The sequence below is a fragment of the Eublepharis macularius genome, chromosome 4 (assembly GCF_028583425.1).
Source record: "Eublepharis macularius isolate TG4126 chromosome 4, MPM_Emac_v1.0, whole genome shotgun sequence".
NCBI lineage: Eukaryota > Metazoa > Chordata > Lepidosauria > Squamata > Eublepharidae > Eublepharis > Eublepharis macularius.
Window position 1 is genome coordinate 164,042,599 of NC_072793.1, and position 221,744 is coordinate 164,264,342.

The 221,744-nt window shown below is 44.3% G+C and overlaps 8 protein-coding genes and 1 pseudogene across 9 annotated transcripts; 2 read left to right on the forward strand and 7 right to left on the reverse strand.

Moving 5' to 3' along the window:
• Nucleotides 1-26,314: 26,314 nt before the first annotated feature.
• Nucleotides 26,315-36,044, forward strand: LOC129327750 (E3 ubiquitin-protein ligase TRIM7-like). Its single transcript, XM_054976509.1, has 7 exons — nucleotides 26,315-26,713; nucleotides 28,559-28,654; nucleotides 29,727-29,957; nucleotides 31,299-31,321; nucleotides 32,710-32,828; nucleotides 34,208-34,240; nucleotides 35,252-36,044. Exons 1-7 carry the CDS (start codon nucleotides 26,315-26,317, stop codon nucleotides 35,356-35,358), a joined length of 1,008 nt encoding a protein of 335 aa, XP_054832484.1. The 3' UTR covers nucleotides 35,359-36,044.
• Nucleotides 36,045-37,858: 1,814 nt separating this feature from the next.
• LOC129327340 (E3 ubiquitin-protein ligase TRIM7-like) lies at nucleotides 37,859-47,280 on the reverse strand. Its single transcript, XM_054975900.1, has 7 exons — nucleotides 46,798-47,280; nucleotides 45,408-45,503; nucleotides 44,636-44,866; nucleotides 43,984-44,006; nucleotides 43,104-43,222; nucleotides 40,741-40,773; nucleotides 37,859-39,274 (listed from the first exon to the last, which is right to left on the reverse strand). The coding sequence occupies exons 1-7, from the start codon at nucleotides 47,206-47,208 to the stop codon at nucleotides 38,652-38,654; spliced, it is 1,536 nt and encodes a 511-aa protein (XP_054831875.1). The 5' UTR covers nucleotides 47,209-47,280; the 3' UTR covers nucleotides 37,859-38,651.
• Nucleotides 47,281-61,527: 14,247 nt separating this feature from the next.
• Nucleotides 61,528-72,754, reverse strand: LOC129327335 (zinc finger protein 345-like). The gene is made up of 7 exons (XM_054975894.1): nucleotides 72,693-72,754; nucleotides 69,770-70,285; nucleotides 69,247-69,364; nucleotides 66,762-66,838; nucleotides 66,395-66,521; nucleotides 65,357-65,449; nucleotides 61,528-64,121 (listed from the first exon to the last, which is right to left on the reverse strand). Exons 2-7 carry the CDS (start codon nucleotides 70,175-70,177, stop codon nucleotides 62,455-62,457), a joined length of 2,490 nt encoding a protein of 829 aa, XP_054831869.1. The 5' UTR covers nucleotides 70,178-70,285; nucleotides 72,693-72,754; the 3' UTR covers nucleotides 61,528-62,454.
• Nucleotides 72,755-75,205: 2,451 nt separating this feature from the next.
• LOC129327752 (uncharacterized) lies at nucleotides 75,206-102,174 on the reverse strand. The gene is given in 15 exon segments (XM_054976510.1): nucleotides 75,206-80,011; nucleotides 80,485-80,577; nucleotides 81,592-81,718; nucleotides 81,964-82,046; nucleotides 83,437-83,533; nucleotides 83,722-84,120; nucleotides 86,136-86,211; nucleotides 87,242-87,394; nucleotides 93,125-93,406; nucleotides 93,408-95,046; nucleotides 96,905-96,991; nucleotides 98,803-98,929; nucleotides 99,175-99,257; nucleotides 101,427-101,544; nucleotides 101,743-102,174. Coding segments are annotated over 15 exon segments (5,274 nt in total). The 5' UTR covers nucleotides 102,145-102,174; the 3' UTR covers nucleotides 75,206-78,503.
• A 2,839-nt stretch (nucleotides 102,175-105,013) lies between these two features.
• Nucleotides 105,014-134,497, forward strand: LOC129327753 (zinc finger protein 850-like; annotated as a pseudogene).
• Nucleotides 134,498-137,972: 3,475 nt separating this feature from the next.
• On the reverse strand, nucleotides 137,973-156,855 carry LOC129327348 (E3 ubiquitin-protein ligase TRIM7-like). 2 transcript variants are annotated; one of them, XM_054975912.1, is made up of 8 exons: nucleotides 156,408-156,855; nucleotides 154,806-154,901; nucleotides 154,352-154,582; nucleotides 153,892-153,914; nucleotides 153,181-153,299; nucleotides 151,841-151,873; nucleotides 150,203-150,278; nucleotides 149,306-149,480 (listed from the first exon to the last, which is right to left on the reverse strand). In XM_054975912.1, the coding sequence occupies exons 1-8, from the start codon at nucleotides 156,840-156,842 to the stop codon at nucleotides 149,417-149,419; spliced, it is 1,077 nt and encodes a 358-aa protein (XP_054831887.1). In that variant the 5' UTR covers nucleotides 156,843-156,855; the 3' UTR covers nucleotides 149,306-149,416. The 2 variants fall into 2 exon arrangements, with proteins under 2 accessions (XP_054831888.1, XP_054831887.1); XM_054975913.1 differs by lacking the exons at nucleotides 149,306-149,480; nucleotides 150,203-150,278 and adding an exon at nucleotides 137,973-139,587.
• Nucleotides 156,856-165,660: 8,805 nt separating this feature from the next.
• On the reverse strand, nucleotides 165,661-185,429 carry LOC129327349 (E3 ubiquitin-protein ligase TRIM7-like). Its single transcript, XM_054975914.1, has 7 exons — nucleotides 184,977-185,429; nucleotides 182,355-182,450; nucleotides 181,497-181,727; nucleotides 178,543-178,565; nucleotides 170,625-170,734; nucleotides 169,049-169,081; nucleotides 165,661-167,610 (listed from the first exon to the last, which is right to left on the reverse strand). The coding sequence occupies exons 1-7, from the start codon at nucleotides 185,412-185,414 to the stop codon at nucleotides 167,093-167,095; spliced, it is 1,449 nt and encodes a 482-aa protein (XP_054831889.1). The 5' UTR covers nucleotides 185,415-185,429; the 3' UTR covers nucleotides 165,661-167,092.
• A 2,852-nt stretch (nucleotides 185,430-188,281) lies between these two features.
• LOC129327754 (E3 ubiquitin-protein ligase TRIM58-like) lies at nucleotides 188,282-199,819 on the reverse strand. Its single transcript, XM_054976511.1, has 6 exons — nucleotides 199,406-199,819; nucleotides 195,961-196,056; nucleotides 194,243-194,473; nucleotides 191,889-191,911; nucleotides 190,929-191,047; nucleotides 188,282-188,799 (listed from the first exon to the last, which is right to left on the reverse strand). Exons 1-6 carry the CDS (start codon nucleotides 199,817-199,819, stop codon nucleotides 188,282-188,284), a joined length of 1,401 nt encoding a protein of 466 aa, XP_054832486.1.
• A 5,918-nt stretch (nucleotides 199,820-205,737) lies between these two features.
• Nucleotides 205,738-219,013, reverse strand: LOC129327343 (zinc finger protein RFP-like). Its single transcript, XM_054975905.1, has 7 exons — nucleotides 218,577-219,013; nucleotides 216,899-216,994; nucleotides 215,635-215,865; nucleotides 214,186-214,208; nucleotides 211,382-211,500; nucleotides 209,238-209,270; nucleotides 205,738-207,596 (listed from the first exon to the last, which is right to left on the reverse strand). Exons 1-7 carry the CDS (start codon nucleotides 218,988-218,990, stop codon nucleotides 207,073-207,075), a joined length of 1,440 nt encoding a protein of 479 aa, XP_054831880.1. The 5' UTR covers nucleotides 218,991-219,013; the 3' UTR covers nucleotides 205,738-207,072.
• Nucleotides 219,014-221,744: the final 2,731 nt, after the last annotated feature.

Sequence of the window (221,744 nt, forward strand, 5' to 3'; positions counted from 1 at the left end):
AGTGTATGGAAATAAATGAGACTGCAGTTTTTTATGTTGAGGGACAGGCATACTTTGCATGCCCAGAAGTATTTTTCTGCTAGACCTCAGCCTGTGCTGAATAACTCTTAGGCTAAGATCTTGCCACAAAGAAATTAGAAAAAACAAGCTCTAGAGGGGTAGCTATGTTAGTCTGTTGTGGCAAACCCCAAAAGAATCTAGTGCCAGCATAAAAAAACCAAATAACTGATGTAGTATAGTTCCAACTTTCATAGTTAGAATCTAATTCATCAGATGCACGGTGAATTCTCAAACTACAGATATTGCTAGAGATGTAGAAAAAATGCAAAGAGACAGAAAAAAGCCTCAGATCACCAGATTAGGCTCAAAGTGAATTCCCCTGTTCTTCAGTTAGGAGACCAGTCAGTATCTCCCTGATTTATTCGGCAGTGCCGCCTGGCTCTCCAGCCGTGGGCTCTCTCAGAGCCAAGCTACAAGTGATGCCTGACACAGGTTGGACACTTGTCAGCTTCCCTCAAGTTTTGATGGGAAATGTAGGCATCTTGGTCTTGCAGCTGTAATGGAGAGCCAAGCTGTAAAACCAGGACGCCTACATTTCCCATCAAAACTTGAGGGAAGCTGACAAGTGTCCAACCTGTGTAAGGCATCACTTGTAGCTTGGCTCTCACTGCCAGGGGGAAGGGAAAACAGCCCAAGGGAGAGAAAAGATGCACTAAAGTTCACTGAGAAAGCGTCCTTGGAAGTATGAAATCCATAATAACTGTAACGTCATCAAAGTACAAAGCTCCGCACAGGCACTTGTCTTAATGCCGGATAAAAGCAGGAGCAATGCACTGGTGTGTCTGCTCAAGACACCATCTTGGAGATTTATTGGCCTGGAAAAATTGTGTTTACGTACTTCTAAGGATACCTGCCTTAAGATTGCTCACAAAAGACCTAGACAGTTCCGTATCCTTTGACGTACTGAGGATTTCAACCTGATCAGGAGCATGGAGTGGACCTCTCTGGAAATTGTTGCCAGGGTAATTTCAGTTGCCCAATTTACCTCTGCTTTTGTTTTTTTCTTTTTTCTGCTTTTAGAGCAGGAGGAGAAGAGGGGAGGGGATGGAATGGGATTTCACCATCTGGAGACTAGAATCGCTTTCTAAATGAGTGAAGGTGCAAGAAGATCACTCTTTTGGCTCACCTGCTTCGTCTCTCTGGATAATATAACTGATTTTTCCTATCTCCCTCATCTCTCCCGGACTCATTAAGTATCCTCAAATTGTTGCAAGCTTGCTTTTTTGTTTCCAGTTAGTACAAATATTTTTGAACCATTTTTTGCAGTTTAGTGTCACTTAATTCAATGAGGCTCATTCTAGGTAAATGACGTCTCACCTAGATTTAACTAATAGTGCACACTGGTGTTCCGGCTAGGTCCCATGGCCTGAGAGTCTTCCTGTTTCTGTTTATTCCTGTTGTTTGTTGGTATATTTGTTTGGTGCTGCATTCCATTGCAACGTGTACTGTGTAAACCATAACTTAAGTAAAATCTATTCTTGCACAATCCTCCCTGAACTTTTTGTCCAGGGGCCCATGGTGCCTCTCATCAGGAGAACTTTCCTCCCCCATTCCTTTATGTCCTTCAGCCAACATCCTGCTCTGGTGAAACCGCGCAATCCTAGGATCCCTGGCAGTTCTGTGTTGTGTCAACAAGGAAAAAAAAAGGGGTGAGGGGGGAAAGTCCCCACAAACTCAACCCAAACAAGCAGGGGAACAAAATAGAGGGATTAAGTAACAACCTAAAAATATATTAGAAAATATTTATTATAAATGTGCACAAATGTAGATTAAAAACAAGTTTAAAACATAAGGCCTGAATGGCAGGCTACATGTATATGCTAACACTTGCTAAAACCTTTTGAGGTACAAATGATGGTACAGTGCAGTGACCAACACAAATAGACCAAGGTACAGTAACAAACCAGATGCGTTTCGGCCCTAAGGCCTTCCTCAGTGGTCAATTGTAAACAATTTATAAACAAACACACCCACACATATAGAAACCAATCATGAAATGCTCCTGGTGTTTTATCTAGAGCTCTAGTATTGTGTGATAAAATACAATTATTGCAGTAAACCCAGGACTGCATTCACACAATGCTCTTCATTTATTGTTGTACTCTGAAGCTTGGTTTCCAATGTATAAAGGTGTGTTACATCAATCTGCAGTAAAGATAGAATGGCCATTGTGTGAATGCAGTCCTGGGTCTACCGCAATAATTGTAGAGTAAGAAGGTTTAATTGTATATGGCCAAAGGCCGTTACAATACAAAGTTAAAAACAGTAAAAATAGAAATCTATCTTAATTGTATTTTATCACACAATACTAGAGCTCTAGATAAAACACTGGGAGCATTTCATGATTGGTTTCTATATATGTGGGTGTGTTTGATTACAAATTGTTTACAATTGACCACTGAGGAAAGCCTTAGGGCCGAAACGCATCTGGTTTTTTACTGCACTGTGGTCTATTTGTGTTGGTCATTGTACTGTACCATCATCTGTACTTTGAGGTGTTTTAGCAAGTTTTAGCATATACATGTAGCCTGCCATTCAGGCCTTATGTTTTAAACTTGTTTTTAATCTACATTTGTGCACATTTATAATAAACATTTTCTAATATATTTTTAGGTTGTTATTTAACCCCTCTATTTTGTTCCCCTGCTTGTTTGGGTTGAGTTTGTGGGGACTTTCCCCCACACCCCCTTTTTCTTCCTTGTTGCTGCATATTGGAGGTTGCATTGGTTGAGTGCTCTTGTTATTGAGTTCTGTGCTTGTAGCCGAGGAAATTGGTAAATTATTACACGCAGCTAATATAGCCAATAGTTATGATCAATGGTCAATATCTATTCATTTTCAGCTTGCTTCAAACAGCTTGTCTCTTGCTCAAATTTAACACTGTCCAAATGGAGTTGGGCAATGGCCAAGACTGAAGAAATGTGCCAGACATTGTCTATTCTTAGCTAAATGAATTTATGCAGGAAAATGTTTTATTAACTAATAAGTGTTATATTACTGTTCTGATAATCTAACATTAGAAAGATTAGGTAAAATCCTTCTTCAGAGTAAAGTACAGCTGTCAAGCTGACTCAGCTAGATACTGTTGAGACAGGAAGCCTGTAGCTTGGGAAAAGAGGAAGTTACTGGCCTGCGCCCAGTAAGGGAACCCCACCTGCGGCCCAATTACTGACAGTTACCTCACTGTCCCCGGAAAGGGTGCGCTTACTTGTTGGGCAATGGAGTTGGGCAATGGAGTTGGGCAATGGCCAAGACTGAAGAAATGTGCCAGACATTGTCTGTTATTCTTAGCTAAATGAATTTATGCAGGAAAATGTTTTATTAACTAATAAGTGTTATATTACTGTTCTGATAATCTAACATTAGAAAGATTAGGTAAAATCCTTCTTCAGAGTAAAGTACAGCTGTCAAGCTGACTCAGCTAGATACTGTTGAGACAGGAAGCCTGTAGCTTGGGAAAAGAGGAAGTTACAGCATTGTGTATCTTAGAATAGACTGCTTAAAAGATAAGACTGATGATTTACGAGAATTTGTCTGAATTTATGCCGCACTAAGAAAAGGTCATGTCTGGAGCAATGATCTTGATGATAAGGATCTTGTTATCTAAAATAGCCTGCACTCAGAGCGAAAGCAGAAGCAATGTAGACATGTTTATCTAAAGTGTCAGTTGAAGTGCCTCGCTGTTAGATGGGAAAACAGATGTATTCTAGATGAAATGAGCTTAGCTTACCCGGATACCAACACCATGTGATGTGTCTATATGCTGGATGTATAAAATGAGGAACTGTGAATGAATCGGGAGCTCAGTTCTTTGTGGCACTAGTCACGCTGAGCTCTGCCGGCAATAAACATCATTCCTTCCTGAAGATTCTGTTTGGTCTCAATTCTTGGGAACACGAAACCCTGCTACATGCTGAGCATCAGCACCTGTGGCCTTTTCTGCATGGATGATTTTAGCTGGTTTTGGCCCCATATCGCTTCAGGTTTTCTTCTGCACACTCAGCTCCCCCTTCAGATTTCAATGTGATATTTTCAAGGTTTCTCTTTGAATTTTCTGCCTGAGTGTATTCCCCAATGTTTTTCTCAATGCAGTTTTGAGTCCACTTTTTCAATTGTGCAGAATTTTTCTTTCAGCTTTTTCTCCTCTGCCCTCTCATCCATACCCCCCCACCCCCACTGTGCTCTGAGCAGACATCATGGTTTAGGATTTATGAACCCCCACCCCCACCCCATGGGCCAAATCAGAAAGCCTCACCTGGACTGACCCAGGGATGAGGGGCAGAAGCCTGCATCAGGGGGGCAAACCAACACAATGCAATGACATTATGATGTTGTAGCAGGGTTCGGTGTTCCCAAGAATTGAGACTAGACAGAATCTTCAGGAAGGAATGATGTTTATTGCCAGCAGAGCTCAGCGTGGCTAGTGCCACAAAGAACTGAGCTCCAGTATAGGGAAGCAACCTTTCTGATATAGCATAGCTTACAGTTACATCACAGAAGGTGGTTACCCACTAGCTAACGGTTACAATTTGCTGTGGCTGCAATCTTACAACATACTTACAACATACAGTTATACAGTTTACCATATTTTAGCCTCATCATCAAGATCATTGCCCCAGACATGACCTTTTCTTAGTGCAGCATAAATCCAGACAAATTCTCTCAAATCATCAGTTTTATCTTTCAAGCAGTCTATTCTGAGATACACAATGCTGTAACTTCCTCTTTTCTCGAGCTACAGGTTTCCTGTTCCAACAGTATCTAGCTGACTTGACAGCTATATTTTACTCTGAAGAAGGATTTTATTTAATCTTTCTAAATGTTAGTTAATCAGAACAATATTATAACACTTATTAGTTAATAATCAATATAATATAAAACATTTTCCTTGAGGCTTGCTACAATGTTATAATTGTAATGACAGGCTTCATCTGTGTTGTGGTTATATGGATCGCTTTTAGATTTTCTCTGCTTTTTGGCTAAAAAAATTCTGTGGAGGGGGGTATGCTGCACCAACACTGCACACGCACCCTGTTGGGTTTCCTTTCACTTTCCTTTCTCTTTTGTTTTTGCCTCAGCACTAGGTGCCTTTAGTTGTCATAACATGGTAGAGTCATGGCATAGTAATGTGATTGGGCATACACAAAAATTTTAAAAATTGTGGTGGTGGTGATGTGACAGCTCCAGTGATGCTGACATTGATGCCAACGATGACACCCATAGCTCACCACATAACTCTATTTCATGGTGGCATGGACAAAAAAAGAAGGCACTCACACTGGGATTAAAAGTGGCACGTGGAAAGGTAGGTGGCCCAAATGAATTTGATCCATGAGGAGCAAAGACTCAAAAAGAGAGGACTAAATTGCCTGTGTAAAAATGGTTTGTATTTCTGGTTTTCTAGACCACTGTTTCTTTATGATTGTGAGGACTACATTTCCCAGCATGCCCCAGAGACTATGTGGTAGCTGGAAGTGCACATTTAAAAAAAAAATCCTTTTTTTTACCTACCTTAAAGAGCTTTCCCCTCCCCCCTCAGAAAAGTTTTTTCTCCCCCACTCCTAGATCAAGTGAGGACTTGCTTCTCATGCTTTACATCTTTTTATTCCCCTGGGGGGAAAAGGAGTCACAGCTCCAAATTGACAAATCTGTCCAGGGGAGGGACTTTTGGTTTGAGGTGTTAGTTTGCTTTTTAAGTGTGTTTTGCAGCCAGGATGTGGGTGGTGGGGTGTGTGCATGTGTGTTAAAAGTGTGTGTGGGGATGATTCTTGGGTGGGGTGTTGTTGGCTTGCCTGTGTGGGTATTCTCCAATCTGAACCTTATTTCATATTGTGTTCCTGCACAGGTATAGGCTGCTGTGTGTGAGAGAAGTAATCCCTTACCATCCATCCCAATGACCAACAGAGAAAGCCCAGGCTGCAATCAGGACTCATTTTGACTGCAATTCAGACACATTGGCAGGACATAAGAAGAGAGCCTAGAAAAGTATTTCTGTACGTCCCATGACCATGGAGACCACACAAACACCTTCTAGGTTGCATGATCCCAGACAGTCTCTAGCTGACGTAGCTGAAGAATGTCTCCATAGAGAACAACCACTAGTAGATCCAAGAACACAGCCCTCAGTCACTGAAGCGATACTACATCTCTTAAGAGAGATACGGGATGGGCAAGAATCTCTCCATTCTGAGACGACCACGATAAGAGCCTCAATCCATGAGCTACGGGATGGGCAACAATCTCTCTATTCTAAGATGACCACGTTAATAAGCCAAATCCTTGAGCGGCTTGATGGCGTTGAATTTCGATTTTCCTCTTTGGAAGACAAAGCTTGTGAAAGCCAACAAACGGTAAGTCAAATATAAAGAGAGAGACCCAGTCAGGTGTAGTGGTCAGAGTGTCAAACTAGGTTCTGGGAGACTCAAGTTCAAATCCTCAATCTGCCATTCATTCAGGGCCTGAGCCTGTGGGAGTGCTGCCCCATCAGGCATGCAACAGCCTTTCAAGGGGAGGGTGGGTAGAATGTCAGAGGGAAACGCAGCAGCAGTTTACTTCAGGGCTGCCTGAGAGCCAAGCTACAAGTGACGCCTGACACAGGTTGGACACTTGTCAGCTTCCCTCAAGTTCTGATGGGAAATGTAGGCATCCTGGTCTTGCAGCTGTAATGGAGAGCCAAGCTGTAAAACCGGGACGCCTACATTTCCCATCAAAATGAGCTCGGCCTGGTATTGTGGCTGAGTGGTTTAGCTCTACCCCTGTGGAGGACAGAGTTGTCAGACTGTCTCTGGGGATGAGCAGCCCTCATACCCTTTAGTCTGGCTCTTGGGAACAGGCAGGCTGGTGTGGGTAGAATCCTGTGCATGAGTGAAAGGATTCAGCCTGATAGCTAGTCAGGGAAAGCCTGTTTGTACTTGGAAAGCATGAAAGAGAATTGAAATCACAATCTGAAACCAAAGCTAGCTTAAATACATGTGCAATACTGACACACCCCTGAGGAAGTCCGTGGGGATGAAAATCTGCGTGAGAAAGAGCCGGCCCTGGTTTTGGGCGTCCTTGAATGTTGGATAACATGCACTGCTGCTCCATTGTTGTTGTTTAAAAAAAACAACCTGTACATAAATAAGTCTTTGTTATTTTTATAAACCTTCTGCTTCAATGATCTGTGAGTTCTTCTTACTCACTACAAAACTCACCTCACGGCAGGAAGAACTGAACGCCTTTACACCTGTTACCATAAGAATATCTAGCAACCAAAGGGAAAGGTCATATTTTAAACCAAACCTAGTCCCCCCCCCCCGCCAAATTAGAGGAGGTTGTGTGTGGAGTTCCCTCAGTTGGAGAAAAGGCCTGTCACAGACTTCATTACGCTCCCTTACTGGTCAGAGGGGCTTGCCCCAGGCTGCAAGCCCTATTACCAGCAGGATAAACTTGAGGGTAAAGTGTAGATCATGCTTGAGGATATTTACAGAAGCTTATTTCCTTGTATCCATGGATGTATTGTTCAGATCTTGTGTCACTTGCTGGAGCCAATCAATAGCAGTGTTAGAACAGCAATCTCAAGGAACCTGCTGAACTGCTGGGCCTCCCAGGTATATCTTGTCATACCACATCAAAAATGATCAATCCCCGATAGGCTTGCCAGGTCCCCTGGCACAGAGTGGGAGACAGTGATGTCACGGGGCAGGAGGACGAAGGGAGAATTCATCTCGCGTGTGCAGCACCTACGCACTCTGGAAAGCTTCCAAGTGGACGAGACAGGATGTGCCAGGGGCCAGTTTGGTAGAAATCACTCCCAATCTAGTGTTGGAGGCTGGTTTTTATTAAATCGGCCCCTGGCACAACCCTGTGCTTTCATGTCATGCTGGGAATGACGTCATTCCCAGTGCGATGCAGAAGCATTCTGAAGCATGTGGGAACACACTCCAGGGGGGTGTCTAGGTCTGTTCCTGAACCTTTTCACCATGCTGGCCAGGTGAGAGTAGCAGAGATAAAGGCTAGGAGTGGGGAATCTCCACTCCCACCCCTAGAGGCTAGGAGTGGGGAATCTTCACCCCCCACCCGGGAACTGGTAGCCTTAGTCCCAAAGTTCCTTGAGCATGAGCAGGAGGAAGCGACTTCTGATGGAAAGGGAAGCAAAGCAAGATAAGGCAGTTGGAGTATGTTCTACTACTTCTGGTAGGATCCACAGGCCCAAAATACATGGAAGTGTCTTACTCAGTCACAAACATATATGCTCCATTTTCCTATTTCTGGCGGTGGCTCTAAATATATATCCATTGGCCAGGAACAGGGCATAAAAGAAAGGAAACAAAAAGAAGCTAAAGGAAACCAATCTGTGCTCAAATCTGGCAGGGCCTTTCTGCAGTCAAGCAACAATACAGTAAATTAGGAAGGAGATGAAGAAAATCAAGACGAAATGATTCCAGTACAGTCTGCGGCAACTAATTTTCAGTGAAATGTGCCCTATGGATTCTTTGCACACCACCCGTGACAGTGGAAGAAGCTAAAAGAAGTTTCAGCAAGAGAATTTGCAAGAGAAATTGACTTTAGAGGTTTAGTTCATGAGTTTACAATAAAAAAGGACAGGAGAAAAGTTTTAATTGGCCTAATCTGTGCAGGCACATTTGTCCATTAGAAATATTTTAAACAGTTGTTAACAGGATAATCCCTTTATTGACCAAAAATTTACAGAATAGTAAACAGACTCATTCTGGGTGTTATTATTAAACAACAGTTACAAAAGCTGGCATTTTTCAGATGTGTAGAATATGAACAGTAATCTTATAACTAAAACTTTCTTTTTCATGGGTCGTGAGATTGTATGTATGGTATGAGGGACAGTGTGAGTGGGGTGTGTGTTTTATAATCAGAAAAATCTAGAAAGAAGCTATTTTAATTTCAGCATATACGTATGATTTGTGTCATTTTGAAAAATAGATTTTATTTTACAAATTAATAATTCATAAAATTCATTTATGGAGGGCACCATAATCTTTTCAATGTTTAAGGGTTCTAAAAGTCTTAATTTGGCCCTGCAGATTATACTATTAAAATGATGCTACAGGAAGAGTACAATACATACTTTATTTATCAAAAAGAGTCCAGTAGCACCTTTAAGACTAACCAATTTTATTGTAGCATAAGCTTTAGAGAATCACAGTTCTCTTCGTCAGATGCATCTGATGAAGAGAGCTGTGATTCTCGCAAGCTTATGCTTCAATAAAATTGATTAGTCTTAAAGGTGCTACTGGACTCTTTTTGATTTTGCTACTACAGACTAACACGGCTAACTCCTCTGGATCTACTTTATTTATGTTATTTATAGTAGTTTCAAGGCAGATTACATAATGGAAGTTGACAATGCAATAATGATTTATATTAATGATTAAATGCCATCAAGTTGCAACCACCTTATGTTGCCCTCTCATGAGGTTTTCAGGGCAACAGATGAGCAGAAGAGGTTTGCCATTGCCTGCCTCTGTGTACCAGCCCTGGGCTTCCTTGGGGGTCTCTCATCCCAGTCAGAGATATTCAGACTGCTATACATTGTTAAAATTGAAAAAAAAGAAGAATGATAATTTTTAAAAAAATCTGGAGATACATTAAACATCCTGAGATGGCCTGGAGCCACTGGAGGAGTCCATCTAGACTACAGGCTGTAAGCGATGGGCTGCAAAAATGGGCTGTCTGGTGAGTGGCATGTGCTGCTGAGTAAGGAACGGGAGGGGGCTGGGGGGGTTCATATTTTTTTAAAAAAATCAAAATCAAGGTCCACAAGGTCACTAAGGTTTGAAAAAGGCTGATCAAAGTAACCCAAGCTCATGTACGGCTACAGAATTGCCAAAAGCATATACTTTAAGGACTGCCTGCTCCCATATGGACCTACCTTCAGAGGCCCTGCCTCGGGTACCCTTGCCATCTGGGGCTAGAACAGGCCTTCTTGGTCATCATCGCCCCCAAACTCTGTCTTCCTCTATCATTTTCTAAGGCCAGCAGAAGACCTTTCTGTTTTGTTTGACATTGGACTCTAATTGGTCCTCCTCTTTGTTTGTGTGTCTGTTTATATGTTTGAAATATTGTATTTAATATAACATTTAATATTTCATATAACATTGTTTCGAAATAAATAAATACATACATACATTCCGGTATGCTTCTTAGAGGCTGGATCATGACTCTTTAATTGAAGCACCATGGCAGAACTGGAATCTGCAACCGAATCTGCAAATCCAGTAAACAACCTGGCCAAACCCCCAGAAAGGGACATTAAACAAACCTCTTTAATAATTATAATTAATTTTTTAAAATTGGAAGCCTAATAGATTCTTTAAAATTGGGGTTATCAGACCCAGAGAAGTGGTAGCTAGCAGGTTAAGCAGCTAACAGCTAGCTTGACACATTTGTAATGAATATTGCTGATTATTGCACCACTTGGTTAGAAATTACAGACCAGTTAATTTTACACTGGAATGTTCACTGGAACCTAATTCACTGAGCTCAATATTGGGGTATGTTTTCTTTTCTTGGAACCTTTCAGAGGAGCAAAGACTCTAGATCTTTTGAACCTCAGCAATGACCTAAAAAGTACCTCCTCAAAAGTGGAAAGCAGCTACTATGCCACAGATGGAAATGTGGATATAAGCAATGTTGAGCCTTGCAGTCAAGGAAAGAGTTGCCATCAGTAGACAAGAATCAAAAGATGAACTATCCTATCCATTTGGACATTAGCACATGCCTTTTAAAATGATTGCATTCATTAGTTAACTTTGCATTTCAGAAAAGGTATAAATTGTATCATAAAAATCAATAAATATAAATTAAATAAAATAGTGGTAGTTTTATTCAATTTATTTATTGTGCTAATTTCATATCATCTATAGCTGCAAGCACATTTAATTTTAGAATCAGTTTAATGAGACAAATGTACCCTATCACACTGACTGTCTTGCGGGCCACAAAAAACTCTGTAGCGGGCCCGCAGGCCGCCATTTGCCTACCCCTGTTTTAGATCATATGCCATCCTTTTTGTGCCTTTCCTTCCCCTAAAGTTGCATTTTTGTTTTTCACTCATCTATCAAAATGGGCATTCATTCAGACCTGCCCTTTCTTTGTCTTTCAGGATGTTGTGGTGATAGTTATAAAAAGAAGAAAAAACCCTCTAATACATTTTAAGTAAACAATAGAAAAGAGAGTGTTGTTGTGGCTGTTTCAATTGCTCGATACAGATTTCTTGCCGTGTATCTTTAATTGATCCTCTGATCTTATTCATTGCAGGCATCAATCATGTTGGCATCACAGTGTGACCCCAGGGCATTGCCCGGAGCATCCACTTCTTCCTTCAGCTCTCACCAAATTATCTCTGGCGTTGCTCAAACTGAAGTTTCACCAAGTTCTGCTGCTGAGTATGCTGATGTTGCATCAACTGAACCTGCAGCTCCATCAGCATCAGAACCGTTCAGAGCTGTGCCCAGTATCTTGGTGTATGTTGAGACTGAGGAGAAGCCCCTCCAAATGCTTGCTGATCCATGGTCCCAGGAGACGACATCTGAGAGTGAGACGGCTCATGCACAGGCTGGTCACCAAGAGAACACCTTTTCTGCAGTACCACCTCCCATTGCTCCAGAGTATAAACCAGAGCCAGAACCTGTGACAAGCACAAAGGAGATCACCTTACCAATGATTGCTGCTGTGTGGACCCAGAAGTGGTTCTCTGAGAGTGAGACAGCTCATACAGTGGCTGAGGAATGTGATCAGCAGGAGGAGAGCTTCTCTGGAGCACCACCTCTCATTGCACCAGAGCCACAGCCTTTGATAAGCACAGAGGAGAAGGACACACAAATGTCTCCTGCTGTGTTGTCCCAAGAGAGGATCTCTGAGAGTGAGGTAGTTCATGTCAAGGCTGAGGAATGTGATCAGCAGGAGGGCAGCTTCTCTGGAGCACCACCTCTCATTGCACCAGAGCCACAGCCTTTGATAAGCACAGAGGAGAAGGACACACAAATGTCTCCTGCTGTGTTGTCCCAAGAGAGGATCTCTGAGAGTGAGGTAGTTCATGTCAAGGCTGAGGAATGTGATCAGCAGGAGGGCAGCTTCTCTGGAGCACCACCTCTCATTGCACCAGAGCCACAGCCTTTGATAAGCACAGAGGAGAAGGACACACAAATGTCTCCTGCTGTGTTGTCCCAAGAGAGGATCTCTGAGAGTGAGGTAGTTCATGTCAAGGCTGAGGAATGTGATCAGCAGGAGGGCAGCTTCTCTGGAGCACCACCTCTCATTGCACCAGAGCCACAGCCTTTGATAAGCACAGAGGAGAAGGACACACAAATGTCTCCTGCTGTGTTGTCCCAAGAGAGGATCTCTGAGAGTGAGGTAGCTCATGTCAAGGCTGAGGAATCTGATCAGCAGGAGGGCAGCTTCTCTGGAGCACCACCTCTCATTGCACCAGAGCCACAGCCTTTGATAAGCACAGAGGAGAAGGACACACAAATGTCTCCTGCTGTGTTGTCCCAAGAGAGGATCTCTGAGAGTGAGGTAGCTCATGTCAAGGCTGAGGAATCTGATCAGCAGGAGGGCAGCTTCTCTGGAGCACCACCTCTCATTGTACCAATATATCAGCCAGAGCCCCAGACTTTGACAAGCACCGAGGAAAAGGCTGAACAAATGTTTGCTGCTGTGTCATCCCAGGACAGGATCTCTGACAGCAAGACAGCTCATACAGAGGCTGAGGTATTTGGTCCCAAGGAAGACATCTTCTCTGGAGCATTGCCTCTAAAGTATAAGCCAGACCCACAGCCTTGGACGAACAGCCTTCTAGAGCTCCCGCAACCCACAACTTCAGAAGTGATGCAGAAAGAAGCACCACCAAGAGCCACACAATTGTCCAGAAGACTTTCCACCAGCAAGAGAGCCAGTAGCACTGCTTTGACCTCTACCACTACCTCTGCTGGGAGTCACAGTCATCTTGTCTCATCACCTCCTACAGAAGTGATGCCTCCCATCAAACGTCAACGAAAATCCATTGCCTGGCAATATTTCAGAAAGAAATCTAAATATATCGCTACCTGCAAGGACTGTGGTGTGGATTTAAAAACTGGAAACAAAGATGGCCGTGCCTACTTCGGGACAGGACCACTGCTCTCACACCTCAAGCGCATCCATCACATCTTCCTGAAAAAGAAGGCAGATTCCCAGTTTTTGACAAACAGCCTTCTAGAGACCCCAGAGCTCCCACAGCCCACAACTCTAGCTGTGATGCAAAAAGAAGCACCATTGAGGGCCACACAATTGTCCAGAAGACTTTCCACCAACAAGAGATCCAGCAGCTTTGCTTTGACCTGCGGCACTACCTCTACAAGGACTCTCAGGCGTATTGCCTCATCACCCTCAACAAAAAAGAGGCCTCCCACCAAACGTCGACGAACATCATTTGTCTGGCCCCATTTCATAAAGAAGAACCGTTTCGTTGCTACCTGCAAATTCTGTAAAGAGGATGTGAATATTGGGAAAAAAGGAGGCTGTGGCAGGTTAGGAACTGCAACTCTGCTCTCACACCTCAAGCGCAAGCACAATGTCGTGAAGTAATCATGCTGTAGGATTTGAGTCCAGAGGTGCCTTAGAGATCAGCAAGAAAAGAACTTCATCAGCTGCTTTAACCCATGCCACTACCTCTGCAGGGATTCTTAATCATCTTGCCTCATCAGCCCCAACAAAATGTATGCCTTCCATCAAATGCTGACGAACATCCAGTGCCAACTGACCACAGACATCTATTGCCTGGCACTATTTCACAAGGATGTCCAAGAACGATGGCTGTTGTGGGTTTTCCGGGCTGTATTGCCGTGGTCTTGGCATTGTAGTTCCTGACGTTTCGCCAGCAGCTGTGGCTGGCATCTTCAGAGGTGTAGCACCAAAAGACAGAGATCTCTCAGTGTCACAGTGTCACTGAGAGATCTCTGTCTTTTGGTGCTACACCTCTGAAGATGCCAGCCACAGCTGCTGGCGAAACGTCAGGAACTACAATGCCAAGACCACGGCAATACAGCCTGGAAAACCCACAACAGCCATCGTTCTCCGGCCGTGAAAGCCTTCGACAATACATCGATGTCCAAGAACGTTGCTACCTGCAACATCTGTGGAATGGATATGAAAATTGGAAAAAGAGGAGGCTGTGGCATCTTGGGAACTGCAGCACTGCTCTCACACATTAAGCTCATCCTTCACATCATCCAGAAAAAGAAGGCCATCGTTCCTTAGCAACTTGGCCTGAACAGGACTTTGAGATCCCTGACCTGTTGGCACATAGTCAGAGGCCTGATGGCATAGCTCAGTTGCCAATTGGAGAAAATTTGTCTGCTCAGCAACGTGATCAGCTTCTTAGGTTGCTAAGGAACTATAGCCAGATGTTTACCAATAAGCCTGGCAGAACCCATTTGATTGAGCATGATATGGATAATGGGAATGCAGACCCTGTGAGAAGTCCTACTTATCCTATTTGTGGACCTTTAAGGCAAGTTGTGCATACTGAAAATCAGCAAATGCTTGAAATGGGAATCATCAAGCCATGTTCATCTCAATAGTCTTCTAACCTTGTGATTGTACCAAAGAAAAGGGTGAATGAAACAGATCCCTTGCAGTATCATTTGTGTGTGGATTGCAGGAAGTTGAATAAACAGTGCAAGGTGGATCAATATCCATTGCTTATCATTGAAGAGACTTTGGAAAGACTGGCTCATGCAACATACATTTCTACTCTGGATCTTACAAGTGTCTACTGGCAAGTGCCCCTGACAGAAAGGGCCAGTGAGAGAACCACATTCTCTTGCTTTATGGGACAGTTTTGTTTCAAAGTTTTGCCCTTTCGCATTTGTTCAGCCACCAAGGTGTTCCAAAGGTTAACGGACAAAACTCTACAAGGCTTAGAAACCTTCACGGTAAGCTATCAAGATGACATCATTGTGATTAGATCTACCTGGGAAGAGCACCTGAGACACCTGGATGCTGCGTTCCAGAGGATTCAGCAAGCAGGACTAAATGTAAAACCTAAAAAAATGTCAACTTGCCAATAACAGCATTCTTTATTTGGGACACCATGGGGGGAGGGATCACTCCATACTGAGCAAAGATAGATGCCATAGTCTCCTGGCCTGCCCCTGCCACTAAGAAGAGCCAGTTTGGTGTAGTGATTAAGAGCGTGGGACTCTAATCTGGAGAGCTGGGTTTGATTTCCCACTCCTCCTCGAAGCCAGCTGGGTGACCTTGGGCGAGTCACAGTTCTCTGGAGCTCTCTCAGCCCCACCCACCTCACAGGGTGATTGTTATGGGGTAATAATAACAGTTTGTAAACCGCTCTGAGTGGGCATTAAGTTGTCCTGAAGGGTGGTATATAAATCGAATGTTATTATAAGAAGCAAGTCCAAAGCTTTTTAGGTGCTGCAGGCTTTTACCATCGTTTCATTCCAAATTACAGTGAGCTGGTGGCCCCTTTAACTGATTTGTACAGGAAGAACATCCCAGTTAGAGTGCAGTGGACACCAGCAAGCCTTTGAAGCCATCAAAAAAGCCTTAGCACATGCTCCAGTGTTAAGACCTCCTGAATATCCTAAACCTTTCATTGTGAGAACAGATGCTTCCAAGAATGGGTTGGGGGTAGTCCTTTTGCAAAAAGGGTCTGATGATTGCTTCCATCCCATTGTGTACCTCAGCTGTAAGCTGTTGCCAAGGGAGAAGAAGTACAGTGTGGGGGAAATTGAGGGATTGGCCCTGGTTTGGAGGCTCAACAAACTTAGAACGGACCCGAGAGGGACGTATTTCCACCTTGAAACAGATCACAGTCCCCTCACGTTCATTCACAGGGTGAAGGAGACAAACTCTAGAGTTCTGAGATGGGCCTGCAGGACTTCTCCTTCGATGTCACACATATTAAGGGGAAGGATAATGTCCTAGCTGATACCCTTGCATTTCTTCATCCTATGACATTGTTTATTGAAATGTCCTTGATATCGACAATATTAATCTCACACTGTGTAATCCACCTTGAGTCTCTGTGAGAAAGGTGAACTATAAACAAACCAACCAACCAACAAATAAGGGGGGCAAATTGATGAAAGGGTTCAGGCTCACTTTGTTGTTATGCTTTGACTGCTTTTACCGCTTTTACTGCATTTTACTGCATTTACTGTTACGCTTTGACGGCTTTTATTTAATTGTTGGCTTTTCATTTGTTTTGTTTACAATGCATCCAATTAATCTCTCCACTATATTCAACTCCATCCAGTAAGGAACGGAGAGCATGCACTCAACAAATGACAGAGTGCCAAAGTTCACTATTCATCTACCTTTTGTTTCTTCTAGTGCCCATAGGCAAATTATATTTTTAGTTTTTTCATTGTTCTTTATGCTCTTTTGCCTTTCTTAATGGTACTTTTTGGTATTTTATAGTATGCAAGTCAATATAACTTGAATAAACCTTTTCATTTGTTTCAGTTAAGCTGTTGTGTCTGTGTTCTGCTTACTGTTGTCCCTGCTGTCAATCATGTTGCCGGAGAGAACCTAAAGGCTGAGCTAAAGCACTGCATCAGCAGGGCCCACCATGCCATCACCAGCATCTGGACCAGTTGTCTCTCCAGGACTACATGCCCATCACTTTTCATTCTAGGCAAAAGACAACTGAGAGTGTGTGTGTAAAAGTGATTTATAACATTACTTGGGGCCCTCCCCTGCTCACGCTGTTCACTAGCCCTGTAGGCCATTACACTTCCATTATCATTTCATATGTGTTCTGAGTCTTTACAGTCCAAAGCATAAGCCCAAATGTGGCCTTTGGCTGGATATTCTCCTATAATTTTATTTAAAACATTTATATGTCACTTTCCCACCCAAAATAGGGGTCACAAAATGGTAAAAAACAGATATCAATATATTATATAATAATTAAAATGTATTTATAAATACAGTAGAAAACTTATAGACATATAAACACACACAAATTATCAGCATTTTGAGAATATTTTGTTTGAGAAAAACAATTCTGTAAAAGAAATCAATTGAACAACATGTAGTGTTTTGATGTTAAATGCTTCAAATATTATACATTTTAGTATAGTAAGTTATATACCAATTCAGTTTAACAATGTATTAATTTATATAACAATTATCTTCAACTATTTTATGTCTCCGTATACACAGTAAAGAATAATAGCAAGTGATGCCATGCACACTTCTGGGTTTGGTTTTGTAGTTAGGAGTCAGACCCTGAGAACCCAGGAAAATTGGCTTTCCCAGTGTGAATTGTACTGGCATATTCTTCTTCTATTCTTTGGAGGGTTGCACTTGAGGTTGAAGATTTTGGTATCTCTTCAATCTCTGGATCACTCATAATGATTATCAAGGTCCTAAATTAAAAAAAAATCCTCACATTATAGGGAGGGGTTATATTCATACTATAGGGAGGGATAGGGCACTGCATGTTTTTCAGCTGTTCTGAACTTACTGCTTAATGATATATTCAAGCTAGTTCAAGTTCTGGTATTATGGAGCAGGGGAAAGCAAAAGGGAAAAAACTCTCACTTCATTATTTTTCTTTAACTCAGCATTTGTCTTCTTTCAAACTTCTGCCCATCCATCTGCCCTGCAGCACTGGGTGTGTTGTTGGGTGCATGAACTATGGGGTGAAGTCCAGCATGCTTGTGCAGAGATGTAGGGACCCACAGCTGCTAGCTGCTGCCAAGTGGGCCCAGCCATGGCTTGGATGGATCTTCTTGCTGAGCTGTAAGTAGGCCCCACGGGTGTGCTGCCTCGGGATTCTCTGGATTTTCTTTTTCCTTTTCCTTTCAGCCTGTTTGGTTACTTGTTTTTTTCCCCTGGATTAGAAACCCTCCCCCCCACCAGCTTTTGTCTTGAGTGACTGGTAAAAACCAAGGCTGCCTGTGAAGAGCTCCAGAAGGATCTCCCCTGATTGGGCGAATGGGTAGCCATGTGGCAAATGAAGTTCAACCTGTGTGTGTGTGGTGACCTCAGCTAGGTGTAAAGTGATGAATATTTGAACAATCGCCCCCACCCTCCCAATTTCCAAACTTTCCAAGACTGAGATGAAAAGAGACCTTAGGGTTTAGTGGATAGCTCAATGAAAAACTTGTCCCAGTATGCCACAGCAGTGAAAAAGGCAAACTCCAATGCTGGGAATTATTAGAAAGGGATTGAAAATAAAATGGCCAATATTATAATGCCTCTCTATAGATCTGTGGTGCCGCCTTTGTCTTCATATGGGCTCCCTTTCCTGTGTAGTCTTAGACATGTGTGGAATCTCTCACTTGGGTTCAGGACACTCACCTAGACCCACAACCAAATAGGAAGAGTTAAGCTCAGCGTCAGGGGGAAACCCCTTCTCGTTTCCACAGCCTGCCTAGCTTGGAAAACTGACAAACCTGTGGGAGGAGGGGAGAGGATGGATAATATATGATTTAGGAATCTTTACCTGGATAGTGTGCAAGCTAGATCAAAGTACCTCTAATAGGCTACTGGTAACCATGAAACAGCTTTTTTCAAAAACGAGCGTTGGAATATATTGAGAGAAGCATGGGGTACGGGAATTGAAAAGGTATTCAAGCATAAGAAAAGTGACATTATTGTGTTCAGAAGGATTTGTATATGAAGAGTTACACGAGAGGAGAGAAAGTGAAAGAGAGCCAAGCATCTGGCTGAGTGAGAATTCTGTGCCAGGGAACGGCCACAAGGAGTGGGGGAGAAAAGACTGAGACTGCCACATTTTGGCTGACAGAGCAGTGATATAGGAGCCAGTACAAAAGAAGGTCAAAGAAATAATCGCCAACTCCAGGAATTCTGGAGGAGTCCAGGATGAGAAGGCTCTGACTGAGAAAGGCAGGGGAGGGGGAGATCTCCAGAAAGGTAACAAAAGGTGATTGCATCCAGGCAGGCTAGACAAAAGGGCTGGCAGGGTGGAGGCTTCACCCTTGCCTGAGGACATTCAGATAAAGGGAGTAAAGCCCTCCTGGCTGCTTGATTAGTAATTAGATTTTGCACTCAGGCTGATGAAATCACTTTGGTAGAGCAAGGTGGGTGCTGGGATTGTCAATCCCCCATGATAATAGGTAGACAGGCAGAGATCACATCAGTGAATTCATCTCCCATTCTTGTTATTGGCCACTCATTAGCATAGCCTGACTAAGGAGAGCCTTAACCTCACCTTCTCCTAAGCAAGGCATTGCTACCTCCTAAAATGGCTGCCCAGGTGAATTTAGCAAAAATGGAGTTGGGGCAGACAGTACATATCTAGGAAGGGGGTCCTTGGTAAGACCTCATTTTGGGATAGTATGTGCAGTTCTGTTCACTGTATCTCAAAAAGGGCATTGAAGAGCTAGAAAAAGTACAAAAGGCAACTCAGAGTATTAAAGGGTTGGAACACTTTTCCTATGAGGAAAAGCTGATGAGTTTTTGACTTTTCAGTTTTAAAAAGAAATGACTAAGGAGGAACAGGATAGAGGTTTTTAAAATTCTGCACAGGATAGAGAGAATGGACTGACAGAACTATGAGCAGAACTACAAGTGACAAAAGGCACAGATTGGACACTTGTCAGCTTCCCTCAAGTTTTGAAGGGAAATGTAGGCATCCTGGTCTCGCAGCTTGGCTCTCTGACGGCTGTCCAATGGACTTTTCAACTGTCACTTGTCCAACATTCCGCCAAGCTGCCTACATTTCCCATCAAAACTTGAGGGAAGCTGACAAGTGTCCAATCTGTGCCTTTTGTCACTTGTAGTTCCGCTCTATGTCTCCTGTTCCCCAAATACTAGAATTGGAGGGCATTCAGTTAGGTTCAGGATGGACAAAAGGAAATATTTTTTTGCATGGCGAGAGATTAAAAAGTGGAATTTGCTGCCAGAAGATGTAGTGATGGCCATAGGTATAGACAGCTTTAAAAGGGGATTAGACAGATTCAGGGAGTAGAGGTCTGTCAGTGTCTACTAGCCCTGACTAAAGGAATCCTTCATGTTTAGCAGCAGTAGATCTTTGAATACCAGTAATTCTATGCTCTGTCGTTAGCCCTCCAGGGTAACTGATTGGCCTCTGTGTGAAACTGGATGCTGGGCTAGATGGACCACTGGTCTGTTCTAGCTGGGCTTTTCTTATGAGCAGGTTTATTATTTTATCAGGATAATTTAAAATCCTCCTTCTCCCCCCACCACACCTAGATAGGTAGATGAAAATGGGGAACATATTTGGGAGACCTCAGTGCTTAAGTGCATATTTTGAAGGATTCCACTCCAAATCCTGTATGCTGCTCTGAGCTTCTAATCCATTGACTGAACAACCAGAATGGTGTTCCTTCTCTCCATTAAAAGGGATTTTAGACCAACACAATTTGTCCTGAAATTGGTTATTCCCAGTGGGAAACTCATTTCAGCAGCTGTAGAGTGCGAAATGGCAAACTGCACACTTCATGTTGCCTTCATGTTGAGGAGCACCTGAAAACAGAGATACTGTAGATCCAGGGGTGGGAATGCTTACAGAAATTGCAGTTTCCACGGGGAATGAAGTTGAATCATTTATGGATGTGAATAGTAACGAACAAAAACCTCAGGACAGAAGAGATTCCTTAACTGCTAAATACAACCTCTTAGAATTGCATTGAATCAACCAACTTAGTGCCTAGGAAAGTTATCAGAATAACTTTTGGTCCAATGAGCTATGCTGATCATGATCCTTTGAAATTTGATTTCTTTCCTAAAGGGTTTGCTAAACGAGAGAGGAGCTCTTAGCAGAACTAGAAAAGCAAGAACAAGAGCAAAATAAAACATCATGATGCCTATTAGACAGCAAGGACAATCTTTTTTCTTAACAGACTCTATTTGAACACACAAATAAATTAGGAAGAAATTTAGCTCACCTACTATCTGAAAGACCAAACCAAGGGATCTACAAAACATAGCTGCAGAGTTTTAAGACTTCTTCACAACATTGTAATGTTGACTGTGTGGTAAATGACTTTCTTCAAACAGTTAAGAGCATTCTTAGACCACCTATTACAATAGAGGAAATCGAAACTACTATTAAATCCTTTAAAAGGAATAAAACCAAAAAGCAGAACAAAACAGAGATTTTTAATTAGGGATGACACTGACTGCAGATTCAGACACACTATTCAGACTGGGTGAAGGGGGGGGGGTTGGTCCCAGTTGTGACTGAAGTTAACGCAAAAACAGCACTGCCAAATCTGGCAAAAGTGTCCCTCTAGTCCACTACCCTGACCAGTGGAGACATGGGTTCAAATCAGATGACAGAGTGAATATGAAGGGGAAAATAAAGAGTATTTAATTTTTCTCACTTAACTGCAAACATTAGTTTTATTAAAAATCTTGATATAGACAGCATATTTATCTACTAATGTTTATTATATATAGTAGTAGTGGCCATAGACAACAGAGCCTGCTAGTATGGTAGGACAGGAAGTAGAAGGGAGGTGATCTGGTCTGAACCTAGCCTGGCTTACTGACTGCTGATGCAGCAGTTTTTATTCCAGTTCAAGATCTACAATAAACCTTGTTTTGAACTTAAATTGTTGAATAATACAACATACTCCCGTATGTATGACTGCACCTCTTGCAACTGACTTTGTATGTGCTTACTCAATAGCAGTTCCCACTGAGTTCAATACGGTTTGCTCCCATGTAAGCGTGCAGCAGATTTCACATCATCAAAACATCAGTTTTGGCACCCCTTTAACATTGACTGAGCAGGCAGGCTTTTATATATTTACTTTTATATATTTACATACTAGACTCCAAAGAATCTTGTACCTCAGCTCTCAGAATTCTCACCTTCTGTCTGGTGACCTAATCGTATAATTTGTGAGTAGAGGCCTACACAGAAAAATGCCTGTTATTGCTAAAGGATAGCTCAGTTTTTTTCCTGACTACAAATGTCGCTTTCATGTGTGGGGTCTTCGACACAGTTTGTTTGCCTTGGGTGCTATTTGATGCTATTGTGAATTTTTTTCCCCTACTCAGCATCATGGTACTTTTGTGCACCTCCCCATTAGTCTCTGTCTTTCCTGCAGTCTTTCATAAATCTGCTTTACTATGATCACTTTGGAAAGACTGTAGCATAATTGGGGTGTCTACCATGTGAACAAGAAAGTTCAAATTCATCCTAGTCACACAAACACATTGGCACCATTTCCAAAACCTCAGTCCACTATGGCAGGAATTTCCCCTGGCCAACAGGGGGGCTTTTTGTTTTGATATGTAAAATTGCCAATTTAAAAAATGCTTGAAAAAAAACAGCGGAGGAGGAAACATTCACCATGGGGATTGGAGCATGGAAAATGTGGGGAAACCCACTATTTAAAAACCCCTTTGCAGCTGCTCTGTAGCTGCTGCAATGATGAAGTGACTACCAAAAATTGTTGCCATGAAGAAGATTCCAGTGTGTTGATGAATATGGAGGCAGAACGCTGATTTGCTGTTCCTGAATCTCTCTCTGACCTTTTTTCATGTGACTGATTATGCTTTTGCCAATAGCACAATTTGCACAAGAATTTTACTTCCCTATGGCCCTGCTCCAGCCATAACCTGTGACTCTTAACTTCATCTTTTGTCTTTTGCTGTCTTCCTCTTGCCAATTTTATTCTCCCTTAGTGACATCTTAAGATCAAAGGTGCCTGCCCGTCCCAACTAACTCCAGCATATGTCCTTGGGGCAATTTATCTACACATGTAAATCAGATCCAGAATAGAAAACTTGTTTGGGAATGAGGAGTCTGTCAAAAACCCCTGGGAACTATTTTAAGATCCCCCCACCGGCTCCTCCCCAGGCTCTGAGAATCTCCCACAAAGGATGCTCAATGCCTTCATAAAACTTTTTCCACACTTCTTCTGGAGAAGCAATGGCAGTCTCAGAATAATTGAAAATCGGAGGGTATATGTGCTGAACGATAAGGAACAAATAACTATTGATTAAGAATTAAGCACTGAGATACGTTAGAAAATTTCTACCGTTTTGTTTTAAGGTTTACAGTGCAATCCTAAGGAGAGTTACTCCAGTCTAAGCCCATTGAAATCAATGGGCTTAGACTGGGGTAACTCTCCTTAGGATTTCACTAATAGATATCTGTCTTAAATAAAGATTTGTTAGTTATTTCTTTGGTTCCTACAAAGAATTCTGGCTGAGCCATAGGCAGACTCCCAGATCTGTTGGCCTGAGTGACCTAGAGAATGTACCCTGCTACAATAACTTCTTTTTGAATGTTAATCTGCCTTGGCAACAAAAACAGGAGGTGTCCCCCAAGTGTTTAGTATTTTATAGCTAGGAATGATAGGAGATGTTCTCTGTATCCTGAGAACCTCCTCCCTTCTTGCAATTTCTTATCTCTTGGGATGCAGAATTCTATAGATAGTGTTAGATTTGACACAGTATCAGAAAACAAAACATATTGATAACAGACATGCAAATGACACAATTTACAGCTTCATGGCTCCTCCAAGGGGGGCAGGGGAAGCCCACAGTCAGTTCTCTAACACAGGATATAAAAGTAAAAGCTTTTGTTATCTGTGCCATCTGAGTATGTAATCTTGATCCTTGCATCCTAAATGGCCATTCACAATAAGGTTACTGGTTTAAGCCAATTTCTGGCCTTGAGTGATTTTCTGCTGTCTCAGATTAAATTTGAATCAGGGAGGTTGTAATTGGGTTGGAAAAATTCCCCTAACAATGCACCAATGGAATACTGATGGGGAAGTAAAACAGTGCAAGATACACAAGACCAAATGAAGCTGCCTTCTGCAGACTATAGATCTGTCCTAGTCAACACTCTCTACTCTTAACTGACAGCAGCTCTCTGGAAGTCTTTCCCATCACCCCCTATCTGATCTTTTAACTGAAGATGAGACCTTCTGCATGCAAGGCAGATGTTCTGAGTCACTATTCTGGAAGCAGTACAGTCACGGCTGCTCCCCTGACATGAGACATGAATGCCTTTTTAAAACATGGGGTTTACTACTGTGAAGAAACAGATTTAGAGGCGGGAATCTGTGAGGACACAGAATATGCACTCTGTATCAACTAATCAAGCACAGAAATCAAAGCTCTCAGGGTATGGTTGGAGGACACCTGACAGTAACTTAATGAAACAAAGGAAGTCTGGGTCTAGTCAGCATCTACATGGGACTCTTGGGACTCCTTTGGAAGTCATCGAGAGTTCTATGATGGAAGAAATGTAGGCAATAAATAGGACTGCAATTTGTGCATGGAAGTGAGTTTCTTCAGAGTACAGCTGCTGTGCTAGAAGCAGAGAAGCCTGCCACATGGGGGAGAGGGGCAAGGGCAGCAGGGAGAGGGCCCAGGGCAAAGCATAAGTTAGATCCAATCCACTTTGCCACTGATAAAAAAGGAAAGAAAAAAGGAACCATCCCCCCCCCCAAGCTATGCTGGGGATTGTGAGACTTGTATGGACAAAAATTATGAGGGAGGGGGACTGCAGTAACTAGGGGAATTGAGCGAGATAGTGAGAAAAAATTGGCTGGATCCAGCCCATTGTCTTGGGAATAATCTGATTTGTTAGCTAACTAAACTTCAGCACTTGCTCTTGTTGACAACCCCAAAGCTCACTTTACTCTCAATGTTGTTTTATAGGGCCTCTGCCCCTACACGTTCTGTGGACTAATCCTCAAAGTGGGGCTTGGACCTTTTTTTCCTCCTAGAGTTTCCAATGTAATTGCTTCTTTCAGAGCTTCCTCTTGAGTGTTATTCCAATAAGCATTATCCTCAAGAAGAGGATATCCCCCACGTTTCTCCAAAAAGCTCTCTTATCCCCCACCTTTCTCCAAAAATATGGACCTAAGATGTTTTACATTAATTCGCCCTCCATTTTGTCCTCACAACAGCCCTCTGAGGTAGGTTATGCTGAGAGTGACTGTTTGGACCAAGGTTACCCAGCGAGCTTTCAGGGCAGAGTGGGAATTTAAATCTGGTTCTCCCAGATCCTAGTCCAGCCCTTTAACTACTACACCATACTGGCTACCCCATTTAAAAAAATAAAATGTTATTTATCAGTGCAAAATGAACAAGCAGAAAAAGAAACAAAAAACAGTGCTGGCAACCAATACGAAAACATTGTTGGCAAATCTATACATAAGCTTCCATAACAGGTTTCCAAATATTTAAAAATAAGTATTTATGCACTTGCCATCTATATGTGATATGTTCAAATATTGATAAGTTTATAAGGTCCTCAATCCAAAGTACATGAACATCCTAAAAAATAAATAAGTATCCTAATAAAAAAATGAATATGGGTAATCACTTCCTCCCCAAAGCGCCAAATAACAGAACTTGTCCAAAGCATATGTTTAAGAGATGCATCTTGTAAGTTACACTGCTAACAATTAGATATTGCACTTAATCCTTTATTAAAAAGGCACTGTGGTGTCCAATATATCCTAAACATCTTTTTGCTGAATAAGTTGCAGTTTAAGATCCATGGCAACAATAGGTATAAGGCTTCATGCCCCATTGCTTTGGCAGAATTGGATGTCCTGGCTCATTATTCCATTCATTTCTGAGACCCCATGTATCTTTATTGACTGGCATCAAATATTTTAGGTTTTGCTTTTTGTGTTGATTGGCCACCCCATTTTTCTCCCCAAAGCATCTTACACCATTATCCCCTCCTCCATTTTAACCTCACACCAGCCCTGTGAGGTAGGTCAGAGCCTGAAAGAGTGATGGCAACATTCCACAGCAGAGTGGGGATTTGAAACTGGGTCCCATAATCACCTTGAAGCTGGTGGCCAATTTTGAGATCCTCAGCTTGATTTCCTCCTAAAGCACGGCTGCTACAAAATACTTTATAATCCTGCTAAAGGCAAGGTAGGATATTCCAATCCCCCTTTATTTTCTGCACTGAACGAGCTGGCCTCTTCTTCCCAAGCGCCTGCATTTGCATCTCTATGTAAAACCGGTTTGTCTCCTTTCTTGCACCATCCTAATGTAATCAGGCCTGCATCTCCGCCCCGATCTGCGCCATCCTAACGCAATCAGGATCGTATTGTTCAAAAGCGACCACCCCCCCATTCCGCTAGTACAAAAGGCAGGCGTGCGTAGTTGGGAGTTATTCTGGCGAGCCGGTCACACCCCTCTCTTCGGCTGCTGCATCTCCAGCACTGAGCCTGCCCAGCGGACTGCCCGATCTGTGGCTCTTCACCTGCTCCAAGGGAAACCAATTCCGGCCTCTCGCCTTGAAGCCATGGCTGCTACTGGGAGACCTCTGAAGCGGCTCCGGGAGGAAGTCTCCTGCGACATTTGCTTGGACTTTTTCACCGACCCCGTGATCCTCGGCTGCGGCTACAGTTTCTGCCGGGCTTGCGCGGAAACGCTGTCGCCCTCCACCTGTCCCCACTGCGGGGCTGCCTTCGATCCGAGCCGTTTGAGGACGAATCGCAGCCTTGTCCCCATCGTGGAGCTGGCCAAGCAGATGACCGAGCGGGAGAAAGCTGAGGCCGAAGGCGGGGAGGGAGGCCGCGAGGAGCGCCAGCGGGGAGCCTGCCCGGCGGCGAGACGCCTCCTCTGCGGGGCTTGTAGCGCGTCCGAGGAGCACCGAAGGCACCACGTGGCCTCCGTGGAAGCGGCCGCCCAGGAGGTCAAGGTGAGTGTGAGCTTTTATTTTGCTTTCAACTTTTTAAATTTATACACCGCTTTTAGGGTTGCCAACCCCAGCTTGGGAAATCCTTGGACTTTGGGGCTCGTACTTGGGGAGGGCAAGAGTTTGGGGAGGGGGAGGGAGCTCCGTGGGGATGCGCTGCTAAAGACTCCACCCGCCGAAGCTGCCTTTTCCTTCAGGAGAACTGATCTCTGTAAATCTGGAGATTAGCGGTAAAGCGGTAATTCCGGGAGAACTCCAGGCCCTACCTGGAGGTTGGCAGCCCTATTTTTACTCCAATCGGTACCCAAAGTGGCGTATTACATCAATCACCCATCCTCCAACTTGACCTCATAACAACAGCCCTGTGAGGAATAGGGTAGGTTAAGAGAAAAAGCAACAAGGTGGGGATTCGAACCTGGGCCTCTCAATATAGCACCACAATGGCTTTTGTAAAAAAATAGCAGCATTTTTGCTGATCAGCTCAAATTCTCATTGGTGGATCAACGTTTGCATGCTTGAAAATGACTGAACATTCCCATTTTGCTGCTATGAATGAACATAGCAGGGGGAGGGGTAACTAAAAGCAAGCAATTCAGTCAAAAGAGACAGAATAGTTAATGGTGAATTAGGATCTGAGAGACCCCTGTTCAACATTCCCACTCTGCCACGAAGCTTGCTTGGTGATTGGGTCAGTCAGCTTAACCTACTACACAAGGTTGTTGTGATGATAAAATAGAGGAGGGGAAAACAACATACAGCACCCTGAGTTCTTTGGAAGAAGGGTGGGAGAGATAACATGTGCTAAACAAAAGAGCAGTGGTTTAATCTGGTGAGCGTGGACACCCTCAAGCCCTTGCATTAGCAACATCATTCTTCCCTCCTTCATGTTATCCTTAGAACAACAACCCTGTGGGGTAGGTCAGCCTGAGAGAATGTGACTGGCCCAAGGTCATCCAAAGAGCAATTTGAACTTAGATCTCCCGTCCTAATCAATTACTAACCACTACACCACAGTGGGAGTGCTCCACGCCCATTCTGAGTGGATCATTTAACTCTTTAGACTTGCACTCATTTTTACCTTTGCTCTGGAATGTCACATAATGCTCCTTGTCCTGGGAAACTAGACTCCCTTTGTAATAACTCTACCCCTATGCTCTATCTAGCTTTGGGAACGAATCTCTGTGTTGAGTGAATGTGACACTAATAAAAAGTGTGGCCTGGATTATGAAAAAAATGATCTTTTTAAGCAGTTACTGTGGTGGGATTTGTACACTGGTGGTGGGGAATGTTCTTATCTGCTAGAGGCCACATTCCAATGGGATATAGGCTTTATGGAAGCCATGGAGGGAGGCCAAATTTCAAACTCTTCCCCTTTGGCTGTGAAAGAAACTGGGAGACAGTAGCCTGTCGTTTTCTTTCACCCTAACTTGCCTGACAGGGTTATTGTAAGAATACAATGGAGGAGGCGAGGACAACTTATGCTGTCTTAAGCTCCTTGGAGCAAGGTGAGATAAGGAAGTATAATAATAAATAAAACAGGCTAAAATGGGATACAGGCTCAGAAGTACTTGGTCAGGAGAAATCTGAAAGGCATTGGTGTGTGGGGTGAGAAGCAGCCATGTCCTTCAAATGGCCTCTCTTAATGAAATTCACTTTGTGTATATAGTAAACCTGTGAAAAGGAGCTTAACATAATCTTGTCTGAAGAAGAGAGCTCTGAATCTTGAAAGCTTACACTCTGAAAATCTTGTTGGTCTCTAAGGTGCCATTGGACTCAAATCCTGTTGTTCTACTGCAGACCAACATGGCCATCCACCTAAACTAACCTAACCTTTTGCTTCCTCTTCAGACTTGTCTCAGGAAATGTCTGGACCGTCTGATGAAAGAGAGAACAGATGTTCAGTTGAATAAAACAAGCCTTGAAGCAGACTCTCGACGCGCATCTGTAAGTGTCACTTGTTTCTGGGAAGTGAATAAACATGTGAACCCATGCAAATATAAAATGCCAAGAGGCAACCCTGTTTCTCAGCAGCTTCATTTGTCTAAGGGGTGGGAAGCCATTCCAATGTTCATGAAGGGCTGTTTTATAGGCCAGCTCTTGTGATCAGCTCTGATGAGGAGACTCCTTCCCCACTAAATGTGATCTCTGAAAAGTCGGAAATTCCTTTCCTATGGAATTCTCATGACAGATATGTTGATGCTGGGTGGATTCATTGTACCTCTGACCCTGGCTAGCATCAACCATATGTGGTCAGTCAGGTCTCAGCAAGCTGGGATGGCCCTTCGTAGCCGATGACCCATACCTGCCATTTCATGTGGTTTGAGCTAATGGGGACAGAAAGGACTCATTGGGGAGCAGCCTGTACCATCCCTCATTTGTGAGGACAGGGTGCCAGGTGCCCAATATCCATCGATGGCCAGAGTCAGAGCAGGGGTGGGCAAAGGGGGTAAAGCATTTGTTGCTGTATGCACATCCACTTGCAAGCTTGCTAAAGGGAGAGGGCAGGGAGGAAATATGGCTGCTCCTCCTTACTGAGCTGTTGTTATGACAGGAAGGAATGCACACCACTACCTAGAGGAAGATAGCAGTCACTTTCTGCTCTTTCTTACCTGCTCACATACCTGGGTTTTGTTTTGTTTTTTTGAGCGGGTGGGAGTGGAATAGAAACAAACAGAGCTACTGACCCTTCTCCTTCTGAGGGAACAGGGAGGAGGAGGTAGCCTGCCAAAGGGGGCATCTAGAGAGAGCCGGTATAGTCTAACTAGAACCATGAACCATGGGTTCAAATTCTCCCTCATCACTGGATGATCTTGGGTCAGGTACTCCCAGCTTAATTTACCTCATGGAGTTGTTTCAGAATAAAATGGGAAAGGGGGGGATTATGTGCATTGCCTCAAGCAGGAAGGGCAAGATAAAAATGCAGAAAATAGGTAGACATTGTTCCCTCTTACTGAAAATTGGCACTGACCTTACTCCTGACATGTGCTTTCCCGCTCTTTTCATCTCCTTGTTTCAGAATCGAATAACAGTGGTGTGTGAGAAAACAAAGGCAGAGTTCAAAAAAATGCACGAGTTCCTGGACAAAGAAAAGGAACGTCTGTTGGCTCAGGTGACAGAGCTGCAAAACGAGATTAAAAACAAACAGAACGAGCATATCTCTGCACTCTCCAGGAAACAAGACTTTCTTGAAGATCTCATCTGGGAAATGGAAGAGAAGACCCAGCAGCCAGTGAATGAATTCTTGCAGGTAAGAAGACGGTGGTGGGAACAGCCCAGATTCCCTCTATTATGTACAAGAACACCTAAAAGAAATAGGACCATCTTTGTGTGAAATATTCTGAACAAGAGGGTTGTTGTTGGGGGGGGGGGGGTTTGCTGGAAGAGATGGAATTTGCCACTTTACTAAATGCCACACAGTTATTTGAGGCTCTTTAAACATTTCCCCCCACTCCATCTCATTTCTATTACTTATGGGTTTCAGGGTAGCTTACAAAATCTGTCAAAATCTGACTTATATTTTACTTCATTAATATGCCATTTCCTCCCTTACTGGGGACCTAAAGTGCCTTACATCATTCTCCTCTACTCTCACAACTGTTATTCTCACAACTCTGTGAGGCAGGTTAGGTTGCCAGTGTGTGTCTGGCCGAAGGCTTCCTAGCAAGCATCCAGACCAGAGTGTGGATTCAAACTTGGGTCTCCCAGAGTCTGGCACTTTTAACAACTGGGCAACAGTGATTCTTTTAATTTAGCAACACAAGCTGGTGGGCACATGCTTTAGCTTGACTCTCCGTCTCTGTAGGGTGGGACTCTATATGCACATAACGGAGGGATGCCTAAGTGTTCCCTCCCTCCAGTGGCCCCAGCAATGGCTTCTAAAGTATTTAGGCTAGAATAAGAATACACAGCTGGGGTCCCATGGTTTTCCTATTTGCCCCCCCTCCACCTTAGCCCCAGATTCACTTATTTTGAATCTCTTGAAGTCCCCAGATGCTGACAAAGGCCCCTTTAACTTCCTGTTCCTCCCCAAGGTGGCCAGAGACCCTTTCAGAGTTCTCTTTCATTATGCATTCAGGCTGTGTAGAGGTTGGCTAGGGCTGTCAACTCTGGCTTGAAAAATTCCTGGGGGTTTGGAGGCAGAGCCTGAGGAGGGTAGTGTTGTGGCGGGGTGGGGCGGGGGGGAGCTCAGCAGTGATTTGATGCCATAAAGCCCTCTCTCCCATGCAGCTGTTTTCTCCAGGGTAACATCTCTGTAGCCTGGAGATCAGTTGTAATTCTGGGAGAACTTGAGACTCCACCTGGAGGTTGGCATCTCTAGGATGGGGGGGATTGAGGGAGTTAGAGCCCTCACTCACTTTGTCCCAGAATGAATGGCTGCAGTTCATAGGGTGTTTGGGGTATAGTTGCTCTTAGCACAAGAGGCTAAAGAACCATTTTGTGGTGAACAAGGTTCCTGTCCCCTCAGCCTTTCTAACATGAGTGATGGCAAGGGGGTGTACGGCTTTCACTAATGATGCATGAGAGGTACACTTCATCAAGGCAAAAAGGTTAACACTGTATTCTCTCTGTTCTCTCTTTCCCTCTGTAGGATATTGGGGACCTCTTGAAGAGGTAAGTGAAGATTTGAACCTGGCCATTGGCCCATTTCTGTTGTGATCCTTTTGTACTCTTGAGATGCTCCGTGATCTCAGGAAAACGGTTTTGCCCAGCCCTCCTGACCAAGATCCTGTTGACCTGAGATTAGGCTAGGGACCTTCTACATGCAAGGAGGTGCTCTCCCATTGAGTCCCTCCCCTAGAGCACATTGTGAGCAGAGGGAGCTATCAGTGGAGCCCAGTCATTTCTATTCATGCTTTGGGATACTAGAGAAGGGTTAACCTACCCCATGCATGAGTTGAGGACCCCATCAGCTCAGCAAAACAGGAACATTCTTTTGCATTCTAATACCCTTTACCAAGGAGCACTGCCCTTGGTAAAGGGTGTTAGATGTCGCACCTTATTTATCTGCACCTCTGACATTGCACCTTATTTATTTGGTTCATTTTAAAAATACAATACATTTGGAAAAGACAGCTCTTAAGGATTCCATAGGCCCTGACCTGGATGGCTAAGGCTAGACTGATCTTGATCTTGGAAGCTAATTAAGGGTTGGCCTTGGTTAGTACTTGGATGGCGAAGACCAGGGTCACTACACAGACGCAGGCAATGGCAAACCACCTCTGAACATCTCTTGCCTTGAAAACGCTATGTGGTTGCCATAAGTCCACTGTGACTTGATATCCCTTTACAGACACATAATTTCCATGGGATTGCATTCCCTTTTCAAAGTCTCTGCATTGTAGCCCTGCATTTTTGGTTCCCTGGACCCTGTTGTTCATTTATCTTCAACAAATTAATGTGTGAATATTTTTCTTTCATATACTGATTGTATATATTAAAAGAGAGGGGAGTGTTTTGTCCCTTCTTAGCAACTCGCACTACAGACCCTGTCTTTCCAATATATAATCCAAACATATTTAACTTTTGGTCAAAGGATGAAATATACTTCAGCAATGTCTGTAAGAGGAGAATTTTCCTTCCTTCTCACATAAAGCAGTCTCATACTGATTCAGAACACTGGTCTGTTGAGATCTGCATTTTCTATTCTGACTGACAGCAACTCTCTCCCAGGGTCTGAAGGAGAGATTTTTCATGTCACCAATGACTGCCTGGCCCTGTAAGAGGTCTGGATGCCAAGTGGCTGCTGTCTCACTGAACCACCACAGTTTCCCATACCAGTCTTCTGAATGCTTTTCTATAATGCCAAGTTCTCTTTTCATACTTCTTTTTTTCCTGCCAAAGTATTCCCATCTTTCTCTATTTTTTGGGACATTCTGATCGTTAAATTTATTGGCCTTCTGGTGTTAACTCCGTTTCTTTTTCTTCACTCGAAATTGTGTGGGGTGAGGTAACCTGGTTTTCTCTCTAGGTATTTTATATGTCTATGTTTGTCTTTTCAGGTATGAGGAAAGAGAGAAATTTCAGAAGCTGGCGTTTCTTTCTCCAGAGCTGCATTGCAAGGTCTGGAATTTGTTTGATAAGAACCTGATTCTGCTGGGGGCCATGAAGCATTTTAAAGGTAAAGGAGACTGGCTGTAAGGGGTTTTTTTATGCTGGATATTGCTTTGGTCCAAAACTGAGGCTTCCTTGGAATGCTAGCTGAGCAAGGAAAATGTGAAATTTGAATTTCATTTGAAGAATATGGTTTAAGGACCTTGTCCTAGAAAAAGCCTTCCCATCCAATTCCTTTTCTGACCATTCTCCACTTTTCTTTCTTCAGATTTACTGTTCAGGGTTAGACTATATTATGAGTTTAGAAAACCTGGCAAACTACAGTTCCCAAGAATCTTTGTGTTGGGAACTTTCTGTTTGTTAGGCTTTAAGGGTTAATGAAACCCTTTCCAAGCTGTGAAAACTTTCATCTTCTGGTTTTCATAAAACCACACACTTCTTCTGTTAGAGGCAGAAGAACACAAAGGCTGTGCTCTTTCCTTTTTTTAACCCTGGTTCTTTGGTAAAATGCCCTGACCTGGATAGCCCAGGTGAGCCTGATCTCGTTAGATCTCAGAAGCTAAGCAGGGTCAGCCTTGGTTAGTAATTGGATGGGAGACCTCCAATAAAGACCAGGGTTGCCGAGGCAGGCAATGGAAAACCACCTCTGTTAGTCTCTTGCCATGAAAACCTCACCAGGGTTGCCATAAGTCAGCTATGATTTGAGAGCACTCTTCTCCACCACACCACCCTTTGGTAAAACAGACATTTCTGAAGCAAAACTTGTAGGCTCAGTGTGTATACCTGACTGGTGGACTACCTGGGGTTCCCCATGTTTGCTGCCCTCAGTTCCTTGTTGGACAGGAAGGATACAGGAGACAGATAGCAAGTAATTCATCTCTAGTAATAACAGCTCTGAAATATTCACCCATGCAAATGATTCCTGGATTAAATTTGAATTAAGGAAAGGTTGAGAATTTATTAGAGGTTGTTATAGCAAGTTGCCTGTGAATGACACGGTCAGAAATGACTTCATTCCCACCTTTCTCTAATTCTACTAGGGACACAGGTTGCTTGGCATCTGTCCACCCACCCTCCCATCCATCCATCCTCCTTTAACCTTCTCACCATACTATTAAATTTTGATTGGAACTCATATCCATTGAATTCCTTTTGGATCATTAGCTCTTGATTACATTCTGAAATGTCAACTTTCCACTCTGATCTTTTTTGTTTCTAAACCCTGCAGTATCCATAACTTGCATTTTTAAAGCATTTACATTAGGAGAAAAGAACTATCAATATTTGAGATGGGGGCTGGAAATAAATCCACACTTTATTTCAGCTTTTATTTAACCATTCACATAAAATACGGGGGAAATACATAGTATCAACTAATATGTTTTTGTTAGAATTGCTAAAAGAATTATAAGGTGGTGTTTTAATCTGTTACCTTTGTTTCTGCAGCCAACCTGGAATCGGGACTTCTGCAGTTTGAAGGTAAATTTGGGCAACCGATGGAGGGCCAAATTCCGAGGAGGGAGGGAGTGCTTGTATTTCAGTTGACATTCAACAGTTGGGAGTTCAGGGACCATAAGTGGGAAAAATATTAAGGGGGGGGGCGAGAAGAACAAGGGGGCATTTTCAGGTCTCTCTTTAGATCAGAGGTCCCTAACTCTTTTCAGCCTATCTTTTCAGGCCCCTTTGGAATTCTGACACAGCTTGGGCCGTTTTCACACGCTTTTTAACATTGTGCACAACTCATGAAGTGAGGGCATGTTCATGGCACAATTTCTGATCACCTCATCATGATTCTGTTTTCATGGTGCGATGATGTCAGAAATGAAGACGCCCTTGTTCCATGAGTTATGCGCAATGTTAAAGAGTGTGAAAATGGCCATGATTAGCGCAGCCACAAAATGGCTGCTACAGAAAGTAAAGCCAGGCATACAATGGCTGCCGCAACTTGCCCTCATGTGGATGGTGAAGGTGCTTATGCTGTGGTGGTAGCTGCTGTGACAGCCAATCAAATTTCTAATGGTCAATCAGAAGCCTTGCTGGGCAGAATCCCACTCACCACCTTTCTAAAAATACATGGTAGGCACCAGGAAAGGTGTTGGCTGGCACCCATTGGCACTATGTTGAGGACCTCTGCTCTAGATTTTCTTTCTGTGGTTTTAAATAAGATGGTTGCCAAAGGCTGGAACCCCAGTAGGGAACAGTTGGTGGAAAGAAACTTCCACTTTGCTTAGATGACAGCAAACATCCAGGTGAACTGGGAGCTGGACTTGAGGTTTCCCTGACTAAGAAGCATTTAGTGATGCTCAGCACATGGGGGAAGGGAAGAAAGCAGGGCAAACACAGAGTCCAGCAATGAACTGGGGTTGTGCCTTTCATGAACTAGCTTCAGGGTATCTGTCATGTTAGAATGTATTCCTGGGGTGTGTTTAGACTTTGGAGGTGAATCTCTCCACTTCTGATGCTTTTTCTCTCTCCTCAACACTCCAATAGGAAATACAAACAGAAGTCGTCCATCACCCACCACACCTGAGGAACGTTGTGAGCAACTTGAAGCCAGTACTGCCGAGCATACCTGGGAGTCTGGACCTTCAGCCTGAATGATGTGGTGTTTAAGTGGGGTTTTGTATTTTATTGGCCTGTTTTGGCATTTTTTGTGTGATTGCAGTCCACTTCGGAGGTAATTGTGCCCCAAACTGTTCTTAAAAATGTTGCAGAAATAAATGACAAAGGTGTGGGTACCAGGTGCTCAAAAGATCATATCCCCGTTCCCATAGCAGGGAGTGCACGAGCATCCAAGTGTGTCTGAACTGTGCTGGGGGTAGGGGAGATTTTTCCAGTAATTGAACAGAGCCCCACCCACCGCACAAGACAAACACACTTGGAACACAATGGCTTTCTCCATTCTGGAGAGCTGCATTTTACCTCTTCTTTTGGATGCAAGATGTCCTTGTAATTGTGTGCCCTTATGACAATGAAATCTACCTCACAGGCTCTGCTGGCCATCAGGGCTCCAGCCAGCCCATCATCCTGAAACCTCTTCCTTCCCAGACCCCCAAAAGCTGTGCAGATGCAGACACTAAAAACTCTTGCATCTGATGAAGTGAGTACTGGCTCGTGAAAGCTAAAGCCACAGTACAATTTGCTAACCTGTAAGGTGCTATGCATCGCTTTGCTACTTTTGCAATAAGATTACTCCAGCTGCTCCTCCTGCACTTTGTCATTCTTTGTTGCTACTACAGAAAACCCCTGTGTTCAAAGAGGCTATTTTTGCATTCTGTGTAACTCTCTCAGCAAATGAGGAATGGTCCCGGGAATGGGGTGGTAGAATTTGACCCCAGCCAGTCCAAAGGAAGTGTGCTCATTTTCATGGATTTTCCTGTAAGGAGATCCATAGTTAACAGTTAACCAAATCCAGGTGCTAATTTTAAAAAGAGAACATCCGTTTACTTTTTTTTTAATGTGCTGAGATTTTCTAATAGCTTCTTATCCAGTTGGCTTTTGTGGCTGTTTTTACATTGGCTTCCCTCTACCCCACCATGGCCACAATTCATTCACTCAGTTGTTCTGAACCAGCCAGTGTTGCATTCTAATGTTTTCCACGTTATCCTCCCACCTTGAGGTGCCTGGCTAGAGAAGCCTGTTGCTGATGTAGATGTTAGAAACCCACCTTTCTGAATTGTTTGCCCTGCCCATCTCCTGATGTCATAATCTTTACATGTCCTGTAATATGTTAACCGGATTTTGTAAAGCCGTTTCAATAAACTACTTTTGAATAAAAATAATTTTTGTTAAAGCAATTTCATTTTTTTTTTAAACTGGCCATCATTTGACTGATGACAAAGAGGAAGTAAGTTAAAGGCTGATTTGCCAGGAGGAAAGAGGAGGTGACCCTGAAGTGTCCTGCTTCATTCACAGCTTGCTTGCTTTGTCTTACTCATGGAGAGTAAAACTACATGAAACAACAGCAGAGAAGCAGCTGAAATTTATGGGTTGTTGACTGGAGATAGAATAGGGGGAGAACACTGGGAAAATTCTGTGCCCCTTAATCTGTCTCTATCCCCATCAGTGTAACCTACTATATTTTTTATCCTTCCTGTCCTCCCAGGTTCATATACATGGTTCTCTTGACAAAATCCTCACAGCAAACCTGTGAAATAAATTAGGCTGAAAGAATGACAAGCCAGAGGTCACCTATGAGCTTCATGACTGACTGGGGATTTTTTCCCTCTCCATAATACTGATCACTACACACTAGCTCTCAAGCCAGTTAGGTCTCCCTCAAAGCCTGGTTTTTCCACAAATTATTTTAAAGCATAATGTCCATAGATCATGCTTCTTGGCCCTATGAAATTGGGAGGATTTGCTCTGAAATGCTTTGGACAACCACAAGCCATAGATCCCTGATACTGGCAGACTGTCCCTTTCCAGATTTCCTAAAAACATTCTGGATTTTTTAGGATTATGATGGCTACATTAAACTGCTTGGTGTCTCTCCAACCTGACATTTCTGTGCCTGCACATCTTTATTAGATAGCTGTGTTTGCTATCGTAACAGCCACATTCAATTGGAAACAAAAATGCCAATCAGACTGCTTTGAACTACTGTATTTTATTGGTAATCCTCTAGGTTGCTGTCAAAGGCTCTTAGATACCATCTATTCTGACTGAAATGGTCACAGTCAAGACAGGAGCCCATTTTGAAGTGGAAGATTCTCTAATCAGGAAAGAACAGGGCCATGAGATTGCTCAAAGCAGTGGCGGGCAAATGAGGCTGCCCTGCCACCAGGCATAGCAGGAGTCTGGCAGTACTATGGAGAATTAAAGGGCAGCTTCTGCCTGAAATTTTGAAGAGCTGCTATTAGATTGATGCATAAATATGCTCTCCGGCATTTTGTGATTGGCTTTGTTCTTTTGGTAGCCATTTTGTGGTTGTGCCTATCATCCTGTGTTAAAATTTCAAGGTTCACTGCAAACCCCAAAAGGTTGGGGACCTCCGACCTAGTATGTTTCTGAGTCTGCAATGAGACACAATGAGAGCAACCAGAAGAGACGTCTTTAATTCAACAACACATGTGAACACAGTAATAACATTCCGGAATATCTTTATACATGTTGAACAGGAGGAAAAAAAAAGACCAACTGACATGCAGGAAAGAATGATGCATGTAATGAGGTAGCAAAATTCCAAGCAGGTAAAATGGTGGTATACCTTTAGATTCTGAGGTGGTGGATTTCAGCTATGAGGGGAAAAGTTTTGAAAAAGCCTTCCATTTTCCAATGGAAAACGAGTACAGCAAGAAGAGAAAATTCTGCCTCCTTTGTTTGCTGTGTAGGTTTTCTTTCTACGGAGAGAGTGTTTCCCTCGATGGAAGTCATAATCTCCACCTACGTTGAACTGGAGCTGTCCATCCAATCACCTCAAGCCTCTTTCTCAGGTCTCCACCACCACATTTCCTTGCAGGACTGAGTTTCTCCCCAAAAATGAATGATTGGGTCTCTTTCACTACGAACTATAGACCATCTTGACTCCTCATTTTGAAATATCTGCCCTATCCTTTAGGTTTCCCTTCCTTCACTGGGCATGCATACCAGATTCCTCCTTTTGCTATGGGGCAAATTGTTCTCCTGGATCTGAGATTTTGTCTGGAACATCACATCAACTTCCCTGAACAGCAACAATAAATAATTTTGAGTGCCTGCATCTCCTCAACTGGAGAAGATATGAGGTGAGGAAATGGAGAACAGGCTTGTAAATCATGAAAGCTGGAGGCCAGGTGGCCAATTGGACATTTTCTTAGAAATTTGTGTTTGGTTGTTAATGTTAAGAGAGGAAAAGGTGACTTGATTTTGGTAAGTTTGGGTGACTGTGACTCAAAGCCTGGAGGGGCTTTTACAGACCTGTTAAAGGTGATACTTGCTCATTACATTTTGTTTTTAGATTAGTTACTTTGGTTTGGAGACTAACATCAGCAAGGGCCTGTGAGTGAGGCTGACTGCCTTGAGGAGAGATGGTGAGGCAGCCTTTATCATACACCCAAAAGAAGGGCTGAAGGGTCTCTCCAGAGGAGATTTCTGAGAATGTGAAGAGAGGGGTTGCTGTGTCAGCATCGAAAAAGGCCACCTGCCTCCCAGTACAGTTCAGAGAGACTTGAATTCTCCTAAGTTCCCTGCTGAGAGGAAGATGAGATGAAAGAGAAGGGACTAATGCTTTGTATGTACTTTTCCATGTCCTCAAAGCCCAGATCCCTGCCTCAGGACTAGCATTGAACTTGCCCTTTCTTTTCACAGATGTCTTAGCCACCCCCACAGCCCAGCCATCCTCACTCCCAACAGTCACTTCCCAGCAATGCCTGCCTGTTGAGAATTTTTCACATCCTAGCACCATGCAATGTTTGTCAAATCTCTCAGGATTGTCAGGCAGGTCTTGGTATTTGTCACCCCTGCTGATGCTTTTGTAATCCTCAGATAGGGCAAGGTGCGGATGGGCTGTGTCTGGATCCAGAGTCACATTTGCTGTGGGGAAAGAGGAGAAAACGACGTTTAGCAACATCAGCTGGAAGACTGATGCACTTCTAAGGACATTATAGCATGCTGACCAACTATTCATTTCAGAGCAGACAGCCTGACTTTAAGAGCCATTCTTGAGAGAAAAACCCACAACTTTTTCTGATTTTAAGTAAACATCTCTGTTTCTCCCCACCCCCCGGAGATTAAATTCAGAGTAGGCTGATATGGTTGTATATAAATTCTGCTTGGTGTAGTGGTTAGTTTTGGACTTGGGTCCCCACTTTTTTTCTGATGTGGAAGCTTGAGGGTGAACATTCTCTCAGCCTAGCCTACCTCATAGGGCTGCTGTTGTAAGGACAAAATGGCAGAAGAGAACAATGTTGTAAACTACTTTGAGTTCCTACCTAAATTATGATGCTACATAATGAGGCAAGAAAACAAATACTTAAAATGAGTTAAAATGCATTCATTGAGATTTTTCCTCTGTGAATTTTCCTACCCAAACACCTCAGCATTACATGTAGATTAGATGCTTTTACTATTGGCTAATTCCTACTTCTAACAACTGTGAATGGGCAAAAGTTAGCTAGAGTTGCAACAGAAGTTTTCAATGGCAGGCCAAATTCTTCCTTTAGGTCTATATTCCTGAACTTATTGATAAAATTCTCAAATAGTGCCTTCTTAAACTATGTTGATAGGATTTTTTATTTTTTTTTTTAAAAGGAAAAGGAGAGAAAATCAGGAATGGGTTGGGGGAGCCCCATGGGCTCCCAGAGCCCACTCTGAGCCCTGCAGCATAGAGTGGTAAGCTGTAGTACTTCAGTCCAAGCTCTGCTCACGACCTGAGTTTGATCTTGGCGGAAGCCGGGTTCAGGTACCCGGCTCAAGGTGGACTCAGCCTTCCATCCTTCCGAGGTCGGTAAAATGAGTACGCAGTTTCCTGTGGGTAAAGTGTAGATGACTGGGGAAGGCAATGGCAAACCACCCCATAAAAAGTCTGCCAAGAAAGCGTTGTGATGCAACATCCTCCCATGGGTCAGTAAGGACTCTGTGCTTGCACAGGGGACTACCTGTACCTGTCTAGAAGAGCAGTATATAAACACAGTTGTTATTAATGTTTTCCTGCCTGGTTAGCTTTAGGAAATTTTTGTGTCTCAGATACCTGCTGCTGAGTCACTGATGACAGGGACAAAGGGGAAAAATCAGGGGATGGCTATTGCCTTAATATCCAGTTTGTGAGCTTCCTAAAAGACTGGCCACAGTTCCCACAGAATATTTGCCTAGATAAACCTTTGCCTGATCAAGGAGGACAATTCTAAATCCTCAAAGAAAGGGGTCAAGTTTAAAACCACTCTTTTGGCTCCTTCAGAACAGGACAAAACAGTTGCATTTGAATGGAACATGAGCAGAGCTTTCAGACAAAACCTTCACCTTCCTTTTAATTTGGTCTTCCACCAGTCTCTGAAATTTACCTTCTTGTTGCTGAAGTCCAGATACCAGAGTGACTGGGAAAAACAAAGGGAAGAACATTAAGCACAAAACCATCATATTGACATTATTATATCAAAAAGCAGATACTGAGAGAAAGGTGGGACAAGGGCATCACAATTCCATGCTCAGACAGACTGAAGCAGGTGTGACTCGAAGTGACAGCACTGTGGGGTGCATACAAATGGCCATTTGTCAGGGCTAATTGTTGATGGCAGGTGATCTCTGAGCAGCCCGCCTCCTGCTGCTAATCACCAGCGATCACCAGGCTGAGAGCAAATCACGGGGAGTTTGCCTGCTGCTGGCAGGAACCTGGTAAACCTACCTGCAGCCCACTTACTTAAAGGACCACATTTCCTTTTCCATGTGGGAAAGGCAGTTTAGTTTCTCCCTCTAAGGCATGCTTGGCAACCATCTGGAACCACCTTTTCCAGCGGCTGCCCCTTGCCTCTGGAAGAGCCTCCTAGAAGAGGTCAAGGGGGCCTCCTGGTTAGGCTGCAAGGCAGAACTGTTCTGGAGAGATCTGGGGGCTTAAGGGGGACTATCCAGCTGGGCATTTAGAGTATTTTAACATTGAGCTTCTGTTGCTTTATCTGTTCCTCTAATACTTATTTTATCAAATTGTTTTTCTACTGCTTTCCATTATTGTTAGCCACCTATGTCCGGAGACGTTTAGGGAAAAGGTGGGATATAAATACTTTTAAAAAAAATATATGATGTCCTTAATTAGGAGTATGGTGAGAAGGCCAAAGGAGACTTCACGGTGGCAATCTCTAGGCCCAACTATAGTTATGCAAAAACTAGAGTTGCCAACTTCCCGGTGGGGCCTGGAGAGCTTCCAGAATAACAATTTTTCTCTGGACTACATAGATCAATTTCCTGAATAAAATGATAGCTTCAGAGGGTTAACTTTATGGCATTATACTTCTTTGATGTCCCTCTTCTCTCCAAATCTCACCTTCCTCAGGCTCCACCCCCAAATATCCAGGAAATTCCCAACACAGATTTGGCAACCCTAGCAAGAATGGTTGTTCATTTGGGCCAAAGGGACAGTTTTTAATATATCTGTTTTAGTAACAATCATATGGTTCTGTTAGAGAGTGCTGAAAGGGATTACAAGCATGCTTCTGCTAAAGGGGAAATGCCCTGAAGGGTCAGTTTCAATGGGGTGTGAAACCCCTCCTTACCTACTCATGTTCTGTTTGGATCACTGATTATAAGATTCCTCTGACAATGCTCTCAGGAACTGCAGCGCAGGGCCAAATAAGTCATAGCAGGTTGCCTTAGCAACTCTCTTTGCTTCATTTGCTGTGTACATCCCAGCCCCTGCCCCGATGCTGGAATTTGGCTCGTTTCCTGTTGGAGGACTGTTTATTCAAATGGTCACCCCAAATTACGCCCCAATGTGGAGGCCATGGTGCACACCAATGTGTTTCCTGGTGGCCATTTCCTTCTTCACCAAAGCATATTGTCCTCCAAAGAGCCAACCCTGGCTTCCCTCTTCCTCAGTGGAACAGGAAGTGCTTCAGAAGAGCGTGGAAAGCATTCACTTTGTGTTTACAGGGAACACCCATTCAAAAAGAACTGCATCCACCGTAAGAGGATTCTTGGCCTGAAATCTCCCACCATTTTGTGACTGGCCCCAGCCCCCACAGCCATTTTGTGGCAATGTCCACTAATTGTCCTTAAAATTCAAAAGAATCCACAGGCTCAACAAGATTGGAGACCTCTGCCCTGGAGAAAGTACAACTTTACTGGACTTACATGAAGATTACGGATTGCTGAACTGTTGTGGGAACCAAGCCATTAGAAACATTACAAGAACCCTTAAATCAGTTTCTGCTGTCAAAAGGAAGGACAGTTTCCTTTCCTGAACAAGCAAAGGATTCCAATTATTAAGTTCTGAGCATGTACCAAGAGTGGGCTTTAGTTGCCTGGTGAATGCCAACTGGACAGACACAAAACTCACACATCAGTGGTATAGCAAATTAAAAGCAGAGTAGGCTTAATGGCAAAGGGATTCGAATGGAAAAGAATTTTCACAAGTAGAAAAACTCATATTATGAGCTCATTATTTGAAAACTTAATGATCACTTCAGCATCACTAGTCAGATTCCCACTCTTTTGTTTTGGATGCTTGTTTTATTCCTGCAGGAAATATAAATGTGGACAATTTGCAAAAACTCTTCGCTTCTCAGCTAAAGCAGCCCAAGCAACCAAAACTTTTTGTACAGTGTACTGAAACTGCCTTCTCAGCCAACACTGCTGAGTGACTGAGAGCCTGCCACATCCACTTGTGGACTCGGGTCACGTCCCGCATAAAACCCCTGCAGCCCTTCTTCATTACCTTGGAACTGCTTTACGACACCTTCTAGAAAAGGGTTTAGGTCACAGATGTCCCAGATCCTCCTCTTCAACTCAGGAGGGAAAGCCACTGGATTCTCAAACTTCTCCTTCTCCTCATATCTGGAGACAAGCAAAGTTAGTCTGCTACCCACCCAATCTAGAATTCTAAAGTGTGAGGAAGGGAAAATGGACAAAAAGATTTGGGGGGGAGGGACACCGGTGAAAAGAGGCAGAGAAGGATGTTAATATTTTGGAAAACCGTCTCTTAATACTCCAAAAGTAACTAGCATGATGAACCAAAGGGAATGGAGCAATGCAAGTGATCCCTTTGTGTGAAAGGGGGACATTACAACTATGAAAGAATGTTCCTGTTTTCATTGCAGAATATTGGAGTGTAAACAAGATTTTCATGAGTTTAGATAGTTTAAAGTGATAATGACGAGTTATGTCTATGTGAATTGGGTATGTTCAAGAGTACAGCTCATATTTTGTTGGTGTTTATATGGCTTATGGCTTCGGCCGGAAAAACAATAAACATATTATTATATTGGAGTGTATGAGATACTAAATTCTTTCCCCAGGATCTCAGAGCTCATAAAAAATAAAACAAAAGTCCCATGGCACCTTAAAGACATATATATTTCAATGTGCGCTTTTATGAGTCACAGCTCACTCCTTCAGATATGTGGAGATCAAACTGGGAATTCTACTTATGGGGAAGATAACAAGGGGTGAGAGGAGTGAGATGAAGACTTGGTGTGAATTCATCACGAGTTCTTCAAGTGTAAATTCTCTGTGTAAGAGTAATTGTGAACCAGAGGTCATGTCTTTCGCCTTCTAGCCTCATGAAGCTAAAACAGAAATACATGGGATCTACTTACCTCTTCAAGGAGCTTCGAACATCCTAGAAAAAAAAGAGAGACAGGAACTCAGTGCTTGCCTCACATAGGCTGCCAACTCCAGCTTGGGAAATTCCTGGAAATTTGAGGGGAGTCCTTAGGGAAGACTGAGTTAAGGCCACCCTCCAAAGCCACCATTCCCTCCAGGGGAACTGACCTCTGTGGTCTGGAGATCAGTTGTAATTCCAGGTGAAAGGATGTATGTCAACAGATGAAGCAGAGGAAGTGGTCAACACATACACACTCACAAACTCTTTACAATGTGCACAGCAAGAGTTTGCAAAGGGCCAAACTAGTGGTCCTGAAGAGGTCTACACAGGCCTCAATTTAGTTGAATGAACTTCCCAAACTTAGTTTTTCAAAGCATTTCACAAATTGAAGCCAAATCAGGCCTAGGCTTAAGGGGGATGTCTAGAAGAGAATTCATTAGAATCAAAGGGGGAAGCAGATTCGTCCCATTTTAAATCAAAGCATCTCCATCCAATTCAGATTAAAGTGACTACTCTGTCCTTGGATGCTCCTACACTGAACAGATCTACAAACTCAGCATCTTTGTTTCTTGTGAAGGAGGCACATAAAGAAGACACATCAGGAATCGGGAATCTTCCCTGAGATTTTTCTGCTCCAGTTTTACCTTCAGGAAGTTGCTTACAGGCTGCTGACACTTCTCCTCCATCTCTTGAATGATATTTTCAAGAGAGGAGAGTTCCACAGAGAGTCTGGCCAGAAGTTCATGCCTTTCTCTTGCAAGCTCCTCCTCCACCTCTTCCACCTGGGCTAGCATGAGTGTCTCTTGCTCTTCCAGAAATTCATGGAGTTTTCTGAATTCGATCAGGGTTTTTTCCCTTTCTGATTTGGTTACTTTCTGCAAGAAGCAGAAAGAAGAGGGAAAAAATGACTACCAAAAGTACAATCACTCTTGAGATATGTAATGAAAATTCGATCAGAGAATATACCAACTTTCAAAAGTGAAACTGTTTCTGCCAAGCTTACAAAGACATTGGTGTAGTGGTTAAGAGTGCAGGACTCTAATCTGGAGAACCGAGTTTAATTCCCCACTCCTCCACTTGAAGCCAGCTGAACAGATCTACAAACTCAGCATCTTTGCTTCTGGGGTCAGTCACAGCTTCTCGGAGCTCTCTCAGCCCCACCTACCTCACAGGGTGACTATTGTTGTGGAGATAATAATAACATACTTTGTAAACTGCTCTGAGTGGGCATTAAGTTGTCCTGAAGAGCGGAATATAAACCGAATGTTGTTGTTGTTTATTATAATATCAGGCCATTCCAAAATAATTCTGAGGCACAGGACTGTTCTATGGCTTTTGACCTATCTGTGTTCAACGTACAGTTTTCCAGAGGTTGTGGAAAAAACAAGCACGGGAGCTACTAACAGTGATACCTACAAGCAGTTCTTGACTTTCCTGTTCTGTGTTTGCTGCACAGGCCAGAATTTTCTCTTTCTCCTTCCTCAGAACTTCAAGGTAGTTACAAAATCTCTCCTGAAAAGAAAACAGAAGTTCAGAAATGGCTCTTTTATAAAAACTGTAGAAGATTTTAAATCCGAATTGAAGAGGCAGAGATGTTGAATGCCAAGGCTATTGTCCCATATTGAAATTAGGGGCCTACGGCCATTTGCCTAAGGCCTCCTAATAAAATCATGGCCGGTTTCAAACAGCAAGTGAAAAAGGCATCACTGAAGAAGGGAATGGAATAGATAGACTTCAAACAATAGCTCCACAGGGATTAAATAAAATGGCTTCTGCATGGGTTATCTGTCTCATGTTCAATGCTTTTGAGAAGCATTCCCCCCACCCCCGGCCCGCCCATAGCATCATAGTACATTCAGGCACCTCCAGGGGTTTCCCTGCTCCCCCCCCCTTTCTAAAACTGACTTTGCTCCTTAGTTTTGGGAGATTGCTGCTGTGTGGATGGGGAAATCCAGATTTTCCAGCCCTCAGGACAGCCGTTTTCCCTGACCCCCCCCCCCCCACTGCAGAATCAATTTCTTCTTCTCAGGTATCAAACAGACAACAGCCCCTTCTTGGAGCCAAGGTAGGGTAGTGATTCAAATGTCAGACTAGGACCAAGGAAGCCCCTATCAGTCACAAAGTTCACCTTGCGCCAGGCACGCTCTTGCAGCCTAGCCCACCTCTCAGGGTTCTTGTGAGGATAACGTGCAGGAGGGAAGAGTAATATATAAGCCACCCTGTATTACTATAAGGAAGTGTGGGATAAAAACGTACTAGACTGATTTATGCACTGGGATGAACTACAGCCTCACTGAGTCAGATGCAATTAGTGGATGCATTCATTTTATACAGGAAATCAGGAACAATGTTTATGGGTCACGGGGCCATAAAGTGCAGGAGATACCAAGTGAAATGGAATTATGCTAAGCTAACACCAGCAGTACTTGGGGGCCTGTAGGCTTTGTTAAGGTAGTCACCGTTCTCTCAAGTTAACAGTCTGAAATTCAGGAAGGGGGATGAAAGAGACAGAACCATAACAAAAAGCTAGCGTTGCCAACTTCCAGGTGGAGCCTGGGGAACGGCAGCAATTACCACTGATCTCCAGAGTACAGAGATCGGCTCCTGTTTTGGAGGGTGGCTTCTCGTCCCCGCTGAGGACCCTCCCCAACCCCCGCCCTCCTCAGCCTCCACCTCCCTAAAACCAAGCTGCGATCTCCAACAGTGTAGGCAGAAACCACGCTGTTTGGGGAAACCCGTCGATCCGCCGCATTTCAGTTTAAAGACTCGACCCTTTACCCCCGGGTGGGGGGGGGAGTCCCCCTACCTTGTACCCTTGGGCCGCCTCCTCTACGGGCACCACTGCATGATCGCGGTGCTCCCTGGATCTGTCGCACACCACGCAGATGGGCACTCCGTCGTCCTCGCAGAAGAGCTTCAGGGGCTCCCGGTGCTCCTCGCAGACTCCCCCCGCTCCTGCCTCCGCTTTCTCCTGGTCGCTGAACCGCTTGGCTATCTCCGCGAATCTTTCCAGCTGCCTGTTGGGCTTCCAGCTCCGCTCTGTCACCAGCTCCCCGCACTGAGGACAGACATCGGGCAGTGCATGCCTACACGGCACGATGCAGGTCCGGCAGAAATGATGGCCGCAGTCCAGGGTCACCGGCTCCGTGAAAAAATCCAGGCAAACGGAGCAAGTGGTCTCCTCCTGGAGCTTCTTGCTGGGGCTCTCGGCATCCATGGCTCAGCCACCTCGGCAAAGAGGCTGAGTTTCGGTTTCCTTTTCCCCCACCGAACTGGGTGCGCCGAGCAAGCTGTGCAAACAAGCTGCTGTCGAAACAGAAGAAGGGGAGTTGGGATAAGCGCCCTGCAGAAGTCGTTCCTTGGGCTCCGGAGGGGGAACGTGGACCGTCCAGGGGCTGAGGCTTCACCAACGCGGGATAGGTTGAAACTGGTTATTATCATCACAACTCCTGGCCTGTTCTGAACATAAGTAAATGGATTCTGGCCAAGGAGGGGAATGGATGCACTGTGGTGCAGAGGTGCACTCCCTCGGGATTCTTACTTCCATCTGAAAAGAGATCTGAGACTGCTTCAGATTAACCGTAGTAATGCCAGTCTACCTGCCTGGAAGGATTTTTAATTTGTTTCATTATTTGTTGAATTCATTAGCTCATCTTTCTCACTGAGACGCAAGGCAAGTTACAACAACAAAAAATTCCCATCAAACAGCACAGATCTGTAACAGAAATAAAAGAAAACAATGCAGTGGCCTAGGACTGAAGAGTCAGAAGACAATACATACATACTACTACTACTAGTAGTAGTTAGAAGAAGAAGAAGAAGAAGAAGAAGAAGAAGAAGAAGAAAAGAGCAGGAATCCAGTGGCACTTATAAGACTAACAACATTTATGGTAGGGTATGAGCTTTCATGATACCACTGAAAAAGATACCACGGAAAAAGTGAGTTGTGGTATCTGAAGAAGTGAGCTATCACTCACGAAACTCATTCCCTAACACAAATTTTGTTAGTCTTATAGGTGCTGCTGGACCCTTGCTCTTTTCTACTGCTACAAACAGACTAACAGGCTACCCATCTGGAATAACAACAACAACATAATAATAATAATATTAAATGTTAGGAGATTCTAGTAAGAAGTCTAAGTATGAATATTCAGCCCTTTATTAGTTAGGATTTTTAAGAGGGCACCTCTCTCTCAGATAGTCTTGCCTGCTGACTATCTCTTGCCCTTTCATCTACTACTGCTCTTCTGTGCCCTTTGGTAAATTGCAACCGAAGTGAAGGCACTGTGAAAGGGGGTGTTTTGAGTAAACAACAGACATGACTGCAAGAAAACCTTGGATGCTGTAGTGTTGTTCCCTTAGTACCTCCCTTATCAGCTCATCATTCTACCATTCTAGTCTTCCGAAAGATAACAAGAGGAGCCAAAGAAGTTAAACCGCACACTTTATGATCTGTCATTTTTTTAGATTGACCGGTCACTCTTTGAAAACTAATATTAACCCTTGAGATTTTATTGGTTTAAGTTTGTTTGCTTTCTGTAAACTATTCTGTTGCTGTAAACCATTCCTTGTCTTAATTCTGTGTGTAAGAAGATATAAATGTGGGTGCCTACCTTGTTAGGTAAGTTGTTAAAGTACATTGAGTTTATTTGAATGTCCTCTCCAAATATAATATACCAATACACTATAATAATATCGCTTATTTTATTGCCAATTATTATCTACCTTGGTTTAATTTAAAGGCTAAAGTGTTGGTTGGGGACTCCCTAAATTGGGATTTTGTGGGAGAATTCCCCTCACAAGAAACCCGTCTATGAAAACAAAACTGTCAATGTAGGCAAAAAAACTATCCCAGGCAACACAACTGTCTAAGGTCTGGCATCTTTATTTATTTACTTTCTTTATATCCTTCCTTTCTCCCCAGTGGGAACCCGAAGTGGATTTGAACTTGGGTTGGCCAGATCCTAGTCTAACCACTATATCATGCTGGCTCTCTACACCATACTGAAGCAGAAGAGACTGAATTGCAGTAAAAAGTGGGTGATACATACAATAAACAATGCAATATACTATAATAATATCGCTTATAAAAGCAAACTCCTGAGCTGATCAATTAGATTATAGTTCTGATCTCTTCATAAGAATGCTCTCCTGAACATTTCTAGACAGGTAGCCGTGTTAGTCTTGTCTGTAGCAGTAGAAGTGAAGCTGTGGTATCTGAAGAAGTGAGCTGTGGCTCACGAAAGCTTATACCCTACCATAAGTTTTGTTAGTCTTCTAGGTGCTACTGAACATCTGTTTTTTATATTTTACTAAGATAGAAAAGCAGGGGCCTTCTTGATAGGCTAATGTGGAAGCCACCACCGAAAATGCACGTTAACAGGGATGTTACCTGTTGGCAGGGTGGCACTGTCAGAAAGCTTTGCTCAGATAAGCATTGCTGCTGTGAGTCCAAGACCATTAAAGGTCTTGTAGGATGGGATGGACTGGGGGGAGGCAGAATGCGGCCTGGGATGTGCATTGCCACACCTGGGGCTGAACTTTGATCCCTCGGTGGAGGTTAGAATTCTCCCAGAATTACGACTGATCTCCAGATCACATTGACCAATTCCCCTCAAGAAAATGGCTGCTTTGGAGAGGGGACTCTATGGAATCACATTGGCTGACTCCCTCTCCAAAACTCCCAACTTCCCTAGGCTTCATCCCCAAACTCCAGTAATTTCCCTATCTGGAGTTGGCAACTCTACCATGTGGGCCACACATCTTCAACAAACAGCCAGACAACTTATAGCTGATATGAATGTGAAGTGGAAGGTTGCCTCTTGGAGTCTTCCATCCTGTGTCCCAACTCCCATAGCCCCAGGTGACTTTAGGGCATGCCCACAAATCACCGTGCTCTTGATTACATTCATTAGTTGGTGCCCCTTGTAAGGGAACATCTCTAAATTAAGAACTCCTGTCACTACAGTAAAAAATAATACTATCACACTTTTAAAAGGGAATATGATTGTAGTCTTTTGCAACATTTATTAGGCATGTCATTTTGCATTCACTATACTGTTTCGTACCTTTGCAATATATTCCCTGGATTGATCAAGCTCTGTCATGCTTTAGGCATCTTTTTTGTTTGCTTTGATTTCTAATTATGTCATCCTAGTCCTATCGCATTGCTACTGGGCGTTCTGTGCCATCTAACTAGTTTATTTTCTATATTTTTTACTCTGCCAAGTCTCAGTGAAAAAGGTGAACTATAAAAGAAGTAAAGGGGGGGGGTAACGGTTACTATTGCTTCACCCTACACATGCCCTAATTTTACTAAAATAAGGATCCTTCCCCCCTCCCCCTCTACCGTACTGAACCTGACACACTAGGCATTGATGTGTCTCAAGGGTGTCAGCCACCTTCTTCCTCCTTCCCCTCTTAACCAATGAAAGCTGCATATTTTCCAAGTCTGCAATCCTATGTACAGTTATCTGCCAGAGAATTCTGGGATAGCCCCCTTTATACGATTTAAACTCATTGATCAGGCCAGCTCAAAGTTTGTGAGAAAATTCTTCTTTATACCCTGTTTTGTATTATCTGTTCTTGTAGTAATTATCATGACATTCTACTATGGTGGCCATGAAAAGGGCACAGCAAGTTATTCCACTATACGCTGAAAGTTAAAACTTGTTTATATCTGGAGATATTCAGTCCCATCCTTGAAGATTCTTTCCCAGTTACATTTTGAAATTAACGGTGCCAGCCAGAAATATTATTACGTTATTAATTGCTGACTAGGACCTGTCACTCTCCACTGTCCAGAAGATCATGTACTTTGACTTAGCTGTTTACAGAACTATATGAGAATTTATGAACTGTAAACAATCTTTTCTATGGTGATTGAAAGGTATAAAATGCAGGTGATGTTGCTTCTCTGTATGAATTCAAATACCAAACCTGACTGCATCAAGGCTTATTGTGAAGAAACCTTGTTTTCTTCCATGATTCCCAAGTTTATGCCTTGAGTTGTTTTCTCAAACTAGTCGTGAAGTGGGGAAATTTACAGTTGGCTAAGGATATTAGTTTAATTTCCCCATCGTTATCTGGGAGAAAGCCTCACACACAGCGCTCCTTCCCTTTTTACTGCAGACCGTGGGGTATTTCACTGAGTTAAAACCCTTTTCAGATACTGGGCAGGAGTTACGGTTATACCAAAGCTATAACTCTGTTCCCTTTGGCTGAAGGGGAGACTCCTTTCTATCCACTTCCTTTGCCCTCAAGGCCCCAGATTTCTTGTCTCAGTAAGATTTAGAGATGCCTGTCTTACTTAATTACAAGGTCTACAAGTGCTTCATAAACTTGATGGTTTTACTGTAAGGGCATACTTTCCCCTTCTTCACCCAGAGGACTCTCTGGCTGACCCTCTCTGGTCAGATTCCAGGCTCCCACTCTCCCTAGTTCTTCCGTTAACTCCAACTGTCAACCCCTCATTCTGCTAGCACCAACCGTCAGCTCATCATTCTAACAACAACTGCCAGTCTATCGCTCCGGCTAGCCACAGAAGAGGGGAAAGGACCTGTCAATCATCCGCCCTTCCTGCTGCTGCTTCAAGCTTGACCTGCCTCTGGCTGGATGCAGCATTTGGCAATCCTGGCGTTTTTATTCCGAATCTGTCAGAAAAGAAATTAATGGAAGTCTAAATAGCCAACCTAAAACAGCTAACAGGCTTAGATGTTACCAAGTCAGGTCAAACCACAAAGTCCAAACAGAGCTCCAGTGTCTCAGTCTCCCTCCCCAAAATGTCCAAGTACTGACGGACTGTCAGTCCAAGAGCAAGATGGCTAAAGGCAGGTACAAGAGCAAAGCAGCTTACAGCTGCCGCTTAAATCAAATGTTAGCCCAAGGGTAAGTAAGAAACTGAAGATCTTATTCTTATGACGGGTCGCCCACAATATGACCTGACTCTGAGGGTCCGATCAGGGTGTTGCTGAGCCACGTGATGTCACCCTCAGTAGAGATGTGCTTGCAGTCAGAGCGACTAACACCCCCCAGTGCTTTAAGTGCTAATGAGATGGAATGCAAGGGATGGACCTTCCCCTTGTTAGACAGCCTCTGATTTTAATGATCTCATCTGCACCCGAGTCCTCTGAATACCTTCTCTGAGAACAGCTAACGCTGAGTTTCAGTAAGTTTCCAGAGCTTTCTCTTTTGGCCTGACTAGGTCCAAAAGCCTGAATCAAAGTTTTGAAAGCCAAGACACGGACTAATACATAATGGTCAGGTTAAAATCCTCAAGGAATAATTAGGGAAGTTCTATCACCTACAGCTGGTAAAAGGCACTTTTGGATAAAAACAACATCTCAGATGCTTCTGCATGGAAATGGTTGTCGTTCTCACTGCTGCACAGAATGCAGAAGGATTTGCCGTGGAAATGGAGCAGCCACACTGCAGTTTTTGCCATATGTTCCTTGGTTTGGGGCCCCTGTGGCTACCATTACCTCCCCCTCTACCACAGGGCTGTTTTTAAAAAAAAGAAAACTTGAGAATTACTAGATCACTATGCAACAATGTACTAATTCCCTGTTTCATTTTTTTAAAAGGCTCTATTCCTTTGGGTCAAGGAGATAAGGAAAAAGGTTCTTTTACACAAGCAACCAAAATGGGACAGAAATTTAATTTAAAACATGAAAGCTAAGAATTAGGTGGGCTGGGAGAAGGGGCACAGGAGTGGGCTGCTGGAGAGGTGTTTTTCTTTGCCTTTTCTAAATGGCCAGGGTAATAATTGACTGAGACTTGCTGCGTGTGGATGTGTACAGGGGTTGAGAGGGAGCTGGTGTTTTTGGCCTGAGACTGTGAGGGAAACTACACGAGACACCTGACACATGTTCTTCACATACCTGTTTCTTGCAAGTTTCCATGGGAAGTGTAGTGAGGAAGACCAGCCGCTCAATCTGATTATCTGCCAGGGAGAAGAGGGAGGTGGTGCCCAGTGCTCCCTCCTTCTCCTGCCCCAGCCAGGAGTGCTTGAGGCAGCCCTAGTCTCCAGCTCCTGCTCGGGAACCAAGCAAACGCTGCACATGCTCCGCCGCCTCCCTAGCACCAAGGGCTGGAGCGTAGTCCACTCAGTTCCTTCAGGCCACCACCAGCACACTTGGCTCCCTCAGTCACTGCCAGAGTGCTCCTCTTGGTCCTCGAAATACACTCCGCATTCTACAAGGAGGGAACGTGCTGCTGCTGGCCAGAGGGAGCCGAGTGGACTACACTCCAGCAGGGTGTGACACATAATGGGAACATGGATGTCTGGAAGGGTGCAGAATTGGACACAGGAACTGGAATGGAACAGAAGTGGATACGGGAACTGGAAGGGGGACAAGGGCAAGATACATAGTTGAAAATAGAGAAGGTGGCTGTCATCAACCTCATGAATTTGTAAGGAAACTGAGGTGCTGACAGGCAGGATAATTAGTGAGGTAGAGCTGATTTGATGGGACTGAAAACTACACTTCTCAGGAAACATTGCGTCACATGCCCACAGCATGTCTAGATCTCCTGTGTTGGTTATTCAGTTAAATTGTCATTTAACAGCATTGTAGAACCATCTTCAGAAAGGACTACTGTTTCCTCTACTCCAAAGAGCCAAGACTGGGAGAGGAGCTCTTGCTTGAACATCTTTAGACCCTGAAATGCAGTCCGCTAGATATGAAAAGATATGAAACCATGTTACCGTAATCACTGTAGAAGATTCTGTATTTTGGTCAATCTTTAGCACCATTTTCCTGAATGGCTTCTGCTGTGGAATAGCAGCATTATTTTTTTCCATCAAGGCAAGAGATTGCAAGGTTGTTCAGGACCATGATGGGGCCATGCGATTTGGCAAAAGAATGATGGTTTTAAATATTGTGGCACTCGTTACAGGGGTAATTTTTCAAATTCTGGCAATAGTCCTATTCATTACAAAAAGGGACAGTGCTGCCAGAAAATGGCTGGCTTTGGATGCTAAGCTGGGAATCGTTTCTTTCATCCGTGAACTCAAGCCTCTTCACCAGCTGACTGCAAGAACTGAACTACCCTGTGCTCATGGATTTGGTGAAAGATGCTCGAACTGATTTTTTCATTGGGGACCCAGTGTTGTGCATCTCCAGTAGTCTTCTCCCACAGAGGGAGAAGACCACTGGAGATGCATAACACTGGCTCCCCAGTGATCGAAAAAGGGCCAGGGATAAGCCCAGATATCACAGTAGAAATGACTTGCAAGAACTGTGCGTGGAAGTTGATATCAACATGACAGCTGACTTCTTAAGACACCTCCCCATATTATTCCAACATCCACCTAAGTCAATGCAGAACTTCACCAGCAATCTTTGTTGTTTATTCAAGGTTTTGGTACTAACCTATAAAGCCCTATAAAGCCATATGTGGACTGGGACCGGCGTATCTGAGGGACCGGCTCTCCCCATATGAACCCCAGAGGACTCTTTGCTCCAGCGATAAACATCTATTAAAGATCCCTGGCTCTAGGGAGGCCTGCCTGGCATCGACAGCCATAGGGAGGCCCAGCCTAGTGGAATGCTCTGTCCAATGAGACCAGGGCCTGGCGGGATTTGTTAACTTTCCGCCGGGCCTGTAAGACAGAGCTGTTCCGCCAGGCATATGGTTGATGTGAGGCAGTGCCCCCTAGCTGGGGAGGTATGGCACATGCCCTCCCTACTAGTGACACCTTCCATCTCTCACATATTTCCCTGCCCAAATGCTCTGGAGATGGCTAAAAAAAGGTACCCAAGTCCACCTGCAGGGTTTGCGGAAAGACCCTTCAGTTTGTGGGGCTGCAGGGTGAGGACAGCCAATTAGGGGCAGGCAGGCAAGACGTGCCCTCACTGCCCCCCCCCCCCCCCGCACCAGCCTCCTCCTGGCCTGGGAAAGAACAGTCATTTGATTTGATTATCTGCCAGGGAGAAGAGGGAGAGAATCCCTCCCACTGCTCGAGGACCATATTTAGGAGTGCAGCCCAGGAAGCAAGCAGCCAGCTCCCGGCATACCTGCCTTGCCATGCGGTGGTGGTGCCCAGGGCTCCCTCCTCCTCCTACCCCAACCAAGAGTGCTTGTGGCAGCCCCAGCCACCAGCTCCCGTTCAGGGACTGAGTAGACACTGCACACGCTTCACCTCCTCCCTCAGACTGGAGAGATGGCCTGCTTGCATGCGATGGATTTCACCTGTCAAGGAGAAGGAAGACTGTGTTTGGAAGGGATCTGGGAGGATACCTTGGGAGGGCTTTAAACTGACATCACGGGGTTGTGGGAGACGCCTGGCATAGGAATTTCAAGGAAGAAGGAGAGCAAATAGGAGAGACCTACCTGGGAAGGCCAGGTCAAAAAGGGGGAACGTTGCAAGGCTTCCAGTGCCTATATTCCAATGCCAAAAGCTTCAGCAATAAGAAGGAAAAATTTGATCTACTAATGAACAGGTAGGGAGATAATATGCATCCTTGTCTGACACCTTTGCCAACTGGAAACCATTCTGTTTCTCCATATTCTGTCTTGACAGTAGCCTTTTGTCCGGAGTACAGGTTGCGTATCAAAACAATCAGATGTTGTGGCACTCCCATTTCTTTTAACACGCTCAATAGCTTTTCAAGATCCACACAATCAAAAGCTTTGCTGTAATCTATAAAACACAGGCTGATTTTCTTCTGAAATTCCCTGGTATGTATAAAGATGTGTCTCTGGGAACCAAGATCAAGCTAATCCAAACTATAGTATTTCCCATTACTATGTATGGATGTGAAAGTTGGACAGTGAAGAATGTTGACAGGAAGAAAATGGATTCATTTGAAATGTGGTGCTGGAGGAGAGTTTTGCGGATACCATGGACAGCCAAAAAGACAAAAGTGTGTACTAGATCAAATCAATCCTGACTAAAATGACAAAAGTGAGGCTAGCGTGCTTTGATCACATTTTGAGAAGACAAGATTCTCTGGAAAAGTCAGTAATGCCAGGAAAAGTGGAAGGCAGTAGGAAAAGAAGAAGACCTAAAATGAGATGGCTGGACTCAATAAAAGAAGCCAGGTCCTCCTCTTTGTAGGATCTGGGCAAGTCTGTTAATGAGAGGACGTTTTGGAGGTCTTTCATTCATAGGGTCGCCATAAGTTGGAGGCAACTTGATGGCACGTAATACACATGCAGATGAAAAGCTACGACTGTGTAAGCATTACAGAGACTTGATGGGATGATTTCCATGACTGGAATACAGTAGTGGATGGATATGAATTATTCAAGAACAGGAAGTGTTGTAGAGGAGGTAGAGTGGTGCTGTATGTGATGAAAGGGCTTGCTTGTCAGAAAACTCTGGAGAAGGAAAGTGATAACCCACTGGAAAGTGTCTAGGTGAAGATACAAGTAGTGTTGTGGATGGAAGTACAAGCAGTGTTGTGGCTGAGGTCTGTTACAGACTGCCTGACCAAGGAGATGAGGTGGATTCTGCCCTCCATGAGTAGCTTAATACCGTATCCAAGAAGTACAACCTTGTAGTTATGAGAGACTTTAACTTCCCTGATGTGTGCTGGGAGAACAACTCTGCTACATGTCTAGGGCCGTGCAACATCCTGACCTACCTGGCCGATAACTTCTTAAGTGGTGGAGGAACTGACAAGGGTCTCAGCCATACTGGACATATTAACCAACAAGAAAGAGTTGAATGTATTGTCGAAGGCTTTCACGGCCGGAGAACGATGGTTGTTGGGGGTTTTCCGGGCTGTATTGCCGTGGTCTTGGCATTGTAGTTCCTGACGTTTCGCCAGCAGCTGTGGCTGGCATCTTCAGAGGTGTAGCACCAAAAGACAGAGATCTCTCAGTGTCACAGTGTGGAAAAGATGTAGGTCATTTGTATCTACTCAGGAGGGGTGGGGTTGAGCTGAGTCATTCTGTAAGAGTTTCCCAGGGTGTGGAATGCTAATGGCGGGAGGCTTCACTGAGTCATTCTGTAAGAGTTTCCCAGGGTGTGGAATGCTAATGGCGGGAGGCTTCACTGTATCCTGAGGAGGTTCTTTTGCATATGGATTGGTGCTTGATGTGCTAATCTTCTCTGCAGGGCTATTGTCGGGTGTGGAGTGTTTTGTTGGCCTGGTGTTTTTCAGAACTGGAGCCCATGCTCTGTTCATTCTTAAGGTTTCTTCTTTCCTGTTGAAGTTTTGCTTATGCTTGTGAATTTCAATGGCTTCCCTGTGCAGTCTGACAAAGTAGTTGGAAGTGTTGTCCAGTATTTTGGTGTCCTGGAATAAGATACTGTGCCCTGTTTGAGTTAGGCTATGTTCAGCCACTGCTGATTTTTCAGGCTGTCCAAGTCTGCAGTGTCTTTCATGTTCTTTTATTCTTGTCTGGATGCTACGCTTTGTGGTCCCGATGTAAACTTGTCCACAGCTGCAGGGTATACGGTATACTCCTGCAGAGGTGAGGGGGTTTCTGCTGTCTTTTGCTGATCGTAGCATCTGTTGTATTTTTCGGGTGGGTCTGAATACTGCTTGAAGGTTATGCTTTTTCATAAGCTTTCCCATCTGATCAGTAATTCCTTTGATATATGGCAAAAACACTTTTCCTGTAGGTGACTGTTTTTCCTTGGTTGTTTGATTCATCCTGGGTTTGATTGCTCTTCGGATTTCATTTCTGGAGTAGCCATTTGCCTGAAGTGCGTGGTTTAGATGATTAATTTCCTCATTGAGAAAGCGCGGCTCACATATCCGTCTTGCACGATCCACTAATGTTTTCATTATGCCTCTTTTCTGTCGGGGGTGGTGATTGGAGTTTTTGTGTAAGTACCGATCAGTGTGAGTTGGTTTCCTGTAGACCTTGTGACCTAACTGAGAGTTTGCTTTGCGGATGACCAAGGTATCCAGGAATGAGAGTTTTCCCTCACTTTCTTTCTCCATTGTGAATTGTATGTTCAGGTGGATGTTGTTGAGATGATTCAAAAACTCCATCAATTCTTCCTCCCCATGGCTCCAAATGATGAATGTATCATCCACAAACCGGAACCATACACTGGGTTTGTGGGGTGCTGATTCTAGAGCTGTTTTTTCAAAATGTTCCATGTAGAAGTTTGCTATAACTGGGCTGAGTGGGCTCCCCATGGCCACCCCATCCATCTGTTCATAGAATTCGTTGTCCCATTGGAAGTAACTGGTTGTCAGACAATGATGGAATAAGGCTGTTACGTCCTCTGGGAAAATCTGATTAATCAGTGCAATAGTGTCTTTTACTGGAACCTTGGTAAACAGGGATACAACATCAAAACTGACAAGTATGTCTTGTGGATTGAGTTTCAGAGAACTGATTTTGTTGATGAAATCTGCTGAATCTTTGATGTAAGACGAGGTTTTCCCGATGTGGTCCTGCAGGAGATCTGCCAGATGTCTAGCTAATTCATATGTCGGTGAACCAATGGCACTCACAATGGGTCGGAGTGGGACTGAATCTTTATGTATTTTGGGGAGTCCATATAGTCTAGGTGGCTGTGCTTCAGTCTTGCATAGTTTGCTGTGCGTGTCGGGATGTAGTGAGGAATTCTTGATCAGCGCATTTGTTAGCCTGGTGATTTTGCAAGTGGGATCTCGTTTTAGTTTTTTGTAGGTGGAGGGGTCCAGGAGTTCCTTAATCTTCTTTTTGTATTCCTCCGTTTTCATGATCACTGTAGCATTGCCTTTATCAGCTGGTAGAATGATGATGTCTGGATCTGCATTGAGGGTCTTGATGGCATTTCTCTCCTTGCGTGTTATATTGCTGGTGGGAAGCTTTTCCTCTGAAGATGCCAGCCACAGCTGCTGGCGAAACGTCAGGAACTACAATGCCAAGACCACGGCAATACAGCCCGGAAAACCCCCAACAACCATCGTTCTCCGGCCGTGAAAGCCTTCGACTATACATTGAACACCTCTACGGGGAGGAAACATTCCAACAGACCCGAAGATTGGAAACACTTCGGAACAAGAAAGCACATCTACTCTGTTCTTTGACCTTTCTTCTACGCTGCAGGGACACAAGAACCATTCCATCTTTTCTCACAACTAAAAGAATCTTCAAAACCACACAGGCGAACCGCATTTATGACCGTCTAGAACAGGCCCTCTTACGTGAGAGAATCCACACTACCCGCAGAGAACTTGCTGCCACAGACAAGGAGCTATTTTGCTTGCATATCAACACCAGCCATAAAATGAGAAGTCAGGATTGGGACAAGGTCGATAATCTCACCTACAGGAAGATGGAACAAGTGTTTATCAACCACACATCCAGACAGAAGCAGAAGTTTAACAAACTACAGGGAAAAAGACAGACAAGCCCAATGCTCGACAATGCACGCATTGTCATCAATCTGACAGACCGTCAACTCTCACCAGAAGAAACCTCCATCTTGGCAAAGGGAGGAAACTTTGCAGTCACCCCCACCAGAATTCCTGTGGAAGACATCATTGCAAATGTAGAAGCTGCCATTCGTCATCTACCTGAAGAGGAAGCTGAGGAAATAAGAGGAGAGACAGCCAGGATTCTACGAAAGGCAAAGCTTCCCACCAGCAATATAACACGCAAGGAGAGAAATCTTTTCCACACTGTGACACTGAGAGATCTCTGTCTTTTGGTGCTACACCTCTGAAGATGCCAGCCACAGCTGCTGGCGAAACGTCAGGAACTACAATGCCAAGACCACGGCAATACAGCCCGGAAAACCCCCAACAACCAAGAAAGAGTTGGTTGATGGGGTAAAAGGTGGTGGGAGCCTCAGGGAGAAGTGATCACATCCTCCTGGAATTCCTTTTGCTGTGAGGTACCAAGGGAGTTTGTAGCCAAATGTGCAAGTTAGATTTTAGTAAAAATCCTGAAAATGCTCCTGAAAACCACCCTGCTGCAAGAAATCCCAGACGGAAAAAAGACCTGGGTGAGAACAACTCAGGAAACCCAGGAGAAGGCCATGCCCAGGAGGACATCCCTGCTGCTCACACAAACCTTTGGAAGAACACAATCTCTTCCAACAGATTCTAAATTCCCACCTCCAAGATCATAAACATCTCCAAACAGTGGTACCTCCAATCCACAGACTCCTTTCGACCTATTCTCCCCTCAGAGATGACGCTGTACCCACGCTTTCAGAACACCTCACACAATGGCTGCATGAACATATACCATAAATACTACATCACAATATACAAAAATATCCCGTCTATATACAATGTCATTGGTTTGTACAGAAGTCCAACTGGTGTAGAGCTTCCAAGGAAAACCACAAGGTAAGTGGTAATTCACATTGAATATATCAGAGTTCTATTGTTTGTAGCTTTCCAAGCCCAGCATCCTTTCTCAAACAATAGAACTCTGATATATTCAATGTGAATTACTGCTTAACTTGTGGTTTTCCTTGGAAGCTCTACACCGGTTGGACTTCTGTACAAACCAATGACATTGTATATAGATGGGATATTTTTGTATATTGTGATGTAGTATTTATGGTATATTATATTTATTGAACAATTATTGATTAACATTATGCACTTGAGCACTGTGCGCTTTATATTTAAAATACAGTAAAATTATTCTTATTTCGAGAAGGAGAATTATTGGGATTACTCGAGTGTATACCTCCGGTTGTTTCTTTGCAGGTCTTCAGTAGTTGTGATCCGGAGGCGGCCATTTGTTGATGTTCAGAATAAGAAACCAGATGAAATCCCCAAAGTCCTAGGGAACTAGCAGCCTTCTGCTAGAACAACCTGATGCTTCTCCTCCTCCAAGAAAATATGGAATTGTCACAAAACTGAACTACGCAATCCTGACCCATCTAGGCAGTAGATGCTGGGTGAATGGCATGGCAAACTGCTAAGATGTCCAGAGCATAAAAATGTAAGACCATTGATGAATCAGACCAGTGGTTCATCTAGTCCACCATCCTTTCTCACAGAGTAGCTAACCAGTTACTCTAGAGGGTCGACAACAGGGCATAGTGACCAAGGGCTTCCCACCAATGTTGCCACCTGGCACTGATATTCAGAGTTTTACTGCCTCTGAATGTGGAGATTCCCTTTAGTTGCCATGCTCAGTGGCCACTGATGCACCTATGAATTTGTCTAATCCCCCTTTAAAGCCATCAGTGCTTGTGGTCATCACTACATCTTCTGGAAATGGAACCCACATTTAAATCACTCCTTGATGAAATAAATAATTGCTTGTGTTGGTCCTGAACCTCTGGCCCACCATTTTTATTAACTGCCCTGAGTGCATAATAAGGAGGTGCTTAACAGGGAGTATCCTTTCCTCCTTTGACCAGCAAAGGTCATGGTACTTTGGCAACCCGAACAAACTGAGTTATTACCAGGTTGGAAGCCATTTTGAGAAAGTTGTAAATAGTATGTAATGCTTAAGGAAGCCTGAGACAGAGATACCACAGTCAATCATCTTCAAATGTACAGAAATCCGCATATCCTATGCATCAGAGGCATCAAAAGAAGTATTCTTTCAAAAGTGGGTACAGTACAACTCTTCCCACCCACCCACCCCAACTTCAAGGAGGTATTCACAACTCAGATGTCTGGTTGAACATTTTCTATGCAAAAGATTATCCCCAGTGTGGATTCCTTGATGGGAAATGGGGATGGATGATCTCTCCACAGTCTGAACATTTGGTATAGAGGTTAAGAGCACCGGGATTCTAAACTGGAGAACCAGGTTTGATTCCCCACTCATCCACTTGAAGCCAGTTGAATGACCTTGGGTCAGTCATAGCTCTCTCAGAGCTCTCTTAGCCCCACCCACCTCACTGGGTTACTGTTGTGGTGATACTTTGTAAACCGCTCTGAGTGGGTGTTAAATTGTCCTGAAGGGCAGTATATAAATCGAATATACTGTATCTGACGAAAAGAACTGTGGCTCTCGAAAGCTTATGCTACAATAAAGTTGGTTAGTCTTAAAGGTGCTACTGGACTCTTTGCTATATAAATCTAATGTTATTGTCATTACCATATGGCTTATCCTGAGTCTAGATTATGTCACAGTAAGGAAGGGTTGAGCTGAAACGAAAGCTTTTTCCACTTTCTGAGCATTCACATAGTTCTTCCCAGTGATAATTCCTTGATAAGTGGGCCCTGATCTGGATAGTCCAGGTGAGCCTAATCTTGTCAGATCTCAGAAGCTAAGCAGGGTTGGACTTGGGTAATAATTGGATGGGAGACTTTCAACGAAGACTGGGATTGCAGAGGCACACAATGGCAAACCACCTCTGTTAGTCTCTTGCTATGAAAACCTCACCAGGGGTTGCCATAAGTCAACTCTGACTTCAGGGCACTCTCTACCATCACCACTGAGTGGACTGTTCGATGGGAAGCAAGCCTTGAGCTGCGACTGAAACTTTTTCCACACTGTGGGCACTGATATAGTTTCTCACCTATGGGAATCCTGCAACAGGAAGCAAAATTTGAGTTGCCACTGAAACTCCTTCCACATTGTAAGGCTAAGCATTTATGGGTTTGTCCCCAGTGTGGATTTTTTGATGGGAAACAAGCCTTGAGCAGCAATTGAAACTTTTTCCACACTCTGAGCATTGATAGAATTTCTTGCCTGTATGGATTTTTTGATGAGAAGCAAGGCTTGAGCTGTGAGTGAAGCTCTTTCCACAATCTAAACAGTGATATGGTCTCTCCCCAGTGTGGATTCTTCGGTGGGAAGTAAGGCTTGAGTTGTCACAGAAGCTCTTTCCACACTCTGAGCATTGAAAGGGTTTCTCCCCCGTGTGTATTCTTCGATGGGAAACAAGGTTAGAGCTATTTCTGAAGCTCTTTCCACACACTGAGCATTGATATGGTCTCTCCCCAGTGTGGATTCTTCGGTGGGAAGCAAGGCTTGAGCTGTCACTGAAGCTCTTTCCACACACTAAGCATTGATATGGTTTTTCCCCAGTGTGGATTCTTCGATGAGAAGCAAAGCTTGAATTGTCACAGAATCTCTTTCCACACTCTGAGCATTGATAGGGTTTCTCTCCAGTGTGTATTCTTCGATGGGAAACAAGGCTAGAACGATTTGTGAAGCTCTTTCCACATTCTGAGCATTGATATGGTCTCTCTCCAGTGTGGACTCTTCGATGGGTGGCAAGGCTTGAGTTGTCACAGAAGCTCTTTCCACACTCTGTGCACTGATAGGGTTTCTCCCCAGTGTGGATTCTTCGATGGGAAGCAAAGCTTGAATTGTAACAGAAGCTCTTTCCACACTCTGAGCACTGATAGGGTTTCTCCCCAGTGTGGAGTCTTCGATGGGAAACAAGGTTAGAACGATTTGTGAAGCTCTTTCCACACTCTGAGCACTGATATGGTCTCTCCCCAGTGTGGATTCTTTGCTGGGAAGCAAGTTTTGAGTTCTGTGTGAAGCTCTTACTACACTCTGAGGATTGATACACTTTCTCCCTAGTGTGGATTTTTCGATGGGAAGCAAGGTGAGAGCTATATGTGAAGCACTTTCCACACACTGAGCATTGGTATGGTTTCTCTCCAGTGTGGATTCTTCGATGAGAAGTAAGGTGAGAGCTCTGTGTGAAACTCTTTTCACACTCTGAGCATTGATACGGTTTCTCCCCAGTGTGGATTCTTCGATGGGAAGCAAGGTGAGAGCTATGTGTGAAACTCTTTCCACACTCTGAGCATTGATATGGTTTCTCTCCAGTGTGGATTCTTCGATGGGTAACAAGCCTTGAGCTGTAACTGAAGCTCTTTCCACACTCTGAGCATTGATGTGGTTTCTCTTCAGTGTGGATTCTTTGATTCAGAGTGAGGCTGTTCTGATTTGAGCTGTTTCTACAACCTGCATTTTTGTGTGGCTTTTCATCTGTGTCTAAACTATCCTGTAACGCAAGGTTGATGCTCAAACTTGACATACATAGTGATGATTTCAGCGGTTGCTCCCCATTTCCTTTCCCCCCCATTGTCTGAAGACTTGGTTTATGACCTGAACTCTTTGCATGTACAGGAGACTTATTCCCTTTGTTTGCTGTATGACTTTCTTTTTCTACAAAATGTTCTGGAATTCCATGGAAATTAGAACCTTCAGACATTATGGATTTCTTCCTCTCTGGAAGTCTGGCTTTAGTTTTCCTTCTGTCCAGTTTCACTCTTCTTGCGTTCTCCACCTCTGTTGATATAAAGACAAAAACCAAATGAGGGAGAAATGGAGCTTTCCTTCAGTGAACAAGCCCATTTCTGACCTTGCAGCTTCACATGCGATACCAAAACATGACACTGTTGTTCAGAGTCACTTCTGTACTGCCCACCCTAACTTGGAGCTCATGCCTGCTCCCCCATCTTCCCCTGAAAGCTAAACACTCTTTCCCCTCTGCTCATCACTCTTATTTTGAACAGTCTGCCTCCAGCAAAAGGACTTTTATGCATCAGTGGGGCAAGATGAAGGCTGGACTCCATGAAAAAATATGGGAAGTATTTTGCTAGCAAATCCCATTCTTCATCCTTGGAATGTGTTCAAGACTAGGAAGCCTGATTCAGACATTGAGATCCCATCAAGGGTCATTTTGTAGAAAAAGAGCTGGAGGAACTCATTAGCATAACTCATTAGCATATGCCACACCTCTTGCCATCACCGGAAGTGTGTCATTAGTATAACTGATTTGCATATGCCACACCCCCTGACATCACCTGTTCTGGCTGTTTTGGACCCAATCCTGGCCAAAGGGCCCAAAATGGCCAAGAGTCAGGTGGGCGGGGCCACCTGGCATGTGACCTCTTTGGGGAACTGCCGGAACTGTGTTCCTGTGCGTTCCCCCTCGAAATGAGCCATGGATCCCATCATCCTGATTCTCAAAACCTGACACAGGACTCCAGTCACAACTCTCCCAGTTCTAGACTTTTTGTGACCTGGAAATTCACTTCTTGCACCAAGCTGACTCTTGACCAATCATTTCAGTAGTCTGGATCAAAGGGTTTAGCTCCTCACAGGAAAAAATAGTAATAACCCATCCTGGACCCTTGAAAGCTTAGACAAATGGTAAAATGGAGCCTGGGATCTGAGTTTCCTTTTCCAGGTCACTTATCTCCATACAGCTACATTTCTTTTACTGGAATGTAACCGGTGATATAATTTCTCAATTCCAAACAGACAAGCCTGTTGCATTCTAAAAGCATATTTATGCTTTCCTTCCACATTTCATATAGCCTGATGTTACACAGACATTTGCCGTCATGTTGGCCACAAATGGGATTTGCCTCCCTTGAAAGTGGGTTCATGATGCTTAGCGATCCCCAGTTTATTTATCCTCTGAGAAGCCTCTTAATTATCGAGTGGGTGACATTTTGCTAGAACTCATTGCCTGGTATGAGGGAAAAAAGCAACTTCACACACTGGTCAGTAGCTACCTGCCACTTTCTCTGCTTCCTCAGAGCCTCGACTCAATGGATCTTCCCCTTCGGTCAGCTCACAGGTGAGGTCTGTTTTGGGAATCTGAAATCCTTATTTGAAGGGAAAAAAACCCATAAACACACATTGATTATTTCCAACACTTCTGGCAACAAGAAATAATCAGGAATTCCAAAACATCCAGTCTGTAAAGGCTCACACTTGCCCAAAAGTGAAAGAGGAAAGATAGCAATATACTCTTCTTCCTGAACATTAAAATACACAGCAGGGATTGGTAATGTGACAGAGAAGCATTGTAATTGTCATCTCTGCTTTTTCAGTCTGTTTGGACGTCACCCTGGGAAGGCAAATTGTGGATGAAAAATGTGCCCCCCCCCATCACAGAACAGGGAAAGGAAACCTCAACAAGGAGGCCATCCCAGTGGGAACTGAGGGGTCAACTCCCTATATTCAAGTCTGAAGCTTCCTTCACACAATTCTCCTCACCCAGAAGAGAGCAAAGGATGTGTGTGGGGGGGAGGGCGAACAGAAGAAAAAAAGTGCTAAAATTATGCTTTAATGTTTCCAGGTGAATTTATGTATATGTCTTATTTGTATAATTAGTGTCTTAGATGTGTTGCCCCTGTGACTCCAGTATGAATAGCTACAAATAAACTGTACAGCAGTGGTGTAGTGGTTAAGAGCACGGGACTCTAATCTGGAGAGCCGGGTTTGATTCCTCCACTTGAAGCCAGCTGGGTGATCTTGGGTCAGTCACAGCTTCTAGGAGCTCTCTCAGCCCCACCCACCTCACAGGGTGTTTGTTGTTGTGGGGAGAATAATGGCATACTTTGTAAACCGCTCTGAGTGGGTGTTACGTCATCCTGAAGGGCGGTATATAAATCGAGCATTATTATAATAATGTTATTAATGTCCAAAGAACATTGGTGTGATGCATCTGTCCTCAATGAAATCCCTATGGTGCATTGATATAAACCAACAATACACAAGTTTACATTTTCAGTATTAGCCAATAAAAAGCAAAGAGGGAGCCCTACCGAAAGAGGCTAGATTGTTGCAATTCTCCGCCATGACTTCCTTGTGCAGAGTCTTTTGGCCCGGATCCAGAAAAGCCCACTCCTCCTCTGAGAAGTACACAGCCACATCCTCAAAGGACACTGGAAACTGAAAGGAGGAGGAAATGGTTTCTTTTCAGACAGTGAATATACATTGAAACAGAGAGGGAAGGTCAAGTGGTTAGGAGTTCTCATGTAGGACCCAACACTTCTTCAGTGGCGTTCTTAGCCTTCCTAGGAAGAAGGTTGGACAGACGCAAAGAGAAAGATGTTTTCATCTTCAGGGAGTTGTGCAAGAGACAGGAGCACCAGAGGTGTTCCGAAGCCTCCCCCCAAATCCCTTCTCTACCTCAACTGGTTGCACCAATGATGTTTTCGCTCTACCACAAAGAGGCCCAGAACAAGCAGGTAATGCCCTTCCACCAACTGTGAGGGAGAAAAGAGAAGACAGAAGATATTTAGAAGGTTGCAAATTGCCTGGCTGAATTCCAGGGGCTGGTTCTCCCCTTTAGAGGAGCCCCCTCAGTTTCTCTCACTTGTACTTACATGGTCTTTAAACTTCCCTCCCAAGGCAAAATCCTCCCTCTCTACCATAAGACATTTCTGCCACTGAAACTGATATAAATGTATGGGTTCCTGTTCTTCCAGTCATCAGGCCTGCTTGTGTGAGCATTTCAACTGATGTATTTTTAGACTGCATTTCCAATGACAATTCCAAGACATAAAAGCAAACAGCTTAAAACCACCAAAACAGTCACACTAAACCAACCATGCTTAAGATAACACCACTCATCAAAATCACAAACAGGAGGCAGAAAAGGGCTGTGGCTCTGTGGCGGAGCATCTGCTTGGCATGCAGAAGGTCCCAGGTTCAATCCCCTGCAGCTCCAGTGGAAAGGTCGGGGAACAGGTGATGTGAAAGACCTCCACCTGAGATCCTGGGGAGCTGCTGCCAGTCTGAGCAGACAATACTGCCCTTGATGAATGAATGGTCTGATTCAGTCTCAGGCAGCTTCATGGGTTCAAAAGCTGTCAGAACAGAATCCATCTGCTCTAACAGAGAGATCTATCATTAAACTGCCTTGAGCTCTAACATGGTGGAGAGGTGGCATGTAAGTTAAATAAATAAAATATAGCTACATACCATGGAAGCCCGTTTCACACACAGAGAGAATTGCAAGGGAGAGAGTGAGCTGAAGCTCTAGGAGAGCAGGTAATTCTGGAGCCACCATCTGAAAAGCCCTGCTTCTTGGTGAAAAGCACCCAATGCCAGGATTTATGGGTAGATCAGAATTCGAGGGAGGGAATCATGGAAGACTGATGGGGAAGAAATGCTCCATGAAATAAGATCTAAAATAAATTCAATACATTATTCCTCACCTGCAGTTTATTTTTCAGCTTCCTGTATAAAAACACCTCCGCACTGAACCTAAGCTACAAACATTGCTGCTTTGGATATACAAAGCCTTCAGGTTTTGAAATGAACACCCATTTTGAACACTTGAAATTGCCTCATATAGAGTCAGACAGTCGGTCCATGGAAGTCAGTGCTGTGTCTACCCTGACTGGCAGCAGATCAAGTGTGCATGGGGGAGGTCTTTCACAGCACCTACTTCCCGATTCCCTTAACTGGAAATGCCAGGAATTGAACCCGGGACCTTCTGTATTCAAAGTACGTTGTAGCCGTTTAGAAAGAAGCCACGAGGAGAGAGAGTATTTTCATTCATGTCTCTGCAATATAAAATGTTTATGGAGATTAATTCATTTTATTTTAGACATTTTGAAACCACGGATGAAGCTGGAAGCTAAGATCTCCAGAGAGGCTTACAGAGGAATAGAGATGCAGCTGGCAGATTTCAGAACTTTTACTTAGATGTTTGTCTCAGTACTGGACTACCCCACTCACTAAACCTGTAGCTCGTTCTACTTGCAACACTGTTTTATAGGGGTTCTGCCTTATAAAACGGGTGCGTCCCAGTTTTCTTGCCTCAACCTCCTACCACCGAACTGAGTTGTTTAAAAAATGCAAGTGATACCATAGGATCATGATTACAAAATTTTATTACAAACTACTAGTTCCCACTTTTATTTCTTAAAATGGTAATCTCTAGCCTTTTCATTGCTGAGTTCTAAGGTGAAATATTCAGCTTGTACTTTTCTCCTTGTAACCCCCACCAACGGAAAGTTTAGATTACTGCAATATGTTCTGCATGGGAATGACCTGGAACAATGTGAGTCATAGGGACCATATCACTCCTGTCTTGTTCCATCTATATCACCTTCCAATTTGTTTCCGAATCCAGGCAAATTCAGAGTGCTGGTATTCACCTTTAAAGCCCTGTATGGCTTGGGACCAGCATACATTAAAGAATGCCTCTTCCCACAGGACCACTGCAGTCATCTTCAAGGGCCTTGTCTTGGATAAAGGGGAGCAATCTGAGAAAGGGCCTTTTCAGCACCAGACCTATAGAATTCCCTCCCCAGAGACCTTTGTCTGCCCCCGTTATTGTCATCTTTCACCAGGATCCTAACTGGGTGCAAAGGCAGGATAGAAATGGTAGCAAGACGATTATACTGTTATTGTGCTATACTTATCTGTCAGGTACTAATCTTTTTTAAAAAAACTGTCTAGCGGTGGGGGTGCAGTGACAATTGACTGCCACAGGTCTGAGGCAAGGAAAGTGTAGGATAACTGATAACATTGATGCCCTATTACCAATTCCTCTGCATTCACAAACGGTAACAGCTATATGGAGCATTGCTGCAGTGTGGAAACAGCACAGGCTTACTTAAGAGAAGGAGACCAAACCGAAACCTGCCCCTTTTCTCCTTACCCATCAGGGTGGCACTTCCGTCACCCTCCAATGGGATCGTCCTGAAGAGTGACCTCGGCCTGGGCTCTGATGGAGCCTCCTCTGCCTCAGGAAATTCAGCAGCTCCTCCAGACAGCCTCTAGAACACAAGGAGAGGGACAAGGATAAGAAGGATGTAGTCCAAAGCTGGGACACGAGGGGGAGGACAACCCTTGGTTAGTTTCAAGAGAATGCCGGGCACTTTAAAGGGAGGGATTTTTAGGATACTTGCATTGGAGGTTGCCAGATTTATTTTTATTTATTAACTTACATTATTATAGTCCACCTTCTTCACTGTGTTCAAGACGGATTACACAGCACGAGTCAATTTCAAAGATATTTCAATGAACAATGTAATAAGGTATATAAACACAAATTTGCAAAGATTTAAACCCAGCAGAAATCCAGTACAAAGTTGAAGAAATTCTGAAACAGAGCACAAGCAATTCTAACACTGACACATAAAACAACATGGAAACTATCCAGAGTAGATGAATGTGCTCACCTGCCCTTCCTTCTCCTGGGCCTCCGCCTGGCCCAAGAGGAATCCTTCTGCCAGGGCCACTGCCTGGGAACTGGTCTCTGCTCTGCAGTCTCTCACCCAGCTCTCCACCTCCCGGGGCAGGACAGTCAGGAACTGCTCCAGGATCACCAGGTCCAGCATCTGCTGCTTGCTGTGCCTTTCCGGCTTCAGCCACTGACAGCAAAGATGGTGAAGTCGGCTGCAAACTTCTCGGGGCCCTTCAGTCTCTAGATAGTGAAAGTGCCTGAAGTGCTGGCACTCTGTGTCTGAGCTGGGGGCCTCATTCAGGGTCTCTGGTGCGGATCTCTCCCAGAATTCCTCACTCTTTCCAGCTTGAATAGTAGGAGGTCCTTCTCCTGATTCAGGGCCAGATAATTCCGGCTCTTCCATCTCTTCAGGTCACTTTCAGTCCAGATCGGTAGATCTCCTTGCTCTGCTGCAAGTTCTTCTGTCAAGGCCTAGACTGGCAAAATGGAGGGGGGGGGAGGCTTCTGAGTCCTGCAAAAGCAATGAAGTCTTTTGTGACCCTCTCCTGGCAGAAGAACACTGAGGATCCTTTTTGCGGTCCAAGCTCCTTGCCAGTCAATTCATCTACCCTCCTTTTAAAGAATTTAAACCAGTGGCTACTACCCCATTCTGAGGCAACAAATCCCACATGTATAGCGAGGGAGGTTTTCTTTTTCTTGTATGTATTTCAACTACTGCACATTGATTGCATTCCACAGTGGACTTCTGGTATTATGAGAGAGGGCGAGGAAGGTTTTGGTCCCCACTTCCTCCACATGTACAAGTCAGAGGCAGGGTCTTCTCTGTTGTGGCAAGGCACCGCTGCTCTAGAATGCCCTCCCCACATCTATTCTCCTGGCACTCAGCCTTTGACTGCTTTGGCACCAAGTCAAAACATTCTTCATTGTCGATGTGCATTTTAGTTGGCCACCCCTTCATATATTACCATCTCTTAGTGCAATTTTTATTGACCTGTTTGTTGTTGAGGGTTTTCTTTAAAAGAAGTTTCTATTGTTTTTTTTAAACAGGAATTGAATTTGTGGCCATTTGTAGCCATTTCAGGAACTTTCAGTCAAGAAGCGAAGACAGAAATGTTTACAGGGAATCAAAGTGGAAATAGGCATTTTTATCTGAATGTGTATCAGTTCAATAGAATAATGCTGAAGTTGGTCCCCAGTTCCTTATTTGTGACTCCAACTACAAATACTGAGGCTGCTCAGCCCCAAATAAGTTGTGGACCTCCACATGTCATACATCGTCATGTTTGGGGCACTGTGCTCTGCAATAGACCCTGCTCCCTGGTTCAAAGCCTAGTCTTTGCACTATCTGCTCCAAAGTGGAGTGCCCCCAGGGGAAATGCAGATAAAGTGGAGGTACCTGACCCCCCCCCCCGTCAAGATTTGGTCCACTCCATATCATATCCCCAATCTGGGCACAACAATTTAGGAAGGAAACTGGAATGTGTCCAAGGGAGGACAACAAAGATGGTGAGGGGTCTGGAGACCAAGTCCTATGAGGAAAGGTTGAAGGAGCTTGGAATGTTTAGCCTGGAGAGGAGATACCATCTTCAAGTACTTGAAGGGCTGTCATATAGAAGATGGCACAGAGCTGTTTTCCACTGCCCCAGAAGCTTGGACCAGAACCAACAGATTGAAATTAAATCAAAAGAGTTTTCGCCTAAACATTAGGAAGAACTTCCTGACAGTTACAGCGGTCCCTCAGTGGAACAGGCTTCCTCGGGAGGTGGTGGGCTCTCCTTCTTTGGAGGTTTTTAAGCAGAGGCTAGATGGCCATCTGACAGCAATGCTGATTCTGTGAACCTGGGCAGATTGTGAGCGGAAGGGCAGGAAGGGTTACATCAGTGCTTAGTTCTTGTGGGCCCTTCTTACATGCCCAGGGTAATGCCAATGACCACTTTGGGGTCAGGACGCAATTTTCCACAGGCCAGTTTGGCTAGGGATCCTGGAGGTGTTTTGCCAACTGCTGGGTATGGAGAGGGTCACTGGGCGTGTGTCTGGGGGGAATGAGTTGTGAATTTCCTGCATTGTGCCGGGGGTGGGAATAGATGACCCTGGAAGTCCCTTCCAATCCTATGATTCTATAATTTTATTATTCTAATCTGAGAGACTACCCTACCCTCTTGCTTCCTGCTCTTTAGCTGCTTTATTTTTTATTTATTTTGTTACGTTTATAACCTGCTCTCCCTGCAAGTGGGCTTACAGCGGGTAGTAAAAATTAAAAGGTCACATTAAATTCCGTTAAATATGAGTTACATTGAAACATTAAAACCATAAAAATCAGTGCAAGAGACAGCAACTTTTAACAGCGATCCATATGCCAAATCTGATCTAATCCCATGATATGGGTGATGGCATGCCTGTTAGATGGGTCTGCAGATGATTGTGAGGAGGGGTCTGCATTCTCCACTCAACAGGAGACCGGCAAAAAATGAACCCACCCAGCCCCAGCCCCAACCATATGCCTGGCAGAACATCTCCGTCTCTTAACCCATAAATGGCCCTGTCAGTGGCCTGTTCCTAACAAATCCACCTCACCTGCCATCCACACCTCTCTCCTCCCCGTAAACACCCATCCAGACATCTGTTTCCTCCAAAGACCCCCATCTAGCATGAGTCGCCCCCTACAAGTCTGGACATGGGCGGCCGCTGCCTGGGCGACCCACCTTACTTCCTACAGCCTCAAAATTCCCTTGGTTTTCAACCTCCAGGTGGTGGCTGGAGATCTCCCGGAATTACAACTGATCTGCAGGCTAGAGATCAGTTTTCCTGGGGGAAATGGCCTTGGAGGGCGACCCCTGTGGTATTAGACCCTAATGCAATCCTCCCCTCCCCCAACCCTTCCCAAGCTCCAACCCCCAAATCTCCAGGAGTCTCCCAACCTGGAGTTGGCAACCAAACCTTCACCCAAGGTCCGCTTAGGACGGAGCAGAAACTGATGCTGTAGGGGCGGGAGGAGAGAAGGCCGAGTTCCTAGAAGGGGAGGGGGTGGAAGTGTCTTCAGACCCTCCCCCCCGCAATCGCTCCCTCCCCTTCCCTCTGCCTCTCTAGGAATCCGGACTCTCTCCCCTTGACCCTTCCTCCGCTGCATGGAATCGCACCGGGGGAAAAGCCGCTCGGGCTTCGCAGCCACCGCGAGAGCGGCCGGGAGGAGGCGCGGCGGCTCCCGGAGCGGACCCGCCTCCAGCTTTCATTGGGTTTGCTCTGACGATTATGGCAGAATCTGTTTGGCCAGAGACGCGGGAACGCTCCGCGGGGTCTTTGTCCTTCTGGCCCCTGGAGGTTGAGGAGCCGAAAGCCGTCGGCGGAACCTAAAGGGAAGCCGCCCGGGTGCATCTTCCCCTCCCAGTCTGGGCTTTATCCCCACTTGCGTGGCTGCCACACGGGAGCTACTCCGTGCCCCATTGAGGAAACTTATGTGGACCCATCAGTACCCCCAAGTATTGCCAACTCTGGTTGGGGATTTGGAGCAGGGCAGAATGGAGGGAGGAATTAATATTTCTTCCATGGGAGAAACAGAGGGGCTACATCACCCATCCTCCGTAGCCACTCTAGGACTTCTGTTTATGGGAAGCCGACCATACAGTCCTCTCTCCAAAGCAGCCATTTCCTGCAGGACGCTGATCTCTGCAGTCTGGAGATCTCCTGGCCTTCTGGGAGAACTCCAGGCTCCACCAGGAGAATGGCATCCCTAGTACCTACTCCTTGATCAGATGTGGCTGACTTTTTAGAGTACCCAAAGTGCACAAGCATTCCCACCCTGGCTAAGGGCATTCTCACAGGAGAGGGATGCAGGTTTCAAGCATCGGCATCCTTTCTGCTTCCTAAAACACGATCTGTTCCAATGCGACAACAGTTATTATGAGTCTTTCCGCTTCACCTGGCATGGGGATGGTGTAGGGTTGCCAGCCTCCAGGTAGTGGCTGGAGATCTCCTGAAATTACAACTGGTCTCCAGGCCACAGAGATTAGTTCACCTGGAGAAAATGGCTACTTTGGGGGGTGGACTCTATGGAATTATGCCATGCCAAGGTCCTTTCCCTCCCCAAACCCCACTTTCTTCAGGTTTCACCTCTCAGATCTCCAGGAATTTCCCAACTTGGAGCTGGCAACCCTAGGATGGTGACTGTGGGGACCATAGAGATAAGCCAAATCCCAACAGTACCACCCAATGGGAGGATGTGACTTGAGCAACGGTGTTGGCATGCTGCACAGAATACCTCTCCCCCCTCCCCCCAGTTGTTTATCAGGGGATAGTTCTCAGCTAGTAATAAATCACGTGGGTCATGAGGGCTTTGCAAGGTTTATAAATGTTGTGTAAAGACAGGGGACCCCCAAGAACAATTCATAGAACCCCCTTTCCATCAGGAGTGTAACTCAGTTGTAATCAAGGACGAGGTCAAGGTCTCCTTTCTTAAAATACTCTGCTTTGCACTCACACACCTTGGTATAAGCACAACTGTATTATGACAGAGATAAACAAAGCATGTAATGCTGGATATGGAACTCCCTCACAAAGGCCCAAAGTTAGGGTTGCCAGGTCCTCTTACCCTCCCAAGGGGAGGAGGGACCTGGGCACCTACCTTCCCGGTCTCCTTGCACACATGTGCACCTGGCAGGTGCAATGACATCACTTCTGGAAGTGACATCATTGTGCCCGATGGCAGGCATGCTCCCGCCCTTCACAGGCAACAAATTTGGGTCCATGAAGTGTTGGGAGCATGCTCACGGCCAGATGCAATGATGTCACTTGAGGAAGTGATGTCATCGTGCCTGTGGGGAGCAGGCCTGAAAATTGGCAACACCAACTGCTGCCTGTACACACTTTTTTCTTTGAGAATGGCCTCCCTGAAAATGACAGGAAAGTTCCCACTCTCCCCAAACTACGCAAAACCAAATTATTAAGGTTTCCTGCAGAGGTGATAAAGAAATGGCTCAAAGAGATGTTTTGATACAGTGACTGTAGACTATAATGCACCATCTGTTACCATAAGTATGTTCCTATGGAGTTGTTTCCACATCATTCAATATGGAGCATCAAATTGGTTGTCTGTTTCAGCTCAGTATCAGATTTCTGCTCCTTTTCAAACTTCTGCAATCTATACCCTATAGTATTGCTTATTGATTATCCCTACTGTTGATTGTATTGAATTACACGATGTCACTGCCTTAAGTCTCAGTAAGAAAGGTGGATGATAAACAATGTAAGTAATAAGTAAAATAATGAAATACATGAATTTTAAATATGGGGCTTATGGGGATTTTAACTCACTCCAGGCTTTGCCAATCTACATCCCTGCAAGATTCCAAGATTCCCTGGAATCTTATCAGATCTGCACGAACAAGAAAGACACACATTGGGATGAGGTTAACCAAGTTTATTGCATATAATCCAAGACAGATCAGCCAGAGACGAAATGCACCCATCTTTGCTTAGAGGGCAGACAAGGAGCCCAACTGCACTTCTGGTATTTTATTCGATAATCTCATTCATGGTGAACACAAAACTTACCCAAAAGTTGGCTAGGTTGTGGAGATGGGCCACGTAGTTTGCACAGGAACTCCGCTCCCCACTTCCTGTTCCCAAGCTGTGGGCCTGACGATTCTCTCTTCCTAACTCCAGTCTGCCCTCTTTTAAAATTTGTATTTATTTAATAAAAAGATAAAGATATAGTTACACAAAGACTCACCCAACAAAAAAACAACTAGCAAGCAGACAAAACGAACACAATATACGAACATTTTTTAAAATGAAATAAAATGTAGAAAAAGAAAAATTAAATAATCTACAAGAAGGCTTCCGATTTTCTCTGCAAGAAATATAAATATCCTTTTCGAATTTGCCCTCTTTTCTCTTGTAAGAGGCTTACATCAGTTTGGACCAGGATCTGGTTCCTGGTCTCTAGGGTTACCAGGCTGGATCAGCCTAAGTTCTCTGCCTGGTGTCATATTTGACACTTCACTGATAAGGGGCCCATGATCATCCATCTCCAGGGTCTCTTTCTGACTTGCAGGAGCCGGGAAACATAAATTGTGTCAGAGCACTTGAAACACACCTTTTCAGGCAGACTGATCTCGGCCACTGATAAGCACACCTACATGCCTGTATTCCAGCCCGGGAGCTGTCACATGGACAGCATTAGAGAGACAGAGGAAGAAAATAGCTACACTTTGGGCAATTCTAGTGGCCGGAGGTCAATATTGTGAGTTAGCTCTAACACTAAGGATTCACTGATATGGTCCTCACATGATTTTAGCAGCCAGGATGGGGAACAGTGTTACCAACTTCTTGGCCTTGGGCCTTGGGATCTCCTGGAATTACAACAGATTTCTAGGCTACAAAGATCAGTTCCCCTGGAGCAAAAGGCTACTTCAGATAGTGAACTTTATGGTTCTATGCCCAACTGAGGTCTCTCCTCTTCCCAACCCTGCCCTCCCCAAACTCCACCTTCAAATATCCAGGAATTTCCCAACCCTGATCTGGCAACCCTAATGGGCAGGGATCCAGGGCACAGGTTGTGGCCTTCACAGATCGCAGGATCTTGTCAACATCCATCACAGAAATGGGGTCAAAATGGTCCATAAATAGACCAGGCAATATATTAGGCATTCCTTCTGACCATCTTACCTTTAAACTACCATCCAGATCAATGCTTATTTCCAATATGTTATCAACAAATAGCTTTGCAAAACTAATTGTCTGTTTGTGAGACAATAAGCTTATTGAAGTAAGCAACTCCTGAGCTTATGAAGTAAGCAACTCCTGAGCTACCTAGAACAATAGGGACAGTCATGAACTAGCTGATACAATGGTAGTAGAGAAGTGTCACTTGTTTGCCACTGTCACTGCCTCCAAATGGGATCTCCAAACAGGACTGATAGCATGATTTGTCTGATTCAGTACAAGTTTCCCACCAGCATCTTTCTAGATGTTGAATGTCTCTCTTCAGGTCGCCCAGCTGCCTGGCAAACGAGGGGGCTGGATTCTGCCCCAAGGGTGGGAGAGGTGGACAAGGGAGAACCTTGCTGATAGGTACAAGGAGCTTCACATTCCATTCTCCCACTGCAGCCTCAACAGAGCATGAGTTTGGAATCCTAAAATCCCCCAGAGTATTTTGGAATCCAACAGGATCTATATGAGTGGACTATTTTAATCAGGCTCCCTTTCCGGCAGGGCATTGGGGGTCATTCTCACTCTTGCCTTGATTAGACAGTAGTCAAACCATGGTTGAGATCTAATCCCCAATCCTTCCCTCAAAGCTTCAGTGCAACAGATTAAGACCAGGGTGGGACTTCTTTCATATGTCGGGCCCATCCTCAATTGAGAGAGGCCCAAGGCACTCAACAAAGCTATACAATTCTGGGCCGATCCTGGTAAGGTATCCCTGCCATGAATGGTGAAGTCCCAACAATCAGTCTAGGTGTTTCCAGCACCACGTCCAAGAGCACCTCTGACAAATCAGATAGGGCTCCTACTGGATACCTAGGCAGCAGCCAGTAAACAAGCCGTATACCTAAATTACCATTAGTCCACAATGTCAATACCAATGATATTTTGAACTGGGAGTCTACAGCTGTTGAAAGACCCACAGAGGATAATAGCTACTTCTCCTCCCCAGCCACGTGTGTGGGATTGGTAGAATAACCACGCAGAGTTAGTTGGGACAGACACATCATGACATTTTCTTTCAATCGCCTCTGACTGGATAAAACACAGAATCAGAACCAAAAGAGGACGACATCATATGGATGCTCTTGAAAACACCATTATTAAGGAAGCCCAGGTGTGGGAAAACATTTGTATGACAACAACTCAGGGAATCCAGAAGAAGACCCAGCCTGAGATGACAACTGACTGCTAACAGGAATCTTTGGGAGAACACAGTCCCTCCCAACACAGGCTGCACACCACGTTCAGGATCATCTACATCCCCCACCATGGCAATGTCCATCTTGTCTGAGCAAAAACTCAACTTCTTCAGCACTCCTCCAACTACATGCTGATTTGGGCACCATTAAAACAACACTACAGCCTCTTTAGGACCCATTCAAAAGGAGAATGAGAGATGTGTACCAACAACATACTGCTGACAGGGTACCCTAAGCTTCTTGACAACCATACAGAATGGATCTATTAACACGTTATACAGCATAAGGAACAAGATGAAACCCCAAAGGCCAAGGGAAGATCAGCCCTCATTTAGCATCACTTGCTAGTTACACTCCTCTGAGAACAAGTGGACACTCTGCAGGTTGGAACTACACTCTCCTAATCCAGCTAGGCAGTAGAAGTGCCAATGGCAGAGCAAGTTGGAAAATGGCCAGTACAAAGAGACCCCCCACAAACATGGGCTATGCTATTTGTACTCAGGCAACAAGGAGAGATGCCAAATGCAGCTTAAAGCCATTTTAAGAAAGCTATACTTGTAAGAAATGCTTTAAAAACCCTGAAGTGGAAATGCCGAATTAAACCACATTCTCAAATACAGCAATAACGTAAACAAAAATGGCATCAAGGGACAAAATCCTTCAACAGTGGGTACAATGCAGTTTCTGTGAATACTGCAAGTGCAACCTCCTTTTCCAGGGAGGCATTTTCACATCAGAGATCTCCTTGGTCAGTACCATTCCTAGGGTCTCCCCTCTGTGTGGATTCATTGATGGGGAAAAAAGGTTAGATCTGACTCTGAAGATTTATCTAGTCTGAGGATATCCATGGTTTTTCCCCAGTGTGGATTCTTCAATGTGAAGCAACCTTTGAGGTGGTGCTAAAGCACTTTCCACTCTCTGCCCTTTAATATAGGATCTCCCTGTGTGGATTTTTTGATGCAAAACAAGGCTTGAACTGACACTGAAGCTTTTCCCACATACTGAACATTTATATGGTTTCTCCCCAGTGTGGATTCTTTGATGGCAAGATAGGCTTGAGATCTGACTAAAGCTCTTTCCACATTGAGAGCACTGATATGGTTTCTCTCCAGTGTGGATTCTTAGATGCGTTACAAGTTTTGAGCTGTCACTAAAGCTCTTTCCACATTCTGAGCAAAGATATGGTTTCTCCCCAGTGTGGATTCTTTGATGGCAACCAAGGTTTGATATCTGACTGAAGCTCTTTCCACATTCTGAGCATTGATATGGTTTCTCCCCGGTGTGTATTCTCTGATGGGACATGAGGTACTCCTTCCGACTGAAGCTCTTTCCACACTCTGAGCATTGATATGGTTTCTCCCCAGTGTGGATTCTTTGATGGGAAATGAGATGGTCCTTCCGACTAAAGCTCTTTCCACAATCTGAGCACTGATATGGTTTCTCCCCTGTGTGGACTCTTCGATGTGAAAAAAGGTTTGAGCTAACACTGAAGGCCTTTCCACACTCTGAGCATTGATATGGTTTCTCCCCTGTGTGGACTCTTAAATGGGAAGTGAGTTGCTCCTTGTGACTGAAGGCCTTTCCACAAATTGAACACTTATATGGTTTCTCCCCTGTATGGATTCTTTGATGGGTGAAAAGGTTTGAGCTATCACTGAATCTCTTTCCACATTCTGAACATTGATATGGTTTCTCCCCCGTGTGGATTCTTTGGTGGCAAGCAAGGCCTGAGATCCGACTGAAGCTCTTTCCACACTCTAAGCATTGATATGGTTTCTCCCCAGTGTGGATTCTTCGATGTGAAGCAAAATTTGATCTGTCACGGAAACTCTTTCCACATTCTGAGCACTGATATGGTTTCTCCCCTGTGTGGATTCTTTGATGGGAAGTTAGGTTCTCCTTCTGAGTAAAGCTCTTCCCACACTCTGAACATTTATATGGTTTCTCCCCTGTGTGGATTCTTTGATGTTTAGCTAGACTTGATCTGTCACTGAAGCTCTTTCCACACTTAAAGCATTTAGTGGGATTTTCATCTGTGTCCAATCTTTCATGTAAAATAAGGTTATTGCTCAGCTGATTACTCTTCCAATCTGCTGAGGATTTCAGATCTTTCTCCCTGTTCTTTATTGTCTGAGTAGTACCAAGTCTTGACCTACCAGTTGAGATTTTTGCATTTACAGGGAATTTATTCCCCATGGTTCCTATTTGACTTTGTTCTTGAACTGTAACTCCATAGGAATTACACCATTCAGGAGCAACTGGTTTCTTCCTCCCTTGAAGTCTGGCCCCACTATTCCTTCTTTGCTGTTTCCACCTCCTTTTCCTCTCCCCCTCTGTTGGAATAAAGAGAAAAACCTAGTGAGCAACAAACAAGACTTTTCCTTCAGTAAACAAACCCATTTTTGGTGAAAGTCAAACTGGTTTAGTGGTTAGAATGCTGTACTACGATCTGAGAGATCTAGGAAAGGAAAACATTGCAAGCTGCTTTGGGTCTTCATAGGGATGGGTCTAAATGAACTAAATAAACAAATGGATCAAAGATTTTCCAGAGGGAACATTGGGTAATAATCCACGATGACTTCTGAACAGGGCAGCCAAATGATGAGATTCCAGTTTTCTTTTCCCAATCATTTATCTACATACACCTGATTATTTATTTATCCATCCCCACAGCAACAATCACTCTGTGAGGTGAGTGGGGCTGAGAGAGCTCCAGAGAGCTGTGACTAGCCCAAGGTCACTCTTAACCACTACACCAAACTGGCTCTCAGGAAAAAATGAACCCGTCACAACACTGAATAGCTACCTGCCAATTTTTCTGCTTCCTCAGAGCCCTGAATCAAGGGATCTCCCCCTTCTTTCAGCTTGGAGATGAAATCAGCTTTGGGAAGCTGAAATCCTAATTTGAAGAAAAACAACCCTTAAATAAATGCAGAATATTTCCAGCACTTCTGACAGCAAGAAATATTCAGGGATTCCAAACCAGGCTCACACCTGCCCGATAAGTGCAAGACACCAGAAGACAATATATTCTTCATACTGAATATCAAATGTGCAGTAGGGATTACTGATGTGAACGAGAAGCATCAAGTTTGTCACCTCTGCTTGCTCAGCGTGTTTGGAAATCACCCCAAGAAATCAACTGGTGAAAGAAAAGTTTATTTTCTCAGTTTCCCCTGATTGCTAAGCAATTGAGCGTAAGTTGGAAAAGTCATTTACAGGTCTTGTTCTTGGCTTTTCGCTTCCGTGCCCTTGGTCCTCAGCCCGTGCTCTGCCTCTGTTCTGTGGGTCCTCTTCGAGACCCTTATGGATTACAACTTGGATTTGATGCCTTGGACTCTGAAACTGGGTGCTGACTAAGAATGCTCTATTATACCTGTAAGTTGCCATCATGGCAAAGACTCTGCTCATATGTATAGTCTATGTTTTAGCTAGCAGTATTGTTTTATCTGTCCTTTTGCACGCTTTCCAGTATTTCACCTTTTAGCAACATTTGCAATAAACAAAATATGCTTCATGACCATGTGGTGATTCTTTGATCTTTGGTTTCAACCTAAACAATTGCAAACACTGGTTTGACTCCACAACCTTTTTAAGTTGCATGGGAGACCCAGCACAGCTGACTCTTTGGTAATGCCTGGTAAGGCCAGAGGCTTCTCTCCCCAGTCTCTGTGCTTGGACTTGGTGGGGGAAATGGTGGCAGACTTATCCCCTGACGTGTTCAAGGATGTTCTGCTACAATTGGGACTCCAACCCCCCCCCATTCTACTGGCTCCTCCTGACCAGCAGGCTCCTTTTATCTTCCTTACAATCAGTCCTCAAGGACACCGCTGGAGTGCACTGATTAAACCATCAAGAGCAGGAATTTCAGCTTTCAGTATTATCAAAGTAAACAGCAAAGAGAGAGCCCTACCCAGAGACACCAGGTTCCTGCAGTTTTCCACCATGACTTCCCGGTGCAAAGTCTTTTGGCTTGGATCCAGCAAAGCCCACTCCTCCTCTGAGAAGCACACAGCCACTTCCTCAAAGGACATCAGACCCTGAAAAGAGTAAGAAATGGTTTCTTCTCAGAGACTGTGAATACACAGTTAAACAGAGAGTGAAGGTGAGGTGGTAGGGAGTTCTCCTTCAGGATCCAAAGCTTCTTCGGTGGTGTTCTCAGCCGTCTTGGTTAGAAGGTTGGACAGAAGCCAAGGGAGAGGCTCCTTCAGCTGCAAGGAGTTACGCAACGCAAAGGGGCACCAGGAGTGGTCCCAGACCTTCTCCTTTACAACTCCTTCCCTACCTGCTCCACATGCCCCGACGATGCTTTCCCTCTGCCACAAAGAGAGGGAGGCCCAGAACAAGCAGGCAGCGTCCTTCTACTACCTGCAAGGGAGAGAAGTTGGAAGATGTTTATGGCACTGCTCATTGCCTGGCTGAATTCCAGCCAGGAATTTATGGGTGGATCTTAATTCTGAGGAAGGAATAATAAAGGGCTGAGGAGGAAGGAGACGGTCCTTGAGATAAGATCTAAAATAAAAGCAATTCGTGTTTTACCCTCCCTCCCCTATGCTCCGTTTATTTTTCTTTGGTGTCCAGCATCCAGATCCCATTGTCCTCTATTCCTTCAGTTTTCCTAGTTCCTTTCACTTTGTTGTGATCCTTTGCAAAAAATTAGTTTTCTATACATTTTTAAAATATATATCATTGTCAAAGTGCCTTTGAGCATTGTGCGGATAGGTAGCTGTACATCGCTGCAGGTTCCACCCACATTGTTCCACGTTGGTTTCCGCAGCCTTCAGCTAAGTGGCTTTTATATAAAATATGCAACTAAAACCACAGGAACGTTTTAACAGAATATTGCCACAACAAAATATTGCTACGTTCTACTTGGTTCTAGCTTCCATGTCTTAAAAACGTAATTCTGTAGCCCTTTTCACTGCTGATCTACAAGGAGAAATGTTCTGACTGCACTTTTCTCCTTCTAACACTACTACAAAAATAAAAGGAAATTAGACTAGAGCAATGCACTGTTTCTGGGGCTGCCCTGTCCAGAAGCTACAATTAGTACAGAGTATTATGGTGAAAATATTGACTGAAGTGGGCCATAGGCAGCATATCACTCCATTATTGCTCCACTTATGCCAGTTTCCAACTTGCTTCAGGGCCCTTAAAGCTCTACGTGCCTTGACACAAGTAAACCTTAAGCACTGCCTACACTCCTATGAATGAACCCAACAATTACAGTCCTTTAGGGGGCTTTTTCAAAAAGGTCAGCAATAGGACGTCCTAGAATATTAAAGTGTTTCTGAGCGTAATGATTTTTATTTACTTGTTCTTATTCTTATCCTTCTTATGTTTTTAAGTGTGTGTGTGTGTTTAATTTGGTAGTAGTATCTTATAGTGTTCACCTCCTTGAGTGCCTTAATTGGGTGGAAAGGCATCATTATTATTTTTTAAGAAAAATAAAGTAAAAAGGGCAAGAGACTTAACTTTTTAAAAAGTAAACTGCAAATTAAATTGTAGTAACAGATCGTTATAGTGATATTACTCCATATTTATGTCAGAAATTGTTTTTTTTTAAAAAGCTGCCCACTGTGATGGTGGTGAATACCAGCACTGAGACAAGGAAAACAGAGAAGTAAACGCCTACTGCCAAATGCTCTGCATTCAGAGAAAAGTAATGAGAGTCGCACCAAGTGTCAATGCCATGAGGAAAAAATCACCGGGTTACTTCTGAGGAGGCCAAACCAACACCCGCTCCTGTCGTCCTTACCCAGCGGGGTGGGACCTCCATCACCCTCCAGTGGGATCAACCCAAACAGTGACCTCCACCTGTGTTCTGATGGATCAGCAGCCCCTTCTGATGGCCCCTGAAAAAGCAGAGAAGAAGCAAGAAAAGAGATAAGAAAAAGAAGAGTGCGGCCCAAAGCAAGGAAGGGGGGCAAAGAGGATATTTCTTGGTTGATTTCCAGTGAAAGTTGAGTGGGCGCAGAGGGGGATTTTTAGGGCAGTTTTTCATCTTCAGCTTCTTGGAGGTTGCCAGATGAAGCCCTCTCACCTGCCCTTCCTGGTCCTTGGCCTCCGCCTGGCTCAAGAGGAATCCTTCTGCCAGGGCCACCGCCTGGGAACTGGTCTCCACTCTGCACTCTCTCACCCAGCTCTCCATCTCCAGAGGCAGGATGGTCAGGAACTGCTCCAGGATCACCAGGTCCAGCATCTGCTGCTTGCTGTGCCTTTCCGGCTTCAGCCACTGACGGCAAAGATGGTGGAGCCGGCTGCAAACCTCTCGGGGCCCCTCAGCCTCCAGATAGCAAAAGTGCCTGAAGCGCTGGCACTCTGTGTCTGAGCTGGTGGCGTCCTCGTGTGGGGTCTCTGGTGCTGATCTCTCCCAGAATTCTTCACTCTTCCCATTTTGTTGAGTAGGAAATCCTTCTCCTGATTCATGGCCACATAATTCCTGCTCTTTCATGTTATTAACTCAGCAGCTGATCAGGCCAATGGATCTCTTTGGTCTGCCGCAAGTTCTTCTCTCAAGGCCAGACTGGCAAACTGGGCAGGGCTATTCAGTCCTGCAAACGAAACAAAGTTGTGAGCAAACCGTGACTTTCTCCAGGAAGGAGAGCAGAGAGGCTCCTTTTGGCTATCACTATACCCTTTGGGTCAATTTCTCTACCCTTCCTCCCTTAAAAACATCATTTGAAATACAGCTGCATTCACATTTTAATAACAATATCATGATGCTGAATGTTTCACTTTTCCCTACAATCCCAAGAACAGAATTGGTCCCTTTCACTGTTTCTCAGCACTGTTTTCACTGAATTATCCATTTCAAGATCACTTTCACCACAGGCCACATCAGCATACATTAGTGAGCCCTTTGGACTGCTGTAATGTCCTTTATATGAAGCTGGTTTTGAAGACAGTTCAGGAGTATCAATGAGTTCAAGCTAATCTCCACTGGCTGCTGATCTGTTTCCGGGCCCAGTTCAAAGTGCAATTACCTTTGGAGTCCTTTTTGGTTTGGGATCAAGATACTGAAAGGACTGACTGTTGTTGGTAAAAGAACCCACCTGTGAATTATGATCATCCTTAGAGGTCCTGCACTTTACAGCCTCACTTTCTGAAATAGAAGGCAGGGCCTTCTCTGCTGTGGCACCGCAGCTCCATAAATCCTTCCCACATCTATTCCCCTGGCAGTGAGCATTGGACTTTTTTGGCTCTGGCCAAAACATTCTTCTTCATGCAAGTACCTTGTCAATATGCAGTTTAGTTGCCCTCCCCCTTTTATAATTTTACCATATTTTAAGGCAATGTTAAAGACATGTTTGTTGTTGAGTTCCTTTTTAAATCAAATAAGGATCTATCAACTTTTACAAGAATTATATTACTGTCCGTTTGTAAACCAGTTTGGCAATTATGGGTCAAGAGCATGGGTCAGAAATGTTTACAATGAATGAAACTGGAACTGGAGGGATTTTTCTCTGAATGTGCAACACTTGTAGATTTTATTTACTTTTTTATAGTTCATCTTTCCTGCTGGCAATCAAGGCAGATTACAGCACAGAATCAGTGCGATCAGACAACATTAGACAATTAATGAACAATGGAATAAGACCCAACTGAGATAGAGAAGAATGCAAACATATCAAAAGCAGGGACGCTATAAACAATACAATAAGGAACGGCAAGGTAAAAACAATGCTGTAGAAGCAGCTATACCTACAACAGTTATTTCAGCAGACAACTATTTCATTAGAAAGGTGCCCTCCTGGAACGTTCACTATATGACAGTTCTTTAAAAATGATCTCTTTAGCATCGTGGTTTTGTACATTCGGAGGAATGAACAAAGTGTGGGAGCTTTCCCAGCTCCTCAGGAAAGGCCATCCCACAAGGTGAGAGCCCTCCCTGAGAAAGCACCTGAACGGGCAGTTACTGATATTACCCATTTGCAGGGTGGCACCATTAGAAGGCTTTTCCTGGAGAAGTAAAGTGGTCACAGTAAAGCACAGCAGGCAAGGCGGTTCTGTAGGCAGGGGGGGTCCATAGCCACTCACGGCTTTTTATAAGCAGAACCTTGGAACGAACTTGGTAACCAATCAGTAACCAATGGACTGTCTGCTGAATGGATGCAAAATGCATGTCCTGCCTGGTGCCTGAAAGTAACTGGGCTGTGACAGTTTTGCACTAATCGTGGCATTTTTGCACTAACTGGCGTTCCCAAGTTGCCTTGCAGGGTAGACCTATGTAGAGTGCATTGCAGTAATCTAGCCCCAAGTTAACTGTAGCATGGATCCACCATGGCAGATCAAGAAAGGGGGCTTTCTTCTGCGCCTTTTTTGCAGCAGCATCCATTTCTCCAGCACGACAGCTGAATCCCGCATAGCCCTGGGTTCCAAACCAAGTCTGCGAGAGTCAGCTGGACCCCATCAATGGTGGGGAGCAAAACGGCCCTCCAGACCGGTCTCCCTCACCAGCATTACTGCCATCTGGCCAGGATTATGTTTCAGCTTGTATGATTTAATCCTCTCTACAGCATCATCAGGCAATCTGGACAGCAAAAGAGAGCAGGGTGTCATCAGTGCATTGATGACAGCCTGTTTCAGATCCACAAGGATTTCTTGCAAGGGACTGAATAGTGTGGGGGAATAATATTGAGCCCTGAAAAACCCGGAAAGCAAATCCCACACTGTTGACATTTGGCAAGAGCAGCCCCAGAGTCCTGCCCATAAGGGACGATTTCAACCAGTCCAAGGCAGGCCCCCTAATCCCTCCTCCTCCCCGCAAATACTTCAACTGGATGGCATGGCCCACAGTTTCAAGACGCAGCAAGAGGGCAGATTCAAAGAGAGATCACTGACTAAAGCCACCGTTGACATCTGAGTCCCCTATGGTGGCCTCCAACCGGACTAAAACTGATCCAGAACCCACCCGTCATCCAGGAAGACCGGGAGTCTCCTGCCGCAGCTCTTTTGTCTGAGCTGTCTGCGATTTGCTCGGGTCTTCAGCCTCCTGTATGCTTTGGGATCATTTGAAAACCACGTCATAACGCACCCCCTACTTACAACTATTCAATGGCTTACACGTAATTCTGTTCTTACTGCAAACTCGTGGGGGATCCCACTGCCTCCACAAGAAAATCGTGGATGTATTCCTCTCCTCTGCTTCCTGCTCTTCAGCGGGGATGCACGAAATGCGACCTTGCAACGGCCTGTCCCTGAGCCTCCCCCTGCCGCCCCATCTTTCCTTCGGCCTCTCCCCAAGACCCCCTCTAGAGCGGGCGGGCACCCTTTCCTCCCCCAATGTCTGGAGGGCACGGACGGCACCATCGCATCCTCTCCTGGGCCAGCAAATCCCGCCTCTGGCCTCCGTCCTTTCCCTTTCCCTGCAGCCCCGGGACTCCCTTCGCCCAAACTCACCAGCTTTGCACACGGAAGAGCAGAAGGCGGCGATGCACGCGCGGAAAGGGGGCGGGGAGGCTGCAGAAGCGCCCCCCCCCCCGCCGCCGCTTCCCTCCCCGCGGCCTCTCTAGGAACCCGACTCTCTCCCTTTAACCCCTTGCCCCTGGACAAAATCGCACCCCACAGACGACGAGGAGGCATCTCTGCTCCGAGGCTGGACACGCCTTCCACTGGGGAGGCGGCTTTGAGGATTGGTGCAGCCATGCAGGGAGTTGCGGGGCGGGGCGATTGGCTTCGGGCCTCTGACGGCTAGTCGGTGGGTTGCCAACAAGCTGGAGGAGCAAAAAGTCCTGTCTGTTTAACAGAGGCTTAACGGGCGGTTGTTCACCAGGTGATGTTAATTGACCTCTGTGCCATGAAAAGTTTCAGCTGCCCATTCCCACGCATTAAGCCTCTCCGGTCGTTGGCATCCCTAGAAGGGGCCTGATTTCTCTTGGGAGAATGAAGAAGGTTGGGCAAGAGAGAAGGAGACGCCCAAGACTAGAAGCGGGTCCTTCTCTCTGAGCAGCTTGCAACCTGCCCTTTCTCTCTCTTGAGAAAAGTGTCTGCTCTGGATGCACAGCCCCCAGGTTCGCTCCTCCCCTTCTTGATAAAACATCATCCATGACCCAGCATACAATAGTTGCTGAGATGAAATTTAAGCCACCCTGGCGACGGGCTGGTGGCGCTCTGCGAAAAGCCGGAAGGCATCGCTCAGGAGGCTCGGAGGCCGCGGGAGCGGCGAGGGGCAGCCTGGGCGCGGCGGGGCGGGGCCGGGAAGGGCTGGCGAAGAAGCCACCTGTCGGGGTGGCTGAGGGGGGAGCCGCTTGCAGCACCCTGCCTGCTGCCCCTTCCCCCCCGGGCGCTACGAGGGGCTCGGGCCGGGCCGCGGCTGCTCCTCGCACGGGGACAGTCCTGGGGCCTGGGGAGGCGGGGTGTGTGTGTGTGGCTGGGCATCCCATTCTCCCGCCTTTTCTTCCTCTCCCATATGCCACCCCCCACCCCCCACCAAGAAGGGGTAAGGTGGGAAGGGGGCAAGAGAGGCAGAGAAGGGGTCGAGTTCAAATGGGAGGATGCCAAGGCAGGGGGAATGGGATTCCCTCACCGTGCACCATGGCCATCACCTTGGAGAAGCTGCGGGTGGGGGAACACCCACCAAAACTAAGGGCAGGCTGAGGGAAGAAGAAGGCAGAAGCAAGGAGGAGGCAGCAAGCCCAGCGGAACTCCCTGCAACTGTATAGTTCTAATAGGGTGTACAGTATGGTGTTGTTTAGCGTTTTGGATTTGGGTGTTTTTTTATTACTATTATTACTTCCCTCCTTCATTGCTATCTTGCCCTGAGGGTTTTACACAAAGATTGAAAAGAATGCAGGATAGGCTTGCACCCTGAGGCCCCCCACAGGATAGAACCCCCCACTGATAAGTGCTCTCCAAGGGCAACCCTTTGAGTCTTGTCAGTGAGGAATTATTTGACCTGGTCCAATGCTATCCTGATACCTACTTCTGCTTCCAAATGCCTCAACAAGATGGCTTGGTCCACTGCCTCAAAAGCTAGAGAGAAATCCAGGAGCAACACAGAGACCTTTGTCTGCATTCAGACAGAGGTTGTCACCTAAAGCCACCAGGGCAGTGTCCACCCCATAGCACAGCCTGAAGCCAGACTAACAAGGGTCCAGGCAGATGAGCTAAGAGGATCAGGAGCTGGTCTGTGGCTGCCCCCAACCATGTCGAATCGAAGGGGCAGATTAGAGACTGGGCAATACTCAGCCACATCATTTTTCTGTAGGACTGGTTTTTTAAGCAGTGGAGGGCTAATTGCCTCTTGAATGACAGAGAAGGTGCCCTCAGTTAGATTTTTTTAATGACAGACATTCATGCTAAGTATGGGGTTTATGTGGGAGCTGTGCTTTTAACTCATGCCAGCCTTTGCCAAGCTACAGCCTTGGAAAGCTAACCAGGTCCTGCAGGTTTATCAAGAGGCAGTGGAATCTTATCACCTCTGTGTGAATGAGGACTCTTTTGATGTGTCAGGATGAGGTTAGCCAAATTTATTGGATGAAAACAAACCGACAGAGACAGATTACTCATCTTTGCCCAGAGAGCAGACAAGGAGCCCAGCTGCACTTCTGGTATTTTATTCCAGAATCTTATTCATGCTTCGCTCAAAAGGTGGCTAGCTTGTAGAGACCAGCCAGTCCCCTCCTGCTCCCCCAGGCTGTGGGCCTGACTATTCTATCGTTCTAACTCCCGTTCGCCCTCTTTTCTCCTGTGAGGGGCTTTGGTCCAGCATCTGCTTCTTTCTAGGATTCCTGGAATGAATCAGACGACATTCTCTACCTGGTGTTACATTCGACACAACATAGATGAACCCAAGGTCCCTCTTGGATCACCTCCAGTGTCTCTTTCTGATCTGCAGGAGCCAGAAAATAGAAATTGTGTCAAAGTGCTTGAAACATCTTTTCAGGTAGATCTTGGCCATTAATAAGCACCCCTACATACCTGCATTTCAAGCTTAGACCTGTCTCTTGCAGGCACTTTGACACCAAGACAGTGGTGGAGATATGGAGAAGGAGAATAGCAACACTGGTCAGTTCTGGGGACCTGAGCTCAGTTCTGGGAGCCAGCTCCAACACGAAGGGCTTACAGATATGATCCTCACCTGATCTGAACAGCCAGGATGGGTCAAGGATCCAGGGCACAGGTAGTAGCTTCCACAGATCCCAGATCTTGTCAACATCCATCACAGAAAATGTCGAAAAGGTCCATAAATAGACCAGGCAATGTATTCGGCATTCTTCTGGCTAACCTGCTTTAAAACTGGCATCCGGATCAAAGCTTATTGTAGATACATTCTCAGTAAATGGCTTTGCAGAAGTATCACAACTAATTGTCTGTTCCTGAGACAATAAAAGCTCATCTTTTGAAAGAACAATTGGGACAATCATGAACCAGCTGGTGCAATGGTAGCAGAGAAGTATCACTTGTTTGCCACTGTCACTGCTGCTTCATAGGTCTCCAAATGGGACCTAGAGCATGATTTGTCTGATTCAGTACAAGTTTCCCACCAGCATCTTTCTAGATGTTGCCTGGCTCTCTTCAGGTCACCCAGCTGCATGGCAAACCAGGGGACTGGATTCTTCCCCCAGAGTGGGAGAGGTGGACAAGGGGCAACCTTGTTGGTAACTACAAGAAGCTCTGACTGCAGCCTCAACAGAGCATGTGTTTGGAATCCTAACCCCTCCACCCTGAATATTCTGGAACCCAGGAATCCAGGGGGGGGGGGTGCTTTTCACCAGGCCCCCTTTCCAGCAGCATATCACATTCATGTTGGGAGGCAAACCTTTTTTGTCCACAGAAGCCCCCCAACCTCAAACAACTCCTCACTCATAACACACGTCCTAGCATGGACACAAACTCTGGGGCCATGGCCTGCAATAAACCAAGATGCCACCTCTGCCCACATACCCACTCCAAAAATACAAACACTGGACCTAAGAACACCAGAAATACCATCTCAAGCCCATTCACTTGTTCGTCTTCCAGTGTCATAGCTGCCATCATGTGTCAGCAATGCCCTTCAACTCTATATTGGACAAACAAGTCAGTTTCTTTACAAAAGAATAAATGGACATAAATCTGATATTAAAAATCACAACGTTCAAAAACCTGTGGGAAAACATTTTAATATGTCAGGCCACTTCATCACTGACCCAAAAGTAGCCGTTCTCAAGCAGTGAAACTTCAAAGGAAAATTAAAATGTGAGATTAATGAAATTGAGTTTATTTGCAGATTTGGAACAGTGGATCCACCAGGACTGAATTTGGACATAAGACTTTTCTCACACTACACATGCTAATTTTACATACTTCACACTCACGTTCTTTCAAACTAATTACAACATGTATTATGCCAGCTTCCTGACAATCTAATTTGCAATACCGCTCCCACCCTCTGCCTGGACTTTAAAGACTCCCACCCTTTTCCACTTCATGTGTCTGACAAAGGGAACTTTGACTGTCAAAAGTTCATACCCTGGAAATCTAGCGGTTCTCTAAGGTGCTACTGGACCCAAATCTATAGTGATCTGGCAATTGCTAAACAGAGGACGATGTCACGTGGATGCTTTTGAAAACACTAATACCGTAAGGAAGCTCAAATTGAAAAAACTTCCATGTGAGAACAACTTCAGAAGAAGACCTGGTCCAGGAGGACACTCGACTATGCACTAACACAATCCCAACACAACCTTCAGTTACCACATCCAGAATCATTTACATCTCCCACCAAAGCAACGTCCATCTTGTCTGGGCAAAGATACCCCAAACAAATGCTGACTTCAGACACCACTTAAACAAACTCACAGCATCCTTAGGACCCATTCAAAAGGAGAGGTGTGTGCCACTCACATATTGCTGATATGGTGCCCCAAACTTCTGGACAACCACACAAAATGGTTTTATGAGCATGTTACACACAAGGCCGGTGCCAGAGTTTCTGGCGCCTGCGGCCATGAGCATGCGCGTTGTGCGCGTGCACACCTCTGACTGCATGATGATGTCACATCACGCAGCGCAAGTTGGTTGGGGCGGCGCACGGAAGCTTCTCCGTGCTCCGTACGCAGCCCCAGCAGCTGCTCGCAGCTTCTGCGTCTGGCTGGGGCGTGTGGGGGCGTGGCTCACTGCAGCACTAGCCGCAGCCAGCCAGCCCCATGCCGCTGCCGCTGCCACACACCCCGGCTGGGTGCAGAAGCCCTGAGCCGTTGCTGGGACGGCACATGGAGGCTGCTCCACGAACTGTCCCAGCAGTGGCTCGCGGCTTCTGCGCCCAGCCAGGGTGTGTGGGGGCGGAGGAGCGTGCCAGTCAGCCCCATGCCACCGCTGCCACACGCCCCAGCCGGGCACAGAAACTGCGAGGCGCTGCTGGGACAGCGTGTGGAGGCTGCCCTGTGCGCCGCCCCAGCAGTGGCTCGCAGCTTCTGCGACCGGCCGGGGCGTGTGGGGGCGGAGGAGCGCACAGCGGAGCTGCCATGGCTGGCTGCAGCTGCTGGTGCAGCCAGCTAGCCAGCTCCATGCCGCCGCTGCCGCCACCACCACGCGCCCCAGCTGGGCGCAGAAGCTGCAAGCTGCTGCTGGGGCAGCGCATGGAGGCTGTGCCCGGCTGGGGCATGTGGCTGCGGCGGCAGCACAGGGTGGGCTGTCATGAAGCCCAGTCATGCCAGCTTCGCTGCGCGCGCCTCCGCCCCTGACACGTCCTCCGGCGCCCCTCCAGTGCCCTCGTGCCCGAGGCCACCGCCTACCTGGCCTCCATGGGTGCGCCGGCCCTGGTTACACAGTACAAGGGACAAGATGAAATGCCAAGCGGCCAGTTTGCTGTAGTGGTTAAGAGCAGCAGGACTCTAATCTGGAGAACCAGTTTTGATTCCCCATGCCTCTGCTTCAAACCAGCTGGGTGACCCTGGGTCAGTCACAGCTCTCTCAGAGCTCTCTTAGTCCACCTCACAGGATGATTATTGTGAGGATAATAATAACACACTTTGTAAACCATTTGTATTGAAGGGCAGTATATAAACTGAGTGTTGTTGTTATTAAGGTAAGACCAGCCATTTTCTAACACCATTTTTTAGTTCCACTCCTGTGAGAAAAAGAGAAACCACTGCAGATTTGAACTATGCTATCCTGATCCAGCTAGGTAGTAGAAGAGGGATACAAAAGTCAAAGGCAGAGCAAGTTGTCCAAGGAGGAATTTACAACTAGGTTATCTCCTGGGCCAGTAAGCTTGCTAGGGTCTCTCCTCTATGTGGATTTGTTGATAGGGGAAAAGATTAGAGCCAATGATGAAGCTCTATTGATATTTTGAGGATGCATATGTTTTATCCTCAATGTGGATTCTTCAATGTGAAGAAAGTTTTGAGATGTTGCTGAATCTCTTTCCACCCTCTGCTCCTTAGCACATCCGTGTATGGATTTTTTTGATCTAACCAAGGCTTGAACAGACATTGATGCTCTTCCCAGCTTCTGAGCACTAATTTGGTTTCTCCCCAGTGTGAATTCTTCGATGTGAAGCAAGACCTGATCTGTCACTGAATCTCTTTCCACATTCTGAGCGCTGATATGGTTTCTCGCCTGTGTGGATTCTTTGATGGGTGAGGTTTGAGCTGACACTGAAGCTCTTTCCACATTCTGAGCACTGATATGGTTTTTCCCCACTGTGAATTCTTTGATGGCAAGAAAGGCTTGAGATTTGTCTGAACTTCTTTCCACTGAAGCTCTTTTTACACTCAGGGCAGTGATATGGTTTCTCCCATGTGGATTCTTTGATGGGAAGTGAGTTGCTCTTTCTTTCTGAAAATGATTTCACATTCTGAACATTTAAATGGTTTCTCTCTCGTGTGGATTTTTTGATGGGAAGCAAGATTTGAGATCTGAGTGAACCTCTTTCCACACTGGGAACATTTATATGGTTTCTCTCCTGAGTGGATTCTCTGATGGGAAGCAAGGCTTGAGCTGGCACTGAAACTCTTTCTACACAATGAGCATTGATAAGGTTTCTCTCCAGTGTGACTTCTCTGATGGGAAATGAGGCACTCCTTCCGACTGAAGGTCTTTCCACACTCTGAACACTGATATGGTTTCTCGCCTGTGTGGATTCTTTGATGGGTGAGAAGATTTGAGCTGACACTGAAGCTCTTTCCACATTCTGAGCACTGATATGGTTTCTCCCCACTGTGAATTCTTTGATGGCAAGAAAGGCTTGAGATTTGTCTGAACTGCTTTCCACACTCTAAACATTGATATGGTTTCTCCCCAGTGTGGATTCTTCGATGTGAAGCAAGGTTTGAGCTATCACTGAAGCTCTTTCCACACTCAGGACAGTGATATGGTTTCTCCCCTGTGTGGATTCTTTGATGGGAAGTGAGTTGCTCTTTCTGTCTGAAAATCATTCCACATTCTGAACATTTAAATGGTTTCTCTCCTGTGTGGATTTTTTGATGGGAAGCAAGATTTGAGATCTGAGTGAACCTCTTTCCACACTGGGAACATTTATATGGTTTCTCTCCTGAGTGGATTCTTTGATGGGAAGCAAGGCTTGAGCTGAAACTAAAGCTCTTTTCACACACCGAGCATTGATATGGCTTCTCCCCATTGTGACTTCTTTGATGATAACCAAGACATGATTTGTCACTGAAGTTCTTTCCACACTCTAAGCATTTATATGGTTTCTCTCCAGTATGGATTCTTTGATGGGAAGCAAGGTGTGAGCTCTGGTTGAAACTCTTTCCACATTCTGAGCATTGGTATGGTTTCTCCCCAGTGTGGATTCTTTGATGGGAAATGAGGTGGTCCTTCCGAATGAAGCTCTTTCCACATTCTGAGCATTTATATGATTTCTCCCCTGTGTGGATCCTTTGATGGGAAAAAAGGTTTGAACTGACACTGAAGCTCTTGCCACATATTGAGCACTGATATGGTTTCTCCCCAGTGTGTATTCTTTGATGGTAAGCAAGGCCTGAAGTCTGATTGAAACTCTTGCCACATATTGAGCATTGATATGGTTTCTCCTGAGTGTGGATTCTTTGATGTTTAGCTAGACCTGATCTGTCACTGAAGCTCTTTCCACACTTAGAGCATTTGGGGAGATTTTTATGTGAGTCCAATCTATCATATAAAATAAGGTCATTGCTCAGATGACTACTCTTCCAACACACTGAGGATTTCAGCTGTTTCTCCCTATTCTTTATTGCTTGAGTAGTACCAAGTCTTGACTTACCAGCTGAGATTTTTGCAATTTCAGGGAATTTATTCCCTGTAGTTCCTATATGACTTTGTTCTTCAAGTGTAATCATATGGGAATTACTGCATTCAGAAGCAACTGATTTCTTCCCTTCTTGAAGTCTGGCTTCATTTTTCCTTCTATGCTGTTTCTCCCTTCTTTTTCTCTCCCCTTCTGTTGGAGTAAAGAGAAAAATCTAATGACCAACAAATAGAGTTTTCCCTCCATGAACAAACCCACTTAGGGTGAGAACAAAACTGGTGTAGTGGTTAGAGTGCTGGACTAGCATCTGAGAGATCCAGGTTCAAATCCCCAATTTTCCAGTTTAGCTTGCTGGATGACCTTGGATAAGTCACACACTCTCAGCATAGCCCATTTCAAAGGGTTGAGGATAAAATGGAAGAGAACAATGCAAGCTGCTTTGGATATTCATAGGGAAGAAAGACAGGGTATAAATGAACTAAAATAAATAAATAAATAGATCAAAGTTTTTAGGTTGCCATAGGGAAAATCAGGTAATAAGAGATGTTGAGGAGAGCTGGCAGGTAGAGGGGCAAGAGGGTCCGAGGAGGGCTGAGAGGAAGGTGGGGTCTGGGGAGGGCTGGCAGGTAGGGTGAGTAAAGAGGGTCTGGGGAGGGCTGAGAGGCAGGAGAGGTATGGGAAGGGCTGAGAGGCAGGAAGGGTCTGGGGAGGGCTGGCAGGTAGGGAGGGCAAGAGGGGTTTGGGGAGGGCTGAGAAGCAGGAGGGGGTTAGGGAGAGCTGGCAGGTAGGGGGCAAGGAGGTCAGGGGAGGGCTGAGAGGCAGGAGGGGTTGGGGAGGGCTTTCAGGTAGGGGGCAAGGGGGATCTGGGGAGGGCTGAGAGGCTGGAGGGGTCTAGGGAGGGCTGGCAGGTAGGGCAGGCCAAGGGAGTCAGGGGAGGGCTGAGAGGCAGGAGGGGTCTTGGGAGGGCTAGCAGGTGGGGGGCAAGGGGGGATCTGGGGAGGGCTGAGAGGCAGGAGGGGTCTGGGGAGGGCTGGCATGGAGAGCTGGCAGGTAGGGGACAAGAGGGGATCTATGGAGAGCTGAGGCAGGAAGGATCTGGGGAGGGCTGGCAGGCAGGGGACAGGGATTGGGGTCAGGGAGGCTTGGCGGGCAGGCAGGCAGACCAGCTCGTTCTTCCCGCTGCATCCCTGGCTCCAGCTGGGCTTGCAAGGTGGTGGGCGTATCGCTCACACCCCGTCGCCCCGTCTATGCAGACAGTGGCACGCCCCGGCTCCAGCTGGACTTGCAGGGCGGCAGGCGCATCGCTCTTGTCCCGTCACCCCAGCTCTGCTGAGAGCGGTGCGCCCAGCTCCAGCGGGGCTCACAGGGCAGCGGGTGCATTGCTTTTACTGGGCCGCCCTCCCTCTCCAGCTGGGCTGCGTAGTCCAGCAGCAGAGGGACAGGCAGGCTCGCCTGGCCATCCACCACCAGCGGCGGCCTCTGGAGGCCATGCTCAATTATGCACTTTTTATCCTGGTGCTCCTGTGCAGGTTCACCAGAATACAATGTGAGTCTTCGGAAACCCGCTAACACAATTATGCTATAGGCTGATCTTTGGCTGGGATACAAGATTTTCAGTTGATACCTAGACTAAACAAATTTCTGACCTCTCTTCAGTCAGAGGGCTGCTAGCTTGTAAAAGACAGGCTATTGGAAAGAATGGTCTTCTCAATACAGCCCTGGAGTTTAGTGGTTAATGTATTGTTTTAAAACAGACTGTCATTTTACATGCGTCTGTTTCAAAAGGAGTATTTCCCCACCAGGGGGGTGGGCTCTGTATCCTATGGTCTGATGCAACACAGACATTTACACCCCCGTTGGTCACTAACAGTCTATGTCCCCATTATGAATCCACTTTCAAAGCTGATAGTGATCCTGTTGTGTTATTCCCCAGCTTTTCTTCTGAAATGGCTTTTGTGTGTCAAGTGGGTGACATTTAGCTAGACTTCATAGGAGAATTGACTGCCTGATATAAGTTAAAAACAAACCTGCCACAGCATTGAAAAGCTACCTGCCAATTTCTCTCGTTCCTCGGACCCCTGAACCAATGGATCGTCCATCAGCTTGGAGGTGAAGTCAGCCCTGGGAACCTGAAATCCTAATGTGAAGACAAAGAACCCATAAACACACACTAATTATTTCCAGAACTTCTGACAGCAAGAAATATTCAGAGATTCCAAACCAGCCAGTCTGCACAAGCTCACACCTGCCCCATAAGTGGAGGAAAATAAAAGGCAATATGTTCTTCTTACTGAACATGTAATGTGCAGTAGGGATTACTGATGTCAATGAGAAGCACCAGGGTTGTCACCTCTGGTTGCTCAGCGTGTCTGAAAATCACCTCAAGAAGCCAAATGGTGAAAGAAATTTTTATTTCCCAGCCACAGGGCAGGGAAGGTAAACCTCAGTGAGGAGGCTACTCCATTAGCAATTCTGGGGCAGCTTCCTACATCCAAGTATGAAGGTACCTAATACAGCTTTAGTCAAAGGTGGCTAGATAAACATGCTTTCTTCCTGGGAAGAGACCCCATAATTCTAATAGGGGTGGGCAGGCAGGAATTGATTTATGAATTGAAAGCTCAAGTGTTAAAAGTTACACGTTACCATTTCCAGCTGAGTTCCAGCTCAGTTTGAGTATCTTATTTTAATCATCAGTGTTGGATATGTTGCCCTTCTGGACACAGAAAGAATAGCTACACATAATTTTTTACTCCTGAACAACAGCGAATGTCCAAGGAACATGGCTGTGTAAAGAAATAGGCTTGCTTGGCCAGAAGAGTTAGACCTGCTTGACTCAAGTCTGGATGCATTATAGGTAAGGGTTGGGCTAGTGTGAGAATAACTCTACAGTTTTGCAACACAGGTGTTGATACTGAAGTCTCCTAGGTTAGGGAGAGGCAAGGCCAAAGAGTTCCAGCTAATTAAACTGAACTTGATGTACCTGCAGAACATCAACTTCCCGTGTCACTGCAGGGCACTGATTGGTGACTGAGAGCTCCCCTGATTGCTAGGCAATTGGACACAAATTGGTTTGTTCTTGGCTTTTTGCTTTTGTGCCCTTGGGCCTCAGCCCTTCCTCTGCCTCTGTTCTGTGGGTCCCGTTTGAGACCCTTTTGCATTACAACTTGGATTTGATGCCTTGGACTTGGAAACTGGGTGCTGACTAAGAATGTTGAGTTATACGGGTATGTTACTATGATGGGTTAGAATGCCAAAATCTCTGCTAGTATGTATAGCGCACATTTTAGGTAGCTTTATTGTTTTATCTGTCCTTTTGCACGCTTTCCAGTATTTCACCTTTTAGGAACATTTATAAGAAACAAAATATGCTTCACGACCTTGTGGTGATCTTTGGTTTCAACCTAAACAATTGCAAACACTGGTTTGGCCGAGCAACCTTTTTAAGTTGCGTGGGAGACGCAGCACAGCTGACACTTGGATAATGACTCGTAAGGCCAGAGGCTTGTTCCCCCAGTCTCTGTGCTTGGACTTGGTGGGGGAAATGGTAGCAGACCTACCCCCTGCTGTGTTCAGGGATGTTCTGCTAGGATTGGGACTTCTACTGGCTCCCCCTGACCAGCAGCCTCCTTCTATATTGTCAAAGGCTTTCACAGCCGGAGAACGATGGTTGTTGTGGATTTTCTGGGATGTATAGCCGTGGTCTTGGCATTGTAGTTCCTGGCGTCTTTTGGTGCTACACCTCTGAAGATGCCAGCCACAGCTGCTGGCGAAACGTCAGGAACTACAATGCCAAGACCACGGCTATGCAGCCCGGAAAATCCACAACAACCATCAGCCTCCTTTTGTCTTCCTTACAATCCGTCCTCAAGGACACCGCTGGAGTGCACTGATTTAAACCAACAACAGCTTTCAGTACTCTCATAAAAAACAGCAAAGAGAGAGCCCTACCCAGAGATGCCAGGTTCCTGCAGTTTTCCACCATTACTTCCCTGTGCAGAGCCTTTTGGCTTGGATCCAGCAAAGCCCACTCCTCCTCTGAGAAGCACACAGCCACTTCCTCAAAGGACATCAGACCCTAAAAGGAGGAGGAAATGGTTTCTTCTCAGAGATTGTGAATACACAGTTAAACAGAGAGGGAAGGTGAGGTGGTAGGGAGTTCTCCTTCAGGATCCAAAGCTTCTTCGGTGGTGTTCTCAGCCTTCTTGGTTAGAAGGTTGGACAGAAGCCAAGGGAGAGGCTCCTTCAGCTGCAAGGAGTTACGCAACGCAAAGGGGCACCAGGAGTGGTCCCAGACCTTCTCCTTTAGAATCCCTTCCCTACCTGATCCGCGTGCCCCGACGATGCTTTCCCTCTGCCACAAAGAGAGGGAGGCCCAGAACAAGCAGGCAGCGTCCTTCCGCTACCTGCAAGGGAGAGAAGTTGGAAGATGTTTATGGCACTGCTCATTGCCTGGCTGAATTCCAGCGGCCGGGTCTCACCTCTAGAGAAGTCCTTTCAGTTTCTCCCACTTCTTCTTTCATGTTTATTCATGTTTCTCCAAGTGAAAGCATCCCTCTCTCTCGGCTAAGGCTTGCAGACCCACCCATCAACCACTGTGGCCAACAGACCCTTTCTGTTGCCTTTACGCATAGAAATGCTTGGCTTTATCCTTGCCTTTCAAAAATTTCCTGCTTCCATACCCTATCATATTCCTTTCACTGACAGTGCAATCCTATAGAGAGTTACACCAGTCTAAGCCCACTGAAGTTAATTAACTTAGATCTGAGTAACTCTCCGCAGGATTGCACAGGGAATGTCCTAACTGTTGTTCATTATTGTACTTTGATCAGCCAACGTCCTAGCTGTTGATTCTATTGTATTTTCATTTGCACTGTATAATCTGCCCTGTATCTCATTGAGAAAGAAGGACTATCAACAACAGGAACAATAACAGCAGCAGCAACAACAAATTACCCCTTTTATGCAAAGAAAGGAAGCGGTGACAGCGGTGTCTCTATGTGCCACGAGGCACCAGCACTCAGCAGGGGGTGGAGAAGACGGGGGGGTCTCTCCTCCCTGCAAAACAGCAAAGGATCATAATGAGTCTGCGACTGATGGATGCCCTCTGTTTGCTGCAGAATGTTGAACTTCAAATGTAATTGTTGGATATTGTATCTCATCACATGCAAACACCATACATGGGAACTTTTCTGCTCTCTTAAAGGGACCTCCACAATAAAAAAGAAAAAAGCAGGAATTCTTTTCCAGATGTCACTGGCTAGCAAAAGTCGGTGGTGCTGCTGTTCTGCCTGGGTGCCAGCCCAAAGTTAATAGTTTGTTTACAGTTTCCCACCATAGTAATCAGTGGAACAATAAACATGTGCTGTCGACACTCGTATACTTAAGGGTCCGTTAGCATGTTTGTATATGCTGGAAACTCAGTGAGTTAACGGTTCAGAGGGAGGACTGTACTATTCTGTGCGACTTTGGTGCCGTAGAGTCCAAAAACATCTGCACCAGAACCTCTCTCCTTCTCTATTGAAAAGAATGGCCCCAAAAATCATGAGAACAAAAGAAAACGAATCAATGTCGAGTTGCAACCAGTAACATCCACTGGGAAACTACCAAATCACTCAACAGCTGCACATTTGAAAACATAATGAAAAATTTCAACATGCTACATTCTACTTGATTCCAGCTTTCAATTCTTAAAAAGTAACTCTCTAGCCTTTTTCATTGCCGAGTTATAAGGTGCAATATTCTGGCTGCTGAGTCTTAAGTTTTCATTGCTGAATTATAAGGTGAAGTGTTCTCTGTGTACCACCGCTGCAGGGTGTGTGTGTGTCCATTATTCTGAACTTCTTAATGAATTCTAGTGCTGCAATCTCACATTTTTAATAAATTCTAGTGCAGTAATCTCCTTTTAATGAGGCGATGCCACTCTTAGGTCAGGAACAGAAGATCCTGGAAGATGAAAATGTTACTAAGCATTGTGATTTTTATTGTCAGATTTATGTCCATTTATTCTTGCATGTCTGTCTCGTGCCTGATGTAGAGAACAGAAGGTCATTGTTGACACTTGATAGCATATATAGTTAGAAACTGAGCAAGTCAATAAACTACTACTATAAACTAACAGAGCTACCCTTATCTGAGACTAGATGGGTGGCAACCAGACAAAGGGTTTTCCCGGTTGTGGCACCAAAACCCCTGAATTTCCTTCCCAGGGAAATTTGTCCATCTCTCTCTACTGATCCTTCTTCCTATGTTTTAAACTTTGTTTTAAAATAGTTTTTAAACGATAAAATAAAGAAAGGCAAGATAGTTACTTTAAAAAAAGGAAATGAGGAATTTGTAGATTGTAGCAAGAGAACATTTTTAAGGGGAAAAAAAGCTGTCCAGTGTGACCAAGAGGAATGGCAGCCCTAGGGGTGTGAGGCAAGGAAAACCAATATGTGCATGCCTACCACCAAATACTTTGCATTCAGAAAAAAAGCATTGAAAGGAACACAGAGAAATGCTGCCATGTGGAAATATAACATGCTCACCTCCAAGAAGGAGACCAAACTGAAACTTTCCACTTTAGCCCTTACCCAGTGGGGTGGCTTCTCCATCAGCCTCCAATGGGATCACCCATGACAGTGACCTCTGCTTGGGCTCTAAGGGAGCCTCTTCTGTCTCAGGGGAAACAGCAGCCCCTTCTGATGGCACCTGAAATAGCAGGATAAGATCTGGATAAGAAGAGTGTGGTCCAAACCTGCAAAGCGGGAGATGGAAAGGGGGAGAGGAGCCAGAAGAGAATATTTCTTGGCTGCTTTCCAGATAAAGTTGGGCCCTTGAAAGTGGGCATTTTAGGACAGTCTGTTTCATCTTCAGCTCTTTGGAGGTTGCCAGATGAAACATGCTCACTTGCTCTGCAGCCTCCGCCTGGCTCAACAGGAATCCTTCTGCCAGGGCTACTGCCTGGGAACTGGTCTCTGCTCTGCATTCTCTCACCCAGCTCTCCACCTCTGGGGGCAGGACAGTCAGGAACTTCTCTAGGATCACCAGGTCCAGCATCTGCTGCTTGCTGTGCCTTTCCGGCTTCAGCCACCGACGGCAAAGATGGTGGAGTCGGCTGCAAACCTCTCGGGGCCCCTCGGCCTCCTGGTAGCAAAAGTGCCTGAAGCGCTGGCACTCTGTGTCTGAGCTGGTGGTGTCCTCACTCAAAGTCTCTGGTGCAGATCTCTCCCAGAATTCCTCACTCTTTCCAGCATGAAAGGTAGGAGGTCCTTCTCCTGATTCAGGGCCAGACAATTCCTGCTCTTCCATCTTATCAACTCAGCTTCTGATCAGGCCAATGGATCTCCTTGTTCTGCTGCAATTTCTTTTGTCAAGGCCAAGACTGGCAAACTGCGAGCTGCTACTCAGGTCCTGCAAAGGCAACAAAGTCTTCTGTGAGCAAACTCTGATCCTTCTGCAAGCCAGAGAGCACAGAGGCCCCTTTTCGCTCTTTGTCCATCCATTTCTCTAACCTCCTTTTAAAAAACATCTAAACCAGTTGCTACCTCCTCATTCCCTAACTATGAATCCCACAAGTACAGTGCAAGAAATTCTCTTTTTTCATTTGAATTTCATCTACAGCGCATTGACTGCATTGCATGATGGACTTCTGGTATATTGTAGAGAGAGAGGAAGGTTTTGCCCCCCACTTCCTCCACGTGTAATTACATGTGCCTCTATTGTGTCCTTCCTTTGCCAGCGGCATTCTAAGCTACACAGCTCCACCTGCTGCAGCCTTTTCCCTTAGGGAAAATGCCACGGCCCTTTGATCCTTTGGGGTGCCCTTTCGGGCATCTTTTCCAGATCTACTACGACCTCCTTTCTGAAATGGGCCAACAAGAAGCTCACACGCCACGTGGAATATAGCTGCACTAATATTTTTGTAAAGATGTGATGCTGAATGTTTCATTTTTCCTAACCACCCTACAACAGAATTGATCCTTTTCACTACTTCTTTGCAATGTTTTCATTGAATGATCCTCCTCAAGTAACTCATTGGTAACCAATGGACTGTCTCCTGGATGGATGTGAGATGCACGTCCTGTCTGGCGCCTGCAAGTAACTGGGCTGTGGCCGTTTTGCATGAACTGGAGATTCCAAGTTGCATTTCAGAGCAGACCTATGCAGAGTGCATTACAGTAACCAAGTTTCAGGGTAACCGTAGTATGGATCCACATTGCCAGATCAGCCAGGTTAAGGCAGGGGGCTGTCCTCCAGGCCTTTTCTGCAGCTGCATTAAGGCTGCTGAGAGACACAGTAAGAGTAACAGATTCAGAGGGGGGATCACTGACTAAAGCCACCATTGCCATCTTGGTCCCATCTCCCAACCTTAAGCTGGACTGAAACTGATCCCGGACCCACCCGTCATCCAGAAAGCCCGGGAGTTCCCTGCCGCAGCTCTTTTGTCTGAGCAGTCTGCCCTGAGATCGGGTCTTCAGCTTCCTGAATGCTTCGGGATCATCTGAAAACCACGTCATGCCGCACCCCTAATTACAACTATTCCGTGGTTCATGAGTCGATTCAGTAGCGCTGGTTTTATTGCAGACCTATCAGGGATCCCACAAGCTAATTAAAAAATCGTCCTCAGTGTCTGACAGGGCACGGACGGCGCCCTCGCATCCTCTCCTGCGCATGCAACTCCCTCTGGCCTCCCTCCTTTTCCTGCAACCCCCTTCGCCCAAACTCACCGGGTTTGACCAGACGGAGCAGAAAGCGGGGGGGGGGGGCTGCCCGGAAGTAGCTGCAGAAGCCCCGCAGCCTCCCTCCCCGCAGCTTCTCTAGGAACCGGACTCGCTCCCTTTAACCCCTTCCCCCCTGGACAGAGTCGCACCCCACAGACGACGAGCCGTGCAGGCTTCGCCGCCGGAGAGGGAAGCGAAGGCATCCGAGGAGGCATCTCTGCTCCGAGCCTGGACACGCCTTCCACCGGGGAGACGGCTTTGAGGATTAGTGCAGGGAGCTGCGGGGCGGGGCGATTGGCTTCGGGCCTCTGACGGCTGGACGGTCGGTTGCCAACAAGCTGGAGGGGCAAAAAGTCCTGTCCTTTTACCAGAGGCTTAACAGGCGGTTGTTCACCAGGTGATGTTAATTGACCTCTGTGCCATGAAAAGTTTCAGCTGCCCATTCCCACGCATTAGGCCTCTCCGAAAGGAGCCAGACAGTTTTTTCCTCCGGGTCGTTGGCGTCCCTAGAAGGGAGAGCAGCAGGTTGGGCAAGAAAGGAAATAATTGCGGGTGGAGAAGAGAAGACCCCCAAGACTAGAAGCGGATCCTTCTCCCTGGAGCTGTTTGAGCAGCATGCAGCCTGCCGTTTGTCCCTCTGGAAAAGCGATTGAGGTTGCGTCCCCAGTCAGGAATTGGATTCTCTGTCCCGCATATATATGCATTCGCTGCGGCAACGGAGCATCTACACTGGCGTTTTCAGTGCTCTTTCCTCCATCAGCTGCCGTATTTTCCTGCATTCCTCCATTGATTGATGGTGATTGCATTACAGTTCCAGTGACTTGGGAGTAATTTCTGCTGTGGATGCAGCGCCCTCAAATTTTCTTCTCCTCTGCTTACGTGCTAGAAGAAGGGATCTGTACAGAGACATAAAACAGCAGATCTGGTATTCGGAAGGATGCAACCCTCGCCTCCTCCTGGAAAACACTAATCCACTTGAATACATCGCTAGAGGAGCCCCCCACCCCCAGCAAAAGGGCAGCAGCTTCCAAGACCAGCAGTTCAGGGGCAGCAGCACATAGGTGGGCCTAAGTGATTGCCCGTCTTCACTGCTGCTGAAGGGGTGCCAAGCCAGCCCTCCCCTCCAAATCATTAGATTCAGCCCACTGCAGCCACCACCACCATGCCACTACTACTGCACCCAGCCTGTGGCTTCCTCAGACATGGAGGCGGGCACTTGGCCAAGCTGCCTGTCAGGCTGGCTCAGCTGGCTGGCTACAACTGCAGAGTTTGGCCCTTGCCCTCTCTTTGCCTCCAACTAGTCCTTGCTGCATGAGATCCTGCTGCCCTTGACTGTAGCCCTTCATGTCATCCTGTCCCAGAGCCAAGCTACCAGTGATGCCTGACACAGGTTGGACACTTGTCAGCTGCCCTCACGTTTTGATGGGAAATGTAGGCATCCTGGTCTTGCAGCTTCCAGAAAACTCTTTAAAACGCTGGGCTCATCTAACTGCAAAAGGCTTGGACGGTGAGCATACTGGCCCGGCAGGGTCTTTTTCTTTCTCTGCACTGCAGTCTCTGGCCAAACAGAGTTTGCAATAATTAGAACAGCAACATGCCCTTGAAAGTGCGGAGGTACGTCCGCACCAGAAGCCTCAAAACTGATCCAGTGTCTTTCTCTCATGCCCAGAAGCCTGTGATTTTCTTTTTGGGGGAGGTGAGAATCCAAGGGTTAAAGGGACAGAGACCATCTTCCTAGAGAGGCAGCGAGGCGTCTGACTTCCGCCCACCCCTAGGAGCGCTTGTTGAGTCTTGTCCCACGCTTGCAGCGTCAGGTTGTACTCCATTCCGGGCGGTTCTTGCGAGTTTAACCTACCTGGGCCAAGGAGGGGCTGCAGAAGCTTGAGAGAGGGGAATGGAGTTCCAGGCAAGGAATGGAAAGAGAGGGCGAGGTCGCCCATGTCCTCCACAACTCTTGTGCGGGGAGGGGTTCATCCTAGTCGGGACCTTTGGGCAATGCTGGAACGCGAACCTGGAGGTGGGGCACGCAGATCTCCTGGAATCACAACTGATCACGATGTTAGAGGGATCAGCTCTCCTGGATAAAATGGCTTCTTTGGGAAGTGTTTTTTATGCTATTCTTTTCTGCTCCCTTTCCTCCCCAAACCCTTCCCTACTCAGGCTCCACCTCCAAAGCGCCAGGAATTTTCCATCTCAGAGCTGGCAGACTTTTGGCTGGATGGGTGCTCAAAGGAAAGCCAGGTGGGATGTTGACGACTGGCGTGGGGGGGGGGTAGTTTCATTAAGCTGTGGATGGTTTAAAATGGCTAAAAAGTAGGAAGCAAGAGGGTAGAAATGGATGCATACATTTCCCCATGAAGGGAATGGGATCCCTGAAGAATCTGTACTGGAACCAGCTCTGTTGAAAGAAGGCTGAGGTTGGTTCCCAATTCCTAGTTCTTTCTTCTTGAATTCAACCACAGCTATTGATGATACTGAGAAAGATCCGCCCCCAAAATAAGTCTTGGACCCAAACAAATCATATGCCCCGACATTCAGGGGACTCTGCCCTACAAGAGGACTTCTGCGCTTCTATAGTCCAAAGCCTATTTTTTGTGCAGTTTAGAAGTGGGGTGGATTCATAAATAAGAGACTAGGAAATACAAATAAGGGACTGAAAACCAACTTTGGTCTCATTCTGTTGAGTTTGTTCATGCATGATCTGGAGTCTGCAGAAAGAGGACATTGTAATAGCCCCGACTGCTCAGTGATAGTGCCCGAGGCAGTGATGACTGACTGGGAAAGGGATCTTCAGGTCAGGCACCTAATTCAGTGAAAACAGTGAGTGTAGAGAGGAGCAGTGAGAAAAAAACAAATTCTATTCTAGGAATTCTTAGGAAAAATGAAGCATCTAGCGTTATAACTTCTTTACAAAAATATCAGTACAGTTGTGTTTAAAATGCAGTGTATGCTTCTTGTTGGCACATCTCAGAAAGAATGTCATAGGATAGCTGGAAAAGGTGCCGAAAAAGACACCCCAAAGATGAGATTGTATACTTTAGAATGCAGTATAGAAGGGAAAGATGCAATAAAGATGTCAACGATTTCATGTGAGGAGGTGGCAGTAAAACCTTCCTCTCCCTCTTCTGTAATACCAAAAGTCCCTCCTGGGATGCAGTCAGTGTGCAGTAGATGAAATACAGATGAGAAGAACGTCCCTCACTATGCTTGTGGGATTCTTGTCTGGGAATGAGGAGGCAGCAGCTTCCTTAGATACTTTTAAAAAGGGGGTTAGAGAAGTGGATGGATAGGGAGCTTTAATGGTGAAAAGGAACCTCTTTGCTGTCCTGCCTGGAGAAACTCATAGTTTGCTCACAAAATATCTTGTTGCCTTTGCAGGATTGAGTAGCCCCACCCAGTTTACTAGTCCTGCCTTGACTGGAGAATTTATGACAGAGTAAGGAGATCCATTGGCCTAATCAGAAGCAAATGTGAAAAGATGGAAGAGCAGGAATTATCAAGCCCTGAGGCTGGAGAAGGACCTCCTACTTTCCAAGAAGTGAAGAGTGAGGAATTTTGGGAGAGGCCTGGCCAAAAGTCCCCATGTGAGGATACCACCAGCTCCTATCCAGAGTGCCAGTGCTTAAGGTGCTTCTGCTACCTGGAGTCTGAAGGGCCCCAAGAGGTTTGCAGTCAACAGCACCCTCTTTGCTGTCAGTGGCTGAAGCCAGAAAGGCACCGCAAGCAACAGATGCTGGACCTGGTGATCCTGGAGCAGTTCCTGCCCCCAGAGATGGAGAGCTGGGTCAGGGAGTGCGGGCCAGAGACCAGTTCCCAGGCAGTGACTCCGGCAGAAGGCTTCGTCTTGAGCCAAGTGGAGGCTGCAGAGCAGGCACAGCAGGTGAGCATGTTTCATCAGGCAACCTCCAAAGACCTGAAGATGAAACACTGTCCTAAAAATCCCCCCTTTTCAAGCACTAAACTTCCTCTGGAAATCAGCCAAGAACTATCCTCTTCTGCCCCTTCCCTCCCAGCTTTGGTGCTGCTTCTCTTTTAGGAGTTGTCAGAAAGGGCTGCTGAGGTGGAGAAGGAAGAGGCACTTTTTAGGGCAAACCCCATCGCAGGGTGATGAAGGTGCCACCCCACAGGGTAAGCACTCAGGGTTCAGTTTGGTCTCCATCTCTGAAGTAAGGCTGTGATGCTGCCACAAGACAGCAATGCTCTATGTACCTCTTGTTGCTATTTGCGGATGCAGAGGTGCTGGAAATGGGTCATCTAAGTATCAGTTTTCCCAGTGCTATCTCTGCCTCAGAGCCCTGAGACGGCCATTTCCCCACTCAACCATCCACCCACCTCAGTGCCACTGAACAGTTTTTAAAAAATTCTTTACCTGACAGATCACTGTAGCACAATAATGGTGCAATGATCATTTGCTACTATGTTAGAGACCAATAAGATTTTCATAGCATAAGCTTTTGAGAATCAGAGCTCTGACTCTTGAAAAATTACACTCCCAAAACAGGACTCCCAAAGATGACTTTATTGGTCAAGTAGATTCATATGGATGTAAGTGGTCCTGAAGGTGTACCATTTAGGAATGTAAATACCAGTACGTTTAATTGTCTGCAGAAGCAAACTGGAAGCCGGTGTAGCCTGAACAAGTCTTATGGTTATATGGCCCATACAGCCGACACCAGTGAACATTATCACTGCAGCCTTTTGTACGAATCATAACTTCTGGACACTTTTCAGGAGCATCCCTACAGAGTACTTTGTTGTAATCTAATTTTTGTTGTTGTTGCCGAGTTATGAGGGGGGAAAGTGCAGTCTCAATGTTTCCCCTTGTAACTCTTCAATGAAAAGGGCAAGAGACTTTAACAATGAAGAAATAAAAGCTGGGAACTGGTGGATTGTAGCACAGTTCTTTTCTACTGTTGCTAACAAAACAGAGAAACAGAATTAAAATAGGACAACTTCATGTGGATGCTCCTGAAAGCAGAGCCATAGCATAGAAGCCTGAACAGAGCAAATGAAGCATAAATTGCAGGCATCATTTGCTGGGGAGGAAAAAAAATAGTTCATTTATTTTAGACCTTATCCCATGGAGAAACTCCTTGCTCATCAGCCCTATATGGTTTCCTTCTCAGAATTATGGTCCGCCAAAAATGTCAGCCCCAAATGCTAGGTGTTGCTGACAATGGATAGTTTTCCACAAGGAGCGGGGCTTTTCATGTCGTGGCTCCAGAATTATCCCTCCCCCCTGAAGCTCCAGAGAATTTCTCCCTTGCACGTGAGAAATTCTGTTTTGTAAAACAAATGAGGGACTGATCATCTTTTAGGAAAGGAGTTAGTTTCTGTGCTGGCTGTTTTTATGCCTCATGTTTGAGATTTTGACCCATGATCTTCTGTTGACTACTGTTAAAGGTAGGTAAAGGTGCAAGCACCGAGTCATTACTGACCCATGGGGGGGACGTCACATCACGATGTTTTCTTTTGTTATGGGGTGGTTTGACTACTGTTAACCACCTGGTTTTAACTTTGTTTTTATTTCTTGAGAACTGATGTTAGCAAAGAAATGCAAAAATTGGTAAGTTGACATGCTCAGCAATGCAGATCTAAAGGTTGGAAGAATATCAACTAATACATTCAGAATATATCAACTGGAGTAATTTCTTAGGGGGGAAAGGGAGGTTTCACCTTGGGAGGAAAGCTGTATAACTGTAGTGAAAGCGGTACAAGGGCCTGAGAGGCCTCTAGGGATGAAAACCAGCTGCTCTCTGCCACTCATAAGTATTGGAAGGACACTGCCTGATTGTTCTGAGCATCCCCCTCTTTGTTGTAGAATGAAAGTATCATCAGTGCAACTCGGTGAGGCAGGGAAGGGATTGTTATAGGAAGAAGGTCTTGGAACTCTCCCTTGCAGCTGAAGGAATCTTTCCCTTTGCTTCTATCCAGCATGCTTTGCCTCTCCTACAGTACATCTCATAACCATATCGTGTTTCTTCTGTAATTAGCCTTACGCTCGCCGTCTATGAGAAAAAAAAAACCTATTTCCTTCTTTCAGAGTCTGGTGTCTTTTAAGGATGTGGCGGTGTACTTCTCAGAGGAGGAGTGGGCTTTGCTGGATCCAGGCCAAAAGAATTTGCACAGAGAAGTTATGTTGGACAACTACAGGAATCTGGCCTCTCTGGGTATGGCTCTCTCTATTTTTTTTCCATGACAGCACTAAAAGCTGAAATTGCTGCTGTTGTTGGTTGTATCAGTGCAGCCTGGGGGTTTCCCTGATCCATGTTCCTTGGACATTCTTTGTTCAGTTGTACAATGTATATGTAGCTATTCATATACAGAGCTAAAACTAGTGGTCTGACTAAGACATTCATGAAAGAGAGAGAGAGAGAACTCCCACCTGTGCTGAGAAGGAACACCTGTTCAGCCGTCCCCTTCTCTGTCCCAAGGCACTATAAATGTTTCTGTTTGCAGAAGTCTGTTGCTGCCAGAGGGAAAGAGAACCTCAGCCTGGGCTGACGGAGGTTAGCTGTGGCCCTGAGTGAGCCAGCTTGGTGCATCCAGGGCCAGCCCAGGCTGCTGTTAGCGTATTTTTTTGCTGTTTCTGTTTATGCAAATATTTTTGTCTTTTTATTTATTTTTTTATTTTATTGACATCATTTATAGTCCGCCTTTCTCACTGAGACTCAAGGTGGATTACACAGTATGAGGTTAATACAATCCGTATCAAGTAAGTACATTTCAATAAGGTAAACAACTTAATAAGGTAAAAATACACAAGTATATATAAGGTATATATACATATATAAGGTAAACATATACAAGTTTAAAGACATAGCATTAGCAAGGATCCAAGACAGGGCAGAAAAGTTTTAAACTATTAGTTAATTGGAACTGTATTTATTTGTTTATTTGGACGGTATTTGGACTGTATTTTGCTATTGTTGTAAACTGCTTTGCGTCCCACTGGAAATAAGCAGGGTAAACATGCTAAAATAATAAATAAATAAACTCAGTTGGAAATGCTGAAGTATAATTTTAACACTTCTAGACTCTTTTTAGAAAATTTAAAAAATAGCATAATGTGTTCAGAAAAAATAACCACAAAAAATATAACAATGGTGGTGTGTCTACTCATAAATTTCTATTAAAAGTTTCCAAAGATCTAAAAATAAATTCTTAATACAATTGACATCTGTATGCCATACATTCAAACGTTGATAAAGTTGTAATGTTCTCAAGCCACTGAATTATTAGTGGTCATTTGCCTTTCCAATGCTGTAAGATAAGTCTTTTAGCTACAGCAAGGGCACAGAGGGTCCATTTTCTCTGACCTTAGGTTAAGCTCTGGGAAACAGGTCAATAATTTAGAAATACTGTCCATCTTCAAAGATCAACAAGTATTCTAATACAAAATTAATATGAATTACTGCCTCCCCAAAAGACCAAATATCTGTATACATCCAAAGCATATGCTTTAGCCACACAACCTGTAAGTTACAATGCCAGTACTTAGAGACTATACTTAATCCCTTACTAAAAAGATGCTGTGGTGGCCAGTATGCCAAAAATTTTGACTGTATAAGTCACGGGTTAGGATCCATAGAAGTAACAGGCCTTGGTCCCATTTCCCAATGCGAAGTATAGATTATTTTTAAGGACAGAATTTGCTAGCAAAACTGTACTTTCTACAATTTATGTGATCTTAAAGCTTTTTTGAATCCAAGATCACTGAGTATTTACTGAGGATGCTTGGAAGGAATCCTATTCACATCACTTAACCCCACTGGGGCACGCTGATGACTGGGCCAGTGTTATTGTACAACACCGGCAGAGAGATGCAGTGAGAGAGAAAAGGGCGGAGACAGCGCCAAGTCAGTTTCCCATTCTAACTCAAAACATTGCCATGCAGAGCCTTGGGCCTTGAAAAATGGAGCAGGGGAGGGAACAAGAGAGGCCAACTGATCCATAAACAAAGTCGTGCTGTTGGGGACAGACCACCCAGAAGAGGAACCCTCAGGAAAGAGGGGAAGGACTTCCAAACTCTCTAGATAGATCAAAAAGCCACTTTAAATAGCACCAAACCCCTTAGTTGTCAGCCAGCTTGGAGTTTAGGGCTGAGGCAGTGGCAAATGTGAGCCACTGGGAGACAAGCAGCTTTGCAAAAAATCATGCCAATATATGAATGTGTCACTGAAGCCCCTTAGGCTGCATTAGTTCCTGCAACATTTTCAAGCAGAAAAGGGTTTTTTCCTCTCCAGCTACTTGAAACCCTTAAACAGGATATGAGTTTTCATCTGGCCCTGAAAATGACCAAATTGGGTTGGGTTTTGGGATCTAATACATTCTAGAAAGTAACTTCATGTGAAGAAAAAATAGCCATGCTGTGGACTTCTTGTCATAGGTGCTGTCTGAAAAGCAGTATAACGTTTGGTTTTCAGTTGTGAAGCTTCAAAGTAAAAAATGGCTTTGTTCAATGATGAAAAGTGGAATTACTCTCTTATTTGGGTTTTCTTCTTATTTCAACAGAGGAGAGCCAGAGAAAGTGGAAACAGCATGGAAGGAAAGGTGAAGCCAAACTACAAGGGAAAAAGAAATTGATTTCTTCTGAAGGTTCCCATTTCCATGGAATTCCAGATCAAGAAGAAAGTAATTTGGAAAACAAAAGGGATAAATTATCTGTATATGAACAAATCTCAATTGGTAAATCAAGCACTGGTGCCCAGCAAACAATAAAAAAGGAAGAGAAACAGCTGAAATCATCAGTGTGCAGGAAGAGTTGTAGTCAGAGCAACAAGCAGTTTTTAGACAGAGAATTGGATACAGATGAAAAGCCACACAAATGTTCAGCATGCAGTAAGAGCTTCAGTCAGAGCTCAATCCTTGCTGCCCATCAAAGAATACATACAGGTGGAAAACCATATTCATGTTCAGAGTGTGGAAGGAACTTCAATGACAGATCAAGCCTTGCTTCACATCGAAGAAAACACACTAGTGAGAAACCATATCAGTGTTCAGATTGTGGAAAGGGTTTCAGTCGGAGAGCAATCCTTGACTTCCATCAGAGAATCCACACAGGAGAGAAACAATATCAATGCTGTGTGTGTGGAAAGAGCTTCCGTAAGAGCTCAAGGCTGGCTTCTCATCAGAGAATCCACACTGGAGAGAAACCATATCAGTGTTCACAGTGTGGAAAAAGGTTCAGTGACAGTTCAACCCTTATTTCACATCAAAGAACCCACACAGGAGAAAAACCATATCAGTGCTCAGAATGTGGAAAGAGCTTCCGTCATAGCTCAAGTCTTGTACCACATCGAAGAATCCACACTGGGGAAAAACCATATCAGTGCTCATTCTGTGGAAGGAGCTTCAGTAACAGTTCAAGCCTTACTTCTCATCAGAGAATGCACACTGGAGAAAAACCTTATCAGTGCTCAGACTGTGGAAAGAGCTTCAGTCAGAGCTCAACTCTTTCATCACATCGAAGAATCCACACTGGGGAGAAACCATATCAATGCTCATTCTGTGGAAAGAGCTTCAGTGAAAGTTCAGGACTTACTTCGCATCAAAGAACCCACACTGGTGAAAATCCGTATCACTGCTTGGAATGTGGAAAGAGCTTTAGTCAACGCTCAAATCTTGCATCACATCAAAGAACCCACACAGGAGAGAAACCATATCAATGCTTAGAGTGTGGAAAGAGCTTCAGTAACAGTTCAAGACTTACTTCACATCAAAGAACACACACTGGGGAAAAACCGTATCAGTGCTTGGAATGTGGAAAGAACTTCAGTCAGAGCTCAAGTCTTGCATTTCATCAAATAATACATACAGGGGAAAAACCATATCCATGCTCAGAGTGTGGAAGGAACTTCAGAGACAGATCAAGTCTTGCTCGCCACGAAAGAATCCACACTGGTGAGAAACCATATCAGTGCTCTGAGTGTGGAAAGAACTTCAGTCAAAGCTCAAATCTTGCTTCCCATCAAAGAATCCACACTGGGGAGAAGCCATATCAGTGCTCAGATTGTGGAAAGAGCTTCAGTGTTAGCGCAAATCTTGCTTCCCATAAGAGAATACATACAGGGGAAAAACCATATCCATGCTCAGAGTGTGGAAGGAACTTCAGTGACAGATCAAGCCTTGCTTCACATCGAAGAATTCACACTGGTGAGAAACCATATCAGTGTTCAGATTGTGAAAAGGCTTTCAGTCGAAGAGCAAACCTTGCCTCCCATCAGAGAATCCACACAGGGGAGAAACCATATCAATGCTCTCTGTGTGAAAAGAGTTTCCATAAGAGTTCAGGGCTGGCTTCCCATCAGAGAATCCACACTAGGGAGAAAACATATCAATGACCAGAGTGTGGAAAGAGCTTCAGTGACGTTCAAGTCTTACTTCACATCAAAGAACCCAAGAGGTACAGCTGCCACTTTCCTCTTCGTACCTCTGTAAGCAAAAGGGATAAAGATTTTTTTAAAATAAATTTTTATTTGTTAGTCATCATCATCATCATCAACCTTTTATCGGCAGAAGATACAGTAAAACAAGATAAAAAAAGAAAACCCCAAAAGGTAGGTGACCAAGAGGGTAATATGGAATCAGCTGGTCAAAACTGTGATAAAATAAAAAAAACAATAAAAAACATGATACAAATTGTAAACTCCTGCCCTTAACTTACATATATGTGAAAGGAATTCCGACAGATGCAGTGATTTCGGGGGACTTATCAGATGATAAAAAAAATTCATTATCAGTCATGAATTTTGCAGAAGATCGAAGACGACGAATCAGATGGTGATGTAAAGAGGAGTAATGGAGACAATGAAGAAGGATATGTTGAACAGAATCAGGTTAATTATAAGAGCAAGAACAGGCCCTTCCCTTATAGGAGATACTCTTATATCTATCTGTTAAAACAGCTGAGAGAAAGAGATTGAACCTGGCTAACATGAAGGCTCTACAATGAGAGGGGATTACCAGATTAGAAAAGTACTGGGCCATAGAGTCATATAAAAAGGAAAGGCCAAAAAATGTGGGGAACAAAGTCCAGAGCAGCCAGCATTGATTACTTGGGCTTCAATGTCCCAAATCCTCTTTCGGACTGCCCGAAAAATGGCCATTTCTCTGGAGCTGGCCCAAGAATCCTCGTCAATACTTTTAGACACTATAGATTGGGCCATTTAGAAAGATAGGGGTCTGCAGGGAGGAGAATGATAAGACTTTGGGGGGGGTCTAAAACGAAGATGACAGCAATATTTAATAGTGATCCACGCCCGCAATTCGATAAGATGAAGACCCAACTCAGCAGAGAGTAAAATAAGCTACAGAATTGGGGAGGCCAAGGATCCTGCGTAGAAAGATAGCATTAATGTGTACTACCTCATTGTTGAAGTTTTGGATCCACACAGGAATCCCATAGAGCAGGCATGAGATGACTGTGGCCTGAAAAATCCGAAGCGCAGCCGGGACAAATTGGTTACCTCTTTGATGGAAGAAGCGTGTTACGGCCACAACCATGATGAGAAAGTGGTCCCGATGAGAACACCAGTTTAAGTTATACTGAAATAGAACGCCTAGATATCTGAATGATTTAATCTGCTCGATTTCTCTTCCCTCTATTCTCCAACAAATGCGCTTCCAGGATTTAGAAAAAAATATTTTTGTCTTAGCAAAACTTACAAAAAGAGAGTTCTGTCTACACTAGGCCATGAACCCTAATAGTAAACGCATTAGGCCTTCCCTAGAAAAGGAGAGAATCACAGCATCATCCGCATATAAGAGGATAGGTACTGGAAAGTAGTTCAGTTTAGGGAGATGGCTATCAATTTTTGCTAGAAAAGAAGAGAGATCAGAAAGAAAAAGGTTAAAGAGAAGGGGGGGCCAAAACACACCACTGTTTGACGCCCTTAATTACAGGAATTTTATGAGTAAGGGACCCTCTCCTGTCTGATCTGGCAAGTGGTTGCAGAATGGAATTTACGGAGCAGAAACAGAAGACGGTGGTCCATACCTAATTGTGACGTTTCTCCCAGAATAGGGGCCTATTAATAGGGGCCTATTAATAGAATCAAAAGCTTTACAGAGGTCAATAAAAGCAGTTAGTGTGAAACAAAAAAAATAAGGCTGATTCCGCACACATTGGATAATGCACTTTCAATGCATTTTATCAATCGTTTGAGGTGGATTTTTTGTTCCACACACAAAAAAAATCCGTTCCAAATGATCTATAAAGAGGATTGGAAGTGCATTATCCAACGTGTGCGGAATCACTCCAACAGAACAATGCTGGTTACAAAAGCACTATTGGCAAATCTATGCATACACTTCTATAAAAGGTTTCGAAATATCTAAACTCACACATAATTGCTGTCTATTTGGGATCATTCAAATGTTGATAAGTTTATAAGAGCCAGTTTGGTGTAGAAATTAAGAGCAGCGGGACTCTAATCTGGAGAACCGGGTTTGATTCTCCACTCCTCCATTTGAAGCCAGCTGGGTGACCTTGGATCAGCCACAGCTTCTAGGAGCTCTCTCAGCCCCACCCACCTTACAGGGTGTTTTGTTGTGGGGATAATAACATACTTTGTAAACCGCTCTGAGTTGGAATTGAATGTTATTATTATTAAGGTCCTCAATCCAATTAATTACAGAAAGCAGGCTCTTGTCTTTCCAGTCTTTCAGTGACTGTAAGGGCATGAACGATCCATCTCTTTTTAACATCCTCAAAAAGAAATGAGTATATTCTAATACAAAATTAATATGGGTAATGACTTTCTTCCAAAAGGGCCAAATAACAGGACATGTCCAAAGCATATGCTTTAGAGAAATATCTTGTAAATTATACCACCAACAGTTACACACTGTACTTAATCCTTTAGTAAAGAAGTGCTGAGGTGTCCCATATATCCTAAACATATTTTTTTGCAGAATAAGTCAGAGCTTAAGATCCACAGCAGCAACACACATAAGACTTAAAGCTTTATCCCATTGCTTTGGCTGAAGTGGGCATTCTAGTTCACTATTCCATTCATCTCTACGACTGTGTGTCATATTTATTGACCAACATCAGATATTTATATACAAATAGCGTACTGTTTTGGGTATTGATTCAGTAAGAGTTTCCAAAAACGGGAGATTCTGAAGCACTCAAAGCTACCAGATCATACCTGATAATGTTGTAATTGTAAATATTGCCATTCAGCAGAAGATGGAAAATCATATTTAAACCTCAATTGAGAAAATGACAAAAAAACTCATCATTGTAACCTATCAGTTGATCTAAGGTAAAAATTCCCTTATCTATCCTTTCATTAAAAATATTCCCAATTTTTAGATCTGGATTGGCCTATAATGTTTGTATAGCATGTGAGAATGGGTCAAATTGTGATATTGTCATGATATGCACCATATTTCTCTAGCTAGCTACAGAAATTGCAGGAGGAACAAAATCCATTTTAACATAAGTAGACCCTAATGCATTCCACTTAGAAAGTTGCTCCAAAACAGAAGCCTCTAAGAGAGCCCAAGATTAATTATCCAATTGAGAGGAGCAATCCAATGATTAGTACACATTAGCAAACGTGCCTGATGATACGTAGAGATGGGCACAAACTGGAATAGGAAAACGAACCACGAACCAGTCCGGTTCGTGGTTCGTGAACTAGCGGTTCATGGAAGCTCATTTTCCATGAACTCCCACGGACTGGTTCGTAGTTCTTGTTGAACCCCAATACCCCTTTCCGTGCTGCTGCAAAGTGACATGGAAAGGGGCATTTAAACCCATGCATCAGCTGTTTGTCGGGGAGATCCCTGAGGAGCTGATCCAAACTGGTGGGGGTTTAAAATGGCCATTTCCCTGCTGCTGCAAAGCGGCACAGAAAGGGGCATTTAAACCCCCAAATCAGCTGCTTGTTGGGGTTCTCACTGACAAGCAGCTGATCATTTAAACAGCAGGACTTAGCTGCCTGGTCAGGAGTTCCCGGCTGGCCAGCCAAACCCCGCTGTTTAAATGATCAGCTGCTTGTCGGGGATCTCCCCTGACAAGCAGCTGATCCGGGGGTTTGAATGCCCCTTTCTGTGCTGCTTTGCAGCAACACGGAAATGGGCACTTAAACCCCCACTGGCTTGGATCCGCTGCTTGTCGGGGAGATCCCCAACAAGCAGCTGATCTGGGGGTTTAAATGCCCCTTTCCGTGCCACTGCTGCATGGAAAGGGGCATTTAAACCCTATGAACCACAAAGTGGTTTGTGAACTTGCTCCAGTTTGTGAAAGTTCATGGTTCGTGATTCGTGAAAGAACCACGAACCTCACGGTTTGTTTTTTCCCCGGTTCGTGCCCACCTCTAATGATAAGTACTAAGGTCTCCTTCATTAATTGAGAGTTGCATCCTCTTTAAAGAAATCTTAGGTGGTGATGAACCCCACATACATTTACAAAGCAAAATATTAATATTATGAATATATCTACAAGGTATATGCAAAGGGATTGCATGCATAACATATACTTTGGGGGATAGAGTTTTTTAAAAAAATGAAATTGTTATAATACTGTAGAGATCTAGCTGTTTTAAGTCCCAAGAGACTGAAGCAAAGAAAATGCAGTAAAACTGCTGTGTGGACACTCCTTTGCTACTGCAAATGCTTCTGTTTAGCAGCAGTAAGAGCTACAGTCACCTGCTTCCATGTAGAAGCAGCCCAGGTCGTGGCTGTGTCTAAAAGTGCCTTTTCCCAGCTATGGGAGAGAGACCATCCGTAACAGTCCCTGGAGAGTTTTAACGAGACCACTGTTACACTCACACTGATCAATTCTCAGATGAATTGCTGTAACTTCCTCCAGGTGAGGATTTTCATAATCTGCACCAAGCACAAAATGCATCTGCTTTGTTAATGGTTAGAATTTATTGTATGTGGCCATAGTCCTTCACAATCTAAAACCATTCATTAAAACCAGAACAAAAAAATACAAGAATACAGATACAGTTATATACATATAAATAAAATTACTATAAAATGCATCTTACCTAAAACGTAAACATTAAACAGCATTAAAACCGAATGGTTTCTAATCTATGGCTTTGTTAATGGAACATGCCAGTGTGAGAATATTGCATCTATTGTTGCCCAAGCACAAGGGACATGGCCTCCTGCTTGGTGGCACCTCGACCATGCCTGGTGTTTAGCTTGCTTTCCATGGAAAAATTGGGGAATTTGGGAGAGTGTTACCAAATCACTATGAAATATTATGCAAGTTTTCTTAAATATCTTCTGTATTGGGATGGGTGAAGTATTTTAAGGCAGTTTTACCCACTCAGGCATTAACATGAACATTTTTATGTAAGACAAATGGTTGTTTTAAATAATGATTCCTGTGTATACTGATCTATGAAATATATTTTCAAGGGTGTGTGTATTGCTTTAATATGAATAATTTTGCAACAATTAATATTACAATTTGTCACATGAGAATGCATTAATAAAGAGTATAGCGTTTTTAATGTTATGTGCATGTTCTCTAGATATGCTCTGGTAATTGTATGCGATTCTTTTTGTCCGAGTCTGGCTTTTCAGGAAGGTTGCCCACCATTGATTTACCTGAGCTGAAGGGAGGGTAGAAGAGGGTAGAGGTATGCCTGGAGCTGGTCTGAGAACTGCGCCTGAGTTTCAGTGTGCAAGAGAAAGGGGAGAGCAGAGCAAGCTTTGCCACTGGAGACAAAGGAGAGCTTTCCCCCAGAACACTGGAGAACAGTTGAGACGGGCTTCCCTGTTCCTGCTGTGGGTGATTCTACCACTTTTGCCTTTGGGAATTTGCTGGAATTGACATAGTTGCAAAAACCTGTTGGCAGCAGTGGGAGGAAAATCTGTATCCATGTGCAGCATCAGGGGTGAAGCCTCTCCCAAACCACTTCCTGCTAATTTCCCCCCCTCCCAGACAGGTGTTTAAACTCGAAGCCTCCCTCCAGATTAAATCATCATGACTAACGTCCAGAGGGAATACCGCTCCTATGGACCATCAAAGCCCCAGTGCATTAATCTGGAGCAAGAATTCCAGCGTAAACACTCTGATAAGAACATAAAAATCATGCTTCCGGATCACAGCAGTGATCCGTCTAATCCATAATCCTGTTTCACAAAGTGGCCAGCCAAATGGTCTAGAGGGCTAATTCCCAGGACATAGAAGTCGACTGTCCACTGATACTTGCCTCGTTGTACTGCTACTCAGATGTTTGCTGTCTCCTCATATGGAGATTCCCTTTTGCTACCAGGCCTACCACGCAAATGGACTTCTCATCCAGGAAACTGTCTAATACTCTTTGAAAGTAATCTACGCTCATGGCCATCGCTACATTCCCTGGCAGTGAATTTCCCCATTTAATTACAAATTGAGTCAAGAAGTATTTCCTCTCATCCAGATTCTGTTGCCAATTAACTTCTTTTGGCAGGGGGCATGTTATAATATTATGAGATAAAGAGAAAGCAGCTTTCTCTAAATTAAAAAATACCATTTTTGATTCCTCCAAAAATCTATCTAGAACTGCTCAGAATGTAAAAAGCTCAGAATGGGAATACTCGTTTGCAATCAAAGAATCTACATGGCCAAAAGTATACAAGCGCTCCAAGTATGGAATAAATTTCATTGGGAAGACATGATGGTAATATGTAGGTTTAGAAACTGGTTCCTGTACGTTTAGAGGAATATCAGGAAGTTTTACAAGGAAATTTAATGCTAAAAATGGCAGTGAACCTTGAGTCAATAAATGGATTGATGAGGCTTGTTTTCTACTAGATCATGAACATCAATTCAAAGGAGCTTAGTGTTGGCTGGAGGAAACGTAGCTTTGCGTCCAAGAGCAGGAGCGAGAGGGTCCCTTTTGGTGGGTGCTTTAAAGGGGGGGTCTATGTATTCCATTTGACATCAATGACAGAATGGATTTCGTGCTAACGTTGATTTTGTTTTGCTTCTTTTCCCAGCATGTGGAGGGCACAACCTGATACCCTCCACCTTAAAGCCCCTTAAATTATTCCTCTATGCAGGATGCTGGCAAAAAGGCCTTAGGTTCACGTGGTGAGAAGCTGCTCCCCCTTCCCCTTCTTTTTGCCTTTTAATGTTCAGCCTGATGAAATTGTAATATTTCTAGTCCTCCAGATAACAATACCATAATAGCTTTAACCTGACTTTAATGTGAAGTTCAAGCTCTGCTCACAACCTGAGTTTGATCCTGGCAGAAGCCGGGTTCAGGTAGCTGGCTCAAGGTTGACTCAGCCGTCCATCCTTCCAAGGTTGGTAAAATGAGTGCCCAGTTTCCTGGGGGTAAAGTGTAGATGACTAGGGAAGGCAATGGCAAACCACCCCATAAAAAGTCTGCCAAGAAAATATTGTGATACCTAATGTGAAGAATAGCTAAAACATCTTGTACAACAGTATCCAAGCCTTGTCCAATGAACTGTGGTCACGTGATGTTAGGACAAAAATTATCTTCACCCCAAAAATTATCTTCACCATTTAATATCACAAATTGCACCGTGTTCATCATACACTGACATATCCCTATAAGGCTCACTGGAGATTTGCTCTTTCTAGCCGAATGTATCAATATTGGTCCCTCGTCTTTCAGGGGCCCTGCGATGGATAAATGCATAGATTATTTTCAGTCAACTGAGATGAACCATTGCCTTTTGTGACCTCTGGGGAGCACTCTTGAGATCTTTCCTTTTATTAATATGCTCCTTCAGCCACAGGTCTTGAGCAAAATCTGTAGAACAGATCAATACTATACCAACGACATTTAAACATTAATGCATACATAAATTTTTTTACCAAGATAAGATCTGTCATGACCCCTTCTGACCAGCCAAGTGACTGTCTCAGAGGGCTCAGAGGAAGAACCTGAGGTGCCAAGGCCAGGGGACCAGGAGGACCAAAGGGGTCAGGGAAGTCCCAATTCTGCAGAGGCACCTGCTGACCATGGTCCAGCAAGGCCAGAGGCCACCCTGCTGGAGTCTGCAAGGCCAGCTTTGCCACTGGCCTCTGAGACAGCCACTAGGACTCCACCAGGCATAATGTGAACCCAGGCCAATGGGACTTGCTCCCACTACACAAAGGCGGCGGAAGGCCTGGACTGAGGCAGCACAAAGGAGGCCAAATGACAGACTAGCAGTATGCAGTCCCAGCCTGGATCCAGAACCTGCTGTAAGATAAGTTGTGTGGTGTATGGGGTGCGGTATACGTGACAGCAATTGTACCCTGAATATGAAACAGTAGTAAGATGTTGGTGGGAAAGGATGTTTAAGCAACGTGTTTAGCACTGGAATCAAGACTCAGGAAGTAATAATCCTGCTCTGCCAAGACTTTACTAAGTAGATATCATTACATACAGGCAAATATTTACATTTAGGTCATGTGTGAGCTGTCTTTCTCAAGTCAGATCACATGTTCATCTACCCCAGCACTCTGTTTCCAGCAGTGCACAGCCAGCATCCCTAGTAAAGATTATAGCCTGATAGAAATAGTCACTCCCTCCTGTTTGTTCCAAGCACCTGGTATTCAAAGTCCTGCTGCTTCTTATTACAGAGGGAGGCCAATCCCCTGGTTAAGGCAGTTGCTTGTTTCTGTGCCTCCTCAAACTCTTAAGTATATATAGGGGGTGGGATGATCAGAATGGTGCAGTTGACTATAGGAGTGTATCAGCTGCACATTTTTAGAAGCCCTCTAGTGACTCAAGGAGGACAATTCTGGGGAAACAGTAGATGATGGAGGGAAGTGTACAGAAAATTCCCCTGTGGGTGCTTCATCCCCAGTGCAAATGACTCTGAATGCAAAAGGAAGAATCCTGACAGGGCGGAGGCAGTGCCTTTTCCAAAGGGGAGAAAGGTGGGCAGGATCCTGCTTGGAGAGATCAGGGGAGAAGAAACCCCTTCTAATCTTGAGGGTCTTCTCCATTCTACCATATTTTATTTTCTTTCTTGCCCCACTTTCTTATGTCCCAAGACCAGCCCCATGTTAGCACTGCAACAATGTGAAGGGGGAAAATCTCGTGTTTTGCCCCTTCAGGGGAGATTTAATGAGTGGAAATGGCAGCTGAAGCTTTTCGTGGCACAGAGATAAATAACATCCCTATAAAAAGCCAGGTTCGAGCCCGGTAGCACCTTAAAGACCAACGAGATTTTCTAGGGTATAAACTTTCAAGAGTTAACTTCCTTTCGAAGCTTTGACTCTTGAAATCTTACACTCTAGAAAATCTTATTGGTCTTTAAGGTGCTACCGGACTCGAACCTTCCTCTTCTACTGCAAGACCAACACGGCTACCCACATGAAACTATCCCCATGAAGATAATTTTAGGTGGGTGTTGGTCTGTAGTAGAAGAGGAAGATTTGGGTCCAGTAGTACCTTACAGACTTTTCCACTGCATGCATCTGACCAAAGGACCTTTTACTCTTGAAAGCTCATATCCTGGAAATCTAGTTGATCTCTAAAGTGCTGCTGGGCCCAAATCTTGTTCTATCCCCATTAAGAGTCTTTCAAAGAAGCGGGGAATGCTTTTCTCCACACTGACTTTGCAGTAGAAGTATAGGGCAAAGAAGCCCATTATACGCTGCCCCATGAGTGGGGAGAGAGCCACACAGGGCAGGGAGGCGCACCCACCGGGGCGGTCTCTCCCTTTCTGCTCTGGCGAAGCCTCTCAAGAAAGCAGCGCTCGGCTCAGAAGGGCCGTGGCCCCGTGAAGTCTCTGGGCAGACACATTTTGCAGTAATCGTCGTAGCAACCCATATGAAAGTGGGAAGCGCGTCCACACGAGGAGCAGACGAAGCGCCTTCCGACCGGATCGAGTCTCTGTCTCTAGCTACGAAGCCTGCGCGGTCCTCTGTCTTTCGGGGGCGGAAGGGTTAACGGCAGAGAATCTGCATTCCTAGAGAGGCAAGAAGGAGGTAGGTGATCTGACGTCACTTCCTCCCCGGGACTTAAGCTTTCTTGTCTCTTGTGCGCTCGCAGCGTCAGCCTCTGTTCGGTCCTGGGCAGATCTGGTGAGTGTTTGGGCAAAGGGGAGTCTCGGGGCTGCAGGAGGCTGAGCGGTTTGGTGGGAGGGGGACTGCTCAGAGAATAGAGCGGCTGCCCATGCTCTAGGCTAGAGGCACAATTTTCCTTGTAAAGGGAGTGGGATCCCTGAGGGTCTGCACTGAAATCTAATGAAAAGAGGCAGATGTTGTTTGTTGTTCTAACAACAACAACAACAACATTCGATTTATATACCGCCCTTCAGGACAACCACTCAGAGCAGTTTATAAAGTATGTCATTATTATCCCCACAACAAAACGCCCTGTGAGGTGGGTGGGGCTCCAGAGAACTGTGACTAGCCCAAGGTCACCCATCTGGCTTCAAGTGAAGGAGTGGGGAATCAAACCCGGCTCTCCAGATTAGAGTCCTGCATTCCTAACCACTACACCAAACTGGTGAACTCGGTAGTTCTTTCTTCATGAATTCAACCACAGCTGTTGATGCTCCTTAGAAAGCTGTATATCCCAAAACAAGCCCTGGCCACCAGGGATCCTGCATCTTCACATTCAGGGGACTCCACCCTAGAAAAGAACTGCCGCCTTTCCTTGGATCAAAGCCTACTTTTGTGTTAATTGTTTCAAAATTTGGTGCCCCTGCTAGGCTTTGATCCAGAGAACAGCAGCAATGTCCTTGCAAGGTGTAGGGATACATGATTTCTGGTGGCCCAGGGGTTGTTCTGAGGTGTGGGTCTTTCTAAATACCTTCAGTCTGTGTGGTTGGATTCACATAGGGAACCAACTTCAACATCATTCTGTTATAGTTGCTCACGGATGATCTGGAGTCTTCAGATGGAAGTGAGTGCTGCAGAGCTTTGCAGATGACCCCAAACCTTTCAAGAGACTGAAGACCAGAGTGAATTGCAAAAAGTTCAAATGAAGTTCAATATTTATGTGGAGTGATACACACCCAGGTAAAAAATCCCAGTTCTACTTGAATTCCTTGTAAACGTTTTTATCCGCTTGACTGAGAGTTGCCGAAGTGGCTTACAAATATCCAATGAGGCAATTCCTGTAAAAACCAATTGGACCTCATAAAGTCCCTCTGCAACAAACAGGTCTTTCAACATTGCGCTAAAGGGTGGTACAATATTAAGCAGTGGGTGACAAAAATACAGATTGGACCGTGCAGCTGGGTAAAGAGGAATGTTTTGACCCATTGCCAAAAAAAATTGGAAGAAGCTGAGTGCAAGAGGAATAGATGTGAGGAGGGGTATCTGACACTGCAGAGCCACAGCAGAGGAGGCCCTGCCTCTTATTTCAGAAAGTGGAGCTGTAAAGAGCAGGATCTACAAGGATGGTCTCTGCCGATAGGCAGGCTCCTATGGCAACAGGCAGTCCTTTCAATATCCTGGTCCCAGGCCAAAAAGAGACTCTAAAGTTAATACTCAGCACATTGAATTGGGCTGAGATGGGCAGACAACTTGAACTCATTGCAACTTCTGAAGTGTCTTCAAAGGCAGCTCCTCACAGAGGACATTGCATGAGTCCAGACTGCTCACTGATACACACTGATGGGGCCTGAGCCGGTGGTGTCAGATCAAGAAAGGGATATTCAGGTCAGATGCATAATTAATGAAAACAGTGCAGAGAGCAATGAAAAGGGCAAATTATGCTCTAGGGATTGTTAGGAAAAACTAAACATTAGGCATCATAATTTTTTAAAAACAAAAATGTTAATGCAGCTGTTTTTCAAATGGGGTGAAAGCTTTTTGTTGGCCCATCTCAGAAAGGAAGACATAGCAGAGCTGGAAAAGATACAGAGAGGGCAGCCCCAAGGATTGAGAGGTGACGGCATCTTCTCTTGGAGAATAGTAGGGTCCAGTAGCACCTTTAAGACTAACCAACTTTATTGTAGCATAAGCTTTCGAGTAACACAGATGCATCTGACAAAGAGAGCTGTGGGTCTCAAAAACTTATGCTACAATAAAGTTGGTCAGTCTTAAAGATGCTACTGGACTCTTTACTATTTTGCGACTGCAGACTAACACGGCTAACTCCTCTATATCTCTTCCCTTGGAGAAAAGGCTGCAGCAGGTGGAGCTGTGTCATTTTGAATGCTGCTGATAGAGGAAGGATGTGATGAGATACGTATACAACTATATTGAGGAGAAAGTGGCGAGCAAAACCTTTCTCTCCCATAATGCCAGAAATCTGTTATGCGATACAGTCAATGTCTCAAAGGCAGATAAGAAAAAGAGACCCTTCCTTGCTATGCTTTTGGGATTCATTGCCTTGGAGTGGGGTGAGGGCCACTGCCTTAGATGCTTTTGAAGGGGGGAGCGTAGAAAAATTGATGGAAAAGGAATTGTAATGGCAAAAAGGAGCCTCCATACTCTCCTCCCTGGAGAGGCTCCCTGTTTGCTAACAACAGACCTTGTTGTCTTTGCAGGACTGAGTAGCCTCACCCAGTGAGCCAGGTGTGGCCTTGACTTAAGACCTTGCAGCAGAACAAGGAGATCCATTGGCCTGATCAGAAGCTGGTTTGATCCGATGGAAGAGCAAGGATTATCTCGCCCTGAATCAGGAGAAGGACCTCCTAGTCTCCAGGGTGTGGAAATCTGGGAGAGATCTGCACAAGAGATCCCAAGTGAGGACACTGCCAGCTCAAACACAGAGTGTCGGCACTTCAGGCTCTTCCGCTACCGAGAGGCTGAGGGCCCCCGAGAGGTTTGCAGCCAACTGCACCATTTTTGTTGGCAATGGCTGAAGCCAGAAAGGCACAGCAAGAAGGAGATTCTGGACCTGGTGATCCTGGAGCAGTTCCTGACTGTCCTGCCCCCGGAGGTGGAGAGCTGGGTGAGAGAGTGCAGAGCAGAGACCAGTTCCCAGGCGGTGGCCCTGGCAGAAGGATTCCTCTTGGGCCAGGCGGAGGCCCAGGAGAAGGAAGAGCAGGTGAGTGTGTTTCATTCTGAAGAGCTAGAGATGAAAGAGATGATCCTAAAAATCCCCCCCTTTCAAGTACGCAACTTTCGGTGGAAACCAGCCAAGAAACATCCTTTTCTTCTTTCTCCCTTCAGCTTTAGGCCACACTTCTTTTCCTCATCCCTCTCCCACTTCTTGTCTTCTGTTTCAGGGGTTGTCAGAAGGGGCTGTTGATTTTCTCAAGGCTGAGAAGGATCCATCAGAGCCCAGGCAGAGGTCACTCACAATCTCATTAGACAGTGATGGTGCTATCCCACTGGGTAAGGACTTAAAGGGGGCAGGTTTCAGTTTGGTCTCCTCTCAAGTAAGCATATTCTATTTCCGTATATCTCTTGCTGTTCTTCGTGAATACAGAGGCATTGATAATGGAGCAGTTTTCCCCACACCTTCCTTATCTTAGACCAAGCCCCCACCTCTGGAGACCTTTAAACAAAATCAGTACCTGATAGATTAGTGTAGTGCAGTAACGGTGTAACAGTCTTTTGCTACTATTTCTAACCCAGCTTTCCTCCCAGTTTAAGGCCCTGAAAGGAATACCAAAGAAACAAAAAAAGCGCCTTTGTCTGTTGGTGGAAAATGACGATAGACAGGGACAAACAAATTTCCTTGGAGAGGGAATTCCACAAGTTTGGTGCGCTTTCTCAGGTTGCCACTATTGTCCGACATGGGGGCTTTCAAAGCAAGGCCCCCAAAGATGACTGTATTGGTTGGGGTAGATTTATATGCGGGTAGGTGGTCTTTAAGGTATAGTGTTATCAAGCTGGGTAGGGCTTTAAATACCAGCACTTAATTGTTCCCAGAAGCAAATTGGAATCCAGAATAAGTGAAACAAGACTTACAGTGATGTGGCTCACATGACCCATTCAGGTGAACATTAATCATTGCAGCATTTTGTATCAATTGTAGCTTCTGGACGCTTGTCAGGGAAGGCCCACATAGAACACATTGCAGTAATTTCTTTTTGTCGTTATTGTAGAGTTACAAGGAGAAAGGTGCAGGCTCAGTATTTCCACTTAGAACTCTCAATGAAAAGGGTTGGAAACTTAATTTTTAAAGTAATGAAAGCTAGGAAATAATAGATTGTAGCAATATTTTCTTCTACTGTTACTGACAAAACAGGGAAGCAGAACAAATAGAGGACAACTTTTGGTGGATACTCTAAAAACAGTGCTGTAGCATGCAAGGCATGACAGAACAAATAGTGCATTGGTTGTATTGTCGAAGGCTTTCACGGCCGGAGAACGATGGTTGTTGGGGGTTTTCCGGGCTGTATTGCCGTGGTCTTGGCATTGTAGTTCCTGACGTTTCGCCAGCAGCTGTGGCTGGCATCTTCAGAGGTGTAGCACACAAAAGACAGATGCATTGGTTGCTGGCATCTTTTGGGGGATGGGGGGAGATAGAATTAATTAATTTGATAAGATCAGAGTTGCCACTCAAAAGATTGGAAGAATATGAGCCAGTAGATTTGAAGATTTTCATCTTGGGAGGGAAGCTGTATCCCCTTAAAGAACATGCAATTAGCAGCACCATAAACATCTTCCAACCTCTGTTCTCTCCCTTACAGATAGTGGATGGACATTTCCTACTTGTTTGGAGCCTCTCCCTCTTGGTGGCAGAGCGGAAGCATCATCGATGGACTCAGACGAGGTAGAGAAGGAATTTTTAAAGGTCTTCTAACACCTTCCGTGCACCTGTCTCTTGCACAAATCTCTTTTTTTTTAAATTTTTTTATTGGATTAGAAATCAATCAATATTATACTCATTACAATCAATTTCCTTTAAATATTCCAGTTCTAACCCCCTCCCTTTCACCCCCCTTTGGTTGACTTCCAACAGTTTTCCAACCCCTTATCCATTATTCCCCCTACTCATTTCAAACTTATTTTATTCCATTAAACATATACTTTCACTCTCTTCTAAGCTTATCTATTATAACACAGTGCTATCTCTGTTCCCTTTCCCACTTAACTTGTCAACTAAGTATTACATTCCTGGCATATATTCTTTAATAATAATAATAATTTATCTAATTTTTGTCCTCTATACTCTATCTTACACATTCTAGTCTCATCAATATGGGACAAACAATTTGTCCCTCATTCTATATAACTTTAATTACTTCTATAAACATTGTATCCATTCAATATAAGTCAATCAACTTAACTTATACTCTATATGTTACTCTTTACTTCCTTCTACATATCTTATATTCATTCTATTTTAATTATATAATTTCTCCATTATACAGTTGTCAGCCAGTAATAATCAATCAATTTGACCCATACTCTGCACATTTCTAAGTACTTCTATAAACACAGTATACATTCGGCATAAGTCAAACAATTTAACTTATATTCTGTATGTTACTATATATTTCTTTCCACCTTTCTTATATTCATTCTATTTTGATTACATAATTTCTCCGTTATACAATTATCTGCCAGAAATAAAACTAGTTAATTTCTATCCTTATAATTCTTGTAATAACACCTCTATTGCTTAATACTATATGTAATAGTCAAATAAAATAGTTGCTTAGAATTTTTCCTTTAACTTTCCTCCCCCCGGTAAAGTCACTTCCCTCTTCTTTTGTTGTATTTCAGTAATTTTCAAACTGCCACAGTTCTCCTCCCACCTCCCATTTTTTCACCAAATATTGTTTCAGCTTCTCCCAATCCATGTTAAACTGTCCTGGATCAAGGTCTCTCAGTTTCCTTGTCATTTTGTCCATTTCCGCCATGTACAGCAATTTATAAATCCAGTCCTCGATAGTTGGCACTTCTTGTTTTCCACTTTTGCGCATACAAAAGTCTAGCCGCTGCTGTCATGTAAAATAACAATGTCCTATATTGTGCTGGAATATCCTCCATTCCCAAGTTCAGTAGCAGGAGTTCTGGGTTCTTATTAACTTCAAATTGTAAAATCTCACTTATCACTCTTATTATTTCCCCCCAGTACTGCCTAGCTACCTCACAAGTCCACCACATGTGATACAAAGCTCCTTCATGCTTTTTACATTTCCAGCATTTGTTAGACATGTTCAAATTCCCTAGCGCAATTTTCTTTGGTGTCAGATACCAACGATATATCATTTTGTAAACATTCTCTTTAATATTAGTGCATGTCGTAATCTTCAACGTATTTTTCCACAAGTATTCCCATGCCTCCATTGTTATTTCTTTATTAAAATTTATGGCCCACTTCACCATTTACACTTTGACTATCTCATCTTCTGTGTACCATTTTAACAACACTTTATAAATCTTAGAGATTTCCTTTTTATCCTCTTGTAGAATTACCTCCTCTAATTCCGAATTCTCCATTCTTACCCCTCCCTTCGCACAGTCCGAGTTATAAAGATCTCTAATCTGTCTGTATTGAAACCAATCGTAGCTTGGAGACAGCTCCTCTTGCGTCTTTATTCTTAGTTTAAAAAATTCTATTCGTGTTATCTCCTTGTACGTTAAGCGCTGTTGTTCATTATCAACAATTCTCGGATCTATTACTTCGTAAGGAACCACCCAGGAGGGAATTCCTTCCTGTAGGTAATCTCTGTACTTCTTCCAAATTGTGAAGAGGCGTGCTCCCCAAGAAGGCTGTGGACACCACTAAAGAAACTTTGGGTCTGCCAGAAGGAATCTCTTAACCACCTTGCCTTCCCTCTCTAAATCGACTTACATTTACTGACCCTGAAAATAAACTCTTTCCCTACTTCTTTCAGGGTCTGGTGACCTTTGAGGATGTGGCTGTGTTCTTCTCAGAGGAGGAGTGGGCTTTGCTGGAACCGGACCAAAAGGCTCTGCACAGGGAAGTCATGGCGGAGAATTACCAGAATCTGGCCTCTCTGGGTATGGCTTCCTCCTTGCTTTTTTCTGTGACAGTGCGGAAAGCTGAAGTTGTTGCTGTTGTTGGTTTGTATCAGTCACTGAGGACTGATGCACCACTTCTGTGTTGCTTGGATATGCTCTGTTAATTCAGCTGTAAAATTTATGTGTAGCTATTCATACTGGAGGCACAAAGGCAACATAACTAAAACTCTATGAATGTCTTATTCCTATCATTGGACTTGGTTGGATGCACCAAAGTCTATTTTAGCACTGCTTGACTCTTCCTGTGTTTCCCCCTCCCTCTTCTTGGTGAGCAGGACTTCAGATTCTTCACAGGGACAAAAGCACCTTTATCTGGGAGCCCTTGACCAAAGCTGCATTAGATGCCTTCAGGCTTGGTTGGAGGAAGCCCCTGAGGTGGCCTCCTGGTTGAAGAATATGTTCCATTTCATTCTTTCCCACTTACTGGGCAGGAGTCAGCTTGTACATACTGGCTGATTTGGAACCCCTGAATATTTCTTGCTTTCAGAAATGCTAGAAATAATCTGTCTGTGGGGGTGGGCTCTAGCATCACCTCTGTAGGCTGCCACTCACTCAAGATGAGCTCAGACTGACTTACCAGAAAACACCCAGCCACCAGTTGTAGGGAAAATAAGATGGCAGCAATTCCTCCATGTTACTGCTTGGCACCTAAGCTTTTCTGCCTCCCAGCCCTCTGAATGAACACTGCCGATAGCAAGCTGCGAAATCTACCAATAATGCTACCAAGTGAAATCTTCTCCTTGCCTGTGATCAAAAAAACTCCTTGTACCTCAACATAAATGAACGAGAACCTATTAAATCTCACTAGCTGAGTGGGAGGTTAAGATGGGGAAGGGGGTCAGCAAGGAAAAATGAGGGGCTGTTCCTACTCTAGCTCCCCTTCTCCTTCCGTTGGCCAGACACTTCATCACACAATGCAGTTATCACTGTCTACAACATCCCTACAGAATGAGCACCAAATAGCACCACAAAATGTATTTGCATGTCTTCACACTGCACTCCATTTGTATGCTATGATAACTGCTTAAGTATTCATCCAAAGTTCTCCACCAAGGTCCTTCAGAGTCAGGTGGCAAAAGCTTTTCTGAGCGAGCCACAGCCAGCCTAGAGGCCTTTTGGCTGTGCCTCCCAATTGGCTGATCCCCTTTCCTTCATACCCAATCCAGCCTCATGCTACATTTGAAACAAAAGGGGGTGAGACAAACAGATCCCTGGTCTTACTGCTGTGACTGCATTTTCCCCCCGTGGTGAGCTAAAACTTTAATCCGGCCTTTTCAAATGATTGGGGAGAAAAATTGCCAAATTCTAGTTGCCTCATGAAGGGAGCTTCTAGGTTATAAAAAGTTCATAAATATTATCCTGGACTGGAGTTTTGTGTCAAGACTTTGGAATGGGGGGACCAGAGCTGTCAGTGTCCTGTCTTGGAAGCGGGGATGACAGGATCCGAAGGTCTGGGCCAAGTTTCTTACAGTGCAATCCTAAGAAGAGTTACTCTAGTCTAAACCCATTGATTTCAATGGGCTTACATTAGAATAACTCTTCTTAGGATCGCACTGTAGGGCCGGTGTAAGTATAGAATTTGCTAGCAAAATACGTTTTTATCCTAAGATCTGCCTTTATTCTGTTTGTCTAGAGTTGTACCTAAGTATCGGTACTTGCTGACATTTATCTGTACACAGCACCAAAGAGGAGCACAGTGTGTAAAAACGGAAAGAAAGCACCACACTGTATAATTATCACTGGACCGAATACATAACCCATGAAAGAAAATCCAAACGGCAATTATACAAATAAAGAATAATAATTATTGGAACACATACTTCCACATGAACTGAATACATATTCAAGAAGAGTCAATTTCTATCACAGATGTAGACAGGCATCCAGTATCTTGTCCCGGTTCAAATTTTTTTTAATGATAATTTGAATTTAAAATAGGGGCGGGGCTGTGAGGTGGGTGGGGCTACTTGGGTTGGGTTTGATTCACCTACTTCACAGGATGATTGTAGTGTGGGGATAATAATAACATACTTTGTAAACTGCTCTGAGTAGGTGTTAAGTTGTCTTGAAAGGTTGTATATAAATCAAATATTATTATGTTTGGCTTTCCGTTGTGAGGTTCCAAGGTGAAAAATGGATCTATTCAGTGATGGAAAGCTCAATTTCTTCCTCATTTGGTGTTTCTTTTTCTTTCAGCAGAGGACAGCAAGAGAAGGGGAATACAGGATGAAAAGAAAATAGAAGCCAGACTGCAAGAGAGAAAGAAATGTGTTGCTTTTTCAGGTTCCCAGTGCTCTCGAATCCCAGATCAAAAAGGAAGTCACATAGGAAATGAAGTGTATAAATTTCCTATATATGAAAAAATCACAATTGGTAAATCGAGCCTTCATGCCCATCAAAGAGTAAGAAAGGAGAAGAAACTGCTGAAATCATCAGCATGTAAAAAGAGTTGGAGTCTGAACTGCAAAAGATTAGTCAAAGGTGAAAAGCCATACAAATTTTCAGACTATGAAAAGAACATCAATCAGAAGGATAAACTCACTTCCCATCCAAGAATACACACTGAAGAGAGACCATATCACTGCTCTGAATGTAAAAAGAGCTTCAGTCAAAGCTCTCAGCTTTCTCACCATAAAAGAATCCACACTGGTGAGAAACCATACCAATGCTCAGAGTGTGGAAAGAGCTTCAGGTTGAGTTCAAGCCTTGCTTCTCATAAAAGAATGCACACAGGGGAGAAACCATATCAGTGCTCAGACTGTGGAAGGCACTTCAGTGACAGATCAGGACTTTCTTCTCATCGAAGAACCCACACTGGGGAAAAACCATATCAGTGCCCAGTGTGTGGAAAGAGATTTACTCAGAGCTCACAGCTTGATTCCCACAGAAGAATCCACACAGGGGAAAAACCATATCAGTGCTCTGTGTGCGGAAAGAGCTTCACTCAGACCTCACACCTTGATTCCCATCAAAGAATTCATACTGGGGAAAAACCATATCAATGCTCAGTGTGTGGAAAGTGCTTCAGTCACAGCTCAACCCTTACTGCTCATCAAAGAACTCACACTGGTGAAAAACCATATCAGTGCTCAGAGTGCGGAAAAAGCTTTAGTAAGAGCTCCTATCTTGCTTCTCATCAAACAATCCACACTGGGAAGAAACCATATCAATGCTCAGTGTGTGGAAAGAGCTTCAATTTCAGCTCACACTTTATTTCCCATCAGAGAATCCATACTGGAGAGAAACCATATCACTGCTCAGTGTGTGGAAAGTCTTTCATTGCCAGTTCACACCTTGCTTCCCATCAGAGAATCCACACTGGGGAGAAACCATATCAATGCTCAGAGTGTGGAAAGAGCTTCAGTCAGAGCTCAACCCTTACTGCCCATCAAAGAGTTCACACTGGAGAGAAACCATATCAATGCTCAGAATGTGGGAAAAGTTTTAGTAAGAACTCATATCTTGCTTCCCATCGAACTATCCACACTGGGGAGAAACCATATCAATGCTCAGTATGTGGAAAGAGCTTCAATTTCAGCTCATACCTTGTTTCCCATCAGAGAATCCATACTGGAGAGAAACCATATCAGTGTTCAGTGTGTGAAAAATCCTTCATTGCCAGCTCACAACTTACTTCCCATCAGAGAATCCACACAGGGGAGAAACCGTATCAATGCTCAGAGTGTGGAAAGCGCTTCAGTGACAGATCAAGCATTACTTCACATCGAAGAATCCATACTGGGGAGAAGCCATATCAATGTTCAGAGTGTGGAAGACGCTTCAGTAACAGATCAGGTCTGTATTCTCATCGAAGCAGCCATACTGGGGAGAAACCATATCAGTGCTCAGAGTGTGGAAAGCGCTTCAGTCAGAAATCAAAACTTGTTTCTCATCAAAAAATCCACACTAGGGAGAAACTATATCAGTGCTCTGAATGTGGAAAGAGTTTTAGCATTAGCTCAAGTCTTGCTCACCATCAAAGAATACATACAGGGGAGAAACCATATTGATGCTGAGTATTGGGAAAGTTTCATTAAGATCTCAAGTCTTGCTTCCCATCCAAGAGCCCACAGCGGGAAGAAACCATTTCCAAGTGTGGAACAAACTTCAGTCTGAGCTCACCCCTTCCTTCCCACTGAAGAATCTACACAGGGAGAAACCCCATCAGTATTAAGAATGGGTATATCTTCAATGACGGCTCAGGCTTATCAGTGAAAGAGAAAGAACTTCAGAGTCTCCTCACACTTTGCTTCCCATCAAAGAATCCACACGAGGACAAACCCTAAGAAAGTAACTTGCAAAGTAGCCAGCCAAGCTTTAAATACCTTTTTGAAGGGGAGGATTGTCCCTGTAACAATAACATAACATTTGATTTATATACCACCCTTCGGGACAGCTTCCACTCAGAGCAGTTTACAAAGTATGTTATTCTTATCCCCACAACAATCACCCTGTGAGCTGGGTGGGGCTGAGAGAGGTCTGGAAGAACTGTGACTGACCCAAGGTCACCCAGCTGGCTTCAAGCAGAGGAGTGGGGAATCAAACCCAGTTCTCCAGATGTCCTGCTGCTCTTCACCACTACCCCAAACTACTATATTTGGGGTATTATATATATATGGAAGTTGTATTGTGCCAGCTTTTCATCCCTTTTTATCCCTTGTACTTTCAAAGGTGACTACTCACTTCAGGGTTTTATGATTATTACAGATCATTTCAAACTTTCTCAAAATGCCTTGCAATCTAGTAATGGCCTGCTTGCTTGAATGTAATGAGATTTGCCAATTAACAGAGGTACCGTTTGTTCTGGACACCTCAGTGAGTTGTAGGGTCTGTTCTACTGCCTACCTGTGTCACTATTGGGTAGTTCAGTTTTGTAGCTGTTCCACTTCTTGGAGGACTGGAACCAGCAGATGACACTAGAAAATGGCTGCTCTTCTCTTTGGCCTTTGGGGTTTCACTTTGTCTTTCATGCTGTGGTGTCAAGAAGCCTGGAGTACAGTATCATCAGTATTTGGGTGGCACAAATTCCTCTCTCCTTTTGAACTAGTTCTAGGAAAGCTGTAGGTTCGTTCAAGTGGAGTCTCAAGTCAGCATTTCGTAGGATGAGGGCTGCAAAAATTGTTTTCATTTAGAGAAGATGGAAGTTTAATCAATGGAAGTTGTAGTTTAGTCCAGGAAAGATGGATGTAGCATTGGTGGGAGATGTGGATGATCCTGGAAGGTGGTGTGCAGCATCTATTAGTAGGGACTGTGTTCTCCCAAAGACTCCTGTGAGCAGTCAGGATGTCATCTTGGACCTGGCCTACACCTGGGTCATCGAGACCAAACCCCAGTTCAGTGCAGGAAATCTAAAGCTAAAGTATCCCTGACAGGTAGCTGTCCATACGCCCTCCTCTGATAACTGGTTCCATTACCCTTGAGTTAGTCTTACTTTTGGTGCTGTTTGAGCTGTCCATCAGGAAAAAGTGCCTTTCCCATCCTTGCCACTCTCTTCCACTTGAGGACTTCTTTTGATGGAAGCATCCAGCATTGGCTTCAGTAGCTTGGACCTCTTAAAATCCAGCAACATCCCAACAGGTGAGAGGGGCTGCACTTGGTCAAGATGGTGCCAGTCTGATGTCTTCACTGGCCACCATAATTTCAGATGGATTAATTCAGATGGTTCACATGCTTCTTAAGATCTTTTGGAGGCTTGGCGGTCTGTTCCTTCATTGCTATTTGATTCAACAAGGCTTATCAAATTTGCTTCTTGGCATTTCTGAGTGTCATTCTTTGGCTAAAATATCAACCACACAAAACAGCTCACTCCATCATTCTTGTGTGTTCTTATTTGCAGTGCAGCTTTCATGTGGCTGGATTCCTTACAGCCGGCTTGGCATGCGTGCACATGTGTGTTTTATGGGCAGCTGGTGAGCTGGAGGGGCTGGTCAACTGGAGTTCAGGGCAGGTGAAGCTTAGAAGTGGGAACAAAAGGAAGGGCATGGAGGGAAAGTCTCCAATCGGACTTTTCTGGGCAGAGGAACAGAGAACAGTGCAGAACAACTGTAGATCTTCCTGGATAAACCATCTGCCCTAAACCCTTTTCAGTGTGGCCTATGGGATGGAGATAGTGCAGGTGGATGATTTCCATTTGCATTTGCATGTAGACATGGGCTTGTGCCTCCTTGTTCTTACTGGATTTATCAGTAGTTTTTGATCTGGCAAACCATACAATTTTGTTGAGATGCTTAGAGATGGCTATCAAGGGTCATAATTTAGTTTCTCATCCCTTATGGATTGGATTCAGAGAGATGCTGCTGGAGGTGGATAATCATCAGCTTGGGACTTGTCATGTGGGATACTGCAAGGCTCCATTTTATCCCCCGTGTTGTTTAAACTTTAAGTAAAGCCTTTAGGACAGATCATTTGTGGGTCTGGAGTATTTCGTTGTCCAGGCCACCTGACGTTGTTGTGACGATCCTTTGTCAGTGCCTGGCTGCTGTGGTTAAATGGCTACGGATGAACAAGATGGAATTGAATCCAGATGTTGGAGATGATGCTGGTCGGACAAGGCTGAGGTTATGGAGAGCATTGGGCTTCCTACACTGGGTGGGCTGGAAGCTGACTGTTACTCTCCAAAGCTTTCGGAAGGATGACACTTTGGAAAGGGCTAAGAATGACAGCTGCCCATTCTCTAGCATTCACTGTTGGGCCTTCTAGCTAGTGGAATGGCCTGCCTAAAAAGGTCACAAAACCCTCCTGTACTTTTATCGTTTGACAGAATATGTGAAATGGAATAGTTGAAGAAGACATTTTTATAGCAGGGAATATAGTTGTGAAATTAAGGCTTGTTTGCATTGTTTTCTTCCTTGCTTATTTTTTTTAAAAATTATTTATATTCCATTTTTCTCCCTGATTAGGGACTCAAAGCAGCTTTTCACATTGTTCCATCCTCTTCCTCCTAATCCTCACAACAACAACCTTGTGAGCCTACTTTAGGCTGAGAGATTGTGATGGTCCCAAGTTCCATGTTTCCATGACTAAGCGAGGAATTCAGACCCAATTGTCCCAGGTCCTAGTCCAGTACTCTAACCACTACTTTATTGTGGCTTGCTATCTGTACATGCCAGCCCTTACATAAATATTACATTTGTTTTGTTGTACTATTTACCATTTTTGAAATTCAGCTGTTATGTTATTAGTATGTATGATACTGATGTATTGTGTGTATTATATGGTTTTTAGAGCATATACTCAGCCATGTGCCCTGATCTGTGGATACTTAAATATGGAGATTGGATCCATGTACGGAAAAAACGGATCCTCTTACACACCTGAAAAATGCTCTAGGTGTGTAGAAAAATCTGAAATCTAAAAATTTACACTGGGGAGTTAAAAAACCAAAATGATAAAAGGAGTATATAAATGAAGTAAATAAACAGCAAATATAAATGAAGATGGGTGGCAGATAAAAGGTAAGGTGTTTAGTGGGTTTCAGGAGAGAAGGAGGTAGGGAAAGGTGAGCATGTGGAGGCTGCCAGGAGGAGGGAGATGTCAGGTTCTGGCAGTTAGACCCAAATAGTACTTCACATCAAACACTCCAGTGCCTGAGTTAAAGTTGCTTTATTCAGAATCTATCAGTTCAGTGCAAACTTGACTACAGTATTGGCAGAAGTGATGTGGGAATGAAGGGTCAGGTTAGTTATAGGAAAAGTTCCCGCCTTTTAGGATAGGGATGGTTAGGATTCTGGCATGAAGGAGCCAGGGAGGGAAGGGTGAGGAGGAGCCTGAGAAAGAGAGAATGAAGTCATTTTTAGCTCCCAGGCTTTGCCTGGCTTTCAAGGACGTTCTCCAGTCTGCTCCAGAAGTGAAAGCAGCCACCTGCCAGATAAGTGTAACAGCTACAAGCTTAGCTGCAGAAGGCATAACATAGAATCATATATCATCAGTACAAAAGGCAACATACACTTAGCGTATTCTCAGAGGATCAGCATCCCATACAAAATACCATCATGGCAGATATGGTGGCATGCATATCTGACTGTGTGTATGTGTGTGTTTGGTTGGTGAGGCGCAGGTGGTCACATGACACTTTTGGTCGATGGTAATTGGTTCTCCCTGAGCTGCAGGGTGAGCACCACTGGTGTGGATGGAACCTTAGTGCATCTCCATACCCAGTGAAGGATCTGGGGAGACCTGGAAACAGCATGAAGGGTGGTCAAAGAACTTGGAACTTCTCTATTTTTCTTTATTTAGTACATTTTTATCCCACCCTTCCTTGAAGGAACTAAAGGAAGTAAACTTTGTTCTGCTGACCTTCATTTTATCCCCACAACAACCCTCCGAAGTAGGTTAGGTTTGGAGTCTGACTGGCCCAAGGTCACTCTATGAGCCTCCATGGCAGAGTGGAAATTTGATCCTGAGCGTTCCAGATTCCCGTGTGACATCCTAACAATTACACCACACTGGATGTTACTGCCTCTTAGACTAGATTATGATACGTAAGTTGTTACTTTCCAGAGGGAAGATGGAACTCTGACAAATGGAGAAGGAAAAGCAGACACAATTTGAGTTAGTCCAGCTATGTGGGAGTCTGTGGAGGCCTTTAGAGAACTAGAAAAGGGCCTCTCGTGATAAAGAATGGATTAATTTGCCTGGTGTCACAAGCCACAGCAGCAGGGCCTGTGAGAGAGAGATGGCTACCTTAAAGGGAGAGACTGATGTAGCCATTGTTGAACACCCGAAAGAAGGGCAAAAGGGTCTCTCCATGGAAGGAAGCACCTGAGAACTCGTAGAGAAGGGTGTTCCTGTCACCATCAAAAAAGGCCACTCGTCCCTCATCGTAGTTCAGACACACACGGATCCTCTTGAGCTCCGCACTCAGAGACAGGGGAGTGCAAGGAGAGTTAGTGAGCCCAAAGTAGCTTTCTCCATACCTCCCCACAGCCCAGACCCCTTCCTCAGGTCTAAAGGAGATCAGGCCCTTCCTCCTCACAGACGTCCTAGCAACCCCCACAGACCATCCATCCTCACTTCCCACACTGAATTCCCAGAAATGGCAGCCTCTGACGAATCCCTCACATCCCAGCACTACTGAAGATAGGTTAAATCTCTCAGGATTCTTGGGCAGCTCTTGAGCTTTGCTTCCCCGTCTCACGCTTTTCAGATCCTCAGACAGGATGAGGTAGGGATTTGCTGTGCTTGGATCCAGAATCACATCCACTGCTAGAGAAAAAGGAGAAGATAGAACAGAAGCAGAGTCATAGAGGAGGACTCAGCCTCAGAGACAATTTTGGTCTATTCTGGACACTATCCCAGGCCAGCTCAAGTTACTTAAGCTATCCAAGTGTCCACATCCCTCAACATAAGGCTCCAAGGGAGGTTGCAGAGGAAATACCTCTGCTACCTACCTTAGATGGGTAGCCAATTGTTTTAGCACCCCAAACAGTCAGCTTTAGGGGTGACCCAGACCCACCATTATCAAAAAAGCAGCTTAGGGGAGGAGCTGAAAGGACTTGTGAGGGTCTTTCCGTTGGGAAAGCTGTCTTGAACAGTCATGTTTTAAAAGAAGTGAAACTCATCTAATTTCAGCTGCTAATTACAAACTCCCTCCATGAACGTCTGAAAAATTTCATGCATGCTTGTGAATTCTAAACGAGCAGGTAATGATTTGGTGTAATCATGAAAATGGCACCTGATGATAAAAATGACACATAGGGCACAGTGGCATAGGCTATGCCTTGTTGCCCAGGCAACATCCAGTCCTCCTTTTTCTTCCTCTGTAAATTTTGGGTGCCATGTCATCCTGGCCCCTGATTGGCTTCTGGAATTAAGTTACTCAGGAGGGTCATTTTTGCCAACAGGCATACTGAATGCCTCCTCTACTTTCTGCATAAAGGTTACATTTGCCTGAGGCACTCCCATCCCCTGGGAAGTTTCAACCAATTTATTGGCTTTGCATGGAATGGAGGGGGAACTGAGCCTTGTTTCTAAAAAAAGTCAATAAGGAAGAAGAGTTCCGCATCTAGACCAAGTAAAAGGTTAAAGTAATCCTCTTCTGAGCCTGTGCCAAGGCTGACTGCTTTAATGAGTGCCAACAGCACCCCCATAAAAGCAGGACATCAGTTTCATTGTCCATTAAACAGAGTAAAAGCTACACAGTAAAGCCGTAATGAAAAACAGCAATTACTCACAAAGAAAAATCATATCATGAGCCTGTTATTTATTAAGCATCACTATGATTCTTCAGTACCTTTGAATTTTTTCATATCAGCCTCCAGAGAGGAGTTTGGAAAAGCCATTGGATTTTGTACGGTATCCTTACCCCTGTTTGAAAGAAAAACCGTTAAACCCCTCCATCAATCCAGTCGAATCCAACCAAAAAGTAGAATGAATGGTGTACTATAATAGCAGATCTTTCATTTTTAGCTCGGAAAAGAAGATTTAAATATAAAAGGTTTGCAGCTCTTCTGAGGAAATGTGAAATAAAGTACAAATGGTTATTTCCAGAAGGTATTTGGTTTAGCTACAAAGATCAAGCTCACAAGATAACATCAGAAGATCAGCTAAGGGACTTTGTGTGTAAACACCAAGATTTCCAGCAAGAAGGAGAGGATTTTAAGCCTGAAGGGGGAGGGGAGGAGGGAACGAGCACAGTGACTGTAGCTGTTCAGAGAGAATTGCGACCGAGACCCAGAGGGGGGAAGAAGACCTAATCCTGATTGTAGTTTGTATTTTATAAGATCTACCAATCTTAACAGCATTTTACAAAGTTCTAATGTTAAATAATTGCAGTATGAAGGGAATGCATTACTTGTAGATGTAGTGTTTGTGTTGTTATGTGTTGTTTCTTCCCCTTCTCCCTGTCCCCATTTTTTCCCTTTTGTAGTACTAGTAATTAAAAAAAAAAGATCACAACACAGTGAAGATTCTAATTTTAGAAAGCCTGAAAAGAAGAACAAAGAGGAATGGAGGTGCTTTGTGAAGGAGGCTGTCCCTCACTGAATCTCCTGAGGGTCTAACCACAAGAGCCGTGTGATGTGAGTCGGGTGGGGGTATGGTTGTCAGGCATGGCCTGGCAAACAACAAGAGATAGGAGGAGAGGACATGAGAGGGCTGCCATTGGTGACGTGATTTCCAGTGGAAACCCAGAAGTGGTGTCAGTCCTTTCTAAGAATCACCAGTAAAGCCATAGTCTCTAGTGATTCTAGAAAGGACTGATGTCACGTTCGCGTTTTCCCTGGAAGTGCCATCACACCATCTGGCTGGAAGCCTTTTGTTGTTGTTTATTTTTCTTCCATTGCTGCTCTGAGCAGTGGGGGGAATCATGGGATCTGGAGACAGGGGATGACCCACCCCCACTAGGGGCTTGGCAGCCATAGATGAGTCCCTTGATGTTAAGTTGTCCTGAAGGGCATTATATACATCGAATGTTGTTGTTGTTGTTACTACTATTACTTGCAGACAGATGTATGATCAGGGGACTCACCTTTAAAAATCCCCTTGGCAATGACCTTCTTGAGAGAGAATGTTCCTATTTCTGGTGAATCACTGGAGTTGCATTTCTTTATGTTTCAGAGCAAAATATTTGTGCGGGAACAGCGGAAGGGCTGGTGCTTCAATTACATCCTAAATCAGAAAAATTGCCACAACACAGGTCTTAAAAAAATTAGGAGGACAATTTGGAAAAGAGTGGAATGCAATCGTTATGCTGTGGCATGTTCTGAATACTCTATAATGGAATAACAAATAACGTTAATTCCAAATAAAATCATCAGCATGAAACAAGATGTATTTCGAATCTCCTGAGCAGTTATTCAAAATAACAGGAGCCAAGTCAATTTCTGAACTTAACAAAAAGGACTGCCACAAAACTTAGTAACAGAAACAGAAGGCTTATGAAGTTTGCTTATGGGAAATAGAATAGGTTGGCTCCAGAGACAGGAAAGACATATTGGGGAGTTTCGAATAGTAAGATAGTCTGATTTATTTTTTCCAGCAACTTTGAAGTGCTATTTTGTAGTGGTGAGCTTCAATCTTACTTTTTATTCCACAAAGAACCATCAGCTTGAATAGATTTTTAAGCACCTCTGAGAGAGTCCTTTTTGTGGAGGGGAACTATTGCAAAGTAAACAAAGGTAACATGTAACAGGACAAGAGGAGTGATAGCAGAGGGGAGGGATCAGTGCTCAGGAAAGGATCCTTGGAGTGAAGATGGGGGAGGTGATGTTACAGGTATGAAAGAGCCTCTCTAGTTCCATCTTTGAAATGCTGGGAATGTCTGGAGTCCTACAGTCTCTCCAGTGGACACTGAAAGGTCAAGTTCTTTGCATGCTTTCCAGACCCTTCCCAGAATCACGAAGGGAAATGAGTGAGATCTACTTACCTCTCCCTGGTGCTTCTAATATTCTGGATGGGAAAAAAAAGATAGAAGAGGGAATTCAGAGGTTAAAAACTGTGACAAATGTTGAAACTGGGAAAAACGAAAAGATATGCAATACTTACATTTACTATCAAACCTAAACATTTGCTGGTTTAACACCACGAAACAGAGATTTCCTCTGAAGATGCCAGCCGCAGCTGCTGGCGAAATGTCAGGAACTACAATGCCAAGACCACGGCAATACAGCCCGGAAAACCCACAACAACCATCGTTCTCCGGCCGTGAAAGCCTCCGACAATACATAGAAGGCAGTCTGTTTATCTCAACCAATGAAACACAGGGCAAAGCAAACATTCCTCTAGAAGGTGAAGTGGAAGATTTATGAGGCCCTAAACTGCTGGTTGTCTTGGAGATCTGCACAGGGGCTTGTTTTGATTTGGGGTGTGGTTCCTAAATAGTGTTTTTATTAAGCTACAAAGACTTTTCAGAGGCAAATCTGCAGGGTGTATTAGAATGGTTTGATTTGGGAAAACAGCAGAGAAAAGGGTTCCCCATTTGAACACTACAGCCCTGCTCTGAAACCTGCAATTTCTGTACAAGGCATCAATTTTCAAGCAGTGTTCTGGGTTTGTGACTAGTAGTGTCTGTTCCACAGACCCCATGGATAGTAGTGCTCCCCTGGCCGGATTCTTAAGGAAGCACTCTGGAAGTCCAATGAGCAGGTTCAATTAGTTTTATTTGAAGAAAAGGAAGAAAATAGATACAGAGTGTTTCAAAACCCCTCAGTCCCAAGCGTTTTTCAGGACTCTCCAGGCCCGTGTATCAACTTTTATCACCTTGGTTCATTAGCCAAAAATTATACATTCAGTGAATAATTGGTTTGACAGGTAAAACATACACATGACTTAGCAAGCGTCTGTTGGCTGGTCACTCTTTGAGGAGCCGTCCATCCTTTAATTATCATTAGAAACAGTTGTTTACCAGCTCGAGGAACAAATAATTCTTCCCTTAGCACCATTGCAACAATAAGATCAGTCTTGTCAGGGATGTGCCCCATATTCAAAGCTAATTGCTCAGCCATTCTTATGTTTTAACATACGAACAGCCATTGTAAATCTGTCCCATTCACTGACACAGGTTCCTGTAGGAGGAAATCTCCCATGCATTCTTTGCAACAAGTGTTTTGATCTGGCAACGTTTGCACCTCCAAGCAAACTCGTGTGTGACAAGTGATGGCTCATTTATCTTTTTCTGAGGAGCCATTACAGGGCTAGTCTAGGGGCAACGAATGAATTCTTTCTACTACTCCCTTCAGTGAAGCAGGCAATTTGTGCTTAACATTTCAGGCTTCAAGAAACACTGTCAGGAAAGTTAGGTCAAGAAACAGGAATCAAATGTGGTTCATACTTATTTTATACTATAAGTTACCTATATTCTACATTGTATAAATGTCTCTCAGGTATGCTGAGGGCTTCTGCTTACTACTAAAATTGGGACAATTTTATGCGTGTCCAGCACTTCCAAAAGTCTCTTGAAAAGATATTAAGCAGCTCCAAGAAACATAAAGTCGGCCCTCCCCTCTACTTGAGGCATGTTGTGGGTCCTCACTAGACAGACATGAGCAAAACTTGGGAAGGTCTGTTATCACCTCTTGCTACTTTTGTGAATGGGCTCTATATTTCTCTAGATTGCAATTTTACATCATCACACTTCACCCTGCAGTTCTTCCTTTTCACGGCTCTTTGACCTGGCTGTTTGCAACGTTATATGTTAATTATTTCCGGGGTGTGGCATGGCTATGCACCTGAAACTCATTCTCTTTGTGTGTTTGTCTGTGTGTGTGTGTTATATAGCCTACTCACACACACCCCTTCCTTGCATTTGGTGAAATAGTCCATGAAAGCTTGTGCATTCATAAAAAAAGAGACAGTGAAATCCTGGGCAGAGTTTAAGCCCACTGAAATCACAAGTGTCAGACACTTAATTTTTTTTTAAACCCTTCAGAACAGGACTTCAAGGTTAAAGTATAGGCAGTGGGGGTCTCAGAGCTCAAAGGCCCTTTAGATTTTTGGGGGAGGAGGAAACCCCCAATGGGCTGCTAATCATTGTCCCTATTTTTCTTCTTTGCTTTCTCTCTAAACACGATAGCCCAGTGTGAAATCCTTGTGCTGCTTTTATGGCTTTGCAAACTTCTCCATGGGTCCCCAGCTGCAAGAGGAGAGTGACACCTTTACTGCTTTATTGTGATGGATTGCAACACTCTCTTCTGAAAAGGGATTCAGAGGTTAAGAGCCAGATTCAGGTCCAGCACCACCTTTAAAGACAAACTAGATTTCTTGGGTATGAGCTCTCGAGTCGGGAGTCAAAACTCTGTTCTTCAGATACATTTAGAAGTATTTTCATATGTATCCAGCCAGAAGGTAGGAGGGGCATTTAAATGCTTCATTGTCTGCACTGGTTGTAATAATACTGTAATTAGCTTGACAGTGCAGGGGTGAGAAAAACAGAAAATCAGCATCTGTAGTGCGAGAAGAATTCAATGTCCTTATTAACCCCAGGGAGGCCTTGGGGTTAACAGAGTCACTGGAAGAAATGGTTGCTATTATGTTTAATTGTTTTATTACTTCTCACTTTTATAGCCCATGGGCTGCAGCAACTTGCTATTTTTCTTTGCTTGCCAGAACAACCATCATATGGTGGCATGAAAAGGTTTTAAAGCCTGACCCGAATATTTGGGGGGGGGGCATTTTTTATTTTCTAGCATCTGGCCTGATGAAGAGTTCTGAGGAACTTGCACACTGTTAGGTATCATTCAGTTGTTCCTAATAAAAGGTATTACTTGACTTGGGAAAGCCCAGTGCAAGCAGTGAAGCACCTACTAAACGTAGATAATTGTTCTTCACGGGGGTGGGGGGGGGATTGTTGTGTCTGATCCAGCCTGACAGTAGTTGCAGTTGACCAAGGCCTGATTAATCACTAGGCTAGACCTTTAGGCCTTTTTCATCATTCAGCTCAACCAGGAAGACCACTTCATGACCTTGGAGGAGTTGTTGCACTGTTATGTATCACTGGGTTGGTCCTAATAAAAAATATTATATGGCCCGTGGCGCAGAGTAGTAAGCTGTAGTACTGCAGCCCAAGCTCTGCTCAGTCACGACCTGAGTTTGATCCCGGTGGAAGCCGGGTTCAGGTAGCCGGCTCAAGGGTGACTTAGCCTTCCATCCTTCCGAGGTTGGTAAAATGAGTACCCAGTTTCCTGGGGGTAAAGTGTAGATGACTGGGGAAGGCAATGGCAAACCACCCCGTAAAAAGTCTGCCAAAAAAACACCATGATGCGACGTCCCCCCATGGGTCAGTAATGACTTGGTGCTTGCACAGAGGACTACCTTTACCTTTTTAAACCTTGAACTAGTCACTCTCAGTCTATTCTACTTCACAAGGTGAGGATGGTGGAAAAGGAAATGCATGTGCAGAGCCCCTTGAAATAATATAATAAAACCTTTTAAAAATATGGGAGGCAGGCTCCGTGAGGCACGTTGAAGTATAATGTACAAAAATGCCCGTTGTAGTCTATTTTTCAAGGCTTAATATCAAGGATGGCTCTGAGGCAGAATTCTTTAGGCCTTAACAATTTAGTTAGGTCTCAGGGTCTGGATACAGTGGATTCTCCTTTACGTGCTGCCAGTTCTAGAAATGAAAATTTTTTTGTTTGAAGTAATGAGTGTATTGGATTTATATTTGAAGATTTCTCTTTGTTACTTTTTTTTACTTTTAGATAAATTGTGTGTGACATTATTTTTTTTGCAGTATATACTGTTTGCCTTAGGCTTGCCAGTCCCCTTACCCTCCAAGTGGGGGGGAGGAACCTGGCACTTACTTTTCTTGGCATATGCATGCTCCCAAGGGTGTGCATGTGTGTCATGATGACATCACTTCTGGGAAGTGACATCATTGTGCAGGGTCTGCTGTGGAGTGCGTGAGCACTTTTGGGCCCTGCGTGATGTCAGCACTCCCACCAGGGGACCTGGGATCACTCCAACTAGATTTTCCAGAGAATACACTCTCAAGCTTCCTTCGTCAGATGCAAGTAGGAATGGAGATCTCTGAGCCCTTATATCCCAGTTAGAAGGTGGGAGGAATGTTGCAAAGAAAAGAGTCAGGATGTAAAGGGACAATACAAAATGTAATCAGCTTGCTTAGAGCAGGGGAGGAAAAGCAGAAAACTAGCATCTGTAGTGAGACAGGAATGCTACATCCCTGTAGCATTCTAAGGGGTTTGTTGTTGTGAATTTGTGAATGAACTCAAGTTCAGCAATCTCACATTGTAATGTAATGTAATTTTTCCATGGGTCCTAAATCATATGCACAGAGGTAGGGGAGTAAACACTACTGTTGTAGGGCAGGCAGGGTGGCAGAAGTATTAACTCAAGGGCATCAAATTGCAGCACTTTAGTGCAATCCAGGTTACTCGTTTTCTTTACCCAACCTAATGTAGTTTACAAAATCAAGCAGCTGCTTCTGGTTAAAGATGGGAAAGGGTGTGTGAATATCTGAGAGAGTATAGTCCATTTAATTACTGCTTCTGTGTTTAAAAAAGACTGAAAAAGCAAGGAAGTGTTTGCTCACATGTAGTGTGGGAGAATAATGTACATGAGCATTGCCCATTTCCTTAGCAAGAAAGACAGCAGGGAGACGACAGCTTTAGCAACACATCTAGAGCAAGCCTCTCTCTTCCCTTCAATCAAGTCCTTTCAACTCCCTATTATACTGAGAGAGTTATGAATGTTTTTAGACCCACAAGGAATGAGGAGGGGGAAGGACATTGGCCCTTTAGGGAAAGCTTTGGAGAACATGTGCCACACTACACTGTTTGCCTGGGTCTCCCAGTCTGATGCTCTAACCACTACATCATGCTGGCTCTCTAGAATATTAGTAGAAAGAGATACATACGCATCATGCACCGAGATATCAGATGAATCTGAAGTCGCCCAAAGCTCTTCTCACGACCTGAGTTCGATCCTAGTGGAAGCTGGGTTCAGGTAGCCGGCTCAAGGTTGATTCAGCCTTCCATCCTTCTGAGGTTGGTAAAACGAGTACCCAGTTTTCTGGGGGTAAAGTGTAGATGACTGGGGAAGGCAATGGCAAACCACCCTGTAAAAAGTCTGCCAAGAAAACGTCGTGATGCGACATCCCCCATGGGCCAGCAATGACTTAGTGCTTGCACAGGGGACTTTTACTTAGCCGTTTTCTCTCTCAATAATGAAAAATAAAGTCAAAATGAAAACTAAAACACATTTTTGAAGGGACACATTGTGAAAATTGGTATCTTTTAAGAGTGGGTTGGATGGGAATAAAGATGGGGGGGGGGGCTGTCAATTTTTGCCCTGGGCCCCAGAATCACCAAGACTGCATCTGCATTTGGAATATAAATTGACCCAATAAAGAGTATGCCTCACTTTGCTGTATGATTTTGTTCTGAGATCAGCATTACTTTCAAAATTCTTAAATATCCATCCCAAGGTTTTTTCTTCAGTGTGGCTTTTTCTTTAGTGTGGCATTCACACATTAAAATTGCCTGAATCAGAACTCACCACTTAGGACATGTGAAGGAGAGATCATTCTGGGAGGCTTATGGGGGAAATTACAGAAAGTGGGAGAAGAGGGAAGACTTTGAGCAGAGTGGTGCACGCGAGGGAGGGGTGGGAGCAGGAAGGAAGCCTCATCCACCAAACAACAGAGCCGCAGTTGTGAATAACTCCAGACTTTATTGAACAGCAGCAGAGAAATCCTAACGGGATCTGATGACAGCAGTTGCAAACTCTATCCATTGTGGCCCCTGTACCTTTGTGAGCTACTCAAGGAAGCCAAAGGGGAGATGGGGCAGCCCTTCCTATCAGAGCATGTCTACGAAAGGAGTGGACTGGCCAGATAGATGGCTGCCTGAGTTGGGATGCTGCAGGAGCTGAGCTAGAATCAGTAAGATGCCCGCCCCGAGACAGAGATGCAGGGTCCACAGTGGTCACACATCCAGTCCAATGTTATCATCCCAGGTCTCCATCCTGTTGAATCACCACCTAGACAGGCACCAAACAAAGACATGTGCAATGATGATAAAGAGCACTGTGGCCATTACTGCCAAAGCCATGGGGAGGGGCTTTGCTTCGAAGTCCCTCCACTCCACTCCACCCCACCGTGCAGGCCATAGGGAACAGGATATGAAAATAGCAGCCCTGTTTGCAGCTCTGAAAGGAACCCATCGGGACACACACAAGCTTCTGCTACAGAGGGAAGCGCAGTGGATTCATGCACTAGGCACTTTAAAACCACGTGGCTTAAACAATGTATTGTCTTTGAGTTGTTTTTTGTGAATGGCAGTCTGCACACTTTAAACAACGAGGTCCCTTTAAATGTATATTATTGGTTATTTGAGAAACTGTTAAGATCATGGGTGTTATAAACAGAGACGCCATGTAAGGAACTAGTGCCGTCTCCAGATTCTGTGAATTACATGCATACTATGTGGGTGAGTTGTTTGGAAGAATGTGGACACGCTTTTGAATTGTATAAATTTTATTGAGGTTATAGGATGTATTTTGTATTTATAGTAATTACTACAGTGGACGACATCCATGCCCCTGAGGAAGTCCTTCGGGACGAAATCTGCATCATCTAATAGTTGTCCCCCATTAGGGCTTGGAAAGTATTAAACACCGTCCGCTGTTTATCTGAATACCTGCAAGAAAGAAATGAAATATATAAGACATTTTGAAATAATATTATGAACAAAGACTTACCTGTTGGATTATTCCTTCCCGGATTTGTTGTCGTGATACCTTGATATGCTTTAGGGGTATAGTGCTGTATATGAACTGTAATATGAATTGTTATTGTTGATAATACTGTATATTGGCAGGAATATGCACATTAGGAGTGTTGCATTTAGCACTTTAATATTCTGTAACTTTAACACTCAGTCACTTTAAAATACATTGTGTATACGCATCTCTCGTTATCCTCCTGGAGGGATTTTCCTTCATGCGCTTGCTTAGACTTTAACCAGGAGTGCCTTTGTTTTGTATAGCCGTTCTAATGACATATACCAGATGCACTTTGAATGTACCTGGTGCCACTGCCTAGGTCTCTGAATCTTCCACCTGGGGGGAAGGGGCAGCTTGGCAATGGTTGTGCTAACAGCCTGGTACAGGGCCTCATCCCTGCCACAATTCCTGCCAGGCACCCCCGCCTTCCCTTCAGCACCAGAGGCAGCACTTGCAAGCCCCACTGCACGACATGGTGCATACTGCTGAGTGGACCTGCCTTGGGTTGCCCCCATATACGCACACCACTAGGCTTGGCCGTGGGAGCCTGTATTGTTGAGGTAGTGTGTGCAAGGGGGAAGAGGGAGGTGGGTGTATGCTCCTAGGCTGAGGCTGCTGGATCCTTGCCCCTATTCACCTGGGAGTGAATCCTCGCTTCTTGGTTTTAAGCCGCACAGGGTAATGCACTGCCTGTAGAGGTACCTTTGTTGGTTCTGCAATGAAACAAGACATGTTAGACACACAGCAAGTGCATTTCCTCTCTTCCCTTGGGAATGTGCTAAGTGCCCCCTCTATGCATTTCCCACCACTGAAGTGCAAGGTTGTGCACTCTAAGTGTGTATGTCAGAGACCTTGGAGACGTTTTGCAAAGCAAAAAGAAAAACAAAGCAAAGAAACAAAAAACAATGGTGGCAAATCTATACATAGGCTTCTATCTAAAAGTAAGTCCATATGCAGCTGTCCTCTATAGGAATTCCATTAAAATGTTAGTAAGTTTATAAAGTGCTCTATCCAATGAATTACAGGAAGTGGAGTTTTGTAGTATATGTTTTAGCAACTGTAAGAGCACAGGCAGTCCATCTGGATTACCATTGGTTATGTTTCATGACACAGGCAAATAGTTTAAAAGTACATAAACATCCTCAAAAATAAATGTGTATTCTAAGACATAATTAAAACCAATAGTGACTTTCTCTCAAAAGGACTGAATAACTGGACATGTCCACAGCATATACTTAAAAAGACACATCTTGTAAATTACAATGCCAACAACTTGTCATTGTACTTAATCCTTGCTAAAAAGACATTGTAGGGTCCAATATACCCTAAACCTAATTTTTTGATGAATAAGCTGCAGCTTAAGATCCACAGAAGCAGCAAGTATAAGGCTTAAAGCCTTATCCCATCACTTTGGCAGAATTGGACAATGTAGCTCACTATTTCATTCATCTTTAAGATTCTGTGTATCATATTTAATAACCGGCATCAATTATTTCGCACATCCTATGTTATGAGCTATGGGGCATCCTGGCTGGGTTTTACATAGTGTGTAGGGGGCAGTGCTGTGATTGGCTGTGGCCATCATCAGAATTCTGTGCTATGCCAAAGCTGGTGGGCAGGGCGGTTAGAACAACCTGCGAGGGGGTGCTATATACTCTGAGTGTGAAAAGCCTTGCTTTATGAAGCATTGTACTCATTCTGAAAGAGAACATTTATTTTTCTTATTATATGCTGAGGCTCAAAAGTAGCTTACACAGTGTAAGCCAATATGACCAATGTCTCTGATATTCAATACACTACAATTGAAAAAAGTCCTCAGGAAAAAACACCCCCACTCCCCAATTTTTCAATCTTTCTTGGGACTGCACATCTCTACACTAGGGACAATACATGGCTGATCATCAGAAAGAGCTGATACATTCTGCCCCACTTGGGAGCTGCCCAGGTCAGGAAAACATGAAATTGTGCCTTTTACGGAGTTCCCTCATTGATCTGTTAAAGTCTGCATTTTTTCTTTCACAGGAAGCAGCACTCCAGGGTTTTAGGCAGAGGTCTTTCACATCAGTTGCTACCTGATCCTTTTAGCTGGAGATGCCAGGGATTTAACCGGGGACCTACTGCATACAATATAATGCATGTGCTCTTCCACCGAATCATGGCCCCACCCTGTTCTCCCCTCTTCCCAGGTTGTCCATTGTTGGAAACACAGTGCTAGAATGGAGTAGTTGAACTACCTCTTCTCACAAGTCCACCTCCCTCAGTCCCTAAAATGTACCTTTCTGCAGCTGAAGGTGATGTGCCAGGGCGTCTGGGAAAGAGAAGAGAAATTGCGCAGCCACATTATCACTCTTACATCAGTTTATACAACACAGTGATACACAAAACTGTAGTTTCTTGTTGTTCAGGCCTAGGGATTGAAAGTGCAATCCAGAACTATTAAAGTCAAAAGGCACTCTGACAGTGACTCAATGGGATATAGATCAGTCATTAATCTGGAGTGTGCTTAGAAGAGCAAAGGAGACTGTAGAATGTCTATAGACTCAACTATGATACACTCAAAGCAAAACAGAGTTTATTATTGACAATAGCCCCAGGAACAATTTTGATCCAGTTTGGACACCGTGCAGAGTCAACTCAAGTTAACTGAGCCACCCCCAAGCAACCTCCTCCCACCATAGCAGGTTCCAAAGTGGGTCACACAGGAAACACCTCTGCAGCCCATCTCAGATGGGTCCTGGGTAGGGGGCTACTGCTCGTTGAGCACCCCAAACAATCACTTCAGTGGTCCCTGGCCCTGCCTTTATCATATAGCGAAGTCAGCACTGGGCTTGGAGGCTGAAGGGGAACTTGGAGATGTTCCACCAAGTGGAAGACACCCTAAAGAGTCAAGTTTCGTAAGGGGTGATCCCCTCCCTATCTTTTCAAATTATATTTCAAATTATAATTACAGACTTCCTCTCTGAATGTCTGAAAACCTCTGTGCATCCTTGGGGCACACAATTATTTTGTGCATGTACATAATCTGATGATAATAATGACATTTGGAAAACGCTACGGATGGCTGGGCAGGCAACATTTTTTGCCTAGTGTTCCCTTTTCTTTCTCTGTACATTGCATGTCATAACATCCTGGCCGCAATTGGCTTCTGGAATTTAATGTTCAGAAGGATTGTTTCTGCAAAGAGTTGTACTAGTAGTCTTAAAATAAACATCCCCCCTCCACTTCCTTGAATAAAGTTCACATTTACATGAGACACTGTGTGCTCAAAAGTTCATACACTTTTCCTGGACTTCCATGATTATTGTTGGTTGCTGAAGCACAGAGGGAACAAAGTCAGCTTTGAGAAAAGAAGGAAACTTCCAAGTAAATAGTTAAATAGACCAAATAAATAGTTCAAGTAATCAAGTTCTGAGCATGAGCAAATAGTTGTCTTGAATGCCAATTGGGCAGGTGCAAAAATGGGACAGAAGTTTCATTGTAAATTATGAACATAGTAAAAACTTCAGATTAAAGCCCCAGATAGTTAAAAAAGAGCATTACTAGCAATAAAAATCCATATTATGAGCCTGTAATCTGCAAATAATCATTAACATTTTTAGTCACAGCCTCCAGTACCTTTTAATTGTTCCAGGTCATTCTCCAGAGAGCAGTTTATGTTAGTGAAGCTCTGGATCCTCCTAGTCAGCTCTGAACTGAAAGTGACTGGACTCTCAAACTCTTCTTTCTCCTCATACCTGGTGGAAGGAAATGCTGTTAACCTCCCTGACATCCAATCCACAATTTTTGTGAGCAAAAGTAAACATGCACTTTTTAAAAAGAGTTGGGACCTGGTTCCTCACAGTCACACAGCAGCTGTTGGGGGGGATGGCTATTTAAAAATAAAGCAGAGCCTGTTTGGGCGTGGAATGTCAAAAATAATACTGGGAGGGAGTTATTTTCCTGCCTTTGCTGTTCCACATGCACCGAATACTCCTGCTTAGTACAGTCAGAAGCGATTCTCAGCTCTTTGTATATTGCTTGAGTGTACTGCCAGGAACTGTTGCAAACTAGACTCATGGTGGTTATTTTATCAGCTAGTTGCAAGTTTCTTTCCATTAAAAAATTCTTTGACTCCCTCCAGTAGGCATTAGGAAGCAGACGCAGTCCATCCGATCCTCACGAGAGCAGTGATCCTTGCGGAGTGAGAATCAGGAGTGATCTCATCTTTGAAATACTGGAGGATCTTGAGTCCTATGGCCTGTGTTCTGGAGCATGCAGGACTGTACTCCTTACAAAGTACCTAGATCTTTCCAAGCATCATGAAGGGAATGAGTGGGATCTGCTTACCTCTGCAAGGTGCTTTTGACATCCTGGAGGGAAAAGAGAAAAAGAAGGGGGAACTCAGTGCCTGCCACAGGGCACACTTAGAAAATCCTTCAGGCCTTCTATCTGTATCTGCCTGCCACACTTCCCTCAGGAACCGGGGATGTTGTCATAAAGCATGTCCCTATTTTCACTAGCAAAGGACATGACTATGCTCATTTATTTGTGGAAATATGAGAGAAAAAGACTTCATGGAATTATGAAATATATACATTAGCCATGACAAAGAAAAAAACACACCCTGAAAAAAGGCAGTGAAAGATCTACTCGACTCTGAGCTCCTCCATGCCATGAAAACCTTCCGCTGCCCATTTCTACACATTAAGCCTCTACTAACGGGACCAGGCGCTTTCTTCCAGGCGCGCTGGCAACCCTACTCCAGCCTCCATCCTGAAGAGATGGCCTGTTTCTGCCGCACTCTCACCTGCAGGAGTTCACTGGCTGGCAGCTGAATCTTCTCCTCCATCTCCTGAATGAGATTTTCAAGAGAAGAGAGTTCCTTGCTGAGTCTGGCCAGGTGCTCGTCCCTTTCTCTTGCAATCTCTTTGTCCACCTCTTCCATCTGGGCCAGCAGAAGTTTCTCTTGTTCTTCTAGAAACTCATTAAGTTTTCTGAGCTCAGCCATTGCCTTTTGCCTCTCAGATTTTGTTTGCTCCTGCAAAAAATGGATAAAAAGGGGATTGGGGGGGGGGGGGAGAACCACACAGACCGAGGTCAGGAATTAAGTCAGCCTCGTTGGCTTCCAGGGGATGAGATTCCACTTCTGACTTTCACAGAGAATATCTCAACATGCTGTTGGGCTAGGATGCTTTTGGTTTAAAGTTCACACAGTTACTGGTTTGAGTTTCTGTTAATTTCCCTGTTATAATAATACTTACCAGCAAGGCTAGGCTTTCCTCCTCTAAATTTACTTTATGTGCTAAAATGTCAGTTCTCTCCTGCCTCAGCACCTCAAGGAGGTCACAAAATTTATCCTGCAGCAAAAACAAAAATTCAGTTTTGATTACTTTGTAAACTTTTACTGCCAAGAGAGAAGAACACTTTACTGATGGAAGAAATTTGCACACACCCCCCCCCATGTTTTCCCAACTGAGGGTGAAAAAGTACAAGGTCTTTTAGGTTTTTTTGCACAGGTGATTTTCGCTGCTTTTGGCCCCATACCTTTTTGAGTTTTCTTCCAAATTTTGGGCACTTAACTCCCCGTTCAGATTTCAATGCAATGTTTCAAAGGTTTTCTTCAAATATTCTGCCTTTGGAGAATAAGTGCAGGCAGAAAACTAGAAGAAAACCCTTGAAATGCTGCATTGAAATCTGAAGGGGGAGTTAAGCATATGGAATTCAGAAGAAAATCCGAAGAGGTATGGGGCCAAAAGAGGCAAAAATTGCCCATGCAAAAAAGGCCTTATCAAGAGGGAAAGTGGGCAATGCCAGGCCTGGCCATCCTGCCCTCCCCCCCGTCGCAATCAGGGTGATGGGGAGGGGGCAATGCCTGGCCCGGCTGTCCTGCCATCCCCCTGCTCAATGAGGCAGGGCAGAGACAGCAATGCCTGGCCAACCTGCCCTGCCCTTTCTAGAGCCTGTTGTATTGTTTCCCTACAACAGGCTTTGTTACTAGCCACTGAATATTGAAGAATTGCATTCAAATATCATGAGGAAACATGCCACATTTTTGCACCACTGATGCACTGCAGGGTACTGGACTCATGATTTTTAGGATGAAGTCAGCGGACACGGAATTGATGTGATATGATAGTGGATTGGGGAATCTATGTTCAAAAGAAATCAAGGATCCATGAGAATTTAAGGGGATGTGTCTCTTTTTATCCTATAGAGCAGAGGTGGCCAAACTTGCTTAATGTAAGAGCCACATAGAATAAATGCCAGATGTTTGAAAGCCACAAGACATGATGCATTGAAGTGAAATCAGATGAGGTGGGTTTGGGGGAGTGTCCTGTAAGTGACATCACAGGAAGGGGTGGAGTTTGGATGCAGTATGCTGGAAGTGACGTCATCGGAAGGGTGGAGTGGAATGGGTGGAGATGTCACATCACCTGACCTTTGACTTGGAAGTGAAATATGAAAGACATGGAAAGAAAGAAGGAAAAGAGGAAAGGGAGGGGAAGACATGGAAAGAAAAGAGGAAAGTGAGTGAGGGAAATAAAGTAGACTAAAATAAAATGTATGGCCACAGTGATACTCAGAGACCTCCGGGAGCCACACAATATGTCTATAAGAGCCACAGTTTGGCCACCCCTGCTATAGAGATTACTGCTCTTTTCTGTTTCTCTTACAGTTCTTTTAGCAAGTGCTTCTAGGATAGCATAGGATATTAGCTACTTACACCATTGTAAAGCTCCAGAGTTGCAAAGCTCTTAGGAGGACCACATATTTGGCCTTTCAGACTCTTTTACAGGAGCAATTTACAGATAACCTTCCAAAACCCGCTCTTCCTCACCAAAGCAGAGTTATTTACTACCTACCTTATACTCTTGGCGAGCCTCTTCCACAGGGGTTACATCATGATTTCTGTGCTCTTTGGATCGGTCACAGACCACGCAGATGAGGCCTTGGTCATCTTTGCAGAAGAGCTTCAGGGGCTCCTCGTGTTTCTCGCAGGTTCTCCCTTTTCCTTCCACCGCCTTTGCCTCCACCCTTCTCTCCTGAAGACGGAGTTTCTTGACAATTTCTACGACGTTTGCCAGCTGCCGATTTGGCTTGGGATTCCTTTGCTGAACGATTCCTCTGCATTGGGGGCAGAAAGCCTCTGCCCCCGACTCCCCCCAGCTCAAAGTCAGGCAGGCTTGGCAGAAATTGTGCCCGCACTCGGCGATGGTCACCGGATCTGTGAAATAATCCAGGCAGACGGAGCAAGTCAGTTCTTCACAGAGCTCTTGGGCAGCACCCGCAGCTGCCATGATTTCCAATGAAAGAAAAGGCGCGCGGTTAAGTTTCGTTTCCTCCTCCCTTCCCCCAAAACAACTAGCGGGATCACGGCTTTAAAGCAACACTATGGGGCGATGTAAAAGGTGGAACAGAATTTGCCGGAACGGGCATTATTATGGCAAAAGACAGTGGGATGTGTTAAAGACACACCAGAATGCTATTTTAGAATTGAAAAAAATTAAATAGCACACTTTTATTACCTCTGTCCCAGTCAAAATGAATGTGGGAGCCCACAGAATGGATCAGAATGGGAATTAAATCAATATTACTACTACAAAGCACTGTGGGATGTACAAGATTGGGGTCCAGTAGCACCTTCTTCTTTAAGGTGCTACTAGACCAGAATTTTGCTCTTCAATTGCAGATCAACATGGCTACCCACCTGAAACTGTGGGGTGTGTTAAGGATATTTGAAAGCGTGGCAGAATAGCCCCACTGACCCATGAGCAGTGCCCCTCTTTGCCCTCTGGGGTGTCTGGCATTCACCAGTGGCAGTCCAAGCCTCTGCCTGGCGTGTGCCACCTAGCGGGTGTCTTCCCACACTCAGAGGGGTTTTTGCTCCTCTCTTCTGCCCACTGCCACCACTTGGCCTATGTGGGAATTGTCTATGGAGAAGGCCAAGAAACTCCACACTACCCTAGGCAGGAAGGCTTGCCACTCTGAGCCCTGCCTTATGCCCAGTGTCCTGCCCTCGTGCACCACTTGAGGATCAGCCAATTGCCAACAGACCACCCTCTTCCTGTGGCACCTGTTTTAGATAGTGTGGATGAGCAGTGGGAGTCTTTGTGGTATGGAAAACAGCCAGCGTTTAAGAATCAAAAATCATTTATTAAAGAAAAGGAAAGAATGTTCACACTCAGTGTTCTAAGCACAGCGCCAAAGCAAACGAGGGAACTTAAAAAGAAAAGCGTAAAACTGCAGTTCCTCTGCTATTTTGCCGTACATGCCTAGATCTTTTGTTTAGGAAAGCTCTCTGTCTTAGAAAGTTCCAGCTTATTGGAGAGTTTTCATACCTTTCATGGTTCAGGCCTCCAGCCTCCACATGGTCAATGGCTGCCACCTGCAAGGGGCCAGCTCTCCACTCCTTCAACTTCCAGCTTCCCCTCTCCCAGTGCCAGGTTTTATTCTCTTCCTTTGCATACTCTTTAGGCAGGTCAGCAGTGCAGTTCAGAGAGGTTTTTTCTAGAGGTTCCAGGAAGAAACTTTTCTGGTATTTTAGTCCTCCAAGTCTTTGCCCCCAACCACCCACACACTTGGACAGGTAAGCTTCTAGCAGAAAGCCTTGTGGCCACATCTGTATAACTAAAGCCCAAGGCTGGGTGTAGCTTGGAAAGCATCTGGCTTTCTCTTCCTCTTCCTATCTGTTCTCAACTAAAACACACTTTTTAAATTGGGGGCGACACAGTCCAAACCTACAAATAAGAAACATTTCTTCACATAAAGCAATATTTTAGATATAAACCCATTGCATGATTCCACTTTAATTAATCATTTCCTAATTATTTATGCTATAAATAAATAAGGTACACAGGGTAAGTCAATACAATAGATTTTGGACTGCCGAAATGGTATAGTGGGGATTTTAACCTGGATCTCTCAGACCTTAGGCTAGTACTTTTAACTCCTACACCGCACTGGCTGCCGCTGTAGTGTTTCATCTCAGTCCCTTTAAACGGGGAGAGGAGAACTCTGGAAACAGTAGGAAAAATGCAGACACCATTTCAGTTGCAGGGGTAGCAAACGTGGGATGTTTTGGATTAATCATCCTGAGCAACACCAGGAGAACATCCGGGTGCAACTGGACTTTCTTAAGAAGAGAGGATGAGGTGGGCTTTATCATATACACATCAAAGAAGGGCTGGAGGTTCTCCCCCAGAAGAAGATACCTGAGAACTTGCAGCGAAGTGGCTGGCTACCAAGTGGCCAAAACCTTGGGGAGGAGACTGATTCACTGATGGGTTACCACCATGCCTGCCTGCTGCCAGGCACCCAGCTTGGTGTATCAATGTAATTTTGTCAGCAAATGCAAGTCCTCCTGACTACAAAATCTAATTACTATCAAGCAGCCAGGTGAGCTGGCTTAACTTATATTGACCTTGCCCTGAGTGATCCCTACCAGCCTGCCTCAGGCAAGAGTGAAGCCTCCTCTTGTTCAGGTGCAATCGCCTTTTGTTGCCTCTCTGGGAAACCTCCTCCACCTTCACTCAGTCAGAGCCAGGAAATCCATAGATTCTCATCTTGGATTCGCTCTGGATTCCTGTACTTTACAATCATTTATTTAATATTATTTTGTGCTAGCTCCTTGATGGTACACTAGCCAAAGTGCGGTCATCTCATCCCTTCCACTTGCTTAGAGGCTGCCAAACCTGCTTTTGTTTCTTTGGTACTCTGCGATATTTCCTTGCCACACAGGAACATCTTACCTTTTTATTATTCCACGGAACCTTTAGAAGAGTCCACATGTGTCTAGGATACATGTGAAGGAGAGCACATGTGGTAACATACTATACCACACTGGCTCTCTGTATTTCCTGAGAACCAAACCCCCTGGTGATGCAGTGGAGATGCTAAGTGCTGCATGACAGCTGTCAGCTGGCTCAAACAAACAAACAAACGCCTTCTCCCAACTTAGACTAGCCTGAAAGATGGCCCGCTACTTTGACATGGCTGATCTGGCCACCTGGATTCATACCACAGTGACATTGAGACTAGACTACTGTAATGTACTCTACATTGGTCACCCCTCAAAGTTGACTCAGAGACTCCAGCTGGTGCACAATGCTGAAGCTTGTTTGCTCCCAGGAACTAGGCAGAACATGCATATCCCTCCCCTTTTGCAGTCATTCTATTGCCTTCCCATCAGTTACCAGGTTCAATTCAAGGTCATCACTGTCACATTCAAAGCCCTTCATGGCCTCGCCTCCTCATATTTGTGAGACCATCTCTCCCGCTATGTTCCACTGTGGGAACTTCGCTCATCCAAACATAGCCTTCTGCAGATACCACACCGCAAATGGGCAAAACCAACAACTGCCTGTACATGTGCTTTCTCTGTGGTAGCCCCCACCTTATGGAATGGCTTGCCTTGGGGGTTCAGGAAAGCTCCCACTCTCCTGGCTTTCTGCAAATGATGCAAAACTGAATTATTCCCGGAGGGCTTTCTACCTAGAATATAGGAGTGTGTCATAGCTTAGAGGGATGCTTTGACAAGGATGGGGACTATATGCTATGCTATTGGATACTGTATGCTGATGGAAATATGTGCTACTAGGGAGTTTCCATGTTGCTTAACATGCCATGTATTTTAGTTATAGTTTCAGAAAGATTTCATCTCTATGCTCAACTTTATGGTTTTTTTCAACTTTTCTGCTACTGTATCCTATTGTATCTGTTTCACTGAATGTCTTGTTGTTCATTATTGTACTTGCACTGTGTAATCCATCTTGGATCTCAGTGAGAAAGGCTGACAATAAAACAAACAAATTAATTAAATACATCGCCGCATAAGCTCCAGCAGCCCAGGGAAAACTCCTGACATATTTTATTTTGCTCTTATTTTTGCACTATATGTGAGTATGGGAAAAAGTTGGTGCCCAGAACAGGCATCAGAAGGAACCTCTCTCTTAAGGTCAGGGCTTTTTTTCAGCAGGAATGTGGTGGAACGGAGTTCTGGAACCTCTTGAAAATGGTCACATGGCTGGTGGCCCCGCCCCCTGATCTCCAGACAGAGGGGAGTTTAGATTGCCCTCTGCGCCGTCGAGCGGCGTGGAGGGCAATCTCAACTGCCCTCTGTCTGGAGATCAGGGGGCGGGGCCACCAGCCATGTGACCATTTTCTCCGAGGGCAACCCACTGAGTTCCACCACCTCTTTTCCCAGAAAAAAAGCCCTGCTTAAGGGTGTATATATTCCTCTATATTTTGGAGGCCAAGGGGGAAAGGAAGCTGAGGCCAAACCACTGTCACCGTTTCCTGTATTCACTTCCTCGTCTGGCAGCCTGTAGGCCCATTTAATTTCCCACCATCTTGTCTTTCCCCTTGGCCCCTCTGCTGCCCGGATTCATCCCCCATCAAGGGAGCCTGAGGAAATTTCCCCTCTTCCATTTCCCACCCCCTTAGATCAATTTCCTCTCTTCCTTTTCCTGCCTCACCCCCAGGAGAGCAGTCCAGGCTCTTCGGGCAGCTGGGTGGGGAAGGGAGGAGAACAAGGGCAAGACAGCAGTGAAGGGGAAGGACACACGTAGCAAAGAGGCCCCGGCATTTTGCCCTCTTGGTTCCCTCCCACAGGAATAAGGATCTGCAAGCATACAAAATGTCATGTGCATTTAGGCTCTCAATTTTTTTTTTCTGGAGAACTTTCTAAGCTGAAAATGCCACCAATATCTACTTCAGGTAAAGAGCTGAACAAATCTGTGGCTCAGTTTTTGAAGCTCCATGTCAGGAAATCCCCTCCGACAAGCTGTGCCGTCTGGGATCTTCTTGAAACAAAGTCCTTTTCTGCACAGATGATTTCCAGCAGTTCTGACCTCATACCACTTCAGGATTTTTTCTGAATTTGGCATGCTTAAGTCCCTCTTCATGTTTCTCTTTGAATTTTCTGCCTGTGCGTATTCCCTGAAGTATTTTTTCAATGCAGTTTTGATCCAGCTTTTTCAACTGTGCAGAATTTTCCTTGCAGTTTTTCTCCTCTGCCCTGTTCTGCCTCCCCCTCCCCCAGACCACTTCTCACAGATTGGGCTCTCCTAGGGTTGACAGGCCCCATGGAGCCCAAACTGGGAGACTGGTGTGTGTGTGGAGGTGTGTGTGTAACTTCTCTTTACATGGGTTCTATGGGGCTTAGAAAGCAACTTTCACAAAATTTTAAGAAAACAACTTTTTTTCTTTTAAACTTTTTAACAATTAATAAAATACAACTTTAACAAAAAAATTAACTTTTAAGTACAACCATACAAAAAAACTCCAAATCAACAATGTCCTTGAAAAGGCATCCAAGAAGTGATGATGTGTCCTCTCTCATCCATTTGAAGCAGCTGCACCGCAGGCTTCAGGCTTCTGGTTGGGAATTATAGCCCTGCAAAAATAACACAACCCCAGTGACACCAGCTACACACAATACACAAACACCACTTAAATCATATTTTACATACAATATTTGATTACCTTATTCAAGGTGATAAGAGCTTATAATTTATTTAGCTCCCTTGCAAACAGCCTCCTCCTCAGCAGCCTGCCTCTAGCTTCTGACTCCACCCCACTGGGCTAAACCAATTAACCTCACAGGGGTTACATGTGCACACTTGAAGGACTTACTTTGGGTGCACGTGAAGCACTCATGCGCTCCAGAGAACTTCCTTGTCATCTTTGAGTGGGCATTAAGTTGTCCTGAAGGGCGGTATATAAATTGAATGTTGTTATCATCATCATCGTCGTCATCCTGGGAATGACGTCATTCCTAGCATGACAGGGAAGTCCATTCTCCTCCTTTCCAAAGACAAGCCCTTTTTTGTGAAGAAAACTTAATGACTTTATAATGTCCTCATGTTGTTGTTATTGCATTGTGTTGGTTTGCTGCCCTGGTGCCCATGTGAGGCTCTCAGGTTGGACCATGGGGAGGGAGGGGGAGAGGGGGTAATAAATCCTAAACATGCTACCTGGAGCATGGCTGTTGTATATCAGGGATTTTTTTTAAAAAAGCATAATGATATTATGAAACAGCCAGGCCTCAAATGACCTCCTAAAAGCTCAAAAAAACACCCCAAAACCCCAGTTCTGGTAGGCCATTCTGTGGAAGGAAACCCACAAACCATACATCCAAGTATTTTATAAGCAATTTATAACTGCATAAATAAATATGGCTAGATCACATGTACACTTCTTTATCTTGCCTGATAGTAAAATCTTTAGTTTCTGTTGTTCAGAAATGTTCTGTAAACATTTAGTCCAGGGAGTAATATATTGGTTGCAAATTGAATGATAATGGGGGCAGCTAGAAAGGATATCAGCAATTGAGTTGACTTGATCTTCACAATAAGTACAATAACATTTCTCAGGGGGAATTCTACTAAAACAGCCCGTCATTTCAGATGAAAGTAACGCATTGCATCTAAGTAACATGAAAGAGCATTGATGTTTTGGAACTGTTAAAGAAATATTTAGCCAGTTCATACATTTTCTGCTAAGATAAATGAAAGTAAATAGGGAAGCATTTCTGGTCAGCTTTGAATTTTAGCATAGTCCAATCTTTTTAAAATAATTGGTTTTGTACAGTTAAAGATTTTTAGGGAATCCCTAGGATTTAAGCTTAAGGTTTAATATCGCAAGCTTTGAATCAATTGGGCTAAGCCAAGTTTACAACCAGGAGTTTTACATTTGTAAACTTTATCTATGTTTAATTTTAAAAAATACATTATGGTGCCTGACACTGCAATCCTAAAATCACTTATCTGGGAGTAAGCCCTATTGAGTAGGCTTGAGTAGGATTCTAAGAGCTAAACTAAACATTACATTTTTTAAAGAATCGAGTCCAGGATCCAGGGCTTGACTCTTGTCTCCCCACAGCCTCTCAACATCTGTGCAGACTGTCTGTTTAGAAATAAAGAAGAGCCCAACTGAGGTAGGAACAACAATGTGAGGTATGAGGAGTTCTGGCCTTCCTCTCAGCACCTTTTCCTGACCAGAAATAGTGCTGGGGGTTATTTCCTCCATTTTGGCTCCTCAATGTGCACAGAATACTGCGCAGGGAACAGTTTGTAGAGGAGCAATTTAGATCAGGAAAACAGCACGGTCAGGAAGGATAAAATGCCCCCTCCAGCAGCACGACTCTCCTTATTATGTGACCCTCCCTTCCACCACCCAGCTTCACTGAATTCAAACTAAAACAACAATAAAATATTGGAAAGTTGTTTCCCACTGTTTCATGTAGTTTGTCCCTGTGTACAGCGGTTTTGGCTCTTGAAAATGCCTTTGTGGGGGGACAGGAGCCCTTCACCCCTCCACACTGCAGTCCTCAGCAGGGTTGGGCCCTCATGAGATTTTAAAAGTAATAAGAAAAAACAGGCTCTAAAATGGTGGAACTCGGGGTTGAACCCATGAATTTGCCTCATACTGAATCAGACCCCACTGGCCCATCAAGGTCAGTATTGTCTATTCAAACTGGCAGCGACTCTCCAGGGTTTCAGGCTGAGGTCTTTCACATCACGTACAAGCTGATCCTTAGAGAAGATTGAAGCCAGGGCTTTCTGCGTGCCAAGCAGATGCTCTACCACTGAACCATGGCATCTCTAGGGTTGGGAAATCCTTAGAGATGGATGTAGAGCCTGGGGGAGGGCATCGATCCAGAGGAGTTAGCCGTGTTAGTCTGTAGTCGCAAAATAGTAAAGAGTCCAGAGTCCAGTAGCACCTTTAAGACTAACCAATTTGTTTGTAGCATAAGCTTTTGAGAACCACAGTTCTCTTGCATTTGACAAAGAGAACTGTGGCTCTCAAAAGCTTATGCTACAAACAAATTGGTTAGTCTTAAAGGTGCTACTGGACTCTTTACTATTTGGGGGGAGGGCACAGTTTGAGGAATGGGGGGACTTCAGTGAAGTATGATACCATAGAGCAAATCTTTGAAAGCAGATATTTTCTCCAGGGCATCTAATCTCTGTAATTTATAGATCAGTTGTAATTTAGGGGGGGGGGGGTCTCCAGGAACCACCTGGAGGTTAGCAACCATCTGACCCTCACAGACTCAGTTAAGAGCCTGGGGGTTATACTGGATCCAGCGCTACTACTAGAAAAACAAGTTAAGGCAGCCATAAAAAATGGTTACTACAATCTCACTCAAGCCTGGAAGATGGCTTCTTACCTTGACATAGCCGACCTGGCCACCTGGATCCATGCAATGGTAACATCAAAACTTGACTATTGTAATGCACTAAACATTGGTCTCTCGTCTAAATTAATTAGGAGGCTCCAATTGGTGCAAAATGCTGCAGCTCAACTGTTAGCAGGAGCAAGCAGGAGCATGAACATTGCTCCCATCCTACAGTCACTCCATTTGCTACCTATCAGTTACTGTGCTCAGTTCAAGGTATTGGTTATTACATACAAAGCTCTTCATGGTCTTGGCCCAGCTACCTACAAAATCGCCTCACTCCTTATGAACCTCCATGGCAGCTTCGCTCATCTGAACAGGGTCTCTTTCAGGTGCCGGCTTGCACACGGGTGAAATCAACAGCAGCCTGCACATGGGCTTTCTCTGTGGTGGATCCCACCCTATGGAACGGACTGCCTGAGGAGGTCAGGAGAGCCCTCACTCTCCTGGCTTTCCACAAACCATGCAAAACAAATAATTCAAAAAGGCTTTTTACTCAGAGGGAAGTATTATAGGGAGGGGTCTCAAATGCTTTTATAGAGAGGGGTTTCAAATGCTTTGCTAATTTGCTAGGGACCATAGCAAATTTGCTAATTTGCTAGGGACCAACCACTACTTTGCCTTGCATATTATCTGTTGCTCGAATATGAACTCTTATACTACCTGTACTTCATGTTTATCTAATGTCAGTCCTAGAACTGATTATGTTATGTTTCAACAATTCTTCAGCTCTGTACTGGATCCTTGCTAATGCTACATCTTTGTAAAATCCTATGGTATTGTTGTGGAAATGTCCTTAACACTGTATAGAATTGTCCTTGATACCGTATGGAAATGTTCCTGATACTGATTGTACTGATCTCACACTATGTAATCCACCTTGAGTCTCAGTGGAAAAGGTGGACATAAATACATACATACATATAACAGAAATATACATAAATATAAATATTTATTGAACAGTGCAAAAGCAATTAAAAACCATGGAACAAAGTTAAAAACCTAGAGACCTAGTAACATCAGTGACACAGAGTCACAAAATTGTTGGCACATATAAAAGAACCAAGTCACAAAATTGATCGCACATATACAAAGACCAAATGGTCTAATTTGTTGTTACACACGCATAAAAATTATGACTAATAAATATAAAATACTGTTGGTCAGGCCAGGTAGTATAAAAATGGAGCCTAAAATTAAAAATAGAAATAAACATATTGGTATAAGTCAATTCTAGAATGCCCTCCAAAATATTGCTGTTTATAGTTAAAATAAAAGATAGAGGGCCCCGATATAAAATAAAAGATATAGCCCTTAAGTCCCTTGTTAAGAAGTGGTGTTCAGCTAGCATTCTGCAAAAATATATAGGGCATGTAATCAGTGTATAGTTCCATTACCATTAAATATGATACAATGTCCATATATACAATGCAAATTATACCAAAACAATGTTTTTACATACAGATCTGTCCTGAGCCAGAGTTGCATTCCTAGTGTGTGTTTCTGGCTAGTCAATGTGCAAAGTAATCTTTAAAAAGTTGCCTCATATCTAATATGAAAGGTGACAGCTGGAGCATATAATGCAATCATGTGTCAGCAATTTTCATCTCAGGGATGGCATGTCCTGTGGTTTGTACCTGGGGTTGCCAGGACCATACTTGACAGCCAGCAGGAGACTGGAGTTTGAGGAGATGAGGAGGGGTACACAGCATTGCATACACCATGACATCTCCCCTGGTAAAACCATAGAGTTTCCAGTGATTCCTATGACTACCTAATGTCATTTCCAGATTTTCCCTAGAAGTGATGGAACAGCACACAAAATGCCGACTTTTTGTACCTCCTCTGCTATTCAACTAGTAGCAGGTAATGAGGGCTGCTGGCAGGAGGCCTGGCCATGAGGTAGTACATATTTGGCCATGAGATAGTACATCTTCATGGCCATTTAGGGGTCTGAGGAAAACTGGAAACAGGGGAGGGGGAGATAAGAAATACTGAAACATTTTTATTAGTTCATTTGGCAATACCTGTACATATTTTTACAATGTAATTTCACATATGAGAAGGTTAATAAAATTGCCTCAGCACCCCTGACTAATATTTTGACATGTGCTTTTTCCTTAGAACAGATTCAAGTATTATTTATCACACTGAATGTTTGACTTTTTAAAAAAAGAAGTAGTAACCAGAGGAACAAAAAGACGGGGAGGGGGGGAGAGAATGTAAATCATTTTACTTAATTTTGGTGACTGCAAGCCTGTTGTAGCCTTTACAGAGCCAAAAAGGAGCTCTTGGGAAATTACTGTCTGTGTTTTTAAATGTTTTTTTAAATAGCAGCAAGGCCTGTATGAAAGAAGTCTGACTGGTTTATGGAGAGAGATCAAGTTGGGCTTTTAAACGCACCCAAAAGAAGGGGGAAAGTGTCTCTCCAGAAAAGGAGGCCTCCGAAAACGTGTGAAGAGGGGCTGCTGTGTCTGCATCAAAAAAGGCTACTCTCCCCTCATAGTAGTTCAAATAGATTCGGATCCTCTTGAGCTCTCCACTCAGGGTCAGAGGTTCATAATGAGGGTTTATGAAAGCATTGTACCCACCTAACCACTTCTCCACAGCCCAGATCCCTTCCTCAGGACTAAACTTTAGAACACCCTTCCTCCTCACAGACTTTCTGGCAACCCCAACAGCCCACCCTCCCTCATGTCCCACGGTGACTTCCCAGAAATGGCGGCCTGAGGTGAACCCCTCACGTCCCAGCACAGCAGCAAATTCGTCAAATCTTTCAGGATTGTCAGGCACATCTTGAGGTTCATCTCCCTCTCTCACTGTTGTACAATCCTCTGGGAGGATAAGGTGGGGATGGGCCGTGTCTGGATCTAGAGTCACATTTGCTGTTGGGAAGAAATGAAGAGATGGAAGATAACCAGAATCAAGACAGCAATTAACTTTCTTTCTGAGCCTCAGTGAAATACTTCATTATATACCTTCCAAATCCCCTCCTTCATTTCATACAGGCAACTGCTAATGCCTGTTGAGCTAAATGAGTGGCAATTAAGGGAAAGTTACACCTTTGCCAGCTGGAGCTTCATCAAGACTAGGGATACTAACATGTGGATGTCATAATAAAATAATACTCTAGAAGGGGTGGAAAAATGAGTGTACTAATTTCCACCTCTTGGCCAAGAGAGAATATTGTTATGGACTGAACCCCAAAGAACGTGTGTTTCTGCTCTTGCCAGCAACATGTAGCTCTTCTGCGTTCTGTTTGATGGACAGGAAGAAGTTGAGTCAAGCAGATGCAACTGCAACCATAGGTAATGTTTCCTGGACGTCTGCCCTGGGGAATGGTGAATGAGTGGGTGGGCAGCAGTGGTGCTTGGCACCATAACTTCTAGCAGTATGGGTGCCACGGCTTGCTCTGTTGTCTACATGCTAGAAGTACATGCTGCTAAGCTGAGGGTGGGTGCCCATCAGGCAGTGCGGGGGCAGGGAGGAGGGGAAACCATCAGCATCATTTTGCAGGGGGCTCTCCAAAACCTGAAGCCAGCTCTGGGCCTGGTAACCAGAGGGAAACAGTAGATTCCAGGTGATCCAGCAACATTGGGGACTGGGAAAGAAAGTATTGAGGGAGAATCAAGACTGTAGGAAAGAGCCATCTTCTGTTCACTCTATGGAGAATGTTCTCAGTTGAAAATGCTCAGGAAAAGAGCTGAACAAAAGCTGAGGGTAATCTCGGAGGCCAAAAAGCAGGAAGCCCCACCCGCCTTGCTAAGATTCCCATGGAAAAGAAACTGTGAAATGATTGCAGCCCAGGACCTCTTGTAGTCAAATTCTAGGAGCTTCCTAACCCAAACTAACACCTTTCAAAGGTATGTATACTATATTCTCCTACTACTCTATTTGCCTTAACTTTTCTGCTTATGGTAAGAAGTTTTACTTTTCATCTGGTAAGGTGACCTGAGTGCCTTTTAAATAGAAGGACAGTGTGCAAATCTTATGAATACATAAATGAAGACTGCTGTCTGGTCATCTGGAGGACAGTCTCACATCTCTAACATTACCCTTTGGGCATAATCTGGAATGATCATCAGGGAGGGCTGCTGCCTTCTGGCTACTCCTGAACTTTCCAGATGTTGGAAACACAATGCTAGGCTACATTGGTTTGAGCCAGCAGGGCAGTCCCAAATTCTCATGTAAAAAGGTTATGTTTAAAGACAGCTACTGCACCCTCATTTGCTATTTATAATGAACTATAGGACTGAACATAATCTTGTATGAGTCTCCTTTCTGTCCTGTGAATTTGCTCCTCTGTTGGTCCTTGAAATGTACCTTTCTGCAGCTGAAGTCCAGATAACAGAGTGTCTGTAAAAGTAAAGGGAACAGCAGTTACCCCATTGTTCTTATAGCATTCAAGTAACAGAAATAGCCATTCAAACAATTATAGCTTCAATACTGAGGACAAGGTTCAGTCCACAGCTATTAAAGTCAATGGGAACTTTGACATTGCAATTTTAAATGGAGTGCTCAGAAAGGGAAGTCACAAAAGTTGTTACCTTATGATAATGGGGATCAGAGCTCATTTTGAGGGGGAACGCGCAGGAACGCAGTTCCAGTAGTTCCCCAAAGAAGTTACATGTCAGGTGGCCCTGCCCACCTGACTCTCGGACATTTTGGGCCCATTTTGGCCTGGATTGGAGCCAAAATGACCCAGATCGGGCCTCTGACGGGTAGTGGATCACTCTCCCGCTTAGCAGCGGCCTGATCCCGACCATTTTGGGCCCCTCTTTGGCCATTTACAGCCCCTTTTTGCAATTTCTGGCCCAATTTCGGCCCTGAATGACCAGGATTGGGTCCAAAGCAGCCAGGATAGGTGATGTCAGGGGGTGTGGCATATACAAATCAGTTATGCTAATGACACATTTCCGGTGATGGCAAGGGGCATGGCATATGCTAATGAGTTATGCTAATGAGTACCTCCAGCTCTTTTTCTACGAAATGACCCCTGATGGGGATTATGATTGATCATTGTTGCCCCCCCCCCAATCCAACACACACTGAGAGCCATGTCTTTGCCCTCCAAGATACCCCTGGCCTGATGGTAGTCAGAAGCTTGGACTAATCCAGTTTTCTGATATTTATTATATATTCATTAACAAGGTTTTTAACCTTGCCTTTCTGCCCTCATGGGGCCACCAAGGCAGTAGACAAATCAAAACATATACATTAAAATATCATCCTAAAAGCCATTAAAACTAACAAGTAAATATATCATTAAACTTAAAATAAATGCAAAAGCAGCAGTTAAAACAATGGGGGAGGAGGGATCGCTGAGGGGATGCCAAGTGAAACAAAGAAGTCTTCACCTGCTGGCAGAAGATGGTAACAGAAGGGGACAGGAGAATCTCCCCAGGGAGAGAGAGAGTTCCGGAGTTTGGTGTCACTACTGAAAAGGCCCTCTCCTGAATTGCTATTTGCCTAATCTCAGGAGCACCCAAAGCAGGGCCTGCAAAGATGACCACAGTGCCTGGGTAGGTTCATAAGGGAGCAGGCAGTCCTTCAGGTATGTTGCTCCCAACCCATACAGAGCTTTAAATGTCAGCACCAACACCTTCAATTGTGCCCCAGAAACAGATCCTCAAGTTCCACCAATCACACTGTAGCCTGAATTTAACCAGTGAGCAGCTAAATCCTGAAATTTGGCCCAACGGTGCTGGGAATCTTAATTTTGCAGCAGTTTTTGGCAAAAGGCAGAGCTTCCTTTATCTGAGCCCCATGTAAATCTGTGTATATAAAAAGGTTGCTGAGCCCTTGTGTTACTACTGACACAAAAGCACTGGTCTTCCTCATTAAAATTCTTGACAAATAATCAAAAGCATCACTTGTCAGATGCATCTTTCATTGGTACCTTTGAATTGTTTCATAACAAGCTCCAGAAAGCGGTTTGTATCACAGATGTCCTGGATCCTCCACTTCAGTTCAAGGGACAACGTTATGGGGTTCTCAAACTTCCCACACCTGCTTGAGAGACACACTGTTAACCACCTCCATCTATCCAAACCTGTGGCACAAAAGAGCAGAATGCATAAGAAGGAAAGAGTAAAAAGCCTGGTGACGCAGGCACAAAGGGGTGGAGGTATTTTGGGAAGGAGATTCTTTCTCACTGCAGCTGTTAAGACCCAAAAGTGGGGGGTCAAACTAGAGCTGCTTCTGAGGAATGAACTGTGCCCCCCCCCCGCCCCATGCTTACTCTGAGAAGATAATCATGCGATACTTTTATGCTAATGGACCACATTCTCCACCTCTGCGATCTTTGTATGGCTTCTTTCTTTCAATATTATTAGTAAATATATTCTATTTATTTTATTTGTAACATTTATTCTAATTTTTGTCGCCTCTGCTAATGATAGGGCATTTTGTTTTTGTTTTTTTGAAAAAATTTTTATTGGGTTAGAACATTTTTATTTTTACATTACAGTCAATTTTCCCCTAATTTTTCGTTTCTAACCCCCTCCCTTTCCCCCCCTTTTGTTGACTTCCAACAGCTTTCCCACCCTCTGTCCCTTTTCCCTTACTTCTATTAAATTCCTCTGTCTAAAACAGATATACATTCTCCATTATATTAAGCAGTACATCTTTAACTCCTTTACTTATTATACACCCAAACTATACGTCTTTAGATAAACAATTTATCCCATTTTCCAGTTTTGAATATTTCTATATAGACCTATATATCATAAACCATAAAAATTCCCCACATTTAAATCAAACAATTTGATTTGTTCTCTATATATTACTCATTTCAACTTTTTATGGTAATTCTATATAACTCCTCGCATAATCAATCAATTTAACTCTTCTGTACATTCAGTTTGGTGCATATAAATCTTATCAAAGAAAGAAAATATTGTTATTTACTCAATCCTCATGTTTAAACCTTATCATTAATTATTCTCTATCAATGTTCTATCAGTTAACCTATACATATCTATATATATCTCAATCAATTAATCTAACTGCTTATAAATTCACATTTCTCTTCCCCCCCCCGGTAAAGTCACCCCTCTCTTTTATACTTTTATTATACTTCAGTAGTTCTCAAACTGCCACAGTTTTCCTCCCACCTCCCATTTCTTCTCCAGATATTGTTTCAGCTTCTCCCAGTCTGTGTTAAACTGCCCTGAGTCCAGATCTCTCAGTTTTCTTGTCATCTTGTCCATTTCAGCCATATACAGCAATTTGTAGATCCAATCTTCAATAGTTGGCACTTCTTGTACTTTCCATTTCTGCGCATACAAAAGTCTAGCTGCTGCAGTCATATAAAAAATCAACGTCCTATGATGGGCTGGAATTCCCTCCATTCCCAAGTTTAGCAGCAGGAGTTCTGGGTTCTTATTTATTTGAAACTGTAAAATTTCACTCATTTCTCTTATTATTTCCCCCCAGAACTGCCTAGCTACCTCACACGACCACCACATATGATAGAGGGAGCCCTCATGTTTCTTACATTTCCAGCATTTATTAGAAGTATTCAAGTTCCCTAGCGCAATCTTCTTTGGTGTCATGTACCAACGATAGATCATTTTGAAAATGTTCTCTTTAATATTAATGCATGTCGTTGTCTTCATTGTAGTTTTCCACAAGTATTCCCATGCCTCCATTGTTATTTCTTTATTGAAATTTATAGCCCATTTCACCATCTGTGTTTTAACTATCTCATCCTCAGTATACCATTTCAACAGTACTTGGTATACCTTGGATATTCTTTTCTTGTCTTCTTTAAGAAGGGTCTGCTCTAGTTCCGAGTTCTCTGTTCGTATGCCCCCTTTTGCAAAGTCCGAGTTGTATAAGTCTCTAATCTGTCTATACTGGAACCAATCATAGTTAGGTGATAGTTCCTCTTGCGTCTTTATTCTAAGTTTAGATACTTCAATCTTAGTTATTTCTTTGTACGTTAAACATTGTTGTTCATTATCCACAGCTCTCGGATCTATCACCTCATATGGAACCACCCACAAGGGGGTTCCTTCTTGTAGGTAAGTTCTGTACTTCTTCCAGATTGTATATAGACTTCTCCTTACAAAATGATGCAGGAACATCGAGTTGACCTTTACTTTGTCATGCCATAGGTATGCGTGCCATCCAAAAAATTTTTTATATCCCTCTAGGGCTAATAGTTTCTTATTCTTTAATGTCATCCACTCTTTTAGCCAAACTAGGCAGATTGCATCATGGTAAAGTCTCAGATTGGGCAGTTGCATTCCGCCTCTCTCCTTTGCATCTTGTAGAACTTTTACTTTCACTCGAGGCTTCTTGCCTGCCCAAACAAAATCTGATATTTTCCTCTGCCATTTTTCAAATTGTTTAGAGTCTCTGATGATTGGTATTGTCTGTAACAAAAACATTACTCTTGGTAACACATTCATCTTAACTGCTGCAATCCTGCCCAACCATGACAAATTCAGTCTATTCCATTTGATCAAGTCTCTCTCTATCTGAGTCCATAATTTTTCATAATTATTCTTGAACAAATCTATATTTTTTGCAGTCAGCTCAACTCCCAAATATTTCACCTTACTAGTTACTTCACAGTCCGTTGTTTCCATTAACAATTGTTGTTTCTGCTTAGTCATGTTTTTACATAGTATCTTTGACTTCTTTTTATTAATGAAGAAACCTGCCCAGTCACCAAACTCCTTAATCTTATCTATCACTTTTGGCATGTTCTCCAATGGATCTTCTACAATTAACATTATGTCATCTGCAAATGCTCTAACCTTGTATGAATAGTCCTTTATTTTTATTCCTCGTATTTCCTCGTCTTGTCGTATTTGTATCATCAGAATCTCCAATACTAATATGAACAACAATGGAGATAACGGGCAACCTTGTCTTGTTCCTTTACTAATCGTCAATTTCTTGGTCAGTTCATCATTCACTACAATTGCTGCAGTCTGGTCCCTATATATTTCTTTAATTGCTCTGATGAATCTTTCTCCCAATTGTAGCTTTTCCATAGTGGCAAACAAAAAATCCCAGTTTAAATTGTCAAACGCTTTTTCAGCGTCTACAAAGAAGAAACCAACCTCTTTATCGCAACGCTTGTCATAGTATTCAATAGCATTGATCACTGTCCTTAAATTGTCTCTTATTTGTCTGTCCGGCAAAAAACCTGCTTGTTCTTCCTCTATAACTTCCGAGAGCCACCCCTTCAGTCTCTCCGCCAATATCTTTGCAAAAATTTTATAATCATTGTTAAGTAATGATATAGGCCTGCAATTTTTCACGCTAGTCAGATCTTGGCCCTCTTTTGGGATCAATGATATATTCGCTTCGCTCCAAGTGTCTGGAATTCTTTGATCCCTAAAAACTCCATTCATCACCTCTTTTAGGAATGGTGCCAGTTCGTTGGCCATTGTCTTGTAAAATTTAGCCGTAAGTCCATCTGGCCCTGGCGCCTTTCCTAGATTTGCGGATTGTATTGCCATACTTATTTCCTCGTCAGTTACTTCACTGTTCAACTTATTTCTCCAAGCTTCCGAGATCTCTGGAAGTTTGGTTTTCTCCAAATATGATGCTATTGATTCTTTGTTTACTTCTTTTTTATTATACAGCTTAGCGTAAAATTTATAAAAGGCTCTGCTAATGGTAGTCTGCTCCAAATACGTTTTGTTTTCTTCACAAATTTTATTTATTATTTTCTTTTCCCTTTTCTTCTTTAATTGCCATGCCAAATATTTCCCAGGTTTATTAGCACCCTCAAAAGCTTTTTGATTCAGTCTTTTAAGATTCCACTCCAGTTCTTTATTACTCATTGCTGTTAACTGTTCTTGAAGAATTTTAATTTCCTGATGTATTTTCTTTTTCCCTGGTCTCTTTTTTAACTGTACTTCTTTGGCCTTTATTTTCTCCTCAATCTCTTGTCTTTTCTCCTCTTTCTTTTTCCTTGCTCTACCATTTAAATCCATTAGTATGCCCCTTACAACCGCCTTATACGCGTCCCAAACTTTATTGGTTGGTACTTCTTTATTCACGTTGTATTGTATAAAAAACTTAGTCTCTCTTCTCAATGTTTCCATATTCTCACTTTCCTGTAACAGGTCCTCATTTATTCTCCAGGCTTTCCTTTTTCTCCTTTTTCCAAATTTCCACATAATTGGGTTGTGATCTGAGCCTACCATCGGCATTATTTCTACCTCCTTAGTCCATAACGCTAAGTCCTTTGAGGCCCAGATCATATCAATTCTTGATAATGTAAGATGCCTTGCAGAATAAAAAGTAAACTGTCTGGTTTTAGGATATTCTCTCCTCCATACGTCTTCGAGAGTCTCTTGTTGAATCAACTCAAAAAAAAGCTTTGGCAATAGTCCTCTTTTCTTTTGTGCTTTTGTAGTCTTTTTGTCTAGTTCCAAATCTGTCACTCCATTGAAATCTCCAGCAAGAATTATCTGGTCATATACAAGATCGTCTAGGTGCTTCCTTAAGTCCTCAAAGAAGCTTTCCTTTGCACCGTTAGGTGCATAAAGTCCGACTACCAACACTCTCTTTAAGTTCCAATTACATTCCACTGCTACAAATCTAGCTTCCACATCTCTCATAACAAATTTTGGCTGCAGCTCCTCTTTTATATACAACACCACTCCTCTTTTTTTCTTGTTGGAAGCCGCTACAAATTCTTTGCCCAATTTTCCAGATTTTAAATATTTTACATCCTGTTTTCTAATATGGGTCTCCTGCAAACAAACAATATCACATTTTTGTTTTAGTAGCCAATGAAAAATATTTTTTCTCTTATTCGGTGAGTTTAGTCCATTTACATTCCAAGATAATACTTTACACTCCATATTCATGGTTTTGTTGGTAAGTCTTTTTCATTGTCCTTAATAAATCTCTCCATTTCCCGCTCAGATCTGATACGCTTTTTTGCCCCTCCAAACTCAAAGGACACTCCTTCCGGTAACTCCCATCTGTACCTAATGTTCATGTCCTTCAAAGTCTGAATTAACACTCTATATTTTTTCCTGTCCAGTAACACTGATCTGGGCAATTCCTTCATTATGATAATTGTCTTGCCATCAATCTCCAATGGATCTTGAAAGTGTTTTGTCACAATCCTCTCTTTCATATTTCTAGTTGTAAACTGCACGATCACATCCCTTGGTAGTTTCCTCTGGGTTGCAATTCTCGAGTTCACACGATACGCCACATCTAGGATAGCCACAATTTCCTCCTCCTCCTTCCCCAGGTATTCAGCCAACACCTCAGTCATCTGTTCTTGCGCTGACTTCCCTTCAACTTCTGGCAGACCACGAAAACGAAGCTGCTTCTCCATGTGTTTAGTTTCTGCAACTGACATCCTCCCCTTTACCAATCTCATCTCTGTTTGTTGCGTTTCTATTAAATTCTCCATCGCGTCTTCTACTGTTTTGACTCTCTGTTTCGTTCCTTGTAATTCACTGCTAATCGTTTCCACGCCTTTTTTCACTTCTGACAGCTCCGACTTTACTGTCTGTGTAACTTCTTTGACCTCTTTAATAAGCTCCAATTTCGTATCCTTAAGTTCTTTCATCATGTCTATAAGTTTTTTGTCCAAATTTTCTATTGCCGATTGCCACTCTTTTTTCGACATCGTGGGGCTTGCTTTAGCTCGCTCCCACGAATCTGCTCTCTTCCTCAGCTCCGTGGCGTATAATTAAACGTCTTCCTTTTTTTCAAATGTCCCAATCTTTGCCAAAATTAATTTTTTATATCCAAAATGTCGGGCGTCTTTTCTCTATGGTTTCTCTATGTTATTATAATCCAAGATGGCCTACTTCCTCTTCCGCTGAAGCCACGACCCTTCCACTTTCAAAAATGGCGATTCCCCACTTCCTGTCCCTTGGCAAGGGCCGCTTCCCTCCAGCCACTCTATTGTTGTTACGCACTTCCTGTCTCCCGTCTTCCCACAGCAGGTCTCGCGATGGTGTCTTTTTCCCACAGCTCCAAAACCACAGGTATTCAAAACAATAGTCCGATTTTTGTAATAACTTCTTTAAACTTAGTCTCTTTTAAAATACAACTCCTGCCGAGTCTTCACCTCCTTTTCATTAGTCTGTTGCAGTTTAAAAATCTACTTTCTTTCCTCTCTGTTTTTGTCAATCTGTCCCGTTTCAAGAGATAGCGATCTTTACCTTCTCTTCAACTTTCTCGGGTTGTAATCGCTGTTTCGATCTTAAATTCTCCTCTCGACTTCCCTCCCCGATCGAAGCTTGGGTATGTAGGTCTTATGCCAGCCGAATTGGCCCCAAAATTGCCGCAGAGATTATAGCCGACCCGTCGCAAGGTGGGACCTCAAGGATCGGGGGGGAGACTCCTTGTGTAGAGCCCCCCCTCGTCCGAGATCTAGCTCACCCTAGGGTCTTGAGCGTTCTTTGCCTGCTCCCCGCCTGAGAGCAGTCGGCCGCGGGTTATTTTCACCCCTCCGGCCGGTTAAAACGGCAATCCGGTCAGCTCCGCAAATGGAGCTGCGTTAGACCTCCATGAATCCCAAACCGGAAGTCAATGATAGGGCATTTTGGAAGTCATAGGATTGCCATAAGTCAGAAGCAACTTGATGGTGCATAACACACATAGTTGCCTGTCTTACTGCGACACAAAGACTTGCTTTCTCTTGAAGAAGCCCAAACTTTCTTTTTAATTTGAGTGAAGAGAGCATCCTTTGAAAATATTACACTAGAACAAGAAGTCTCCAAGTACAATCTGGGTCTCCCACAGATGTCCAAACAGATCTTAATGCTGACTGCCCCCCCTCCCCCAGCACTGTTTTGGAACATGATTTGTTTTAACTGAGAACATCCCCGTTGCTTAATCCTGAATACAGGCTGCTGTCCCCTCTCCAAAATGTGCCAGTCAGTTTTCCTGGAAATCAATAGAGCCATTGCTTTGGGTGGGGGGAGGGACAGGGAGGACTGTTCTGTGGCCTATTCTTTTGAGCCTCTATAGCACAATTCATTCCCTCAAATACAAATTATTGGGAGAATTGTTCTGCCTTCATTACATTTTACAAGAGGCAAGTATTTGTTTTTCACAGAGAGATACTTGCTAGGGTAGAGCACAGGAATCATTGCACCTTGGATTCAGATATATGGAATTTCTGGCTGGAGCAGACAATATACCAAGAGAAAGTGCTGAGAGAGAGAACTGCCTGTAACCCTATTAAGGAAGGACAGAACTTATTCCTGTCCCTAGTGAATCTTCCTCTTGGCTGTCTTTTGGAGGATTTTTTTAAAGGATGAGTAGATTGAGTTGCTTTTTAAAAGGTTTGATAGCTAAATATATAAAGGGGAGGAACTGCATCTTGAATCTAAATCCTAAGTGTAATCCTAAGAACGTTTTTGTGGGGAGTAAGTACATTCTCTAAACCTGAATCGGCTTCTGAGTTGGCCTGCTTATGATCGTTCTAAAAAATTACCAGCTGTTTGAAATACTACTGTGACTACTACCCCATTTGTCAAACTTATACTGGAAAGGCTGGTGCTCCGACTGCATTCCGAATCAGAAAACATAGCCACAACCCAAGCCTTCAAAAAATCTAAAGGACTGCATGGAAAACACTGGAATGAAATGGTTTGATTGCAACATGGTCTGCATTCTCAATAACTGAGTAAGAAATGTGGTCTGTTTCAAAGAAAACTACTAGATGTATTTCAAGCCCTTAAAACTCTTATGTAAAAGAAGAACAGAACACACAAATGAAATCCTCCTGAATACAAAAACAGGAACTGCACAAGCAAACACATTGAAGAACAGTAACAGAAAGCAATTTGAAATAAGTGGAATTGGTTTACCTCTGCAAGGTGCTTCTGACATCCTGCAGGGAAGAGAGAAGGAAGAAGGAACTCAGTGCCTACCACGAGACATAACTACGAAGACCCTTGAGGCCTGCAATCTGGATGCCTTCTGGGTCTTTGTATGTGCCTATCATACTGTGTTTAGGGACTGTGGATGTAGTTTCATAAGATCTGTCCTTATTTTCATCAGAAAAAGGGTTCCCTAGGCTCATTTATCTGTAGGAATACTGGAGAAAAAATTTATAATATTATGAAGTGGATATAATGGCAGAGAGAAAGAAAACGTACCCCTCTAAAAGTATTGGTCAAAGTTCTTGTATACAATGCCAAGTATTTGGTTGTGAGTCTGTGACAACAAAATAAGCAGGAGTCTTGTGATGCTTAAAGACTCACATTATTTCATTCCAACATTTGTGGGCTGAATACACAAGGAAGGAAACTAGGGTTGCCAGCCAGCAACTCTATGGTAAAACCATAATGTTTCTCGAAATTTCTAGACAACCATGACATCCAAAATCCCCCTGGAAGTGACATAACACCATCACACTGACAGCAATATTTTTTGCCATCTGTCATAAAACTGAGTGTTGTAAGACAGAAAGGTGGCTAACAAATATTTTAAATAAATAGTTTGTTCTTCTTCTGCTAACTGACAGAGCAGTGGTGGGCAGTAGGGGTTACTGACAGGAAGTCTCCCACCATAGCATCAGAGGGAGAAACACTGCAAGGCTAAGGGAAACTAGTAGGGTTGCCAACTCTGGCCTGAGAAATTCCTGGAGATTTGGGAGCGTTTCCTGTGGGGGATGGAATTTGGGGACAGATTTCAATTAGAATCTACGATACCCCTTAGAGCTTGTCCTCTGAAGCTATGGTTTTCTTCAGGAAGCTAATCTCAGTAGTCTGGAGATCAGTTGTAATTCCAGTGGAACTCCAGGCCCCATCTGGAGGTTGGCAACCCTAAAGCCAACCATTACTGCTCTTGTGTGTTTGTTTCTTAATTATATTTGAATTTTACATCACATTTTGCCCTGTTCAGTCTGTTCATGGCACTTTGACCCTGCCATTTATACCTTCATGTCTGCTCCCGCATGTCTTTATAATCTCACATATCTGTGTCTTCCTCAAGAAAATTCCTGATGAAGTATGTTTGTTTAAAACATTTGTATCCCACCTTTTCACCTCAATAGGGTCCCCAGGGTGGCAAACATCAAAACAGTTCAATAATAAAACAGCATGTAATATATAAAAAATAAATCAGTAAAACCATATAAAAAGAAAAACACACATGACAACAAAATAAGAGAAGTTACTAGGGTACACCAAACAAAAGGTTTTCACCTACTGGCAGAAGACAATGATAGAGGGAGACAAACTGATCTCCCTGGGGAAGGAGTTCCAAATTTTTGGTGCCACAACTGAGAATGCCCTTTCTCAGGTTGCCACATGTCTAGCCACAGCAAGGGCACCTGAAGCAGGGTCTCTGAAGATGACTGGAGAGTTCAGGTAAGTTCATATGGAAGAAGACAATCCTTGAGGTATGCTGCTGACCCCAAGCAGCATAAGGCTTTAAAGGTCAATATCAGCACCTTGAACTGGGCCTGGAAGAAAACTGGGAGCCAGTGTAGATATAACAAGACTGGAGTAATATGGTCCCTAGAACTCACTCCAGTCAACAATATCTTGTTCCCCAGGTTCTTTCACATCCTCAAATGGCCTAATGCCCTGAGGTGTGTCCATTTCCTCAACATCTCTCAAGGCACCTCTAATACAATCTGACACAAGTATGTAAAACTTTGAAACCTGCTCCTCTAAAAGTTGCCAACCTGTTAATTTGCATACATTCTCTCTAGAAAGTTTTACTCCATGAAAGGTAATGCTGGAACAAACACTTGCTAGTCTTTAAGTTATAACAAGATTCTTATTTATTTTTTAAAAAAACATTTCAGAGATTCAAGGTAAAGCCAGGCATCAAGTCTAAAGGGCCTAAGTGCGAGAGAACCCTTTAAGCAGTTAGGGTAAAAAGGACAACAGATTTCATTAAATAAAACAAAAAACCCTTGTTCAGATGAATCCATACATTGATCTATTTCTTCTAGATGCTCCTATACCTACTAGGCCAGGAATCACACAATATACCACAATACCTATTGGCCATGGCACCCACCAACACTTTTTTAACACCCACAAATGTTTTTAGAAAGAGAACAAGGCTATCTGGGGCTTTTGCCCAGTGGGGCTAAGCACAATTTTTAAAAATTGCTTTGGCAGCAGCTGTCATCACTACACATGGATCTTCCCTGTGTGACTGAAGGTAAGCTGCATGTATACAAGAAAATATTTTAAAGCATTATGTTCATTTGAAGAGGCATCCTATTAAGCAGAGCTTCTGCCTGAAATATTGAAGAGTTACTGTAAGAGTTAAGTATCACCTCCTTCCCTGGCATTTTGTGATTGGCTCTGCCTCCTGTGGCTGCCAGTTCATGGTTAGCTCTGCCTCTTGTGGCAGCCATTATGTGGTTATGCCCATCACCCTGTGTCAGAAATCCACAGGAGTTAACAGTAGGAGTGCCAGGTTTGGGGAACTATTTTTAGTTAATTGTCCCATAGTGCGACTCATAGCATCTATGTTGCCCTGGACAATGATGTCATTTTCTGGCACAACAAGGAAGCATGCTTCACATGTGTGCTTCTCCCCAAGTGCCTTCTCTCCCTGTTGGCCAAGTGAGCAGAGGTGGGGTGCAGAGGATTCTTGCCCCAAGCAGGGGGATGGGAACCATTATCCACAGGTTCAAAAAGGTTAGGGAGGCTCAAAAAGATTGGGGATCCCTGTACTAAACTGAGGTATCAGAACCAACTACTGGGACTACATAACTAAGTAGGTGAAAGGGCACAAAAGTGTGGAGCCAGCCCTCACGTGAACAAAGTCTGGGCTGTTCCTGTCACACTCTCACCTGCAGGAGTTCAATGGCTGGCTGGTGAATCTTCTCCTCCATCTCCAGGACAAGCTTTTCAAGAGAAGATAGTTCTGTGGAGAGGCTGGCCAGGTGCTCATCCCTTTCCCTTGCAATGTCCTTTTCCAGCTCTTCCATCTGGGCCAGCAGAAGTTTCTCTTGTTCTTCTAGAAACTCATGCAGTTTCCTGAACTCAGCCACTATCTTTTGTCTCTCAGATTCTGTTTGCTCCTGCAGAAAGCAGATGGAAAGGTGGGGACAGTTTAAGACCAGGAACTGAGGGTCAAACCACACGAGATAAAATACACTTGAATTACACTCAAATACACTTGAATTACCCATGTAATTGGAGAGTATTTTGTCTTGTGTGGTGAGACCCCGAGTCAGCCTCATTGGCCTTGTGAATGAAAATTCCACAAGAAAGGCATTCATTTATTTAACTTAATTTATTTATACCCCACCTTTCATCCCAGTGGGGACCTAATGTGGTTCATATCATTCTCCTCTCTTCCATTTATTCTCACACCGACCCTCTGAGAGAGGTTAGGCTGAGAGGATGTGACTGGCCCAAGGCCACCCAGGAGCTTTCACAGCAGGGCAGAGATTTAAACTTGGGCCTCCCATATCCCTGTCAGACACTAACCACTATGCCACACTCGCTCTTCTGACTTTTCACAGAGATCCCCTCAACGCCCAGCATGGAAAGAGTTCTCAGAACTTTTGAGGACTCACCATTAAAATGGCCTTTCAGGAACATTTTCTAGGGGAGATCAAGCCATTCCCAGTTCCTGCCCTGTATTTTTGAATCTTCATTTCCCAGTTATTCTGTTCATTTTCCAGTAGCAAAAAAACACTTACAAGCAAACGTTGGCTTTCCTTTTCTGTGTCTGCTTTACAGGCCATTCTTTTTTCTTTCTCCTTCATCAGAATGTTAAGGGAGCTACAGAATTTATCCTGAAGGGAAACAATAGTTCAGGTTTTGTTCCTTTGTAGAAGTTTACTGTACAGAGAGATGATACTAGCAGGAAAGATTGGGTTGCTTTGGAGAGAGACACTTATCCCAGTATCCTCCAGACTCAAGAAGCCATTGCTCACAATGTGAGGCCTCTCAGCAGTCCCAGACTGAGTTCCCGTAGACCAGGAATGCTTGTTCTACAAGTCCTGAATGCCAGAGACAGGCCATGGGGTGAATGTGGCCTTTGGACAGAGGCAGCTCTACCATAAGCAGGGTGAAGCCCACACTACATGTGGCAGATTTAGGGACTCAGTAAATTCCCCTCCATCCTTCACCACCACATTCTTCCTCTTTTGCAGCCTAATCAGACAACAGCCCCCACAGTGACAATGGGCTCCTAGAAAGACCATCCAGGAGAAACTTCACTGGCTGTTCTAGGAGAACACTGGATTTGTGGAGCTCCACTAGGGTTCCCAGCTTCCAGGTTAGGCCTGGAATTCCAACTGATTTGAAGACAACGGAGGTCAGTTGCCCTGGAGAAAATGGCTGCTTTGGACAATGGACTCTCTGGTAGTATATACTGATGAGAAGCCTCTCTATCTCAAACTCCATTCTTCCCAGGCTCCACCACCCAAATTTCCAGGAATTTCCCAAACTGGATTTGGCAATGTAATGATCAATGAGTCAGTTGGCGGATGACAGTTGGTAGAGGCTCTGTGAGAGAGCTGCTCTCTTTTGTATTGCTCCCGGTGGCAGAGAATGACCTCTGGAGGGGTTTTAATTGCAAGAGACTAACAGAGGTGGTTTACCATTGCCTACCTCTGCAGCCCTGGTCTTCGTTGGAGATCTCCCATCCAATTACTAACCAAGGCCGACCCTTCTTAGCTTCTGAGATCTGATGAGATCAGGCTCAAAAAGTCAGGCTGGGAGCATGCAAGATACTAGTTACTTACACCAGTGTAAAGCTCCATCCCTGCAGTGGCTTTCTGATGAAGATTGAAGGGTTACTTTGTTAGTCACTGTCTGCTTTCATGTGATGAGTGTTCTCTGTTTTGCTCCCTTTACTGATACAAATGCAGAGGCTCAAGTGTTGGCAATAGAGTTTCCAGTTAGGAGTTTCCTGCCTGGCACCCCCTTCCAGCCCCCCATTTTCCCAGCTGCACCACTTATTGCACTGTTCATTGGTTGTCTTATGCTGTTTGATTGCAATGTTTCATATCCTCTCATCTGCCATAAGCCTGAGAGAGAAAAACAGGTTATAAATGAATTTAATAAATAAAATAAAATGGTATAGCTGTGGAGAAACACCCTTGTGGTTTCTGGAGTTACCTGTTTATGGGCTGCAGAGAGGAGGGGCCAGTTCTGGAGTAGAATGTGATTGGAGGGAGAGCGAGTCAGTTGGTGGGTGGGAGTTGGAAGTTGACGGTGGCTGGAGAGTTGAGGGAGAGATGGCTCTGAGGGGAGATTTAGAGCCAAAACACACGTTAAGAAATACCTAGGTTCAGCACGTGTTCTCTTACCTCAAGGTTTGCCGGGATCTGTAGGCGTCCTGGAAGCTTAAAGTTTAGCATTGACAGAGCAGCAGGGAGGGAAATACAGGCGCCTGTATTTCCCTTCCCCTTCCTGCTGCTCTGTAAATGCTAAACTTTAAGCTTCCAGGACGCCTACAGATCCCGGCAAACCTTGAGGTAAGAGAACACTTGCTGAACCTAGGTATTTCTTAACGTGTGTTTTGGCTCATAGATCTAATGTAACCCCAGGTATCAAAGGATCGGGCCTGTCCTACACAACATCTAATTAGGGCATGAGGGAGATAAAGTAGGGGTCTATGTTTCTGCTTTATTAGTCCTTCCATTCACAGTTTATTTACCTGTGTATAGTTAGCAGTTCAATAAATGAGTTTTGGAATTGATGACAGAGGAAAGCTCTTCTGTTCCACATAGTCCCCCAACCGCTTGGACCCACTAGCAGAGGAGGGAGGTTAGGAGGCTGTCCCGCCTAACCAGGACCCCATACAGGGACAGTGGTGGCAGCAACTACCCGAAGACAGGAAAGGGAGACAGCCCCTTCACGTGCCTGGCCGGAGGTGAAAAGGGAGGGGTAGGCAGAGTGGGGTCTACCAGGGGAGGAAAGGCCCTGTTCTGCCACAATAGCAATTACCTCTTTTTTTAAAAAAGGCCCTTCAGTGGCACAAAGGGGAAAATGACAGCTGTGAGGAGTGAGTGGGAGTACGATGTTCACAAATGCACACCTCCATCCAGTTGGCATGATAACATGCTCAGAGTATATATATATATATATATATATATATATTAATCATTGCAATGCAGATTCGAAAAGAGAGTATAGAAAAGGAGGAAAACCTGGAGGGTGGAACTATTACAGAATAATGTGCGGATGCTTAAAAAAAGAAAGGAGAATCGAAAGCATAGAACAACCTCCTTGTAGAAGCAGTCTATCTTATTGGGGTGAACGCTCTTCCCAGAGCTTTCCCCCATTAAGGCACACACTTATTTATTCCCTACCGTGTACTCTTCGAAAGCCTCCTCCAGAGGAATCACCTCATGACGTCTGTGCTCTTCGGATCTGTCACAGACCACGCAGATGAGGGCTTGTTCATTTTGGCAGAAAAGTTTCAGGGGCTCCAGGTGCTTTGCGCAGACTCCCTCCCTCGCTTCTCCCCCCTTCGCTTCTGCCGCCTTCTCTTCCAAAAGACAGAGTTTCTTCACTATTTCGACAAAGTTTGCCAGCTGCCGATTCGGGCGGAGGTTCCTTGTCTGAACGGTCTCTCTACAAAGAGGGCAGGAAGCCTCTGCCTCCGATCCCCCCCAGCTACCCGTCAGGCAGGCTCGGCAGAAATCGTGCCCGCACTCCGCAACCGTCACGGGGTCCTTGAAATACTCCAGGCAGATGGAACAAGTCACTTCTTCGCAGAGCTCGGAGATCGGGACCCCTGCGGCCATGGCTGTCTGGAAGAAACAGTGTTACTTCCGTTTTCTCTTTCTGAACAGCAACTGGGAATTTCCTTTCCTGGGCATGACTCAGGACAGAGACCTGTGTTGACTTTAAATCAACAACAGTTGCCTCGTGACAGTCTCGTTAGAACACCCCCCTGGAGAAGAACAGCCTCTGTCATTCTCTCATTTAGGGAATAATTTTAAGCAGATCTGTTTAGAAGTAAGTCTTATGTTATTTAGCCGGGAAAGTGTCCTTGGAATTGCAGCGTAAGAAAAAAATTACAAGTGAGGGCCCACAACAAAATGTTCTGGATATGAAATACGCACGGTGCTTGGAAGGCATGCATTCAAGACAGTAGATACATTGTATTTTAAAGAATATTTTTATTGGTGTTTTCCATTTATATATGTGTGAGTTGCAAATATTACTATTGCTTGGTTTTCTGTTTTTCTTGTGTTGCTTGTAACATATTGTAGTGTGGCTACAATATGATCCAACCCTTCCCGCATCACAATTAAAGTACATAAAAGCAGCAGCATTCCAGACAAAGCAACTAAATTTATTTTCAATTATACCCTACTTTTCTCTTCAGTGGAAATGCAAAGCAGCTTATATAATTCTCCTCCATTTTATCCTCACAACAACCCTGTGAGGTAGGTTAGGCTGAGAGTGTATGACCCAGCAAGCTTCTATGGCAGAGTGAGGATTTGAACCTGGAATCTCCTAGGTCACATAGCCCAACACTCTAACCACTACACCATGCTGGCATGTCTAAGTGAGACAAAAACCCAAAAGCTAGTATGATGCAAATAACTATATAGGGACCCATTAATTTGCAAGTAAAGACAAAAATGAAGCACTCAGGACACACAAATCACAGATTCCAGTGTCTCTACACTAATGTGCAAAGTATGGGAAACAAACAAGAGGAACTTGAAGTCTTACAACCTCATCTTCCAAAGGTGAAGAAAACAAAGGTATCTGCTATCTTGGACTTGATTCTCACCAACGGGGGAGAACTGGTTGATGAGGTGAAAACAGGGGGCACCCTGAGAAGCAGCGACCATGCAATTTTGGAATTTAAGATCTTGGGTAAGATCTTGGGAAATCTGAACGTAATCAGACATTGTTTGGATTTTAGAAAAATCAATTTTAAAGGAAGGGGACCATGACTGTGCAATTTTGGAATTTAAGATCTTGGGCAAGAGAAAAGCTGAACATAGTCAGACATAGAAAAAAGTCCAGTAGCACCTTTAAAACTAACCAACTTTACTGTAGCATAAGCTTTCGAGAATCACAGTTCTCTTCGTCAGATGCATCTGACGAAGAGAACTGTGATTGTTGGTTGTTGTGGGTTTTCCGGGCTGTATTGCCGTGGTCTTGGCATTGTAGTTCCTGACGTTTCGCCAGCAGCTGTGGCTGGCATCTTCAGAGGTGTAGCACCAAAAGATAGAGATCTCTCAGTGTCACAGTGTGGAAAAGATGTGGCAGGTCATTTATATCTACTCAGGAGGGGTGGGACTGAACTGAGTCATCCTGTAAGAGCTTCCCAGGGTGTGGAATGCTAATGGCGGGAGGCTTCACTGTATCCTGAGGAGGTTCTTTTGCATATGGATTGGTGCTTGATGTGCTAATCATCTCTGCAGGGCTATTGTCGGGTGTGGAGTGTTTTGTTAGCCTGGTGTTTTTCAGAACTGGAAACCATGCTCTGTTCATTCTTAAGGTTTCTTCTTTCCTGTTGAAGTTTTGCTTATGCTTGTGAATTTCAATGGCTTCCCTGTGCAGTCTGACAAAGTAGTTGGAAGTGTTGTCCAGTATTTTGGTGTCCTGGAATAAGATACTGTGCCCTGTTTGAGTTAGGCTATGTTCAGCCACTGCTGATTTTTCTGGTTGTCCAAGTCTGCAGTGTATTTCATGTTCTTTTATTCTTGTCTGGATGCTACGCTTTGTGGTCCCGATGTAAACTTGTCCACAGCTGCAGGGTATACGGTATACTCCTGCAGAGGTGAGGGGGTCTCTACTGTCTTTTGCTGATCGTAGCATCTGTTGTATTTTTCGGGTGGGTCTGAATACTGCTTGGAGGTTATGCTTTTTCATAAGCTTTCCCATCTGATCAGTAATTCCTTTGATATATGGCAAAAACACTTTTCCTGTAGGAGACTGTTTTTCCTTGGTTGTTTGATTCATCCTGGGTTTGATTGCTCTTCGGATTTCATTTCTGGAGTAGCCATTTGCCTGAAGTGCGTGGTTTAGATGATTAATTTCCTCATTGAGAAAGTGTGGCTCACATATCCATCTTGCACGATCCACTAATGTGAGAACTGTGATTCTCGAAAGCTTATGCTACAGTAAAGTTGGTTAGTTTTAAAGGTGCTACTGGACTCTTTTCTATTTTGCTACTACAGACTAACATGGCTAAGTCCTCTAGATCTATAGTCAGACATATAGTTTTGATTAAAAAAAACTAATTTAAAAGGAAAGTGACCTAGCAGGTATTACTGAAACTTGGTATGATGAGATGCACAGCTGGAATATTAGGATTGAGGGGTACAACTTGTTTAAAAGGAACAGACCAATAAGGAATGACTCTTAAGATGGAAGGTCAGTTGAGAGCCTCTGGGCAAAAATAAAGGGAGAAAGTGCTGACAAGGTGAACGTATTTGCCTCCCCCCAAAAATTGTGAATCCCCCCAAGATTTTTAGATCAAGGCCCCAAGGGGGAGTGGACCTAAGGGTTCCATATGCAAGAATTATTGCTCCAAAGGTCTTTGCAGAGCTGGAAAGAGCCTTCTTCTCCCATAAATGGGTTTGTAAAATTATCTATTCATTTTTCCGGTGCTGAGAAAACAGCCTGTCATGGAGAATGGACTGCTCTAGGGATAGAGTCTGAGGTGGGCTTTTCCATGCACCCAAAAGAAGGGCAGGAGGGTCTCTCCACAGAATGAAGCTGCTGAGAATGTGTAGAGATGGGTTTCCAAATCGGCATCAAAAAAGGCCACCTGACCCCTCTCATAGTCCAGAGTCACCCAGATCCTCTTCAGCTCCCCGCTTGCACTCAGAAGAGGGTTTTTGCTCCTAATGGAAGCCTTGTACTCACTTGCCCACCTCCCTGCAGCCCAGATCCCTCCCTCCGGACTCACGTTGACTTTACCCTTCCTCTTTACAGATTTTCTTGCTACGCCCACAACCCATTCTTCCTCACTTTCCACCCTCACCTCCCAGAAATGCCTGCCTGAGGCAAATCCCTCAAGGCCCAGCACGATGCCAAATTGGTCAAATCTCTCAGGATTGTTGGGCAGCTCTTGACTTTTATCTCCCCGTCTCACACTTTTAAGATCCTGAGACAGGATGAGTTGGGGATGAGCTGTCTTCGGATCCAGAGTTACATTTCCTGTTGGAGGAGAGGGCAGATGAGAAGCAACGTTATCATAAATTACACTTCCTCTCAATTCAGATGATGTCCTGCATTCAAAATTGGTATACACGTTGAACTGGATTGGGGGAAGTCATGATTATCCCTCACCAACAGGATTCTTTGCCACACAGAGATTTTAAGAATCCTTCAGTATGGTTTTCTTGAAACTGTACAATTATTTGAAAATGTTCAGTACCGAAGTGTACTGAAGATGGGGGGGGGGGGGTTGTTAATAAATTTTTATTGGATGGGTCAATATATAATCAAATTCAAATACAAATACACTCCATTTCAATACCCCTGTATATATTTCCCCACCCCCTCCCCTTTCCCCCTTATCAATAATGACTTCCAACAGCACTCCAACCCCCCGTTATTAATAATACCTTATTGCTATATTAATATTATTCTTTTCTTACTATTAGTAAAGATCTTAGTTTTATCTTATCTTACTTAATTTCTTTAAAACCCCTCGAAAGACCATAATTGCCCCTTAACATCCCATTTCTTTTCCATATATTATTTCAGCTTTTTCCAGTCTTCCAAAAATGCTTCTGGATCTTGCTCCTTCAAATTTCTTGTTAGTTTGTCCATTTCGGCCATGTACAACAATTTCCTTGTCCATTCTTCAATTTCAGGTATTTTACAGTATCCTCATTAAGATGATAAAGGGTATGTGTGTTATTGTTAAAGAAGTGAAGCTACTGGAAGTGTACTGAAGATGTTTTCATCATTTTTAGAGTGATTTGAAAGTAGCTTCACTTCTTTAACAATAACACACATACCCTTTATCATCTTAATGAGGATACTGTAAAAACACAGCTCTGGAACGTTATAGAATATCAGAGTGAAGTGGACTGTACAGAGCAACTACTGGCTAGTGTCAACATCATCACTAAAATGTCTTCCATTCCAAATCCCCGGAACAATTTTACTAACATATTTATCAGTTTTATTTACTTATTTATGAGTGGTTGTAACCCCCAAGAACTAGTTGGTTTAGTCCAGTAGGGGTAGAGTCAGCGTATGAAGCTTAGCAGCCAAGGAAGAGGCTGGTTGAAGAGGAGATGAATAAATTTTCTGATCTTTCAAGATGCAGATGGCACTCTGGTTCCTGTGTTGTCAAGTCTGTTGGAACTGAACTCTTTTGAAAGAGAAGAATCCTTGGCAGATGTGAGAAGTAAGACATTTAACTCACCACGAAGTGTTGCAAGCAAGAACCAGGGCCGTTTCCAGACGGCTTACCTGCACCCGGGATGTCGCGCCACGTTTCGGATCGTGCCAGGGAAAACGCAAAATATCGCATTTTCTCGCGCGTCTGGAAACGGCCCAGCTATTTAATTGAACTCAGTTTCCTGTTCACTGTAATATTTGTTCGCTAAATCATTGCTCTCTATGGTGGAAAGGTTGAGTTAAAGAAATGTTTATTTCAAGTTAATTAGTCGCAAGTTCTGTTCCTGAATTAGCCCCATAGAACCCACACAGAAAGAGATTGTGTGAGAACACACACACGCACGCACAGACATACACACACTTGCTTCCTTCACACATCCATTGAATCCAAGTGGGACTTGAACCTTTCTCTAGAAGAGAGGGAGTTTGTATTCTCCAAGCAGACCCTCCTCATAAGGCTTTACAGCAGGCTCCCTAGTGTCCCTGAAATGGCACACAGATTGAGATCTATAATTTGGCTCTCCACAGGTTGCCAGCTCAGGGTTGGGAAATTCCTGGAAATTTGGGGTGGAACCTGGGGATGCCACACAATCTACCTCCAAAGCAGCCATTTTATCCAGGAAAACTGATCTTTATAGTCTGGGGATCAGTTGTAATTCTGGGAGATCTCCAGGCCTTGCCTGGAGGTTTGCGACCCTATCCCTCCAACAGGTGGGAGGACGAGGGAAGAAGGATTTGGACTGGAACAAAGGTCTGAGGAAGGGAGGGGGTTAACACTTCTGTTTCCCCAGTGTTATTCCTGTATTCCCCTAACTGCTTTTTGAATATTTTCCTGGCCCTACTAACAGTGCAATCCACCTAATTGCTTGTCGTGCCCCCTTGCAGTCCGAAGCCGCATCCTGAATGGAATCCTTACAGCTGTTCTTCCTTACCTTTGAATTTCTTCATGAAATCCTCCAGAAAGGAATTTGTATGACAGAAATCCCCAATCTTCCACTTCAGCTCAGGAGGAAAAGCTACTGGATTCTCAAATGTCTTCTTAACCTCAAAACTGGAGAGAAACAAGTTTATTCCATTGTTTATCTAAAACAGAATTGCAAATTCGGAGCAAATAAAGGAAAGGGGAAGAAGGAAACAACATAAAGGCGGGAGACAGAGGTAGAAGAAAATATTCAGCAGGAGGGAGGATGAAACTATGATTCCTGGGATCAAAAAGTTAGGCATTCAAGACATATGAATCAAGTTGCTAACCTCCAGATGGGGCCCGGAGATCTCCCAGAATTACCACTGATCTCTAGACAACAGTTCCCTTGGAGAAAACGTTGGCTTGGAGGGTGGACTCTATGGTCCACTGAGGGCCCTCCCCCAAACCCACCTGCCACCCCCGAAATCTTCAGCAATTTCTCAAGCTAGAATTGGCAAACTGAGATATGAAGGTCTGGGGAGGAGTGTTGTGTGACCCTTCTGGGAATTCAGCCCGACCTCACTGACCAATGTGGAAAGTGTTTCAAGGCCTTCGTCTCTCAGTTGTCTTTGAGAAACGAGCATTGTGGAGGTTTGAATTTCTTCCTCTGCTTCCAGATAATACTGTTTCAAGAGGAGACTTTTTAAATTTTAGGTGCCTATTTTAGGTGCTAAACAATTTGCTGTTTTGCTGATAAGCAAATAAAAATTGCATATATTTCATTTCCCCCCTAATATTTACATTTTTTAAAAAAAAGTGCTTCCATTCCCTGCATATCACTCCATAATCAGCTAGCTGTCACACTCTAATTCAGAATGCAGAATAGGATTACTTTTCATTATATAGACATTTACAGGCATTTTTTTTAGACATTGCCATGCCTAGAGGGTAAATAAATGCAGCAGTGAAATGAGTGAGATCCACTTACCTCTTCAAGGTGTTCTTGATATCCTAGAAAGAGAGAAAGAACAGAGGGATCAGTGCCAGCCATAGGCCACAGAAAGAGGATGAACTCAGAACTACCTTGGGTTAGCTGGCCTGTTTCTTATTCCAAGCAACCATTCCTTATTTAGTTTTAGCATATAGAGTTCCTTTGCAAATGCAAAGTGTAAAGCAACTTTAATGACATTTATTGGGAAAATGATGCATTTTCATAAAGTTGTTCTGATACATTTTAGAATCCATTTTCTCATAGCACCACAGCCTGTTCCTTAGTTTGGAGCTGCTCAAGTTGGCAACTCATGTTGGGGTCCAGATGGGAACTCTTTGGGCCACCAGCTATCTAGTTCTACCCTATTCCAAACAAACACTGGATCATATCCTATCTCTTTGCTCAGCAAAGGTTGAAGCCTTCCTTCAGCCTCGGGAGCTTTCCTCCAATTTAGGTGGCTCTTCCACTGATGGAAGAGATGCTTCCAGCTGAGTGGAGTGGTAGGATTAGGTTTACCAAATTGCCCTCAATCTCTTGCCTCCAGTTCCACTGTTCATCAAAGGGGGCAAAAATGGAGGGGAGTTGTCTCAATGTCACTTCCACTGTACCCTGAAGTAACATTGCAACACATTAGGAATTCCACCAATCTCTATGGTTTTTACCACAAGATTGGGGAATCCCTAGAGTGGGGGTCTCCAACCTGGTACCCACCAATGCCTTTCCTGGTGCCTCCAAATGTTCTTAGAAAGTGTGTGGGAACCCATGGGGTTCTTGCCCAGCAGGACTTCTGATTGACAACTGGAGATCTGATTCACTGAGCAGATTAAAAGAACATTGTTTCAGTTGGAGCTGCTACCACATCTCTCTCACTCCTCTTTCCCAGTGTATTTTTTAAATTACCCTCTCTTCCCCTGCACTTGGTCTTCCTATTTGTGGCTCTGGCTCCCACAGCAGCCATTTTGTTGTTGGGCCCACCACCCTGTGGCAGAATCCCAAAGGATCCTATAGGCTCCAAAAGGTTGCAGACCCCTATTCTAGAGCACTGCAACGTAATTTCTGGGTGCAACCAAAAGTGACATCAAGATATTGTGCTATGTCACTTCATCTTCCATTTTAGCTTCCACTAAAGTAAAGAACCTAGCTGACAACCCATAGGCAGAATACAAGTTGTTTGACCCCCTCTAAATTGAATTCATTTGCTTGTGAGCAGTCAGGTACATAAATGTACCAGTCTCTCTTATGGCAAGGAAATGGCATTTGAACAAAGCAAAAACTTTTCAAATAAGAAGGCCCAAATGAAAAAAGTAGTCTTAGCCATGAAATATCAAAGTGGCTCTGCTGAGTCAAACTGACAGTCCATCTAGCATCTTCTTTCCCACAATTACCATATTGTCCAGAAATATCTTTTGAAAGCAGTCAATGGATGTTGTTTACCCTCTCTTGGATGCTACTGTTGACTTCAGGGAGGGTACAGCCCAAACCTTGGAAAGAAACCTGACATGGGGGACCCAATGCCTTGTGGACCCTATTTGGGTAGAAAGGTGGCATACAAATGTTTTAAATAAAATAAATAAAGATCCACACACATCTCATGCAGAATAGAAGTCTTTCCTCAAAATTGGGCCCTCCTTCTCAACAGTCAAGCACCTGACATCCCGTCTTGAAACATGTTACTTCACATAAGGGTCCAGCCTTGATCATCCCCTGGGATAGTAGACCTCTCAGCAGTCTCTCTTCAGGGTCTCTGTACTGTTCCTCAACTCTCTTCCCCAGTCTCCCCTACCTCCAGGGAGAGATCCTTTCACCCTAGCTCCCAGCCTCACCCTCCTCCTGGTCCGAAAGTCCCTTTTTATGCTTTCCAGGGAGCTGCTGTCCCTCACCTCAGGGCCACTTGTTATGACATCATTTCCTGTTTCAATAAGGATAGCTTTGATCAAGGTGTCAGATTTTTATAAAAGATGAACAAAACCCTTAAATGGTAGTCCATTTATGTCGCTTTCCTGTCTGCAGATCATGACGGCTGATTAACTCTCCCTGAGCGCAAACATTTAAAGATAGACTCTCAACTCATCTGGAAAGCTCAAAAACTTTATGCTGAAGGCAACAGGGCCCAACTCTGGCTTGCCTTGAGAGAAAAATGAAGCCAGTGACTGATTCCACTGCCTCTAGAACCTTCTAAGTGAAGATGCGCTATCACTTCTCTTGGGGTCTCTGGTATCCTGTGCATAAATCCAGCGATCAGCTCCATCCATAGCCTACTTTTCTTCTTTTGTGTATGAAGGAGGCACATCAAAATATGGAGACAACTTTTCTCAATAGAGAAACCTGGGCTGGTTTTGCCACAGTCTTACCTGCAGAAGTTCAATTGCTGGCTGCTGACACTTCTCCTCAATTTCCCAGATGAGATTTTTAAGAGAGGAGAGTTCCTCTGAGAGTTTGTCCAAGTGCTCGTCCCTTTTTCTTGCAATCTCCTTCTCTACCTCTTCCATATGGGCTAGCAGAAGCTGTTCTCGTTCTTCCAAAAACTGGTGCAATTTTCTGAATCCAGCTACTGCCGTTTGCCTCTCCAGTTCAATTTTTTCCTATGTGAAGGAAACAGAAAAAGGGAAAAGAAAGCCAGTGTTAGGAATGTACTCACATCTTGCAGCGTGAAGAGGTTGGTTATGAGAATTCTCATACGAAAGGCCACCCCTGACTTTTCCCAGAAACTACATCAACATCCAGCAAGGAAAGAGTTTCCTCCAAAGGTACAAGATTCCATTTCAAAGGCCCCAGACCTCATGGCATGCTCACTTAGGTCGCCTGAAGAACAATGTCTTTTCCTTTTAATGACGACTTTTATATGTGTTTGGAAATAAGCCATTGAAGCTCATGGCATGGAGGAAAATAACATCGCCTAGTAAATAACATTGCATTAAGCCTCTACTAAAAGGACAGGGCATTCTTCTCCAGGTCAGTTGACAACACTATGTACCTCCAGCCAAGATTTTTATCCTTTTATACAATACTAGATGAGACAGGAAAGGGCTTATTAAGCCTCTGGTGGTTATCTGGTGAAATCCACCACCCCCAGCTCCTTTTTCCTCTGAACTTCCCTTCACAGAGTGAAAATCAGCTCATGGATGTAATTTTTAGCATCAAACATAGCGGATTAAGAAGATACTCCTGCTTGGTCTTTGCATCTGATGAAGAGAGCTGTGTTTCTCAAAAGCTTATTGTTGGACTTTGTGCAAGTATCCTACACTCAGTCATGAAAGAGTTAAATTGTTGTTCTGTTTGTTTAGTCGGATAGCTAGTTAGCATAGGACCACTTAGGCTTCGAGAGAAGTTCCCACCAGAGAAAGTGGGTGTCTTTAGTCTTAATGAGATAATCCAGGATTGTCTATTGGATGAGCCAGTTTATTGGAGGGCAATTAGCTAGCAACATATACTAAGGTTTTATTGCTCTTTGTTCAGTCTGCTACTACAGTCCACTACTACTACTACACTAGACCATGCAGTCTAAGCTTTTCTTTCTCTAGGACCTAGTTGAGACTATCAAGATGTAGTCAGAAACTGTTGTTTTTCCTACAAAATGTATTCTTTTTACCCTATTATGTAGTAAAGTATTTTTATAGCGCTAGAATCACAGAAGTCTGTCTACTTATTTCCATTGCGCTATTATCAAACTCTGCAACCTTATATCTAATTGCTGTGCAACCACCAACACTTATGCTACAATAAAGTTGGTTAGTCTTAAAGGTGCTACTGGACTCTTTACTATTTTGCAACTACAGACTAACACAGCTAACTCCTCTGGATCTGCTCTGTCTTTAGGCTGCAGTTTCGTATGAAGTTTAGTCCTCAGAATTTAGTTAGAAAGTGTTTTATTTACAAGCTAAAGAATTTATTTATAAGCTTATTCTAAGCTGCCTGTCCAGAAACCTCCTGGTACTCTTTCATGAAAGACTGTTCTAAATTTTGAGGAGTAGGGCTGCCTTGAGGCTATGGCCCCTTCCAGCTTCTTTAATCTGTTTTTCTAGATATAAGTTTCCATTGCTGTTCACTTCCCGGTAATAATGACACTTACAAGCAGGTCTTGGCTTTCCTTCTCTGTGTCTGCTTTATGTGCCAGAATTGTCTTTCTCTTATTTGTCACAATCTCCAGGCTCCTGCACATCTGATCCTGAAGAGAAAATCAAAGTTTGGATTTGGTTTCTTTTTCGAGGTGATGGACAGATAGAATAATACACCTTAACGCAGACCAAAGTCATCTTGATGAGAGAAACAGAAACAGATTGCCCTTCAAGCTACATATTTGCTGCTCCCCTTCCCTGAAGCACATTTGCAAGGACCAACCAAATCCTTGTGCATGTCAAAGGCCATTTCCACACTACTCGCTTTCTTCTGGAACGGGGCGCAACATCAGAAAAAACTGCAGAAGATAGCATCTTCTTGCGCGAGTTTTGCACGACACGTGGAATGTTTTATACACGCCTTTTAAATAGTCACAGCTGTGACATTTGTTTGTTTGTTTATAGTCCACTTTTCTCACTGAAATCCAAGGTGGATTACAACCGTGCAAATGACAATATAACTGACAGCTAGGACATTCAGTGAGCAAAGTATAAAAGCAAAAAACATTAGGACATTCATTCAGGGAAACAGATACAATAAGGAATGATAGCAGAATTTTTTAAAAAACAAGCATAAAGCCAAGCACAGAGATGAAATCTATCTGAAACTAATTTCCATGGCATGTTTAGCAGTGTGGAAAATCACTAGCAGGTGAATATCTGCATCAGCAGGCAGTACCCAATAGCGAAGCATTCAATCTTCGTCCCTACCAAGGCATCTCTCTGAGCTATTTCTTATGGTGCAGACCTGTAATCTGGGTAGAAAGCCTTCCTGAACAAACTAGTTTGGCATCATTTGCAGAAAGCCAGGTGAGCAAGGGCTTTCCTGGCCACCTCAGGCAGGCCGTTCCATAAGGTAGGGGCCACCACATAGACAGCGCATGTGTGGGCAGCTGTTGCTTTTGCCCAACTGTAAGATGGTATCTTCAGAAGACCCCATTCAAATGAGTGAAGCTGTTGTAGCAAAACATAGGGGGAGAGGCAGTCACACAGATATGGAGGGCCGGGGCCCTGAAGGGCTTTGAATGTAATAGTCATGACCTTGAATTGCACCCGGTAACAGACCGGAATCCAATGGAGTGACTGCAGAATGGGAGTGATAGGCATGCTTTGTCTAGCTCCTGAGAGTTAATGAGCTGCAGTGTTCTGTAACAACTGAAGTCTTCCAGTTAACTTTGAGGGGAGACCAATGTAGTATGCATTACAGTACTCTAGTCTCAATGTTCTGTGCCACGGATCCAGGCAGCCAGATTGGCCATGCCTGAGTAAAGAGCCATCTTCCAAGTTGGACTGAGTTGTGAGAAGGCCTTGTTCGCAGCTGCATTTACTTGCTTTTCTAGCAGTAGTGCTAGGTCTAGTATAACCCCCTATGCTGAGTCAGCCAGGGGTAACTGATCCCCATCAAAGGTCAGAAGCACAGTATCCTTCAAGATATCTGCTTTTCCAACCAGCATCACCTCTGTCTTGTTTGGGTTCAGTTTCAATTTGCTTGCTTTCAGCTAACTGACAACAGCTGTCAAGCAGCAACTCAGTATTGGAAGTGATAAAGTGATGTCATTCCTTAAGAACTGGCCCCTTTGGGACCAAAATCAGCCCCAAACAAAGGCCCTTCTGCATGGCACACTTTAAGCATGGCACACTTCTGCATATTCACGCTGATCAGCGCTGAATCAGCTTGGGCTCCTGGTATTCTGCACTGCACAACCTCGAGGTGATTTGGTGTCTACTGACAACTTGACAAGTTGAGATGTATCTGTTTGAAGCTGCCTTTTGTGACGGCTGGAGCTGACATTACTTTTCATTTTTTTTAAATTGTGCATGCGTCATAATGTTACAATGTTGGAACCCCTCCTCCCCCCCTCCCCGAGGGGTCTCCCTGTCCCTGTATTTGCTGATTGGGCCGTCTCGTGCCAACCAATTTTTTTGGTATTCTGGAGAGGCTATTGGTGGTGGAGTTCTGAGGGGAAAACATATACATTTCATGCTTGTTCCACTAAGTAAATCCAAGAAGTGATCAGTGGGGAATGTGGATTGGCATCTGGGAACGGGATGGACAGTGTGTTTAAAGGAGTCACAGTGTTGCAACTCTCCCTTAACTAAAAAAAGGGGGGGAGGGGAATGGATGCTCAGTCACTTGGGGCTTGTTTCAAGATTCTCTTTGTTGGCACTTACATTATGGAATGTTCTGCGGGCAGCTAGGAAGACTCCACACTTCTATCATATCAAAAAATGTGCAAAATTGAAGTTCAGGAAAACCTTCTTATAGAGGAGTACAGATGTGAGCTATGATGTAAAGCAGTGGTTCCCAACCTTTTGGATATGGTGGGTGACCCACAAGTTCAAGTGACCCAATCAGGGTTGGCTCAAGGTTTTTTGGTGCCCTAGGTGAAGTGTGACCTTAGCACCCATCTAGTCCAGCATTCCATTTTCTATAGTTGCCAATCAAATGCTTTTAAGAAACCAAGAAACACAACATCCTACTATGAAGCTCAGGAAAGTGGCATCCCAAAATACGCAGTCTTTGCGTAAGAGGGCTCTATTCCAGCCTTTGACTGCCATCATCTTCTCGTATTACTCCCTCTACTTCCCTTGAAGATTCTAAGAAACTCAGGGCCAAGCTACAAGTGATGAATGACACTTGAATGGCAAGTGTATTTCTCCCTGTCCACTTGCCCTCCACTTGCACTCTACTCTATCCACTTGCCTTTCAAGTGTCATTCGTCACTTGTAGCTTGGCCCTCACTCTAACAACCATTAGGACACATTTTACTTGATTCTTTGTTAATGAACATGCATTCACAGTGAGATAAAAATGCCAACTAGAATATGACTAGTGAGGGGCCTTGCCACAAATTAAGTACCAAAGTTGTTTCTTATAAGAGTTACTCCAAACATGGTGATTTTCCTGTAGAATTTTTAATTCTTCATAGGAAAATGTGTATACCTGTCAAGTTACTAGTTGCCATATGGCGAACTCCCTCATTATTGTTGCAAAGTGTAGGGGAAATGGCAATTTGAGAAGCTGGCATGGAGGGAGAGGAGAGAAAGAGAGCCATGCAAAGGGTAGGGGCAACCATTAGGGAGGGCTTCAAGACCCTCTTCTGAGTTCTGGCTCACAGGTTGGGAAACACTGCTATACATGAAAAGAAAGAAATAAAAAAATAGTTTTGTAATTTTCTTCAGTAAAATTATCTTGAATAAAGCCAGAAAATGGCATGATCTTAGTTGTGTTATCAATATAGTCAGACACTCAACATGAAAGGAGATGATATAACAACTGGCAACCCTCCTTGAATCTCCATATCATTACTAGCATCTCCCATGGAGGGAGAATCCTTTCTTGCCATGTGAGAAGGAGAGTGCATCTTCCCCTTGAAAATGAAGGATTCCACTTCCTACCTTATATTCCTGGGCAGCCTCTTCCAAGAGAAGAAGGGCATGTGATTTATGTTGCGGGGATCTCTTACATATCCAGCACATCAGCTCTTTATCTTCTTTGCAGAACAGGTGCAGCTTCTCCTTGTGTTTCACACATAGATCGTCTTTTTGTGGATTTAGTGACAGGAGTTTAATTTTTCCTACTAAGTTTTTCAGCTGCCAGTTGGTCCGGAAATTCCCTTTCTGGATCTTGGCTTTGCAAGTGGGACACTCCAGTGTTTCCCCCAGTGCTTCCCATTTTTCACAGTAACTGGTGATGCAGCCTCGACAGAAACTGTGCCCGCAGTCCAGGACCACTGGGTCCGACATGCACTCCAGGCAGATGGGGCATTTGGCTTCCTGATCCACATTGATGGATGGTGGGATTGAGGCCATCTGGGATGGTGTTTCTGTGGCTTTGATGAGGGAAGATGTTGCTTGTAAATCCTGTTGGGAGAACAGCAAGATGGGAATGAGCTAGGAAGAAGGTTTCAGGGGTATTGTTGTTTCATTAAGTTTAGTTTTACATTGATTATATTTCATGACTGACATATATCTTGTTCACTGCCTCAGGAGCCTGTTGTCTGAACGGTAATCTCTGTCTTTAAACAATGATCCATTGACTGACTTTATTGAATGGTATTATTTTATTAGTATATATGTATTTGTTAAAATTATATTTTAATTCATTAACTTTTTATTTTAACACTAAACTAGAAAAAAAATTTAAATACATAAAATGAGAGAAAATGTGTCAGAGACAGAGAGAGTAACCCCATTGAATAATGTGGGGCTTGCTTCTGAGTAACCTGCTTAGCTTTACTCCCTTACAGTGCAATCCTATGTAGAGTTAACCCAGTGGCAAGGCATTGATTTGAGTAGGCTTAGAGTGCAGTAATTCCACATGGGACTGCACTGTTTCAAAATTCTTTAGTGGGGGGCAGGCAGGGCTTAAGACTTCATGGAGGCAGCTTTCTTACTTCCTGTCTTGCTTACTTCCCTGAAGAGAGGAGCTATACACAGTCCTATCTGTAAAATACTGTCATGATCTGGCTGTGCCAGGAAGGCCTAGCAAGGCCTCAGAAGCCAGTTAGCAGTGGGAGTAGGCCTGCCTACAATTCCCAGGAGCCCCTGGGCCATTTTGGTGCCCTTTTTGGCCAATCAGAACACAGGGGGCTGGTGCTATATAAGTCTGGGAGGAAAAAAAGCCTGGGTTCTTTCTCCCAGGGAGCAGGTGAGAGGAGGTTTCTCGTAGGGAGAGAGGGCCTAAGGTTGCCAGCTCTAAGTTGGGAAATTCCTTGAGATCTGGGGGGTGAAACCTGGAGAAAGTGCTGTTTGGGGAGGGAAAGGACCATGGCATGGCAAAATTCCATAGACTCCACCCCCAAAAGTAGCCATTTTCTCCAGGTGATCACTGTGGCCTGGAGATAAGTTGTAATTCCGTGAGATCTCCAGCCACTACCTGGAGGCTGGCAACCCTAGGAGAGGCCCTCATTCAGATAGGGTAAGAAGACAGGCCTGGCAGACAGAAGGACAGTGAGTTCAGTCGCGCTAGGGCCTTTTGTTTATTTTGCTTTCACCCATATATTGTTGCTAATGCACCTTGCTTGTTTGTTTGATATTAACTGACCTCCTTGAAAATAAATAAATCCTTTTGTTTATTGTTAGTCTGCTGGGTCCTCACGCCTGTTTATTGGCCAAGCTATGGAGGTCAGAAGCGTTGGGAGGGTACTCTGGGCCTTCCCAAGGGACCCTAAATCCCAGAGTGGTGGCAGCGTAGGGTGGCTCACCCCACCTGAGGCATGACAAATACATCTTCCACTTCTCTTAAAGGTGTGCAAAACTAAAACCTTTGGATCAGATTCTTGCTGGATTTTGTAGGAATGGACTTGTTGACTATCTTGAATATTAATAATTCACACCAGTTGCATTAATAGGTTGATTTGGTGATCATTTCCAGTGGCTTCAATAAAATTCACTCCCTCTAATTGGGTTCAAAGTCCCTGGGGATCCCTCCAATTGAGATCTACCAAAGTTCAGGCAGATGGGTGGTGAAAAGTGCTGTCAAGGCACAGTAAAGTGGGTTAGTCTTAAAGGTGCTACTGGACTCTTTTCTATTTTAGTCACCTATTTTAGTCACCTAATCATTACCTCATACAAACTGTTATCTGACAATCAAGTATACAAAAGTTGATCATTATAAAGACATGGGCAACAAATAGATGGTATATTCTCAAAAATGCTTATTTTTTGTTCCAGCAAATGCAACTCAATTTTTTTTAATATAGCTAAACAAATAACCAAATGAATACCTAACCATCAGATGGGAAAATCAAGGGGGTGGCCTGAGTTAATTCCCAAAAAGGCGATCGTCTCCTGTCACAAGTTATCAAGCCCACCAGGGTAGTACCTAGTGAAGAACTTCCTACTCTTTTTCTGGTATCATAGAATGAGAACGAACACAAAACCAGAAATAAAAAGACAAGTTTTCAAGCTGTCAAAGTAGGTTCAGTTTTACCTTGTCCTCACTCTATTAAGCTACTCATCCATTAGATCAGAATTACCTTCTGGTAACTTCAAGCTGGAATCAGTTGGCTCCAAAAGAGTCTCTTCATCTTGCTTGGGAACTATAATTTTTCACTTTGCACGTTACTGGAGAACCACAAGGTTACAAATCACGGCAGGTCTGAGATCTTGGCAGCTAGTGCCTCCTTGCCCTCTGCAGCGGCTTCTGCCCTTTGCTTCATTTGAAACCTAGAACTGGTTGATGAGTCATCATTAATAATAAACAGGTCAGCAAATGAGTTTGTCATCAATCATTTTTAAACAGTTACTGATAGATAATATCGCATGGAGTAGTTGATAGTTTTATGAATCCAAAGTCTGTCTGGATCTGAAGTACCAAACTATTGCAAGAGGGCTGGGTGCCAGAGATGGCTGGGCTTTCTACCTGAGCCAGTGTAGCCCCCTCTCATTGTTCACACTGATACTTGCTCCCCAACTCGCAAGTTAGGATTGCCAGCCTCCAGGTGGCAGCTGGAAATCTCCCAGAATTGCAGCTGATGTCCAGGTCATAGAGATCCGTTCCCCTGGAGAAAATGGCTGCTTTGGAGGGGGGACTCTCAGGCATTATATCCTGCCGAGGTTCCTCTCCTCCCCAAATCCCATCCTCTCCAGGCTTCACCCTCCAAATCTCCAGGAATTTCTTAACTTGGAGCTGCAACCCTACCCACAGGTGCCATTTCAGGCTATTTTTGAGAGTTGGGAGAAATCACAGCTGCCTGCTTCCCCACTTAATTTTCACAGGAAGAGAATGCATTTGGCAGCCTTCCATGGAGATATAGGATTGTGGGGAGGGCCTGTGGCTCAGTGGAAGAGCCTCTTCTTGGCATGTGCAAGGTTCCAGCCTCAATCAAAAGCAGTAGGTGATGTGAAAGGCCTGAGACCCGGAGAGCTGCTGCCTTTCAGAGTAAACAGTACTGACCTTGATAGACCAATGGTCTGATTCAGGAGAAGGTGGCTTCATGTGCCTTTGCATGGCTGTCGATGACTTCTCTGTGTATCTCCATATATGAAAGGCACCAAGTCCATTCCACGCTGTACCTTACACACAAGGAGCAAGGGTGCAGCAGGGAAGGGTCTCCTCCATTCCTGACTCAGACTCCTTAAGGCAGTAAAATGACTACATCGGTGTGACTGTCTGGACCAGGGTAATTCATTTTGGTCAAGAGTGTCTTTTACAGTTTGGAAATGTCACTACAGGCTCCCGAGAACGATCACCAAAACCAGGTGTTTCCAAAACCTCTGTTTCCTTTCTTTCCCAAGAGTTCTCTTTTTCCTCTTCAGCTTGTTTCTTTATGAAGTAGTAACACATTAATGGCTGCTAAGAGAATATTCTTTTAAAAGACAGAATTCTAAGTGGGTGTCACATTGGCCAGTAGGGGTTCATCCCCATGACCTTCAATCCTGATTTTCATTTCCTTTATTTTTCCTTCCCCTGTCTTCCCCTCCAGCTGGGGAGAAGCAGACAACAAAAAATCATTTTTTGCTTCTGTTGAAGAAAATCATGACTTTTGTGACAAAATCTCTGTATTCAAAGAGTCTAATTTGCTCCTCTGCAACCATCAGCATGGTTTTCTGTGGTGGTGTGGGGGGAATGTATAATATTCCATAATGGAGACTGTTGTATGTATAGTGTTTTTCTGTCAGGCAGTCTTAGCTGTTAGTTAAGCTTGTGGGCAACCTTCAGTTTACTCTTTTGTGCAGTCTAGAAAATTTGGTCATACATTTTATTATATACACATTTTATATTAAATGTTACTCTCTCTGTTGCTCTCAAGTCTCACTGCAGGATCAAAAACATATTAATCCCTTATTGTCCTTATGACTAACTCCATGCCCCATTTATCATATTTCTATCATTCCCTTCTTACAGGGGACTTGTGGGGGGGAGCGGATCTGTGGCAGATATACCATTTCATGAGAATCCTGTGAAGCAGGCTAGGCTGAGACATTTGTCCAAAGCCATCTACTGAACTCCATGCTTGAGCATAAATTAAAATCCAGTCCCCACCAGGCCCAATCCGCAGCACTTTCCTCTGTGCACTGCAACACCGTTATTCTTGATAGCTGACTGAAACTGGAGAAAATCTGTTGGTTACGGCGTCCTTCTTCTAAAAGAAGTTGGAGAAAGCAGTCACAAACACTACCTAGGACAAAGAAAGAATGGAAGTCTTCTAAACAAGCCAATGTGGCTGTATAAAAGCGAAATGGGGAACTGATAGTCAAAAAGGAAATGGAAGGAAAGACAGGTCACGAGGCCGGGGGTGGGGGATGACAGCCAAGTTGCTTGGAGGGACAAAAAAGCTAATAGGCTGAAAATGAACAGTGGCTGGCAAGGGACACTTCAAAATAACAGAGCCTTTTCAGATATGTTTGAAGGAAGAGGAAGGAAACAGTAAGTCCCGTGCTCAGCAAGAGTGGTGACAAAAGATGGCAAAGAGAAGGCAGAAGTGGTCAACTTCTATTTTGCTTTACCCTTCTCCCCAAAGGGGGACTGCATGGAACCTTACAAAAAGTAGAAATGGGGAGGATTTCTGTTCAAGATGGATAAAGAGTTGGCCAGAGTTATCTTAAATTGATCCAGTGCTTCTGGGCTGGATGAATGGTATCTAAAGGCACAAAAGGAACATGGTGATGTATTCTCAGAGCCTCTTGCAAGCATTGTGGATCAATCCTGGAGGACCAGAGGGGCGAACAAATGTTGTCCCAGTCTTTTAAACGGCAGCAAAGGAGGCCCCTGGAAACAATAGACTGGTCACTCTGACTTCAGTATGAGCTAGCGTTGCCAGTGCCACTCTAGAAATTTGGGTGTGGAGCTTGGGGAGGGTGGGGTTTGGGGACGGAAGGGACCTCAGTGCGATGTAGCATCACACAGTTTACTTTCCAAAGCAGCCCTTTTCTCCAGGGGAATTGCTCTCTAGTCTGGTGGTTGGCCATCCTAGGACCAGGGTGGAAATATTACAGTAGATTACAAAACAGAATGTGAGCAGCTTGAAAATAATGCAGTGGTTAGCCCTGTAGGATTTATTCTTTACAAATCCATGCTGGCTTCTACTTATCTTTATAATCAGGTTAATAGCATATTGGATTGTGGGAACACAGTGGGCATAACATACCTTGATTTTGACAAAGTCTCTGTGATATTTTGGCCACAAACTGGCTAAATGCTGGCTTGATCATATTTCATTCTATCACACGTCCACAGCTGGTCAGATAAATGGACTTAAAGAAATCTTACCAATGTGGAGGGTGATCTCAAGTGCAATGCTTCAAAACTCTGGCTTGGGCCTAATACACTTCAGCATATTTATCAATGACATGGATGAAGGGGTGCAGGGAATCTTCATCCGTTTTACCAATAGCTGGGGTTCCCAGTTGCCTGGCAGTGGCGGGCAGTTTCCTGGGGGTTTGCCCTGTTGCCCGCCAATTACTAGTGATCAGCAGGAGGTTGCAAGCCCCTGGGAGATTGCCCGCCCCCGGCAGGCAGCCTGGGAACATGCGCAGTACATGTGCTCCCAGCAGACACAACAACATCGCTTCCATAAGTGACATTGTAACGCCAGCCATGGGACCTCTCCTGTGCTTCGTTTGGGGCCGATTCTCAAAGAAGATAAAATGGGGGGGGCGCTCCTGGATGCCCCCCTGAGTTCCTTCAAAATACAATAACCCCAAGGGGCAGAGCACTGGCCATGAAGCAATGAGGAATTATAATTTTTTAAGACAAAAGAAAAACACAAAAAGTAGCTGAAGGAGAAACTTTTAATACAAGTAGACAATGAAACCATATTAAACACATCCTTGTATGGTGCCTGATTGTTGTCCCCTGAGGAGCAAACAGCAGTTTTTGAGAAATGACTTGCAGTGTTATTCTAAGAAATTTACACCCTTCTCAATCCATTGACATCAATAGCTTTAGAACTCTACTTGGGATTTCACTGTTAGATCTAGAAAATTGTATGAAAGGGAAAAGTGAACCACTTCCACACTCCCTCCCACAGCATTGCTTTCTCAATCCACCCCTTCCTCCAGCTTCACTGAATTTAAATATATCATCATTGTATCTAATTATATCTAATTCTGAATATGGTCTTAAATGTGGTTTGTTAAATCAATGGGTTAGGGCCATGTACAGACAAGACAGATCTTTCTACAGATCTGGGACAACCCCTACGTATGCAGAAAAAACTGGATTTTTAAAAAAGTAAAGGGGATTTAAAATGCTTAAGAAATAAAAGGGCCATCTTTGCTTGGCAACTTCTGAGATGCCTTAGCAGGGGAGAGGGGAACACAGCTGAAAGGAAAAGAAGGCAGTGTCAAGAGGAAGCAGACATTGAGCGCTGGCAGTATCTGGGGTGGGAGGGAGCTCAAGTGGCCACAGGTTCTCCCACAGCCCAAATACTGCCAGTGCGCAGCAGCCCCTCAATATCAATGGTGGAGGGAGAGAGATTTCCATCAGCAGGCAGCAAGTAGCTCTGGCCAGGAGGAGGTGCTGCTGCTTCTTCTGTTTTTCCCCACAGGAGAGAAGGGGAACAATTGCTGCACTCCTTTCTCTTTCCTTCCTTCCCCATCTGCAGGGGAAAATGTGGGCAAGTAGGGGCAGCCATAGGGAGGGATGATGGTGGCTTCCTTACCCCCTTGTAAGTTTCTCAGTTGTGTTATATATACTGGAGATCTGATCTGGAGCATCTTTGTCGTTTGTCACTGAAGTAACACAGAATGAGCACTCTCAGATCCGGTGAGGGGTCTGAGGAAAAAATGAAAAAGATTGGGGGAAGGGGAGAAGATGGAACCCTGAAGACCCTGATTTCTACTTCTGCCCTTTTCTTCGAACAGGTTATGATGGGTATTTGTGACTTTTAATATATTGCTATCCTTTTAAGAAATAATATGTCGAGGAAAAGGGTATCCCGGAAAAAAACAAGGGGCAAGAATGGACACCATTTGTGTTAGTTTGGGTGACTGGTAGTCTACTGGTAGTCTGCAGAGCTGAACAAAGGGGGTTGGGGGAAGCAATGTTTGATTTTTTAAAAAATCATCCTGATCTCATGAGTAACATCACCAGAGCCCATGAGGGAGATTTAACTGCCCTAAGGAGAGATTCTCAGGTAACCTTTACCATACACTGCAAAGAAGGGGGAAATGGCATCTCCAGAGAAGGAGGCTCCTGAGAAAGCATACAGCAGGGCTGCTCTGTCAGCATCAAAAAAGGCCACTTGTCTAGTATCGTAGTTCAGGCAGACTCGGATCCTCTTGAGCTCCCCACTCAGACACAACGGAGAGTCAGTGCCCTTTATGAAAGCCTTGTACTGGTCCTTCCACCTCCCCACAGCCCAGATTCCTTCCTCAGGTGTCATGGTGATCGGGCCCTTCCTGTACTTTCTGGCCACTCCCACAGCCCAGCCTTCCTCACTTCCCACGCTGGCTTCCCAGAAATGACAGCCTGCTGTGAACCTCTCACAGCCCAGCAAGTAGGAACATCTATAAAATTCCTTAGGATCTTCAGGTAGGCCTTCAGTTTTGCTTTGGCATCTGACCGTTTTTTGATCCTCAGACAGGACGAGCTTGGAACCAGCTGGGGTTGAGACTGAGGCTGGATCCAGAGTCACATTGGCTGTTGGGGAGAAAGGAGGAGACAAGAGAAATAAAATCATCCAGAGACATTAACTCACTTCCTGAAGCTCAACTAAGTATGTGTGAGCTCCAGTTGTCCCAAGGAAAACCCACCCTTGAATAGCAGAAGTATTTCTCTCTCTTTTTTTTACTCTGTATATAAGTCAAGAAAGCTGGAGCCAATGTAGATACAAGCTTCCTTCCAAACACGGTAAATAAACCTCAGTATTTTGGACGCCACAGGGGAAAAAGGATACAGGAGAGTATAATTGTAAGAGAAAGGCACTCTGCATGCTTTCCGAGGTAATTTTCTTCCCATATTCCAAGATTTGATTGTGAAGCCGAGCTCATTTGAAGCCTTGCTACAATTTGGGGGGGTGGGGGGAGGGATAAGTGAAGAGAGCTTGTCTAGAAAAGTAGTGGGAAGAAAAAAATGGATTCTGCTGGGAAAACTCAAGAGTAGATTGTGCCACAAGGGAATGGAACATATGTATTCATAAAGACAGTAAGGGAGGTGTGATCAATGGTGAATAGGAATATGTGCCATCATTCTATAAAATCTCAAGCTCATTTATGTAGAGTGGAAGTCCCAGTCCTATGAAATCCCAAAGCACATACATTGCAAGAAAAGAACTGGAAGACAGCAATTTCACTGGCTCTAACAGCCAAGCATAATGGCAGGTGAAAAGTCTTGGTGGTGGCCAGCTTGGTATAGACAGAGGTGAGAAGGGGTGGGCAAGCTGGAGCCAGTGGCAGCATGGGATAGCCAGAGGCAGTAGAGATGAATTGGTGAAAGTGGGATTCCCCCCTCTCCATAATCCCCCATGGTCCCTTCTTGGAGCACCTTAATAACCCAATTAAACCAGGAAGGTAAACATGGAAGTGCAATTTGAAGGGGGGCAGATGCAGTCTGAAGAGTCGCAATACTTGCAGCTCTGGGCCACATGGCTTCGGGTGGGGGCTGGGAGAGCGAGGGGGGAATATGTAGCAACACTCCAGGCGCCCTGTCTTCTGACCTCTTTGCCCAGTCCCACCCAAAGCCCTGCTAGCAGCTAGCAGTGGCCAGGTGCCCTGTCTGCTGTGCAGGGAAGGGGGGAGAAGAGAGGGGCCCTGAAACCCCCCCACACACCCAGCAGAGGGGAAGGGGGGCATCCGTCAAGAGCCCCATGCCTGCACTTCCCTCCCTGCTGCTCTGTAAACCTTAAACTTAAAGCTGCAAGGACCTACACTTCCTACACTTCCCATCAAACCCTTAGCTAAGCAAACATGTAGAACTCTAGTAACTCATCATGTTTAGTTCGGCTCTGAAAGCCAAGCTACAAAAGATGAATTACACGAGGAGGAGCACGTGAAGGGAGTTGCAATGTTGGCCGGGAAGCTGAGTTTTAAAAGAGATCAGAAGGCTTTGTCAATTTCCCCTCTCTGCAGAGCCAGGGAGATGCTCCTCAGAGGGTTTGTTAATTTCCTCTTTGCCTCCAGAAGGCTATGTCAGTTTCACCTCCCCTTCTAGGAGGCAAAGAGGAAATTAACAAATTAACGAAGAGGAAATTAACAAAGGAAATTAACAAAGCCAAAAACAACTTCCTAACCAGTTCCCCTTCCTTCTTATGAATTTTATCCTCCATTAGTATTCAAAATTTACCTTTTTGCATCCGAAGTACAGAACTCAGAGTGCCTGTGGAAATAACAGAAATTAAACATCAGACCATTGTACTTAAAGGAAATCTTTAGCAATTCACAAAATCAGATTCACAAATTCATACATGAAGAAATAAATCTGGGGAGAGTGGGAATCCTTCTTCCAACTTTGCTTGCAAATAACTACATTCCTCTTTTTCCAGTGGCTGGATCCACACTAAACTCCAGATGTGAAAATATATAGGTCCAGGCGGAATGAGGTTTTCCTAGACCACCCGCTCCAACAGCATTGGTCCATCTTCATAAATGTCATCCTTCCTAAGAGGAAATGGTTTTCTTATGCTCATCTGTGACACAAGGGACCCTCAAAAATGGCATGGAGAGCAAACTGAAGTTGTGCGGCAGGAATTGGCAGAAATTACACTTTGCTTTGTTTGTGGATAATTTAGTCTGGCTCCAACCCAGTTTGATGTTATTTCAAAATTTCCAATTATGGCTTCTGTAGGATTTAGAAAACAAAGACAAAATGGAATTAATTCGGAAAGCTAACTCTTGGCTTCTATACTATCTGGTCCTATTAAAGCCAAATGAAGGACAGAAGCATATTGTCGAAGGCTTTCACAGCCGGAGAACGATGGTTGTTGTGGGTTTTCCGGGCTGTATAGCCGTGGTCTTGGCGTTGTAGTTCCTGATGTTTCACCAGCAGCTGTGGCTGGCATCTTCAGAGGTGTAGCACCAAAAGACAGAGATCTCTCAGTGTCACAGTGTCTCTCAGTGTCACTGAGAGATCTCTGTCTTTTGGTGCTACACCTCTGAAGATGCCAGCCACAGCTGCTGGTGAAACATCAGGAACTACAATGCCAAGACCACGGCAATACAGCCCGGAAAACCCACAACAACCATCGACAGAAGCATAGCTGGCTTTAAAAGAGAGTTAGGCAAATTCATGGAGTAGAGGCCCATCAATGGCTACTCTCCATGGTGACTGAAGACAACCTCCATTTATATAGAGGCAGCAAACAATGTTGGGAGGCAGCATCAGGCAAAGGCCTTGCTTTCCATGTCCTGATTGCTCTCCTGGGCAACTGGTTGGCCACCGTGTGAAAGAGTCTGCTGGACTAGATGTACCGTTTGTCTGATCTGGCAGGCCCTACTTAGATTTTTATGAAGCTTGAAACCGACTGGATGGTACGCGGACACTACAGAGTGACAACCCCTAGACCCAACAAAATTCAAGCAACAGGAATTATACACGCTGGCCACAGGGGCAATTTTGATAGATTCATTTTGGTGACAGAGCAAAGGCAGAACACAGAGGGGAGGATCCCGTGAGCCATCAAGTTCAGTGAATGACCTCCAACACAGCCCTGCCCAAATTTTGTTTGGTCCACTAATTCTGAATTTCCTCCATGAAGGTCCGGAAATGTTCTAATACACCTGAGATTTGTTTTTGATGCATTGGCTTGCTGTTTTTATATTGGTAATTTATTATTGGCATTTTAAGTCGCCATGAGCAAGATTCTGAAGACAGACATCTTAGAAATCTCCTAAATGAAAAAAGAAATGAGGCAAGCCCTGATCCCTGGAGCATTAACAAATGTTCTGGGCTTTCATCATGCTGGACTAGCAGCATAGCGAAACACCATAGTTCTATCAATTAAAGCGTCATTTTTAAAAAATGTGCATGTCAATTTCAGTCCTGGAAGGAAGGGCAGTTTCTGATCTATATCAAGTAAAGGGTTAAAGTAATCAGCTTTAGTTATGTGCCAAAAACCACTACCTGACTTGGCTGCCTGGTTCTATGAATACCGCCAAGTGCAAAAATGAGACAGCAATTTACATTATAACCTCCAAATCGCAATTGAAAAGAGTGCAAATTTGTCCTGGGACATTTGCAAGTTTTAGTTAAGAATTACTAATCATGTTCTCTCATCTCCCATTGGAAATTTCTTCTGTTCCTATGTCCCTCCTAAAGCAACAAAGGAAAATTCTTAAACCTTCTAAGGGATTCCAAGACCAATTTTGACAAAAGTTTTTTTCAGACTGAACTAAATTTGCCTTCTCAACAGGCATTCCTGAGTGACCTAGAATCCACTATTTGCATTTCTCAACTGATATAAATTTCCTGTATTCAATATTCACAATTACCTTGGAATTGCTTCATGACACCCCCCAGAAAGGGACCGATATCACAGCAGCCCCTGAGCTTCCATTCCAGCTCAGGAGTCAAAGCCACTGGATTCTCAAACTTCTCCTTCTTCTCATACCTGGATAGAAACACTGTTAATATATCATTTTTGAGAGAATAGAACAGAATGGGAAGTGAGTAGAATTCAGACAACGTATAACAGAAGGTTGAATTCCAGAGATTATAAAAATGCTTTGGGAAGGAGTCTGCCTTGCTCCTGGCATCAAATTATAGATTCCATAAGGAATATATGGTATCTCCTAGGGTCTCTTCCTCATATTTCCCCAGTAATGAAAAAAGAAACATAGTGGGGCACCCTTGTGCTTGCACCGTCCTCACCCTTGTGCAGATGTACAGGCTAGGTGGGTTGGTAACTTTTAAAGGTTAGTTAGCATAGGTTGAAGGGGGCAGAAAGTGAGCTACAGCAGACCATAGATTGGCCCTGGGGGAAGGGCAGGGGCTAAGACTAGAGGGGCGGAAGAGAAGGGGAGGTTCTGCAGCTTCCCCCCCACCTGTGCGGAGGAGGCCTGCCCCAGTATAGCTTCTGTTAACCAGCCTGGCTTCTGGCGAGGAAAGAACAAATTAAGAGGCCCCTCTAGAATAGAAACAACAAGTAAAGCAAAGGAACAACCTGCCAGAGGGTAGAACACAACATTACTATATCTAATGCTGAAATATATATTATTGGATATATGTTCTCTTTTTTCTTTTTATATATTACTTCCTTATATGAAAAGTGCTAAGTGCTGCAAGTGCAATCAAAGAACAATAAATATCATAAATATTATGAATACAAACTCTTCGCATCCTAGAAGGGGGAGGTGAAACTGACAGAACCTTCTAGAGGCAATGAGGAAATTAACAAACCCTCTGAGGAGCATCTCCCTGGCTCTATAGAGAGGGGAAATTAACAAAGCCTTCCGATCTCTTTTAAAACTTAGCTTCCCAGCTAACATTGCAACTCCCTTCACATGTAGGTCCTCCTCATGTAATTCGTCTCTTGTAGATTGGCTGAGAGAGAGATTAGGGAAAGCAGAGAATGACACGCCATATGTCACAGAGGAGAACCCACCTAAACGAAGCTACAGAATGCTGTTGTGTAATATAATGTATGTAATTTGTTGTTCTAATGTTAATTTTCCTCATTGCAGAGGTTGGAGGAATGGCCAATGATGAAAGACTGCCACAGCCTACACCTCCTTGAAGCCCGGAGGCACTGAGGGTAGCTTCAGAGAGAGAGAATAACTTGGGTTGTACGCCTCATTCTCACTTTCATCCTGAGGCCAAGTGGTTGGGATCCATCTAAGGCAACCGTGCTTTCTTGCCGTTGCCTTGAGCTTGTGGCTGGGTAGTGTTTGGTTCTGTTTTGAACCCAGTGCCTGGCAGCTGTGAATGATACAGTTTCTGTTGGGCTAAGTTACAAAATTGCCCCTTGCTTTGGTTTGGGTGCAATGGATGTGATTCTCTGGTGTGATGTTTGTCTCCTTGCTTCACTTCGTTTCTGAGGGATTCCATCCCATTGCTTCAGTTTGCTTCTAGTTACAAGACTGTCCCTTGCTTCAGTTTGGTTTGGGTGGAATAGGTGTGATTCTCTGGTGTGAAGTTGGTCTTCATTGGGAACAATGGTGAGTAGCTGGTCAGCCTGATCAGCGAGCACATGGGTTGGTGGGGGGGGGGGGGTTGTCAGTTTGGTTGGTTATGCCATCCTTGCCAAGAGGGTATGTTCCCTGAGAACCAGCTTGGAAAATTTCCCATCATTGGGAAGAAAGGAGAGTGGCTGTGGGTAGCTTCTTCAGGGGCACTTGTGGGGGGGGTGCTTCATTTCGGTTCTGTTGTACTTTCTGTGTGTGGAATTTGCATTTGGGAGTGTGCCTTTGGCCATGGCAAACTTGCTCTATGTGTTTCTGCAGTGGGAGTCAGCTTGGACTTTCCCCCCACAATAGGAACAAATGGAGAGGCTGGGCCATCAGGGACCCACAGAATTGGACCACGGGGTGCAATTTTCCTGAAACTTAGAAGGTCTCTAGAGGACAGCAAAGGGTAGGTCCCCTGCAAATGTGGTGGATTTTGCTTGCAAAGTGCCACCCCCAGCCCCCTGGATAGCCCCCCCCCCCGATAGTTTTCCCGTTAAGGAATAATGGAGATTGATGAGTGGCTGGGGGAACCTACTTTGGGGGCCCATAAAATGTCCCCTAGGGTCCAATCTTCCTGAAACTTGGGTGGTTTTTAGAGAACAGTCAGGAGAAGGTGCTCCCACTACCAGACCAACAGATACCCCTGAATTGAGTTTCTCATAGGAAATAGTGGCAGCATTTTACCGAATTTGCTCTGTATTACTGAACTGAAATAGAGAATCAATTTGGTATTTGGGGATTACCAATGTTTTTCTCCAGTTTGGTACTACTGAACAAAATTTACCATTTTTTAAAATTTGCACACCCATAGCTCGATTGACTGAGCAACAAGTCAAAAATAGGTGATGGTATCATGTCATGGAAATTATATCACTTCTGGGTGACCAGGCATACCTCTCTAGGAATTTCTCCAAATTTCTCTTACCTTTACCACAGAGATTGGGAAAAATTCCTAGAGCACCATGGGAGGTTATTCCCAGGGGAATGATATGGAAGTGATGTTACAGTAGCATCAGCAACGCTCCCCCTCTCCAGGCTCCACCCCCCACAAAAGCTCACCAGATTTGCCATGCTAACACTATCCCAATCGGTCCCAAAATAATGAAGGGAAATGACTGGGATCCACTTACCTCTGCAAGGTGCTTCTAACATCCTGAAGGGAAGAAAGAGAAAGAGGAAACTCAGTGCTTACCATGGATCACACGTGGAAGTTTTTCTCTGTAGCTGTTTTATTTGGAACATTCATGTTTCATCATGCTCTAATTATACCCATCAGACTCTTCATGTCCTCAGTAAATTCTTTCTCAAACTTGGTTTGGTGTGATCTTTCCAAAAACAATTCAGTCCATGCATGTTAGTATATCATCTGCATGGGAAAGTGCACATATTTAAAGGTACCATTCAAATTTGCACCATTTTCCTTCTGTCAGCTGATCAAAGCTACCATTTTCCCAAAGAGCTTTTTTCCAAATGATATTTTTCTATCGTATTAAAGGTTTCACTTTGAAAAAGGGCTCTAGCCCCTTTCATTGCAGAGATATACGAGGACTAGACCTGCAACAAAAAACACACGAGGCTTTTTTTAAAGAAATAAAATTTCTTTATTCTGGGTATTCAGAGGAAGGAGCAGATAGTGCCGATAGATTGTTACAGTATTATGCTATAGTGTAATAGCAGTAATAGGTATTTCAAAAGCCTTCTGGTGGCAATAGGAGGGAATACAAAGGGAAGTGGCAGCTGATGGAGGAAAGTGAGCACAAAATACCCATGTGGTTGTTCCACTGCTAGTGTAAATGCCTCACCATTCATGGTGGCAATGACAGGCATGGAAATGGAGCATCTTTGCCCCACAGATGCAGCCTAAAGAAACACTCCAGGCCTACCACCCTAGAGCCAAGGGCCAGGGATATAAAATGTGCAAGCATCAAGTCATTACTGACCCATGGGGGGATGTTGCATCACGATGTTTTCTTGGCAGGTGGTTTGCCATTGCCTTCCCCAATCATCTACACTTTACCCCACAGGAAACTGGGTACTCATTTTACTGATCTCGAAAGGATGGAAGGCGGAGTCAACCTTGAGCCGGCTACCTGAACCCGGCTTTCACCAGGATCAAACTCGGGTGGTGAGCAGAGCTTGGGCTGCAGTACTGCAGCTTATCATTCTGCACCACAGGGCTCTAGGCCAGGGATATGTGTGCCGGTTTTCATCAGAAAAGGGTGTCCCTTTCTGCAATCTTGGAGAAAACCTTCATGAGGTGAGGAAATCAGAAGTTAAAGAACAGGCATTTCATTCCAACACAGGGCCATCTACTTATCTCAAGAGGTGAAGCAAAGAAGTGAACATGTTGGCAGGGCTAAGTCCCACTGAATCGACCTGGGTAGGATTCTGAGCAGACATGCTTACGATGACACTGCTAATTCAGGATAGTTCGTACTAACCTAAAGATTCTCTTGTTCTTGTACATAAGTAGCCATATCCATAAACTGGACCCCTTGTGTGACTGAAAGAGGTGTACAAAGGTTTGCAAACAGCCTCCCCTTGAAGATGATCTTGAACTTTTTCTATCAGAGTCTTACCTGCAGGAGTTCACTGGCTGGCTGCTGCTGCATTTCCTCCATTTCGCACATGAGGCTTACAAGAGAGGAGAGTTCCTCAGAGAGTCTGGCCAGATGCTCGTCCCTTTTGCTGGCTATCTCCTTCTCCACCTGTTCTATTTCGGCCAGCAGACGGTCTTCTTGTTCTTTCAGCAACTGTCGTAATCGTCTGAACTCAGCCACTGTCTTTTGCCTCTCTGATTCAGTTATTTTCTACAAGAAGAAAGAAAGAAAGAAAGAAAGAAAGAAAGAAAGAAAGAAAGAAAGAGAGAGAGAGAGAGAGAGAGAGAGAGAGAGAGAGAGAGAAAAGAAAGAAAGAAAGACCAATGTGAGGTATGTGATTGATTTTTGTAGGGTCAAATAATTCAGGAAAGATATCTGTGACTTTTCACAGAGATCACATCAATGTTCTGCATAGACCCAGTGTGGTGTAGAGGTGAAAGTGCTGGAATGGAATATGGAACACCCAAGTTTGAATCTGAACTCCACTCATAGAAGCTTGGTGGGTGACCATGGGCCAGTTTCTTAGCCTAACCTACTTCATAGGATCGTTGTTGGGAAGATAAAATGGACAGGGGGAGAACAATGTGGTATGCAGCTCTGGGTCCATATAGAATACTGGAGTGTACATTTCTAAAAAATTATAAACGCAAATTCTTCGAGCATTCCCAAGGCCTGTTGCAGAGACTAAAGGGATGTTCAGTTATGTATAGTTTTTCCACAAGATAGCTTTGCCTGTGCAAAATGCAGTAAAGAGTAACTGACTGACTGCCCCAAGTCACAGGTCCTAGTGTGATACTAACCACCACACCAAACTGGCTGAGAAGTGGATCTTAATGCTACCTTCTCTCATGTCTACTCACTAAAATTGCCCCCTGTACTACTTTCTCTTCTGCATTTTTGCTAACATCTTGAAAATCTACTGGGGGGGAACATGAGGTGAATTATAAATGCTTTTTAAAAAACCCTCCACCACCATCAGCTGATCCAGATCACAGCTTCTGTGGGTGTCTATTGTAAAAGAAAAAAATCTCCAGGAAAAATGGAATATTACATGTCATCTGGCCCTTAGAATGGCTTTTGATTAATATTTTCTGTGACAGATCAGGCTGTTCCAAATGATAGAGATATTTGTTCTGAGGACTGGGAGTCCCTTGCGGCTTTGGATTCTCCCTGCACTGGGTATATTGTTTTTCCAGATACTGATCCCAGTTCTTGTTCACTTCCCAGCAACTGAGGCACTTACAAGCATTTCTTGGCTTTCGTCTTCAGCATCTGCTATATATGCCAGAATTCTCTCTTTCTCAGTCCTCAAAGTCTCCAGGCAGCTGGAGATCTTACCCTGAAGAAAAAACAAAACACCTGGATCAGTCCCCTTTTTTGAGGTTTACTATAGATATGCATCAAAACTATAAAATAAAAAAAAGGAAACACTGCATTGAAATAGCACATGTGGCTCCTTTCCCTGCCCTGCATGATCCTGGGGAGGGGCGGGGGGCTTCACTTGAGATCATGAGTCTCTATTTGTTGAATTTATTTTTCCTCAACTGTAGTTAATACCTGCACTGTTGCTGGGGAGACAATTTCAATTAAGAGAAAGGAGCAAGGGGAAAGCATTAAAAAACAGACTGCCCTAGTGCCATGGCTCAAATTCAGTTTTAAAAGAAGCACTGACAGATACAGACATGAATCTCCCATATAATGTGTAGTTTCTTCCTTTAGGTGTAATTAGGGCTGCCATGTGCCCTGTCAGGGCTGAGGATACCCCACCCTGAGATCCCCATTGACCACTGTTAGGATTTCCAATCTCCAGCTGAGGCCTGGAGATCCCCCATAATTACAACTGATCTCCGGACTACAGAGATCAGTTCCCTTGGAGAAAACTCCCTTGGAGTTCCCTTGGTAGCTGATACTTCATTGAGGTCCCTCGACAACGCCCCCACCCTTGACCCCACCCCAAACCTCTACTAATTTGCTAACCCAGAGTTGGCCAGTATATCTCTTTTTTGTATTAATCCAAAGAAGGAATCAGCTGGACACAAAAGAGTAAACCTTGAATATTTCAGTCTTGCTAATTATACATCGTTGAGAGATATTCTTATTACTGTGCCTTTTCCAGCTTGTTCTGCATATACAATTTCAGCTGTAAAATATGGGGCTCTCCACTTCTTTTTCATATCCCCAAGCTTCAGCCCCACCCCCCTTAATAGAGCCAAGGGAGCAGAAATGGATGGTGACAGAGCCAGAGGAGTTAGCCGTGTTAGTCTGTAGTCGCAAAAAAGAAACGAGACCAGTAGCACCTTTAAGACTAACCTTACTGTAGCATAAGCTTTCGAGAACCACAGTCCTCTTTGTCAGATACACGAAGAGAACTGTGGTTCTCGAAAGCTTATGCTACAGTAAAGTTGGTTAGTCTTAAAGGTGCTACTTGACTCAGTTCTTTTTTACATAATATAGTGATGTCACTTCTAGGTTCCCCACTGATGTTGTGGCAGTGTGCAAAACCATCTTGACAGTCTATGGTTATAAGACAAAGACAGGCCCGAGTTTGTTACTCTCACACAGACAGACCTAGATCCTCAAGAAGAGTACGGGAGAGACAAATCTGCCAAGTATTTCATAGATACTATGAAGCACAACAGTGCTCACATATGTGGGTACTTTTTGCCCTTCCCCCAGGAATCCCCAGGCAAAAATGTGACCATTTTCTGTCTTTTTCCAGTGTTGCTGTTTTAGCTTGCCCCCTCCTCATTATTCTGCTTTCACCGGAGCTGCCAAGAGAGCACCGAAAACCAGCACCGTTACTCCAGCACTGGAGTCAAGCAGCCATTTTAACCAGAGCACAGGGTTAGAGGAGCAAATCCTCGCAGGAGCAACCCAGAGCGCCTCCTGGTCAACGTAGGGAGATCCACACCATTCCCTACCTTATACTCTTCGGAAGCCTCCTCGGCAGGAATCACCTCGTGGTTTTTGTGCTCCTTGGATCTATCGCAGAGCACGCAGACGAGGGCTTGATCATTACGGCAGAAAAATTTCAAGGGCTTCCAGTGTTTCTCACAGACTCTCTCCTGCGCGGCGCCTCCCTGGGGACTGAGTTTCTTGGCTATTTCCACCACGTTTGCCAGCTGCCGATTCGGCCGGAGGTTGCGCGGCTGGAAGGGCTGTTTACACAGAGGGCAGGAAGCCCCCGCCCCCGCCTCCCCCCAGCTCAGAGCCAGGCAGCCTCGGCAGAAGTTGTGCCCGCACTCGGCAATGGTCGCCGGGTCACTGAAATACTCCAGGCAGATGGGACAAGTGAGTTCCTCTCGGAGTTCGCGGATGGGGCCCCCGGCAGCCATGGCGGCCTTATACCGGGGAGGAACGGGCGGCGGCACTTTCGGTTTCGCTTCTGTCCATCAGCGCGTGGGTATTATTTCCCTTCTTGGAAAGGACTCCGCCTTTGTGCTGACTCGCTACATTCCCGCACTTTTCCAAGGCGGAGAAATTCCCAGGGCGGCGCTGAGGGGCCTTTGCCTTCTCGGAAATGACTCGAGATCCCTGCTGGCTTGAAATCGAACCACGTTCAAAAGCTGTGCCTTCCCCCACTTACGGCGTTTCCCCCCTTTGGAAACAAAGAGACCTGGAAGCTTATACGGCTTTTCTTTTCTTACAAAACTGGCGCCCCCGGCCCCGCTCGCTGCACCGGCGATATTGTTTTATAGGGGCTCTGCCATTCCACAGTCTGCGGGTTAACCCCAAAGCGGAGTTTGCTCCTATTTTTCTCCCAGGATATTCCGCAAATCGATTGAAGGTTTGCCGCGTAAAGGAGGGCTATACCCTACCCTCCTTGTCTGTGCTGTCGCCACCTTCCGGGCTTCTAGGGAATAAACCGTCAATCCGTGGCAGAGAGGGCAGGACGGGGTAAAGTACTGGGTCTAATCCAGACCAGGATCTTCCAATTCCCCTTATTTTGGCACTGCAACTTCCCATCGTCATCTTGAAGCTATTAGCTAATTTTTATTTCCTAACTAGTCCTGTGCCCCACTTTGATTTGCTTGCCAAACCTGTAGCTCACCGAGCTGGCAATATTTAATGGTAGTTTAGATACTGAACGAGCAGTTCAACCTCCTGCCAAAAGAGTTGCAGCAATGCCTGATGAAGCTACTGTGAGAGCGATCATCCTTTTTAGCCAATTGTAGCCAAAATTCGATTTGTAGCAAACATCATACCCTGCGTTGTCGAAGGCTTTCACGGCCGGAGAACGATGGTTGTTGTGGGTTTTCCGGGCTGTATTGCCGTGGTCTTGGCATTGTAGTTCCTGACGTTTCGCCAGCAGCTGTGGCTGGCATCTTCAGAGGTGTAGCACCAAAAGACAGAGATCTCTCAGTGTCGACACTGAGAGCCCGGAAAACCCACAACAACCATCATACCCTGCCCTTCACTCTAGTGACGAGCCAAAGTGGCTTCCATGGCTTTCCTATCCTCCGTTTTATCTTCTCAGCAACCCTGTGGGGTAGATCTGGCTGAGAGTGTGTGCCTGGCTCAAGGTCACCCAGTGAGCTTCCATGGCAGAAGTGGGATTTGAACATGGGTCTTGTAGACACTCTAAACACTACACCTTATTGGCTCTGATAGTTTAGATGTTTAACCCACTTTGTTGTAACAGAAGAGTTCCGTAGGGTTTAGAAAATGCACACAAAAAGTAACTAATTTGGAAATAGATCGAGAGGAGTTAGCTGTGTTAGTCTGTAGTTGCAAATTAGTAAAGAATCCAGTAGCACCTTTAAGACTAACCAACTTTATTGTAGCATAAGCTTTTGAGAACCACAGCTCTCTTAGTCATATGCAAGCCCGGCGCATCCATGGAGGCAGTGCCGGCAGCCGCCTCAAGAGCTGAACTTTGAAGGAGGTGCTGTGCTGGCCCCCAATGGCCCTCCCCAATGCAGAAGCAGGCTGTGTCCCTGCTCGCCTCTCCACCCCTTTGCTGCTGCCGCCTGCCTCGGCTCAGCAGCGGCGCAGGGAAGCGAGCAGGGAAGCGGGCCACCTCCCTGCCCCTTCGTTGCTGCCACCCCTTAGGTGAGGGAGACACTCCTGCACAATGATGTCACAAGCGACATCATCACGCAGGGCCTTCTGCCCCGGGAGCCCCATGACCACGCTACACTGCTGCCCCTCCCAATCACCAAGAATACTGAAAGCAGGCTGGAAAAGCTGGAAAAGGTATAATTTTTTGGCGATGTATTTAAAATTCATCATTTTAAGTCTACAATACCAAGTTGGTTAGCGGGGGAGGGGTGCAAGTAGGTATCTCGGTTCAGCTGCCAGAAACCCTGGCACTGGCCCTGGATGCAAGAGAGGCAAGAGAACCACGGTTCTCAAAAGCTTATGCTCCAATAAAGTTGGTTAGTCTTAAAGGTGCTAATGGACGCTCGACTAATTTGGAAATGTAACACTTGGCTTCAATGCAATTTGTGCCGAGATCTCATTGTTCAAGTCTGGGTGTTAAAAAAAATACAGTCCTATGAACACCAAAGGAAGCTTGGTAATTGACTGGATAGTATATAGACATTAAGCAACAGGAATTAAACATACTGACCAGAGGGGCAATTTTGATAGATCTGTTTTGGCAACAACCATAGATTAAAGGCAGCACACAGAAGGGAGGATCCTGTAAGCAGTTGAGCTCAGTGGATGACCTCCACCATGGCCCTGCTCAAATTATGTTTGGTCCACTAATTGTGAACTTCTTCCAGGATTGTCCAAAAATGTCCAACCCATATTTGCTCATCTAAATGTCACATTTACTTGAGGCAAGCCCTGCCCCTGGAGTGTGCACCAAATTTCTGAACTTGGCACTGAGTTGCTGGACTGTAAAAAGAACCAAGTCATTGCTGTGTAAATTGATCTGTCATTTTTTTAAAAAACCCTCACATCAATTTCAACTATCAGGAAGGAAGGACAGTTTCTCCTCTATTTCAAATAAAAGGCTAAAGGAATCAAGCTTTGATTATGTGCCTAGAATGGTTACCTCAACTTGGCTTCCTGGTTCAGTGAATACCACCAACTGTATAGGTGCAAAATGGGACATCAGTTTCATTATAAACTCCAGTTCA

What these genes read in the sequence shown, in the direction of transcription:
- LOC129327343 (XM_054975905.1), bottom strand. Translation starts at nt 218,990, where the DNA reads ATGGCTGCCGGGGGCCCCATCCGCGAACTCCGAGAGGAACTCACTTGT. An exon ending in TGTCATGAAGCAATTCCAAG is followed by an intron (nt 209,271 to 211,381) that starts GTAATTGTGAAT and finishes TTATTTCCACAG; the next exon opens with GCACTCTGAGTTCTGTACTT. An exon ending in TGTACTTCGGATGCAAAAAG is followed by an intron (nt 207,597 to 209,237) that starts GTAAATTTTGAA and finishes TCTCCCCAACAG; the next exon opens with CCAATGTGACTCTGGATCCA.
- LOC129327754 (XM_054976511.1), bottom strand. Translation starts at nt 199,819, where the DNA reads ATGGCCTCAATCCCACCATCCATCAATGTGGATCAGGAAGCCAAATGC. An exon ending in ATCAAGAACACCTTGAAGAG is followed by an intron (nt 191,048 to 191,888) that starts GTAAGTGGATCT and finishes GTTTCTCTCCAG; the next exon opens with TTTTGAGGTTAAGAAGACAT. An exon ending in TTTCATGAAGAAATTCAAAG is followed by an intron (nt 188,800 to 190,928) that starts GTAAGGAAGAAC and finishes CTCCTCCAACAG; the next exon opens with GAAATGTAACTCTGGATCCG.
- LOC129327750 (XM_054976509.1), top strand. Translation starts at nt 26,315, where the DNA reads ATGGCTGCTACTGGGAGACCTCTGAAGCGGCTCCGGGAGGAAGTCTCC. An exon ending in CAGTGAATGAATTCTTGCAG is followed by an intron (nt 29,958 to 31,298) that starts GTAAGAAGACGG and finishes TTCCCTCTGTAG; the next exon opens with GATATTGGGGACCTCTTGAA. An exon ending in GGCCATGAAGCATTTTAAAG is followed by an intron (nt 32,829 to 34,207) that starts GTAAAGGAGACT and finishes TTGTTTCTGCAG; the next exon opens with CCAACCTGGAATCGGGACTT.
- LOC129327340 (XM_054975900.1), bottom strand. Translation starts at nt 47,208, where the DNA reads ATGGATGCCGAGAGCCCCAGCAAGAAGCTCCAGGAGGAGACCACTTGC. An exon ending in AGGCGGCCCAAGGGTACAAG is followed by an intron (nt 45,504 to 46,797) that starts GTAGGGGGACTC and finishes TTTTCTTTTCAG; the next exon opens with GAGAGATTTTGTAACTACCT. An exon ending in CTGTAAGCAACTTCCTGAAG is followed by an intron (nt 44,007 to 44,635) that starts GTAAAACTGGAG and finishes TTTTTTTTCTAG; the next exon opens with GATGTTCGAAGCTCCTTGAA.
- LOC129327349 (XM_054975914.1), bottom strand. Translation starts at nt 185,414, where the DNA reads ATGGCCGCAGGGGTCCCGATCTCCGAGCTCTGCGAAGAAGTGACTTGT. An exon ending in GTCAGAAGCACCTTGCAGAG is followed by an intron (nt 170,735 to 178,542) that starts GTAAACCAATTC and finishes TCTCTCAAGCAG; the next exon opens with GTGTGGGAAGTTTGAGAACC. An exon ending in TGGACTTCAGCTGCAGAAAG is followed by an intron (nt 167,611 to 169,048) that starts GTACATTTCAAG and finishes TCTTCCCAACAG; the next exon opens with CAAATGTGACTCTAGATCCA.
- LOC129327335 (XM_054975894.1), bottom strand. Translation starts at nt 70,177, where the DNA reads ATGGAAGAGCCGGAATTATCTGGCCCTGAATCAGGAGAAGGACCTCCT. An exon ending in CGGAAGTGCCACCCTGATGG is followed by an intron (nt 66,839 to 69,246) that starts GTAAGGAGAAAA and finishes TCTCCCTCACAG; the next exon opens with TTGGTGGAAGGGCATTACCT. An exon ending in GGAAGCAGAGAAAGTGGCAG is followed by an intron (nt 64,122 to 65,356) that starts GTAGCTACTGAC and finishes TTATATCAACAG; the next exon opens with AGGTGGAGAACGCAAGAAGA.
- LOC129327348 (XM_054975913.1), bottom strand. Translation starts at nt 156,842, where the DNA reads ATGGCAGCTGCGGGTGCTGCCCAAGAGCTCTGTGAAGAACTGACTTGC. An exon ending in CAGCCAGTGAACTCCTGCAG is followed by an intron (nt 153,915 to 154,351) that starts GTGAGAGTGCGG and finishes TTTTCCCTCCAG; the next exon opens with GATGTCAAAAGCACCTTGCA. An exon ending in GTCAAAAGCACCTTGCAGAG is followed by an intron (nt 153,300 to 153,891) that starts GTAAGCAGATCC and finishes TCCTTCCACCAG; the next exon opens with GTATGAGGAGAAAGAAGAGT.